This window comes from Strongylocentrotus purpuratus, unplaced genomic scaffold (assembly GCF_000002235.5).
Source record: "Strongylocentrotus purpuratus isolate Spur 01 unplaced genomic scaffold, Spur_5.0 spur5_scaffold_18, whole genome shotgun sequence".
Lineage (NCBI taxonomy): Eukaryota > Metazoa > Echinodermata > Echinoidea > Camarodonta > Strongylocentrotidae > Strongylocentrotus > Strongylocentrotus purpuratus.
In genome coordinates this window covers 17,113,351-17,362,264 of record NW_022145603.1, presented here as the reverse complement: position 1 = coordinate 17,362,264, position 248,914 = coordinate 17,113,351, and the positions used below count along the sequence as shown (strand labels likewise).

General features: G+C 37.9%; 5 protein-coding genes across 15 annotated transcripts; 2 read left to right on the top strand and 3 right to left on the bottom strand.

Annotated features, from left to right (window-relative positions):
• Window positions 1-1,888: 1,888 nt before the first annotated feature.
• LOC100893539 (meiosis 1 arrest protein) lies at window positions 1,889-14,630 on the bottom strand. Of its 3 annotated transcripts, none has more exons than XM_030989316.1 (12): window positions 14,106-14,630; window positions 13,209-13,366; window positions 12,051-12,209; window positions 11,419-11,532; window positions 10,726-10,834; window positions 9,387-9,476; window positions 7,822-7,907; window positions 6,939-7,070; window positions 6,407-6,520; window positions 5,888-6,217; window positions 4,595-4,726; window positions 1,889-2,851 (listed from the first exon to the last, which is right to left on the bottom strand). In XM_030989316.1, the coding sequence occupies exons 1-12, from the start codon at window positions 14,212-14,214 to the stop codon at window positions 2,702-2,704; spliced, it is 1,683 nt and encodes a 560-aa protein (XP_030845176.1). In that variant the 5' UTR covers window positions 14,215-14,630; the 3' UTR covers window positions 1,889-2,701. The 3 variants fall into 3 exon arrangements, with proteins under 3 accessions (XP_030845176.1, XP_030845178.1, XP_030845177.1); XM_030989318.1 differs by having other exon boundaries at window positions 5,990-6,217; XM_030989317.1 differs by having other exon boundaries at window positions 6,939-7,067.
• Window positions 14,631-32,249: 17,619 nt separating this feature from the next.
• Window positions 32,250-59,266, top strand: LOC583127 (nucleosome assembly protein 1-like 1). 4 transcript variants are annotated; one of them, XM_030989315.1, is made up of 14 exons: window positions 32,309-32,372; window positions 33,398-33,452; window positions 35,414-35,553; window positions 37,114-37,210; window positions 38,286-38,427; window positions 39,336-39,467; window positions 41,403-41,448; window positions 41,968-42,110; window positions 43,220-43,359; window positions 44,572-44,734; window positions 46,261-46,278; window positions 49,120-49,236; window positions 53,211-53,297; window positions 54,956-59,266. In XM_030989315.1, the coding sequence occupies exons 2-14, from the start codon at window positions 33,421-33,423 to the stop codon at window positions 54,989-54,991; spliced, it is 1,293 nt and encodes a 430-aa protein (XP_030845175.1). In that variant the 5' UTR covers window positions 32,309-32,372; window positions 33,398-33,420; the 3' UTR covers window positions 54,992-59,266. The 4 variants fall into 4 exon arrangements, with proteins under 4 accessions (XP_030845173.1, XP_030845172.1, XP_030845174.1 ...); XM_030989313.1 differs by lacking the exon at window positions 33,398-33,452 and having other exon boundaries at window positions 32,250-32,372; window positions 54,965-59,266; XM_030989312.1 differs by lacking the exon at window positions 33,398-33,452 and having other exon boundaries at window positions 32,250-32,372.
• A 4,172-nt stretch (window positions 59,267-63,438) lies between these two features.
• On the bottom strand, window positions 63,439-76,453 carry LOC589715 (FYVE, RhoGEF and PH domain-containing protein 4). Its single transcript, XM_011665482.2, has 12 exons — window positions 76,325-76,453; window positions 74,903-74,984; window positions 72,812-72,987; window positions 72,225-72,440; window positions 71,308-71,426; window positions 70,664-70,734; window positions 69,947-70,110; window positions 69,133-69,336; window positions 67,610-67,864; window positions 66,514-66,594; window positions 65,500-65,733; window positions 63,439-64,356 (listed from the first exon to the last, which is right to left on the bottom strand). The coding sequence occupies exons 1-12, from the start codon at window positions 76,433-76,435 to the stop codon at window positions 64,120-64,122; spliced, it is 1,950 nt and encodes a 649-aa protein (XP_011663784.2). The 5' UTR covers window positions 76,436-76,453; the 3' UTR covers window positions 63,439-64,119.
• A 6,803-nt stretch (window positions 76,454-83,256) lies between these two features.
• On the bottom strand, window positions 83,257-196,695 carry soxd1 (transcription factor SoxD1). Of its 5 annotated transcripts, none has more exons than XM_030988764.1 (12): window positions 196,205-196,695; window positions 179,328-179,514; window positions 155,940-156,004; window positions 136,014-136,091; window positions 109,433-110,176; window positions 107,919-108,428; window positions 106,531-106,687; window positions 95,162-95,221; window positions 94,147-94,325; window positions 92,934-93,009; window positions 91,888-92,052; window positions 83,257-90,647 (listed from the first exon to the last, which is right to left on the bottom strand). In XM_030988764.1, exons 5-12 carry the CDS (start codon window positions 110,108-110,110, stop codon window positions 90,262-90,264), a joined length of 2,211 nt encoding a protein of 736 aa, XP_030844624.1. In that variant the 5' UTR covers window positions 110,111-110,176; window positions 136,014-136,091; window positions 155,940-156,004; window positions 179,328-179,514; window positions 196,205-196,695; the 3' UTR covers window positions 83,257-90,261.
• Window positions 196,696-211,613: 14,918 nt separating this feature from the next.
• Window positions 211,614-248,439, top strand: LOC578305 (glycogen [starch] synthase, muscle). Of its 2 annotated transcripts, XM_030989309.1 has the most exons (14): window positions 211,614-211,859; window positions 216,756-216,937; window positions 218,047-218,238; window positions 219,228-219,419; window positions 219,956-220,100; window positions 235,801-235,918; window positions 236,940-237,060; window positions 238,240-238,406; window positions 239,729-239,921; window positions 240,642-240,768; window positions 241,694-241,851; window positions 242,930-243,031; window positions 244,114-244,197; window positions 244,874-248,439. In XM_030989309.1, the coding sequence occupies exons 1-14, from the start codon at window positions 211,694-211,696 to the stop codon at window positions 244,997-244,999; spliced, it is 2,073 nt and encodes a 690-aa protein (XP_030845169.1). In that variant the 5' UTR covers window positions 211,614-211,693; the 3' UTR covers window positions 245,000-248,439. The 2 variants fall into 2 exon arrangements, with proteins under 2 accessions (XP_030845169.1, XP_030845170.1); XM_030989310.1 differs by lacking the exons at window positions 211,614-211,859; window positions 216,756-216,937; window positions 218,047-218,238 and adding an exon at window positions 218,358-218,394.
• The last annotated feature ends 475 nt before the right edge of the window (window positions 248,440-248,914 follow it).

Below are 248,914 nucleotides of genomic sequence, written 5' to 3'. Positions count from 1 at the left end.
CGACCACCTGTATAGAAAGACCACATTATTTGTTTCCCTTGAAAATGGTTTCTCTTTGAAACCTGTACTAAAAGGAACCTGAACACAAAGACCACCTAGAAAGGTCACTTTATTGTCTCCCTTGAGCGGTCTTTATATACAGGTTTCCCTTAACAATCATCCACTATTACCATTGTATAACACACATGTACTCCCTGGTAGAGGAATCATGTACTGGGTTTGTTATGGTTGAGAGAAATGCATTGATGTTGTAGAATAAATTAACATTTAATTTTGTTATGAAAGGTTTGACATTAAATGAAGTTCAACAAAGTAATCAGGATCTTTCAATAGTTATTTGATGTCTATTGCATGGGTTTGGACTTTGAAGAACATTAATATATGCAGAAATATGGGAGTAACAGTTCAGTGAAAGATACGACCAATCAAACACAAATTTGCAACTCTGTGACATTTATCTTGTGAGCTCACCTTTCATTTGCCCTGTACTAAACAACTAGATGGAATTCGACTGCGCGCAGTCGAAAATGATGCCTCCGTCATAGAGCAATTTTACAAACCAAAACAGAAGAAATTTTTTGAATTCAAGTTCAATTGTAATCCATTGACAGGTTCTCAGAAAATCGTGATTACAAGCAATTTCTCATATACATATATGACCCTTTGATCTTTGACCTCATGACCCTAAAATCTACTCAGTTCATTGGCTCTGCAAGATGTCCTGAGTTAAATAGTAATCCATCTGTCAGTTCTAATGAGAATGCGTTCACAAGCTATTTTTGCATACATAATGAGCCCATGACCTTTGACCTTTGACCTTATGAACCAAGAATCTACTCAGTTCATTGGCTCTGCAAGTAACATACATGACCTAATTTTGGCAGGAATCCATCAATCGCTTCTTGAGATAACGCGGTCACGAGCTGTTTTTGCATACATAATGTGCGCTTTGGCCTTTGACCTTTGACCTCATGACCCCTAAATCTAATCAGTTCATCGGCTCTGCAAGTAACATACATGACCTAAGTTTGGCAGCAATCCATCAATCGATTCTTGAGATAACGCGATCACGAGCTGTTTTCGCATACATAATGAGCCCTGTGACCTTTGACCTTTAACCTCGTGACCCCAAAATCTAATCAGTTCATTGGCTTTGCAAGAGACATACATGACCAAAGTTTGGCAGGAATCCATCAATCAGTTCTTCAGATAACGCGATCACGAGCTGTTTTTGCATACCTAATGAGCCCTGTGACCTTTGACCTTTGACCTCGTGACCCCAAAATCTAATCAGTTCATCGGCTCTGCAAGATACATACATTACCAAAGTTTGGCAGGAATCCATCAATCGGTTCTTTAGATAACGCGATCACAAGAACGGGACGTACGTACAGACGTACGTACAGACGTACGGACGGACGGACGGACGGACGGACAACCCGAAAACATAATGCCTCCGGCTACTTCGTAACGGAGGCATAAAAATCAACAATTCATATTATCGCTTAAAGGTAATATAAAGTTTTGGTATTGGGACATGAATTCGGATCAAATGAACATATTGGAAGCATGTGCGATCCTACAATATTCAGCGATCGTTGACGCGGTTGTATAGCTCCCTCTCTTGATAATTAAAACCACAGAGACCATAATTGGTTTCAGGTCAGGATTCAGCACAGATCCACTTATTGCTGCTTATTTACAAGTCAAAATTAATTAAGGAGATGACTAGCTGGTTGGAACTGATCCATTCATCGCTGCTTATAAGTCAAAATCACAGTTATCAGTCTACATAGGAAGTCCACAGAACTTCTTTTGTAGAGGTTGGTTAAGGAGATGACTAGCTGGTTGGAACTGATCCATTCATCACTGCTTACAAGTCAAAATCACAGTTATCAGTCTCCATAGGAAGTCCACAGAACTTCTTTTGTAGAGGTTGGTTAAGGAGATGACTAGCGGGTTGGAACTGATCCATTCATCGCTGCTTACAAGTCAAAATCACAGTTATCCGTCACCATAGGGAGTCCACAGAACTTCTTTTGTAGAGGTTGGTTAAGGAGACGACTAGCTGATTGAAACTGATCCATTTATCGCTGCTTATTTACATGTCAAAATCACAGTTATCCGTCTCCATAGGAAGTCCACAGAACTTCTTTTGTAGAGGTTGGTTAAGGAGATGACTAGCGGGTTGGAACTGATCCATTCATCGCTGCTTACAAGTCAAAATCACAGTTATCCGTCACCATAGGGAGTCCACAGAACTTCTTTTGTAGAGGTTGGTTAAGGAGATGACTAGCTGGTTGGAACTGATGAGGACGGGTAGAGCCTCTTCTTTTTCTTCTTCTACCACTTTATCACTGCTTACAAGTCAAAATCACAGTTATCCGTCTCCATAGGAAGTCCACAGAACTTCTTTTGTAGGGGTTGATTAAGGAGATGACTAGCTGGTTGGAACTGATCCATTTATTGCTGCTTATTTACAAGTCAAAATCACAGTTATCAGTCTCCATAGGAAGTCCACAGAACTTCTTTTGTAGAGGTTGATTTAGGAGTTGACTAGCTGGTTGGAACTGATCCATTCATCACTGCTTACAAGTCAAAATCACAGTTATCCGTCTCCATAGGAAGTCCACAGAACTTCTTTTGAAGAGGTTGGTTAAGGAGATGACTAGCTGGTTGGAACTGATCCATTCATCACTGCTTACAAGTCAAAATCACAGTTATCCGTCTCCATAGGAAGTCCACAGAACTTCTTTTGAAGAGGTTGATTTAGGAGTTGACTAGCTGGTTGGAACTGATGAGGTCGGGTAGAGCCTCTTCTTCTTCCTCTACCTCTACCACCAAAGGCAGGCTGTCAACAAAGAAACAGGCAGGACGTGTTGTTAGCAACAACAACAACAAAATCTAATTTATACAGTAGGCTTGCGGTGCACCATGTGAGAGAGAGGGAGGATTGAGGAGTCCTGCAAAGGACTCTCGGTAATCTTCCGTGAGGGTGTGTAGTCCTGAAAAGGACTGTTGGGCTCCTGACAAAGGATAGTCAACCTGTTCGAAACGTCGAGCCATTCCCGCCACTCATCCTCTCCAAGCGCTATAGTTCTCCTTAGAACTATAAACTAAGAAAGATAACCAACAGTCTTTTGCAAGACTACCCCAACAGTCCTTTTCAGGACTACACACCCTCAAGAAAGATTACCGAGAGTCCTTTTCAGGACTCCTCAATCCTCCCTCTCTCTCACATGGTGCACCCGCAAGCCTACTGTATATCTACATCACCATGCAACCCGATACTTACAGGCAGCATCAAAATCTCATTTCCTGCTATGGAGAATGCTTGTTATACTAATGATAATAGTAACAATGGAGGCTTCTTATAAAGCGCACAGGTCCGTCACATTGTGATGCTCCTGGCGCTGCACCAATTATTACCCTGGCTTGAGCAAGGCGGCCATTATGGCGCCTGAGCATTTCAAGGAATTAATTCCTGCCAGGTACCCATTTACATCACCAGGGTCGAGTGTGGCAAATGTAGATCAATGTCTTGCCAAAGGACATTAGTGCCGCGGCAAGAATCAATCCCCGGACCGTATGATCAACAGTCCGGTTACGTATCCACTCGACCACGACACCTCTACATATATATACTAAAGTGAAGTAATACACAATAAGTACGTTATTACAACTACATTTATTGTACAATGGAAACTGGTTATAAAGAGCTCTGATATATTAAGCCACCCGGGGGGCGTTTCACAAAACTTGTCGTCAGTGACAAATGACAATTTGTGTTATAAGCTACTGAAATCCTTGCTTCTGATTGGTTATATCAGCAGATTTGTCACTGATTTTTGTTATTTGTCATTGAAAAAAGGCTTTGTGAAACGGGTCCCTGATATAACAAAGTAACCTCCATGGTCCCAATGTACTCATTAGGAATTTCGAATGAAGTGATAGAGTCTAGCTGGTTGGTCGCGTTGTAACTCATTTTGTAAAACGAAAACGGAAGATGATGCAACCTTTCATAGATTTGCCAAAGGGGTTTTTGCAAACTGCATATATTAAGTGTTGCTAGGTAGGTCAAGCCATAATGCTTGTCCTACCTGGCAACAACAAATGTATGCAGTTTGAGTTTATTGAAACAATAATTATTCTTATCAGGTGAATGAAATAATTTGTATTGAGGCACTTCACAAAGACATATGCATTAACTTTGGTTACATTACGAAAATGCCCTATTGGAAATTAATAATGCTATGGTCACATCACCCAAAAGTAGCCTGCTCGGCGGCCGAGCGGCGAGTTTTTAACCAATTCTGCCCGGCGGCTGCCCGGCCACCGAGCGGCGGCCGCCCAGGCACCGCTCGTTTTTAGGGCATCGCTCGGTCGCCGCTGAAGTTTTAGCGCGGAGTTAAAATTTGGGCGGCGCCTGCTCACTTTTCACTCGCCGCCCAAAATACGCTCGGTGCCTGGGCGGTCGCCGCCGGGGCACCAACTAATTGCTGGTCGATGCCTAAATTCCAGCAGCAACCGAGCAGGCTACTGATCGGTCGGTCGCTGCTCAGATTTGTGACCATAGCTTAAGCTAAGTTCTGACCTGTACTGGAACAGTGGCTTGTTGTTTGGTCTTCCTAGGCTGTCTAGTCGATGTCTTGTTCATTAATCCAACCAGACTTGAAGTGAGATTGCAATGGTTTATCAGTGGATTGTAAGCATCGAGAACTTCCAGCTGAAGAAACAAAGGAAATATTTGATATGTAAAACGGAATAGCTCATTACTTATGGATCAACACAAGTACAGAATAATTTTTAGTAAAAGATTTTTTTTAAATACCCAGATTAGCTAACATCAGCTACGCCCTTTGGCAAGGCATTAATCCACATTTGCCACTCTCTTTGACGGTGCAAATGGGGGCCTGCATGGCAATTGCTGGGTAATAATTATTGCAAGGCCCTTGGAAGAACAGCAGCAGCAGTGCTTGCCCCCGCACACTGTGTGCACAATCTCCACTTCCTGGGGAGCATTCCAGTCAGGCGTTACTTGACGCTCAAAAACTGTTTAACCCAACAATGATGGTCGCATCCTACCGGGTACCCACTTAACACCTGGGTGGAGAGTAGCAAGTGCAGGTTAATATCTTGCCAAAGGATATTAGTGCTGTGTCGGGATTCGAACACTCGACCTTCACATCTCCAGTCAAGCGCCTTAAACCACTCGTATTAGCAGCAGCAGTAGTAGTAATAGCAGTAGTAGTACTAGTAGTACTACTAGCAGTAGAAGTAGTATTAGTAGTAGCAGTATTAGCAGTACACAGTAGTAGTTGTGGTGCAGGTGGTGGTGGTGGTGAATAAGAAGTGTTGGCATTTAGAGACTATACTTACTTGGTTTAGATACTGTGCGACTAGTTGAGGACTATCTGAGATTGGTTTCTCTGCAGGTATTTGATAGTCCCCAGGTAGCATGAGTTAATATTGACTATACTTACTTGGTCTAGATATTGTGCGACTAGTTGAAGACTATCTGAGATTGGTTTCTCTGCAGGTATTTGATAATCCCCAGGTAGCATGAATTCATTGACTTTACCTACTTAGTCTAGATACAGTGTGACTAGTTGAAGACTATCTGAGATTGGTTTCTCTGCAGGTATTTGATAGTCCCAAGGTAGCATGAGTTCATTGACTATACTTACTTGGTCTAGATACTGTGCGACTAGTTGAAGACTTTCTGAGATTGGTTTCTCAGCAGGTATTTGATAGTCCCCAGGTAGCATTAATTCATTGACTATACTTACTTGGTCTAGATATCGTGCGACTAGTTACTATCTGAGATTGGTTTCTCAGCAGGTATTTGATAGTCCCCAGGTAGCATGAGTTCATTGACTATACTTACTTGGTCTAGATACTGTGCGAATAGTTGAAGACTATCTGAGATTGGTTTCTCAGCTGGTATTTGATAGTCCCCAGGTAGCATGAGTTCATTTACTATACTTACTTGGTCTAGATACTGTGCGACTAGTTGAAGACTATCTGAGATTGGTTTCTCAGCTGGTATTTGATAGTCCCCAGGTAGCATGAGTTCATTGACTGCTATTGGTTTGATGAGTAGAGACATTGACGGTGAGGGGAGGATGATGAAATGACCTCTTGGTTTAGGTACTGCAGAAGTGCTTGGATACACAGTCGACTCACTAGGCTCAAGTCTTGTGACAAGACACATCTCCTGTTAAAAACAAAATATTATTTATTCAACAATCTGACATCTAAATATACAAATTTTTTGACCAAAAAAAAAAACTGTTTAGGGGAAAATAAAATAAGGCAGAAAAGGGGAAAAAGAAAATTAAAGTGGAAATTTTATGCCAAAAGCGGAAAGGCTGGAAGGTCTGTTAACCTATGGTGTACTACATACCCTATGATGTAGATGATGACACAGAGCATGGAAATTTTGTTGATTAGAGTCTAGTTCTTCCCAGTCTAGCTTCCAGCATGCTGTAGGTCTCACAACCATAGGTTGTCCAAACATCTAGAAACAAAGCACAACATGCATGTAAATATGCAATTTACTCAATTTATTTATTCAATGATAAAAAATCACACAAGAAAGCACATCAATATTTACTCAATTGATACATATTGAATTTTAGTTACTGTATTTACTGTTTTTGCCGGCGATAAGGTCGCAGCGCCGCACCCCCAACTTTGACATTTCGTAAAGGAAAAAAACCAAACGGGCCAAACAAAATAGTCATAATTTTCTCGTAGAACATTATTTTTTCTACAAACTGATACCAAAATTCATCAATATTCTTATAAATTTACGGTAAACATATTCCTTTTATTTCATGTTCCAGTCCGGGTCCAGGTACCGGATGAAACAAAAAGGCAAATTTTTAGTCACGTTTCGGTCCAGACTTTTCTCTCTGATGTATATTATGACTCACCAGTGAATCACATATTCCTTGGAGTTTAACCATCTGCATGACCCTGAGTTTGATGACGGGAGTGGCCTGCTGCTGGCTTACTGCAGACTGATTGGATGAAGCTGGTTTGTTAGGTATACCACACGTCATCTGCTGTTTTAAAGAACAAACTTAATGGCCGAATTCACAAAGGAGGTTCGTTGACAAAACTAGGTTTATGTGCGTCATATGACGCGTTTCAACGCGTTTTTACAAACCTTGTAAATATAAACCTAGGTTTGTTGACAAACCTCCTTTGTGAATTCGGGCCTATGTCATTGCTAAAGCAACAAAGTAGATCATAGCACCTGATCAATCCCTACCCTCCCTGAAAGGAAATGCCTAGTCCCTCAGAGAGGACTTATAGCCATCGGTCCCCTGGTTGCTTAATTGCAAGCATATACACATGCTTTCTTTGATAGCAGTCAGATAAAACAAACAAACCAACTACCTTAATATACATTTATGTAATGCTAAATATATTTTGCGGATATAGTATCGAAAATAATATCGCTAGTGACATTCGTTTGTCTCGCAATGTGGTCAATAAGGAATCAAAAGATCATGACATTTCGTGTGCCGCTGCAACACTTCGTCAGGTGATAAAATATATTGTAAGCAAGTGTCTTTTATACTCTACGAGTGGACCAGCGGTCACATAATTTGATCGATAATTGAAACAATAACGAAGGCCTATTGCCGAAGCACACGGGTGCTCAACCAATCGGGCCGGGTGAGAACAATGGCATGCTCAACCAATCCACGGGCTGCTTTCTCGGTGAGGGCCATACTTGTTGACCATACATTGCAAGACAAACAAAATATGTCACTAGCGATATTATTTTCGATACATTCATGTACTTACAAACTGTGTATTGAATGGCAGCAATGATGGATCAATGAATCGCTCTTGTAAGTCACACTTGAGCACCAGCTTGTCTGAGGACATCACTACATATAGACAAGATCAATTACAGCAGGGATGGTAGCTTCAAAACAAAAATAATTTCTGCATTTTATAGGCTCTTTCCAATTCAAGCTGTGACAAGCACAATCTTCTCTTCTTTTTATGCATCCAACATCTACATCTAGTATTTTTCACAAAAATCTATGACATGTTACTCACTTTTGACATCTTTGCTGTTGATTTAAGGACTCTACTGGGGCCCGTTTCACAAAGCCTTTTTTTAATGACAAATGACAAAAATCAGTGACAATTAATCTGCTGATAGCCAATCAGAAGCAACAATTTTTAGTAGCTTATAACAAAAACTGTCATTTGTCACTGATGACAAGTTTTATGAAACGCCCCCTGGTTTTATATTATTGCGTTTTAACAAAATAGCTTGTATAAATCTACACAAAAAAAAGATTGGTGTATAATAAAAAATTAAAAAACAGTGGGTGAAATATTACAACTTTAATCCAAGTTCAGATAGTATACCGACAACAAATTACCTCAATCATGTTTGTTGAAAATAACATTACCAAAGTTTATATAAAAATACTTGCTCAAAGAAGGATAGATACCCATTTTTTTTCTTGAAGAATGTACCCTATATGATGTCAGCTACCAATCTTCAGAATTATTAAATTCCAAGATACTATAGCATTATTCCTTTTAAAAGAGATAGAGTGATTGGTGTATGCCTACGTTAGGAAAGATAAGATAAGAGAGAGAGAGTTATATTACTGATTACCTTCATTTGACAATGAGAGTTGTAGTTAGTTAGGCATATGCTCACTAGAGAAAAAGTTATCTCTGGGATAGTTGAGTTCTGTTTTCAGACCGCAAATCAGTGCCTCCGATGTGCATGGTTATTGCTCTTATTCTTATCTATGACATTTCTAGTGCCCTTTTAGAACCTAAAATTGCTATGAAGGTAATTTTAGATCCCAAAATATGTGAAATTTAGCCAATACGACCATACCAATTCAGCTCCACCTTCAAAAAAATATGGTGACCATTAAATAATTAATCAATTAAAAATAACAATACATGGGCCGGCTGGTTATGCTTAATATAACAAACACGAAAAAGCCAACGTCGGCATTGGTTGAAATACGACGTAAAAGACGCTATTTCATTTTTTCAACCGCCTTTTCAAATTATCTTATATTTGTGGTGGTACACAAGTATTAGAAATTGTTATATTTATGTATATTTCAGCCGTATCTGAACCAATTTTGATCAAACAAAGATGATTATGTCATTTAAATTTGTATGTTCTTTCAAATTTGACACTCAGTTTTTCATTATCTCACCAAAAAATTATTTTGTGTAGCGCCCTCTGCAACAGAACTCAACTATCCCTTTAACTGCGTATACATTTAAGAATGAATGATAGCTATTTAAGTATACCTATGCGAAAAATAGACCACGTTATTAAGACATATATCTTCATTTAAGAATGAAAGATTACAGCATACCTCCATTTGGAAATAAGAGATGCAGTTGTTCTCTGTCGGTGCCACAGTCATGAAACCACCCAGTGAAAAAGGACTGGAAACTCAGCTCCCCTGAGGAAACACAAAAACACCTCCAGAATGAGATAGGTATGCGCAGAGATGGATGAAGAATTGCATAGAAAATGTTTTTTTTTTTGTCCAAATTACCATCCACCATGGTAACCATGAGAAATAGACCTTGTTATGGTTACCATGGTATCAAACAATAATAAACATAGGGTCATCATTTGGTACCATGATTACCATGGTGGATGGTAATTTGGACAAAAAAAACATGGTTACCACTTTTTTGAAAGGGAGGCAACATAATGAGTGATAATCATGAAGCATGTCCATTGACATGTATATACAGAATTGTTTTTTAATGTAGTATTTTGAAATTATATGCAAGATACATACTTTTCTGCAAGCTAGGGCCTTGCAGCTATAGTCATTACCCCGGGGTGTTTCATAAAGCTGTTTGTAAAGTTACGCATGATTTTACGAACGACTTATACATGACAAGCCAAATGGGATGCTCAATATTCACTACATCCACTAAAGTTGAAATGTGCAGATGTAGATTAACATTCTTATTATAGCAAACATTTTTAATGCAAAGTATATTTTTTGCCATAATATAATTGAGGTTATTGGAAATATCAGAAAAAAATTTGGGCATCCTAACTGGCACTTCATATACAAGTCGTTTGTAAAGTCATGCGTAACTTTACGAACAGCGTTATGAAACACCCCCCTGATTCTATGGTAATCTCTGTGTGAAAAAAAACCTTATTTCTACTTTACAATTCAAACAAAAAACATTTGTTGGGAGACCCTAAACTGATTGCATTCTTAGATAATAAAACAATTCTTATCTCCATTTTGTAGGAGTTTTCCCCCCAGGGGGGTCACTCTCATACAAAAGTGCTACCCACCCGTGTCCATCAACCTATGAAATGGACCCTAATGGCGTACATGTATCGCACCTTTTCTGAAATGACCCTTTTTATAGAAAACGTTGAAACTTGTGAACCTGAAAACGTACCCTTTTTCTGGTTTTTGTGCGATCAGTGCTTTAAAAACACCCCTTTTATAGGAAAACGTCAACGACATCAGACCTGAAAAGGCGCCCTTTTTCGGCTTTTGTGCGATTAGTGCTTGAAAAACACCCCTCTTTGAGGAAAACGGCGACGTCGCCGTGTAGCTGAAAAGACACCCTTTCGACGCTTTTTCTGGACGCTGGTGCGTAGCCAGTCATATTGGGAGTGACCCCCCCCCCCCCCCCCCCCCCCGGGGTTTTCCCAAGGGTAGTACAGACCTGGTTCTATTGTAGTAACATCAAGTATACCAGTCAGGTTCTCCGATGATGATGTATTAGAGCTCACTGGACTGTCACAAACGCTTGCAAGACTCACTACAAGAATCTTCTACATAGTGAAAAAACAAATACAAATCGGTCAAGGGCAAAAAGAAACTACAGTCAAACCTGCTTTAGTGACCACCTGTCTTCAAAGGCCGCATTAGTTGTTTCCCTTGAAAATGGTTTCTCATTGAATCATGTACTAAATTTTAACAATATAATAATACTATAAGTTTGTTCAATGAGAACTAAAGTATTATTCGGCGTGTATCCTTCTTGGAGGCACATACTGTACATGTATATACTGTTATCTGTTATACTTCTTTCAGGGGTGAAAGTGAGCACTAAACAAAAACATTTTTATTTTTTTCTCCCTCAGCCCCTTTGAGTAAAAAAAAAAAAAAGAAGAGGATTCGGGAGGGAAAATGGTATCTAACAACATTTCCCCCCTTTTGAGTAAGAAAAATTAGAGAAATTAGGGAAATATAGGGAAGAATAATGAAAATAAGGGGAAAATCAGGAAAATAGGGATAAAATTGGGAAGAAAAATAAAGAAAAAAAATTGGGAAGAAAAAAATCGGGAAAAAAAAAAAAATTGGATAAAAATCATATATATATATATATATATATATATATTAGATGGATACACACCCTAATGCTTTCAAGGTCCATCTGGCTGAGCATCTGATCTAGTTGTCTCGAGACCATTCCTCCTTGCTTGCATGTTATAATGATCACCTCTAATTGGCAACTGAAACTTGTCGTCTGAAACAGGGAAAATTATATGGAGACAAGATGAAATTACTGTAACTATCTCTTTCCTCCATTTAATACAGTAAGTCTTTCTTTAGGTTGAATTGCCATTTCTGTGTTAAAGGCACACTGCCATACTTGTAGCTACTTGCTCCCTCTATATAGAAAACTTCCCCAATCTGTGCCTGTTGGTCCCCCATGATCCTCTTTTTCTTATGTTAAATGAGAGCTGAGTTAATGAGATAGCCACCTGTCACAGTGACCTCGATGGCTCTCTGTGTGGTCTAATCCCTTCTGGCCCAGTAGTGGTGACAGTCTTTAAAGAGTGTGTTAGGAGTTGATGCTCTTCTTGCTTCAAAATGTCATTACTTAAATGCCACATACCTGCCAACCCTTCACATTTAAAATTAGAAATACAGGCTATTTTGCTTCTTGTTTTAAACAGAATATTTCATAAATAGAGAGGGTTCAAACAATAGCTTCAAAACAGGATTCATTCCTCCAAAATAAGAATGTTAGAGAGAGTTTACCTGTCTGAGTGTTTGAGACTGTCGTTTGAATTGCAGGACTGCATCCTGTAATGCTTGTGGGAGATTGGTGTGTTGCGAGATGGCAAATGTTTTTAACTCATGAAGTGCATTCTGAAGTCTGGAGAAGTTTCCTCGAACATGCTGCAGTGGAAACAGATTCTGTTGAGAGATCAAGAAAGAGAGAGATAGATAGGGAGACTTAGTCCTTGGGGAGGACTTAAAGCCATTGGTCCCCTGGTTGCCTTCTTTAATACAAGCATACACATGCTTTCTTAGCAGTCAGGTAAAGCAAACTATTGACTGATTAATAAAAAATGCAAAATTTTGTTTTGTTAATACATGTACTTTTTAAAATTCAATTCAAAATGGTTTATTTCAAATAAAACTTTCATCACGGCATTAAGCCGAAATACAAAAGTTTACAAATTATGAACACATAATGTAATATATAACTTGGAAAAATAAATCAGAATAAATACAAGAAATATAGCTTATTGCAACATATGGAAACATAAATTAGAAAGAAATCTGAATTAAATCGCATAAAGTAACATAGTTCTACTGAAATCATGTGAAAGAAGAAGGACTGAAGTAAGCAATAAACGGTACACGGAGCAATATATGTGGTGGAAAATATCGAGAGTAAAAACCGAAAAGTGAGGAGTAACGTTTGCAAATACACTGTAACTTATTGAAATTACGAGTGGGAGAGATTTAGAGAGGAAGAGTAAAGGCTGAGGGGGGAAGGTTAAGGAAGAAGTAGTAGAAAGCGAAAATGGAAAAATTCATATAGAGTCTAGAAGTATACAGAAAAGAAGGGAAAAGAAGAAGACGATGATGAAGAAGAAGACGAAATGGAAGGAGAAAAAAAAAAGAAGAAAAAGAAGTAAAAGAAAGAGAAGATAAAGATAAAAGAGTAAAAGAACAAAATAAAGTGGAAATACAAAAAAAAATACAACCATGCCTAAAGTGGACAAGAGATGGGTGAAGAGTACATGTATAACTAGACAGAAATAACCGTCTGATAAAGATACGGGTCATTTCTGTAATAAAACTGACATTTGTTGACAGCGGTCAGAGGAGCCAGATGCAATCTCAGCGGAACAACCGTCGATATCAGAGACTGAAGCTTTCGGTCTAATGACATGAATAACCTACCTCTGAATGAACACCAAGTGCAAAAAGTCCAAAGAATGGGATCCTTGCTGGGCCAGTCATGTTACAGGCCACGGCTAGTGTATGTTCCAAGGCTTGATGTAGGTCATAGCACATCTCAGCAGAAAATGGTAGTGAGAAATCAACCAGCAGAATCCGCGCTGTTGATTAAAAGGAGAACACGTCTTACAAATTTACTTCACCCGAGGCATGTCCCGGATCACCTTGGAAGTTGGCTGTACGTGCCCCACTTCTCCGTTTCAATTCAAGAACTCTTTTAAATAATAGATAAGTGCAGTAATAAGTCCACATCTTAGTTAGATATGGGCATAGATTCTAGATCTAGATCTAGATCTACATAGTCTAGGTCTAGTAGACTACAGGCCTAGATTCTACATGTAGACTTAGTAAAGTTAGTTAGGTCTATAGACTAGCCTTAGTTAGACCGAATATTCCGTCTCTTTCGTTCGTTAAGCCTCTTATTTGGGTAGGGTCGGCTCTCTTGAGAGCGTTAAGCCTCTTAATTATTTGGGCAAGAGGCTACGGCCTACCCAAATTAGATCTAGATCTAGGTCTAGAGGCTTAACGAACGAAAGAGACAGAAAATTCGGTCTAGACTAGCGGTAGCCTAGATCTAGGCCTAGATTTCTAGAGCAAATAGAAACAAGAAATTGAACTTGAAATATAGACTTCAAGTCATAGAGCTTAGAAGATGTGAATTTTATAATGATTCTTTCCATTCATACAATCTTATATCATGCACCAACGGACATCCTGACATGACGGATGAAGGATCGACAAGAAGAGAAGAAGTGAAACTGAAAGCCCTAGATCTAGATAGATCTAGATCTAAGTTAGAGATCTATGATCTAGAAATATCTATGAAATTTAATTCCTGACCTGGTTGTCTAGAGAATGCAACTCTTGACATTTGACTTTGTTTCTCCATCATCAACACTGTACTGGCAGAGCTGAGCTGAGCTAATTTTCTAATGAAGCAGTGCAGCATGCAGGCCTCCCATATAACCTAGCCTTGCGAGTTCAGTTGTGTGACGTCGACGTTGAAGAGTTGACTAAAAATTTGCACTCGATATATCAACTCCCGCAAAGTCGGGGTGACTAGAGTAGCCTACTCGGCACAACTACCGGTACTCCGCAAACCACATGCAAACTTCCGATCGAGTCGAGAGGTTTCCAGAATTTTGAACTTGGTGCTCGTATGCGTACTCAACTCATTCCAAATCATTAAAATCGTCATGCAGTCGACTCGATCATGTGATGGTCGTACGCGTATAGAGCTCGTGACGAACTCTAATTCCAAATTTCCAATTCCTTACTCCCGAAGTATAGTAACTCGCAACTTTAGAGTCAACTCGAGAATTGTACGAGTTTTCAAGAGCGCTGATCGATCACCATTGGCGTCATTCGGCAGCGCAGCGCAGGCACGTACATGTAGCCACGCGGGGGGGGGGGGGGGGGGGGCACTCGATCGATTACATGTATGTGCCCCCCCCCCCCCCCCCAAAAAAAAAAAAACATCAAACTCTGGCTACGTGCCTGATCATGGGGGGGGGGTCGACCGTTGTCTCCAGGTTTCCTAAGCTCCGCCATTTTGTACGGATCCATTAGAAGCCAAAATAAGCCCCTAGGGTCTATACATAATTAATTATATTTTAACGGCTTTGGTCATCTCCCGAAAAATGAATAAGGATGTTGGACAAGAGCCTATTATAAACGAAATAGGTCTACAAGATTTCCAAAATGGGAGGGGGGGAGACATTATACAAATATTAACTGCTCATAGGTTGGTGGGAATTATCACGTCTAAGGTGGTGTTCATACCGGCCCTTTTATCACCCCCGAGTGCAGAGCAGTCCATATTAAATTTTGTGTTATACTCATCCTTTTCATTGATTCGTGATAGGTCTAGAAAATGAATAACAAGAGTCTATATTCTCCTCACAGTATTATATTTACAGCCCAGGTCTAAATTCCAGTCGATACCAGTTGAAACCAGTCAGGATCTACCGGTTTGAACTGGTCTCAACTGGTCTCAACTGGCCTACCAGTTGATACCAGTTGATACAATTTGGAAACTAGTAGAAATACCAATTTACATATGAGACCACACAGTTAAAATTTTAGTGAACATGTTGTTTAAAAGTTTAAACAACTTTGGATTAACGGGTGACCTGATCTAAGAGTTGTTTAAAATGTTAAGCAACTCGAGTTGTTTAAAGTTTAAACACTTAGTTGATCAACATTTTGAACAACTTGTTTAAAATCACAATTTAAACAACCGGTGTTGTTTAAAGACGGTTGTTTAAAACGGAGCTGTTGTTCAGTGGGGGTTGTTTACACCAACTGGGTTGTTGAAAGAAAGTTGTTTAAAACGGAGCTGTTGTTCAGTGGGGCTTGTTTACACCAACTGGGTTGTTTAAAGAAAGTTGTTTAAAAAGGAGCTGTTGTTCAGTGGGGGTTGTTTACACCAACTGGGTTGTTTAAAGAAAGTTGTTTAAAAAGGAGCTGTTGTTAAATAATAATAATACTATTGGATTCTTATATAGCGCACGTACCGACCTTGCAAGGTCCTCAAGGCGCTCCAACATTACCCGGCCATGCTAAGCTGCCAAAGGACATTAGTGCCGCAGCGGGACTCGAACCGTGGACCATGTGATCGACAGTCCGGCGACGTTTCCACTCATCCACGACACCTCTACAGCTTGTCGGCCATGATGTGAAACAAACGCGCACTTTACTGGCACGTGACACATGACGTCATATGTAAACAACACTGTCTAAAAGCTCTCGTGTAGTAAATATAGCAGTCATTAAATTTTAAACAGCGAATGTTTAACAAAATTACTTTCGTTTCGAGCAACATTGTTTACAATTTGTTCAACTGTTGTTTAAGATAGTGTACAACTTTAAGTGAACATCACTTTTTTAAACAGCGTTTTTACTGTGCAGTTGATATTATTTATTCAGTTTTATTTACCAGTTGATAACCAGTAGATGATTACCAGTTGATTTACCAGTTGAAAACCAATAGAATACCAGTTGATTTACCAGTTTAAAAACGATCGAGTTCAATGTATCTTATGCATATTCATAATTAATTTGCATGTTTTCACAGAAAATATAATTATCATGATCTGTCAAGCAAATGTGACAATGCACATTAACTTCGTGGTTTATATTTTCTTAGACAATCATTGACAAATATATTATATATGTCTGATCAGTGGCGTACGCAGGATTTTTTCAAGGGGGGGGGGGGTAAAATTTTGAAATCGGGCCGAAAATTTCGCAACGACTCAGCCAGCCGCTGAATAAGCGGGGGGGGGGGGGGTAAGAGGACTTTTTTTTTTTTTTATATAATTAAAAAAAACGAAAAAAGGGGGGGTTTTCCTAAAAAATACACACATTAAAATACCAAAGGGGGGTTCATCCCCCCCCCCCCTGCGTACGCGCCTGTGTCTGATCATGTTTTTCATCTAATTTAAGACGTAACATTCGACATATTGAATTATTGATATTACTAACCAGGAAACAAAGTGTAGGCCCTATAAATTTGTATATATACGCGAGCTATATTATGTATACTTTACATAATACACATCTGCAATCTCATTGTGATGGGGTAATTGCAAGAGTTTGTATATGGTCAAGTTGATAGCCAGATGCTAACAGGGGCGTCGCCAAAGGGGGGGTGTGGGGGTGCGACACCCCCCCCCCCTTTCCCCCCCCCCCCCCCCCACCTGTCAGGATATTGTCGGTAAAATTGCGCTGCCGTCGGGGAAAAAAGAGAAAAAGGGGAAGCCTTTTTCAGACAAGGATTAAGAGTCGAGCACGGTTCAACAAATCGTCTACTTTCTCTAATAATTTAAGGAAACGTCAAAACCTCCGCGCTTCGCGCGGAAGGGGGACAACTTAATTCAGATGAGAATTAAGAGTCGAAAACAGTACACGAAATAGGGCTTATTAAGAGTCTAAAACGGTACAAACGAATCGTCTTCTTTCTCTAATAATTTCATGAAACGTCAAAGCTTCCGCGCTTCGCGCGAGAGGGGGGAACTAAATTCAGATGAATAGTGAGTAATAAGAGTCTAAAACGGTACGACAAATCGTCTTCCTTTCACTATATTGTGATGAAACTCCCCCCCCCCCCCCCCCAAAAAAAAAGGGGGGAAGGGGAAAACTTCATTTTGACGAGTCGAGAACGGTACAACGAATCGTCTTCTTTCTCTAATATTTTAAGGAAACGTCAAAGCTTCCGCGCTAAAGGGGGAAACTGAATTCATAGTCGAAAAAGGTACAACGAATCGTCTTCTTTCTTTAATAATTTAATGAAACGTCATAACTTCCGCGGTTCGCGCGGGAGGGGGGGACTTCATTTAGACAAGGATTAACAGTCGAGAAAGGTATAATAAATCGTCTTCTTTTCCTAATAATTTAGAGGCCTATCACCCACACCCTCTAATGAGCGCTCTTTAAGTGATTCGCTTGCTCACTACCGCCCTCCCTAAAATAAGATCCTAGCTCCGCGCCTGCATTAAAATATATCAGCTATGATGCTGACCAGGGGCGTAAATCCCGGGGGATGGGGGATGCATCCCCCACTCGCTTGATAATGCATGAGAAATGAGTTATTTTTGTTATGTAGGTATAACTGTATAGCCTACACGTATACAGTATGTCACGATCATTAAGAGTAGTTGCGCGACGTGCGCGAACAAGCACTTCATAAACTTCAGAATAATTTTTCGTTATTTTGCAAGGTATTTACAGACGTACAGACGTAAAGTGCGCCAGCGCGCGGGCACTTAAAAAGTGCCAACGTTTCTGAATCCCCCTTTCGCCGGCTTTTCGCTGGCGTTTTCCTGCCTTGGAGACCTCCCCCCCCCCCCCCCCCCCCCCCCCCCCACCTCCAATTTCAGGTGAGCTCTAGTCGATCGAGGGGGACTGGGGGGCCAATGTTTTTACTTTTCAAAATGAAATAATCCTGAATGAGCTTTCAAAGCTAGTAGGAATTTGATCCCGGGATTTGATCAATTTTTCTATGATATTCAAGATATTTTATAACCCCCTTTTTTACATTTCTCAGGAGTCCAAAGAGAGAGAGAGAAAAGAAACCATCCCCTTTTTAAAGAAATCTCCGGGAGACAAGTCAAATACACCCCCTTTTTTTACAATTCTCGGGCCGGATTTTGTCGCGCGAAAAAGTACCCCTTTCCTGGAGATTTTAGGAACGCGCATGCGGTCCCTCCGACCCCGGAGTGTGGGGGGGGGGGGGTAGATAAAGACTGAAGTTCCAGACCCGGCGTGTTCAACACTTACAGTGGCCGTTTGTCTCTTCAGTTATTTCAAGGTAAGCCTGTACACATTCTTATTATTTTTATATTTGAGAAAGGATTTTGCTGAGGAAATTAAAGAATTCATTAGATTTAATTAATAAACACAGTACATGTATCATTATATGAATTCCAGAAACACTTTTTAAGAGGTGTGAAAACTGTGAACGCATCTGATTGAGAGTGATAAATAATACGGTAACTGTTGCATTGCCCAAGTCCTACTCGGTGGTTGTCATTTGTTCACACCTAAAACTTAAGGGACGAGGGGATGATATTTAAGGGCTGCAATGCATGTGATGTTTGTGTAGGTCTATGAATGAATTAATTTGTTGTTTATATTGAATGAATTGAATTGAATTCAGATAAATAGGGCTTAATAAGAGTCGAAAACGGTGCAACGAATCGTCTTCTTTCTATAATAATTAAATCAAACGTCTAAGCTTTTCGCGCTTCGCGCGGGAAGGGTAAACTGAATTCAGACGAGAATTCAGAGTCGAGAACAGTACACCCAATCGTCTGCTTTCTCTAATAATTTAAGGAAACGTCAAGGCTTCCGCGCTTCGCGCGAGAGGAGGAAACTAAATTCAGATAAATAGGGCTTATTAACAGTCGAAAACGGTGCAACGAATCGTCTCCTTTCTATAATAATTAAATCAAACGTCTAAGCTTTTCGCGCTTCGCGCGGGAGGGGAAACTGAATTCAGACGAGAATCAAGAGTCAAGAACAGTACACCCAATCGTCTGCTTTCTCTAATAATTTAAGGAAACGTCAAGGCTTCCGCGCTTCGCGCGAGAGGGGGAAACTGAATTCAGATAAATAGGGCTTTAATATTAAGAGTCGAAAACGGTACAACGAATCGTCTGCTTTCTCTAATAATTTAATGAAACGTCAAACTTCCGTGCTTTGCGCGGGAGGGGTAAACCGAATTCAGACAAAGATTAAGAGTCGAGCACAGTTTAACAAATCGTCTACTTTCTCTAATAATTAATGTCAAAGCTTCCGCGCATCGCGCGGGAGAGAGAGGGAGAAACTGAATTCATACAAGGATTAAGAGTCGAGCACGGTTCAACGAATTGTCTACTTTTTCTAATAATTTATTGAAACGCCAAAACTTCCGCGCGGGAGGGGGCGGGGAACTGAATTCAGACAAGGATTAACATTCGAGAACGGTACAGCAAATCGTCTTCTTTTTATAATAATTTAATGAAACGCCAAAGCTTTCGCGCTTCGCGCGGGAGGGGGGAAATTCATTCAGACAAGGGTTAACAGTCGAGAACGGTACAATAAATCGTCTTCTTTTCCTAATAATTTAAGCAAACGTCTAAGCTTCCGCGCTTCGCGTGGTAGGCCTATCACCCACACCCCCTAATGAGCGCGCTTCGCGCGCTCTTTGAGTGATTCGCCTGCACACTACCGCCCCTCCCTAAAATGAGATCCTAGCTCCGCGCCTGCATTAAAATATATAGCTATGTCATGATGCTGACTAAGTTGACGAAATAATTCGTATATTTATGTCGTCGAGGAAAATGACCATTTGCGCATACGCAAGTACTATAGATAGTCCGTAGGAAAAACAATTTAGCCTTCGGCCCCGGGTATATAGGGTTAAATTTGTAAATATTGGGACATTTGATTTTGTCGGTAATTGGGGGCTAGTTTTGTCGGTAATCGTTGGCCTCTACACCCCCCCCCCCCCACTAAAAAAAGGTCTAGCGACGCCCTGACCATTATACATCATTTTCTAAGTGATGGGACTCAAAATAAAGAGTTCGCATCTTCCTGACGAAATACTCAATCTTTATGTTACTACTTGAAAGTATGTCGTCTTATTTCGGAGTTCATTATAATAAAACACAGTATGCAGCTGTCAGTATTTCGAAATATGTCCAATTTTTTTACTTTTTGGTTGTCAAATTTGGCATGTGCGTGCATGTATGTATGCATGTATAAATTTATGTACATGTGTTTGGGTATGTGTTTGTATACTTATGTCGTGGAAGAAAATGACCATTTGCGCATATGCAAGTACTATGGAGAGTCCATACGAAAAACAATTTAGCCTTCGGCCCTGGGTTTATAGGGTTTAATTTGTAGATATTGGACATTTAATTTTGTCGGTAATTGGTCGCTAGTTTTGTCGGTTATCGTTGGCCTCTACACCCCCCCCCCCTGAAAAAGGTCTAGCGACGCCTAATAAAAATAATAATAATAATAGATCTAGATAATGGCATACATTCTCAGATTTTATTGAATATTAATTTGCGATGGTTTGTTTTGCGTGACTGCTAAATCATTATGTGTGCTACTATGCTAATCAGCTAGGGAACCTACGTCCTTAAATCATAATTGACAGTAATAAGGATTAATGCCTCACAAAAGGGCACCAATATAGCTGATCGACACGATTTTTATCCTGCGGCCTCACAGTAACGAGGCCATTGCTTAGCCCCTGAATCATGGCTGTACGCAGTGTTTGCTAGGGTACGCGGCCGCCCCCACAAATACCCCCAAAACGAAGACAATGCAATCAATTGTCAAAAATTCATTGCATTTCCCCCCGGCCCCCAACAGGAAAAATTCCTCTGTGTGACCATGCCTTGAACCATAATGCATGGCCCTACAGAGGAATTTGGTCCCCCCCCCCCCGTTGTCTACGCCCCTGGGTGGTGCTGATGCAGATTTTTCTTCTGCCCCCCCCCCCTTCCAAACTTTTTTGCTCGTTTTTTTTTTTCGCCTGATTATAGCCATAGCCCAGACGTAAAGTGCGCGAGCGCTTAAAAATTGCAATCACGTACAGTAGATGCCCGGCTCCCCTCCCCCCCACTCAGTTTTATTTAGGGTACGCGTATGCTCGTTCCCTCCCTTTGAAAGCACCCCCCTCCCTATCTCAGGACTGCCAACATTTCTGAATCCTTTCGCCGGCTTTTCGCTGGCTTTTCCTGCCTTGGAGACCACCCCAAAAAAAAATCCGGAACACTGCTAAATGTACCACCCCCCCCCCCCCCCCATTTTAGGTGAGCTCTAGTGAATGAGCTTTCAAAGCTAGCAGGAATTTCAGGAATTTGATCCCGGGATTTGATCAATTTTTCTATGATATTCAAGATATTTTATAACCCCCTTTTTACATTTCTCAGGAGTCCAAAGAGAGAGAGAAAAAAAAGAAATCTCCGGGTGAAAAGTCAAATACACCCCCTTTTTTTTGCAATTCTCTGGCCGGATTTTGTCGCGCGAAAAAGTACCCCTTTCCTGGAGATTTTAGGAACGCGCATGTGGTCCCTCCGACCCCGGAGTGTGTGTGTGTGTGGGGGGGGGGTGTAGATGAAGACTGAAGTTCCAGACCCTGTGTGTTCAAGAGCTTAATAAGGGCTTAATAAGAGTCGAAAACGGTGCAACGAATCGTCTTCTTTCTATAATAATTAAATCAAACGTCTAAGCTTTTCGCGCTTCGCGCGGGAGGGGGAAACTGAATTCAGACACGGATTAAGAATCGAGAACATTACACCCAATCGTCTGCTTTCTTTCTCTAATAATTTAAGGAAACGTCAAGGCTTCCGCGCTTCGCGCGAGAGGGGGAAACTGAATTAAGATAAATAGGGCTTATTAAGAGTCGAAAACTGTACAACGAATCGTCTGCTTTCTCTAATAATTTAATGAAACGTCAAAACTTCCGAGCTTTGCGCTGGAGGGGTAAACCGAATTCAGACAAAGATTAAGAGTCGAGCACGGTTTAACAAATAGTCTACTTTCTCTAATAATTTAATAAAATGTCAAAGCTTCCGCGCTTCGCGCGGAAGAGAGAGGGAGAAACTGAATTTATACAAGGATTAAGAGTCGGGCACGGTTCAACGAATTGTCTACTTTCTCTAATAATTTAATGAAACGCCAAAACTTCCGCGCGGGAGGGGGGTGGGGGGGACTGAATTCAGACAAGGATTAACAGTCGAGAACGGTACAGCAAATCGTCTTCTTTTTATAATAATTTAATGAAACGCCAAAGCTTTCGCGCTTCGCGCGGGAAGGGGGGAAAATTTATTCAGACAAGGGTTAACAGTCGAGAACGGTACAATAAATCGTCTTTTTTTCCTAATAACTTAAGGAAATGTCTAAGCTTCCGCGCTTCGCGCGTTAGGCCTATCACCCACACACCCTAATGAGCGCGCTTCGCGCGCTCTTTGAGTGATTCGCCTGCTCACTACCGCCCCTCCCTAAAATGAGATCCTAGCTCCGCGCCTGCACTAAAATATATAGCTATGATGCTGACTAAGTTGACGAAATAATTCCTATATTTTTGTCGTCGAGCAAAATGACCATTTGCGCATACGCAAGTACTATAGATAGTCCGTAGGAAAAACAATTTAGCCTTCGGCCCCGGGTATATAGGGTTAAATTTGTAAATATTGGGACATTTAATTTTGTCGGTAATTGGGGGCTAGTTTTGTCGGTAATCGTTGGCCTCTACACCCCCCCCCCCCCCCCACTAAAAAAAGGTCTAGCGACGCCCTGACCATTATACATCATTTTCTAAGTGATGGGACTCAAAATAAAGAGTTCGCATCTTCCTGACGAAATACTCAATCTTTATGTTACTACTTGAAAGTATGTCGTCTTATTTCGGAGTTCATTATAATAAAACACTACAGTTTGCAGCTGTCAGTATTTCGAAATGTGTCCAATTCTTTTACTTTATGGTTGTCAAATTTGGCATGTGCGTGCATGTATGTATGCATGTATAAATTTATGTACATGTGTTTGGGTATGTGTTTGTATACTTATGTCGTGGAAGAAAATGACCATTTGCGCATATGCAAGTACTATGGAGAGTCCATACGAAAAACAATTTAGCCTTCGGCCCCGGGTTTATAGGGTTTAATTTGTAGATATTGGACATTTAATTTTGTCGGTAATTGGTCGCTAGTTTTGTCGGTTATCGTTGGCCTCTACACCCCCCCCCCCTGAAAAAGGTCTAGCGACGCCCCTGTGTGCTAATAATGTTCATTGATTATCAGTTGATTGATTACTGAATAATCAACTGGTATTCAACTGGTTATCAACTGGTAAATCAACTGGTAATTCAACTGGTAAATCAACTGGAAAAATCAACTGGTCCCAGTTAGCGTTTCAATTTCCATATTAAAAACCTGTACGGTTTCAACTGAGTGGCAGATCCAGGGGGGCCCCCCGGGAAAAAAACGTGGAAAAAACGTTAATTTTACCTTTTTTGAAGATGGCCCCCCCCCCCCTTGCGCTCAAGGGGGGGTGCGATTTTTCACATTTTCGAGGGGGGAAAAATAGTGCTAAAGTGATCCTTTTTACATAGGAGAGGTACACCCTTTTACTTCAGCTAAAGTGCCCCTTTTTTATTTCTAATAGGTGCCCGTTCTACATTCCTACACTCTAAAAATAGAGTGCAAAATAAAAGTTGGGTAAAGTATTACCCAACCTTGTGCCAAACACCAAGTCCCTTCGAAATTTCAGTACACTTGCCATAGTGTCATATCAAAATTCGACTGTGCGCATTTCTCGGGTAAGAAAGTAACGATGCAGATTAATATTTGAACCACGCGTTGGGTAAACACAAGTTTTGACACCTAAACGTTGGTATTATGACACAACTGATGATAAAAACTGTGATTGAAGCGCTAGCGTGGTCGGTCGTTCCGAATCAGCTGCTCATCGAATTCATCGTGTTCAAGATCGACAGAGGATGGACGACTTTGTTCGAAATAGACTACGATCATGCACTTGTTCCCTTTTTACCCTCGTAAAGTGTAAAATTTTACTCAATATTGGGTATCTTTTTTTAGAGTGTATAAGTGCCTCTTACCACCCTTTACCCTTTACCTATGATAATAACCCCTATTCAAATCTGACAGGTGCCCATTTTATTTTAACAAGACAGTGCCCTTTTCGTTTGTAATAAGTGTCCCTTCCCCTTCTTTATAAGTGCCCCTTTTTATCTTTGATGAGTGCCACTTATCACCTCTGATAAGTGCCCCCTTTTATTTGTATACGTGCCCTCGGCTCCCCTTTCTTTCTAATAAGTTCACTTTTTCCTTCTGATAAACGATCCTTCTAAAACGTCTGATATATATATAGATGCCTCTATTAAAATCTCATAGGTGCCCCTCTTCCTTCGACAAAGGTCCATTTTCCTTTGTAATACGTGCCCCTTTCCATTCTCACATGTGCCCCTATACATCTCAGGTGAGTGCCCCTTTTCAGGTGCGCCATTTCACCTCTAATAATTTCCCCTCTTTAGTTTGACATGGGCTCTTTTTTCTTTTCTAATACTGTGTCCTTTTTCCTTTGGATGCGTGCCCCCGATTCCTTTAACCATGTGCTCCTAATTTAAAGCAACTAGTACCAAGTTTGTCTTTAATTTCACCCAAAGCTCTCTCACATTTCAAATTCAATTGAATTGAATTCAAATCTTTGTTCAACCTTTAGTCACCTAACCCCAAGTTAACTCTAGTTCTCTCTTTTTCAATATAAAGTTTTCTCTTTCTCCTCGAATTGCATGCGGATTGCAACTGGGCATAGCCCTGCCGGGGGTCCAGCGGTCGGAGCCACCGGGCGTACTTAACAATGTTGTTATTTTATCCTGCAAAATGGCCGTCAAAAGCGATAGAAAATTGTAATTTTCTCCTTGAAATTCACACATTCCCCAAGGCATTTCATTTTGTTCGAAATCATCTCTCTCGATCTCTCTCTCTCTCTCTCTTAAAGACAATTTCATAGAAATGTTTTTTCGCACTGTTCTGCTTTCGTCCAAAATCGTCGAGTCAAGCTGTATGAAAACAAAATAAAATCTGTATGGGTAAATTTAATTTCATGTTCTTCTTTTTTCTTTCTTTTTTCTCTCTCTCTCTCTCTCTCTCTCTCTCTCTCTCTCTCTATATATATATATATATCTTTCTTTCTCTCTCTCTCATTTTCCTCTTTCCCTCATTTTCCTCTCTCCCAATATCTTCATTTTCCCCCTCTCTTTCTTTTCTTCTTTTCTTCCGCATAGCTTGCGATGGGATGGGGTTTCAATCCCATCCATTACGTTGCCGACCTGTTACTCAGGGTAGCGATTTTTGTTTTCCCCTCTCTCCATTTCCTCTCTAACTTTCTCCTTGTTTACCCTATTTTCTTCTTCCAGGCCCCCTTTCTTTCACCCCCTTTTTTGTGTTAAGACCGACACAGGGGGGGGGGGGGTTGATCGATTCGCCTCACCCCCCCCCCTATCCGCCACTATAATATACACTCCAGGGAGGGGTATTTTTTTAAAACCCATTTTCATTTATACATTACTTTTTTACCCCCTTCGAACTGCTCAGTATGGAGTACTGGACTACGGAAGCCCATTAGTGCCACCATACGAAATAAAATTTGAGAGGAATTATCTGGCGGCCGCCAGTTAATTAAGTTGCGGCCGCCAGATATTTAGAGGTCTATAACAGCTGCATAATGGTAGGATACTGGAAGCACTGGCGTACTGATGGGGGGGGGGGGGATGGGGCACTTTTGCCCACAGTCAGAGGCGGCATTCTTGGTTGGGAGGGGGGACACTGTGCCCCCACTTTTTCAGGTTTCCCTAAAGTGCCCCCTTATCCTTTGTACATGTCCTTTTTCCCCGGCCCCCCACTCAATGTTAGTTAGGGTACGCATATGCTCGTTCCCTCTTTTTGAAAGCACCCCTATCTGAGGACTGCCAATATTTCTGTGGGCATTTCGCGGGCTTTTCCTGCCTTGGAGACTCCCCTAAATCAGGAAAAATTCTCAATGTACCCCCCTAAATTTGGAATAATTTCTCAGGAGTCCAAAGAGATGAGAGAAAAAAAGAAAAAACACCCCCTTTTTAAAGAAATCTCCGGGTAAAAAGTCAAATACACCCTTTTTTTTTACAATTCTCGGGCCGGACTTTGTCGCACGAAAAGTACCCCTTTACCGGACATATTTTTGGCAACACGCATGCGGTCATTCCGACCTCTGAGTGGGGGGGGGGGGGCGGGCCTGTTCCCTTCTGATAATTTTTAATGGTAGGAGTTTATATATTTTCATGGAAGGATACTGGAAGCACTGGCGTACTGATGGGGGGGGGGCAGTTGACCCGCGAAATGAAATTGAAATGTGGTTTATTTCTAGATTTTCTGGGTTAGTTTCGCACGTTTGCCCACAGTCAGAAGCGGCATTCTTGGTTGGGGGGGGGGACACTGTGCCTCCACTTTTTACATGTACATGTCCTTTTCCCTTCTGATAAGTGCCTACTTTTTTCTTTCTCCATGATGCACCTCTATAATTCAAGGCATCTGAGAGCCCTTATAATTATAGTGCTTGCTTGCGCGTTTATAGATGTTTTGATTATAATGTTACTCATAATTACATAAAAGAACTTTTCAGTCTTTCTTCATCATGTAATTTTTCAAATGGGACCTTATACTTTTTCCTCGCTTGCTCGAAAATCGATATTAATCAGTCCATCACACCAAATTGCGAAGTACGTTGATTAAGCAATATGTTGTTCCACGTAAAGAAATAAACAAATACTGATGTCATTCGTGGTAGTGTATTCACAATCTTGACGAAGGGGTGGGCCTATATACAAATATCTAAAAAAAAAAAAAAAAAATTTTATTGTTGTTGATGTGTCCCTTTGTAGGTGCCCCTTTTTTCAGAAATCCAGCAATTGTTGCGATCATAGGCGCCAGAAGTGGGGGCAGGGGACTCGCCCTCCTCCCAACGAAAAGGTGTGTGTGTGTGTGGGGGGGGGGGGGGTCAAAACGAATTTTCACTCCCCCCCCCCCCCCCGAAAAAAATCAGCAGTAAAGCAGTAAAATTGATTACTATTTAGTAACCAAAAAGAACATAAAAAATAATAAAACCTGAATTGAAACAAATTAAAATGATATTCCATTCAAAGAAAAGGAAAGTGAACTGGAATTAGAATTTCCCAAACATTCAACATGCCCCTATATTCATATTCATGCCCACAGAAATATTGGCAGTCCTCAGATAGGGGTGCTTTCAAAAAGAGGGAACGAGCATATGCGTACCCTAAATAACATTGAGTGGGGGGCCGGGGAAAAAGGACATGTACAAAGGATAAGGGGGCACTTTAGGGGAACCTGAAAAAGTGGGGGCACAGTGTCCCCCCTCCCAACCAAGAATGCCGCCTCTGACTGTGGGCAAAAGTGCCCCACCCCCCCCCCCCCCCATCAGTACGCCAGTGCTTCCAGTATCCTACCATTATGCAGCTGTTATAGACCTCTAAATATCTGGCGGCCGCCACTTAATTATCTGGCGGCCGCCAGATAATTCCTCTTAAATTTTATTTAGTATGGTGGCACTAATGGGCTTCCGTACTGGACAGATATGATAGTTTGATAATAAATGAGCCACTGATAGCTTCCCATTTAAATATGTGTGGTTGTTTATAGGACAGAAGATGTGCGATGTGAAACTGTTTGATAGAATTAAGGAAGCCAGAGGCGGCGGACCCGGGGGGGGGGGGCAGGGGGGAAGTGCCCCTTTAACTTTGTAAGAAGTGCCCCTTTTTACATAAAAAGTGCCCCTATTACTTTGATATGTGCCCCTGTTAATTTTTAAAAGTGCCCCCTCTCCTTTCCACCTCTGATATGTGCCCCTTTTATTTTGACACTTACCTCTTTTCCCAGACAAGTTCCCAGTTTCCTTTGCAATAAGTGTCTATTTTCCATTCTCATAAGTGCCCTTTTTAATCTCTGGTAAGTGCCTCTTTTCGTATACGAGAAGCGCCCCATTTCACTTTTGTTAAGCGCCTCCTTCACCTCTGATAATTGCCCTATTCAACTCTTAGAGGTGCCCCTTTAACTTTGACAATTGCCCCTTTTCCTTTGTAAGAAGTGCCCCTTTCCCTTTTAATAACTACCTCTTTTTAACTCGGATAAGCGCACCTTATATTTTCACATGTGCCCCCTTTCCTTTCTAATAAGTGCCCCTTTTCCTTATGATAAGTGCCCCATTTAACAAAGAGCCCTTCGCCTTTTCATAAATGCCCCTTTTCACCTATGAAAATAGTCCTTTTTCATTTTCCTACTAGTGCTCCTTTTCATGTCTGGTTAATGACCCTATTCTGATGACCCTCTGATAATTGCCCTATTCAAATCTGAGAGGTGCCCCTTTTACTTTGACAATTGCCCCTTTTCCTTTGTAAGAAGTGCCCCTTTCCCTTTTAATAACTATCTCTTTTTAACTCGGATAAGCGCACCTTATATTTTCACATGTGCCCCCTTTCCTTTCTAATAAGTGCCCCTTTTCCTTATGATAAGTGCCCCATTTAACAAAGAGCCCTTCGCCTTTTCATAAATGCCCCTTTTCACCTATGAAAATAGTCCTTTTTCATTCTCCTACTAGTGCTCCTTTTCATGTCTGGTAAATGACCCTATTCAATTCTGAGAGACAATCGTTTTATTTTGACAAGTGCCTCCTTTTCCTACTGATAAGTGCTCTTTTCATTTCTAATAACACCCCCTTTTATTTTGACACGTGCCCCTTTTCCTTCATAATAAATGCTCTTTTTCCTTCATAATTTCCGCTTTTCATAAGAGCCCCTTTCACCTCCAATAAATGCCCCTATCAAAATCTGATCGGTGCTCCTTTTCTTTCAACAAAAGCACATTTCCCTTTATTATTAGTGCCCCTTTTTCATTCTCATAAGTGCCTCTTTCATATAATGTGTTTGCCCCTTTTCAGGTGCGATAAGTGCCCCTTTTCACCTCTGATAATTAACCTTTTTTTAAATGATACGTGCCCCTTTTCCTTTCTTATGAGGAACCTATCCCTTTTTCATAAATGCCCCTATCAAAATCTGATGGTTGCCTCTTTTCCGTCGACAAATGCCCAATTTCCATTCTCATAAGTGCCTTTTCATCCCTGGTGAGTGCCCCATTTTCACCTCTGATAATAACCCTGTGTACTTTGACACGTGCTCCTTTTATTTTCTTATAAGTGTCTTATCCCTTCGATAAGTGTCCCCCTTTCCTCTCATCATTAAACGTGCCCCTAATTTCAAGGGACTAAGAGCAATATCTCCCAAAGCTCGCTCGCTACGCTCGCTCACATTTATAGCTGTTATAATTATGTTACTTATCAAAGGTCTTTTCAGTTTGCTGTTATGGAAATGTGCCGTTTTTATAAATGAGGATTGTTCTTTTCCTCTTTATAAGATGTAGTTTTCGCACTCTGACCTCACAAATCTTATATTTTTCCTCGCTCACAAATGATTTTTTCGACCATCACACCCAACTGCAAGGTATGGTGCTTTAAAAAGAAATATTTTATATAATTATACGATGTATAAAGAGAAACAAATATTGAAATCATCCCTGATAATGTAATCAATTTTTAGGGGTATATACCAATGTCTCAAAAATTGTTTATTTTCGCTTTGAGATTTCCCTTTGTAGGTGCCCTTTTTTCCCAGAAATTGCCCTTTTTTTGGTCCCCCCCCCCCCCTACTATTTGGAAGTCGCTCCGCCACCTCTGAAGGGAGCTCATGGAGAGATTGGTCTGGAAGAAACTGTGGTAGAAGTGGAAATAAGTTAAGAGAAGTGGATTGAGAGTCAGGGGCGAATCCAGGGGAAGCGTGGGTGGCGCACGCCCCCCCCCCTCCACCACCCTTTTCCTTCCGAATAAATAGCAGGAAAAAAGCTAAGAAATATTCACGTAAATATTCAGTTTACGCATTCAGAAATGCCTCAGAATGTACCATTTATAATTATAGAGCATCTTGAAGCCGGAAAAGTTTTGGAGTGCTCCACGATCGCACTGAATCTCACGCCCCGCCCGCCCCTGCCCGTCCCCTCCCCCCTTTTCTTGGATCCGCTCCTGAGATTGATAAATCGTGTGTTAATTAAGGAAAGGTGATGAGCAAGCGAAAAGAGCATGGGGTCTGGCCCTGGGAGTGGATGGCATATAGGAAGACCGAATATTTCATGAAAAGATGACGGTATAAAGAGAGAAGCGCACGCAGTATTAACGTTGGTCTAAATGAAAAAGATGCTCGAGACAAGAAGAAGAAGGCAGTAATTTCTATAAATAAAATGCTGAATTTAATAAACCATGGTGATGATAAAATTGGTGCCAGAAATAAAGACATATAATATATAACAACGTACGTATTAAACATAAGTTTCTTACAAATCAAAAATCACTAATTTCTAATTCATTACGTACTGGATACAGCCAATATAATATGGCAGAGCGATAAGCTAATGTATACATTATGATTATAGTTAACTTAAAACCTCAGCTTACTTGAGTTATATACGACTTCGATGTAATCGATCGAGGCCAAAGGGATCTAAAAAAGTAACATTTTCGAATTTGAATTCTCTATAGGTCTAAGTTTAGTACTCCTTTTTTAGTAATATTTCACCGAGTTCATTTCCTTGGTGTAAGAAAAGTATTTTTAATGCATCTAAAAAATAGGAACGGCGAAATGGGACGGGGGAGAAGTGACGTAATAAGCATTTTTTTGTTGGGGGGGGGGGGGTGCAGACCCCCACTCTTACATGGTACACGCAGGTCCCACGGTACGTTTTCCAAAGTGGGGGGGGGGGGGGGCTAAAGTATTTTCGATCAGGCTGAGCAAATCGAGCGAAGCAAGTGAGCGTAAATTGGTGTTGGGTCTGAGGGTAAAGTGGTGGAGCCCCCGGAAGCTCAGGGGTTTTAAGCATTTAATAACGGTCAGATGGCATCCAGGGGGCAGAGCCCCCGGAAGCTCGGGGAAAAACCATGCCATTTCAGTAACATTTGTAAGTCACTGGCATCGAATTAGAAATAAACCACGTTTGAATTGTATTAGGGGGCAACTGCCCCAAGCCCCCCCCCCCCCCCCGTCATTACGCCAGTGCGAGGGAGCTTAGTGAACGAGAGGAGTGAAGGTGACGGAAGTGACTACCCCCTCACAGGTTTTTGAAGTTTTGTGTATTAAGAAATTACATTCCATAGCAAAACAATAGTATAAAAACAAACAATATACCTTTTTCAAACTTCACTTTTCTATATATTAACTTTTACACTTTGAACAATATTACGCAAGGGAACGTAGCATTTTGTGTCCAAACGCCGCACTCGATCTTTGGCCCTCCAGAGCCTTAAAGTTTGTTGCAGTCTTCAGTCAGTATTTGCTATACACTTTTGTTGTTGCACTCTTTCAAATTTTCAGGGGGGGGGGGGCGGGGGAATGAAAAATGGAGGGGGGACGTATCCCCCAGTCACGGATATTTAGTTGCGGCTCAGCCAGCGCCGGTGAATAAGAGGTGGGGGGGGGGGAGCCTATTTTTCATAAAATATTTTGCGGCGACTCAGCCAGCCGGTGAATAAGATGGGGGGGGGGTAGGGTGTTAAGAGCACAATTTGTTTGCTAGCTACTCGTGAGAAAACTATGTTTTACCAGGAAGGGGGTTAGCTAGGCCCGTCGCCCTCGATCTCCCCCCCCCCCCCCCCCCGGGATTGCCGCCCCTGTTTCTAATGGTTATTTTGATCTATCGACTATAATAGATGGGACTTCATCGTATGTTACTGTTGTAGGACTAGTATATCTTTTCGAGACAATTTTGTACTAGGCCAAGTAATTTTATCGCCAATTTTATAGACAGCTCCATGCATGCCATATGCCCTCACATGTTTTTGGCACAGCACCCGCGCCAAAATATGCCAACAAAAGCCACGTGTTCCCATTGGATGTTGGATTAACCTGACGTCATATTCCGGCCAATCAATTTTCATGTTTGATACCCGCCATCTTGGAGTACCGAAAGACAATATTGGCATTTTTCTCAGGTAAGTCGTTCATGTTTGTCTCGAAATTACAGTTTTTCATTGTTAGCAAGTGATGGACTGAGTGTGGTATGTAGAGGTTGCTTACATGTTATGCATCCGTATCTTCCATATGTCGATATGAGGTATAATTTTGAAATATACAGCATTTTCCACAGCTGTCAAATTCATTCATTCATTCGCACTGGCGCGCGCTTTGGGAGACGCATGGCTTGCACATGCATTGCACAATCTTTCAGTGCAGCCTGTGCAGTGCTCATTCGTCGCAATCTCGTCCGTGAGCTACAATGTAGAATACATGTATGAATCATTATCTTTGTGTATCATGATCATGACTTTTTTCGACCTGTATGAAGACATCTTACTGTAGATGAGAGTAACAGCCTAGTCTAATTAGACCTCTGATTCGACTGCTTGAGTTGATGTGGAATAGTATTAATATTATGTTCAGAACTTGGCATTAGTTCAGAAGTCTATCCAAAATTTGGCGCTTGTTTAGAAGACAGAAGCCTCTCCAAAATTTGACCCGTAACTCCGAAGTGGAAATAGATAGGTCTAGAGAATCTATACCCCACTAAAACATACCCAAAATGAAGTAAATATTCATCAAATGTCCAAATAAAGATCATGAGGTAAAAGTTGTTATGTTTATTAGATTACCTGTTTCATGTCAATTTTCTTGTTATTTTTGGAGTATTTTTCGGAAAAACATTACACTTTTTCACAAGTTTCACAGCAAACTGCTACACAATACAAGTGCATACCGATGGTGGGTTGTAGGCGGGCGTGTGCCTGTGTGAAGTCATCTACCGTAATGTCATGATACACACAAATCTGAAATAGGGTCTCTTTTTTTTCTTCTTTCAAGCAAGAGTTAGGTTCTAATTATTAAACCCATTGAATCATGCTTTGCTTAAACTGTGAAGCTTTGATTGACTTTTTGTTCTAGTTGAATTTGAAGTTAACATTGAAATAAGAGGTACAATTAAACTTGCACATTGTTGGTTTATATTTGCCATGTAATTCAGGTCACCTTGAGAGAGAGAGAGATATGGACATGGACAATCCAAGTGAAAATATATCGTAAGATTACAAATAAATAAAAGTTTGGTTGTTCTGTTTGTTTCCTCACCTGCTGTTGAATCATATCCATTAATAATTTGAGTTTTATTTGATTACTAACCATAAAAAGGTTTCAAAGTTCAAACATGTGGCAAGGAGTAGGAGATAGAAAGCATGTTTTGGCTTTTGAATATTGGAAAGGAATCAAACAATTGTGTTTTTTTATTCATTGTCAATAAATTTCGGAGAGGAATTTGTCCTCTACTTTCACTTTATTTCGGAGAGGAATTTGTCCTCTACTTTCACTTTATCTCCCTTTCTTATGAAGTTTGAGTGCTGTTTTAAACCATTGTTGTATTGCTCAGGAGTTCAAATTTAAAGTTTTTAGTGTCTTTGTGCATTTTCTGCTGTTTAAATTTCCAAGCTTTCAGGGTTTGTGTTAAAACTTAAAGGACCATGTTGGTGTCTAGACCTGCTCACAGTGGTCCACAAAATAAAATTCTAAAATAAATTGCAGCATGGAACAAGTCTAGATGCACATTTGCATCAAGGGTACAGCTCTGTGGGGGGGGGGGGGTGTTTCACAAAGATCATTAGTCAAACTTAACTCTAAGTTGGACTTTAAAAATATGGAGAGCCATTTGTACTTTGTAACCTAAAAATAAATTATATTCAAAAGCAAAAATTTAAGTATTTTAGACTTTTCATAAATTCCACATCAAGAACATAAAATATCCTTGATAATAGAAAATCTGAATGATTTGAATCAACATTTTATGCCTTATAAAATAAGTGTGACATTTTGTTTTCAAAGATGCTAAAGGCTTTCCATAATTGTTAAGTCCAACTTAGAGATAAGTTCAACTTAGGATCTTTGTGGAACACCCCTGCGCTTCTAAGGTGCAATCAGAGCCTGATTCTTAGAAGGATTTTTAAACAAAGTGTAAAACTAATGATTTGGGTTGAGAATGATAATGATATTTGCTTCTATTTTAGAACTTGCTGCTGTTAAATTTGACCCTTTCACAGATTTTCAAACCCGTTGTTTCAACATTCATACATGCCACTGATACATGTTAAAACCCTTCTAAGCACTGTGCCTGCTGTTGGCTTCATTAGCTGTTCTAATATTCAGGATTAATACAGCTTGTAGTTTGGCATCCATTAAAATGATAGTTGAGTTCTTGTTTTATAATAATAATAATAAAAGTGTTAACTTAAAGACGCTCATGGTGCTAGCTCAGCAACAGTTAAGACCGCAAATGCCTTCAAAAGTGCATGGTTATTGCTCTTATTCTTATTGGCGACATTTCTAGTTCTCTATTAGGACCTTATATTGCTATGAAGGTAATTTTGCAAATTATCCAGCTAATTTATGTCTCCATCAGCCCGCAGTTGCAATTAGCAGGATATTTGGTGGAGATAATCATCCCAAGATATCTTGGGCTAGTTTGCAAAATTATTCCTCTATTTGTCCCGTACGTCTTCACCAGCCGGAAGACTCGCACTATGCGCAAACGCTGGGCAAAATATCTTAAGGTCAAGTCTCCAGCTGAGAAAGACGCGATAAGTAACTTTGGGCTTATTTCCCAAATCAGAAATAGCGGGCTATTTGGCAATCTCGAGCTGATGAGGACATACCTAGTGACACCTGACCATTAGGCAAAAAAAAAAAAAAAACATGTTTAGTGTCCTGCCTTTTTTCAAAAATAGGAAGGAGGAGGCCCTTTTTTCTTCTTTTCTTTCTACAAAATGGCCTGACAGTCAGCCCATTTTTCAAGATGGTAGCCGTAATTATTGTCATTTTTTTTTAAAATCAGAAATAGATCCAATTTAGCAGTGTTTTTCTTCTTTTTTTTCTTTAAAAAAAAATCCAAAAAAAATTTCAACAAAAAAAGGGAAGCGGGCAGGGACGCTATACATGTATATATTTTTTAATTGCCTAACTACATGTAACTGTGTTGTATGTTTGTATTATGTAGAGATCAGGCAGCAGCTGGAGACACAGTCTTAGACATGGATCCAGGACCACAAGGAGACGGCCAAGACCTGGAAGGGTTAGAGGTCATTGATACATCCACCGCTCAGAAGATCAACTCACCTGATGCTATAGCGCTGTCAGGTAAATCAATCTCTGATATATGTACCCCGGCCCCTCCACTTTGGGGTCGGAGGGACCGCATGCATGTTCCCAAAATGTCCGGTAAAGGGGTACTTTTCACACACCAAAGTCCGGCTCGTAGTACAAACAAACCTGGCAGGTATTGACTTTAAACACCGGACTTAGGGGGTGTTTTCAAAAGGAGGGAACATGCATAAGCGTACCCTAAATAACACTGAGTGGGGGGCCGGGATATGTACATGTACATGTCTTTTAAAGCCCCACTGCACTACTTATACCGTAATTAACGGTATATAAACCGCACCTTTTTGCCGCCGAAAAAAATTCAAAGTCGGGGGTGCAGTTTATACACTGTACACCAAAAAAAAAAAAAAATTAAGTTTCGATTTTTGCCCCTCCACCTGGCGCTATGCCTGGCAATGTCTCCCAGCTCAGTAATCGGTGTGTTGACTCACCACTCGGAAACTAGAAAAACACTCAAATTTGTCTGTCAAATTTGTCTGTAATCTCAATATGTAGTCTATAATAATAATTCCTCCAATTTTTCTTCTATTACATGGTGTACCACAAGGTTCTATCCTAGGTCCTCTACTGTTTTTTAATTTAATTAATGATCTTACACATTCAGCTGCACCTCGTAGTTAAATGAAAGGCCTTCCCGCGTGGGTTTTTTAACACGGACCAGGCTTGCTGGAAGTTGCTGCCGACAGAGTCGGCAAAAAAAGTCGACCAAAAAAACAAAAACAAAAAAAAAAAATTTTTTTTTTTTTTTTTTTTTTTTTTAAGGGCGAAAAAGAGGCGTGCGGTTAATACACGAGGGCGGTTTATACAACGTTAATTACGGTAGCTACTTGTGCCCTCTATACAGCAAACAATGCCTAATCAGTGACCATTGGTCCCCCATGGTCATCGGTTGACCGGCAAAACGTCGCGTAGCGCTACCAGAGCTGCCAACTAGTACGGATTTCCCGTAATTGGTACGGAAATTAACGACCATTACGGAATGTTGTTTAAAATTACGGATTTAAAAAAAAAAAAAAAAAAAAAAGATTTTTTTTTTTTTTTTTTTTTTTTTTTTTTTTTTTTTTATATTTTTTTTTTTCCCCCCATTTTTCCTGGAAGACTGTGTTGTGATGATATGAAACTCATTATTTAACAACTTTGTGTGAGTAAAATCACCAAAAATGTCAGATAATCATGTGTCTGTGCAATGTTGGCGTGCCGTTTTTATTAGAGTCATAGCGCCGCATAGGAAATTACTGATTTATACCCAAAATTACTGATTTTGAGCCTTGTGATTACTGATTTTCGGTTCTGGAGGTTGGCAGCTCTGCGCTACACTACCTTTTGCCTGGATGTTAGATTGCGCATTCCGGCTTTTTTTGTTTCCAGCAAAACGTAGTGTAGCAAAAGAAAGCCGTCTGCCATCTGGTTGCTGACTTACAAGCATTTATGCTTTCTTAGCAGTCAGGTAAAATAACCACCAATAATCAACATGTAGTTTGATAGCTTGGGTAAACTCATATCAGTTGATTGACATGTTTGTTTCTATGCCAACAGAGTTGAAATCACAGGTGATGCAGAATCCTAAAGCTTTAGCTGCTCTTCAAGGTCACCTTGACAGTTTAGTGGGTCAGAGGAGTGGATACATTGAAAGGTAAGTAAGCCCCTCCCCCCCTCCCCCTCCCCCTCCCTACCCCAATCCTTCCTCCCACCCTCCCCCATGCAGATGTAGCAGACTGCAGAGATGTCAACCAGTACGATAAAATCTTCTTTTTTCTTTTTTCTTTTTTTAATCCATAAAAACTGCTGAATCGCATAGAAACATGAACAAGTAAACCCTGCAACCCCAACAAAAACTTTACTTTACATATTTCTCATTGAATTTTAATGAAAGAGCTAACTTTTTACTTGACCGTACCTACCAGTAAAAAAAATTCTGAAATTTTACTGGCCCTGGGCCGACAGTGTCAAGGCCAGTGGTAGTGTCAAGTTTTTGTGAAAATCTTCTTTTTTTAATTCTTTTTTTTTTAGAATTCTCAGTCTGTTTTTTTGTGTCAAGAGGTTGGCATCTCTGAGACTGCCCCCAATGTTTTGTACCTTGGCTCAATAGACTGATTGCTTTTGCCTGGTTTCTTGGAGCATTGGTACTACATCCTAGCTAGCGGCAGCCATCCAAATCAGATCAGACAGTTGCTGTCCCTCAACTAACGCAATAATATTTGAGTTACTCTTTAGCATACTTGATGGCCCCCCCGTAAGGGCATCTGACAATGAAGGCGCATTTTCGTGTCCATCAGTGAAAAAATACACGGGGGCTCGGGCAAATTAGCCTCCGAAATGCCCAAAAGAGCCCCCGAAAATCAGAAAAGAGCCTCTGTAAATTTGCATAGAGTTCAATGCAAAACAAATTTTAGAGTGTTAATTTCATGCAGGCAAGCTTGAAAAGTAGCCTCCGAAAAATAAATATTAATTTTTTCCCTGGTGTCCATCTCACCGAATCAATGTAAAGCTAAACAACTTTGGGGATTAAAATATTTCTTACTTAGTTTAGATCATATCTCCAAGCTATAGTACCTCTCTTCACCAAATATCAGGACATTTTCTCTGTAGTTTGTATGATATATAGATAGCAGGGGTGAGTACAGTCTTGACTTGACTACTGTACTTTTCATATCGTTGTCGTATTCACATTCTCTCTCTCTCTCTCTCTGTCCCTCATTATATTCCAGCCTTCCCAAAGTAGTCAAAAGGAGGATAAAAGCCCTGAAGAATTACCAGGTCAAACACACGCAGCTCGAGGCTAAATTCTATGAAGAGGTGCATTCTCTTGAGTGTAAATACGCCAAGCTTTACGACGGTCTATATGACAAGGTAAGAACCTATCTTAGAACCAGGGGTGTTTCACAGAGATCCTAAGTCGAACTTATCCCTAAGTTGGACTTAACAATTATGGAAAGCAGTTAGCATCATTGAAAATATTTTGTAAAAAATATATTTAAAGGCATAACATGTTGATTCAAATCATCCATATTTTCTATTATCAAGGAGATTTCATGTTCTTGATGTGGAATTTATGAAAAGTCTAAAAATACTTGAAATTTTGCTTTTTAATATATTTGATTTTAAGGCTACAAATGACTCTCCATAATATTTAAGTCCAACTTAGAGTTAAGTTCAACTTAGGATCTTTGTGAAACACCCCCCAGGGATTGTAAGCTGAGAATGATTTAATCTCTGATGCTAGTAAAGTGATGGTTAGTTTAGATATATCATGTTGTAGTGGATCACATGGTTTGACGTAGGGCTGCGACAGGTAGTCAAATACTCGAGTACTCGCACTGTTGACAACTACTCGAGTACGATTTATCGTACTCGAATATTCGGCCGCAAACAAAAACAAAAAAATTCTCGGTCACCTGGCACTGTCAAGGCCGACGCTTAACCGTGCCAGGGAGAGCGCCCGGCCGCTGGCATGGTACCGTTGGTAAAAATGTTTCCCAGCTCAATCACTGTCAAACTCTCCACTCAGAAACTAGAACTAAATGTCTGGATTTCTGTTTGAACTCGGAGGAAAATGGATTATTCTGTCACCCCTGACCAGCAGATTGTATCCTCCTCTCTCTCTCTCTCTCTCTCTCTCTCTCCACTTTCCTAAAGCTGTTTGCATGTATTATGAAATTTCTATGTATTATCTTATTGTTATACTCATTGTATGTTTTCCGATTGGTCAAATAAATAATAATAATAATGAATTTTTGTCTTTAACCTCATTTTGACAGAGACGAGAAGTCGTGAATGGAGTGGTCGAGCCTACCGATTCTGACTGTGAATGGGAAAGCAGTGATGATGAGGAGGAGGAGGAAGAAGACGAGGATATGGAAGAAGGGAAGAAAGAGGTTAATGCATTAGCGGTAAGCCCAGTTTTCTGGCGAGCCGTGTTTTATGAGCTTTCCGTATCTTATTCCTAAATTATAACTTACAGAGATGCCAACCAGTATGATTTAATCATATTTAGTACGATAACAAGAGTGGAATACGATAATACGATATCACCTCTTAAAATACGATATTTCAACAACAATTTTTTTTTTAATTTTTTTTTTTTATACCAATAAAAACCAGGGAATCGCATAGAAACAAGTAAATTCCCGCAACCCCAACAAAAACTTTGCTTTACAATTTTCTTTTAAAATTTTAATGAAAGAGCAAACATTTTACTTGACCGTACGTACCACTATCACATTTTTCTGAAATTTTACTGGCCAGGGGCCAGCTGGCCATTGGTAGTGTCGAGTTTTCGTGAAAATCTGATTTTTTTTTTTTTTTTTTTTTAAAGGATACTCAGTCTGTTTTTTTTGTGTCAAGAGGTTGGCATCTCTGAATTTAGTATTTTGTCTCGTCTGCATAGGGGAGCAAGATGTAGGCATCGCCATTTCCAGAGTAGTTGTCATTGGCAACAGTCATGCTTTACTAGCAATAACTTTCCATAGCTTTGAGGTAGGAACGTGAAATTTATACCACAGGTACATCTTTTGAAGGTACATGTCAAGTTCGAAAATGGGTCTATTGTGACAAAGGTCGATGAACTTTCCATAAAAAGCACTGTATTGCGTAATGACTTTCTATAATGCTAAATATATTACTCATTGCGGATATAGTATCGAAAATAATATCGCTAGTGACATTTGTTTGTCTCGCAATGTATGGTCAACAAGGGATCTGAAAGGTCACGACGTTTCGTGTGCCGCTGCTACACTTCGTCAGGTGATAAAATATATTTTAAGCAAGACTTTCTATAGCTTTGATAATGAGGTTAAAGGTGAAAGGCCATCTTCTGTATGTCTGTATGTGTAAGATGATCCTCTCAGACCTGCCAATCAGTACAATTTAATCGTATTTTGTAGAAGTAAATACGACTACGATTTTCCTCAATGAAAAATGATTTCCCCCCCCCCCCCCCAAAAAAAAAAAAAAAAATGTGTGTGTGTGTGCCATTTTCAATGACAAAATGCCCATTCTGTCCTCTATAGTACCCTACAAGCATCTCACATGGGCAATTTGGGGATGTTCATTGGTTCATCAAACACACCAGTCATGACGAGATCATGCATATTCAACCAATGATCCATACAAAAATTTCTTCCTGTATGTAGGAACTGTAAGAGGCATTGATCCGCGTAACAGTCCGTGTTTATTTTTAAGAATACAACTTTTGGGATTAAAGAATACAGTTTTTGAACTCCAGAGGTTGGCAGGTCTGCCAGTCATGACAAAATCATGCATATTCAACCAATGATCCATACACAAATTTCTTCCTGTATGTAGGAACTGTAAGAGGCATTGATCCATTTAAAAAAAAAAAAAATTTAATACAACTTTTGTCAGTAAAGTACAACTTTTGGGACTAAGGAATACAGTTTTTGAACTCCAGAGGTCGGCAGGTCCGTCCACTACAGTATAAGGGAGTTTACAGATAGCACATGGTACAAATGACCCCAAATATCCACAGATCTCTTACACATGGAGAGATCCCACTTTGTTCATTTTGAAATAATCACTCCTACAGCGATTGAGGTGCTATATAAATAGCCTTTGTTTCCCCTTTTCAAAGAATACTTCCACCTGTGTATCATGGAGTGCATTGAATGTGCATGAATGAATAATGTTACATAACTTTCATGAGCACGTATCCAGTATTTCATCTCCGTGTATTTCAAAATTTATTCTGCAATGACCTTTATCTGCTCATGCTCACCCTGCAACCATGAACTGGCTTATTGCTGGTGATGTCATTGTTATTGCCAATCGTAAATTTAGATTTGATTTTGATTCTGTTTTGCTAACAGGGAGAACTGAAAGGAAAGGCCAAAGTCACAGACGGAGAAGAAGAAGGTAAATTCTGCCTTTAAAAGTGATTTATTTTTCTTGAAACTTTCATGTGCACAAAATTTGAGGCAGCAGAATGTCTTTAATTTGTGAGTTTTCTGTTTTTATTGCAGTTTTATTTTGTCACACACAGCTACAAGTCTTCTTCTTTATTTTTCGTTTCGTTTTTTTTTTTTTTAATTATGAATAGTATTTGTCATCTGAATATGCTAGCAGAAAAGAGGCCTTATCCATTTACCCCCCAAAGTTGAAATAGTTCCAATTGCCTATACTGGAAGAAAATGTTGTTATTTCTGGCATGAATGTGATTTTTGTTTGTCAGAGAATCTAGGAAGTGACATAAAAGTTTGAATCTGATTATAAAATGTTAAGTTTCTCTTTATAAGCTTATAAGCTGATTAAAAATATATAAGTGTTTCGAAAAGCTACAATCTGATTATGAAATGTCAATTTCGTGTTAGAAGCCTTGAAGGTGATTTAAAAATGCTACAACATTCTAATAATAAAATGTTTGATTTGTTTTAGAATCACCGCCGGGCATTCCTGGTTTCTGGATGACAATCTTCAAGAATGTTGATATTCTTGGCGAGATGGTTCAAGATCACGATGAACCAATCCTTAGTCACTTAAATGATATCAGAGTCAAATTCCATGAAGGACCACAAATGGTAGGTCTAGTGTCGAATAATAATAATAATAATGATAGTATTCCGCTTTTATAGCGCTTAATGCAAACGTCTCTAAGCGCTTAACAGATATACTATTACCCCGGTCATTGGATTCAATACTTGTCCGCACACACTCTGTGCACATGTTCCACCCCCTGGGGAGCATTCCAGCCAGTCGCCATTTTACAAGTGCCACCTGCTAATCCAACCACATTAACTTTCGCATCTTACCGGGTACCCATTTAACACCTGGGTGGAGAGTGGCAAATGTAGATCAATGTCTTGCCATAGGACATTAGAGCCGCGGCGGGACTTGAACCGCGGACCTTGTAATCCACAGTCCGGTAACATATCCACTCGACCTCAACACCTCTACAGTAAAGTCCGGCTCACAGGGAGCATTTTTTCACTACATTGTGACGTGAAGAACGTTCTTTTATTCAATAGAATTCATGTAGCAAGCAGAGTATTATTGGTAATTAATTTTTATGCCTCTGCTACAAAATAGCCGGAGGTATTTATGTTTTCTGGTTGTCTGTATGTACGTCCCGTTCTCATGATCGCGTTATCTCAAGAACCGATTGATGGATTACCGCCAAACTTGGGTCATATATGTATCTTGCAGAGCCAATGAAGGAATTAGACTTCGGGGTCATGAGGTCAAAGGTCACAGAGCTCATTTATGCAAAAATAAGTACTCTTTTAAAAAATTGACCCTTATTAAGTTGGGTGACTCTTCCTGCATCTTTTTATACCTGTTTAGTAAGGTATCTTTTCGCAGTTGAAGGCTCAGTGGTCAAATTAAGCCCACCACACACTATATGATCCGATTTTGGAAGAATTTGCTGTAGCATCTGATACAAACATTCAAACATGTAAAATCTTAATGACCGAGGATCTGAATAGTTTATATGATTATATAATAGCCTAATGATCAACAAAATCTAAATTTCAAGGGATTTCGTGCTTCCTTGGAAGAGGAAAAGATGTAGTAATAGAAGAGGTGTGATAAAACCAAACTTGACTCTAATCTTTGTCTTATATACTAATCTCTCTCTCTCTCTCCTCCTCTCTCTCCCCCTCCCTTTCTCTCCTCTGTGTATTTACAGGGCTTTACGTTAGAATTCTTTTTTACTGCCAATGATTATTTCACAAACACCGTCCTAAACAAGAGTTATCAGATGAAAGCAGAACCCGATGAAAGTGATCCATTCAGCTTTGAAGGACCAGAAATCATCGGATCGCAAGGGTAAGGACAGGCCAAATTCAGATAACAATGTTAAAGATAAAGTTGAGTTCTGGTCATGCGATTGCATTTTAAAAGAAACGTGGAATCGATCAGAAAGTTGATCATCTAGCATATAAGTATTGGTGTGTACTGCAAGGTTCTGGAGTCATCAAAATGATTAGAAATTTGGCCCAGTCTTGGAGAAGTAACGAGCACTGTACACTTAAAGATGTATATGGGACTACACAAACATGTGTTATATAAATCAGGCCTTAATTTTTAAGCTGTTGTCATATTTAGAATATGAATGCATTTAAAGAGCCATGCTTTTCAGGGAACATTTCTTTTCTGATGGTCTCCCACACTTGCATAATAACAATGAGAACGCTCACAAATTATTTTTCACCTCTCTGAACTCAATCGATACGAAACGCTTTTCAAGGGAAATGAAAAAATGTCCTTTCGGACTAGTGGTCTTTCTGTACAAGAGGCTGCTAATACAGTCAAACCTGCTTTAGCGACCACCCAAGGGAAACACAAAAAGTGGCCTTTGTAGACAGGTTCCTTTAGTACATGATTAAATGAGAAACCATTTTCAAGGGAAACAACAAATGTGGCCCTTGTAGACAGGTGGTCTTTGTAGACACTCAAACCTGCTTTAGCGACCACCCAAGGAAAACACAAAAGTGGCCATTGTAGACGGGTTCCTTTAGTACATGATTAAATGAGAAACCATTTTCAAGGGAAACAACAAATGTGGCCCTTGTAGACACTCAAACCTGCTTTAGCGACCACCCAAGGAAAACGCAAAAGTGGCCATTGTAGACGGGTTCCTTTAGTACATGATTAAATGAGAAACCATTTTCAGGGGAAACAACAAATGTGGCCCTTGTAGACAGATGGTCTTTGTAGACACTCGAACCTGCTTTAGCGACCACCCAAGGAAAACACAAGTGGCCTTTGTAGACAGGTTCCTTTAGTACATGATTAAATGAGAAACCATTTTCAAGGGAAACAATAAATGTGGCCCTTGTAGACAGGTGGTCTTTGTAGACACTCAAACCTGCTTTAGCGACCACCCAAGGAAAACACAAAAGTGGCCTTTGTAGACAGGTTCCTTTAGTACATGATTAAATGAGAAACCTTTTTCAAGGGAAACAATAAATGTGGCCTTTGTAGACAGGTGGTCACTAAAGCAGGTTTGACTGTACATCTTTTGATTTGATTTTTCAGATGCGAGATTGACTGGAAGAAGAACAAGAATGTAACGGTGAAAGTAATCAAGAAGAAACAGAAGCACAAGGGCAGGGGTACGACACGTCTGGTCACCAAGACAGTCCAGACGGATTCCTTCTTCAACTTCTTCAACCCACCAAAAGCGCCCGAAGAGGAAGTGGTAAGTCAGCAGCCAGAATTGTTACTTGCAGTGCCATTGATAAGGAGAGTTTGGCCAAACCGGTTCGAGTTGGAAACAATATGGCAACTCAATATGAACATGATGGACAAAGAAAAAGGACAAAATATACAGTTCCTCATTCTTCCCTCAACAATTGCTGTGGTAGACAAAGGAACATCCCTTTACTGCTATTATGTAAAAATGTGTAGAACAGGTGAATATGCATGTGACACCTGTTCTACACATTTTTACATAATAGCAGTAAAGGAATGTTCCTTTGTCTACCACAGCAATTGTTGAGGGTAGAATGAGGAACTGTATATTTTGACCTCTTTCTTTGTCCGTCATGTTCATAGTGACTGCTTTGTTGGGCAAGCACAAAACAAAAGAATAAACGCCATGTTGTGACCCAGTGAAACCAGGTTGGCCAAACTCTGTGTATAGATGGCTCTGGTTACTTGTAGCATTTTCGTCTTCACCGCCATAGAGAATTAAAGATAAAGTTGAGTTCTGGTCAAGCGATTGTATTGTGAAAGACACAGTGTGGAATCAATCAGAGAAGGTTGATCATCTAGCATATAAGTATTGGTGTCTACTGCAAGGTTCTGGAATCATCAAAATGATAATAAATTTGGCCCAGTCTTGGTAAAGTTACAAGCACTGTACACAGAAAGACGTATATGGGACTACACGAACATGTGGCACACAAATCCGTCCTGATTTTGATGATGTTGCGTGCCATATTTTGAATATGAAGGCATTTGAAGAGCCATGCTTTTCGGGGAACATTTTATATCTGATGTTCTTCCACACTTGCATAATACAATGATAACGCTCACAAATATTTTCTTCCTCTTCCCAGAACTCAACCTTCTCTTTAAATCTGGATTTATTCCTTAGTGATAGCACAAAAAATCATGCTACTTTTTGTATTTACAGCAGCTACAGTGCATCACATCTGCTAAATGCATTCATTTACTCTGTTGCGCACATGATATGCCTAGTAGTCCTATGCTGTTTGAAATTTTTTCGTGCCACCTAGTCGTAAAACATAGAGTGAACCCATGAAGAGATATCTCAGCTCAGTTGCGAGTAGCAGTGAAAAAATATATGGGGGCTCAGGGCAAAATAGCCCCCGAAAATCAAATTTTAAATTTTAAATTTGCATTGAGTTCAATGCAAAACAAATGTTAGAATGTTATTTTCATGCAGGCAAGCTTGAAAAGTAGGTTTTACAATTATGCCCTTTCTGCATTTTTAGGGGGAGTGAGGAAGTGGCTAAATGTTTGTAAATAAAAACAATTCATGCTAATACATACTTTCACATGACATGACATAGTCGTAATTCCTGCAAAGTTTTACAGAATTTGATGTTGGCTGCAAAAGGGACATAGTATCTTTAGTTTAAATAACAATGCATCATCATTTAGTGATGACATTGAGGTCTAGAGATCCATTTGTATCAGTGTTTAATTATCAAATCAATACCAATATTTATAACTAGAAATATTGTTTCTTTCGTACAGGATGGAGAAATTGAAGAGGTAATAGTCCATATAAAACTGCTACAACAATTTTTTTTATGTTTTCCCTCATTATTTTTCTTAATTTTGTTCTCATTTAAATAACCAAACGACAATGTATTATGTTGGGGTTATTGTTTCTTTGACATGACACACGTTATTATAAATTCCCAGAAACCTTACCAAAAATAATGTTGTACCAGAGTTCTAACTTTATTTTAGGGGATTGTTAATATTGTAAAGGCATTGAGAAACACTTTTGGCCCGAATTCACAAAGGAGGTTTAGATTCAACCCATGGTTTAAACCTTCATTTACATAACCCATGGTTTAAAATAGGCTTGACAGAAGTCAGAGGTCCACTATTAGACGCGCGCAAGGCAAGGTACGCTTATTTTGCGCAAATTTTTAAACCATGGGTTATGTAAATGAGGGTTTAAAGGGAAAGTCCACCCCCAAAATAAGTTTGTTTCGATAGAGGCGGAATAATAAGAAAATCAGGTGAGTGAAAGTTTGAGCAAATTCTGAATGAAAATAAGAAAGTTATGAATTATTGAAGTTGTGATCAATCAAATACAAATTGGCAACTCTGTGACTTATTATACAAGCTCTCCTTCAATTGCTTTGTGCATAATATTCCATAAAATCATGTTTTCTTCGTTATTGATGACGGAATATATATTTTTTCCTTGCAGGGGGAGTATAGAAACATATTTGCAATTATTATATTTAGGGTGCATGTATGGTTGAAATTTTTCTTGAGGGAAAATGAAAATTTTAGATTTTTTTAGTACTGAGCAAATGGAAGTTTAGCTCGCATGATACGTCATAGAGTTGCCAATTTGTGTTTGATTGATCACGACTTAAAAAATCCTAACTTCCTTATTTTTAATCGGAATTTGCTCAAACTTTCACTGACTTGTTTCTCTCATTTTTCTACTCCTATTAAAACTAACTTAATTTCAGGGTGGACTTCCCCTTTAAACCGTGGGTTAAATCTAAACCTCCTTTGAGAATTCAAGCCATTGGTGCTGTATGGCATGATTTTTTTTTCTTTCTTTTTATTGAAGGGCTATCCAACCTTTGTAATTAGTTGATTTGTATGAAAGCAGAAAAATGAGACAAACAGAATATCAAAAGTTTGAAATAAATCGGACCAATGATAAGAAAGTTATGGATGTTTGAAATAAGAGATCAGTAAATCTATGTGAATTTCAAATTGGCAATTCCTGTAGTCAAGGATAACTCTCCTGTTGTGTACAAAAACATCATTAATTTGTGTTTTTCTCCTTTGGGACTCTACTCAAAATGTATTATGGATACCATATTAGTGTTATAGAACTCTAAAAAATAAACGATTCTCCAGATTCATGTACATTTTTAAGAAAAAAGAAAGATATTTTAGTTATTTTGTGTGTTGGAACAAATTGGAAAGTCGTCCACAACTACATCACAGAGACATCACTGATTCAGCCAATTTTAAAAATCCCCTACATGCCTTAAATTTCAATAAATTAGGGCTAGGCCACTTTTCTGTAGGGCACATTCCTATATTACAGCACAAATAGGAAGAATTGGAAAGGGCACAAAAAATCTCCAAGGCCAATGAGAGGGGCATTGAGGCCAATCAAAAGGGCATTGAGGCCAATCAAAAGGGCATCCACGGCCATGGCCTTGGTGGCCTTGGATTAATTTAAGCCCTGACCGTACACGCAGTGATTACAACCTTTTGTCCGATATCATTCAAACTTTTATCAGTCTACTTCTCCCAATTTTTCTGCTTTCTTGTAGAGTAGGTTGCTTTCAAGGTTGGATTTCCCTTCATGTGGGGGGGGGGGGGGGGGGGGGGGGTGGGGGGGTAATGGTTCATCGTACTCATTGGATAGTTAACCCTCAGACCTTCTACATGTTAACACTACTAAAACACTTCATTGTGCGCCTGCAAGCCTACTGTATATCTACATCGCCATACAAGCCGATACTTACAAGCAGCATCTAATACTACTATTGTTTTGAAAATAATATCGCTAGTGACATTCGTTTCTCTTGCTAGAGCTTATGTGCTTAGGAATATTGAAGATAATTAATATATGATACATTTTATGATAATGTTATTTTGTTGTTTTTTTAAAGATAAAAACTGTTTTTCTCACAACTTTTGACCATTATTAAAGGTACTATGTCCCATTTGCAGGCCAAAAAAAATGAAAAGGTTAAATTCCAATGGCATTATACTACTTTAGAACTTCCCTAAAAAAAGGGCGGTTTGAAATGTCTTCAAGTGGGAAAATAACGACTATTAGTTGTTGAATTGACTTAAGAGCTATAGAGCCAGTAAGTAATAGTCTGATTTTCGGACCATTGTACCAAAAGGTTGTACGAACGTTCTATGCTGCGCAAAGATTCAATCAATTTAATTTTGGTCATCACAAGAAGTGGGTTATTGATGTAGACAAATGCTTATGTCCCCTTTACAGCTCGTTTTACCAAAGAAGAAAAAAGCCAGTCAGTCACTCAATAGAGTCTGACAGTGAAGTCTAGCAAGTAAACAGGTTTCCTTGCATAATTGAATATTAGGACACTGCTAACGTTTAAATTTCACAGATAGGACAAACATGACATATTCATAATTCCTGCAAAGTTCTACAGAATTTGATGTTGGCTGCAAAAGGGACATAGCATCTTTAAGGCTTGTTATTTGTACGATAATCTTAACCCGTTCTCTGTGTTAAGCCTTTGGGTATAATTTCCATCAGAAGTTTGGGGATTACACTTATTACAGTTAATTAGTAAACAATTTTCAATTTTTCTAATACTTCTTTTCTTTTTTCTTCACTTCTTTTTTTCTTCTTTTTTTTGATAGGATGAGGAGACTGAAGCATTACTAAGTGCAGATTTTGAGATTGGTCACCTGATCAGAGAGCGGATTATCCCTCGAGCAGTCCTGTACTTCACAGGAGAGGCCATCGAAGATGATGAGGTAAACACCCCTATTTATTAATATGGAAGAGTCCAGGTTGGATTGTGTGCGTAGAAGCAATGGGTTGTTCCATTCAAATATGGGGTTATAGTACGCTCGAGTCATTAACTTGGTTTTCTTTCAACCACGGCCCGAGACCATTGAAGATGATGAGGTAAACACCCCTATTTATCAATATGGAAGTGTCCAGGTTGGATTGTGTGTGTAGAAACAATTGGTAGTTCCATTCAAAAATGGGGTTATAGTACGCCCAGTCATCAAGGTTTTCTTTTAACCACAGCCCGAGGCCATTGAAGATGAGGTAAACACCCCTATTTATCAATATGGAACAGTCCAGGTTGGATTGTGTGCGTAGAAGCAATGGGTTGTTCCATTCAAAAATGGGGTTATACATGTAGTACGCCTGAGTCATCAAGGTTTTCTTTTAACCACAGCCCGATGACTTAAAACCAGTCACATGCATATTCACCTGTTCTACACATTTTTACATAGTAGCAGTGAAGGGATGTTCCTTTGTCTACCACAGCAATTGTTGAGGGTAGAATGGGGAACTGTATATTTTGTCCTCTTTCTTTGTCTGTCATGTCCATAGTGTATGCTTAGCTTCTTACCCGTTTGACCGTCATCATCTCTCACTCGTGTTAAATCTGTACTGTGCAATGCCAAGCTTTTCTTGTCTCTTCTTTTTTAATTTAACTTTTATACTCAATTATCGGGTCGAGTACTACCCCTTTGGCAGATGTGTAGCAATTTCTGCTTTGATAAGGAGCTGTAATAATCATTTAAGAGTTTATGCACTCATAAGTTAAAAGTTTATATTTTATGTTGAAGGTAAAAGCTTATGTCTTTTTTTCAAAGTTTGATATTACTAACGTTGATAATGAACTCCTAATGGAGACTTTTAAAATGCACATTATTTGCTTCGTTCAAATAAAATTGTGTCTGCACAAGATGTATTGTGGCTTAATGTGAATTCTGCTAAGGATGTACCGCTTACAATTCCTACCCCCCCCCCCCCCTCTCGAAAAATAAAAAATGAATATTAATAACAATAATAAATTAATGGATTTTAATGAAAATGAATAAATAAGTAAATAAATCAATAATAAAAGAAAATAATGATGATGAAATAGGATTGTTTCTGTGCTATGGTAGTCCTTTCGACTCATCGTGTATGCTTCATTGTGTGAGACTAAAGCTTTATAATGTCTGGAAAATGCCAGAAAACAGCAGTCCTGGTACAATGTTAGATGCCAGGAGATGAAGAAGAAGAAGAAAAAAATCGCAATTCTAAGTCATTGGGGGGACTGTCTTGCCTTATTCAACAACTGTGTGTTGACAGCTCCACATGAATTAGTAATTTCTTAGTACTTTCACTTCCATGCTTTAGTTTGTAGTGGTATTAGAGTTGAATCCCTCAGCTTTCTAACTATACTAAACTTCTAATCCTTGCTACAGTTCATCAATAAGACTGCTACATGTAAGGTATGTCACTTAGCCAAACCAACAAAGCCCATGTGCCCTAGTTCAGACCTGCCAACCAGTACGATTAGTCGTATTCGTACAATTTTTAGAAGCAAATACGACAGTACGATTTTCTATTTTTTTTAAAAAATGATTTTTTTTTTTTTTTTTTTAAAGATTTTTTAAATATTTCTGTTGTGTGTTAGCCATTTTCAGTGGCAAAATGCTCATTCTGTTCTGTAAAGTATCCTACTATCATCTCACATCGCCAATTTGGGGATGTTCATTGGTTCATCGAACCCAACAGTCGTGACAAAATCATGCATATTCAACAAATTATCCATAAAAAAAAATTGTTCCTGTATGTAGGAAATGTAAGACACATTGATCCCCGTAACAGTCCATGTTTATTTTTAAGAATACAACTTTTGTCAGTAAAACACAACTTTGGGGATTAAAGAATACAGTTTTTGAACTCCAGAGGTTGGCAGGTCTGCTAGCTGTATGTCATGCTGTATTTGTCCATCATGCTGTATTTGTCCATCCGTTGTATGTCGTCTATTGACAGGTTTAGATAGAGACAGTGGCGTAGCGCAGGGGTGTGCCCCCTCCTCCAGTCACATGATAACGAGAAAAGAAAAGAGAGAGGGGGTAACGAATGAGAAAAAAGGATGATTGGACCAATTCATAATGCCTTGACCAAGTAGGACCAGTGCAACCATCATAGAATCAGTACCGTCGTAATGCCTTGACCAATGCTACGCCACTAAGTCATAGCTGCTAACTATTCCTATTTTGGAGGAATGTCGAAGCTTCTGTTAAAATTACACATAATGACTAAATTTTGCATTGAAATGTTGGCCGGTATGCTAAGTAGAGATAGTTAGATCTGTGTAGATATATGTATTATTGATATTAAAGGTAAAGACCAGTTATGGTCATGCGATTGCATTGTGAAAGAAACGTTGTGGAATCGATCAGAAAAGGTTGATCATCTAGCATCTAGCATCTGCAAGGTTCTGGAATCATCAAAATGATAAGAAATTTGGCCCATTCTTCGTAAAGTTACAAGCACTATACACAGAAAGATGTATATGGAACTACCCTATATCTCTCACAGACCATGAGAGAAACACATTTACCAAATATATGAATTAGTAGGCGGTTTCCCGGCAATTTTTTTTATCATCATGTATTAGTCAAAACATATTCTTTCACATGATTGGTAATGAAAGCTTCCATTTCATTTTTTGAAATTGGGGCGTTTCCAATACTGGTCTTTACCTTTAAGAATGGTCCCATCTCTCACCATAGCATGCTACCCAATTTGTGTGTACATAGCATGCATCCTTAATATATAGAAGTCAGTTGAAAAATTTAGTGAGCCAAAAATCTGTTTTCTCTATAATTCAGCCTTTTCTTCTTTTTTTCATGTTTTTTCCGAAGAGATAAAATGGTTTCATATCTGTTAGCCTCTAAGATGAATTTGAATGTTTATTCTTCCCTTGCCTTCAGCACTATCTGCTATTCATTCTAACACTTGATGGTTGTTTGGATTCCCACAGAAGGAAAGGAAGAAAACAAAACAACTTAAGTCAGCCTTTCATCAATGCTACTTAAAACCAAACCAAGAGGATTGTGTATGATCCTTCATAATCTCTCCACAGAGAGCAAAATAAATATATTTATACTGATATTCACTTTCAGGTTATTTAAAAAGTGTATTGACCTGTATATCTCAGTCACAGGCCCAAACCGGCCGCTACCTGGATAATTGTGGTATTGTAATATTATTGTTTGTTCGATCAGGTGTTGGTCTCGTTGGTGAGACAGGTCAAATAATATACCCCTGCTCTTAATCTCAACTTTTTAGTACATTTCGATAGCCTGGGGCTGTACAAACAAATTTGCATTTTATTAACCATTGTATTCAATATTGTTTTGTTCACATCTACATTTTTTATTCTCTCTCTCTCTCTTTTCTTCTATTTTTTTCAAATTTTCTTCTGCAATCTGTCACTCTTTCTCTCTCTTGTCTCTCTATCTCTTTCTCTTTTTGCCCGTCTCTCTTGTCTGTTTCTCTATCTCTCTATCTCTCTATCTCTATCTCTATATCTCTCCCCCCCCCCTCTCTCTCTATCTCTCTCTCCCTCTCTCTTTGCCCCTCTCTCTCTTGTCTGTTTCTCTATCTCTCTATCTCTCTCTCTATCTCTATATCTCTCCCCCCCCCCTCTCTCTATCTCTCTCTCCCTCTCTCTCTCTCTCTCTCTCCCCCCTCTCTATCTCTCTATCTCTCTATCTCTATCTCTATCTCTCTCTCTCTATCTCTATCTCTCTCTCTCTATCTCTATCTCTCTCTCTCTCTCTATCTCCCTCTCTCCCCCTCTCTCTCTCCCCCCCCCCCCACCCCCTCTCTATCTCTCTCCCCCTCTCTCTCCCTCCCCCTCTCTCTCCCTCCCCCTCTCTCTCCCTCCCCCTCTCTCTCTCTATCTCCCCCTCTCTGTATCTAGTATGAAGAGGAAGCTGAGGAGGATGACCAGGAAGGAGAGGAAGGTGATGAGGAAGATGATAACGATCCAGACTTTGAACCTGGAAAGGTGTGTACAAAACATTCCCTTCCAACATTCTATCATTTTATTACTAGTTCAAAGGTTATCCACTCTCGTATGTCATTTGACTTCTACACATTTTTTTTTAAAACATTTTAAAAATCGCCTTTTAGAAGAAGACATTTTAAAATTTACCTTTAAAAAAAAAATGTTTTAGAATCGCCTTGTTTTTTTTGTTTACGTTTTAAAATCACCTTTTTTTTTGGTGAACGTTTTAAAATCGCCCTTTTTTTTTTTCAACGTTTTAAAATTGCCTTTTTTTGTGTGTGCAAAGGAGATGATTCAGGGCTGGTTGCTTAAAGCGGGCAGGGCACTCCGTGGCAAATTTAACCATGTATGTGTTCAACGTATATCCAATCAACAACTTTGAATCATTGCAATTACCAGACATTCCCCTTCAAAAAAAATCTGTTATTGTTTGTTTATTTTGTTTTGGGGTCTTGTATTTTATTTTTATCCATAGAAGCCTTTTCAACTACTAACATCCCGCTCTACATGGTTACTTGTATTACTTTAATATGTCAATGAAAATATGTGTGCATGTTTCATTAAATGTTTGCATGATTTTTTTCCCCATCCTTGCAACTCCCGTGTTCCTATTTGTTCACTTTTTATATCCATTCCTTATCTTTTCTTCCCTCTGTTGTCAAACATTTTTGCTATCCATCTATTCACATTAATTCTCTCCCTTTCGTTTCATTTGTCTTTCTTTCTCCCACCTTCTATTATCCCTGACCATCACACCTTTCCTTCATTGCTGTTGTCTGTCTTTTCATCTTCCTTCTGTCTCTCATCTTCACAACACCTTTCCTTCCTTGCTGTTGTCTGTCTTTCCCTCCCCTCTTCTTCTTTTTCATTTATTCATTTTCATCTTAATTCTTTCTCTCATCTTCACTTCTTCTTTCCCTTCCCTGCTCTTCTTCTTTTTCACTTATTCATTTTCATCTTCCTTCTGTCTCTCATCTTCACGTTTCCTTCCTTGCTGTTGTCTGTCTTTCCCTTCCCTGTTCTTCTTTTACATTTATTCATTTTCATCTTCCTTCTGTCTCTCATCTTTACTTCTTCTTTCCCTCCCCCACTCTTCTTCTTTTTCATTTATTCATTTTCATCTTCCTTCTGTCTCTCATCTTCACATTTCCTTCCGTCTCTCATCTTCACGTTTCCTTCCGTCTCTCATCTTCACGTTTCCTTCCTTGCTGTTGTCTGTCTTTCCCTCCCCTGTTCTTCTTTTTCATTTATTCATTTTCATCTTCCTTCTGTCTCTCATCTTTACTTCTTCTTTCCCTCCCTTGCTCTTCTTCTTTTTCATTTATTCATTTTCATCTTCCTTCTGTCTCTCATCTTTACTTCTTCTTTCCCTCCCTTGCTCTTCTTCTTTTTCATTTATTCATTTTCATTGTCCTTCTGTCTCTCATCTTTACTACACCTTTCCTTCCTTGCTGTTGTTTGTCTTTCCCTTCCCTGCTCTTCTTCTTTTTCATTTCTTCATTTTCATCTTCCTTCTGTCTCTCATTTTCACTTCACCTTTCCTTCCTTGCTGTTGTCTGTCTTTCCCTTCCCTGCTATTGTCTGTCTTTCCCTTCCCTACTCTTCTTCTTCTTCATGTATTCATTTTCATCTTCCTTCTGTCTCTCATCTTCACTTAGGATGGTCAGAAGCCACCTGAATGTAACCAGCAGTAGAATGGCGCCCTCTCTCGTACCTCGTCTTACCCATCATGCCTTGGGAGCATACATGAGGCGTCGGAATGAAGCGCAATGTCACCTTACCATGTGGGACTCGTTGTATTGGAGCAAAGCGAGTCCAGGGGGCCGTTTCACAAAACTTATCATCAGTGACAAATGACATTTTTTTGTAATAAGCTACTGAAATCCTTGATTCTGATTGGTTATCAGCAGATTTGTCACTGATTTTTGTCATTTATTATTGAAAAAAAGACTTTGTGAAATGGGTCCCAGTTTGATTGATCGAGACTGAAAAGGAACACTGGGAATCTACCGCTGGCTACGCATTTCGGACAACCTTTTCTTCTTCTTCTTTTGTTGTAACTCATCTATCAACTGTTAAAACATATTTAAAAGCTGACATTTAATGTTGCAATTATTTCTCTGAAAGTTGGACCTACAGACTTTGTCCTAACCGATTTACCCCCGCCATTAACTTAGACTATGGCAGGAATATCACACTTTGGTGCTTCACCATTGCGGAATGTAAAATTTGAAATAAGGATACAAATTGCAAGTTTAAAAAGCTGTAAGTTTATATTGCAATTATTTCTATGAAAGTTTGACCTACAGACTGTCACCAAACTGATGTCCACCCACCATTAACTTAGACTATGGAAGGAATATCACACTTTGGTGCTTCACCAATGCAGCATGTAAAATTTGAAATAAGGATACAAAATGCAAGTTTAAAAAGCTGTAAGTTTACATTGCAATTATTTCTCTGAAAGTTGGACCTACAGACTTTCACTAGACCGATGTGCACCCGCCATTAACTTAAGACTATGGCAGGAATATCACACATTGGTGTTTCACCATTTCCCTTAGATTATTGTCAAATTTGAAAGAAGATAAAGGACGGAACAGTTTTTATCATATTTTCCACCTTTTTACAGCTTTTGACGTGATCTAATACAAAGAGGCAACGTTTGGTAACTAAAAGGCAAATCTTTTTAGTTCATGTAATGGTTTGAGAAGAATATGCCGTTTAATGTTGGACATTTGTAATAAGCGCTATATAAAATTATTATTATTTTCTTATTAGCTTCTAGTCAATCATGGAGTGATAGTGTACTATCGTCATGGTTACTGGATGATAAATCTGTTATTCCGTCAAATTGCAAGTGCTTCTTATGAGAAGTGGTACCATTGCTTTTGTCCCGAAGCAAAAGCACTTTTTCTTTCTCCATTTTGCAAGCAGCTGCGTATTATTTCCAAAAATATATCATTCATACAAAGGGAGACCAATTATTGAAAAGTCTTTATTTCTAACTGCACCTGTTCATCAATGTGAAAAAAAGATGAAGGCCCAATTCACAAAGGAGGTTTGTCGACAAACCTAGGTTTGTTTTGATGCGTTTTTACAAACCATAAAACAAGTCAAAACACGTCATGACGTACATAGCCTAGGTTCGTCGACAAACCTCCTTTGTGAATTTGGGCTGATATGTCTGAAATCCAAAAGTACTTTCGAATAATCATCTTTTTTGTACGTGTAGTGCTGTACATTATTTTCTGGTTGTAAATTAGGTTCTGTTTTTGTAATACGAGGTTCCATTTTATGACTTGGTGCATTAAAATTCTGCAGGATGCAAGGAGAAGTTCGGAAACAATTAGTAGCAACCCTACATTCTCTTCATGATGTAAACCGTTTTAATGTCTTTTCAACCAAATTTTTGTGGAATTTGTTGAAATATTTCTTCAGATTGCTGCTGTTATATTCTAGTTGTTTTGTGTATTCATGGGACATTGTTGATCGGAAATTATGTGTGTTTCACAGAGAATATTAAATTCAGGCACGTTTCTTGAGATGTTGGAACACAGGTAATAGCCGAGTTATTAACTCTTTCAACGAAGGGATACCTAGAGTAAAAATAGAATTGATGGTTACCCCGCTAGTAGTAATGAACGTTTCGAAGCTGAACCGATACTTTGGTTGAATGGAGGCACTTGCAAATGTTTATTTAAAGCCCGTCTGCAATAGTTTTGCCAGGGGGGATTAGACCTTCCTGCAAGGTCTGCTATTGAGAGAACCACAGTAATTTCAGCCTCTACTCTTGTTTAGGTTTATTATTAAATGATAGGTTATCATACATGAATGTCTGCCATGATCTTATGTCTAAAGCCTCTGTCACAAATGCCATTACGAACGCCGTACGAACGATTTTCAGACAATGGAAATTCGTGAAGACAATCGAAAAACTGTGATTCGTACGAAGTTATCGTTCATACAAACCTTCATGACCGTAGCATTAGTTGTGGATCATCCACATTTAAACCTGATGTTTAGATTTTGTTACATGTGTGTGGGCTCTTGTGTGTGTTTGGGTTCGGAGCTAATGAGTTAAAACAGGCTCATGTGACATACACGCACTTATACTTTCTGTAATAGGTTCTTTTGTAAGTCTTTCCTAGGTGATAATCAGTTAAAGGTTGGCAGAGTCTTCTTATCGCGTTCTGAACATTTTATTTTAGGGACAAATACATAGCAACAACTAATGTAGGTATGCAATTTGCATCCCGCTATTGAAAAATCATTTATTTGTAACTGGAGAATGAAATAATTTGTTATTAGGGACAAATACATAACAACATCTAATGTTCGCTATGCAATTTGCATTCTGACTATTGAAAATCATTTATTTGTAACTGTTGAATGAAATAATTTGTAATGCGGCACTTAACAAAGACTTCTGCTTTACATTTGATTACATTATGGAAATGGCCTATTGTCATAAATTCATAACCGATCTAAGCTTTTGGCACAATATTGGTTAGTGGCTATGCATAGGTGATGCTTACATTGAAAAATTTAGAGGGGGAAAATGAAAAGCTGCAATTGAAAAGTTATTATGACAAATGCAATCATTTACTATTAACAAAAAGATGAAATAATTTTCAAAATACGGAAGAATTTTGTCATGTGTACCTTGGGACAGAACATTTCTTTGAAATGGTGATCAGATAACTTTGAGAATACTAAACATGTTTATCACTCTTCATCATTATTAATATCAGGTTTAATTTGTGATAAAATGCTTGTTTTCACCCCTAAAGAGCATTGTCTTTGGGGCACATGCAAACCTTCCCTTATCTAAATGTTGAGGCTGGCCAGAATTCGATTCTGTTCCCAAATTTGGCTGTACCAAACATTGTACATGTAGAGTGGACATTTCAGCAATCACACTTATTTTCAGGGATGCCAGTGCCAGTTTTAAAGTACAAGTCCACTCCAAAAATAACTTACTTTCAATAGAAGCAGAAAAATCAGACAAACCAATCAAAACAAGTTTGAGCAAAATCGGATAACTAATAAGAAAGTTATGCATTTTTGAAAAAGTTTGTAAAACTATAGAACAATGGAAACCACTACACAAACTGCCAATTTGGTTATTAGTTTGTGAGTGCACTTGGCCTTTAAATGCTCACTTGCTCAGTGACAAAGACAAGTATCACTTCCTATTGTAAATAAATTATAACATTCATCCGGCATTTTCAAAGCTTTTTTGTATCCTAAAATGATCCGAGATATTATCTTCCACCCCATGTTTTTGCAAGGATATTTTTTCTTGTGTAGTACGAGTACAAATTGAACTTTGACCTTTTTATTACCAGAGACAGGTCATAGGTCATAGCTTGCTTGTAATAAAAAGAGGTCCATAGCTAAGGTTATAGGGTAGAAGAGTGAATTGTTTGAATGGTACTATGGAACAAGTTTGTGACGTTACAAGAATTGTTTTTCTACTGTAAATTTCTGACTAAATATATTCTAAAAGAAATGGTGACTCTATTGCCGTACAAATGCTTTGCATGAAGGAAAAAAACAACAAAAATATGAATGTTTTCATTATGAATGTGGATGGTATTTTGTGTAAATTGTTTGTGAATATTCTTATTGTAAAGCTGAGTTTGAAACTTGGAGAAAAAAAATTAAAAATTGCTCATAATCGTAATTGTTTTCAGAAATGTTCACCTCTTTCACAGAGAAAGGTGTATTTATACTTGAGATGGTATCAATTGCTTCACTGTCACAGTACATAATTAGTATGTTGTAGAAATACAGTTGAATTACACTTTTTCACAGGATGATTTTGCTGTAGGATTAACCTGAGGTGACTTTATAAGAAGTATTTGATATTTCCAATGGTCTATGTCTGACCGTGGCATATTTCACACACATGGAAAAACAGAGAAAAAAAATATTAAAAACTATGTTACAAGCTGTTACTGTAAGTCTGTTGTACTTGTAGTATTTTGTTTGCATTACTAGTCCTACACTGCATATAGTCCAATTACCAAAGGGACACTGGCTTTGGGGGGGGGGGGGGGTGTCATTAGAAATCTTTTTAAATTGAAAACATTTATAGATGCCCCCCCCCCCCTTTATATTATTTGCAATAATTTTTTAACGCAAAAGAATCTTGGGCTTAAATTTTATGTCGGCCCAAAAATCACCCATTTTCGTGATTTGAGTACAAAACATGAAAATGCAAATTTTCGCAGAGATCATGGGGGGGGGGGGGGGGCCTTAGAAGCCAAAATATGTATATGGGACTACACAAACATTGTTACATGCCATATTTAGAATATTAAGGCATTTGAAAAGCCATGCTGTTCTGGATCATTTTTTTATCTGATTTTCTTCCACACTTGCATAATAACAATAACGCTCACAAATTATTTTTCACCTCTTCCCAGTACTCGACCTTCTCTTTAAAATACTGTAACTTAAGTTGTAACCGTCGTAGCGCACACGTTATAGAACACAATAAACCTATTGTATATTTATAACCAGCATTTATTGCACAGAGAGAGAGAGACAGAGTTAATATGTACAGCATAACGTCGGCCCAAGCCACTGGTCTAATTTAAATCCACAATGAGCCAGTAAGGAGATAACATCCGTGCAGGGGGGTGTTTCATAAAGCTGTCCGTAAAGTTATGCAAGACTTTATGAACGACTTGTATATGAAGTGCCAGATAGGATGCCCAAGTTTTTTCTGATATTTTCAATAACCTCAATTAATCTACATCTGCACAACTCTAGTTGATGTATTTTATAATGATTGAGCATCCCCTTTGGCTTTTCATATACAAGTCGTTCATAAAGTCATGCGTAACTTTACCAACAGCTTTATGAATCACCCCCCACGGCACATATTGGTCGTTTGTACAAATTGTAATAATTGAGACGCACAGGTGGTATTCTTCTTAAGAGGGTTAACAAAGGTATTCATGAAGCACCATTCACTATGAATATGACGGACAAAGAAAGCGGACAAAATATACAGTTCATCAGGTAGACAAAGGAACATCCCTTCACTGCTATTATGTAAAAATGTGTAGAACAGGTGTCACATGCATATTCACCTGTTCTACACATTTTTACATAATAGCAGTGAAGGGATGTTCCTTTGTCTACCTGAGGAACTGTATATTTTGTCCGCTTTCTTTGTCCGTCATGTTCATAGTGATTATCTTTTTGGTAGTGATTACATGTACAAAATGCACAAAGTGGAACTTCTCCATGTCGAAAAGATATCTGCTATTTGTACCATGTGATATCTCCAAACTGGTCTCCATTACATCAATTTACCCTTAAAATTTTCTCCGAGTAATATGTGGTATTCCCCCAAAATAGCACCAAAAAATTATATTTCATCTTAAACTAAGTCAACACTACATTCCCTTTAATAGCAATACAAATCATTATGGTATATCAATACATCAACATGTGGGTCCATTTTAACCCTATTTAGCCCGGGCTATTTTGAAACTGCATAGCCCGGGGGGGGCTTCTCAGGCCCCCCCCTATGATCTCGGCCGTGAAACGCCCGATCGCCGCGAAAATTTGCATACATGTCAAGTGAAGTGTATAGAATACTATGGTAATTTCAATTTTTTTGAAAAATTCACTCATTTGCATATTTATGGTAATTTATGCAAATAAGGTCATTAAATTCACATTTTTGCCCATAAATCAGACATTATTCATATTTAAGCATTCTTTCTCACTACATATATTTGTTAGACCATTTGGAATAATAATACAGCACAAAAATTTGAAAAACCAGGGTTATTCCTTATGTTATCTATTGTTTTGATAATTTCTTATGTATTTCTTTGTTTTTTTAACTTATGTATTTTATTGTTTTTGTTGTTTTATTTCATTTCCAACTATAATTCAACTATTTTGACCCCAAAATAAACACCTAAAATCTAAACAAGACCAAATAACCAATGTTTTACCTCTTTATTTGAAAAATGGGATTTCCATATGTTTTGTACACAAATCACAAAAATGAGCGATTTTCGGGCTGACATGCGAAGACAAAAGGACACGTGACTTTGTAATGGTAGGTCCGATTTTCGAAAAATTTCTTTCAAAAGTTGCGCAAGACTCGAAAGAAAAAAGTCACAAAATTTCAGTGCAAGATTTTCTTGCGTTAAAAAATTATCGCGAAAAATGTCGAGGGGGGGGCTTCTCAAGCCCCCCCCGGGCTAAATAGGGTTAAGTGGCTACCATTACTGAAAAACTGCTTAAAATAGAATAAAACTATCGAGGGCTCTTCTCGGTCAAAGTAGACTGGGTTATATCCTACATCAACCCAAATAAGATGTGACCTTTTATAAGCTAGTTCAGTAATGTTCCTGGGGAGTGTTTCACAAAGACTAAGATTGACTTTAAGTTGGACTTAACTATGGCAGGCTGTTCATACCACTGTTTGCTCTCACCATTTACTGGCATTGGTCTCTCGAGGGACGTATAAATCATGATCACAAATCTACAGAACTTATATATTTTTATAGTTCATTGTTGAAGGAAAAAATAATATCTAAAGATCATAATTGAGAGACCAATACTGAGAGCAACCAGTGGCGTGAATGGCCTGCCATAGTTAAGTCCAACTTAAAGTCGATCTTAGTCTTTGTGAAACACTCCCCTTATCTAAGTACAATGGCTCTTTTGTTCATTCATAAAGTGTAGATGTAATTTATTTTCTGTCTATAAAATGCTAATTTATTTCCCTCCTGCTCTATCTAGTCAGGAATCACATTGTAATTAAGTACAAACTAGTAACATCATATTATTCAAACACTTGGTACATTCTTCCAGTCTAATATAAAACCACTTTTATCCAGTATACTGTTTGAACAAACCTTACATCCATATACACATATCATTTACAGCATCAGGAATTCTCTCAATATATGAACTTCAAATTAATGCTGCGTACAAAATGGAAGACACTCAAAAAACAATATATACATATAAATTTTTACCACAGAGACGATTGTGACAAAACAAATGAAAAGCATGGTTGATGCATGTAACATACCTGCCAACTTTCTACCATTTTTTAAAAGGGAATTTCTGAAACAAAAGTAGGAATAAATGTACAATGTATATTACATACATCTGTAGATGTTTTCAGAAAATAAGAGGAATATGGGGTTTATACAACTAGTTTGAAGGCATTGAAAGTGGTTATAACTTTATAATCTACCAGTTTGTTCCTAGTTTATCACTTTGTATCAAATGGGTTTAAGTTAAAACATTTTGACTAAATGTTGTCATGATTAGTAATTTCTAAAAATAAAAGTATATTCATAAATATTTTGATGTAATACCCCCCTCATGTTGATAAGTATATGTTTATATATATATCTTGGTATATTTTGGAGTGTACCGGTATCATATGTAGCGGGTCATAATATGAATAATACATTATACAGACATCACAGTGACAAACAAAGACAATTTTTGAACAAAATGTACACTGAAAGACAGAAACACTATGAAAGAATTGATGGATATGATTAGATAGCTGAAGCAGGGACAGGACACCAACATATGCCAACAAGAGATCTGGACCTTGGCTGATATGATCAGGGGGTTTTTTCACAAAGATTGTAAGTCAAACTTAACTCTAAGTTGGACTTAAATATTATGGAGAGCCATTTGTAGTCTCATAATGAAATATGTTCAGAAGCAAAAATTCAAGTATTCTAGACTTTTCATAAATTCCACATCAAGAACATGAAATCTCCCATGATAATAGAAAAAATGAATGATTTGAATCAACATTTTATGCCTTTTAAAATAACTTTTACTAAATATTTTCAAGGATGCTAACGGCTTTCCATAATTGTTAAGTCTAATTTAGAGATAAGTTCAACTTAGAATCTTTGTGAAACACCCCCCTGGACCTTGGCTGATACGTTTTACGTCATAAGCAGTTCGGAAAGAGGTCACAAACAATTAGATTTTAATTATTTATTGCTTTACCTGGCTATTTATGAAGGCAAAAATAGAACTGAATCAATACTGAGATTCGAACCCACAACTCCAACGCTGTATTACGCTGTCCTTACCGATTGAGCTAACGATGGGTTGATGAAAGGTGGGTTTGCATGATTATTATAACCCTATCACTAACCCTAACGGTTACCATGCACGTATGCACAGGTTTAGCTATTTAACACCTGGGTGGAGAGTAGCAAGTGCAGGTAAATATCTTGCCAAATTATATCATTTGTTAGCTTGTGTAAAGTTTTAAAATGTATGGATTATTGTTGGGCTATTATAAGCTGATATATGTGTTTTATACCTCTAAAATTGTTTTTATTATTAATTAGAGCCAGACACTAACAGGTACATAAATATTGCTCTAGGTCCCTCTTGCATAAGTAAAAAGTTGCCATTAAACACACCTTAGAAAAATAAATGCAAGCCCTACATACGTGATCATGATTGGCTGGAAATCAAGTTGCGTTTCATCTGTTTAAAGGGATTGGGTATCTTTGTCTCAGATTCTTAACAAAATCCTGGATTTAGCTCTTGCTGCAATCATAATTATAAACCTTTAACCCCATGACTTTTACTGATTATCAAGATATTTATGATTGGAATAACAAATTTTGCAAACCGTTTACCAAACAGTTTTCATAACACTACAGTCTATTGGGAAAAATCATTTCGAAGCGCAATTTTTTTCAGGGCTTAAATATTACACCATATCACAGACACTGATAACACGTAGGCCCGTGCATCTCAGATTGCTACCTAGCCTAGCCTAGCCTCCTCAAAGGATAATGCATTGACTGTCTCCATTCTGTGCTGTGGTGAGGGGAGGCATCTCCTGAAGAACCTGCTCCCCCCTACGGTAGCTAGTGGTACGTTCCCTGCTAGGGGTCATAGGGTAGATCTCGGTATGGGTCCCTTCGTCCTCTGCCATGGCCGTCTGGTAGAGCGTGTTATCATGATCATCCGTCGTCGTACCGTGATCCACGGCATCTTCATAAACTGTCATCTCGGGATCCTACATGAATGTCGATAAAAACAATATGATATTGAGTATTACTTTACCTGACTGCTAAGAAAGCAGGTACATTTGTATGCTTGTAAGTGAGCAATTACAATAAAGTCATTTCTATAGCGCTCTTACAAACTAACTGTTGTTTCACAGTGCTTTACATAAAAGTTATCAAAGAATAGTTGATCATGGTCAAAGAGGAGAGTTTTGAGACAGTTTCGGAAGACATTCAGCGAACCAGCAACCAGGGGACCGAGAGCTATGAGTCCTCTCCGAGGGACTTGGTATTGAGGATTAATGCCTTACCAAAAGGCACTCAAGCATCGACCTCCCGGTCACGAGACCACTGTCATACCACTGAGGGATCATGCCCTTTTCTTTGAAGATAGCATCATTGTTATTTTGTTATGGGTTTTTAAATAAAATGACTAACATAAGAACTGAAGTTATTGTCTACTTGTGAATCAGTCTGAATCAAAATCAAATTCCTACTATTACATTATAGAAAATGTCACAAGTCTCCACAATTCTTAACTGGTTTTAAGTTTTCAGGCTTAAAGAAAGGCTAACAAATCTTCTCTTTTTTGTTAACTTGCAGTTTATCCTCCCCCCCCCCCCCCCCCCCCCTCTCTCTCTCTATTCTCAATCTCTCTCATCTCAGCCCCCTCTCCCCAACTCTCTCTCTCTCTTTCTCTCTTTCTCTCTCTTCTCTCTCTACCATTTTTCCATATCTATCTCCGTCTTCATCTTTTTCTCTCTATCTCCCCCCCCCCTTAAAATCTTCTCTTTTTTGTTAACTTGCAGTTTACCCCTCCACCCCCCCCTTCTCTCTATTCTCAATCTCTCTCATCTCAGCCCCATCTCCCCAACTCTCTCTCTCTTCTTTCTCTACCATCTTTCTATTATTAACTGGTTTGCAATTTTTTTGTTTGTTAAAATCGTATTTTGTAATTTTCTATATTTATTTATATTTTGATGTGTTGATAAAATGTATTGTTTGAGTCATGAAGGGCCTCAACGAAAAGCAGTTTTTATTTTCTGATTGGGCTACCCTTCTTTTTAAAGATCTGCAATAAATAAATAAATTAATAAAAATATCTATCTCTGTCTCCATCTCTTTCTCTCGACCTTTTCCCCCTTTAAACTCACTTCTCTCTTCTTCTTCTTCTTGAGTGGGAGTGGTCCACGATCTTGTAGTCTCCTCACTTTCTTCTTGGAGAGTTGAGGAGGGAGTGACCTGGGTCGTTTGGCCTGGGTGCGACTACGCCTCGGTGATGATGCTACAGGTTGTTGTGTCATGTGATGTCCCAGAGGGTATCGTCTAGCGGCACTTCTCGTAGTCATCGGTGGGGATGATGCTGATCTTGTCGTCATGCTGTCAGCCTGGAAAGGTCACAGAGGCAGCAAGAGCTTTGAAATATTATCAGACTGGTTGCTATTCACATTAAAGCTACAAGCTACGAAAGCCTAATAACTTTAGTCCATGGTTTAATCCACCGGCTAATTATGGGATGCCAAGTGTCCATATGAATATATTTTTTTATAATTTGAAATGTCCCTAAATTACCATGATAACGTGATTATATCATAGTTATATTGTTGTTTATCAATTACGTTATTACATTTTATTTTAATTTAGTGAGAGATTAAATTATTCAAAAACATATTTATATAAACACTTGGCATCCCATACTTAGTCAGTGGATTAAACCATGGACTAAAATTAGTCCGCTTTCGAGAATACCACCTTAAGTGCTTTACACATATATTCACTAGAACACAACACAACACCTCTACAAATATTGTACAGATAGTGATTATGGTATGGAAAGCACTTGAACTTACTTCTCTAGTTATATCTATGTTAAAGAGTAGTATTACTCATTTACCATAGGCACTATTGAAATTCTGTAATTTATCTAAAATCCACATGACCTTTTCCTTACTTAAAGGGAACCAAAACCTTCATACTAAGTTACTTTTATTGTAAAGTTTAAGATATCTGAATAAAATCAGTGAAAATTTAGTGAAAAAGGTTATTGAAAATATCAGAAAAAACTTTGGACATTACGAACAGCTTTATGAAACACCCCCAGGGCTTATATTGGGTTAAAGCCATGAAGGTCATTGATATTGATCTGATTTCAATGGTTTATTTCATACCTTTTTGTCGCTCATTTTCAAGATGTCTTTCCTCATGGGATAAAGAAGATCCCTCTTTGGCATAGGAGAAGGAGATGCCCCCTATTAAAACAACAACAAACAAACAAATCATAGTCATTCGGAACAATTACCATGGGAATATCTCTCTCTCTCCCTCTCTCTATGTGCCATATCCTGAGACGTTGGCGACCATGGAGTGCCACAACTCTCTATCCCATATTCTATGAAGTAATTCATTCTCCCCGAGATCAATTCCACATTCAGAAATCCCACTCCTTAAGCTACTCATCCACAGAACCCTCCTCCTACCCCTCCTCCCCTCGATTCTTCCAGTTAGTGCAAGATTTTCCAAACCATTCTTCCGTATAACATGGCCCAAGAAGCTCAGCTGTCGACCTCTTATATTATTCAAAAGCTTCCGTCTTGTTCCTGCCATGGCAAAGATCTCATTATTAGAAACTCTTTCTGTCCATGAAATTCTTAGCATCCTTATCAGGAACCAAACTTCACAACTTTCCAGTTGCTTTCTTAGGTCTGATGTCAGGGTCCAAGCTTCACATCCATACATTAGAAATGGAAATATACTCCATTAAAAAAAAATAATTACAATCATTGGAGTTCAAAACTGAGCTCTTCAAATGACTTGCACAGACATTGCACAATAGTCAAAAGTCACTATCTTAGCACCATTTACTCTCATCTGAACAATGCTACCAAGTCCCTTTAAAAAAGCTTTGTATTTTATAAAATTAATTAATTGAATTGAATAGAACAAATATCAAGGTTAATAGCACTATGAACATGACGGACAAAGAAAGATGACAAAATATACAGTTCCTAATTCTACCCTCAACAATTGCTGTGGTAGACAAAGGAACATCCCTTCCCTGCTGTAAAAATGTGTAGAACAGGTGTCACATGCATATTCACCTGTTCTACACATTTTTACATAATAACAGTGAAGGGATGTTCCTTTGTCTACCACAGCAATTGTTGAGGGTAGAATGAGGAACTGTATATTTTGTCATCTTTCTTTGTCCGTCATGTTTATATTGCAGTATGTATTAATTTTTTTTTTTGGTATACTATTTCTAACCTGAGAAACTAACTGGCTGCTGGTGAGTTGCGGTTTCCTGCACATACTGCGGATTCTCATGCTTGCTCTGAACGGCGTTCGTCCCGCATCGCGTGTGAAAGCCTCTTCTTTGCGTCTCTCCATGACGGACGGTGTACGGAGTGAAGCGCGATTTCTCCTCAGCGTTTGGATAGTTCCCTGAAGCTTGTCGATCCATGACAGTGCTTCGTTGTTGTCGGTGGAATATAACAGGAGATGATCCGCATTGTATGACAGCTACAAACAAGAATGATATACCGTGTGAGTCAAAAAAAAGTTTACACCTAGAAAATTGCTAATTATTTTAACAATCATCTATAAACAGTAAATTATTATACATCTTATGAAAGAGTGTTTCATCCCAAATCATTTGGCATCATTTTTGTGTGGTATGTGTTCATGCTCGGATGAACAGGAGGCATTGTTTGTGAGAGTGCAAAATAAGTTCTACAAAACAACCTTTTCATAGATTTTGATTGATTGAAGAAAGAAACTAGATGGAACTTCGACTGCGCGCAGTCGAAAATGATGCCTCCGTCATAGAGCAATTTTACAAACCAAAACAGAAGAAATTTTTCAAATTCAAGTTCAATTGTAATCCATTAACAGGTTTTCAGAATATTGTGATTACAAGCTATTTTTGCATACATAATGAGCCCATGACCTTTGACCTTATGAACCAAGAATCTACTCAGTTCATTGGCTCTGCAAGAAACATACATGACCTAAGTTGGCAGGAATCCATCAATCGGTTCTTGAGATAACGCGATCACGAGCTGTTTTTGCATACATAATGTGCCCTGTGATCTTTGAACTTTGACCTTGTGACCCCTACATCTAATCAGTTCATCGGCTCTGCAAGTAACATACATGACCTAAGTTTGGCAGCAATCCATCAATCGGTTCTTCAGATAACGCGATCACAAGCTCGTTTTGCATACATAATGAGCCCTGTGGCCTTTGACCTTTGACCTCGTGACCTCAAAATCTAATCAGTTTTTTGGCTTTGCAAGTAACATACATGACCTAAGTTTGGCAGCAATCCATCAATCGGTTCTTCAGATAATGCGATCACGAGCTCGTTTTGCATACATAATGAGCCCTGTGACCTTTGACCTTTGACCTCGTGACCCCAAAATCTAATCAGTTCATCGGCTCTACAAGATACATACATGACCAAAGTTTGGCAGGAATCCATCAACCAGTTCTTCAGATAACGCGATCACGAGCTCGTTTTGCATACATAATGAGCCCTGTGACCTTTGACCTTTGACCTCGTAACCCCAAAATCTAATCAGTTCATCGGCTCTACAAGAAACATACATGACCAAAGTTTGGCAGGAATCCATCAACCAGTTCTTCAGATAACGCGATCACGAGAACGGGACGTACGTACGTACAGACGTACGTACGTACGTACGTACGGACGTACGGACGGACGGACAACCCGAAAACATAATGCCTCCGGCTACTTCGTAACGGAGGCATAAAAAGCAATTCCTTACCTTGAACAGCGCCCCCGCTCCATCAATCTTCTGTTCCCCGAGCACGAGATCTACCTTACAATCTTCAAGCTGAATTACAGACGAACATGTGTAAGGTTTGGTCAGTAGGGGGCGTTCTAGGCTCATGTTATGCTTGGCATAGATCAAGATGTCTGAGAAGAGGAAGAACATGCGCTCGTGGGACCCGGAGCCATTTTTAGTGACCTGTATACAGAAAATAAAGAAAGAATAGAATAGAATACAGATGAACATGTGTAAGGTTTGGCCAGTAGGGGGCGCTCTAGGCTCATGTTATGCTTGGCATAGATCAAGATGTCTGAGAAAAGGAAGAACATGCGCTCGTGGGACCCGGAGCCATTTTTAGTGACCTGTATACAGAAAATATAGAAAAAATGGAATACAAAAGGCTCAAAAGAACTTTGGATTATCTTACATATAAATGTCTGGAAGATATATTCCCTGCAGCATATGCACAAGAAAGCCAAGTTATGTACCAAATTGAATGCAAAATCTATTCTGCATGTAAATATCGGCTTGCATGGTGATGTAGATATACAGGAGGCTTGCGGGTGCACCATGTGAGAGAGAGCGAGGATTGAGGAGTCCTGAAAAGGACTCTCGGTAATCTTGGTAATTATGTAAAAATGTGTAGAACAGGTGTCACATGCATGTGACACCTGTTCTACACATTTTTACATAATAGCAGTGAAGGGATGTTCCTTTGTCTACCACAGCAATTGTTGAGGGTAGAATGAGGAACTGTATATTTTGTCCTCTTTCTTTGTCCGTCATGTTCATAGTGACTCATACTCACCTTCATGAGTGGGCCCTCTTTGATGAACTTGCGACCAGGGACGATGAGTTTAGGAGCCCTGCCACCCAGAGAATTCTGGATATCAAACATCTTCTGAAAGTTCTCATGTTCTCTGATGTACTCATTGATACCATGCGTTACTTCGGAGATGTTTTGAAGGGCGTCTGAAATGTTCAAAACAGCATTTATTATATAGCTACCGCATATCAAGATTCTAGGCATCTGATTGGTCAAAACTGCAGGCATGAAATTAGCTACTGATTTTTGGCCTTATAGTATACAAATAGACCAAGCTGTGAGAAAGAATAGTGGAAATTATTTATCTGAGGAGGGACTGGCAAAGTACTATTTTTTCTGTGGGGCGAAGCACCGAGGAGAAAATATTAACTATTGCAGTCCCTCCGAAAATATATAATTTCCACTATTCTTACGAACTAAATGCTTGGTATATTTGTTTTATATCACTTTGTTATGATCCGAACGTTTGACTTAATGATTGGCTGGCATATGGTTTTTAACTTTATTCTTATGTCACCCACATTTGGCCGGGTATTGGAGAAGTTTACAATTAGTTTGAATTTGTCAATTTAACCTGCGCACAATTATATTATCACGCATATATATCGGCGATATATGTTAGACTGTTCCAAAGGTCCCTTGTGTGGGTAATTCTTACTAATGCCCTCACTGCTGAGTATTATTTGTACGCTACTATACCTTTGATTTTGGAATAGTCCTCGTGGCTAGACGGTGTGTGGTCTAAGAGTTGCTTGAGTAAGAGTTTGTATCTGAAGGAAACAAAGATAGTCAAACTTGACACTGGAACAACAATTTCTATTGGAACAACCAGACCATATGATCACATGAAGTCTTTCGTCTACGGCTGATTGTCAACGAAACTGAGTTAAGTCTTTTCTTAATTCCGCCTGTTGCTACGATAGGCAGCCAGTGAAAAGGAATTTGTTTAATAAAATTATGAAAATGCAAGCACTACTTTACACAAACAGAACTTTGTCATTCCTAGCTCAATTTTCCTGATTGAGGTGTCATATGAAAGGGCAGAAACTCAACTTTCTAGAAATGTCATTTTCTCTTTGAAATTCAGATACCGTCCGCCGAATGACTGGTTGGTTTCCTCTCTTTAAATTGATTTTAATCACTCATGCGTGAAATATGCATCATATGAGTTGCATCAAAGGAAAGAGAAGGATCTAAGCTTTCCAAATATGTGTCATTTATCAATTATAAATGTGACTAAGTTATGATAAAACATTGATAATTCTCGGTTTCGTTTTTTCTGGGGCACACTGTATATCTGTTTTACTGATGCATGTAATTATTACAAATTCTGTTTGTCTTACCTTGGAACTCTCTGAATAGGAGTTATGAGTAGTGCATGCAATGTAAGACTACGGCACTGTTCTTTCTTCTCCGTCTCTCTCAAGAACCTAACAAACTTAGCTGTCTTGTTTCCCCATTCCTGTGTGCAAGTACACAAAGAAAGAGTAAAATATAATTAGCCAACTTGCCCCTTTATTTTAGGCTATGGAAAATGAGATTGGAATGGAAAAAATATTAGGGCTGCGACAAATAGTCAAATGCTTGAGTACCCGCACGGTTTACAACTACTTGAGTACGATTTCTCATGCTCGAATATTCGGCAGCAAAAAAAATTTAAAAATTAAAAAATCCCAGGCCGACGCTTACCCGTGCCAGGGAGAGCGGCGGCCGCTGGCATGGTACCGTCTGTAAAAATTGTTTCCCAACTCGAGCACTGTCAAACTCACCACTCAGAAACTGGAACCAAATGTCCAGATATCTGTTTGGACTCGGAGGAAAATGGATTATTCTGCCATCTTTGGTTTTTAAAACAGCATTGTTTACTGTTATTATTATTATTAAATCAACGCCTTCAACCGCAACTCGAAGTAAAATTGCATGCGTTTTCGGCGATGGACTTGGGATACTGCTCCAGTGGTATGGTGGTGGCAAAAAAAATTAAAAATTTAAAAATTTAAAAAAAATTTAAAAAATTAAAAAAAATAAAAAAAATAAAAAAAATAATAAAAAAACATGACGTCCGAATAATCAAGTATTCCCTTGTAAGCCTGGGAGTGTACCCGGGTACCTCATTACACTGTTGTGCACAGCCTTAACATGTATCAGGGCAAATGAAATGAGGTTGTCAGCAAGCGCTTTGATAATAATTTGTAACATGGCACTTTAAGACTTGTGCATCAAATTTGATTACATTATGAAAATGGCCTATTATGCATACCTGTAGAAGATCGACAGCCTTCTCAAAGTTATTAGCATAGGTACAGTAGAGCTTGATGTAAGGAGCTAGCTGTAGGAATGCTTCACCGATACTCATCTCTTCCATGTGAGCTAAGAGCTCTTTGTTGATTGCTTGGATAGCAGTGATGTCTCCAAACATGATACGAATATCATTCTCAGGCACGATACCCAGCTGTCTCAATGGTTTTATGAAATGCTGCAGATAGAAAAAAGATAGAAAACATTACACAGAAATGAATTCAATGGATTGTGTATTGTATCATTTGATTTGATTGGCTTTGATTTATTTATTTCTGATTGATTTTCTTTTTCTTTTGCATTTTTACAAATATATAACAAACAAAACATTGCAAATAAAGTAACTAATCAAAAACATCAAACAGGAGGGTTGACAAAGTCGGATATAACTTAAGTTCCAGTCTAAGTTGGGTTTAACTCTCCATTTCTGTTTCTGAAAGTCCAGTTAAGTTAAACCAGAATTTAAGTCCAGTCAGCGTAGCCTGCGGCCAGTCGTTTTAGCCACAAAACCATGTCTCAATATATTTGGGGTTCTCCAAGATTACTTACAGTGATGATAATATCCAACTGTTCCAAGTACCGTCGTTCTGATGCAAAGATCTCTGTCAGGATCTTCTCTCGCTTACGCTCCATTTTAGCACCGCTTGTAAACTTCTCCTGAAAGAATTTCTCCAAGTCTTGTTTGATGGCCTCTTTGCTCTCACGCCAGCTCATTGATTTCCGAACTGTTCAAAATAAACAGACAAATTCAATTCAATTCAATTTATTTTATTTTCACATTCGAATAAGAACAACCACAAATGACAATACCATAATATATTAAAAGAGAAAATAATAAGTATAAAATACAACAAATTCAAATGAGGTTGGATTTGCAAAGGCTACAGGCTTATCAATGGCAATCCCCGTTACAAAATATGATATTTGTATACACTGTATATACATGTGCAACAAAGAAGGACAAAACTGCATCAAAAATATGATTTAAGGGGCACAAGAACTATAGTTATCATATATATGGGATTATCAGAAATGCTCAGCAGCTTTAAAGGCATCGTTTAACAATGTTAAATCTGAGATACACGGCCCTACGTGTTATCACTTATCAGCATCTGTGGTATGGTGTAATATTGAAGCCCTACAAAAATTGTGCTTCAAAATGATCAAGAAGTGCCTCAAAAAAGTAAAAATCTTTGCATGACCGGATTTACCATACCCGGTACTCGTTTTCCCCCACAGATTGTAGTGTTAAGAAAACTGTTTGGCAAAAGGTTTTCAAAATTTGTAATTCCAATCATAAATATCTTGAAAATCAGATAGGCGATCGGCTTGTAAAAGTCATGGGGTGCCTGACTGACCTCAAGGTTTATAATTATCATTGCAACATGAGCTAAATCCAGAATTTTGTTTCAGAATCTGAGACAAAGTTACCCAATCCCTTTCAGTAACTTGTTGAAACATGTCACATTCTATTTTCCTGTTAGGGTAAGACTAGATCCTAGAATTTGTGGAGTCAACTTTGAATTTACTGATTTCACTGAAAGCAGAAAATTGAAAGAGACAGATCAGGGGGGCGTTTCACAAAACTTGTCATCAGTGACAAATGACAGTTTTTGTACTTAAAAGCTAGTGAAATCCTTGCTCCTGATTGGTTATTAGCAAATTTGTCACTGATTTTTGTAATTTGTCATTGAAAATAGGCTTTGTGAAACGGGCCCCAGTACATGTCACTTTCAGAAGAATCCTTTGAATAAGAAAGTTGTTGATATCACTACACAAAGAGGCCTCTAAGATTTTCCTTTGCAAGCTAAATTGTCTATTTATTTTTTTACTTAATGATCAACCAATTTCCAATTTCGCCTAATAATCTCTGCATTAAATAATACTATAGGAATTTTGGTAACATTTTCTCAGAGGTTCCCTACATGTATATCCTACTCTTATATCATAAGTAAAAGTTTTGATATTTTTTGCAAATATTCGTTCAAAACAAATGAGATCAGAGGTGCTTGCAAAGGAAATCAAAAGTTTGCACACTTTCAGCCAGGATATACTGTCATAACTTACAATTTGTTTCACAAAATTTTGCGCAAATATTTATTAACCCTTTTCTGATTGTCAAGGTTTTCTGATTATCACAGGTAGTCACCTGAGGAAGAGACTTAAAAGACAAGTCAAAATTTCATAACTTCTTATTAGTTATCCGATTTTGCTCAATATTTTGTTGATTGGTTCGTCAGATTTTTCTGCCTCTATTGAAAGTAAGTTATTTTTGGAGTGGACTTGCACTTTAATGGCTCGTATCTGGGAGATTCAAGGGATTAATCCTCATTTCCAAATCCCTCGGAGAGGACTTCAAGCCGTCGGTCCCCTGGTTGCTTACTTACAAGCATACACATTCTTTCTTAGCAGTCAGGTAAAACAAACAAACAAATTTGAGACTTTGAGTTTAATATTGACGATCCTGGGGCCCGTTTCACAAAGCCTTTTTTCAATGACAAATAACAATAATCAGTGACAAATCTGTTAATAACCAATCAGAAGCAAGGATTCAGTAGCTTATAACAAAAACTGTTATTTGTCACTGATGACAAGTTTTGTGAAACGCCCCCCCCCCCCCTGATGATTTGATGAGCTTACCTTTCTTCCTCCTGCAGCTGGCTCCTATACTATCCTTCTTCCTCTTCTCTCCTGATGTGGACATTAGTAGGTCGAGCTTTATCTGAAAAGGTCAAAAGAATTATTGAAAAAAGGAAAGAAGGCTAGTGAGAAATATCTGAGTAAATTTAATATACCCGCTTCAACCAGACGTTGTTGTGTCTGGTCTGGACAGGTTGTGTTCCCGGACAATTATTTAAATCAGAACTGATTTAATTATTTACTAGACTATTATGAAGGAAAAACTGTGCACGAGCTAAGAGTTCGTAATGAAGTAGCTCGTGCAGTTTTTCCTTCATAATCATTTTGCCTTCGGCGTTGGACTAAAAGGGATGAGATTTAGATGACGTCATGCGCAGCGAGAGTTTAAAATACGGCTGCAAGATTTTCAACATGGATGTCGATTTTGACCCATAATTTCCTAAAAAGGGCCCATTAAACGGATTACTTCAGTCAAGTTGGTAAGTGGCACCGAAGTAGTTAAGCCTAGGCTAGACCTAGACTATACCTAATTTTCGAAATAAGATGCACCGGATATGTGCATCCTGTGAAATATGGAATTTGGCCGGTAGTTTTGCCATGTTTGGTGTGAAGAAACGTTACACAGAACATGAACACTAAAGCGTATGGGCCTGTTCTGTCTCTAAATCTAAAGAGAGGAGCTGACCCTACCCAAATCAGAGGCTAACGAACGAAACAGACAGAAAAATTTGGTCTAATGCGCACCACGCCCGCATGCAAACTTCCTCTTAATACGAGCAGTCCAAGACACAAACAGCCTGCACATGCGTACTTTCTCTTCGCCATGTTGAATCAACGATACATCATGAACATGGAAGAATCGTCGGGGTAGGACGAAGAATCACCCCCTTTTACGCATTCAAAGACTTCTTCAAATTATAATTTCAAGTGGCCGGCCCGGCCAGCCAGAGGCCCAGAGGCCAGGCCAGAGGAGTCAAGCAACCTAGTAACTCCGGGAAGCTCCAACACCGGCGCCGCAGGCCTGCGGCGCCGGTGTTGGAGCTTCCCGGAGTTAGCAACCTAGTAGATCTAGATCTAACTTAGTCAAAATTTTGATTACTCCCTTTGCATATTTTGAGATAATGTCGCCCAACCCGCTGTTTGAATGTTTTCCTATGCACCCGCCGAAGCTTCCTGGATTGTTACCGTCAACTGAGCTGTGCACTGTGGGAAGTGCGGCGCAGCGCGGCTGCCAGCAACAGCGGGAGGGAGGTCCGCACGCCCCGAGCTCGGGCGACAGGACCTTCCTCTGAACACGTTGTATGGCATACAAATGGCGCGCAATGCAGCACATGATTGTCGTTTTCACACTTCAAAATCTGTATATTTCCACATCAATTCACCAGCAAAACATCCTAAAATAAATTTCGAAGAAGTACATACCACTTGGCACCAATGATGAAAGTCAATATTACGGTTAGAAAGCTGAATTTCGCCGCTACAAAATTTGATGAAATGATGTTTTGAACTGCAGCGGGCTGTACAGATTTGCATATGGTAAACTTTCGAAAAGACCGCAGGCCGTGATTGGTCAATGAATAGCATTTACGGTAGCGGTGAACTAATAAAATACTTTCAATAAAGTTGTAAAATAAAATATGATTTTTGATTGATTGATTGATTGATTTTTATTCGACAAGCTTCCAACATACAACAATATAAAATAATAACAGATCAAAAATAAGTCAGCTTGAACAGGATAACCCACGAAAGCTCGAGAGCTTATTTCCAGTGGGGTCCCTTACAGACATGTATAAAATTAATAAGTTAAGATAGTAATATTTACAGACAGATAAGAAAATTAAAAGAACTACTTATTAAAGATAATAATAATAATAACAACATTAAACTGATGATAGAAATGATATTTAGTACAAGAAGAAAAAGAAGAAGGAGAAGAAGAAAAAGAGGAGAAGGAAGAAGAGGAAAATAATGATGAATTTGTAGAATTTCTATAACGTACGAAAACATAAGTATATATACAACATGAAAAAGTATGAACCGACAGAAGAATAAAAATTTCAATCATATAACATGTCATTCACTTCTCTTGTCTGACTGTCAAGTATTAGGTATTCCTTTAATTTCCTCTTAAAATGATCATAGTTTCCTATTTCTTTTACACCATTGGGAAGGGAATTCCAATGTTTTATGGCATTGTAATAAAACGAATTTCCAATACTACCTACTCTTTCTGGTAAGTTAAAGTTGAATCGTCTATTTCTTGTATTATAATCATGTACGTCAGTAACAAGATCGAAGTTGGATCGAATATAATGATTCGACCTAGTATGATATATTTTATGCACATGATGCAATACGAGTTGTTTTGATCTTTGGTCGACTTCAAGAAAACCAGCTTTAGAAAGTTCGCTGTAGCCAACATGAGTTCTTGGACCAGAACAGTTGATAAATCTCACCATTTTGTTCTGTATAATCTTCAACTTCTTTTGATCTGACTTGTTTATGTTACTATACCATGCAGGGTTAGCATAGTCAAATAAACATTGAATAAGAGCAAAACAGAGTGTACGTCTTGCTTTTAAATCCATACAACTTTGATATCTGTACAAAAATTTCAGACGAGAATTTGCTTTTTTTACAACTGATTCTACTAAAGATGAAAATGAAATTGCGCTAGCCAACTCAATGCCTAAATACTTCACAGACTCTTTTCTCTTGATTGCTTGATTATTGTGTGTCACTTTGAATTCAAATGACTTTTTAGAACTACTTTTAGAACAAAATAAAATGCTTTCTGTTTTTCCCAAGTGTAGAGAAAGCTTATTATCAGTCATCCAATCGACACACGTAGACAGCTGTTCACTGAGCTTTTCCTCAATATATTTAGGATCAGGATTTGAATAGAGTAGTACGCTGTCATCTGCGTACAATAATAGTTTGAAGTCTTTTATACAAATACACATATCATTTATATAACTTGAAAATAGAATTGGGCCTAAAATGCTTCCCTGAGGAACACCGCAAGTTATAGGCATTAGTTTGGAACGAATATCATGAATGGCCACTACTTGGTGCCGATTAGATAAGTAGGATCTAAACCAATCTAAACTTGCCTTATCAAAACCCATTAGTTGTAACTTCTTCAATAAGACGCAATGATTAACTGTATCAAAAGCTTTTTGCAGATCAAGGAGCACCATACCAACAAAGCGCCCTTGGGAAGTTTCTCTCCTCAAATAATCAGTCAAATGAATTAGACATGTTTCAGTCGAATAATCATGTCGAAAACCAGATTGAAATTCATAAATTATATCATTTTCTTTGAAGTATCTTTCAATTTGAACACAGACCGATTTTTCTAGAATCTTTGATGCTACGCTTAAAACACTAATAGGTCTATAGTTGCTAACATCAGTTTTATCTTTCTTTTTATAAAGTGGAGTCACTTTTGCTATTTTCATATCCTCTGGAAAAGTACTCGTCAAGATAGATAGATTCATTAAGTAACTTAGAGGCTTAAATAAAACCTTCGCACCATCTTTTAGAAATTTAGCTGGAATCAAGTCTAACCCAGTACTTTTTGATACATTCAACTTACGTAACTCTTTGAAAACAAATTGTTCACTGATTGGTAATAACTCGAAGCTGTTTTCACGTACACCTTTTCTTTCGTAAAAGTCACGAATACAATCATTGTCTGCGCTGAAAAAGTCTTTGGAAGGGGGGAGTTTGTCTACTAATTTGGCAGCCACATTTGTGAAGTGAGAATTGAATTCATCAGCGATGGCCATCTTATCATGACATAATTCCCCATCAATTTTAATGACAGATTCTTGTTCTTTTCGCTTCTTATTTTTCAATCCTAAGCTTTTTAGATTCTGCCAAAGTTTTTTCGAATCTTGTTTATTTTCTTCGATCTTGTTTTGTAAGTAAACGAGTTTAGCCTTTTTCACCTCTCTTTGGACCATATTTCTTAATACTCTGTATCTTTTATAGAGCTTCTCATCTTTTGCTCTTTTCCTCCATTTTTTGTATACTATATTTCTCTCTTGAATTAGGGAAAGAATATCTTTAGTCACCCAAGTTTCTGATCTTTGTTTTATTCTTATCCGTTTCAGTGGCGCTATCATATTCAAATTTGAGATAAAAACATGTTGAAATATTGACCATGCCTCATTTACATCTGTACAGTCAGTTATTCGTGACCAATCAACAACAGATAGTTGAAGATTGAAAGACTCTTCTGTATATTTTTTCATGGATCTGATATCATTAGTCCTGTGATGACCTATAGCCAGTCTAACATTTTTCCGTGTACAGAAAGTAAAATAATGGTCGCTAATACCTAGATCAATGACACCACTTTGACTTATTTTATTTTCTTTGGTACAACCAACATGATCCAATAGAGAAGAACATGTAGGTGTAACGCGTGTTGCCTCTTTAATGAGTTGACTAAACCCATGAAGACTCAACAAGTCAATATATTTTTTAGCCAGTGGCGATTTGCGAAGAAGACAAATATTCATGTCTCCTAAAAGAATTATTTCGTCATCCTTCTTTAATGTATCAAGAATATTGGACAATTTCTCGATAAACAAATTGTTTTTCGGAGGTCGATACAGAACGCCAACAACAATTGGTTTTGATCTTGGTATAAGCAAATTTATCCACAGAGATTCCGTATCTCTAGTACTTATAGCATCCATAATATTAAATGCAATATCATTTCTGATATAGAAACATACACCACCTCCAGAGCCAGAGGATCGATCATGGCGTATGATTTTATATCCGTCTATTTCAATTTCTTCATCATTTATGGAATTGTTTAACCATGTTTCAGTGAAAGCAATAATAGACAGCCTTTTTCTTTTAAAAAGAATTCTAAGTTCCGATATCTTGTTTAGAATAGACCTCACATTAAGGTGCAAAAAATGAAGACCTTTAATTTTGAACTTTTCTTCAAATTCTTGATAAAGAGAAGTGTTTTCATCTCTGAGGTTTGGCTGAATTATTCTTGCTATCGCTTGCTTTTCAGGTGTAACGCGCGTTACCTTAAAATAGTTTTCTTTTAGTCTATCCTCGTTTTGGCTTTCTTTCTCTAAACAATCGTCAGTAAATATTGAGTCACAAAAAGATGGCAGACAACATGTTAAACAATTCCACTTCTCATCAGGGCATTCATATTAATATAACCTGCGGTACTCTGAAAAACTGATAGCTTGACAATTAGTGTGAAACCATTTTTTACAATAAGAACACAGAAGGCCGTGTTGATTACATTTGACTGGCTTATCACAGTTCCCACAAGGGAACTTATATTTTCGACCGTCAACTATAATTTTCGGATCATCACTAGATTTTGTCAAACTTTCATTTAATTCAATACCCTTCTTACAAATTGAAGATAATTCGCCCAGTCTTTCATGTCCACCTTGGATGGTCTGAAGGCTGGTTTCAGTCGTGACCTCTGTTTGACTGCACTGAAATCCAAAGATTTCCCAGAAACAGCTTCGGCGTAGGACTTTACGGGGCTGCTTTTTCCCTCATCAGAATGAAGACTCTGGTTTTCTCGGTAGATGGCTTGATGCCGCCTTGCTCCAGGTTCACTGCCTGTAACTTGATCGGACGACCGTTGAGTCCAGCCATGGCCTCGTGTTGTCGGTTGGTCAGCACTGTTGATGAGGTGTTTCAGGTTGCCTGCCAAGATTCGTTGACCGGCTCTGTTGAGGTGAACGCCATCACGCCCGAGATGCTGCTCGCTGATATCATTGTTGATGATGAGGCCCCATCTGTTCTCGCTGGCTGCCAACTCCATCAGATAGTTGATCTCATCAACCCGCTTCTTGTCCGCTTCACTCTCCCATCTACGATGGATGATCGTAGAGACTGAGACGTTAAACCCCTCGGCAGCAACAGACTTGCCGAGGTCTGTGATTTGGTGGCAAACTTCACCAGCACCCTCAGAGATGTTGTTGGTGCCAGCGTGGATGATCAGTTCTCCCCCTGGCTTGAGAAACTCGCAAGGTGAAGAGGTGAAGATGTCTCTCACTTTTGCACCGGGAAAAGAGACGCACTTCACGTTCTTGCTGCGGGAGAGATGTCTTCCGTCAATGTGTTTAATCATGGAATCACCGACCACAATTACATCTCGTTTGTTGCGGATCACACTATGTCGGTGGCGGTATCCCTCTATCTGCTCATGGTATGGTGGTGAAGTAGAAGTAGTACTAGTAGGTGTTGACAAAGATCGGCCTGAGCTGTCATCAGTTGCGTCGCTGTCAACAGTTGCGTCGCTGTCATCAGTTGCGTCATCAGAGAGAACTTCAGGATGGGTGATGTTGGTTTTGGAGAACAACTTCAGGTGCTTGGCCTTGTATTCATGAAGTTGATCTTTCATTGGCATTGATACACTCTTGGCACTGTTGTCTGATTTCGTGTTCTCGGATAATATTTGAAACCGGTTATGCGTAGCAATTGTCGGGAAATATTTGGTGGTAGGCCTAGATACTTGTTGTTGTGCCCTCAGATTCCCTTGCTCCTTCTCCTTCTTCTTCTCTGTCTCCTTCTCCTTCTCCCTCTCCTTCTCCTTCTCCCTTGCACTACATCCTGACTTATGGATGACATCCTGACTACATCCTGACTTACATCCTGACTTTTGTTTTAATTGTTGCCCCCTTTTCATTATAATCTTCTAATCTTCTGCTTTATTCTGATAAATTTCTTAATTATTCACCCTCATAATAGTTTTCCAACCTTTTCACATAATTCATCAATGTGTATATTCCATTTTAATTCACAGTCAATAAAAATACCTATATCTATATTTATATTTGTCAACTTGAACAATATCATTATCATTAATTTTTAAGTTCAACCTACTGTGTCTGTTCAACATATATTTAGTGCCTATCAGCATACTAACAGTCTTAGTAGAATTTATTTTTAACTTATTACAATTCATCCAAGAATATAACTTATGCAATTCAATATTCAAAACAATTTCAATATTACAAGGGTCTTTATCTGAATAATATAAGTGTGAACCGAATATTTTTCAAAACAAGAGGGTATATATCATTAATAAACATAAGAAATAGTATGGGGCCAAGAATAGATCCCTGAGGTACCCCGTGTGTAAGAGGTAGTTCTGACGACCAGAAAAATCAGAACTGGTTTTATTATTTACTATACAAATCTATGTATCTACCTATTAGTTGCTAGTTTATCCAAACTACACCCCCATCTCTTGTCCACTTTAGGCATGGTTGTATATTTTCACTTTGTTTTGTTCTTTTACTCTTTTAACTTTACCTTCCCTTTCTTTTTCTTCATTGTCTTCTTCTTTTCCCTTCTCTTTCTTATCCTCCTATATGCATTTTTTCCGTCTTCACTTTCTACAGATTTTTACCACACCTTCCCTCACTCGGCCTTTACTCTTCCTCTTTAAATCTCTCCCATTCTTAATTTCAATAATTTACCTTGTATTTGCAAACTTTTCTCCTCACTGTTCAGGTCTACTCTCAATATTTTCCACCACATACACTTGCTCCTTTTATTGCTCACTTCAGTCCTTTTTCTTTCACATGATTTCAGTAGAACTATTATAGTTCTTTATGATAATTCTGATTTCTTTCTAATGTTTGTTTCCATATGTTGCAATAAGAGATATTTCTCGTATTTAGACCGATTTATTTTTCAGATTCAATATAATGTTATATTTACATTATGTGTTATTAATTTTGTTTGTAAACTTTTGTAATTCAGCTAAACCGCGCTGCGATGAAAGTTTTATTTGAAATAAACCGTTTTGAATGAATGAATGAACAGGTCAATTAGTAAATAGTCAATCTTCCCCACTATTATCTATCCAACCTTTCTTGATGCTCATACATTTACTCTGGCGACAATTCTTTGAGGCTTTATTTCGTTTATACGCATACGGTTCACATTTCTGTATCTTACAATACCAGGGGTGATAGTGAGCACTAAAAAAAAGGGGGGGGGGGGGTTCCGCAACCACGCCCCCCTTGAGTAAAAAAAGAAAAAAGAAGAGGATTCGGAGAGGAAAAATGGCATCTAACAACATTCCCCCCTTTTGAGTAAGAAAATTTTGGGAAAATAGGGAATAAAAAAAATGGGGGAAAAAAAAATAAAAATCAGGAAACTGATTTAAATCAGGTTTTTATCAGGCCTGCAATACAGAGCTTAGTAAGCACCTGCAAGCCCTTCTCTTAGCATAAGCAATAGAGCTGGCTCCTGGGTTGAAGTTAGGAATTTGGTTATTCAGTAATCACTGAAACAGGAAACGATTATCACCTAAAACAAAAAGCAGGTCCACACACAACTTTTCATACTCTGTCACTTTTATTCATTTTTTTTTAATGTCATTTTCTTTTCATATTTTGTCCTCCCATGATGAAGAGAAGAATACAGATGAGCCTATGGCAGCACAAATACAATCATTCTACAGTTAACAGATACATCAGATCATCTTTCTTTTTAGGGAGAGCAAATAAACAGAAAAACTATATTCACAAATAATGCCATTAAACTGACTTAATATGAGTAAAACAAAATATAAGGTTGAGTAAGCTGACAATATAAATATTACATAACGGCTTGCTTGGATCGAGAGGGCATAATGCGGTCCAATAATGTAAAAATAATCATGCCCAGAATCAGAGAATTTGGTAAATAGGTTTCTGAGAGAGAATGATTATTGTTTGCTTGTCCAACATAGCAACATAGGTCATTATATAAACCTGATAGAAACCTATTTGGCCAAACTCACTGGCTCCGAGTCTGATCATCGATTACGCCCTCTGTCGTTAAGGTTTTATACTTCAGTCTTCTTCCAGGCATTGAATGGTATATTCATTGCTGTAAAAGTAAAACTGAAGTGAGTCAATTTCTCTTTCTTGTAGACTCAATTTAATTTATAGGAGAAATTAGCGCTCAGTTTATAGCAACCTCCAGAAACATTTCTGTGATGTTATTCTTTACCATTCAATGACTGGAAAAAGACTAACTTTGGCAATACAACAAAATAATCCTAGTTAAGTAAAACAAGCAGTATAGCACCCCATACAGTATTACACATCAATATGACATGACCCTCTTTGCTTCATATTTGAGCCTTACAAATTTTCAAATGGAAAAATTATTTTAAAAATCTCACTCATCTTTTGGTGTAGGTTAATAAGCACCAGTTTCCTATTACGGTATCCTATAAATTCAAAGAAAAAATACAAAAATGAAACAAATGAAACTTCTCTTTAGAAAATGGAATTCAATGTTCAATTGTGTTATCAAAATACTGTAGTTTCATGTGATACAAATTGTACAAACAAAAATTAATGTGTGTAGTTATTGAATTATTAAACAAAATTATTAATGCATCATATTACAATATGCTCATATTTTGAAGCAAAACTGAGAGTTAATGTCCATGCACCATGGTAATCATTAATTAAGTACATGTTATTTTATAGGTGGGACTAATTTAAAGCGCTTGATAAATTATTCATGATTAATGAATAAAACAATAACATTTTCATGATCAATGCATTTATAAATGTGTTGGTCATTGGAAAATTGATGCTGGCATACATGAGGGCCGTCTAAAAAAAAAACACATTTGAGCGCATTCTGTTGAGCCCTCTTATTTTGTGAGCAGCAGGTCAGAAGGGTTAACGCACTTTGGCTAAAGATGATAAACTGAGGAGCATTCCAAGCAAACAGCGCCCTCGCCTGCCCAACAAACCCACAATGTAACATATTTTTAACCCGTATGATTCACAAAACACCTCTTAAGAAAAAAATGAAATAGAAATATTTACAGAAGGATAAAATGAAGAGATAATGGCACACTTGGAGTTCCAAAACAAACATATTTGAATAATCATTTGATACATAGATACATATTTGACTAAAATGATACACTAATTCAATTCATCTTACAAATACTACATATTTTGGTGGGGGAAATTGTTGTTGTCTTAGCGAACAAAATGTTTTTACAAAATTTATTCATAAAAAACATTGTTTAAACAAATTAATTCAAGAAGGACCAGTACACATTAGATCTTTATTTAGATACAGAGCAGAGAGAGAGAGAGAGAGAGAAGGGTAAGATTTAAAAAAAACTAAGAGTATAAAGGAAGAAAAATAGAAAAGGAAAGATGAAGACAAATTTCAAGAAAGAGATAATAAAATGTAGACAGACAGATAGAAACAAGATATCTAAAGATTTTTTTTTTAAACAATGTAAATGGGGAGATATTTAGTTATTGAGAGCATTATAAAGCAAATCATCGTTTCCTTTTGTAAAGATGATGTTTTTAAACAATTAAATTTTGTTTTAATATGTCCAAATTCATTAATATTAAAACATACTAACAAATAAATAAACTGTACACAACATAATCTTATTCAGATTAAAACCAAATTAATGTAACAGCTAAACACATGAAATTATAGAAATGCATTATCATAATTATAAAACTGTTTTATTCACAATACAATTATTTGTTAAAAAATAAACACATAAGTTGTGCATAATGTATAGAGATTACACTATGTACATAATACAGCACATACTCCTTTGATAAGATGGTAGAATACAACACAATAAACCTATTCAAAATGACATCAAATTATTAACAAAATTGTTTAAAAGACAGAACAAATGATTGTGTTATTCAATCCAGCCACTTCAGCTGCTTTGAGACTTGAAAGAATTAGATTTATTATGAAGATACTCATCATATAAATCAGTCGGGAGATATTTACTAAAAACGCAGTATATTTTGCCAATTTCAGTTCTGATTGGATCAGCACAGTCAAATACTCTATATGAGCACCAAAGCAAAGCTTTTTTGTACAGCGTTATAGGGCAACAAAAAAAAAACCCTTGATAAAGTATTTCATTTCTTTTTGAGGGAAACGTGGGTCAAAATGAAATAATATATGTCCATATAACGAGGTATTTTTGAGCAAAACAAACTGGTTTGTGAGGTAGCAATTAAGTCTATTGGAGTAATACACTCTGTGAAATTCTTCTACAACTTTCTTTTATATCATTCATTAAAGCCCCTTTACAAATTGAACAAAATATTCCACTAATCAACTGCTTTGGTCAATCTTTACATTAGGAAGAACACAGAAGTCATGAATATTCATTTCAGGCCTACAAGAGATGTTTTGATTGGTGCAGGGCTACCAGGGATATGCTAATACTAAAACACAAAACATGGTACATAATCAATTCATCCAAACTTTATCTATAATAAAGCAACTTTTAAAATATTTCAAAGGGTAAATAAAATAAATCTCTTCTGTAGTTTGGCACAAGTTACAAAAGTTAAAGGAAATATCATGAGACATTTTTACTTCCACGGTCTTTCAATTTTGACAGGATATTACAAGACTTGGCGGCCATGTAAGTTTATCAAGCCAGAAAAAAAATTCTGAAATGAATAAACACAGAGTAACAAAAAAAATTGTCTTATTTATCACTGTGTATTCAGTTCAGTCTATACCATACCTCTTTATTTTCATAACAGGACAAATGTTAGTGAGTTGTTATAACCCCCAAATGGTTTGCTTCTCCGTCAATATATATGAAAAGATATTGTTGAAGTTGAAGTAGTCTATTTCGGGCCAGAAGAGGGTTAACTTCAAGTTCACACCGTACTGGTCCCAAACATACAATCATATATATTCTCTCTATCTTTCTGGATTGTTTATAAATCTTCAAACTGAAACCAGACGAGAAGCTGTCCTTCTAAATACAAGCCTTTGATTCGTAAACACAGATCTGAGGTAGAAGCAACATAGTCATAAAATCTAAATAATCTATTTTGGCTATCTGATAAGTAAATCTATTTCTCTCTCTCTCTCTCTTAGACACGATCTGCAATGAATGACACAGGAACACAAAACGTTCTCCTTTCCTCTGATATGCATGACTAAGTCTAGATGAACAACTGATTCTACACTCGTTCACAAACATTGACTGTTTTACTACAAACTACTACGATCAGCTCTAAACCAGACCAGAGCAGCTATCACAGACAGAGTTGCATCCATCACGGTCGCCTCGCTTACCCACAATTCATTCGGAGAACGGCAAACAAGACTACCATTAGAGTGATATTAATTTACCCATGATGCAATTCTGTCCGTAAATTTACAAGAACAGATGTCAAGTAAGTATCTAACTTTAGCAGTCCTATTAAAACTCATCCCCCTTCACATCCCCTGTATGTAACAAACTTTCATGGACCTTATGGATATTTATATATCATTTTCTTAGAATTCAAAGCAAATTGAACTCTCTTTGAAAAATAAAGCCATTGCTTATCTTCCCTCATAATGAAGCATTACTTTGAAGCTATCATAGCTTATCAAAATGAAATATGGAAACAAATCTGCGTACATTCCTGCCCCTATTTTAAACCACGGTCCCATACATTGACTTTCAAAGCTTGTTTGCTTTCCTTATCGCATCATTACTGGAAGACCTAAAATAGTGATTATTTTCCTATTCTCTAAGATGAATTAAGCAAAATGTTTCCAGATTTAAAATGAGAATATCTACAATGGATTTATCAAAATGTCATACCGGCTATAGGAAACAAAATCAGACAAACATATTGAAAAGGATTGCCCATTATCAATATGATACAAGGACAAGCGACGCCTTCTGTTCAAGTTATTAAAAAAACCTTCTCAATTGAAAGAAGCTCTGGTATTATTCTGCGGGGAAACAATCAACAATGTTGGTTTACTTTAGAGGCTCATTTTCGAGCTCATTTTTCGAATCTTAAGATCTCGACCAGTGTGAAGTACATGTCTGTTTGTTATGTACAGTACAGGGTTGGAAGGGGTTGCTATTACGACGACCTGACGACCTACATTTCCATGACGACACGGGCAAGACAGAATAAGATATTTCTACGCCACGAAATCCATAGAATATGTTAGGGGTAGGACGATTCAACACACATACATTCTACAATGCTGAGTTCGATTACAATACATTCACTACCACAGACTAAGTTTATTTGCATTATGTCATCTGTCAGTATATTACATACACATAAGTTATTCGATGCAAGATTATTATTTTGACAATACAGTTTTTCCACAGATTTCAAGAGACAATAGCACATTGTTTAACACCTTACGGATATCGACACATTCACACATGAGATGTTATATTGCCAAACTGAGGGGGAGTAAACAAAATTGTTTCAAGTGCTTAATTTACTCTCTAAAAAAGTCTTTTTGCACTTTTCAAAAGGAAGAGGAAATTTACATAAAAACATCTTTGGGAAAAAAACTTTGTATACAAATGATTAGAAAAAGTAAGGGCTATATCAACCGATAGTTTTCAAAGAAAATATTATGGCGATGGCATTTAGGGGGCACAAAAAAATGCAAATTTGGCAATGAAAATGAAAAAAAATGGGTCAACAGAACTGAATACCATCACGGGTGAATACATATAAAATACTGCAAGCGAGAGCAGGCAAGATTAGGAGAGGACAAATAAAAACAACACCAAAATGAAGCTATGGGACTATGTTACAGAGCCGCATAAAAATACAGATATGTAACAGTACAGCAGAAGAAATAACAGGGTTTGCGTTCTAATGCTAAAGCAGGGCAATTTTGTGTGTAAATATAAATTATATGAAATACCAAGTATAACCTAAACAGTGTACTATAAAAAATGGTAAATACTATATTTACAGAGTCACAAACTTATACTAAAGAATCAAGGTGAACGATAGAGCATAAAAAGTTCAATTTTCTCAACATGGAAACTATAATGTTTGAGAGCAAAGCGTCACCCAACTATTAAGAGCTACACAAAGGGTAAAAAAGATTGTGGTTTCCAGTACACAAAAAGCATGGTCATAGGCATCATGCATAATTCATGAAAACTAATGCATAATTCATGATTTCTAATACACCGGCCATCCATGATTCGTCACATTCTAGCTCATACATATTCATCAATACTAAGACAATTGTCACAGTGTCCACCCATGATAGATATATTTATATATATATATATGCTTCTAATATCATGATGCTTGCTTATAATTTGTGTTTAGTCCACATTCTCTGTCTACCACTAGCATGATCACGAATATGCATTTCTACTATCCAGTCATTAGACATCTAAATCTAATGACCACGTCCAATCACACGATATAATATGCGTACACCATGCAAAAGTCACAAAACATCACACTGTTAAAACCACATGAAGCAATTAGTATGAGGTATGGTACAAAAAACTCTCATTATTAATTAGACTTCCTTCGTTATCCTCATTATCTTAATCTTACATCTAATCAGTTTAGTTTCGTTGATTCAGTTGCAAACGTAACTCTTGCACGGCTTACCTTTTTTTGTCAAAGTTGCTCCACATTTTTGTCTTTTTTTTTTTCTCGATTGTATTTTATCATTTTTGTACAAACACAACCCAAAGAAAAATTTGAGCATTCACAACTACATTTATATACAATAATACAAACATACATACATTTATAAGGAAGTCCTGTTCCAGTATCATAAGAGAACTATTGCGTAGTTCAAGTCAATTATAAGAAAGAAAAATAACAATTTTGAAAACGTTCTACAGATGAGTAATAATATTACTGCAAATGACCAGTCAGCAAACAAAAGTTTAATGATTTGAAATGTATCTATCCGACAGATCACAGTATTCTGCAATCTTAAGGGTAGCACTGGTTTCAAAATACTTTCCTTATATTTGACATGCACCGGCTAGATAACAATTCAGATAAATATCTCAAAAAAATAGCTGCATGAAATAAATACTTCTTCTTCTATCTCTCATAAATAGTCTATGTTTGAACGCATTCTATGCGTTCCGGTCAGGCGTTGTTTGACAATGCTTGTAAGGTGGGTATGGTAATTCAAAACGTAATATAATGCAACGATAGACTGCAAGCTGCTGAACACTCCCAACCTTTCTCACATAATACCCATATACCACAATCCAACAATTCTATACAAGTATACACGTCATTACATAAATGTCATTACATATTCCATTTATAACATCCACAAGGGTGACCGACACAACCCATCCAGGTTCAATTAGCAGCACATTTTCCTTTCCGATCTAAAATACACCTGAAATGTTAGACAGTATGCATATATTCATGGAAAATTCGCAGCGAGCGTTGCAGTCTATCGTCACGAAAAGTCAGCATTTGATAAAGCTTAACGCAAGTATTAAGAAATCATACATTTTACAACAAAACCGTTTTGATGTACAGAAATAAGACGCGAGGGCGCTATCACTCTCATGCGATTCCATTTTCCGATTCGTATGACGCGCTATCGACCATGGTAGGCAGGGTAGGAGGTCTGATACCAGCTAGAGTGTACCCACCCGACGAGTCTAACAATGGAAACGTAGGCGTGTTGAGTGTCGTTGCCATAGAGGGTGCTCTTATCATATGCTCACCGTCGCGTGTGTAATATACATGTCTAACTTCTTGACGCTTGGCTCGCATGAGAGCCTTGTACTCGCCGATCTTAAGCTTCTTGCCGTCGATGATGCACGTTCGCTTAGGGCGCGGCTTGTACTTGTAGTCCGGATACTTCTCGAGATGAGCTTTGCTAAGTCGGGCTTGTTCCTCGTAGTAGGGTTGCTTCTCAGCATTGGACATAGTCTTCCATTTGGAACCTACAAAGAAATATTGAATGTTTAGGAGTGAGATAGTAAAAACTAATTCATGAAGTATTAAAGGAATTGCTTAACAATGTTAAATCTGAGACGCATAGCCCTACGTGATATGGTGTAATATTGAAGCCCTAAAAAAAACTTGCGCTTCAAAATGATCAAGAAATGCCTCAAAAAAGTAAAAATCTTTGAGTGACCGGTTTTACCATACTCGTTTTCCCCAATAGGCTGTAGTGTTATGAAAACCGTTGGCAAACGGTTTTCAAAATTTGTAATTCCAATCATAAATATCTTGATAATCAGACAGGCGATCGGCTTGTAAAAGTCATGGGGTTCCTGACTGACCTAAAGGTTTATAATTATCATTGCAGCATGAGCTAAATCAAGGATTTTGTTTCAGAATCTGAGACAAAGTTATCGGATACCTTTAAACCGATGCAGATATGCTATTCAAAAAGGTGATAGCCCAGTTGAAAGGAAATGGTTACACATGTTGATACTACGCGAAAAAGATGTATCCAGATATATATGTCCATAATTATTACTAACTCAAGTTAAAAAGGGAATTTTATGTGAAAGTTTTCAGAATTCAACGTCCTTGCTAACGATGCAAAGGATAACTTGTGCATTACAACAATTACTTGGCACAAGATCTAATATTTAATGATAATCACCGCATAAGTGGCTCATAATAACACTGAATGTTCAGGGATGAATGGAGTTAAATGAGACAAAACATGCAATTTCCTTTGATTTTGGCACTTCACATAAGTGTCTCACCATGAAAATCCCTGTCTTTTACGAAAGGCTGAAGTCGCATAAGATTCTAGTTTTAATAATAATAATAATAATAATAGGCATTTCTATATCACTGTCTATCTAGATAATTCTATTCCGAGGCGCATTTATTATTACCCGGCTTTAGCCTAGCTGCCGTTTATACAGCGCTCCAGCATTTCAAGGAATTAAAGGCCCACTGTACTACTTGTAGCTACTTGCTCCCTCTATATAGAAAACAATGCCTAATCGGTGCCTGTTGCTCTCCCATGATCCTCTTTTTCTTATGCTAATTGAGAGCTGAGTTAATGAGATAGCCACCTGTCAGTGACCTTGATGCGTGGTCTAATCCCCCTGTCTAAACTAGTACTGACGGCCTTTAATTCCTGCCAGGTACCAATCTGCATCACCTGGGTTGAGTGTGGCAAATGTAGATCAATGTATGAAACAAAGTGTTAGTATTTACCCAGTATCTTGCTGATGTTGGAGTTATGCATATCAGGATGTCTGGCTAAGATCTTTCTCCTCTCCTCCTTCGCCCAAACCATGAATGCATTCATAGGCCGCTTGATGTGAGGCTTGCTGGCTTCGGCCTTACGAGAATCACGATACATACGAGCTATTGTACCCGCTGTAGACAGACAGAAACACAGACAGACAGACAGAGATTTAGTATCATGATCAAAATACATTCATAAATCTCTTACTGATTTTGTCATGTAATAATAATAATCTTTTAAAGTCCACTCCAAATTTTATTAAGTTAAACCGAAAATGTAAATTCTTTTTGCCCATTTGATCATGAACCCGGCAGCCACTGAGCAGCGCCAGATCGACGTTGCTCTATCCCTTATTGTTGAAGGCCAAACAGGGTAGCAGCAACTCTTGTCTTTTAACGTACATGAACAATCAAGACTTTATTTAGCACATTTTTGATACTCTTGGTATAACATTAAAAAACAAGTACAGTTAACAACTAAATTATTCATATCCCTTGTTATTCGTTTTCATGTTTTTCGTAAGACCAGAATGAAAGGTGGATTGTTTGAATAAGGGCCTTTGTTGAATACTTTTAGATGTAAGCCGTAATTTGTCATATTCTCAAGTATTTTCACACACTTTAAAGGGATAGTTGAGTTCAGTTTTCAGACCGCAATTGCCTTCAAAGTGCATGGTTATTGCTCTTATTCTATCTATGACATTTCTAGTGCCCTTTGAGGTCCTAAAATTGCTATGAAGGTATGGAATATTTGTGGTGGTACACAAATATTAGAAATCATTATACTTATGGATATTTCAGCTTTCTATGAACCAATTTTGATCAAACAGATGATTTTGTCATTTGAATTATATGTTCTTTCAAATTTGTCACTCAGTTTTTCATTATCTCACACAAAAATTATTTTGTGTAGCGCCCTGTGCAACAAAACTCGACTATCCCTTTAAAAGATTACAAAACTTGTTAAGTGTATGAATGATGATGATGATGATGATGATGATGACAGTACTTACCATGATCAACCTGGATATCTATCTTGGGTCTTTCATCTTCTTCAGTCAGATCAATCACAATTCCTTTCCTGCTTAGCTGTTCACAAAAGACAAAACATAACTCCTTATCGATACCAAGTACAGGCAATTTTACACCATTCTAATTACCGGTAATATAAATCATTCTCAAGTGTTACAGTGTTAAAGGTATTACAAAGTATTGGTATGGGGTCATGAATTTGGTTCAAATTAATATATTGGAAGCACATGCGTTCCTACAATATTCATTGATCGTTGAAATCGAGTCTAAAGTTATGAAATTATAAATAATAAACTCTCCATGATGTATAGCTCTCTCTCAAGGTCAAAATATCACTTTAGCTATGAAACAATGTTTCTTGACTAAAATCGCCCGATAAGCTATTCTCGTTTGGAAATTATATATCACAACGACATATTCTGAGCTTTTTATGCTCGCAGCTACTATTGTACGGCCGTAGGCACTATTTGAAATTTATCAAAATTTACCGGGAGCACCGGTAAATTTGTATATTCAATGTTTTGGGGGTTAATTTTTGTAGTGCTTATAATACATCCACAGGGGCATCCAAATATATTAAAATTGTAAAGAATCAGTATCCACCCAATTTTCACAATTTCCCAAAACTTTGTATTACCTTTAGGGGTAGAAGTCAAAGGGGTTGAAATAAATTTCCTTACTACGCCTGCGATGGCATCTTCCCTACAATTGTCAATTGCACTGCTTTTACTGTTATAAATGACATGTCAGTACCGGTAGTCGATGAGAGATCAGAAATCATATTTACATCCATCTTTCTTAACTTACTGAATTCATACCGCTTCCATTTCATTCCTTGAATATAGTGATTCAAAACTTTTATAAGATCACATATTTCCTTAATATTTTGATATTTTAATTTACCAGTTCTAGGAGAATTTCGAATTCTGTTTTTTCGGTTTATTGTCTTTTTCTTTCTTATGTCTGTTAGATGTCCTTTTCTCTAAGCGCCATGAGCACCGCAAGGTGGACCTGTGCGCTATACAAGTAGCCACTATTATTATTATTATTATTATTATTATTATTATTATTATAGTAATAATGCCTCACAGTATGCTTGACCTGCTAAGTTCATAATTTTCAAATTCTACGTAATAAATTGTAAATAACTCTCTCCTTCATGTTTAAACACCTCAGCGATTACAACTAGCTTACCATATCTTCATCGTCACTGCCACTTATATTTCCCATTGTGATGTCACTAGCAGAGAAGGATCTGATTGGTAGTTGGTTGGTGAGCGTATCAAGTGCTATCTGTTCCTTGTCTGATGGTGATCTATCTCCGTAGTGAGCATCTGCATTGACACGTTGTAGAGCATCGGCCAGAGAACCAGCTGCACAGGGTGAAGTAGGAGAGAAAGACAGATGAAGACAGTAAGGAGAGAGGCAAGATAGTGAGGAGAGAGGCAAGATAATAAGGAGAAAGGCAAGATAGTAAGGAGAGGGGCAAGATAATAAGGAGAGAGGCAAGATAGTAAGGAGATAGGCAAGATAATGGAAGAACAGAAGTATCAATTAAGATACAAGAGAATAAGAGATAGAGGATAAGAGAGATAAAATAAAAAGGAAATTGAACTAACAAATTAGAGATCAGAATCTAATGTAAAACCCCTCATATACATCTATGAGATAGATTCACAAATGTTCTGTACAGAGCAAAAAAGGTGTTCACGCTGTGATAAAGTATACATGTAAACACACCTGTCTGGCTCAAACAGATGAAGTGAACCATGTCCAACATAGCAACAGGATGACAAGAGCAGGGTCAGCTAACTTGGGCATGCTGCAGGCTTTTAGGGAACCAGCAATGGCACAGATATTCATTTCTAACAATATTTTAGTTCAAACCAAAATACTTGATTAAGAACTGTTCAAACACTGTATGAGATCATAACAGAGTCGTAAGCATAAGAAATGCAAATAATAGCAATGCATGAATTTTAAAGTTTAAAATTTGACAGCAGCTATATTTCGATAACACATTTCAAGGAAATCAAGATTCTACTTGAACTCAAGAAAATAACTGGTACAAGGGGAAGGAAATGATGGATTCCAAAATGCAAAATGAATTGGATGCAGGTATTGGGGAGGTTTTTTTTTAAATTTCTTTTCTTTTAATGCAGAGCTCTAGACATGCCAATTGCCCTTTGACCTTTGACCCCTTGCTCACCAAATTGCAGCATGCCCAATGACTCCTCTGCACGTCTTAGGCTCAGTAAAGGAAGATGAACTGTGTTAGAGGATTAACAGTAATGTACAATACGGATTATTTATCAAACATGTGGTACACATCTATATGCCGAGTTAAAGGTAAAGACCAGTTTTGGAGAAAAAAAACCCTCTCAAAAAAATGAAATGGAAGCTGTTATTACCAATCATTGTGAAAGAATATGTTTTGACTAATATGTGATCATACAAATTTTGCAGAGAAACCGCCTACTAATTGATATATTTGGTAAATTATTATATCTATTTGGACCTGATCGATATAACGCACGTGTCGTGCACGTGTGCGTAGTCCCATATACGTCTTTCTGTGTACAGTGCTTGTAACTTTACCAAGACTGGGCCAAATTTCTTAGATGATCAACCTTTTCTGATCGATTCCACAACGTTTCTTTCACAATTCAATCGCATGACCATAACTGGTCTTTATCTTTAATTCCAAGAACGTTTGAGGGAGGGGGAAACTGCGCCGAAACTTGAAGCAATTTTATAGGACGGGCTTCTTCACTCTTGGTGTAAACACACATTGACTAACTGTGCTCTTCTGTCAGCAGTGCAGAGATTGATAATACAATAATTCATGACCAACACTATATCTGTCTTACATTCTATTTTTCAAGCAACCTTTGTCTTTTCACAACCTTGCAGTAACATTAATTCTACAACATGTTTTTCTGTAGCTAAATATAGTTTTTGTTTTCTTTACAATATCAAGGGAAATGGGAAATAACTGCTGCATATTCATGAGCTAAAAAAGCAAATTCAACATTTCAATCATTCTTTCTTCCTTTACATTAGAGTCTATCAAATCATTTTAAGTATTTACCCTCTTCTTCTAATCATTACAAGAATGTTTATTCAAGAGCTTGTGAAGCTCATGCATATTCATGAACACACATTGTGCAAGGTTAGGTCAGTACTACGACTTGCTGAGATGGTAAAACTCATGCATATAAACTCATGCATATTCATGAGCACACTTTGTGCAAGGTTAAGTCAGTACCACTCGCTGAGCTTGTAAAGCTCATGCATATTCATGAGCACACTAGCGCAAGGGTTAAATCAGTACCACTCACTGAGCTTGTAAAGCTCATGCATATTCATGAGCACACTAGCCGAGGGTTAAATCAGTACCACTCACTGAGCTTGTAAAGCTCATGCATATTCATGAGCACACTTTGCGCAAGGTTAAGTCAGTACTAGTCGTTGACAATCCAGGATATCCTGGCATTCATGCGGTCAATTAGGAACTTGACAGCTGGCCTAACGAGGGAGCTCTATCTCTACGTCGCAGGTACCAGGAGGGCCTTATCTTTCGCATTCCCCTACTTCCGAGAGAGTGCGTGTTAAAGACCTCCCATATTTTTCTTTCCCCCGTCGTCATATTGTCAATGTCCCCAGCCCCTCACTCTCTCTCTCTCTCCCTCTACTTCTCTCTCGCGCACCCAATCCATGATAAATCCCTCTTTCTCTCTCAACCTACATGTCATTACTTACTTCATCAAGAATAAAACAACAACAGGTCCAGGACAGATTAACAATATTAATCAATCATGGAATGTTTGTGAGGTATGAGAACCCCTGGATTAGGTCTCTTAATCTCCCTTGTACGTTACCACAAGGCATGCCCCGGGAGGCACACTCAGTCAGAGAGAGAGAAAGAGAGAGAGATGGAAGAGATTAAGCCTGACTTTAGGGGAGTCATCTGCCCCCCTTTCTATCTACAACAAACTTTTCTTTGCCTGCTTTATCTGAGATCAAGACTTGATCCACTTTGAAGTGCTGACTTTGGCTTGAGTTAAAGTTGAGAAGACGGCAAACTTCACTTGGGTTAAAGGTCTTTCAAAGGCCAAATTCATTTCAGTTCAATTTATAAATTAGTAATAAATAAAAAATAGACTGAAACTTTCCTACCATTCAAATGAAATGAACAAGTATGTTAAACTTGATTTCTCCTGATGTATGTTCCTTGAGAAGGTGACACATAAAAGCTTACATCTAAAAGTATTCACCAAAGGCCTTTATTCAACCAATCCACCTTTAATTCTTGAGTTTCAAAAAACACAAAAAACATCAAATTTACAAGGGGTGTGAATAACTCAGTTCTAATCTTTTTGTTGTTGATGGTGTTTTAGTCATATCAAAGGTATCATAAAATTTGGCCATTGATTCGATAACGGTAATTGCATTCATCATAGAATCATACTATATTTCATTTTTACACTCAACCACCTATACCGGTAAGCATAATTGTGTCCTGACCAACACATAAAACATTCTTAATCATTAACGTATGACAAAAGAAATTGAGTACATTTCTGTCTGTACTTTTTTTTTTTCATCTCATAAATTCCAATGATAGATGTAATTCTCATCCAGTGAAAAAAATACACGGGGGCTTGCCGGCTTGGGGCAAATTAGCCCCCGAATTGCCCCAAAGAGCCCCCAAAAGTCATAAAAGAGCCCCCAAATTTGCATAAAGTTCAATACAAAACAAATTAAAGAGTGTTATTTTCATGCAAGCAAGCTTGAAAAGTAGCCCCCAACAATTTTTAAATATTTTTTTTCCCTGTAAAATCACATCTTTAGCAAAGATCATCACCTTTTAGTCCACTATATTTTCTTGTTGCCCTTAGAAGTGTGAAGCTGAGGATTAGACTTGAGAGCTGAGAAAACCTGAACGACTTGCTGGAGCAGGATGCGAGAACTTAGGTGCAATTACCACCAGCTTTAATGGAGAGCTTCGGCCATACCAAACCACAGTATTTTTAGAACTTTCCCAAATCGAGGGCAAGATTGCTTAATATCATTTCTTTCATATCTCATCCTCAGAGATTTTTTACTCCAACTCCAAAGTAAAGAGGGAGGGAGAGAGAGAGGGGGGCAGAGAGAGAGAGAGAAAAAAAGTTTTCATGACTTTGTATTTCTTCCTTGTCTGTATAATTTATCAAAAATTACTCTTAAGGAATGTAACTTTTGTTGGCGCCACACCTAGATTCTAGAACCCATACCTCCTCCAAAAAAAAAAAATCATAACTTTCTAAAAGATTGAATTTCTTTGGAAGAAATGATGATATTACTTGATGCAAAGTTTACTTAATTACACTTATGTACCACAAGCTAAAGTGAGCTTACTTCTTGTGTGCCATAAATCTAAATGAAGTGACTTTCTGTTGCTTACTTCAAGTTCTCTTATCAATCCATGCCATAGGATTCTCTAATAAGACTAATGTCACTATAAATATATAATCAAATCTCAATAAGTCTAACCATTTAAACAGTTTCAATATTGAGGAGTAATCCTACTTTTAAAAAAAATGGTGGAGACAAATTTCAATGATACGGATCAGCCATGAACTTTTCATATTCAAATGCTATCATTTTATTAGCCTGATGCCAGAGACTGATAAAATTTACTCTTAAACAAATTTCATTTTCTCGCATCTATTTGTGTCTATGCCACAGTGTTGTTTAATAGAATAATATGAATGACCTTGAACTTTTGAATATGATGAGGTGTAATGAGCAGTGACATTCCATCTGTTTTAATGAAAGAGAGTCAAACAGAGGAATAGGGAAGCCATCAATTTAATAATGTTTATTAGCGAGCCAATTCATCTAACTGACGGCTACTGATAAGAGAACAGGAGAGAGAGAGAGAGAGAGAGAGAGAGAGAGAGAGAGAGAGAGAGTATGACAGAGAAAGAGAGAGAGTGAAAAAGAGAGGAGGAAAGTGGGAAAGAGAGGGGGTAGAGAGAGAGAGAAAGTGAGAAAGAGAGAAAATACACAGTGAGAGTAAGAGACTGAGGGAGAGGAGAGATAGAGAGAGAGAGAGAGAGAGAGAGAGAGAGAGAGAGTGAAAAGGGAGAGGGAGTGAAAAAGGGAGAGACAGTGAAAAAGGAGAGATAGAGAGATAGAGAGGGAGAGAAGAAAGAAAGAAGAAATAGAGATTATGCAGTCTGTATCAATGAAGAGATGGAGAAGGAGACCTAAAGACAGACAGGCATCAAATGATGAGAATAGGTAGAACAAACAAGCAAATGCATGGAAACAGAGGAATATCAAATAGAAAGAGAGAGAGGGGAGGGGAGAGGCAGAGGAAAAGAGTAATGGGGGGGGGGAGTATAAAAGCTTGGAAGAGAAAGAGTTGACATAGTATCATCATTATGAGATATGATAATGAGTTGAACGCAAAATATATACAAAAAGGATGAAAGTGATAATCCAGAAAGAAAGAAGATGAATGAAACTGAATGAAAATCGAAGGAATGTATGAAGAGAGAAAACTTGAAATGAGATGGAATTGATAATTTTTGAAAAGTACAGATAAACATTAAGACATTTTACAACTCTGCCTATCTATAATATGCCTATAGCTGTCTCTCTACATCCCCCCCCCCCATCACTCTCTCCCCCAAAACACAGAAGTCGATGTCAAAACTTTTGAATACTCCTACAGAACCTTTCTTATCCCTTAACCTACAAGTACCTCCCTCCTATTATGACCCCCATTATCTAAACCTACAGGTGGAAGTGATTGGTTTATAGTTGCACTCGTTTGAACTCGACTACATCCTCCTCTTCTGACATTTAGGACCGGTTGGTCGGTCGGTTGGTCGGTCGGTCGGGTGGCTCGCTGTGGTTCAGACAAGCCATCAACGGATACCAGTCAACTAGAACTCCGAACAAAAACACAATCCTCCTCCTTCTCCTTTTCCTTCCCCCTTCATCTTCTCCTTCTCCTTCTCCTTCCTCCTTCTCCTTCTTCTCCTTCTTCTCCTTCCACCTTCTTCTTCTCCTTCACCTTCTCCTTCCTCCTTCACCTTCTCCTTCCTCCTTCACCTTCTCTTCCTCCTTCTCCTTCTCCTCCTTCTCCTTCACCTTTTCCTTCCTACTTCTCCTTCCTCCTTCCTCCTTCACCTTCTCCTTCTTCTCCTTCTTCTCCTCCTCCTTCTTCTTCTCCTTATATTCCATGCAAGCTATTTTATATATTTAGCTTATTCAACAACAAAACCTAGAGATTTGGAATTGATCATAGCTTGTGAGAGGTGACAACGTAGCTGTCATCTTTTTGAGATGGGGAAAGAGAGAGAGAGAGGGAGGGAGGGAGAGAGAGAGAGAGAGAGAGAGAGAGAGAGGGGAGAGAGATAGAGAGGGGGGGTAGAAACTCCTCAACAAAGGAAGAGACTAGGAATATATTCAGGTAGCTCATCTTACTTTGTTTTGATCATATATAAACCACTGTCTGGACCACAGTATCCACAAGACAATGGCTCATAATAATCATTACAACCTACAGATACAGAGAGACAAAGGATTCTAGACAGGGAGATGGGTGGAGAAAATTGATGGAAAACAGACAAGGAGACGGATAGGAATGATAGATAGATAGACAGATAGACAGACATACATACAGAAAGACAGATAGAGAGATAGAGACAGACATATAGATAGACAGATAGACATAAATAAAGATAGAGAGATAGAGACAGACATATAGATAGACAGATATACAGACAGGCAGATAGATTGATAGATAGATAGGTAGAAAGACAGATGTATAGATAGATAAATAGAAAGACAGATAGATAAATAGAGACAGACATATAGATAGACAGATAGACAGACAGACAGATAGAAAGATAGATTGATAGATAGAAAGATAGATTGATAGATAGATAGAGAGATAGACAGGCATACATAAAGAAAGACAGATAGAGAGATAGAGGCAGACATATAGATAGACAGACAGACAGATAGAAAGATAGAATGATATATAGATAGGTAGAAAGACAGATGTATAGATAGATAGAAAGACAGAGAGATAAATAGGTAGGTACGTAGGTAGGTAGATTTTGAAGCAAACAGAAAGATGTGTTATACAAAAGTGATAACACAGAAAGCACTGAGACAATAAACCATACAAAATAATGTATAGAATACCTAAAAGAGGAAAATCTAAACAAAAAACAAAAAATAGAAAGAAGAGGGAACCAAATCAAAAGGAGAATAAAGAATAGTAAGGTGTAGACCTAAAGCAGCCTTTAATATCCGTCAAGGCTTGCCCACTGTGTTAAACTCACACTGACAAACAAGAGGAAATGAAAGCATTCCTTCAACATGCCTAGATAACGAACAAGGGAAGAGCACCATCAGTAGCCGCGAGCAGAAGCTACTGGCTCCTCTCCCCGACACCTTTGGGGTGGCTACTCGTCAGGTGAGGCCTTGAGCTGACAGAGACTAGCAGGACTCAAACGCACCAAGCTAGCTAGTAGGGGCAGATTAGGTAAGAGCAGAAGAATTCACGCATGCCTCGCTCGCTGGCTGGCTGACTGATCGGGGATGAACAAGAAAGAAGATCAACTAGATCACTCGGAGGAAATTGAGCAGGAACTCGTTGCGGTGCTATCACAGAACGCCAGGGATTCGTGGGAAGGCGGTGGTACGGGGGTTGAGATTTCACGAGCTGGGCTGACTGGCGCCATCGCTCTGCGCCCCATATTTCTGCGGGTGGTTGTATTCTCCTAATCTAAAATAGAATTTCCTAGATCCTGTGTCTGTCTCTCTCTCTCTCTCTATCTATCTCTCTTTCCCTTTCCCCCACTCTTGTGCACTCTAACTGTTTCTCTTTTTCCATATCTGTGTGTGTGTCTCTCCCTCTCTCTGTCTCTGTCTCTCTCTCTGTCTCTCTCTCTCTATCTCTCTCTTTCTCTCTCTCTCTCTATCTCTCTAGCATTATCTACTCCAAGCACACCACACCAAGCCTGTTCTCCTACTATTCAATCGAATCAGCATCTGATGTGATATACAAAGACTACCATTGACGGGCATGATCAAGCATTATTTGATCAAACTCATTATGACTTGATTATTACATTTCCCTTCTTCATACTATCAAACAAAATCAGCAACGTGGTGGCGTTACGTGGAATAACCTCTAATTTTATCAAGAATACTTTAATGGATTTACTACACGTTATCTACCTTGTTATTCAGAGTTTTTTATTCTCTCAGCGAATGCAAGTTTTGATTTAAACAGTCATTTAGATATTTCTTTCAAAATAAGTAGTTTACTCTCAAAGGAATTTCATCTTTTTTTTGCGAGGGTGATGGGGCAGGGGTCGTAAAATATAGGTCATGAATTTCAACTCTCATTCTAATTCTAAATTCTTATCTCTTCTTTCACAACAGAAAGTGATGATTTGTGAAGTGAGTTCAATCATATCAACTTCTAATTTTTGTTTAATAGCAAGAGAGATTCTTCTCCCCCCCCCCCATTTCCTACTTGCCCCTTCTCCAATATACCCCCTCCCCCCCCCCCCCCCCCCATGCTAACTTTGCTTTCAAACTATTACTCTCAGAGAGACATAAGGCATTGTGTTATGATTGCAATACAGGATGATCCTTTCCTAATCCACAAGAAAGACATCGTCAAACCAAGGTATTAAACATGAACCACAATGACAATGCTTGACTACCCGATGTCTCTTAAGCGCCTGCACAATGACAAAAATACTTCCTGATTAGTTGCTACCGATTCTATTTTTCACAATATATCCCAAAAGTCTTAATTAGACAAAGGAATATTTTTGAAGAGAGAAAACAAGATTGTAACTACTTTACTAGGATCGATGTTCGCTTATCTCAATTTTATTTTTATTTTCTTAGTAAAAATTCTTCTAAATTTAGCTACGTTATGTCGTTGATATCATAAGCAGAGATAAAAGCATTGAGAGCTCATTTTATCATGTTCTATGATAAATTTCTTCAGAATAGTCTGGGTCGTATTTTGATGACATTTACCAGGGAAATTTCAAGCTCAAAGGCAATGGTGAATTTCTTCTTAAAAATCATTAGAAATGATTCGTTGTGATAAGGAAGAAGGAGGAGGCTGAAAATGTGAGTGAGAAAAAAACACATACAGCTGATGTATGTATTCTGTCATCACCAGCTGAAAATAAGATCCTAAAACACTGAACCTGCCTCTAAAGCATATCCCTTCAATCTGATGAACTACATACCTTAATAACTTTATTCTGGAAAGACAGACTAGAGATAAGCACGCTTGCATGTGACTAGAATTACACAAAGGCAAAGAAGGAAAGACAAACTGTTTAATACGACGGAGGAAGTTCAATTATTATTTCTCTGAAGCAATCTTACCTCAAAGGTCGTCTAGACTAGCCTAGATGCCCCCTCCCCGGCCCCTCCCCCCTATTATCACAAATTCTCAGCATTCCATGATTATTGCGTAAAGTAGCAGCAATCCGCCCACCCTGTTAAGACGGGGGAACTAAGGAAGGCTGAGAGAGAGAATAATGTTTCAAAAGGGTTAAGCTCTTTGATACTATCAATCCACAACATAAACCATCATCTGTTTCCTCTGCCTAACCCCCCTCCTACTGTAAGCTACGTTAAAGCTAGGTTTAGTCTTCCACTAGAAGACACTCTTGTGTCTCTCGCTTCCTATATTTCTTTCTATATTCCCTCCCCCCCCCCCCCCTGTGTGTGTGTGTGTGTGTGTGTGTGTGTCTCTCTCTCTCTCTCTCTCTCTCTCTCTTTCTCTCTTCTCTCCTCTCATTCCCTCTATCTCTTTCCCTTCCCCTCTATCTCTCTTCCTCTCTTTCTGTCTGTCTCCCTGCATGTGCCTCGTTCTCTATCTCTATCTAAGTATCTATCTTTCTGTCTGTCCGTTTGTGTATCTATCTATCTATCAATCTATCTCTATCTCTCACTCTTTCTTCCTCTCTCTCTCTCTCTCTCTCTCTCTCTCTCTCTCTCTCTCTCTCTCTCTATATATATATATATATATATATATGTTACATAGAGAAGAGTGCCACCAGTGATTCACTCATGTAATTCTCACACAATTATTACCCTTTGATTATTATTTGTTCTTCAATCACTGGCACTTTACATCTTACTTCATATTTTCATTTGATAGAAAACAAAGTTAACAAAAGTCTATTTGCCTTATCTTGCTTTGCTTCTCTTTACAAAACAGCAGATTTTTGCTGTTGCTTTTCTAATCATGCATCATTGCTTTAATGCATATTGTCTAGATGATAAGAAAATGAATTACAAAAAGGACAAGATATATGTCTGTTTGTTAGTCTCCTTCAATTCTTCTTCCTCTGTACTTCTGTCCTTCTTTTCTATATTTATCAATATCAGAACATGCAGACCACAAACAATTGTCTTTTGCCCATTTTTTTCATCAAATTTCTTGTTTACATCGTATAAAAAAAGAATTAATGACCACTCAACACGGAAAATATCAACAAAAGTTCCCAAACAAATATCTCTCTTCCCCCCTCTCTCCCTCTCTGATGTTAATCCGCATGTTAAAGACAACACCATTAAATAGTCATAATTCTATTTGCACTGACGATCCGTTTGGTGGGACGAGATAAGAGGGCGCTGAAATAATACAGACTAGTTCCCTCTCCCTGGGCAACAAGTGTTGATGGGTTCGCCCTCTCTACCCTGCCTAACTTTCCACTCCATTTTTCCCCCAAAAAAAATACTACGACCTGTGAAAAAGCAGGTCTGATGTAATTTCATTTATTACTGTATGACATAAAAATTGAAAGTCATATATTCCTCACAGAGTATCACATTTCAAATGCTTAGTGTCAGAGGGGATGACACGTATGGTTCGTGACTAAAGTGTTGAGAACAGTTTGCTCGCTTTCACTTCTCTCTACCGGTACGTCTTCGTTCATCAACATAACTGATAAGAAAAAATTGTTCGATGACATGACTAAAACAGAGTCTCTGGAAACGATCTGTGTAAGTATCTACTAACTTTACAGACAAATTATTTCTTTTGTTTTCACTTTCATTGTTAAGTTCTACCAAAAGACATATTTTTGAAATGTCCTTTATTGCACTTGCTAGTTTCTCTTTATGAAATCCTACAGGGGATATTAATGAAGTCATAAGGGATGAAATCTTATGTTATATTGCAAGGATTTATGTTATATGGCAAGGATGTGACTTTGTTTTGGAAAATAATATGTAATTTGATATTTAATCTATTCCAAAAGAAATACAAATAGACCAGAAAATAATAGTTGTAGGTAAGGATATTGGAAACAAGAAATATTCACTTCTGAATATTATTTTAAATTATGCGCAATATGCAATTTATAAATGTTACGTTAAGAAGATTGTTAATGGTTCTGTTTACTACCCACATACTCTGTTTTTGGAATTCAAGTCGTTGCTAAGATTATTTTTAAGATATGAATGTGTTAGCAAAGAAAATAATACTAAGCTGGAAGAATTGTTGAATGTACTATAATTTTTAGCCTATATTATGTTTCACTCAAGAGAAAAAGAATACAAAAATAAGGGATAAAATCTTAAACTTTTCACCTCCTGCATTCAGAGTGGCAATTATTTTTTGTTTAATTAATTGATTTCAAATCAACTGAAGATCACAATCTACCAGACTGGTGTGTGTGTGTGTGTGTCTCTCTCTCTCTCTCTCTATCTCTCTCTCTCTCTCTCTCTCTCTCCTGGGTGGAGAGAGGTTCATGAAGAAAGATCCCTTGGATCTGTGACATGACTGACCTGACAGTAAACCACAGCGATGTCAAACTCTCCGTCAAACTCTACAGACTACGCAGCAGCAAAGGGCATTGCCCCATTGACCTAGTCCATGTACACCCCCAAATAGCCCTCAATTGTTGCCAAATTGAAATAACCCTCCCCCCCCCCCCCCCTCCCCCATTCCAACATTTTTGTTGGTCGCTCTCGATCATGTAGATTTTGTTTTCAATCCCACTTTCATCTACACTTAAAAAACCACCAGGGGGGCATTTCACAAAACTTGTCATCAGTGACAAATGACAGTTTTTGTTTTGAGCTACTGAAATCCCTGCTTCTGATTGGTTATCTGCAGATTTGTCACTGATTTTTGTCATTTGTCATTGACAAATGGCTTTGTGAAACGGGTCCCAGTTCTCCTTCATCCCAAGCCATTATAATGAAGTGAAAGGCTAGTTTGAAAGCGGTTCTTATAATGAGGTGTTTTATACATGGGTGGATACGCCGCCGGACTGTTGATCACAAGGTCCGTGATTCGAGTCCCGCTGCGGCACTGAAGTCCTTTGGCAAGACATTGATCTACATTTGCCACTCTCCACCCAGTTGTTAAATGGGTACCTGTAGAAAGGAATTCCTTCTTAAAATGCTGTGAGCGTCGAAATTGGCAGCCTAGCATAGCCGGGTAAAGTTGGAGCGCCTTGAGGACCTTGCAAGGTCGATACGTGCGCTATATAAGAATCAAATATTATTATTACATACCTGAGGGTCTTGTCAGTTCTACGTGAGTATGAGAGGATGCATTGCTGACTATCTCTGCTTCGTGAGTAGCATACTTCTGGTAGCTGGCTTTCGGTGATAACGACTGACTTCGCTTCAGCGGTTCCGTTATCGTGACTGGGCGTGACCTCACGCAAACCTACAAATGATTTCCCAAATGCAAGGACGTTATTCATATGACCAGAATTCATCTTCTAATACCCTCAATATTTTATGCCATATCAAATACAAGAACAAAAGTCGCATGGAGTGGCCAAGTTCTTAAGCCTTGTTCGATTATGATGAGGCAAAACCGCTATTTTGTTTTTTCATGACGTAAAGTAATATGCTTTAGATTTCTGTATCTTATAACACAGATCCAAGTCAATACACGTAGGACCTTTGTTGCGGTTGTTTTCTGCGGTGGTTTCCTGTGTCTTACCTGAAGGAGCCTTAAACGTCAAGACTTTAAATATATGATAATTTCAAGTTCAGATCAATTACATATTGTCCCCGTCTTATAAACAGTTGCGATTAATTCAAATCAGTCAAAACTTGACAACATCACTCGCAATTCTTTACCAATGAGCTAGAAGTTTGTAAGTTTGGAATGTTGGACGTTTTCCAATCAATCCAGATATATCGCAATATTCTAAAGACAGGGCCTTGGTAATGTGAATAATCACAATTTTTCTGGATAAAGAGAAGATGGAAAGAATTTTCATTCAACCCTGACATTTGTCTGTTTCTCAATCAGTGCTCGTCAATAATGAAACAATATTATTTAAATTTAATTTAAGGGATATTTTATTTCATTTCAAACTACTATCGCATCCGAGGGTATGATCAGGGTCCTGTTTCACAAAACTTGATATCAATAACAAGTTACAAGCTACTGTTATAAGCTACTGAAATCAGGCATCTGATTGGCTGAGAGCAAACTTGATATCAATAACAAGTTACAAGCTACTGTTATAAGCTACTGAAATCAGGCATCTGATTGGCTGAGAGCAAACTTGATATCAATAACAAGTTACAAGCTACTGTTATAAGCTACTAAAATCATGGCATCTGATTGGCTGAGAGCAAACTTGATATCAATAACAAGTTACAAGCTACTGTTATAAGCTACTAAAATCATGGCATCTGATTGGCTGAGAGCAAACTTGATATCAATAACAAGTTACAAGCTACTGTTATAAGCTACTAAAATCATGGCATCTGATTGGCTGAGAGCAAACTTGATATCAATAACAAGTTACAAGCTACTGTTATAAGCTACTGAAATCATTGCATTTGATTGGCTGAGAGCACATTTGTCATACAAGTTTGGCATTTGTTATATTGATCACAAGTTTGATGAAACAGGGCCCTGGGCCTTAAAGACAAACCTGAGTTGGTGGTGGTGTAAGTGGTGAGCCAATGGGAGACCCATCAGACCTATAAGAATCCGATGATGATCCTTTCTGCGACAGATTAAGAGGTTGGTCTGGCGTCATCTCGTGGTAGGCCTGCATACCGGTAGGGCTCCCTCGTGGCATGGTCGGGAAGCCGGTCGGAGGGAAGGAAGCATGTGGTATCGTCAGGAGACCTTTAGGGCTACCTGTCATTGGTGAGACAGCAGGGATGTGCCCTGAGCCGACGGGTGACGTGGCAAGTTTAGCCTGGCCCAGAGGGGTAGTCGGTGAAGGGATCTGTTTGCCATTGGCTTGAGATGCAAGGCCCAACGCAGCGTTGTGACCGTTGGGGCTAGTGACAAGGATTGGGGCAGGTGGTCTGACGTAGTCTGTAGGGTAGACTGGGATGAGACGAACAAAGCCGCCACCAGCTGCAGCTGCTGCTGCTGCGGCTGACGAGGGGGAAGGGGAAGCAGGCTGCTGCTGCTGCTGCTGCTGTAAAGCCTGCAAGAGGAAAACAAATCTTGTTATATGCTCTTGGAAGGATCAAACAATCAAGGGAATGCAATTAAAATTTGATTGCAATTATGATTTGAATGCAATTATGATTTGATTGCAATGACGATTTGAATGCAATTACGATTTGATTGCAATTATGATTTGAATGCAATTATGATTTGATTGCAATTACGATTTGATTGCAATTATGATTTGATTGCAATTATCATTTGATTGCAATTATGATATGATTGCAATTATGATTTGATTGCAATTATGATTTGATTGCAATTATGATTTGATTGTAATTATGATATGATTGCAATTATGATTTGATTGCAATTATGATTTGATTGCAATTATGATTTGAATGCAATTATGATTTGATTGCAATTGTGATTTGATTGCAATTATGATTTAATTGCAATTACGATTTGATAGCAATTGTGATTTGATTGCAATTATGATTTGATTGCAAGGACAATACCATCTGTTGAGAGCCAGAATGACATTAACTCTGTCAAAGTATATAAGTAATGGCCTACTGTTTGAAGGCCTCCGTTGCTGGTCAAAGGCATCTGTGGACTACTTCTAGAAAACTCAAAGATGATGTCTTTAAAGAGTTCTCGATGGAAGCGTAGTTTAGATAAACTAGTAAATAATAGGTAGATACATTGATTTGTGGTAAATCCCTATAATTTGCTCAAGAATGTGGTTTGTATTAGCTCATATGGTATTATAGAGCTATCTCATGATGTTCAAGTATAAGGGAGCAATTTTTGAGACCCTTTGTAATTGCCAAGGAAATGGAACTATATATGTAATCCTTTTTAAATTGTATTGGATTGGAATGGGTATCTACTAAAAGTTAAAATGACAAATGAAAATCAGTAAAAGTCATTTGTTAATACAACCCAATTTTCATTCCATTGTATTACCCTATCATACTGGCTAATCATGATCAGAGGAGATGTTTAGAGCATGAATGGATGTTTCACCAGATTGCGTACCTGCATGAGAATGTTAATTTTGTGGTGTTGTTCCATGAGTTGCTGCTGTTGTCGTTGTAACATGTCTTGCTGCATACGCTGAAGTTCCATCTGTCGTTGTTGTCTCTGGACCTGACTGCGTTGAAGCGCCGCTGCCTCTGCTTGCTGTGCTAAGAGTTGTTCCCTTAAAGTTCCCAACTGGCCTACCAACTGCTCCAGCTTCTGGTCCTTGACTGCCAGAGTGTCTTCCAGGTCCTGTTCCCGACTTGTCCTCCCCACTTCCTCATCCTCAGCGTGGCCATTGTGCGTTGCTTCCTGCTGTAATCGCTCATTCAGGTCATCCCTCATTGCGTCTTCCCTGCTCTGCGTGTCATCACCACATGACCCTGACTTGCTCCCTGACCTCTGCGCGACCTCTTCCAGGGCGCTTTCCCGATGTAGAGCCGTCCGTCCTATCATGAGATGCTGCTTCAGCGTTATCATCTGCTCTGGTTTACGTTCAGCAAGGTCTAAGACACCGACCCTTGGTGACCTTTGGCTCCCCTCATCTTCTTTCTCCTCTCTCTGTCCATCTTCAACAATCTTTAACCTTTGACCTTCCTCGCAGTCCATAGCTTCCTCTGAAGGGTCACAGGGCTCCTTCTTGATGTGGACTGGACTTGCTGCTGTCACAACACTATCTCTCATCTCTGAACCCATCTTTCGTTCAATGTCCTTTTCACTTCGCAGTACTGGCCCTTATGTTTTATCAGTTATTCAGAACATCTGTCAAAGAAAGGAAGGGATAAGAAATGAATCAAACCTTTGAAATCAGAAACATTAGGCTAGTAATATCTGGAGAGGAGACAGAGCAGTTTAAGGGTCGATTTAAAAAAATATAGAGAAAAAAATGAAAAGAAACTTATATATATATATGAAACAATTCCAGAAAGAAACGTCATAGTAAGTGAATTATTTGTATCAAAATCAATTAACTTTGAACTAGTGCATTGACTTGTTTCTCAAACCTAGGACCTCCCTGTTATAAGACCACTGCTCTACCACTGAGCCATCACGCCTCCTTTATAAGAGCTAAAAAATAAGCAACTCATGACAATACGTGCAGCTCCCTCAATGCTATACTAGAGTCCATTCAACTCCTGTCATATCTGACCTGTAGTTGTACGAGAAAGAATGCTAATCCCTTCTGAGCTTTATCACGCACACAAAAGTAAGAACATTTGTCTGGCTTACAGCAAAGCCGAGGAACAACAATAAAACAACAAACCCCCGACAGATTGGAAAGAGCTTTAAAGAGTAAATTATTTCATCCACGTGGATATCCTATGTAACGATCGCCTCCAAGCCAGTTTGTATTGTGTTGTTTAGCTGTCTGCTTGCATTAACTGGGAAGACGGCCAAAAGTTTCGGGGGAATCCAACTCACCGGTAGTCTCAAACTTTTGTTGGATCATGGGAGGAAATCTCAACTAATTATCCTGGAAAATAATATGGGCATAGGCTCTGACAGAAAAATTGGAATGAATTTTGTGATATACTTTATGAGAACTTGTGTGTGTGTGTGAAGATTACCGGTAGCCATATATATCTATACAAATTTGGTTAATCACAAATGTAATTTAAGTCAAAGTTAATCAGAGTGCAAATGAAATTATAATCAAAGTGTATATTGAATTAAAAAGATAATCCAAATTAAGAAAAAAAAATATAACATTTTCTCACATATTTAATAGCCAATTTCTACGAACTTTGGCATTTTTATAAGGGCCTTACACAAGTTTGTTCTATCTAGAGAGTTTGTTTGAACCAATCTGTGGACATTTTGAACGTTTTTAGTCATTTAAGCTTCAAAATTCAGGATAAGGAAATGATTTTAGCATGATTTTTAGAAATTAAATATCAAAGAACAATGACACTTACAAACAAAGATTTGACAAGAAACAAATAAGTCTATTAGATCAGACATCTATGGTTAGGTGTGTCGGCATACTTCAAAAGAACAGCTCATTTAGAAAATATCTTATTTTCGTTTCATTTTTTAACCGATAAAGTTATCATACTCTTTGAAGGCTTCCATGGTGTTGATAAATTTATTATAAAAACTCATTTAATGTCAAAAGAATTGACAATGCATAAAATAAGAAGCAACCCAAACAGAATGAAAATTACTTTCTAAAGCACCAGCATATCTTCCAAGTGAAGTCAATATACTATTCGATCAAAAGCATTTAAACCCCTATTTTTCAACATATTAAAGGTACTATGTCCCATTTGCAGGCCCAAAAAATGAAAAGGTTAACTTCTAACAGCAATTGAAAGATGATACTAATTTAGAACTCCCCTTTAAAAAGCGGGGCTTGAAAATGTCTTTAAGTTGGAAATAACGAATATTAGTTGTCAAATCGACTTAGGAGCTATAGAGTCAATAAGTAATAGTCTTGATTTTCAGACCATTGTACCGCATAGTTGTACGTTTTAGGCTGCGCAAAGATTCAATCAGTTTAATTTTGGCCATTACAAGAAGTGAGTTATTGATGTAGACAAATGCTCATGTACCTTTTACAACTCTTTTCATGTATGTTATTACCAAAGAAGAAAAAAGGCCAGTCAGTCACGCAATAGTGTCTGACAGTGAAGTCTAGCAAGTAAACGGGTTTCCTTGCATAATTTGAATATTCAGACACTGCTAACGTTTAAATTTCACAGATAGGACATACATGACATATTCATAATTCCTGCAAAGTTCTACAGCATTTGAGGTTGGCTGCAAAAGGGACATAGTATCTTTAACATGACATGCTTTTTATCTGCATACAAGTGAGGTGTTGGAGAAACACAACACTTCTGTAAATATGTTTATAATGAAAGAATATTTCAATTATACATTATAGTAGATGTAACCCTCTTCATTATTGAAGTTATTTTTTTCCAATGTTATCTTTTTGTCTGAGAGATAATGTTCAATTAGGTAAAATCAGTATATATCCTAATTATTTCAACACCAAAAGTCACTTTTGGTATAACTGCATAATTCTTAAAACTTTGTGTAAGAAAAAAATCAAGACTTAATTATGATTCTTCTCATAAAGCAACATACATTTTCTGTTTTTCTTCTTTAAAGAAACTAGTTCACAATTTACATGCAAATAAAAGAGCTTAAACCTTTGCATGAATTCTTCAAGAGAAGCAGCAAGGACTTTCAGGCCAAATTGTATCTGTTATGCTTAGAATTGAATTTTTTTTTCCTTTTAAATGATATATTTGGTAAACAAAAAGGCAAAAATGGCCATAAATATTTTAAAAAATATCTTTATAATGGAGATTTTTTTCCCTATAGGATTCTTGTGTAACACACTGTCTGAAAATATCAAATTGGTTGGAAACATATACCGGTACTCTTCTTTTGTCCCTTTTAAATGATATATTTGGTAAACAAAAAGGCAAAAATGGTCATAAATATTAAAAAAATATCTTTATAATGGAGACTTTTTTCCCTATAGGATTCTTGTGTAACACACTGTCTGAAAATATCAAATTGGTTGGAAACATATACTGGCACATACTTTTCTCTGAACCAAATATTTTGTTTCAAAGTGTCATTATTTGTACTCATGACTCATGGTTGTACATGTATATGACATGTGTAGGGTGGGCACTGTCACAAAGTGAGCCTGGAATATTGAATTTCTGGATTCAAGTTTCCAGGAGAAAATTCTAATTGAGATATGACGTGATATACAACAATGATATTTTTGTTCTATGTTCTACTGCTGTGTATTGTCTAGAGAGCTTGTGAAACAATGCTTGGCCCTTCATTAAACAAATAATGGATTTGAATGGATCAGCGCAAGCCAGATTATTTGAAGAAAACAATGTGTACTGTCCTTCACTTATCTGTCATCACAAAACAATTCACAACAATTAATAAACTCTGTTCAAAACATAGTTCACATTAAACTCCTTTATACATGACTTTGAACAATTATTTATCTACATGAATTTTCATGTTTGTCATGAAAAATATGATATTCATTCCAAAGTAAAATAAATGAGAAAGATATAATTTGACTTTAAACAATTATTCATCTACATGATTTTTCATGTTTGTCATGAAAAATATGATATTCATTCCAAATTAGAATAAATGAGAAAGATAAAATTGCATGAAATAATAATATTGTAATATCTAAAAACGAAATACCCTTTGGTAACTGTTGATGACAAAATGCAAAGCTCAAATTGTGTATGAAGCACACACAAAAAATCACAAATGACTAACGAGAGTTAGGAAAGAACATCTGATAAATATCCCCACCTAATGAACCTAATGAAAAACGCTGTAATAGAGGATACAGTTGTTTTTCTATATTCACTAAGACGTTAGCAGATTTGTTTGTTGCAACAAGGAAAAATATTAAGATGATAATAATGCATGCTAAATTGCCAAAATCAAGCAAAGGGTATTCACCAATTTAGTTGGATATAATTTCATCTAATGGCCCATGGAGATAATTAATCACTTTCTAATATCACTACCCTAACAAAAGATTAAAACAAATATGGCTACAATTTTATACCTACACAACTGATGATGATGTACAGTATGTAGTATGTCAGTGAAAGTATGGCTAAAAACAGTCTTGAGAGTAAGATTTAGTCCGTGAAGTGAACTTTTAATAGCAGCAGATAAGGTGGACAGAGACACGTAGGCCTATATGTGAGGAGGTGAAGATATAAGTATCTTTTAGTATTCCCCAAGAAGAACAAGAATAGGCGATGTCCTTGTCGCTCAAATATTAAACACAAATCTGTAATCCATGATATAAAAGTAAGGTACCGTAGAAAGTATATTACCGGTAAACAAAAAACAGGTATCAAGAAGGCATCTTCATCAATAATATACTTCAGCTTTTACCTTTAAAAGAAATCACAAATACACTGAAATCACAAAATGGGGCATCTCCATGAGAGTATAAGATTGTCCAACCATCCAGTGCTTGTCAAATTAACAAATGCCACACGGCAAGTAAATAAAATCCAAATTCCAGTCAGCAGCGGCGTAGTGAGTCGTCGTCGCCACAAACCCCGGCGCTAAACAATGCAGTTACAGATCCAAGTTAGGATTTTGGAACAATGCATGGCACTCCGTCGCGGGCACTTAAGGAAAAGCGTGAGCGATCGTTCCAATGCGTTAACGTCGAGTCGGTGAGCACGTGAGAGAGAGCGAGAGAGAGGTACGAGTAGAATGATAGAGAGAGAGAGAGGATCTAATTAAGAGAGTGTGAGTTGGCTCCCTGCCACTAGCTAGGCCTATGTCGGATGAGAATGACAAGACCTGCGAGTATTTGTATTTAACGCTCCTTCCTTTACACTGACGGCTCGGCTTGAGCAACGTGCGGAGGGAGGAAGAGCCGGGTGAGGGGCGGATCAATCGCCCCTGCACCACTACGCACCTGTTCTACAGGGGGGTAAATGAGGTTTGGGGGCGGGGCTAATAGAACCATGGGGGTAGTAGGGGAGTGGGTGAAAGGGAGGAAGGGGAAGGGGGCATAGGGGGTCATCTCATTGAGATTCAAAGCAAGAATAGCTGGAAACTGACTAATTGTTTAATCTTTTGTTTTGATGGTCTTCTGCTCTTAGGAGAAAACAAAAGCATTCTCTTACGGTTTCGTGATCTCTAAAACTAGGACAAATGGAAATGGATAAAATTGTGATTTCCCCCACAATATTGAGCAGATCAATCACAGATATTTCTCAAGTCATAAAGAATGGACTGGGAAGACTACGGAGCATGGACGACTGAGCACCCTTACCAACATTGCACCAGGTTAGAAACACAAAAAGATCAAAACAAACATCAAAAAAGCGAAAAGCTACATGGAAATCTTGAAACTCAAAATGAGCTTTAAAAAAATGCAATAAATACACAAATCAGCACAGAGAAAATCACATTTTTTCTACAAATATCCCCAAAACGGCTCCTCTGAACAAATCAAGTAATACTGTAAATTGTCTTTGAGTATTAAAGAAGAACTTGTATTTTACTTTGAAAGTGATAAAAGGAAAGAGGGGTGGGTACTTTCCTGGTGCCATGCTGTATCTAGATAAGAAATATTCCTATCAAGGACTCTACAGGAAGATCTAAAGGTTGTCGTTTATTTTACTTGCAAGTCTCACGCTGCGATAGGTAAACTCACTAATTCTACATCCTTCTAAAGTTCTAAAATTAAAGAAGAAGACACACTAAATCCAAGAGCAGGAAAGCAAGAAAGGGATGTTGTGGTAACAAGATAAACACGGTAATGAATGAAATTAATTAAGTGATCTTCGAACGGCATCCTTTCGGTCCATCTCTTGGTGCGATCTTGAGAGCTCGTTTGATTGGCTAATTGAGCATCCCGGGTGTGAAGGGCACAATCAAAGGACTGCTATGATTGGTCGATCTCCAATCAAGCTTGACAGTTGTAGTAAGCTCTTAAAGATAAACTTGAGTTCTGGTAAAAAAAGAAAATGAATTCTCACAGAATCAAACAAAACTTACACTGAATGTTCAAGATTACAAATAAATGTCGTGGGCAAAACAATTTTTGAAAAAAATTTATACTGGCTGAGTGATGAGCATAGGAAGATAAGGAAATCAAGGTAAGCTAGCCCCGACACCATTTGTGTAGTCCCATGTACATCTTTCTGTGTACAGTGTTTGTTACTTTACCAAGACTGGGCCAAATATGTTTTGATTTTGATGACTCCAGAACTTTGCAGTGCACACCAATACTTACATGCTACATGATCAACTTTTTCTGATCCATTCCACACCTTTTTTTTCACGATTCAATCGCATTACCAGAACTCGCCTTTATCTTTTACTTTACAAATCTTGACTTTTTCTTTACATTTTTAATAAACAGCAAAGAAAATCCCTCCTCCTTCTTGTTGAATGAACCCTGATTTAGAAAAGTTCTAGAAATCAATATCTATGGTACCTTGGGCTGCAATCGATGAATATAAAAAAAGGAACTAAAACCAACAATTTTCTACCGATTGCCGATTTTTCCATTTAGAATAATTGGTAAAATCAAGTTTAAAACACTATTAACCACTCGCCTACTGGTACCGGGTGTTCCATGTATGAAGCCCATGGGGATCAGAGAATTCAGGAGTCAGCGGGTTAAACAGCTCTATTGTATATTAGCTTCTGTTTTCCCTGTCAAATCAGTCCTGTCAAATCTTCACTATAAAGTCCCAAGTTTGAGCTATTTCAAGTTCATTGTTTCACATTTCACAAAAAAGAACTCCACAAAATTGACAAAATTATAACATAATGTGAAATATACTAAAAGTGTCACATTATATAATCAATTCATTGAAAAGACGTCGAAATTAATTGTATTGAATAGAAGGTTATACAGGGTGAAATGTGAGGAACCTATTAAAAAGCTCAGCTTGTAGATTATAGGTTCCCATGAATAACACTAACATTTGATATTTACTAATAACACTGTGCATGAATTTTGCATTTATCATTTTTTATTAACAAGTATTGTCTATTTTCCCCTATTCTCTTTCCTCTCCTCTCCTCTGCTCAATAAATGACCTTTGACCTAAATCCCCTTCATACAGGATCAAGGCAACGAGCCAAGACACTCAGAATACATAGCATTGTTAAGGATTAATGGCAACTTTTCAACTCTTTCTGACCAAATTAAAGAAGACAATACCATGAGACCATTACATTGGTTCAACTATTCATCGCAGTACAAATGCACTGGAAAATCAAACTAGATGTGTGTGTATGTATTGTGTTACAAGTGACACCATTGTCCTTATCGGAACTGTCAAACATACAGTGTATTTAAAACAGACACTTACACTTACAGTCGTATGGTATCTTTGAAAATTTATAGTTAGCGTTTTTAATATAAAACAGTATGCAGAAATTTCTAATGAGCAATGATATCAAAGAAGCCCATATTAATGGGCTACATTGTGATTAATTATGATAATGAAACTTGATAAATAAAAGTTTTAAAATAAGAAACAAAATTATGATAATGATGATGATAATATTTTTGATAATACACATGCAAAATGAAAAAAGGCATATCTATCTTCATATAAACAGTTTACATATAGATTTTAATGTAGATTCTTTGAAAAGAAGTTGCACATAGAGAATATGAAAAAAGCAATACATGTCTTGCTTGATAACAATTGTCATAGGCAATATATTTTTTTTATAGGACAAGATTTTTTTTAAAATATATTGCCTATGACTATTGTTTTAAAGCAAGACATGTATTGCTTTGTTCATATTCTCTATGTGCAACTTCTTTTCAAAGAATCTACATTAAAGATAAACTTTAGTACTGGTAATGCGATTGCATTGTGAAAGAAAACGTGTGAAAGGATCAGAAACAGTTGATCATGTAGCATGTAAGTATTGGTGTGCACTGCAAGGTTCTGGAGTCATCAAAATCATAATAAATTTGACCGAGTCTTGGTAAAGTAACAAGCACTCACATAGAAAGCTATATATGGGACAACACACATGGTGTCGGGGCTAGTACTACCTTGATTTCCTTGTCTTTCTATGCTCATTACTCAGCCAGTATACATTTTCTTCCAAAATTGTTTGGCACAGGTCATTTATTTGTAATCTTGAACATTCAGTGTAAGTTTCGTTTGATTCTGTGAATTTTTTTTTTTTTTTTTTTTACCAGTACTGGAGTTTATCTTTAAAATCTATATGTAAACTGTTTATATTACAGACATCACCACAAGATATTGACCAGACATATTACATAACAATATTTTGTTCTAATCCTCATTCTTCCAATTCTCAAAACTATATTTCCTCAATGGACGTTACCTCACATGCTTTTAGATAATTAAGCATTTCATGAGCAATTAACGACCATTATGACAATGTTATGCAAACTGCTGACAAAGTAAATTAGCAAATCTAATTAGTGCTTCATTGTCTTTAACACTTTATAACAGGTGCATTGTGGCATTCCTACTCTTTGTGGTCTGACATAGATCAGTAAACACATCCTTTGTTTTAATTATTATTTGTCGTTTGTTTATTTACATCTGCTTTAAAGTGGTATTTGCATCATTTCAAATATTTGATGGTGCATTTTCCCCAAAAATAAAGTGCATATACCAGTAAGCTAATAATTGTAGTTCTAGAACGGTTGTAAGGTGATAAATTCTTGTTGAAAGTTCACTGACATTAGAAGTTTCCTGGTACTAAAAGTTGCTTCCTAATCATTAGATATGTTTTCCTTAAATTATAAAATAGTATTATCAAAGCACTTATATTTTGATAATTTACTATTTTTCATCTCATTTTCCTCTTGCTATTTCCTCAATAATGTCCAAACCCACATAACACTTATAAAGTTATTCCATCATTACAAATGTTTTCCTTACAATAAGTCTCAAAATATTTAAAAAATAGTAATAATAACAAATTTATATTGTTAATAGGTTAACAACCTGTGTCAGTGCAACCCACACCACCCCCTCTCTTTCTCTTTCACCCTCTCTCTCTCTCTCTCTCTCTCCCTTTCTCTTTCACCCTCTCTCTCTCTCTCTCTCTCTCTCTCTTTCTCTTTCTCTTTCACCCTCTCTCTCTCTCTCTCTCTCTCTTTCTCTTTCACCCTCTCTCTCTCTCTCTCTCTCTTTCTCTTTCACCCTCTCTCTCTCTCTCTCTCTCTTATTTACTTTTCTTCTCCTTTCCCTCTTCTTTATCTCCATACACATGTCCAAACCAACATAACCCTGATATATATTAACATATAGGCCTACAGAGTATATGAGAACACCCTAATAGATAGATAGATAAAAAAAATGCCCGCTCTTTGTAGTTGGCACACTTAGTGCACCTACAGGAAACAAAATGTAACGGTGACCATTTTTACCCATGCCTACACTGCTAATGTAATTGTCGCCCATTAGCGGAAAATTGAACGGCTACCGGTCTTTGCCACACATTGTTTGCACACAAATAGACCACTAGATTTCCCTCAAGGCTTTTTCTTTTAATTGTATGTATGCGTTAAAGTATATGATTTTGTATAAGATTTAATAAGGAATCACAAGACATTTTTTTAAAATATAATAATAATAATAATAGTTCACTTCTTGTATAGCGCATAATACATTATGAAATAACATCTCTACGCACTTCCAAAGAGCTTTGGACTTTATTACCCTAGATAAAATGCCTTGTTTAAGGACACAAGTGCTGTGCCAAGGCTTGGACCAAGAGCTTTCACATCTTGAGTCAAAATTTAAAACCACTGGACCATGACACCTTAACAATAAGGCGTGATGCACTTTGAAGAAACTTTGTATTTTATTGTTTGGTAAAGATTCATATTCTCTATTTTCTGTCTAATAATAACGATATAAAATGGATATTTTCAAAGCGCTCATGTCCCCAAGGTACTCCAAAATTACCCCGGCTCTAAGGCTACTGCTTTTGGTGATCATAAGAAGGAATTCTCTCCTACTAGTACACACATTGATTGCTGGTTGTTTACTTACAAGCAGACACATGCTTGCTTACAGGGGAAAAAATACTTAACAAATTTTGGGGGCTACTTTTAAGCTTGCTTGCATGAAAATAACACTCTTTGTTTTGCATTTAACTCTATGCAAATTTGTTGGGGCTCTTTTATGACTTTCGGGGGCTCTTTTGAGCATTTTGGGGGCTACTTCGCCCCGAGCCCCCGTGTATTTTATTCACTGCTTGCTTTATAGCATTCAAGTGAAACAAATCATCAAACAAAAAGAAACTAAACATTGAATACCTGGGTGGAGAGTGGCAAATGTAGATTAAGGTCTTGCCAAATAACGATTGTACCGAGCCAGGCTAAAACCCTCGACCTTCACATGTCTAGTTCAGTGTTTCAACTGCTTGACTTGGACACCTCTTACTAGGCGCGTCTTCATCATCTCGAGATTGCCAAATAGCACGCTATTTCTGATTCGGGAAATAATCCAGAAGTTCCAAATCGCGTCCTCATCAGCTCGAGATTCGACCTCGAAACTGGAAACTCGACCTTGAGAAATTAGCTCGAGATATTTTGCTCAGTGTTCGCGCATAGTGCGAGTCTTCGGTCTGGTGAAGACGCACCGGACAAATAGCTGGATATTTTGCCAAATAGTGGGATATTTTGCAAATTATCCCAAGATATCTTGGGATGACAATCCCAACCAAATATCCCACTAATTGCAACTTCTGTCTGATGAAGAAGCAAATTAGCTGGACATTTGCGATCGGGATAGTTCAAATAGCGGGATATTTGGCAATCTCGAGCTAGTGAAAACAGGCCTTTTGTGAGTAAGTACAAATGTAGAGAAGCAACTTGACCCCTGAATTGACCCCCAAGTGTGCTGTTATTGATAAAAGCAGCAGTCTATGTCTGGGGGCAAGACTAGAGGACTTAATTCATTATCCCACTATCTAGTAGCCCGGGTTGGTTCATTATCCCATTCCTCTTGTTTTAATTCCATCATTTCCACCCCCTCCTGACCCTATAAAAGGACCCCCTAGAATAGATACCGGTATACTTGACAGTAGCTACCCTCTGCTTGTCAAACAGGGCTCCAAAGAAGTTTACAGAAACAGAGAGCAAAGCGGGTCTACAACTTTGTTCAACAAGAGGAAAACTTGAACTTTGTGAAACCCAAGTTTGATCAAATGCCTACGCCTTGTGTTGGGTTTAAATTTTACTAGAATACCCAAGTAAAAACCACTGAATAAGAGAATGTTTGTTGTATCATTTATATGATTTAATGCCCTTCTCGCATTCCAAAGCCCCCATTAGCTCTCTGTTTAAAAAATGTATTTTTTGTTAATTTTTTTAATTTTTTAAAACAACATATAAGAATTTGATGACCTCGTTCATTTTATGTGTATGTACAATTATGCAATTAATAATACAAAGAATAAATCTTTCATATACATCAATTCTGCTCCAAAGCAGTAGAAAGTGAAAAGTTTTTGAAAAATCATTGCTGATAATAGTAATATGTGAGGCTTAGGCGGATATCTGAAATAGCATTGAATCCAATCACTGACACATCGGTGACAAACTGAAGAATGAAATCACCTTATCGTTCCCACCAAGAAAAGACTCCAAATTAGAGCATTTTCCAAAAATACGAGAGATTGGCCTTGCTCCACATCTGGGGTATAATTCTTTACCCCCACACACACAGAAAGGGAATTTCATCTTTTAGAAATGAGTCCCTAAATCTGTTGCTGGTGATGATGCTGATAATTAAATCAATTACGTTATCATCAACAACATCAAAACGACGGCGGGAGAATTCAAGAAGAGTTCAATCAAATCTGTCTCAAAGTGAAATGTGTTTGGATGCTCATCTTAGAATCTGCCCCAACCAGACCAACGAGGGGGTGCATCAAATACAAGTCATGTGAATGGCGCGGGGCGGAAGAGCTCCACGTGCCGCTGTTTGACAGCAATGTTGGTTAGTTGCTATAGAAACCATCGCAAATTCGCACATTTGAAAAATTATCGGATACATTTCTTAACTCCCTAATCAGCCAGATCAGCATTTTTATACCTCTCTTCTTTCTTTGAAAAGTTCAGGAGTCCTGCTGAGAAAAATTACTAGAGAGATAGCGAGAGATGATGGGGAAAGAGAAGTAAGAGAAAAGAGAGACAGAGAAAGAGAGACGGAGAGAAAGAGAGAGAGGGAGGGAGAAAATGAGAAAGATAGTGAGAGAGGAGATGGGAAAAGAGTAGGAGAAAAGTGAGAGAGGGAGAGAGAAGGATAGAGAGAGGAGGAGAGAGATAGTGTGTGAGGGGAAATAGGGAAAGCGTAAGAAAAAAAATGAGAGACAGAGAGAGAGAGAGGGAAAGAGAGAGAGAGAGAGAGAAAGAGAAAGGAGAGAGATAATGTTGTCCTTGGAAAACAGATCTAAAACCCTTCATCGTTCATGTGGTGTCTTCTCGTTCGTTTGGAAGGAAGCGATTCTGTCACAGCAGAGAGCGTGCTCATATATTCAACCAATTAGCACGTTGTGTGTCTCAGAACGATAAGCTCCGGCTCCATGTGTTAACTGAGCTCAAGAGTTGTCCCTATAAAGGGCAAGCCCACCCTGATATTAAGTTAGATCTAATAAAAGCAGAAAAATGAGCGGAAGAGGTCAGTGAAAGTTTGAACAAAATGCAATTAAAAACAGGAAAGTTATGAATTTTTAAAGTTGACACGAGTGGATCGCAAATTGGCAACACTGTGACGTATCTTGTGATGTTCTCTCCAATTTGCTCTGTACAGAAATTTCAAGTAAGCTTTCATTTTCTTAGTTATTGATGACAGTATAGATATGATTCATATAGGGGTTACATAGAAACATATTTGCAAAATTATATTTAGGGTGCATGTACGAATGAAAATTTTCTTCAGGGAAAAAAAGACATTTCTGAATTGTTTAGTACAGAGCAAATGGGAGGGAACCTCGCATGAATGTCACAGAGTTTTCAATTTGTGTTTGATTGATTGCAATTTAAAAAATTAATAACTTTCTTCGTTTTAATAGGATTTTGCTCAAACATTCACTCATTTTTCTGCTTCTATTGAAACCAACTTAATATCAGGGTGGAGTTCCCATTTAAGGGTCTTGTCTTTGGTTAAATTTGCTCAAACATTCAGCTTTCCAAAATCATGGTCAATCCAATGAGGATTATTTTCATAATTTTCGATTTTCATATCGCTCGACCCCTGACCCTCCCCCCCCCCCCCCTCTATCTCTCATTCTCTCCACTTCACCATTCCCCCTCCTTCTTCTTCCTCTCTATTCTTTATCCCTTTTTCTATTTTCCCCCTCTCTCCTTCTCTCTCTCTCTCTCACTCATTTTTCTCCCATCCCCCCTTTTATTCTCGCGATAAGCCCCACAGATATTCAATTTGTGTACAATACAGTGTTCAGGCTAGACCAAGACCCCGATTCTTCATTGAGTTTTCATTCGAAATGATGCTCAAACAGGCGTTTTCACTGATACAATGTTTTGTACGGTTATACATTTATTTATTAAACATTCAGACTAGAAAAAATGTTATAGCTACGTGTATATGAGACTCATAGAGCTACCGTAAATCTCCGTTAATAAGACGCACCTGTGTATAAGGCGCACCCCTATTTTGGCGGCCGAAAACCCACGCGAGGAAGGGACTTTCATTTAACATCGAGGTGCAGTTGAAGGCACCGATTTGTGCTTGTGAACTTGTCACAAATAATAGTAACAATGTCGTTTTTAGAAGAATGTGTAAGATCATTAACGTAAATTAAAAACAGTAGAGTACCTAGGATAGACCCTTGTGGTACACCGTGTGTAATAGAAGAAAAATTTGAGGAATTATTATTATAAACTACATATTGAGATCTATTAGAAAGATTACTTTCAAACCAAGATGACAGACAAATTTGAGTGTTATTCTAGTTTTCGAGTGGTGAGTCAACACACCGATTACTGAGCTGGGAGACATTGCCAGGCATAGCACCAGGTGGAGGAGCATAAATCGAAACTTATAAACGGAGATTGTGGTATACAATGAATGTTGATAGTCTGAATGCACGGCAAGTCTTTCTTGAGATGACTGTCTATTTTAAGATGTCAAACACAGGGATTCACAAGCTTAGCATAACTTTACAATCTAAATACTCTCCCAAGCCTCGCAAGGCCCACAAGATTACCTCAATTTCTGGTGCTTTTCGTGAATGGTGAAAACAGGGACCCTGGGAATATGAAACACAATCTCTCGGTGAGTAAGAAACCAGAAATGTGCCGATTTTTCCTCAAATCTGGAAATAAACCATCTCTGTAAGACCTAAGACACTCTGGGTAAGATAAGAGGCGAGTGTCAACAAGCGTCGTTGAAATTCTAGTACCAAGCATTTTGTGGCACCTGTTCTAGTGTAAGATCTAATTAATAGGGACATAATCTACACCCAGACACTATATCCTGTTCCACATTCATCAATCTATGTAGATTACCCAATGTCTTTATTATTTATTATCAAATAAAGGGATTATTCTAATGTGCTCATTTTTGGGGCAGCAAGAAATGGTGCATGCGCACAACTCACAAAAAACCAACAGAATTATCAAAACACCAGTGGTTTTTATTGGTTTTTCCAGTAGTGTTAATAGTCGTTTAAAAAACATTGGTTTTTCAAAATGGTTTTGGGGCTGTGTGAACATGACCTATAGCTAGATCCATCCCAAGTATTGTTATCAAATTTGTTTGGATAATAAATCAGCCACCTGCCATTTTATTGTCTCATTGTTTTCAGCCGACCATTTTTATGATTAGGAATTAAAACGTGCATGTAAAGATTTCATGACGATACTCTACTCTATAAGTAGAAATTCAAAGCGCCCAATATACCAGCTTTGGGTTATCAAATTGGCAACACTATATTTTTCTCTCAGAATCATAAAAAACAACATGATATGTCAAAAGTGAACCTGCATAAACAAATACCATCACAATTACATGTAGTACAGTACAACAATAGCCAGGTATTGGCGTATTGCCAAATTCGATACCATTCAACAGTATTCTACATCAAAAGAAAAAGAAACGTGCCGTCAAATTGTGACAACTATTCAAATATTTCTAAGAGTTCTGAAGAGGGAAATTGATTGGTTCACTACAGTATATCTTTAGGAAACAGTTTGTGAACTTAATTGAATTGAATTTGAATTGAATTTGAATTGAATTTGAATTGAATTTGAATTGAATTTGAATTTATTAACCACATAACACAATGTTACAAGCGTATTCAAGTGGGTTACAAATTAATATTTTGTATACATATCCATGTACATGAGTTATAAAGAAAAAAATATATCTATAGTTGAACCATATTTACAAATTAAATTAATCATATATCATGTCATATCAAACCTGTGAATTAGCTATAACTTAATAATACGTAGAGATTTGTGGCTGAAATTGAAATTCACAGAATAGTAATGTATAAGTGATTCAAATAAAGGATATTCTTAAACTTAAAAACTTAAAATGTTTTTAAAGGGAGAACCAAAAGTTAGCACGAGTGCTAGTCAAGATTGGTTCTCCAAGTTTCTAAAACTGTATGCAAAGCCATATTAATATTTATTTTGACTTAATATCATATTATTTGATCCTTATCATTCATCTCTGCTTAGAAGTTTAATTCTGAGATTTTGACGAAATAATGATCTTGTTTTTTCTTCTCTTATATTTATGGGCAAAATATTCCACAGCTTTGCTCCAATGAAAGAAATTGGAAAAAGTCCCATGTGTCATACTACATTTAGGTACTCATAGCATTAAATGTTCTCTCCCTCTTGTTCTATACATGTGATTCATTAAAACAAAGTAATCCATTAACGAATGTGGTAAATGTCCTTTCTACAGGTCACATAAAAATGTTGATACTGATTATGCACAGATTGTGCACATCTAATACCTGTAGACGTACGAACAGTGCCTTTGAACTTGTTCTAAATGGGGACAGTTTTATCACACACTTGGCCATTCAGAGATACTAGTTCAAACCATCATGAAAACAAGATGACATATACATGTACACATCGTTTTAGGACTGAGTAATACATGTATATAAAACAGAAAGGGTAAAATAGAGAAAGAACAGGAAAATGTTATCATGGAAAAACAGAACACCTAAATGTATCAAGTAAAATAATTGCACTTAAATACAAAAATGTAACTGATATCCTTTATTCAGGTATAAATACTTATCGATAACACTCTCTCTCTCATATATCTCTCATATATCTCTCTCTCTATCTCCATCTCTATCTCTTTCCATCTCTTCATCTCTCTCTCTCTCTCTTAATATATATATATATATATATATATATATCTCCCTCTCTCTCTCTATCTCCATCTCTATCTCTCTCTTTCCATCTCTTCATCTCTCTCTCTATTTCAATCTCTCCCTCTCTCTCTCTCTCTTAGTCTCTCTTCATCTCTCTCTACATCTCTCTCTCTCTAACTCTCTCTCTCTCTCTCCCCCCCCCCCCCCCATCATTCAATATTCTTACTTTGCTCATCTCACTGTTGGTAGTAAACTATGGCAGCAATGAGAGCTCAACACAGTAAGGTCCCATGATGGATATAATACATGCACACAGTGAGTTAGCCAGCCAGTAAGCAGACTTTTGTGAATGAATGAATGAACGAACGAATGAATCAGTGCGAGGGGGCCGGGGCAGCAACGAGGGCGATGCATGCATGCCTGCCCGCCTCAAGACTATCAATCAAGCTTGCAATATGAAAAATACTGAGGTTCTTACCGTGCTATAAGAGAATGGAGCTCCTGAATAAACAATCACAGAGAGATAGAGAGAGAGAGAGAGGGAGCGACGACGATGCTGAGGACTTGCTCCTGCCTAGCAGTAATTATGACGGGCTAATTTGTTAGGATAGTGTATATATACATGCTTATAATCCGCTTCTCCTCGCTCGCTACTCACTGGCAATGAATGGACCGGTATACATGCGTGTGAGGAGGTATGGGTGGGTGGGAGCTGGCGTTTGAAATGGTACGAAGGTGGAGGACAATTGGACGTGTGACAATGCCTGGATGGATGAGAATGTGTGTGTGTGCATATGGGCGTGTGTGAGAGTAGGGGGGGGGAGCTTGAGTGAGTACACATGGGCGTGCATGAAAAGCACAGGAGGAGGCGGGGGGGGGGGACTAGGAGATGTGTGCACGAATGAGCGTATGTAAGAGTAGAGAAGGGGGGTTGGGTGTGTGAAGGGGGGGGGGGGGGTTGAGGAATATTAAAGATGGGCTATTGTGAGTTGTATGGTGCTGGGGGGGGGGGTAGAGAGTAAGAAAATGAAGACTGGGATAGCGAGGGGAGATGGAGGAGTGGGTAAGAGGGCACCAAAGCTTATCACTCGCGAGGAGAAGATGGGTTGAGAATGAGTCAGATACCACATCAGAGATTGAAATACACCACCATCGATTGGAACGAGAGAGAGGGAGTGGGACGTGAGATAAAGAGAGAAACAGAATAAGGAGTGAGAAGGAGAAGAGAGATGGGGTGGTAAAGATGGGAAGAAAGAGACAGAGACAGAGAGAGAAGGAGAGAGATTGATAAACACCACCATAGATTGGAATGAGAGAGAATGAAGAGAGGAGAAGATAGGGAGTGGGACGGGAGATAAAGATAGAAGAGAGAAACAGTGTAAGGAGTGAGAAGAAGGGTGGTAAAGATGAGAAGGAGAAGGAGAGAAGGAGAGATATGAGAGAAGAGGTGAAAGAGAGAGAGAGAGAGAGAGAGGGAGAGAGAGAGAGGACAATTGAGATGAGGATATGGAGACAGGGGATAGATGTAGGAGATTAAATAGGAACAGGTAAAAAAAAGGAAAGTAGTAAGAGAAAGAGAGAATTACATCTCTATACACAAGCACGCTATTTATTGCTTAGTACAAAACAAAACACAGAATATAATCGAAAATTGTTAGAGTGAGATTGTGAGCGAAAGTATGATAAAAAGGAATGAGTCAGAGACAGAGACATTTACATAGATGGCCAATCCGGAAAAAATAACAGAGAGGGAGAGAGCGAGAGAGAGAGAGAGAGCGGAGGAGGAGAGTGTTGACAAAAGCGCAAATAATTCTTGCTTAAGCCTTCGTCAGTCAACCTACCGCGAAAACCCTCCTTCGATTTTATTCCTCCTCGTCCCGGGCAACTGATGAAGCACGCACGACAGCACACAGCCTAACGCTTGGCGAAAACAAGCGCCGAATTGTGACGCCAAGTCCATTGTGCCCGGGACAGTCGCACAATAGCCACCCAAACACGCATCTTAAGATAGGTAGTGTACGACACACACACACACACACACACACAATGCGATAATCATACCATCACACACTCACGCATACAAATTTTACGCACAAGAGGGCTTCGCCAGAGTGGGTGAGTCAGACGCATAAAAATGAATGGTTTAACAGCGTGATTACCGCACCGATCGTAATGACATTCCTCTATGTTAATTACTAGAATATTTTCTGCACTTGATATTGGCTTGAATTTAACCCAGGGACCGCTCATCCTACCCTCTTTATTGCTGCATATTTAAGTATCCCATTTCTAGAATGATATCTGACGAGCAATAAAAAAAGGCATTCGACTGAAGTAACAATGGTACTTGGAAGTGATGTATTTATATGCAATGTAATTGTAATGAAGCTTGGAGGGGGAGTTTCTTTTGATGTGTAGCTCTCTACAAATGCATATATCTATTAATTGCAAAGATTTTCCAATACACTCAGAGCAATGAAGAATATATTTGTTGAAATACTGCAAAAAGCATGTGAGATGCCTCGAAAAGGAAAAACCAAGCAGATGGGAAGACAATTACAAAGTGAATTATATGTTTATATCTCCCTTCATAATTCCAATCAATAATAAGAACCATAAGAAAAACATTTAAGATAAGTTACTAAGTATAAATTTAAGAATTTGTACATATTTAACCAAACAGCTAAACCACAGGGCTGATTAAGCCGAAGATAAAGCAAAATCAAACCAATTTTGGATTCATTTCAAAATATGCAATATTAAAAATGATACACAGAACCACGAAATATTCTTAAATGCAATGCATATTTTACTAGATGGAATATCTATGACTGATCATTTTGAGAAGGAAAATAACATAAATAAAATCACAAAATAAATGTAATAAAAGTAATCAAGGATATAATGGTAATTGTTCCAATTATTTTTATCCTGATATATATTTATTATCTCATATTGTTAATTCTTATTCTGTTCTTTACTCTTAATTTTCCAGGATGCAGACTGTGGGGGGTGACATGCTTGCGAGTAATAGCAATTTCAATTGCTTTTGTCACCCCTGACCAACAGATTGTATCCTTCCTTCTCTCTCTCTCTCTCTCTCTCTCTCTCTCTCTCTCCTCTCAACTTTCCTCAAGCTGTTTGCATGTATTATGAAATTTCTACGTATTATCTGATTGTTATACTCATTGTATGTTTTCCGATTGGTCAAATAAATAATAAATAAATAAATAAATAAATAAAAGCACTAGCTTGTCACTGCCATCAACTAAGTACTCATCGGGTCACTAACACTTCCTTTTATTAAAAGCACCAGAATACATCCAGAATTACAGCTTACAGTATTCAGTTCTAGAGAGAGAGAGAGATTAAAGAATTGTTAAGCAGAAGGCACAGGGTCTTCTAAGGGCACTCAAGCGAATCAGGATTTATTGGAAGAATAAAATTAATTGATTTTCTTCTCTCTATGAGCTCATTCAAGGATGGAAGATGCTTTGATTTTGTGAGGTTCGTTGGAAGGTCAAGCTCTCCGTCCCTCTCTCTCTCTCTCTCTCTCTCTCTTAATCTCTCTTCATATATATATATATATATATATATATATATATATATATCTAGATATATATATATCTATCTCTATGTCTCCCTTTCCATCTCTTCATCTCTCTCTATTTCTATCTCTCTCTCTCTCTCTCTCTCTCTCTCAACAACTCTCAATCTCTCTTTTAATCTCTCTCTCTGAATCTCTCTCCAACTCTCTCTCTCTTTCTCTCTCTTAATCTCTCTTAATCTCTCTTAATATCTCTCTCTCTCTCTCCCTCTCTCTCTCTCTCTCTCTCTCTCTCTCTCTCTCTCGCTCTCCATCTATCTCTATATCTCTCTCTTTTCATCTCTACATCTCTCTCTCTCTCTATTTCCATCTCTTCATCTCTCTCTACCTCTCTCTCTCTCCCTCCCTCTCAATGGACAAAATGATCAAGATGGTGTTAATACACTGCAAGAAAGTTGGTCATTTCTAACACTGTCTGCATGAGTATGCTCTGCTGTTCTTATTTTATGCTTTTATCAAAACCACCCTAACATTATGATATGCTACCCCTTTAATGACAATCTGAAATGTAATTACAGCAAGAATTTCATAATATTATGAAGTAAAATACAAAAATTAATAATATTATAATAATTGTTGAGAGTGATCATTTGAGTATTATAGTTGATTTGCCCCATAGTTTCTACCTGTAGCCGAACAAAACCACCTCCTTGCATCAGTAGTATGGCATCACAGGTTTCATTCAGTGAAAAAAATAAATGGGGGCTCGGGGTGAATTAGCCCCCGAAAGTCATAAAAGAGCCCCCAAAATTTGCCTAGAGTTCAATGCAAAACAAATTAAAGAGTGTTATTTTCATGCAAGCAAGCTTGAAAAGTAGCCCCCAAAATATTTAAAGTATTTTTTTCCCTGGTTTCATTTGGCCGAATAATCCAAAATATGGAACAAGTATTTGTTTTCTTTTTAATCAAATTCTTCTGGATATATTATACGTGCACAAAAAATGAAATTACTTTTGTACATGACACAGAAGTTAATGCATGGTCATGCATTAAGAGAGGAAGCAAGTTCCTTTGAATATAACATCTATGATTGACTGAACATCTGGGTTTGTGGTGGTATATTGTATGCAATAACTCTTCCTATATCAAGATATCCTTATTAATTGATGACCTGCCCGAAAGCTCCGGCTAATACTTCATCTGAATAGGCTTTTGTGCTTCACTCATCCCACGCTGTTTAGTAAACGCTAGATTCATGTCAGCAAAAATGGGAGATTAAACTGTATTCTCTGGTATTAAACGCATGTTTTTCATTACCTCGATCCTATTGAAGATGTTTGGCGGAGGCTAGTGAGGGTTGTAATGAATGATGGAATTAAATCATTTTTGAATGAATCTACAAGTCATGTACGAATGAAAGAAAAGCAGTATAATCTGCTTACAACCATTAGAGATGTACTTTATATTAGAGGCAGTTAGAATGGGAATTAGGTACTGGAATGGAGAAGAAAAGGATGACAAAAAGAGACACAAGGCGCGTCTTCATCATCTTGACATGGATGGTAAGACCCATACAGACATTTATAAGAGGGAGGATAGAATAGAATAAGATATCTTTTTAAATGATGATTGGAAAATGATGATGCTCTATAGAAATGACAGTTTGGAGGTCATGAAACACTGAAAGAGAGACGGAACCAAAAACAAGTAACAATCGAAAAGGAATCGATACAGATGAAGAAATTTTCAGATGATTCATAAGTAAAGTTAAATAGTGTTCAACATTCCTACGGAATCAATACTCTGAATGTTGAGCATGCTAGAGCTTACTGGTGTAAGACTATGAACAAGGCAGAGATGAGGAACGTATCTCGGTCATCCAAATTCCCCACCTCCTACATGTACCCAGCCTTCTTGCTTGTATATAACAAAACATGCCATAAAAAAAAGTTACGATTGACGCAGCAGAGTAGCCATTTTTCATGCAGACTTTTATAGAATAACACCAACAAAAGGTAGGCAGATGAGATAGAGAGGGGAGAAACGAAAGAGAGAAGCAGATATATTGGGAGAGACAGAGAGGGACAGAGAGGGAGAAAGAAAGAAAAGATGAATTGAAAGAGAGAAGCAGGTATGTTAGAAGGTACATATAGGGAGGAAGAAAGAGAAAGAGAGAGAGAGAGAGAGAGAGAGAGAGTGGGATAGAAAATGAGAGAGAAAAGGGATGAAAGAGAATAATAAAGATACCGTATATTGACAGAGGTTTGCTAACAGAGAAAGGACAAGGTTATGCATTAAGATCTAAGTTGTGAATAGAAAAGAAACTAGAGCGCAGGTTTTATAGCAGGATTTACAAGGGCATGTCCTCATGAAAGATACTTACAAAATTGTGAAAGATGCAAAATGACTATAAACATTGATGTAAATAGTTTCCAACATTAAAGGATTGGAAGGGAAAGAAGAAGTACTCATGAAATAGTCCTTAAAAAATTATGTTAACTCAAAAAATAACGTCCACACAAATTTTATCTCCTATAAACTATCTTCCTGGAGGAAAAAACCCATCTTATTGAAGATAACAAGGGTAGGCATGATCTCTTACACCACAATGAAGTCAAAACTAATCCTAATTCTATCTTTCATTGAAACCATCCTTGATCATACCTTGCACGCAAGTAAGAGGAAACACAAGCCAAGCAGAGAAAAAAATACTTTACAAATTTCGGCGGCTACTTTCAAGCTTGCTTGCATGAAAATAAGACTCTTTATTTTGTTTTGCATTGAACTCTATGCAATTTTGGGGGGGCTCTTTTATGACTTTCGGGGGCTCTTTTTTGCTTTTCCGTGTATTTTTTCCCTGAAGCAAAGATCCTCAGCACAGGTGGTGGTTTGGATGCCATTCTAAATAAATTATTCCTTCAATGTTTGCACAAACATTCAATTAATGCTCTAACCTTGTCTGAAGTACAAACAAAAAATTACATCACAATGCAAAAATAACAGAAATTCGTTACCTGATGAGATGTAATAAGATAAAGATAATATGTGAGATAGTCCTTGTATTTTAGTCAGACTCAGTTAGGAGAGGGGGAAATCCCATGCCTGAAATGATTTCATTAGTATAAAAGCAGAAAAATAAGACAAACAAAATGGCGACAGTTTGAAATAAATCGAACTAATAATAAGAAAGTTATGAATGTTTGAAATAAGAGTTCACTAAATCTATGCGAATTGCAATTTGATCACGAGTCTGCTTTCTTTTAGAGTAGTTTACTATTAAGGTTGGATTTCCGTTTAAACTCATTTTTACTCAAAGTAATATTTTCTATAGTCCTAAAGCCAGACTACTTTATTAGGAGAAGGGAAGCACGAGGCAACACAAGTCCAAGAACTTTGTTAAGAATCAAGTTAGGAGGAGAAACTCGGCAACAAAAAGTGCATCGTCTTAATGGCAGACAAAGACACAATCGTGCAATTGTGAGGGCTCGTGTAGACACTGTGACGCTGATTGTGGTCTCCAATAAAACAAAGGGGGAAAGGAGGCTAATTAAGAGAACGGGAGCGTAATGTCCGACATGAGAGGGGAGAAGGTTTCGTGAGAGATCTACCTTTATCAACTAGCTTCCCTTTCACATTCCACCAAGAACTTGCTTGGGGGCAAATTCACCATCCCTAGGGGTGCATCCAATGGGCCTATTAATACACACATGAAATAATTAACAGGAAAGTAGTCTCATCTGTACCCCCCCCCCCCCTTCTCCTGATTCAGTTTAGAAAAGGACATACCTAAGGGCATCTACTCTGTCAAACAATAGACACTAGTATCCTACCATTAGGCTATTCACTTATTCATTCAATATGGTTCCCTACAAAATACTTTTATTCAGCTGATGAAGTTTGAATTTAATTCACATACAGTTATCATTCATACTTCGGAGTATATATATTTCATAACATCTCAACATTAATATGATTGAGGAGAGGTAAGAATCTGATTTTTGTTTCTTCATCTTTTGAGAGCCAGAAGTATATGAATTAATTCCTTTCTGGCTCCAAACAGACAATTTGATAGTATAATGAAAAAAATACCGAATAACAAATCTTAAAGGTGTCCCCCCCCCCCCCCCTTCGAATCCTGGTTGAGTAAAAATATTTAGAAAATAATCTCATCAATATTATAATAGTTAATTTCGAAAAATCAGTCTTAGATTGCATTTTGTATTAATCAAATGAGTTCTGTAATAGTTCATGATGCAAATTGCTCTGTAATTTGTGGTTGGGAGAATATTACTAATTGATTTATGTGTTGACCGGTGTGTTGGCTCAGTCAGTAGAGCGTCGCCTCACAACTGGGAGGTCGTGGGTTCGAACCGCAGCCGCGTCATACCAAAAGACGTTAAAAGAAGGGAGTTGCTGCTACCTTGTTTGGCGTTCAACAATAAGGGATAGAGCAACGTCGATCTGGCGCTGCTCAGTGGCTGTCGGGCTCACGATCAATTGGGCAAAAAGAATTTTCATTTTCGGTTTAACTTAATAAAATTTGGAGAGGACTTTAAAATATTATTATTATTATTATCATATTATCGTGTGACACATCTATTTAATATTCAAGTTAAAGTGCTACATTTGTATACACCAATGAAGCATCAATGCTTAATTTTGATTAATATTCTTTCTTGTATCTTTAGGTGATTGCATGTTGCTAGAGATCAATGAACTTGTGCCGATGGTTAATAGTTCAAACAGTTTCTGGTAAATGATATATCTCTCAGCAGAACACATTGTTCCCTATACTCTCTTTGGGGGTTTTATTTTTGAAGAAAGGGAAAGACTTCCCTTAATACAAGTCTGCCTCATCTTTTATTGAGCCCTTTTCCTCCGTTTTACTTTCGAGAGAAATGACCTCCTTCCTCTCACCAAGAAAGACGAGAGGATATAAGGTGCCCAACGTGAGAGGATGCAGACTTTTTATAGCATTTTATCTTGTGCTCTTCTATTTCTTTCTTTTTCTCTCTCCCTCTTACTCTTCCCCTTTCTCTTTTGTTGTCTGTTTTTACCAATTGCTGGCTGTTTGGGGTCTCTCTGCTTTTATTAAGTCCATGTTCCTCTTTATTTCTCAACTCTCTATCTGTATCGTTGTCTACTTTCCTTTCTTTTTCTAATAATTGCAACATCTTACCCCATCCTTTGACCACACTCTTTCTATCTTTCTATCTATCTATCTATCTATCTATCTATCTATCTACCTATCTATCTATCTTTCTAGCTTTCTTTCTTTCTTTCTATCTATCTATCTATCTATCTCACTATTTCTTTAGCATCATTTTTTTCTTTCTGTTTCTCATTCCTACTCTCTCATTCTCTGGATTAAAAAAAAAGTTAAAACTTCACTGCATCTCTGCATTTTCATTTTCTAATATACTTCATAAATCTCTTCTCTGTTTATCAACAAGAAAAATACAAACAGAGAAGGAAAAAAAAGGTGAATATCATTTTTAACATACAATAAAGAAGTAGAAGATAAAAGGCTCTAAAAATAGCCATTTTAGAGATTTTCCCAACTGCCTGATCTTTCCAGCTGACATGGATGTTCCACATCAGTCTAGCCAAAAAGGAAAAATCTTTCTACACCTCACATCAATTCCAGGACAGAGAAGGGGGGAAAAAACATCCATTTTTGACAACCATTTTCGGTCTTGCAATATCCTCAACCTCCAGTGATATGCTACAATACAGACTGCTTACAAAAAAAATTTGGAGCTGAAGATAATCCAAAACTTCACTTTCCATTTTGTTTACTAACTTTGATATCACTATATATTTGTTTATGTCTATAGAGTACAAACACACTTATTATCAATAGCTTTAGTCTTGGTAAACCAGACTATGTTTCTCTTATATTGTAGGCACTATGCTTTAGTGTATTGAGTGGTGGTGGTTATTTTACCTGACTGCTAAAAAGCATAAATGCTTGTAATCAACCAGAGGACCGACAGCTTTAGGTCCTTCTCCGAGGGTTCTGGTAATGAGGATTAATGCCTTGCCAAAGGGCACTAGCGCATTGACTTGGTTTTGAACCCGGGTCACCGGGACCACTGTTCTACCGACTGAGCTATTTGTGTGCTCTTTTGTACTCCATTCTTTAAGAGCATTGCCATTATTCATTTATCTTTTTATACTTACAAGTTAACTCTGCATTTGTTGGGAATGGAGTAGATCAGACAAGCTACCAAGGCAGACATCTACGCGCAGAGAGTGATTCTGAAATGAAAAGAACAAGGAAAAGTTGTCAACACTAAATGTCACTGGAAAGGGGGGGGGGAGACAATTTTCAACAAACTGCAACTCTTTCAGGAACCTGTGGAGATAAATACATGTGTAACATTAAATATATTTAATCATAATACTCATAATAATAATACTCAGTTTTTATATAGCGCTTATTAGAATCACTAACACTTCCAAACTTGGAGATTATTACCCGGTTTTAGCTGTGCTGCCATTGCGGCACTCTAGCATTTCAAGGAATTAATTCCTGCCAGGTACCCATTTACATCACCTGGGTTGAGTGTGGCAAATGTAGATCAATGTCTTGCCAAAGGACATTAGCATCTGAATTTGGCTCAAACCATTAGGTAATTTATCCACTGTCTGCTAGAAGGCCATTACATCTTGAGTAAATATTCAACCTATTAATTATTAATCATTATTAATGATTATGATATTCATTCCTAGGGGAATTAGATGTCATATAAATGATGAATCATCACAGGAAAAGCATGTTTAAAATCAAAGTTGATATTGATAGTGTCTTTGGAATTTGATGGGTGCGAAAGTATTTCATTGAAGGGGTCTGTAGCCCCAAGACTATGTGGAGTGCTAGTGAAAGCTGTACTCCTATCTCTGCCCACATATTGTGAAACCTTCCAGCTAGGTGCAAGACGCAAAGGGGTCAGTAACCGGTCTCTTGATCTCAGGCATGTTTAGACTGCTACTTTGATGTACCTATTACAGTATAACAACCATGGCAAAATTGATCTTGAAGTGAGTAGTATGAACATATCAGTTGAGGTGGTGAGGACTTTTAATTCTGAGGTTATTTCACACTTGATGCCCATTTTTCACATTTTTCCAATGTACAACATCTTGCTACATTCATCTGACTTGGTGGAAAAACAGTATTAAACATCTAGGGGTGTTTCACAAAGATTAAGACCGACTGTAAGTTGGACTCAGCTATGGCAGGCCGTTTATGCCACTGGTTGCTCTCACCATCACATTTCTATGTATCACTATCATTACAATACATCCATCCCCTTTTTCAAGCCGACTCTAATCCTCCCCAACCCCCAACACCAACCCCTTCCCACCTCCACGCCACTTTTCAATCCCATCTGAACAACTATTACCCTCACCACCTCCAGCCCCCTCCCCAGCCCCACCTCCACCCCCTCCCCACCTCCACCCCACTCTTCAATCCCATCTGAACACATATTACCCTCACCACCTCTAGCCCCCTCCCCAGCCCCAACCCCAGTCCCACCTTCACCCCCTTCCCACCTCCACCCCACTTTTCAATCCCATCTGAACAACTATTACCCTCACCACCTCCAGCCCCCTCTCCATCCCCAGCCCCAACCCCTTCCCACATCCCACCCCACTCTTCAATCCCATCTGAACAACTATTACCCTCACCATCTCCAACCCCTTCCCCAGCCCCAACCCCTTCCTACCTCCACCCTACTTTTCAATCCCATCTGAACAACTATCACCCTCACCACCTCCAGCCCCCTCCCCAACCCCAACCCCTTCCCACCTACACCCCCTTCCCACCTCCACCCCACTTTTCAATCCCATCTGAACAACTATCACCCTCACCACCTCCAGCCCCCTCCCCAACCCCAACCCCAGTCCCACTAATGCAACCTCAAAGGCTCCTAACCGACCCTCATCAAGTGCAGCACTGCAAGCAGCAAAGGAAAGGAACACGGTCTAATTTAGTCTTTCCTCTGGTCTGTTTATCAAGAGAAATATGATGAGGAGACATAGCCTACAGTATACTTATGTAATGAAACCTTTGTATGTGTGGTGAGTGCAGGCTAAGGCAACCATGGCAAACCAATTATGAGAACCTGTCCAATGTATAGAGTTCAAGAACCTCGATACTCCCTCCCTCTGTCCTCCTTGACAAGTTATTGAACAAGTTGAACTACAAATCTATACATAGTTTGCCACATGTAGATATTTCACTATTATGATTAAAAATTATCCCCTTCAAATTAGGCCTGTCCTCACTATCTCGAGTTTGCCAAATATCCCGCTATTTGAACTATCCCGATCGCAAACTATCCAGCTAATTTGCGTCTTCATCAGCCCGAAGTTGCAATTAGCGGGATATTTGATCGGTATTGTCATCCCAAGATATCTTGGGATAGTTTGCAAAATATCCCACTATTTGGCAAAATATTCAGCTATTTGTCCGGTGCGTCCTCACCAGACCGAAGACTCGCACTGTGCGCGAACGCCAAGCAAAATTTCTTGAGCTTTTTTCTCAAGGTCGAGTTTCAAGTTTCGAGGTCGAATCTCTAGCTGATGAAGACGCGATTTGTAACTTCAGGATTATTTCCCAAATTTGGCAATCTCAAGATGATGAAAACGTGCCTAATGACTGCTCAAGAGGGTTGGATGGTTGGTTGGTTTGTTTGTTTCACCTGACTGCTAAAAAACCATGTGTATGCTTGTAAGAAAGCAACCAGGGAACCAACAGCTTTACAGCCTCTCTGAGGGACTTGGTAATGAGGATTAATACCTTATCAAAGGGCACTAGCGCATTGACTTAGTTTCGAACCCTGGACCTCCCGGATACGAGACCCCTGCTCTAGCACTGAGCCGTTGCGCTTCACTAGGTTGAGTCAAATATATATGCGTGTACGGAAATAAAAAGTAATGTGAATGTCCCGTTGGTTCTCGGAAGATAATTTGGTATTCCTCAGGGAATACCGGTAGATATTTTCACCATTGTGAAAAGTCTTGAAACCCCTTTCATAATCACTGTTTAAACGGGTTCAAGTCCAGGGTCCTGTTTCATAAAACTTGACATCAATAACAAGTTACAGTAACTGTTAGAAGCTACCTAAATTAGGGCATTTGATTGGCTGAGAGCGAATTTGTCATATAAGGTGAGCGTTTGTTATTGATAACAAGTTTTATAAAAACAGGTCCTTGTGTAGAGTAGGATATGATCTTATATGAACACACTTATGTCTCTAAGAAGACGATTTGACATTCATCTGGCTCCGGGAATAGTCTACAAGGACTCTGATCACCAAAGCTTTCAACAAATAATAATTTAGACTGTATGCAAGAAACAGGACTACATCAATTTCTGTATGCTTACCGGTATCTAAACTATCTTATAGGCAGGCACGTATCTCCATTGTGACAAGGGTGTTATCATGCATACAGGGTACCTACATGTATCACACATGAAATGGGTTCTGCTAAAACGTGGGTATAACTACATTTGAAAATAAAAGTATCCTTCTAGTTATTGCATAAGCAAAAGCAAAAACAAAGTTGCTGCAAGAAATATTGCCTCTTACAATGTACCTGCATTTCAAGAAAAGACAATTAAAAGTGACAAGGCAATTCTTTGAATGTCATATGGAATTGTCTAGCCTATTGACTGAACACATAATTGACATCAAATTTTGGGTAATATCTTGATACCAGAATAATTAGGTATGGGCATAGTGAAAGAAATTGTTTATTTTTAAGACAAATAATAACAAAAACACATGTTGTATGGAATATATTTAATGAAAAGGTCCAACAGATGTATGACATAGTACTATCGAAGAAGGAATATATTGGGAAGGGGTTGAGGATCCCATTATTCTCACGATTCTTATCTTTGATTTTCAGTATTTAGAAACAGAGGATATTTAGGTTCAGTAAGAACATACAACAAGTCTTTTGAGTTATAATACGTGTGTCGTGTGATCACATTCTGAAGGCCAATACCGGTACGCAATATAATCTCTCCAAGAATTGGCCAGTGCATCCATGTTGTTGTTATGACAGACAGAATCAAAAGACAAGTAAAGGACTCTTGCTTTGTGAAGTCTCTGAATGGACTTGCACACAATGCCGATCCTGCTCTGATTATGCAGACCTTTCTGGACAATACAAGACGGCACATTCACTATGCCAAGTTCAGCCAGAAGACAATGTCTGTTTGTGACCTTCTCACTTGACAACAATGCTCAAGACTCTGCTTTGGCTCGAACTGAAGCAAGGTCCTCATCAACCGCCCCCTGCCAAGTTATTACCGAGACGACCGAGTTTGGCAGAGGCGTTGACAATGCTGTCAAAATGATAATACCCCTTTGAAACAACCTGCGAAGTTCAGCGATTTATTAAGGACTTAATGGAATTAACGGCAGGCATGGAGAAAGGAGGTCGTGTTATGGCCAAACGGAAGAGTGTTGAGTCCTTATCGGTGTGTCGTCTGCAAAGAGGATATTACCCCCAGCAAAGTAGTAGCGCTGAATTATTGTACGAGCGCCGAACGGCCGGTAAGGGTTGTTTCCTTCCTAGTGATGATATGCCAATGTCACAATACTGTCTGGACCATACCTGACTGTCAAAGATATTCATTTAACCCATTCAACACCAATGTCACAATACAGTCTGGAATATACCTGACTGTCAAAGATATTAATTAAACACATTCAATACCAATGTCACAATACTGTCTGTCACCATACTGTCTGGACCATACCTGACTGTCAAAGATATTAATTTAACCCATTCGATACCAATGTCACTATACAGTCTGGACCATACCTGCCTGACTGTCAAAGATATTAATTTAACACATTCAATACCAATGTCACAATACAGTCTGGACCATACCTGACTGTCAAAGAGATTAATTTAACACATTCAATACCAATGTCACAATACAGTCTGGACCATACCTGACTGTCAAAGATATTAATTTAACACATTAAATACCAATGTCACTTTGCCAACGGGACCATACCCGACTGTCAGGTAATGCCTTGAAACAATATAATACCCATTTCAAACCCTGCCTGGACTATACCTGGCTCTCAAGGTAGTCCAATTTTACTTTGACCCTAGCGAAGCTACAGATTTTAGTGTGAACAGCATTCAAGAAATCCTTTCCTAGGGCAGTTGTTGGCGCTAGTTTAGAAGTCTATCCAAAATTTGAGATGTAACTCCTACTAAAACATACCCAAAATGAATTAAATATTCATCAAATGTCCAAATAAAGATCATGATTTAAAAGTTGTTATGTTTCTTATCTGTTTCGTGTCAATTTTCTTTCTTTTTTCGAGTATATTTGGAAAAAGGTTCATATTAGAATACACTTTTTCACAGGTTTCACTGCAAACTGCTGCACATTACAAATGCATACTGATGGTGGGTTGCAGGCGGGCGCACGCCTGGATTTAGCTCATGCTGGATTGATAATTATAAACCTTTAGGTCAGTCAGGAACACCATGACTTGTGCAAGCCAATCACCTGTCTGATTATGAAGATATTTATGATTGGAAATCGAAACCAAATTTTGTGTTTTCCTAGCAGTTTTCATAAAACTACAATCTATAGGGAAAAACGAGTATGGTAAAACCGGTCACTCAAAGATTTTTACTTTTTTGAGGCACTTTTTGATCACTTTGAAGCACAATTTGTTAGGGCTTCAATATTACACCATATAATAATAATAATATGCCTTGCATCTCAAATTTAACATTGTTAAACGATGCTTTTAATTCCTTTGTTAATCAGATAACTCTCTCTCTCTCTCTCCCTCTACCATCTTCGTCTTTTCAATTGCTTCAAAATTGCCCATTCTCCTTTTCAATGTGCATTAAAAGAGTTGTTTCCCTCCTACGTTAGGTTTTTAATAAACTCATTCTTCATCATGTGAATTGAAGGAAATGAGAGGAAAATTTCAATTAAAGCCAGCTCCTGATTTTTCTGTCTTTTCCTCTCTTGTAAACCTGAAGAATCGCTCCAAATCTGATAAACAGGCTCCAAGAACTCAAGAGATCACACAAATGTAATGAGATTAAATGCTTTGGAATCTTTAACAAACAACATAACCAGACGATTATTCAAAAGAAGAAAAAAAACATAGGATCAAGTCACAATCTTCTATTGCTGTAATTGAAGTAACCTTTTCGCAAATAAGAAATGTGTGCTTTTCATGTGTTTTGTGGGAGATTCTCTGTAATTGTTTCTGAATCTGCCAAGAGAAAATAATTGCTGATGTTTTGGCAACACCCCATAGACAGGTGAAGAGTTCTTAGAAGGAAAATCTAAAATAATGAAAGAACATTACAATTCTTAGCAATCTGTTTCCCGCCTTTCAAAGGTGCTTCTTTGAAATGTAAAAGTTTATTTTCTGAAAGACAAAAAAACAACAGGAGCTGTGCAGATGGCCTCATCTGTTGACCAGTTCAAGAAATTACTCAAGTCACATCGATTCTGCTAGTAATTACTTTATTACCAGACTACATATACTTTACTGATCTCTGAAAAGTGTCTAACTTTTGTTTTTAAGGAAAGAATAAAATCTTCATCTCTTGAAATGGTCTGCCTATCAAGGAAAATAAAGATATTTGGCATTGGCTATATGGCTGTCGATATCACTTTACATTCAGTATTTCAGATGATAGGAAGCAAATTTATCAGCAAAACTGATTGATAAAAATATACAAAATTAAAAGGAATGTACAGGCTTGCACAATACAATGCCAAGAAAGGGATAATGCTTATAAATGTAAAGAACATTTTGGGGGGATCAAAATGTCTTCTATTTCTTGATGCTAACACAGATTAATTATAATTACCTTAAAGTTTGTTACCATCATATTCCCTCAGACAATCCTATAAGACTACATTGACTTCTATCATGTATGATTTGTACTGTTTTGTTTTGTAAATTGAACAGTTTCAGCGTTTGAGTTTGAGTTTGAGTTTGAGTTTGAGTTTGAGTTTGAGTTTGAGTTTGAGTTTGAGTTTGAGTTTGAGTTTGAGTTTAAGTTTGAGTTTAATATCCAAAACAAAAAGTACATCAATATAACAATCAAATGTGAATGGTTAACATTGAAAGGATAAATGGGACCAGAAAATAGCATTTAATGCTAATCCTGTCTGGTACCACTAACACACAAAAGTATCAGAGCAATACATGAGAATGTAATGAAGCATGTAATGTAATGTAATGTAGCCTGTTCAGTGTTCAATCATTACTGATACATTTTTTTTTAAATGTTCTTCAAACAATATTTAGAATGCTTACATCATGTACATAGAGAAATCAATAACCAAATTTATCCAACAGGATTTCCAAAAGTTTAAACTCAATTAACTAAAAAAAAAACAGAACAAAGCCAAACACTACGCTCTGCTTTTGCAAAAACTTCCACAAAGTCTGATGAAATTTTCTGATAAGGATTTTGCAGTCCCCTGATAAATGTTGTCCTGCCTTCTATTTGTGGCATGCAGGCAACGGGACCATGCCCGGGGGAGGACACAATATTAATCATCACTGGCTTGTTTAACCCCTCCCAGTTTTTTCCTGTATTAACAAAGAAAACATGGACATGATCTGGATCATATAGTGCACCGACCTCTTCGCAATTAAACAAAAAATCTTTTGAAGCAAGATTTCTTTAGAATTTGAATAGATACTACAAGGATGTGGAAAATATGAATACCAGCATAAATAATTGCATGCATTGTAATCTCAATCTCAATTTTAGAACATTTCCTGGAAAGTAAGTTGTCAGGGAAATCACATCTTTCATTATCCTGAATTATATATTTCAACTGTGACATCACAACAATGTGGATAGTAAATATAAACTTGGTTTCCTTATGTGACTCCAAATCCATTTGTCATTTTCATCCTACCGGTATTTCATATTTTGCGTTTGAACACCTAGAATGAGAATACTCCATTATCAATTCAACACAAGCCCTATGCATTCAACGGCACTGAAAAGAAAAGGAAAGGGGGGCGAAAGACAGGTGAAACTAAAGACACTGTGTGAGATATAAAATAGAGAAATTCATGGAAAACGGAGAGAGAGAGTGAGACAGAGAGTGAGAGTGAGTGAGAGGGAGAGAGAGAAAGAGAGAGAGAGAGAGAGACAGACAGACAGACAGAAAGAGAGGGAGAGAGAAAAAGAAAGAGAGAGAGAGAGAGAAAGAAAGAGAGGGAGAGAGAGAAAGAGAGAGAGAAAGAGAGAGAGAGAAAAAGAGAGAGAGTGAGAGAGAGAGAGAGAAATAAAGAGAGAGTGAGAGAGAAAGAGAGAGAGAAAGAGAGAAAGAGAGAGAGAGAGAGAGAGAGAGTGGTAGATATTAGATCATATCCAAGCAAGACTTTCACGAAAGATCTGACCGCACATGGCGCCACAATTATTGCTACGCGCAATGAGCACAGTGCCCCATCACTAGAAATTGTCATTATTTGTAATAAAGAAAACCGATGAGGCATGGCCCGACAAAAGCCGAACAATGAAGGTGCATAGATGCATCCTGTTCAGTTTTCATGACATATTCTCCGCTCTTGATTACTTTTTCGCACTCTTTTCCTTTCACTTATAGCTCAGCCGCTTTACTGTCATGGCTATTTTTTAAAGACCGTATCGCAATTTCACCTGACGGGACATCATGTGTAACAATGGGAGGAATGGTGCACAATAGACCGTGAAGTATGCACCGGATTTTTCTCTGCAGTCCCACATGCTTAATGAGATGTGGGGTTTTCAGGTCAATGAAGCGTGAGGGCTGGATGCAGAGCTGTTTAATATGAGGTATAAAAGAGAAATATTCAAAGTCAAATGAATCAGGGCACACACAATATATGCTGAAATGAGAACAGCAAGCGTCATTAAGCTCGAGGAAGGATAACGTTTTAACTCTGCATGAATGAGCACTTTTTTCCATTATCTGCTAATTTTCCAGATATTGTATCTCTGCTAAAAATCTTACTTGCAAAAACTAAAACTGAATTAACAAATTAAATACCCTGAATGGTTGGTTTTGAATGCTATTTCCTCCACTCAACTTAATGGTTTAGTCACAGACATGACAGAGATTTGACATTTCTGATACTATATTGAGCTGAAGAGGGTATGAAAGATGAAGACTAGGCCGAGTCGACCATGAGACAACACGTACAATCACAATCATAATTGTTCAAATTCGCGCCCCAAATTGAAGCGTTGAGTTGGACGTCATCGGTGGGCGCGTGGGGACAGGGAGCGCGAGCGAAAAACGTCTATTTCTAGCAGTGTTGGGTATTATTAATGACTTCCTGATGGAGGATAGAGTCTTATCGCGATACCCTTCTCCTCCATACCCCCTTTATCTCTGAGCGCAGCAGTGCCCGCTCTAATTGGTCCCACTCATTCAATCTGATGTAAGCGCAGGCAAACAAAAGTGTGATTGAATTTGAAAGGTGGTGAAGGAATATGATTTCCGGGGAAACACAGGGAATGTCAATCGATTTCATGTAAAGGGGTGGGGTCTCTAAACTTTGTTTTTAATACAGCTCTATTCTCTCTGTCACATCCAAGAGTTCAGTCTGACATTTCTCTCAACAGTCATCAATCCACTACAGCTAATTTTAAAAGTGAAATATTTCTAATATTTTTGAATAAATCTAAAGTATTCCTCTTATATTTCCAACTACCCCTCATGTGAGTAAAGAAGAAGAAAGCTTTCATAAAGGGGTGTGGTTTCCAAACTTTATTTTTAATACAGCTCTAAAATTTCAAAAAGTTTCTAAAAGTTCAGTCTGAAATTTCTCTCAATGGTCATCAATCCACTACAGCTAATTTTATAAGTGAAATATTTCTAATATTTTTGAATAAATCTTAAATATTCCTCTTTTATTTCCAACTACCCCTCATGTGAGTAAAGAAGAAGAAAGCTTTCATAAAGGGGTGTGGTCTCCAAACTTTGTTTTTAATACAGCTCTAAAATTTCAAAAAGTTTCTAAAAGTTCAGTCTGAAATTTCTCTCAATGGTCATCAATCCACTACAGCTAATTTTATAAGTGAAATATTTCTAAATTTCTACATTTCTAATTCTAATACATGTATTTCTAAATGTATCTAAATACTCCTCTTACATTTCCAACTCACCTCGTGTGAGTACAGTAGAAGAGAGATCGAAGCTCACATTTCAGCAGTTGTTCCAGGAAAAATAGGCCTACAAGAACCTCTAGCATCTATCTTTAGAAAAATCATTTTCTTGAAGATTGAGAACCATCATCAAAGGAAAATTATAAGAGACAAATCAATGCACATTGCCTGAGATTTACCTATCCAAGCAACATTAAATACATTAAATAGTGAGGACTGACAAAAATTCTATAATAGCAAGAAGCAAATGATTGGAAGGATGTTTTTTAATCCTAAAATTATTATGATTTTTGTTATCAGGCTCACTTTTAGAACAGGAATGATAGATTTAGAAGAGTACATTGTAAGTAAAGGGAGAGAAAAAAAAGTATTGTCACTATCGTGATGAAATCATATTACTTCACAATTTATCAAAAACCTCAAATCATGCTAGCTTGAAAGAGTTTCTAATTTTGAGTCTTGCCATTCTTCTAATCGGTTCTGATGGACCTGTTGACCACCATGGGTTATTGTTTAAACAAAAACTCAAGAAAACCGGCCATAAAAATAATTTCTTAATTGATCACCTGACGTCAAAGGACTCCCATAAATTGGTGATAATCCCCATTTTCCTGAAAAATGTGGTATCTTTTGACATTTTTGGGTGCGAAACCACTGTCGTTTTGAAATTGTTTTACAACGGTGTGCAAGGCTGCGGTCTCATTCAAGGATTAATTCTGGTACTAATAATTATGTCAAGGAATACCACAGCAGTTATTTTGATAGCTATTTACTGACATGAAGGGAACGAGGAAGGGTACCGCAGCATAGTTGAACTGACAAGTCTGATTAGTAATTGAGATATCAAACGGATACCTAGGCTTGTAAGAGGCAGAGGAAAGGCTCTACAGGACCTCTGGGAATCCACTACATTTAGAGCAGGAAGGGGGAGGAAGAGAATGGGAGAAAGAGAGAAAGGGGCAGACAGACAGAGAGTCAGAGACAGAGATTAAGACAAAAGGACAAAACGGGAGGGGGGTGAGAAAAATTAGTTTTAAAAGACTAGGAATAAAATGGAACAATCAAAGATAAAGAAAAAGAGAGGATGAAATTTAATCACAACTCAGAGAACCTTTCAAGGTTCTTTCAAATATAACAGCTTTATTGTGTATGTACAAATATGTGTAAAACCAATAACTAGTATTCTAATGAAATTATATCCATCCAAGGTCCTACTGGTAAAAAGAAAGTACAAAATAACTAATATAAGTAGTCAACACAATTGAGAAGTAAGCAAAACAGTGAAAATGAAATGAAAATGAAATGAGAAAGATGGAACAAATCTATCATATATATATATATATATATAGATATATATATATATATGGTCGGTGAAGTGTATTTGGGGGCACAAACAATGAATAATAGAACCTTTCAGAATTGAGTTAAAATGTCCAACTCAACCTAAAATTACTGAAGAGACCTATCGAGTATGGAAGTGACACGCTAAGCTTTTACTCACATTTAAACACAGATTCTTCCTTTAACGTCTTTAAAGCTTGCCAGAGGTTGCCCAATATATCAACGAATCAATGATTTCACCTGCTTTACGGCCACTGAATCAACACAAACAGGTGGAAAAATACACTTGCCGTTCAGATCTGGTAGAGTACATGAACTTTCATAAAACTAACTCTCTAATGACGCTGAAGATTTTTTTCATTGGAATTACAAATCAGGAAGTGCACGGTATAATTCAACTCACTTTCAATTTCACAGCAAGAAAAGAATAACCCAAATATGGCTGGTTAAGTACATTGTTCCTGATGTGCGGAGGGAGGGCGGAGGGGGAAATGAGAACATGTTTTGTATTCATTTTATGTCATGCCCACATTTATGATTTCTGTTTGTCTTTGTTTATTCATTCACGAAGGTCCTAAGTGAGACAAGTCAAGTATGAGACACATCACGCCATTAAAATTACCATACCATAACATTTGTTGAAGTCAAGTATCTGTCTAGGTAATGATACCTATCATCATGAAAGAGATGCCCAGTATTTTCTTAATTTCAAGTGGAACATTTTTCATTTTCTCTTTTGCTTGTAAATGTATAACTGGTGAGTTCTTTCTTTCTTTCTCTCTCTCTCTCTCTCTCTCTCTCTCTCTCAATCAATCAATCAATCAATCAATCAATCAATCAATCAATCAATCAATCACTCTCTCTCTCTCTCTCTGTCTCTCTCCCTGTCTCTGTCTATCTCTCTATCTCTCTCTCTCTCATTCTCAATCACTCTCTCTCTCTCTTTCCATTTTTCTTGTAAACTGATTCATTTCTTCTTTTCTTCTGCACAATATACAATGTACGTCTATATATTCCTTGTTTCTCCTCTAAAGTGTGTATCTTTCATTTTCTCTATCTATCAGTATCTGTCTCAACAAATTGTTTTCTAGTTTTCCTCTCTCTACGTACCTTATACCCTTCTTGTCTTGTCATCATAATGTTCCATTTTAGTTTCAGTCAGTGCTGCTTATAAAATAGCCATACATATTCCAATCATGACATCATAGTAATTAACTGTAACAAGAGTTTTTGATGTAGGTTATATATGGCTTTGATGAAAAGTTGAGAAGGAAAGTAGTGTCTGGATATAAAGTATGAGTAACAGCCAGGTCAAGTGTGGACTTAATCAACAGTGCCTACATAAATATGACATCATCCGGTAATATCACTATCATTCAAACAGGAAGTTCGTTTTACATAAACATATTAATTATTTCATTCATCCATCTATGGGAGTGGGGGGGAAAGTACACAAACAAAACATTATCAAAATAGAACTTGACACATACGGTGTGGTTAGATTGAGAGCATGTACTTTTTTTCCATGATGTTTTGAAAAGGATGTTTTAAAAAGGATATAACCACAAATATGATTTTAAAATAGAGCTATTCATAATATTAATTTATAAAGTAATAATAATAATTCCACTTTTATAAAGCACTTAATACATCTATGATGTCTCTATAAAGGGCTTTACAGATATACTATTACCCTGGTCTTTGGATTCAGTGCTTGCCCGCACACACTGTGCACAATCTCCACTCCCTGGGGAGCATTCCAGTCAGGCGTTACTTGACGCTCAAAAACTGTTTGACCAACAATGACAGTCGCATCCTACCGGGTACCCATTTAACACCTGGGTGGAGAGTAGCAAGTGCAGGTAAATATCTTGCCAAAGGATATTAGTGCTGTGTCGGGATTCGAACCCTCAACCTTCGCATCTCCAGTCAAGTAGTGAGTTTGGAGGCAGTTGCAGATTGTATTGGGTTTGGTTTACTAAAAGCAAAACGATATTAAGTCATTCATAGAAAATGCACAAATGTATAAGAAAAAAGGAGGGAACAAAGCTTACAAATAGATGATACAACGTACACATGTTATTAACTCCAATATCAGGCCAAAATCTAAATACATACCAAGAAACAAATAATACTTGCTAAAATAATCAGAATGAATAAGTTTTAAAAAGGTTTGAAAAATACCACTTTGAAGGTAAAGGCGGTAAGGACAAAGTCGAACACAAAATATGAATATTTAATTTTCAAACTTTTGCTCATGAAACAAGACTTACTATCCTTTAAACACAGACTTACAATAGAAAAAGTATTGTTAAAGATAAAGACCAGTTGTGGTCATGCGATTGCATTGTGAAAGAAACGTTGTGGAATAGATCAGAAAAGGTTGATCATGTAGCATGTAAGTATTGGTGTGTACTGCAAGGTTCTGGAATCATCAAAATGATAAGAAATTTGGCCCAGTCTTGGTAAAGCTACAAGCACTGTACACAGAAAGATGTATATGGGACTACACAAATGGTGTTACTAACCTTGATTTCCTAATCTTTCTGTGCTCATTTCTCAGCCATTATACCTTTTCTACCAAAATTGTTTGGCAAATGACATTTATTTGTAATCTTGAACATTCAGTGTCAGTTTCGTTTGATTCTGTGAGAATTTATTTTCTTTTTTCACCAGAACTCAAGTTTATCTGTAAGCATTTACAAAGTGTGCGCTAGTTTGAAATATATCACATGTATATTTGGAGTCATAAGGCTGATATTGATACAATGTAATGTCCTTCTGTCTCCAAACACGTGATACAGAGTTCTGGCAAGACATTGATCTACATTTGCCACACTCAACCCAGGTGAGGTAAATGGGTACCTGGTAGGATTATTCTTCGAAATGCACTTTGCGCTGATAAGGCTGCTGGAGCTAAAGCTAGGGTAATAAAGTCTAAAGCTCTTTGGAAGCGCGTATTATGGGCTATACAAGAACTGTTAGAACTATTATTATTATCACATAAACTGGGATCAATGCACCCTTAATGAGTTACAGATGAATCTGGTTCGGGTGCCACGGGTTCATCGTAAAGTTCTTCTTTAGCAGTTTCACTAATGATTGCTAGGAAACATAGCTATTCCTCCGAGGGAAACCATGGGCTCACATACCGGTACTGCGGCCTATTACCTCAAACTGAAGCTTTCATTCTAATACACTGACACTCAGTATGACGTCAGAGAAGTACGGATTTGGGATCAAAACAAAAGTTATGTTAAAAAAGGAAATGCTAAAAGTATCCTTTATTATCACCCACCCACCTCAAAATAAAAACAATATGTTTCTCTTTTGAAACTTAAGTATGTAATCATGCGAGAGATCCTATAATAAGCATCTCTGTGCTCTGTTCACATTTTGACAGCAATTTTACTAATATAGCAATTTTACTAATATAGCATTTCAACTACAATATGTCAAAAACTAATTTAATGAATTAGTTAGTGAAATAACTAAAGTGTACTTGCCCTGTATGGGCAAATTTATCCTATGTAGCATTATTATCTACACATACACTACTTCATCTTGCAGAGAGTGTTATTATCTTTTAAAAGTTGAGTGCAGAAAATATTGTATTCCCGATCATATATAAGGAGATATTCAATACTTTTGTGGTATGTGTTTTATACATGAACCAACTACACAACAAAGATCCGCTTTAATAATAATAATAATAATGAACGTTATTTGTATAGCGCATATCACTCACACAAAGAAAGTCCCTATGCGCTTAGAAATGAAGGAAAACGGCGGAATAGAAATGAACATTTATGCCTGATACATGAAAATAATTAGTTACAAACAACAATAATGATACACAGTTCCTATATAGCTTACATGTAATATATTGTAAATTCAGGTAATACAAATTTAAACATGAAAAAACATGAAAATTAAATGAAAATTGAATTAAATATTAAATATGTACATGATACTATAACCAAAGAAGTCACTAAACAGCTGGAACATAATTAACAATTTACAAAAAGATGGGTCTTCAACAGAGTTTTAAATGATTCTGTTGTGCTTGCCTGTTTGACAGCATCAGGCATCAGGCTTTAATCCTGTCCTGTCTCTCCTGGGTAAGAGGTGGCAGTTATAAATAAAATGCCTTGCCTCTTGCAGAAAACAAAATGTACTGGTCCAGAAAAAATGCCACACAAAAGACAGCAACGCCTCACACCTTAACGTGGAACTTTATGCTTATTCTTTATGATAAGATATAAGTAACTAAAGTTTGAAAAACCTGTTCATCATACAATAAAGTGACATTAATAACCATTGATACGTTAGTACATTTTTACTTTTTTCACAAGAAATGAAAGAAAAATAATGAAGGCATGTAATCAATTTTATCTTTTTGTATGCAATTTGTGATTACAGTCAAACCGGTATATAATAGGGACTTTTAGATTCTGCACGACGAGAACGTGGACTGCCCTTTTAAGGCAATGTGACGTCACTACTAGTGCCTTAAAAGGACGTCACATTGCCTTAAATGGGCAGTCCATGTTCTCGTCGTGCAGAATCTAAAAGTTCCTAATACCTCTCAAGGAGGATGCAAAAAGTGGTCTACATACAGGTAGTGGCTTAAGCAGGGTTTACTGTATTTATTTATGAGGCAGTAGACCTTTCCATCGTAGTAATCTCGCATTCTTTCCATGTAATCACAAAGCTAACCTAATACAAAGTGTGAACAAGGCCGACACTATTACCCCCACTGAAACAAATGATGATGTCACTTCCAAAACGACGTTTCATTACATCATACTTATTTCCCATGTGGTTTGTCTAATCTCACAGCCAGAAGGGAACAAGCACCTTTCACAGGAAGGGAGGGATTTAAAAAAGAATGCAACTTTTTCTCTTTTCTTACTGGTATAGCAGGGTTGGGTGTTTAGATCGTCGCCTATTAAAACAGAAGCAGCGTCTTATGCTGCGTTCAGGCTACTACTATTCTTTATAGTTTCTAAAATAATTTTCTAGTCCAAGTGACATGTAATTAATCATCATATAGCAAAACACATGTCTGAGAATCATTTTGAAGAAAAAAACGTGATAAAGAATCGGCGTCCCCACTCTAGTCTGACAGTCCCATCATACAAAAGGGAGAAAAAAATTGCGGGAGCTATTTTTCAAGCTTGCCTGCATAAAAATAACACTCTAAAATTTGTTTTGCATTGAACTCTATATATGCAAATTTATGGGGGCTCTTTTCTGATATTCGGGGGCTCTTTTGGGCATTTCGGGGGCAATTTCGCCCTGAGCCCCCGTGTATTTTTTTTGTCTAACTGGGCAGGGCTTATAGTGAGTGCCCACTGATTATTGGCAAGATGTCCATTGACCACTTCAACATTTTGTTTCTTTATACAACGTTGTTTTCTCAGAGTTTGAACGCTCCTTTCGGTATACAATGATCATTTATTCAACAATTCTATATACAAGCTTCGTATAAATTTCCATTATAATAATGATAATAAAAACATTACTTATAAAGCGCTTACCACCAAAGTCTCTAAGTGTGAACAGACCATTTAGAAACTAACAGAGGAAGCAACGAATGGATTTGGGTGATAAATTGTTTAGCTCTCACATTCATCTAAAATGCAATGTCATATGTGATGATGTTTGAGGATTGCTTTACCCGACTGCTAAGAAAGCAAGTATATGCTTGTAGGTACATGTAAGTAACCAGGGGATCAATGGCTTTAAGTTCTCTCTGAGGGACTCGATAATGAGAATTAATGCCTTACAAAATGGCACAATCACATTGACTAGGTGTTGAACCTAGGACCTCCCGGTTAGAAGACCACTTCTCTACCACCGAGCCATCGGACTTCCTCTATGAAGAGATGGTGAAAGGTACAGCACCAATTTGATTCACTAGAAAGATATGAGTTGGTCAAATGGTCAAGCCACTGGTTTTCATAATACATTGAGAAGTTCCAGAAACACCTTGCAGCTATTTTTCCCAAAAAAAAATCTGCTCAGGGGCAACTTCGATACGCTATTGTATGTCCGGATAATGTCACGTTTGCACATTTCAATTCACACATTACAATACTATTGTAATTTCATCACCTATTGAATAGGTGATGAAATTACTGAAATTATCGTCTTCAGAAATTACCCTTTTAAAATATTTCACAATTAATTACTCGTTTTTTCAAATGACGATTTCTATCAAATGTACAATATTTTTAAAGAAAGTCTACTACATGTACTTCTCTCTAATTTGAAATTCACACAAGGAAGAATAAACACTGGTATGATGATGAGCTTAATGTAAAGATAATCAAATGTTAGCTTATGCCATATGTGGCATAAATATTTAGTACATGTACATGTTGGCATGTACAAAAATAAAAGTTCAAGTACAATTCTAGAATGGCTAGAGAGTGGATGATTAATAGTCTAACGATCAACGATTCTAACCTCCTTAGAATCCTGAAAGATTTGTCCTCCCCATGTGGAATATCACAGACATAAAAAATAAAAAATAATCATTTATATGCCTTGCCAAGCAGAGAAAAAAATACACAAGGGGCCCAGGGTGAAAGAGCCCCCGAAAGTCATAAAAGACCCCCAAAAAAAAAATTTGCATAGAGTTCAATGAAAAACAAAATAAAGAGTGTTATTTTCATGCAAGTAAGCTTGAAAAGTAGCCCCCAAAATTGTTGAAGTATATTTTACCCTGGCATAACCTTTCACTTAAGCTACCAAGATAAATATTACAATCATCCAACTTGCACATTACATTTGACAAAGAATAAAACCTTTTGACTTTGTGGATGTGATTTTGATTCAAAGTGAAAGCAAAACAATGGTGTATTAGAGGTGTGGTGAACATGATAAGGGAGAGCATTGTAGGAAAAGAGAGTCGTCATCCAACAGGAAGGGAGGCAAACTAAGAACAGAAGGTCTAGGGGTTGGAGTGAAAGTAGTCAAGCCACGCAAATCAAAACCCATCGGAACGCAGAGGTGCTGGCGTACTTTCGATACCATAACCAAGCCCAATGTTGCTTTTATCGCAAGATCTTCCTGGAGGAGTGAAAGAGGTTCATGTTGATTGGAATCACATCCTTTTCTAGTCTTTTTATAACAAGATTGAGGGCTGGTAGGGGTATGGTGTGCCAGAACATCCTCTGGCATCTGGAGCGGCAAGCCACAAGTGCATTCAATGTACGTATTAAGGTATATCTACATTTAATGTGTTATTATGATGATAATTGTTTACCCACTTAAGACCCGTTAGCATGATGCTGTTCCTGAGGGCCCTGCAGTTAATATTAGCCCAGCAATTAATTGCCAGGCACCCATTTACACCTGGGTGGAGAGTAGCAAAGGTGGATTAATGTCTTGGCAAAGGACATCAGCACTTGGCTGGGATTTGAACCCTCATCCTTTGGATTGAGAGTCAAGTAAATAGACCACTCTATCACAACATCTCCACAATAACTAAAGAAAACCACAAGCTCATCGAGGTGAAGTGGTTCAGTCACTTGACTCTCAATCAAAAGGTAGAGGGTTCAAATCTTTGTATGGGGCATGACCCCTAGACAAGATGTTTTGTTCAGTTGTCTCATTCCACCCTAGTGTTGAGTGGGTATCTGGCAGGATTTATTTCTTGAAATACGTTTAGCTCTTTGGTAACGCATAGGGACAATATATCATAATGTGATATATTGTCCCCATACAAGAACAGCAATGTCAGGTACAGCTCAATAGTTCTAACAAGGCATTCGGTGGTATTCTCATAAGTTAAGCCGGGACTAAGTCCAGACTAAACAAGAATTTTAGTTCACACTTCTATGGAATGCTAGGTGTCATCTTCCTCCTTCAATATTCATGACAAGATAATCTACCGAAGACTTTGTTGAAATTCAGTTCACACTCATATTATCTTTTTCTTCCCATTTCATTGCAATATTAATTTTTTGGACACTTTTCATTGCAGGATTAAAATAATCTGTACAGGGTAAATGGGTTGGCAACAGGCACTCCATAAAAGTGTGGACTAACTTAGGGCGCGTTCATGCTTGATTTTGAAGGCCAGAATCAGGCATCTGTTACGCGTTTAGTTTAAAACACGCTTGCGTTCATGCTCACTTTTGTAGAATCACCGAAAAACGGCGATCACGATCGCCGATCGTAAACTCACAAAAAGATGCGTTTACAATTTGTAAACGCGTTTAAATGGGGTCAACGCACTGACCTCTAGTGGGTCTACGTAGCATGCACACACAGGTTTGCGAATCCAGCTGAAGGCCACCCAAGGAGAATTGCCTGGAGAAGTGAGCATGAACAGTGCACCGTGGAACTGCGATTACGATGAGCGTTTACGATGAGCGTTACAAATCGCTCATTCTGCCTTCAAAATCAAGCATGAACGCGCCCTAAGTACGCGCTAACTTAGTATGCACTACCGGAATACCACCCACTGTGTCTTATAATAATTCAAATGAAAAAAACACAAATGCCTAGAACTGATAACTATGATAATATACTTTGTGAAATGATGCGTGGTATACATACCTGGATACTCGATGATGAGCCAGGTTAGCACATGAGTGTTACAGCCAGATTCTTTCTCTTCACACCTGCAACAAGAAAAAGACAGAAAATTTCTATTATACATGTACATCATGAGCTGCATTTACACTGGAAGCTAAAATCATAGATTTTCCTAAATCCTGGAGGGTGTTTCACAAAGATCCTAAGTTGAACTTATCTCTAAGTTAGACTTTAAAATTATGGATAGCCATTATCATCCTTGAAAACATTTTGTAAAAGTTATTTTAAAGGCGTAAAAGTTATTTTAAAGGCATAAAATGTTGAGTATTAAAAATCATTTATATTTTCTATTATCATAGGAAATTTCATGTTCTTGATCTAGAATTTATGAAAAGTTTCTTATGGGACACGGAGCAGAAAAATATAAGCTTCTCGAATATTTCTGGACATTGATCAAACATATTGTAATAAGTATACCTAAAAAAAACATCTGGGTCTTTTTTTTTCATTACAAAACTTCAGGAAGTTAAAAAATTGTAATGTATCTCCTGATTATTTCAAAGAAAACCATCCACTGGATTAAAAGCAGAAATTGACATTGAATTACAAATGTGCATACTTAAAACTTTCGTGCATTTGGCGCATTATACAAATTCGCAAAAGTTTAATCCTCTAAATTATGTATTACAACACTGAATTTTTGCACTTTATGAAACTTCCTTGTAGAAAATTAACTATCGTTAGGTCACAAATGTTTGAGAGTTTACATTAATCTGATTTTCAATGTCATTTCCTGTATGAAACTTCACTGAGTGACATTACTAGAAGTTACATGTACACTTTCAACAGTTAGATTGGTTAATGTTTGTAAGTGTGAACAAGTCACAAACGCTTCTAATTTTACAGTACATGTATCTACTTTTCAAATTCATTTCCTGCATGAAAACTTCACCATGTTAGATTTGTGAGTGTGAACAGTCCCTAGAAAGGAAGAATTTGCTGATGACATTGACCATCTGGGGTTGTTTATATCATCTGCCCTCTCCAGCACAAAATATCATACAATAACCCTCTCTGTCACTAGAATATTTATTTATCCCGTCATATTTCACACTGACAATAATACCCTCTGTCTTTTCAAGCTTGGAGTCTAATTGGAAGGCCCTGCCAATGCATCCCGACTATTCGCTCTATCATGCTCTAGATACATTCTTACCCTTAAAGCCCTTTTTTTTTGGTCTAAATCCAAAAATATTTAAATCATCAGCTGATCATCCTAAAAAAAAATACAAAAATATCAAGTTTCATATGGGCTGGTCACAGTAGATCTGCCCATAAAACGTAGAGCTCTAAATGATTTGCATATATGCTAATGAGCTCAAGTTTATGTATATAACTACTGTGTGTTCTCCTTTCCAATGCATTTTGTACATACACTGTATTATCTGTTGATTCTTAATTTATTCTACTGTGTGGCATACCCTCTTTCCAAATGCATTTTATCTACATTTGTCTCTTTCAACCCAGGTTTAATTTCATGGGGACATGTACACTGTGAGCTTGTAAAAAAACTGCAAAAGCTAAATCCATAATTTAAAAGGAAGATAGTTTCATGTTTCACTTTCGTATAATACACTCTATTAATTCTACAAAATGTAAATAGGCTTCGATATACAATAGATATGAAGATTTATTTTTTTTCTAGATTTTTGTGATATTTAGTTTCTGAATTTTTAATCAATTTTGCTTGTTTCCGACACGTATCCCTGTCATTTATAATAAATAGGCTGAAAATATTGTAGGCAATTATAGATGTCAGGAATATTTGTTTTCAAAGTTTTTGTGATATTCAGTAAATCGTGATGTCATCATGATTTACTGGGAAAAAAATACTGATTTAATTTTTTTTTTTTTTTTTTTTTTTGAAAAAAAAAGATGAAAAATCATATTTTAAGATTTAAAGATCGATATCACTCTTATTATCGTACTAAATACGATTTAATCGTACTGGTTGGTATCTCTGTGATGAGTGAGGAGTTGTTGGTCTGCTGAAAACGGCATCTGAAGACCAATGGTAATTAGCATGTATATGAGATTCTTAGTGTCCTTCAAGGAGTAGAATAATTGGAAGAACCTAGTCAAGCGTGACAATAGGTCATTATAGCTACAACAAGGTGTGAAATATCATCTCACCAGCATTTTAAAAAAGGGGAAATTACTCATTAAGATTTAAAATGAAAGACGCTGTGTGCTATGTGGTCAACTTTTCTTTTCACGCCAAGTCATAGATGGATAGGGCCATTCTTGATGCTGTCCAGGCTGTGAAAAATATAAATTAGTAATTAAGTCTTCTATTGTCTGAAGTGAAAACTCCAGACCTCATTCTACTGCCGATTCGAAAGCACAGTTTTTGTAACCTAATGTTAACTGTTGCGAGCCATAAGGGTGGTGACTATGTGTTAATATGCATTAACGCCATCCTGGCTCTCAACAAATGCTTTATACATGAAATTCAACATGTTTGATGAGGCTATTCTCTGTGTAATCTCTTGCGCTCTCGCTCTCTCTCTCTCTCTCTCTCTCTCTCTCGCTCTCTCTCTCTCTCATCCCCTCTCGCTCTCTCTCTCTCTCTTCTCTCTCATCTCTTATATCTTTCTCTCATCTCTTCTTGCTTTATTACTCTCTAATAATCCTGACTATCTCTCTCTCTCTCTCTCTCTTCATCGTTCATGATCTCTCTCTCTCACATATATGATATTTCCCAATTGCTACAAGAATGCCATAAAACCATTTCAATTACATGGCTAAATAAAACTAAAAGATATTTCAAACAAAATAATTGTAAGATTTCATATCATTTACTTCTAGAGCAGATCTGAGGATGTGGGTGTATGTGTGGTAGATCATTCTAATCCCAGTAGAGGTTTAAACAACGACCTACAATTCCACCATCTTCATTCTCCAAGCATAAAACAAAACACAACACAAGAAACTATGACTATGACCTACATTTGTTTTGTTTACTTTTCTTCTCTCTCTCTCTCTCTCTCTCTCTCTTTCTCTTTCTTTCTCTCTCTCTCTCTCTCTCTGAGTCAATCTCTCTGTTTCTCTACATAACTGATTAAAAACCCAAAAGTAAGAACATAAGCAACATTTCTGCTTCCTTGCTCTGGAACTAGCATTAAGAAGATGCTGATCATCAGACAAAGTGTTTATCTATGCTCTCTCCCTCCCTCCCTCCCTCCCTCCCTCCCTCCCTCCCTCCCTCCCTCCCTCCCTCTCCCTCTCCCTCTCCCTCTCCCTCTCCCTCTCTCTCTCCATCTCTCCATCTCTGCATCCCTGAATAGCATCTTTGTGATGCGAGCTTTGATGGTATGTTCAACAATAGACCCCATGTCATCATCATCATCCAGGTTCTCATCCTACTCACTTCAGCCATTACCTAAGCATGTTATTATCATCTCAACAGCTTTTCAGTGGACTATTGCAAAGCCCTCGGTAGAAGGTTCTTTCTCTTCTTCAAATTATCCTCTTCTTTTTTTTTCCATCTTATATATACTATGAGATGAACTCTTTAGCAGATGGAAACAAAACTCGTAATATAATAATAATAATAATAATAATAATAGTTCCATCAGGGTCTATCATTGGCTGTATTATTAAAGAAATATGCCTGATGATTATAATCTATCAACCAGTGAAAAAAATAAACGGGGGCTCAGGGCGAACCAGAAAGTTGTTGGCTGACATAATTTTACATTACAAACAATAAACTCCAGAAAAACCAGAAAATTGTTACTACAGAAGGCATCATCTCAGTCTTTTCTTCTCTTTGAGATACAAAACAGACACACATGCAAGTCCGTCGAACACAAACCTGCAGGGGAGGGTCTTACCTAGCGCTCAGAGAAGACCCATTGAAGACCACACACACAAAGGTGCTCTTGTTATGCTTTCTTGTATTATTTAATACACATCTCTTCTAACAATAAACTCTTTCCTCCTTGTCCTACTTCATTGCCATTTCTCTCTCAACAACTAGTCTTCAGAGACAGCCCATCATTCTTCTGCCATTCTCAATTCAACCTTATAAACATTTTGTTCTTCCAAGCTACACATCTCATAAGGCCATTAAAAAAAATACATGTTTAGCGATGAAAAACACAGCTAAAGTCATTTACCTCTGATTAAAAAAAAAAAAAAAATGCCGGCGGCCAACTTGAAAAATAGCCCGACCGTCAGGGAAAATGTACCGAGCGGCCATTTTGAAAGAAAAAAAAAGGGCCTCCTCCTTCCTATTTTTCAAAAAGGCCAAACGCTAAACATCTTTTTTGGCGGCCTTATGTTCTTCCCATGTTTTTCCAAGCTACTCATCTCATAAAAATAAGGCATTTTTCTCTTGACGAACAGTGTTTTGTTCAGTTCGATATCTAATTGCCATCAAAGATTTCCTCTACAATACTGTCTCCTAAAATTTAATAAAATAGTGCTATTAAAGAGACTTTGGTGGCTGGCGCTTCATAAGCACCCTTTTTGTGTTCTTATTATGCATAGATATATCTTTAGATTATAATAGATTAGATAATAAATGTATAATTATCAATCAGTACTTATCAATCCCAAATTGTTATTGTTCTAAGCTACTGAACTCATAATAATGAAACATTTTCATGCTTCTCACAGCTTCAAACCCAAAGAAATTTGTATGTGAGGTGAAGACCACTTCCATCATACTGTTAGTTTGAAAATGATGTCTGCCTTCTGTTTAAACACTACAGTATATCAATCTGTAGCTTCATTTGGATCATATTTTCACTATTTGAATTAATGACAAGACGGCTGTCCCATGAGTCTAGTGAGTATGACCCTATTTGACCTCTAGCATCCAATTTGTATGAGATGCTGAGAGCTGACATGAGACAAAAGCTAAACAATGGTCTGGATCATTCTAAACAACAGGACCTCTGTCTCACCCTAGTCTACTCACTAAACCTCTCGCATCATTCTAAAAACCCTGAAGTAATTTGTGTACAGTAGAAGGCCTACAATGTCCATGACTGGGCCTACATGTATGTGTATGCCCAAGAAGTTACTTCTTGGTATGCCTATGTCTTTGCCTATGTCTTTAGATGAAACCAGTTACATGTAGCAAACCATTCCGTTTCTAAGCAACCTCAATTTATTCCTCTAAAAAATTGATATGATTTGATTTGATTTGATCATACATGCCACCCTTTTACAGCAAAAATAAGGAATCTCTCAAAGCAAAATGGAATTCAGTCTATTTTGTATCAATTTCACACAGAATATTTCAGAAAAAGAGAGGAATCTAGCGCTCAAAACAATAGCTCGAAGACCAAATAATAGAAATCATGCCTCCAAAATAGGAATGTTTGGCAGCTATACGTACATGTATGTTTGATTAATCAAAGATATAAGTATATTTAGGCAAAATAACAAAAGTGAAGTGATTCTCGTCTCGCCCGTCTCCTTTTTGGCCGCCACCTCCTTCTTATATTTTGTTTGTTCGATCGATCTAATGTTTGATCCCATGTTTGACCTTATGTATGTATGTTTGATCTCACTCTTATTTTTTATTATTATTAGCATGATTTATTGAATAAAGAACAGATGTATAAGTTGTCTGTTTATTATAAGTTTGGTAAATCATTTTTTAGTCAAGACTATGGTGCGCTTAGAGACACCCATATTAAGCGCCTAATAAATATTGTGCATTATTATTATTATTATTTTAACTACTTATTATTCAGAAGAAAAAAAGCCTGGGATAAACATTTTGTTTACCGGTAAGTAGCTTCTAAGGTGATACTAATCATTTGTTTTGCTATACATTGCATCAGTATACGCACATAGCACAATTTCTGTGAATAAATAGGCTTGGCCAGTTATAAGTAGACGGCAGCCATCTTGTTAAAAAATTGCACAAAAAAGCAAAATAGTAAATAGTAATGCCCTGCCTTTTCAAAAAGTCCAGTCGAGAAACACATTATTTTTGTTATTTGGCCTTAGGTACATTAGGGAATGTAGAAGAAATGAAAAAATTAGATAAGCCTCGACCTTGACAGGATAACCAATGAAGTAATATAATTCAAATAATTCAGGTAATTACATGGATATGGCTATACATGGACTCAGCTTGTACTGTTAAAATATTACTCTGTGACAGCCCCCAATTTAGTCTTTCACCAATGATACTACATGTATAACATGAACTTAAATTTTTTTTAAAGCAAAGGGCTAATTCTGAGTGGCTTGATGATGTCTAAATGGAGAGAAATTGATTCACTTTTCTTCCACAGACAGGACTTCTACAACAAAGCCCCCAATTTAGACTTTCAGTTTCAACAATGATACTACATGTATAACATGAACTTAAAATTTTTAAACAGCAAAAGGCTAACTCTGAGTGGCTTGATGTCTAAATGGAGAGAAATTAATTTGCTAAAATATTCCTCTACGACAAAGCCCCAAATTTAGACTTTCAGTTTCACCGATGATACTACATGTATAACATGAACTTCAAATTTAAAAAAAGCAAAGTGCTAATTCTGAGTGGCTTGATGTCTAAATGGAGAGAAATTAATTCACTTTTCTTTCAGACAGGAAGCCCCAGTCTGCTCTCATCCTACCCAAGGTTAACAGATTTCTTCTAAATCCTGAGAAAAGGAGAAAACTATTTTGTGGAGGATTGGAACATTAGGCGTGGTCCATCTAAAGACTGATTACTCAATTGTCCAGAGTGGATCCTGTCAAAGTCTTCGTCAAATCCATCCAAGTTAATTCATGTGAGAACAATCTCACTATAGTACCATGAATCATGAACTACTAATTCTTTCAGTAATCGAGGGGAAATTCACTGGAATGCTTGATCTCGTTCAGAAACCATATGAAATATGTGTTGTTTGACTAGCTGATCCGGCTGTAAGCTAAGCGAGAGATTCACAACCCTGCTATCGTACGTGAACACTTGTCATAAGACTTGACTTTCTTCACACTCACTCCCCTCTCACTTCAAATGTTGACTGATTCCAACCAAGACTGACCAATCAGTGGGCTTACTGAGGGTCGATCCATTAATCCGGAGGGGTGTTAAAAGATTCTGCTTGCTTTACACATTAATCATACCATTCAAAAGCAGAGAAAAAAAGAAATACAATATTGAGTTGGAGGCATATGACTGAATCATTAAGCTTTCATTTTGATCCCTCCATACATAGGTCAAAAAATGCTCAAATCAACAGAAAAATACCGCTTAATAAATGAAAATTGGCACACGCATTGAACAAACTATATATAAATGATTGAGAGTGAAATCAGTGAATCAATTATTCAACATTTGTAACCAAAAAATGACTCAACAATAAACAGAGAACTACATGTAGTTAAGTAAATTGAATTTATCAGAAACTGCTTTTTAATTCCAATATTTCTCGCAAATTAGATGCTGAAATTCTATAAGGAATTAACCTACATGTACATATACTGGTAAGGGATAAGGATAAACAATGCCATGCCTCTCACAAAACAAATAACCAGAATAATGAAACAATAGACATATTGTTAATGGAACCACTCCCATATAAGTTTCATGAAAGCCTATCCAATCCAATCAAATTATGAAATAAAAATTTGCCTCCATAATTCGCCCATATTGATACAAGAATCATAATATGTTTAGAGCCAGCATGGCATTAAGTCTATACTGTATGCTAAAGTACATGTATCTGAATTAAAGGGGTCGTTTAACAATGTTAAATCTGAGATACATGGCCCTTCATGTTATCAGTTTCTGTGATATGGTGTAATATGGAAGCCCTAAAAAAATTGTGCTTCAAAATGATCAAGAAGTGCCTCAAAAAAGTAAAAAATCTTTGAGTGAATGGTTTTAGCATACTCGTTTTTCCCAATAGACTGTAGTGTTATGAAACAGTTTGGCAAACAGTTTTCAAAATTTGTAATTCCAATCATAAATATCTTGATAATCAGACAGGTGATCGGCTTGTTAAAGTCATGGGGTTCCTGACTGACCTAAAGGTTTATAATTATCATTGCATCATGAGCTAAATCCAGAATTTTGTTTCAGAATCTGAGACAAAGATACCGGATCCCTTTAAGGCCTTCCTGGCTCCATACAGACACATTAATGAATGCACACCTCTTTATGAAAAAGAACTATCGGACCATTTTCAACTGATTTTTCATTTGGAAACACTATCCTTCTCGCTAATCACTAGCTATAGTGTTTCAGGTAACTATCAAAATCTGTTACATGTTGATTTTGTGCAATGCAGTAATTGGCAAGTGAAAAATAACACCAAAATAGCAGTTGGAAATCAATATACCTGTCTAAATGAAAAACAAAGAAAAATACATAATATCATACTAGCCTACATAAGTGATAATGATTATTGGAATAGTTTCACATTCAATAATGATTGTATCCTATTTACCTAACAAGAGATGATGATATTGAAGAGATCTGGGGAAAGTTTCACAAAGCCTTTTTTCAATGACAAATGACAAATATCAGTGACAAGTCTGCTGATAACCAATCAGAAGCAAGGATTTCAGTAGCTTATAACAAAAACTATCATTTGTCACTGATGACAAGCTTTGTGAAACGGGCCCCTGATGTTTGCCAAAAGACAACAGTGATTAGATTCTTTATATCCATGGCATGAATGCCTGTTCTCTAATATAAACTTTTAATCATGGAAACAGATGAAAATGGAAACCACTACGATTATTTTGTCCGGTCCAAAACATTCCAAGCCTACAGTGTAACTGACTTTAATAATACAAGTGATTTTTTTTATTAAAAAAAAAATACATTACCGGTACTATGAAAAATTTATAGACGAACAAGTGTTGACAATAGCCGGTGTCACACAAAGACCAAAATCCGGATTTTAGTTATCTTCTTAATTGCTGCCTGTCATCAATTATCCCATTAAAAATCCTCTAACGAAATAAGAAAATTCTCCCTTGAAAGGATTTTTCAGGGGATTTTTTAAGGGATTTTTCTGTGTGACACTGCCTATTATGTATTTTTAATGTTATTGAATATTGTCAATTTATCATTAGGTATGTCGTCATCAGCTCGAGATTGCCAAATAGCCCACTATTTCTGATTTGGGAAATGAGCCTGAAGTTACAAATCGCGTCTTCATCAGCTTGAGATGTTTTGCTCAGCGTTAGCGCATAGTGTGAGTCTTTGGGCTGGTGAAGACCCACCGGACAAATAGTAAGATATTTTGAAAACTAGCCCAAGACTATTAAAGACTATATTACAGTTTACATATTGAAAACAAGAAATGTAATATACATATTAATTCACTCATCAGGCGGTGTTACACAGAGGCCAAAAATCCAGATTTTAGTTATCCTCTTAATTGCTGCCTGTCATCAATTATCCCATTAAAAATCCTCTAACGAAGCGAAAAAATTCTCCATTGAAATGATTTTTCAAGGGATTTTTTGAGGGATTTTTTGAGGGATTTTTCTGTGTGACACCGCCTATCCATTCTTTCAGGAAGCATTAATGTATATGAACACTCTAACAAGATTCAGGCTGGCCATTCAGTGTCACGCAAAATGAAATTTCATTATTCGCTATGGTATAATAGCTGCCTATGAATATGATAATGCATGATATAAACCGCAGATTACAGGACATAAAAGAGGAAGTCCACTCTGATGTAAGTTGCTTTTAATAGAAGCAGAAGAAAATGAGAGGGACAAGTCGATGCAAGTTTTAACAAAATCTGATTCAAAATACAAACTTATGAATTTTGTAGTCGCAATTAATCAAGCACAAATGGGCAACTTTGTGACAAATCTTGAAAGGTCCCTCCAATTTGCTCTCTACTTAAAATAAAATCAGAAATCTCAATTTTGCCTAGAGAAATTTTAAATCAATATACATCCTAAATTTAATCATTGCAAATATGTTTTTATACAATCCCTATGAGAAACAAAATCTATTCCGTCATTAATAACTAAGAAAATTAAAGTTTAGAAATAGTCTGTACAGTGCATGTGGTATAGGACCTCAACAGATACATGTGTTTGTATGTCATATCTTTCTGTTTTTTAATCTGATATTGCTCCAAATCTCACTGATTTGTTTCTCTCCTTTGTTCTGCTTGTATTAATACTGGCGAACTATCGAGGCGGACTTCCCTGTTAACACAAGTTTTCAGAAATTGATACAAAATACTTTCTTTTTAATAATTGAATGAAAGAAAATGCATTATAAAACCTGCTCTAAAAGTTAAAAAATAATCTGGACATGAAATCTGAAACCAGTACAGAAAGTTAAAAAATATATACCAGCAAGGTAGTTATTAGCAAATAAAGTTTCATAGCAAAGAGGCAATATTGCTAAGAAATTGATGGTAATAATAATGTAAAGAAAAGAGCTGAAAAGAGAAAGTTTACAAAGGACTTGTCTCGCAATATATTTCTTCATGCATCTTAATATTTCATGGATCATTATGACATGTAGTAAGAATGCTTTTCCATCCATTGCTGAGAAACTAGGGCATAAAATGAGAGATGATGAAGAGAGAGAGAGAGCTTCTTCAAAAGGTTGGAAGCAGAGAAAACAGCGGACATACATAGAGATCGTAAACTAGGTTACCTTTATTCATTTCCCCCATATACTTTTTCTATGGCAATTATTTATGTTGTTTGGCGTATAGCTAAAGCAGCAGGTGGAAATACAGAGATTCGTCATGACAATATAGAGCGAGATGGAGAGGCTGAATGGGAGAGAGAGAGATGATGAGAGTATTGCCCATTGTTCCGTGATGAGGATGAGAGAGGAGAGAAGATGGGTCATTTCAGAAAAGAGGCGAGCGGATCGAGAAAAGAAGAATAAGCAAGATTGTTTGCCGCGGAGCGAGGATGCTTTACAATTGACTGGACCCCATCTCTTCCTGTTTATCTAAGACTGGATGAGAGAGCAGGAGAGGGAGTAGGAGAGGGAGATGCGGGAGAGATGCAGGAGAGAGACGGGAGAGAGAGATGCGCGGGAGACTGGACGATAGGTTGGAAGCAGTGACAAGCCAAGCGTCTAATTCACGGATTCTTTCTCGCAGAGAAACAAAAAGAGTGTAATTTGTGCTAAGGCGCTTTGCGGTGCGCATTATGACGTGAAATGTCATTGCCGCACCAGACGAGGGCGGTTTCCTTTTTGAGGCTTGGCTCGCGGAATAATCGATGGGTTTATTCGATGCTCATCTTTTTCCTCCTTCCTTTCACTTGAATAGGAAGGCAAATGTAGAATCAAATGTGAGCATTTTCACGCTTTGCACATTAGATGATAAGATAACACCTTTAAGCCAAAACCTTCTTCACCTTCAACTCTTTGAGTTCTGAAGGTTCAAATAAAATAATGATCATTTCCACCATACTACAAGGTCTAGTACATGGGTAAACAGTATTCAAGGCTTCAGTGACAATCGCTTGCATTTGCAAGGCCGATTGACAAATCTTTAGAAAGTGAAAACAATTTCAACTCTCAACTGTAGAAACATACAGATGTCTTTCTCAGTGAAGATGCCCCTTTCATGTATCATCGATCCAACGCCCAAGTATTTCAATGTTCGTTAGCAAAATATCTTACAAACATGAACGCCAGATTGTGAAACGAGCAATGGTTTTTCTTTCAAAAACATTTTTGTGTTACTCCTTGGAAAGTAAATGTTAATAAAGTTGACAGCCAAAATGGTGTTTAACTTTTATTATTATTATTATTTATATCAAGTATTTAGCGTCACCTGCGAGGGAAAAGTGAACTGAATCACTGTAACTCCTCGGTTTTCTCCTCCCTTTATAAGTGATTAGGGGAGTGCAGGTGGACCACTACACCAGGGTTTCTCCCTACACTTAAAACGAATAGAGCAGTGGATTCTTAACCTGCAAAGGTGGGGACTCTCCTCTACACGGGGTCTCTATTTAACATCCTATCCAAGGGACAGGATGTAACATAGCCTGCATCTATGAAGCATGAGAGGGGCACATTAACACACAATGCAGGCGTCAGTCATCTGCCTGGGTAGGATTTGAACCCACAATCTTTGGTTCGACAGACAGACGCTTTACCAACTGAGCAAACTCTCCTCTTCTTTTTCTTCTCCTTCTTCTTCTTCTTCTTCTTCTTCTTCTTCTTCTTCTTCTTCTTTCTCCTCCTCCTCCTCTTTCTCCTCTTTCTATTTCATCTTCATCATCATCATCATCATCATCATCATCATCATCATCATATCTGTTTGCTCTTTGCTACTATGCATAACTCTGTCTTGGATTTGTCTTCTGTTTATCTACACAATCACCAACAATTTGATACCATCATCTCTTCCTCATGTCTTCAGCATCTCCATCACATTCTACAGATTGCATCCCCCTGACATGCAGTATGTCTTCATCTTCCCCTCCATCTTCCTGCAGCTGATGTTGAATCGGAGCTACAATCATGATTGGTAAATTGCTTAATGGCCTTCACTTTCATGGGCTGACAATGGGGCATTCAAGCTATCATACAATACACTCATTCATCTCACCCCGCCCGACGTCGGCCAAAGAAACTGTGTTGGACTTAGAAGAGCTTTCTCTCGCTACCATGGCGATCACTTCACCACCAGTGAAAAAAGACGAACCCTGTGTTCACACAATCCAAATGCATTGTATAGCTGTACCATTAGTAATTACCGTTTCCCTCGTCTGAATAACAATCTTGTATAGAAATAGAGCATCATATAGTGAAATGCATGTTTGGGCATTGTTTCAAATAAAAACTCAATAAAGAATCTTAGTCCTGTCAGAGTCTAAATGAAATACATTGGGTATCATACACAAATTATATACCTCGGCAGCGGGCTTATAGTGAGCTGATGATTGACTAGCTTTCATGTCAACTGTCTTCTTTAAAACTACTTATTCTATACAATGTTCTGTATCTAGGCTGTGTACACTCCTGTCATTCAACAACGATTCTTCATACGTTTCTCGATACAAGTTTTCTGTTGTCTAAACAGGCTTAAAAGAGAAGGAAATTGAGGAAAAACAGAAAGCATCAAACAAACTGATGGACAAACAATTCATTCTGACACGTTTTTGAGAAAAAATTTGAGAACAAAAAAAGTAATGGTATTGCTTGGTAATGGTAGAATTAAGAAATGGTAGGATACTATCCAGGCTGATTTGTTTATTCATTCAACTGAATTGGTTTAGCCAAGTCTAGAGCCTACATCTAAAGACTATTTACTGCTCAAACAAACTGACCGACAAACAAAATTCATTCCGACATGTTTTTAAGACAAAATTTGAGGAAAAAAAGTAATGGTATTACTGGGTAATGGTAGAATTAAGAAATGGTAGAATACTATCCAGGCTGATTTGTGTTTCGTTCAACTCAAAAGAAATTGGTTTGACCAAGTCTAGAGTCTACATCTAAAGACTATTGACTGCTTCTAGAGTCTACATCTAAAGACTATTGACTGCTTCTTATGCTCTATTTGATGGAGGCAATGAGAATGGTAGTCTCCATACTCTACCCTCATTCAGAATGAGTTTCATTGTGAGGAGCATTCTACGATATCTGCATTGAAGCTGGTCTTTTGAGAGATGAAAAGCTATGCCATATATGGAGCTAGTGTTTGGCTACAATAGGGTACTGTCGTCATGTAAAGCCTCCTGGGAGAAGGCTCCCTCACCTAGCATCTATCTGCCGCTGTCGCCTCAAGATCGATTCTATAATGCACAGGATTTCACAAAAGCCTGGAAGAAAGTTTAGAATTTACCCTAGCAAGGATGACACATGGAGAATAAATGAAGAGAAGGGAATTTAAACTATTTTAAAGCTTGAAGTTTTCATCTCTGATTCTCCGCCATATCCAGGATACCATATTTGTTAATATACAGTTTTTGGGAAGAACAAAAAAGGGTTTATCTATTAATGAAAGCAGGAAGGATAAATGTCATGCTTTGTAATAGGATCTGATAATCTTCTGATTTTCGTCAAATTGTATGGTTTTTTTTCTCGTCAAGTTCTATTTCATACTTTTCTGATCCCCCATATCCTTGATTTCTCATCTGGCATATCTTCATCTTTACTCTCTGCTTCTCTTCTCTTCTTTCCTCTAAAATGCTTTTCACATACACTGCTCTTTTTTATGTTCATTTATATTTAACCCCCCCCCCCCCCCTCTTTCTCTCTCTCTCTCTCTCTCTCTCCCTCTCCCTCTCTCTCTCTTCATTTTTTTAATGAAATGCTAAAAGCTGATTATCACAAGAAATCATTACCACTTTGCAATTTTCATTTTTTTTTCTGTTATCATTTCTACTATATCTATCATTATCTCTACACCACTTTCAATCTCTAACTCTATGTGTGGGTACTCAATTATAGTATGTTTAATGCTTTTCTCGTTTGTATGTCAAAAATTTCTTTGATAACACCCTCCCCTCCCCGAATAATATATCAGATTCTATATCATAATCACCACTCTTTTTCTATTCCCCTCTCTTTCTCTTTCTCTTTCTCTGCACCTCCAAGGCTCAACCCACCTCTACCTACATTGTATCTCTTTCTCCCCCTCTCCCCACCTTTCCTTTTCTCTCTTTCTCTCTCTCTCACTCTCTCTCTCTCACACACACACACACTCTCTCTCTCTCTCTCTCTCCCCCCTCTCCCCACCTTTCTTTTTCTCTCTTTCTCTCTCTCTCACTCTCTCTCTCTCCCCACCTTTCTTTTTTTCTCTCTCTCTCTCTCTCACTCTCTCTCTCTCACACACACACACACTCTCTCTCTCTCTCTCTCTCTCTCTCTCTCTCTCCCTCTCCCCACCTTTCCTTTTATTTTTCTCTTTCTCTCTCTCTCTCTATTATTCTCATGGACTACTTTGGTTGTCATAGAAGAAGACGAGTCAAAAGAAAGGCCAAAAATGAACAAATCAAAGGCTCTCCCCACCTCTACCAACAGTATCTTTCTCTCCCCCTCTCCCCCACCTTTCTCTTTCTCTCTCTTTCTCTTTCTCTCTCTTTCTCTTTCTCTCACTCTCTCCCCACCTTTCTTTTCTCTCTCTCTCTCTCTCCCTCTCTCTACCTTTCTTTTTTTTTCTCTTTCTCTTTCTCTCTCCCTCTCTCTCTCTCTCTCTCTCTATTATTCTGACGCACTACTTTGGTCATCATAGAAAAAGAAGAGAGTCGACAGAGAGAAAGGCCAAAAATGAATAAATCAAAGCGTGTAGGTATAGAGAGGTCTGTTTGGTGGGCGTCGTGAATAGAGGGAGCTGAATGGGGAGCGGAAGACCGGGCACCCTGGCTGGCAGTGGCTGGCTGGCTTGCATGAGGAGCGAGATTAGAGCGGGTCAGAGAATAATAGGGGCAGATGGTTCCTAGCTGCAGCACCGAGAGGGGTATTGTTTGCACAACAAAAGCCCCAGATCCGGAGGAAACAAAAGCGATCTGGGCACTGCGTGAGGGACAGGAAGAGAGAATGATGGAGAAGGCAACAACCAACTCACTTTGCACAGATTTTTTTCTCTCTCCATTTCCTTTGATTTCTTTTTCTTTTTCTGTCTTCTTTTGTGCGACGACACAATGCGATCTGGCTGTATTATCCTACTGGGTATTGGGTGTAATGACGTTTGAAAGCTGGAGATGGAAAGAGGAAAATGGAGTGGTGAAGATAGAAAACAACAATCAAGAACAGGCCATGTACGTACATGTATAGCTAGCTGGCTATGGCAATGAACAGGCATTGGTGGTCATTGTATTGGAAGGTTAGGTAACGATATAACTGTAGTTGAGATGAGATAATCAACCTCGCATATTTAAGATGACATAAAGAGAGATAATACTTACCCGTCCTGTTTTGACATTGATTGGATGGAATTAGCATGCTTTATTATTGATCTACATGTACATGTAACAGGGTTTGCTTTTCAAAGGACAATTAAAAAGAGTTTCCAGCCGCTTTAAAAGATGTGTTCCATGACTGGAGCAAATTGTTATTATCCTCGTCCTTGGCACTTTCCAATACCAATGTTTTGAACAGCGTTGTGCTTCATGCAATCAGAACAGAAAAGCATTAATGATAAAGTTGAGTGCTGGTCATGCGATTGCATCGTGAGAGAAACGTTGTGGAATTGATCAGAAAGGTTGATCATCTAGCATATTAAAGTATTAGTGTGTACTGCAATCAGTTTTTCATTATCTCACAAAAAAATTATTTTGTGTAATGCCCTCTGCAACAAAACTCAACTATCCCTTTAAACCTCAGATTAGTCTAATTTGATCTATTGTGCATTTAGTCTAATAACCAGATAGTCAAATTCCCAGTTTGTCTAATACCCATTTCATCTACTATCCATGAGGTGAAATAATCATTTCATGGTTAATATTATTTATGATTAAATGAATATTATGTTGGGTCGGGGCAATCAACTGGCATTGCCCCCCTCCATAACTCGGAATTATATTAATATAATAAGAAAATCAAGACGATTTGGTTACCTTTTGATCCGAATTCTTCGTCTATTTTACTCAATTCGAGCAACATCTTGAAATTAGCATATCAATCATCATCTCATTTGCATATTCGTAACAATTAGTAGCCAAAATGGGGCACTGGGCAAACTGGGAATTGGCTTGATTGGTAATTAGACTCAATGGGCAATAAAACAAATGAGTTATAATAAACCAAACAGGTAGTATACTTATTGGAGATTAGACCAAATGAATATTAGCCTAAATGGTCATGAGACCAAATGATAAGTAGACAAAATGATTATTAGACCAAGTGGATAGTAGATAGGCTCGGGGTAGACCATATGGGAATAGACTAATTGGGTAGTATACAAACTTGTTGTACTGGTAGACCAAACTGCAATAAACCTATATAACTGACTGTTGGTGTCTCATGTCAAGTGTACACCCTTGGTCTAAAGAGTTTGACATCACAATCACTAGGACTTCATCAGACAATGGTTTCATTGTTTGAGTCCAATTCACTCTGCCCATACTGAGAGGCCTGGGGAAACGCTGCCTTCCAACTTCTCTCTCCAATTATGACATTTCTAAGAAATAATAGCTCCTTTAAAGGTAAAGACCAGTTTTGGAAATGCCCTCTCTCAAAAAATGAAATGGAAGCTCTCATTACCAATCATGTGAAAGAATATGTTTTGACTAATACGTAATGATACAAATTTTGCTGAGAAACATTATTATATCTATTTGGACCTGATAGATATCGCGCACATGTCGCGTAGTCCCATATTACAACAGTGATTGTAACTTTACCAAGACTGGACCAAATTTCTTATCATTTTGATGATTCCAGAACCTTGCAGTACACGCCAATACTTATATGCTAGATGATCAACCTTTTCTGATCGATTCCACAACGTTTCTTTCACAATGCAATTGCATGACCAGAACTGATCTTTATCTTTAACACTTACAGCTACAGGCACCCTGGGCCACTCGGATGCCCTAAATTAAATACTAGACACCCCCCCCCCCCCCCCCGCCCCCCAACCCCAAATTGCATAATGTTCACATGAAACCCATGTATACAGACTCTCAAAATGTTGCAGTGTGAAATCTGTAGATCCCTGCCAATTAATATTTAATTTCAAAACATGCTCATGGTTGTTTTTCTATACAAATTTGAAGATACAATAATACATGATTAAACCCATACACTGTTTATGGCATGATGGCCTCATGATAGCCATGTCCCATTATCATAAATGGCCCTCCAATGCATATGGATTTGACTACTACATGGCAGATCTACATGTTCATGTATGTACTTGAGGTTGTATGTAAACAAAATAGAAAAGGGACCAATTTTATATGTCTAGTCCATAGAATATCATTTCATTCAGAACCTTCCTCCCCCCCCCCCCTCCCCCCATCATGACCTCATGGCTACCCCCTGTCGACTATAGTAGCAGGTGCTTAGCCCTACTTTATGCACCTTCATACCACGCAGTCTAAGAAAATGAGGTACACTTCAAATAAATGGTGTCTCGTTCACAACATGGACCATGCTCGGTCATGATTTGTCCTGCTTCTTCCTTCTTATCTGTTTTACTTCTCCTTGTTCGTTTCATCGTTGTTTGTTGTTTCATAATATTGTCTTGTGTTTTCATCTTCGTAGGCAAATTCTGAAATAATTATATTTTTTTTCTGGGGGATCCACAAACTACAAGCACTGCTTTTTAGTGGATCCCCCATTTCCTCAAAAATTAAGAATTTCTTGTAATAATTTTATTATGTGCAAAGTGTATTTGTAATATCTTTGTTTACCTTTCTGTTGGAAATGAAATAAATATGAATATGAATATGAATCATGATACAGCCGTAGTAGGTCCATGGTCAAACGCTTGTAACTCAAATCGGAGCACGAGTGAGCATGGCGTTTCATTTGTATTAGGCATAATTTGTATGGTTGCAAAACAAAACAAAACAAGAGCGACATGAGAGAGAGAGAGCACCATATTGGCAGCCATGCTAAAGCCGGGTAATAATTGCGGAGCGCCAGGAGTGTCAAGTTCGAGAGACATTCCAAGAACCCGCTATCATCATAACAACATGATTGTTTAGGCCTACTTCTCACATTCCAAAAAGAACATGGGTCAACTTTGATGCATCTTTACCAAATAAACAGTGAAAAAAATACACGAGGGCTCGGGGCAAATAAGCCCTCAAAATGCCTAAAAGAGCCCCCCCCCTCCCCCCGAAAGTCATTAAAGAGCCCCCAAAATTTCCATAGAGTTCAATGCAAAACAAATTAAAAAAGTGTTATTTACATGCAAGCAAGCTTGAAAAGTAGCCCCAATTTTTTAAAAGTAGTTCTTTACCTGCAAATAAAGTGCCATAAACTATTTCATAGGTAGAATTCATGAAGCACAAATCAAGTATTGCTATGTCAGGCAAGCTTATTCAATGCTTCCATGTCAACTACAGCAACCATAGTGGATGAGGTCAAGCAATAATTTAGGCCTACAAAATTATTTCTAGCAAGCAAGATCACCTCAATTTTGCAGTTACTTTAAAGCCCATCCGTATTAGTTCATAGGAGGGATTAGACCACCCTACAAGGTCACTAGACAGGTGGTTATCTCATCAACTCAGCTCTCAATTAACAAGAAATAGAGGATCATGGGGGACCAACAGGCACCGATTGGGGAAGTTTTCTATATAGAGGGAGCAAGTAGCTACAAGTAGGACAGTGGGGCTTTAAACAAATGTATCTGCTTGCTCATACCTTATGTATTGCCCCCCCCCCCCCAAAAAAAAAGAAAGAAAGAAGGAAAGGTCTTGTTCATAGAGGACACTTTCTTCTCGGACAATTTCAAAGAAGATGCACAAACAATACCTAGAGATATTTCTTGGCAAAGCAGAGACTCCGCAAGAACCACACACAACATGTATCTAGAAAGGAAAACAAAATACGACAAAATATTATCTTTGTTTTGTTTTCAGTGGGATATGGTGCTCCAGATGAAGTCATCAATTTTACTTGCCGAATAAAGAGGTTATCAATTTTGATAGTATGCTTGCATAAAATTCCAATTTTAGAATTGAGGGTACTACTATCTGACAAGGCTGGGCCCTGTATCATAAAACTTGTTATCACTAACAATTTACAATAACTGTAATATAAGCTACTAAAATCGTGGCAATGGATTGGCTAAGGGCAAATTTGGCATAGCTATTTAGCATTTGTTATTGATAACCAGTTTTATGAAACAAGGACAAGGTCGTCATAACTGGAAAATGAATTTAAGACTGTATGTTTTTGTCCAAAAATTAACATTTACTCTGTGAAGAAAAAAAATTTGTACTCATCAATGTCTTGTCGAGTGTACCATTGCCAAAACAAAACTTTCTCGTCTCTTCTACGATAAGGATATGAACAGTTTGGGTAAAGGTCAAAGAGGTAGAAAAATAAAAGATTTCCAGAATTTTCTGTTTATGTTGGTACCCCCACAAGGCAGTTTATCTAATCAGGGGGTGTTTCACAAAGATCCCAAGTCGAACTTATCTCTAAGTTGGACTTAAAATATGGAAAGCCATTAGCTTCCTTGAAAATATTTTGTAAAAGTTATTTTAAAAGGCATAAAATGTTAATTCAAATCATTCATATTTTCTATTATCATGGGAGATTTCATGTTCTTGAAGTGGAATTTATGAAAAGTCTAAAATACTTAAATTTTTGCTTTTGAATATATTTCATTATTATTTCATTATAAGGCTACAAATGGTTCTCCATAATATTTAAGTCCAACTTAAGTTAAGTTCGACTTAGAATCTTTGTGAAACACCCCCCAGGTCTCAACTTGGATTTACTCTAAATAGCTGCTTTTACACTGCAACCAAAAATCATAGATTTTTCTTACATTCCGGTGTTTCGTGGGTAGCAAACAGAACAAACAATTGAAATCCAACGCTCAAACTCTGGAGGGTGGTTTTTCGTAAATGCTTGCCAAAATTTCTCTGATTTTTGCCACGTTAGTGCCCGCTCTTGAAACGTCAGTATCATTCTGTTTTTTGCTCATGTGACCCCCCTGTCTGTACAAATTGGCAAATTTTTATTTAAATTTTGTAATTCTCTTTCATATTGGTTTGTTTTCAAACTACTAATGAGTGGAAACTAAGAATAATTGTTGCTAATTTAAGGAGGGAAAACTGATTATTAAAAAAAAAAGGAAACTCATAAGAGCTATAGGTTTTATAATAACAATGACAACTGTCTGGTTCGTACACCCCTACTGCTATCAAACGATGATTCTTTAAAGGCCTACTGCACTACTTGTAGCTACTTGCGCCCTCTATATAACAAACAATGCCTAATCGGTGACCATTGGTCCCCCATGATCCTCTTTTTCTTATGTTAACTGAGAGCTGAGTTGATGAGATAACCACCTGTCCAGTGACCTTGCAGGGCGGTCTAATCCCTCCTGTAAACTACGGCAGATAGGCTTTAAACCTTTCTTTATACAAAGTTTTGTACAAATTCCCTCTTGTCTGGACATTTTAGACAAGTTTAAGTCAGTGGAGAGATCTGAAATATCAATGTAAAATCTTACAACATGTAGACACCCCAGACTGGATTCCATTATGACTACTGTATTATCTGATGCTGTTTTGTACATTTAGAAGCAAACTTGCAGAATATGGAATAAAGAGACCCACCCCTTGCATTTCTTTTCTCTTTCAACCAGTTTGTTTGGTTTTTTTCTTCAATGGAAGTAGCTTTTGTGAAACTACACAATGTAGGTCTACCCAGTCCAACTGACAATAGAGCCCTATTGTAAAGCTTTGATTGCGATGATGGCCCCACGTACCCCCCCCCCCCTTATTTGCAGCGTTCTTTCCCTCTCCTCATCCTCCTCTTCCTGCTCCTCCTTCTTTTCCTCCTCCTCCTCTTTCTTCTCACTCTTCTTTTCCTCCTTCTTTCCCCTCTCTCTCATATTTTGTTATCTTTGAGTTCATTTCCATGTTCTGAAAAATCCAATACTAACTCAGGTTCTGTTTTTCTCACTCTTTCTCTCACCACTAAATCTGTTTTCTAATATATTGTATTCAATTCTATAATAAAGAACCCCCCCCCCCCCCCCCTCACTCTCTTTCTCTTGTCCAATTCATTTTATTTCTTTTCATCAGAGTTTCATTCTCGACTAAAAAATCACCCACTCCATCCTTGGATGTTGTACAACAGTGTATATTTGTATGTGCAGGGTAGCAGTAAATAGCGTACAAAAGACTAAAAAGAGAGACACAGAATAGGCTTTCAATCTGGGCAATATTCTTTGCAAAAGCCACCATTCCTTCTCCTTCCCTCGAACAATTGGCCATTGTACTGCCAGAGACTAGTGAGAAAAAGACAGAAAAGCCCCCATACATACATATAGTCTAGGCCAGCGATGCTTTTCAATTCCATTCACGTTGGACTATTTACTGAATATTTCCTCATGACAAAGATGGAACCCCCTTTCGTTTTTGGTTTCTATTCTTTTCTTTGCCTCATGTTTGTAGCAAGGTCAAAAATAGTGAACGGAAGAAGAAAAAAAAGAGAAAAATTCTCTGCTTGGCAGAAACCCCTCAAACAGAACGCCTTCATCATAGAAATCTATAGAGTTCTGAACTACAGTGTAGCTATATTCTCACTGCCATTCTCACAAGCCCAGATTTGAACGACGTCCACATACATTGTACTTGTACATGTGTGTAAATATGCAGAAAATTTCAAAAAGGAAAAGAGATGTTTTTAAATCTCCTGACTTTAATGACTACAACTACAACAACAACAAATATCACAGATTTTTTTTGTTTGTATACATTTTATATGAAGTGAAGCCCAAAGTGACACAACAAAGCTTGTATCAAACTTCTCGAAAATGAATGTTTTCCCATAAACCTTAGGCAAAACAATTTAACATTACCGTAAATTTATTTCTGGTATTAGTACTGGTTTTATTAATATAGTCAATGTCCCATTTAGACCTTATCTATCACATACAGTCGCATATGAATACATAAAAACATTCACAGTACATTTGTTGTTAGCACCGTGACAATAATGAAATGTAATGATGAAAAGATTTTGTTCAAACATTCACTGACCTGTTCTCCCATTTTCCTGCTTCTATTAAAACCAACTTAATATCAGGGGGGACTTCCCCTTTAAGGGAAACATTCCGATAATTACATATAATCTCATTCAAGGTAAAGACCAGTTATGGTCATGCGATTGCATTGTGAAAGAAACGTTGTGGAATCGATCAGAAAAGGTTGATCATCTAGCATCTAGCATCTGCAAGGTTCTGGAATCATCAAAATGATAAGAAATTTGGCCCATTCTTCGTAAAGTTACAAGCACTATACACAGAAAGATGTATATGGGACTACCCTATATCTCTCACAGACCATGAGAGAAACAAATTTACCAAATATATATGGTTTCCCAGCAAATTTTTTATCATCATGTGTTATTCAAAACATATTCTTTCACATGATTGGTAATGAGAGCTTCCATTTCATTTTTTGAAATTGGGGCGTTTCCAATACTGGTCTTTACCTTTAATCAAATGCAATTTTTAAAACTTTTTAGTCTGTAGATGATTGACTTGAAGGTCAATTCATATACATGTGTACAGAGACTACACTGTACTTCAGGAAATAACAAGACATTAAATCAATTCCTCACAAATGAGTAAAACTGGTCAAAACTGCAATCTGCAACGGTAATACAAATGGAAGATGTTAAAGTAATTATTACAGAGCTATTTTCAAGGCTTAACCGAGAAACGAACAAAAATCATACGCCATCAGCCACACAGAAGAAGTTAAATGGTTTGACTCTCAACTTACCATAGGCCAGCACTGGATAATATGGACCTCATCCAAACAGCTTCATCAAGAGATTTGAACCTCAAGTGTCCTCATCAATCAACCCCCCGTACCACAGGACCTCTCACCGGGATGTTCCTTCAGCGTGCCCTCGGCTCTCGATCCTCAGCAGTGATTCCAGCGATGATGATGATAATGATGACAGAGTCTGTTGTGAGGGAAAAGACATCAACATCAGTCTAAAAAAGCAATTGTTTGTCTTTTGATCAAACAAGCAATTTGCAGTTGAGATCCCCAGGCCTAGCTGCGAGATGCCTTGGACTTGGAGAATGAATATTCAATGGTTTCTCTCAAGAGATGTTTCTGATACTCACACCAGGAAACCAACCCTTGCAACAATCTCCACATTTATCTACTAATCAAATCTAGATAGGAATGGCCAAATGTCATTGAGCTAACAACGAAACCCTTTATTCTTCACATATATAATACCACACCTCTTACAACTGGGATATGTGCAGCTTGTTGGCTATCCGCTGTGTACAGTCAAGCAGCGCATAATGAGCATGAAAAGTTTGAATGAACTTATGAATATTCAAGAGCTGAGTCCACACCCACTCCAGTGATTGACCAATGAGAGAGGCTCATTCGATGTACTGGCTTTGCATCCTGTGATTATGTGTAGAGTGTGTGTGTTCTCATCTGTTGTGAATAAGGTTATGCGCTATTTCACACACTGCATTGACTAACTGGGGGTGTTTCACAAAGATCCTAAGTTGAACTTATCTCTATTAGCTGGACTTAACAACTATGGAAAGCCATTAGCATCTATGAAAATATTTTGTATAAGTTATTTTAAAAGGCATAAAATGTTGATTCAAATCATTCATATTATCTATTATCATGGGAGATTTCATGTTCTTGATGTGGAATTTATGAAAAGTCTAAATTACTTGAATTTTTTCTTTTAAATATATTTGATTTTAAGGCTACAAATGGCTCTCCATCATTTTAAAGTCCAACTTAGAGTTAAGTTCAACTTAGGATCTTTGTGAAACACCCCCCAGGTATACAAACTGGTATACAGAGCTTATAGTGAACACAAATTGAAACCAAGTTCACACCCTACCTACTGTCACTCAATCATCTGTTTGTTATGAATATTCTTTTTCATTGCAACTTTGCAAGCAGCCACACCTCTTTAATAAATATGTACAAAATACTGTACAAATACAGATTAAGCTTTCATAACATAACATGACAAAAAATAAGATTACTATATATGTTTAATAATTGATATTAGAAATTACAATTTTTAAAAAAAATCTTTTTGTAAATCTGGTATGCAAATACTGAAGAGCTAAAGATTTTACAAACAAATCTCTCCAATGCATTAGCTGTTTACTGAGTGGTAGTCAGCTCCTACATGTACCGTACATATAACTTTATTTTTATTTCAATTTTGTTATTCATTTATATATTTTTTCTTTCTTTTGTTATTGAATGTTGTTCAGACTGAAATCCATAGAAACATTAATGTACATGTGTGTGTTTGTTCTAAATGACCAAAGAATAAGAAAACAGAAAAATAGGTGAGATGAGAAGGGTAAGAGAAAGATTATGTGAGAGGGGAAGTGAGAGAAGGGGAGAAAGGAAGAGAGAGACAGAGAGGGGGAAGAGAGACAGAGACAGAGAGAGGGAGAGAAAGAGAGACAGAGAGAGGGGGCAAAAGAAAGAGACAGGGAGGGGAGAAAGAGTGAGAGACAGACAGGGTGAAAGATAGATAGACAGAGAGAGAGTGAGAGACAGAGAGAGGGGGAAAGAGAGAGATGGAGAAAGAGAGAGGCAGAGAGAGGAGAGAGAGACAGAGACAGAGACAGAGAGAGAGGAGAGAAAGTGAGAGACATACAGTGTACTGTAGAGAGGGAATGAGAGAGAGAGAGGGGAGAAAGAGAGAGGCAGAGAGGGGGAGAGAAAGAGGCAGAGAGGGGGAGAGAAAGAGGCAGAGAGGGGGAGAGAAAGAGACAGAGAGAGGAGAGAAAGTGAGAGACATAGAGGATGAGAGAGAGGGGAAGAAAGAGAGAGGCAGAGAGAGGGGGGCAGAGAGTTTATCCCTCTTCCGATTACTAGAATCACGCCCAGTATCAAGCCAGGGTTAAAAGATTGAGCCTTAATCAATACAGACATTGCAGCCAATGCAAACTTTGCATTAATTGTCTGCAATATGGTGCAAGTTTCTCTGAGAAGATAACAGAGCCACTCAATACATCTCCATGACAACGCAATCAACAAACCTGTTTACCGATTAGTTTACATTAATAACACTGACAGTCACTCTCCTTATCTTGGACCATACAAGGGAAGTGGAAAATCAGAGAGACACACACAGACCCAGAAAGGGTCATGGTAAAGAGTAGAATGAAAGAGGCAAGAAACAAAAAAGAGTGTTTTTTAAATAAAAAATAGAAAAATCATATTTGTATGACCGACAACCACAGTAATGGGAAAAAATTGGATTTAAAACAACGGAAGAAACCAAGTATTAAAAAATACTCTACAAATTTCGGGGGCTACTTTTCAAGCTTGCTTGCATGAAAATAACACTCTTTATTTTGTTTTGCATTGAACTGTATGCAATTTTGGGGGGCTCTTTTATGACTTTTGGGGGCTCTTTTGGGCATATCGAGGGCTACTTTGCCCGAGCCCCCATGTATTTTTTTCACTGCAGTTCACAGTACATTCAACTTCAAGGGATCAATTATGCAAAGTTTTTCACCTGGGTTGAGACAGACAAATGTCAATAAAATGCCATGTCCTGAAAAGCATTTGCCAGGACAGGGAGTCGCTCAAAAGAAAAGAATCATACATGTATTTCCACACATTTTTACAATAATCATTTCAATGAAAGTAAGCATCAGTTATGGATAATTCAACAAGGAAGAATTCTTGTGCAATGCAATAATCTCAAAGGTTTTATGCAACTACAAAAACTTTTGAGAAAAAATAAGAGTTTATAGAAAACATCTCGTTCTATTACAAAAGCAAAAGTTTTAAGACAAGTTTACAAACGATAATTTTACATAAAAATCAGTGATATGATTTAATAACCACATCAATATGCTCAGTCAATAAGCTCATTCTGTGTGAAGTCTAGACGCCAAGGATGGGACTTAAAAATTGCGAACTTCTTTCATTTTTTTCAAAAACAACAAGTAAGTGAAGGGTTTTAAAGGTAATCATAGAAAATCTAAAATTGCAACAAACATTTTAGGGCAGTCTGTAAAAAAAGAGTGATGCTCTGTGTCCAGTCCTCGGCAAAATGACATTGGAGGAAAAAATAGTAAATGTGCTTGGACAGAAGACTAGAAGAGGAAGAGAAGGAGTGACAGGCGTAGCCTCCAAGTCGCGCCAAAGAAAGCGCCCCCCCCCCCCTCCGATAATGCCTGCACGGTGTAAGGGGGAGACACATGAAGGCGGTACAATCTTGTCTGATATTGCAGTGTCTAATTTAAAGAGGAAGTATTCAAACAAGGCACGCTGCGGCAGATAATAGGTGGACAAGCTCGAACAGGAAATTGTCTCATTTGGGAAGATTGGATTTGACAGTGAAAGCCAATTCTACTGTCAGCTTCCTTTTGTCTTTTCTATCATCACTTCTCTCTGTCTCTCTCTCCCCTCCCTCTCTCTCCCGCACTTCTCTCATTTTCTCCTCTTCTCCTCCCTCTCCCATCGAATCAAGAATAATACACAGAAGTGGTGCATGATTTAACACTGAATAGAGCTAAGATCAATTTTTAAAAAAGGGGAAAAAATGTGCTTGAGAATCTGACTTTTTAAAAACTCTTTTTACACAGATCTCTTGTGAGTAAACATGACCCCAAAATTTGTTACTCTCCTCTTTCCTTTTCTTTCTATCAAAGCCTTTTTTTTCTCTGATCTACTGCTTACCTTTCCTCTCAGAAATACTGACAAATTACTGACTTCAGAACAATCATCTCATAAATTGTACATATGTATATTCCATATTTTGTGTTATGTTCACGCATGTTTAATTTGTTCTCCTTTCTTTCTTTTTTTTTTTTTTTTTTTTTCTTTCTTTCTTCTGGATCTCTAGGAAGAACGGAGCCACTAAATTAATGGCTCTGAATAGAGCGATCTATCCCTATAATTTTAAGTACTTATCATAAATTTTGTTTTTACGTGAAAAAAACAAAAACCCAAACCAAACCATTTCCTTTACAATGTAAGTCAAGTAGAATACCCTAAGACTATCCAATATAAGGGTCTAACCTCGTCAACCTGACAAAAATCACTTTAGTCATTTTCTAAAGAATTGATAAGAATGATCTAGGATCCATCATTAATAATTATGACAAAACCTACATCACGCCCAAACTCACCAGGGCAGTAGTCACGTTTTTCAGCAAGGATTTTTTTTTTTGGGGGGGGGGGGAAATGGATGTCACAATCAACAGTCGTTCCTTTTTTAGTTGAAACTTGAAAAAAACGTGGAAAAGAAGAAGCCAAAAGAATTTTGACAGCCAGGAAGCTTCGGGATGTGTGATATGGGCTGAGAGCAGCCCTAATCACATTATTACTGACAGCCTAGCCTGGAATCAAAAGATAAAACCTTCTCCGTCTCAAACAAGTGCAGGGAGAGGGCACTCTTTTATTAACCGTCATATTCTTTTCATTTCCAAGTTGAACTTGAGATTACGTCTCCTGATTATCCAATGAATGAAGTATCTCCTTTATGCATACCAGATACGATTAGGCTAAACTTGTCAAACATGTGACTCGTTTCGGCCCACAAACACGGTGCGGTTTGAGTTACTTTTGTGCAAATCATTACTTGTATGGAAAGTATATTGAATGTTTCCTATGTGTCTACTCGTGGAAAACAAACAGGGTTGATATATTCGTCAGCTGGGAATAGGACAAGTTGCAATCATTACAATTCATACCCGCCCCCCCCCCCCTCTCCAAAAAAGGGGGATTGTACTATCTCGTTAATTTTTATCGAAGCTATTTAACATTTTCAATGAATTGTAAACAAATGAATCATCAATTAATTTTGCTGAGATACAAATGAAAGGAAAATCCCTTAAAGTTTTAAGATAAAATTTACAAATGTTTGATGAGGAGGATTGATAATTCATCTGTAAAAAGAGTGGATATAGGAATTGTCGCGTTTTTATTGGGGTACTGGAATATATTTTTTTCATTTAGTATCACAATAACAATAATGTCAGAGGAATTCCCTGTTTCTCTAACCCAGTTTTTGTTGTTGTTGTTGTTTAAAATTGGCACCTGGACAAAGTGATGTACTATGTGCCAGTTGCTGGAAGGAGTCAGGAGCTACAATTGGTTGTTGTAGTCTGGTCAAGGGTGTTAGCAACGGACTAACGGATTGATAATTAAATATAGTTTCAAATCCTCTAGATAAAAGTGACACTGGTAAATTATAAAATCTTGCTTTATTTTTATAGAAATCTAGGGATTTATAGAATGAAGAATTTACATAAATTAGCATGATTATTATATGTTCATATACACTGCATACCTACAGTGTGTAGGTATACAGGTATATGATTTATTTCAAACAATGCGTTATGGTAGGGGACCAGGAACCGTTTCACAAAGCCTTTTTTCAATGACAAATGACAAAAATCATTGACAAATCTGCTGATGGCCAATCCAAAGCAAGGATTTAAGTAGCTTATAACAAAGACTGTCATTTGTCACTGATGACAAGTTTTGTGAAATGGGCCCCAGGGGTTATTTATTAAAAATTATACCCCTTACTTCGAAGTAACTGACATGTTGGCTATTAAAGTTAGACGTATCTTTAAACATATGATATTGTTCTACCTGTTATACCTTCATCTTCATTGTACGTACCCTCTTAATACCTTTTAAAACTTGTATGAGGTATTAATACTGGGTTATGCCTGTTACTCCAACACTATTTATTTTCTTCAATTTAGTTGTGTTTTTCTCATGCCCCTTGCCCGGGGAAAAAAATACACATGTACAAGGGTGTTCAGAGCTAATTAGCTCCCGAAATGCCCAAAAGAGCCTCCGAAATTTGCATAGAGTTCAATGAAAAACAAATTAAAGAGTGTTATTTTCATGCAAGCAAGCTTGAACAGTAGCCCCCAATTTTTTTTAAATATTTTCCCCCTGCCCTTTCCTCCTTGCCCTTCCTCTACCCTTTCCTCTTCTTACCCCCCCCCCCCCCCTCCCCAACATACTTCCCCCCTCCCCTCCATTTCCCCTCCCCCCCCCCTCTCCCACACCCCCTTCCTCTCCCTCTCATTTGTTCCTCTTGAACAGCTTCCTGAGATTCCTTCAATTTCTTGTTTTCATATAATAGCTTTCCTTGCTTGCCGCCCACCCCATCCTCCAACTCTATTTCTCTTCCTTGTTTTCATATAATAATGTAAAGATTATCACAACCATTTTGTAAATACTTGTACATTTTGAGCCAGGTGGGCGTTGACTCCTAGTACACTTTAAAGGTAAAGACCAGTTTTGGAAATGCCCCCCTCTCGAAAATGAAACTTATTACTAATCATGTGAAAGAATATGTTTTGACTAATACGTGATCATACAAATTTTGCAGAGAAACTGCCTACTAATTGATATATTTGGTAAATTATTATATCTATTTGGACCTGATAGATATAACTATATGGGTAGTCCCATATACATCTTTCTGTGTACAGTGCTTGTAATTTTATCAAGACTGGGCCAAATTTCTTATCATTTTGATGGTTCCAGAACCTTGCAGTACACACCAATACGTTTATGCTACATGTACATGTAGATGATCAACCTATTCTGATCGACTCCACACCGTTTCTTTCACAATGCAATCGCATGACCAGAACTCAACTTTATCTTTAAGACTAATTTGACATGGAAGCTGCACTTATTATAGGGCAATCGTCAAGAAGAAAAGCCTGGTATGAGATTTAACTGTCTTGTTTCCTCCGTCTCTCAAGAGATTCATTAAATATCACTCAGAATTACCCCTTCTCAGGTATCCCTAGACCCGTTCCACTTCATTACCCCCCTCACTGACATCACCAAGCCCTTTGGCTATGGCTAGTCCCTCCCTCATACACTCTGGTCAACGACCTTCAAGTCAAAGGTCACATAATGTAACCTACATTAGGCCCATTTAAACACCCAAAACAATCACTCACATCACTCAATATAAAACTTTGTTCGTTTTTAAATATGTACATGTACACACATCTCTTTGAACAACATCGATTTTGGAAACATTTTTCCCAAAAAAAATGATAAGATAATTACACTATTTTGAAGGGTGTCTTTAATGTTCCCTCTTCACAAAAGAGAATACCTTCTTTGAAGTTGTAATAAACCTACTGTAACCACATTGTCAATCTGTGTCAAATAAGCTCATGTTGATTGTGACATTTTTCAAAAGAAATATGAAATGCAATGTTCCGTCATTAATGGACGGATTAATGTTCCTTAATCCCCTTTCAGGGAAATGCGAAGAAGAGGATTAAGATTAATAGGGGATCTTCTTCACCCCTAGTTTGTTAATCCAGTCTGTCCATACCCCCATGCCTCTCTAAACTCACTTCAAAGACCGGCTTTCCCTGGGATTTGGACATCCTTCATCAATGCATTACCTCCTGTAGATAGAGTCCTCCTGTCAATGTGTTCAATATCCAACTGACAAATATAGAGAATTGCCATTCTCAAAGAAAGTTTAACTTTTGCAATCATTTTGTTGCTAAGTTATAATGATGGTGGCTCAATGGTTAGAGCGCCCGCCTCATGAACGGGAGGCCGTGGGTTTCGAACCCCGGCCGAGTCATATCAAAGACTTATAACAATGGGACCTTCTGCCTTATAGCTAGGCGCTCAGCATATGAGATTGGAGAAGGGTAGTACATGTAGTAATATATTATGTTATGCAGGGCTTGCTGGAAGAGCAGTTTCATAACTGAAGTGGCTACCCTGGGTAAATAAAACTTTATTATAATTATTATAATTATTATTATTATTATTATATTATTATGACAAGTACTGGTCGAATAGTTAAATTGTGAGAGAAATTGTTTATGACTATTTGTGAATACTTGATCATGTGGTTAGGTAAAAAAATATGAATTACAACATTTTGGAATCATCAACGTTATGACAAATTTGACAAATCAATGACTAAAATTATAAACAATAAAAACCCCCGGACAAAGATAATGGTTACATGTTGGTATTAATTAGGTAACATATTGAGCCATCATTCAGTCTTACATGTACAGTACGTGTATGTTGTTAAAGCTGTACTGGTACTGGTAGTCATATTATGTAACATATGAAAGCACTTTCCATCTCTATCATAAAACATTACAAGATTTTCTTCAATTTGGGAATACCGGTAACAAGAAAGAGAGCATTCACAAATCATTAAGTTATTTAGTACTTTCACTGAAACTTACCCTCTCTAATCAATGAATGGGGAATCTATATTGTAATTAGAGGTCTTGAACAATGCCATTATGATAAGTAAAAAACAGATTTACAATATCTCATTTACTGTCATTTACTAAATCCCTCTTTAATCACTCTATCATCTACAAAATTGTTTGTTTTTTCAGATTCTTTTTCTGGTTTTAAAATGTAATAAAAACCAACATACAGTATCATTGTTTTCAGTTACCGGTAGGCAATATTATAGAAGTACATCAAAGAGAAATTAGATGCAAGTGCTTTTCACATTAATTTTGATTATTCCTTACTAACTATACACTAATTTATTTTACTTAATGTAATAAAAACCAACATACAGTGTATCATTGTTTTCAATTAGGCAACATTATAGTAATGCATCAAAGAGAAATTAGATGCAAGTGCTTTTCACATTAATTTTAATTATTTATTATTAACTCATTTATTTTACTTAATTTGATCAAGATACAGGAATGTCCATGAAACAATGAAATTGTAGATACTGCAGCAGTCTTTTATTACTTCATAACATACAAAATATGCAGTGGGACTGTGGGAAGGATAAAAATAACAAAATCTTTGCCTACAGCCTGCCTGATTATTTTGTTCAACAAAAAAATAATAAATAACTAGACATGTAATACTTGTTTGGAACAAGCATAGGTGGGCTGTTCCAACTAAAATATGAGACAAAATAGAGCAAAGTAAACGAGATACTGCTAAAACAAACAATGTCATGTAGATTCATAATGTGAACGAAATTCAACTTCCATAGGCATAACACGCAAATTATGAAATTTCTGACATTATGGCCTTTAATCAAAATTTTAGCTACGACGACGTCATCAACATGAAAAATTGTGTTGACTGAGTTTGTATGGAGTTGTCTTAGCTACAACATATCGAAATTTGGAAGAAAATTGATCAATATTTACAGAGATACAATCACTTTTCCATAAATATGCTATGTCATAATATGCAAATTCGTATTTTGAGTGATAAAGAAAGAAAAAACATTCTTGCTGATTGAGTACCGGGTATACACCCTGATTGAAAGTACATTACCTGGAAACAATCGTAGTAACCAGATAGTCTCATATTCTTTTCATAGACTATGCCAAAAAGGGAGGTATTAATAGCTTAGCGGATTAGTTAATCCAAGATTAAGATCAGTACTAACCATTTTGTCCTGAGGTAGTTCATGTGATTAACAATTCATTTCTTTCTTAAACAAATGTCAAATTTCAGAATAGTTTATACCACCCATATTCATTATCACAACCTTTTACAATGATGTGTAAACTGAAACCCCCTGTGCCCATATATGAGTCATTCACTGAACTTTAGTGTCTTTGCTATTAAATGAATACATGGTAGTCCCACTGCTATAAAATTATGTTGCAGATACAGTCTGCAGATACAAAGCTCATAATTTGAATCCTTAAAGAGAAGGTTGAGTTCTGGGAAGAGGTGAAAAATATTTTTTGAGCATTTTCATTGTTACTATGCAAGTGTGGAAGAAAATCAGAGAAAAATATTCCCTGGAAAGCATGGCCCTTTAAACGCCTTCATATTCTAAATATGACATGTAATAGCTTAAAAATGAGAACTAGTTTTTTTTAAATACTCTCACTCGGACACAATAATCATAATTACCACTTATTCATAGCTTCCAACCTTGTGCGACCCAAAAAAGGAACCATGATGGAAGAAAAAAAGGAATTCATTAAAATGAAACTTACAACCACGCGCAACACACTTCCAATGCAGAAATGTCCATTCCTCATGCTGTTTTTTTCCATACAAGCAGGTATTTTTTTTTTTAATTGGTATTATCAGCATTTCATTCTTTTTGAAAATATTTTTCTCTTCAAGTGTGTTTTCAAGTATGTTTTAAACTTAGTTTTCTCTTGAAGTGTGATCAAATCGACATTTTAGGGCAGTTGTTTGACATGCGGTATGTTTTTTTTTTTTAAATTAAAAATAAAAAAAATTCCAGTCAACTTAAATTTGGCAAATTCATTGATGGGTTATTCATATGCAGTGGGAACCTGAAGCTTCGAAGCATTTTAAAATGCATTAAAAATGTGTTAATCCTCTCTGCAAAGCACTAGGTGAAAAGCCTTTAATAACTTTATTGCTTCATAGTTATTGAAGATACTTGTATCAGTGATATTGGTAATACAAGAAATGGGATTATCTATTACTGTATCAGGGATTTACAAACCTCTACTCTAGTGGATAGGCATGTTCTGTTTATATTTTGATTTTTGCAGAAATGTTTTTTAGTTGGAAACCAGAGTAGTATTAAAACCTTGATTTTATGAGGATTAACAACGGTCGCAGAATTTTAATGCTGGTACAAAACAGAAAACACGGTAGGCTTTGGGCTCAAGTTACTGTGGAATCAACAAAAAATGTGAAAAGTAACGAGGGTTGTGGGATACATGCAGGCATTCATCTCAAACATGGATTGGACTTGGAGGAAATATTGCGATTCAGGAAGGCATAAAATGTCCTGTAAACATGATCCCTCTATTCTGAGAACATCTTGCAATGTAACTAAAAATCCATATTACTCTGTGTACTGCCTTGCGCTTTTCCATGTTAATAACATATACATTAATGCAATTTCCGAAGAGAGAAAAGGGTAAAAATATTACAATTTCGTTATTTTGTTTTTTGTAACTCAAGAATGAAAAAGGGGTTGAATTAGGGCCTTTCTTCAATACTTTTAGATGTAAGTTTCAATAAGTATGTCATGTTCACAAGAAACATAAATCGGGACAAATGATTTCACACGTACTTCAACAATTACAAAACTTGGTATTAAAGGGTAGGAATAATATAGTTGTTAACAACTGTATTCACTTTCTGGCTTGTCTTATACAAGTAGACATGCGTTCAGGAAATGTAAATTCTTGTGTAGAGAGAGAACAATGGATTAGTTGACATCACTCGATGGTAAACAAAGACAATGGCTATTCCAGCCTACTATCATCAAAATCATACATCACAGCTAGTCTCAGAAGCAGAACTTATTTACATATTGAAAAACTCTGTGAGTACACTACAAGATCCATAAATCAAGGATGCGGCCGTCATTGTTGGTCAAATAGTTTTTGAGCGTCAAGTAAGACGAGGCTGGAATGCTCCCCAGGGAGTGGAGATTGTGCACACAGTGTGTGCGGGCAAGCACTGAATCCAATGACCGGGGTAACAGTATATTTGTCAAGCGCTTAGAGACATTTGTATTAAGCCCTATATAAAAATTAAATATTATTATTATTATTATTACATGTACACAGAAGCAGGAAGCCATTTAGCTCCAGCAAGTCTAAAAAAGCTCGGGTAAAAAAAAAAAAATGAAAAAAAAAATTAACCCGATAGTCATAAGCCTATTAATAGGCCATTTTCGTAATGTAACCAAATTTAATGCATAAGCCTTTGTAAAGTGCCTCAATACAAATTATTTCATTCACCTGATAAGAATAATGGTATTTCAATAGACAAAATCCGAACTTCATACATTAATTGTTGCCAGGTAGGACAAACAATATGGCTTGACCTACCTAGCAACACTTAATATGTGCAGTTTGTATTCTGACTATTGAAATATTGTCATTCTTATCAGGTGAAATAAATAATCTGTATTGAGGCACTTCACAAAGACTTATGCATTATATTTGGTTACATTACGAAAATGGCCTATTGAATATTGTGCCAACCTTCATAAGGGCCCCCATTCACTAGCACAAGTTGCTTCTGAGAGATCCTAGCCTATTATTTATCCTGTATTTATGATTTGTAATTAATAATAAACATTGAATTGAAAAAGAATGACCTTAAATTCGACACCCATTTGACCTTGAGTTCTGCTGGGGTTAGAGGACTGTAAATGAAGACTGGTGTGTCTTGGTTTAAGGTCAGCTAGTAAGGTCATCTCTTTTCACCTCTAGAAGGGAGACAATGGGACGCTATAGTCTAGATAAAATACTGCTTGTCTTACCATGCGCTAGCCACTAGGCTAGGCTAGACAAATCTGGAGGTTTTCACCAGAAAGAGAGGCATTCTTCTCCCATGTATCACAAGGATACATGCAAGTTCATGTACAGGTATGACATATACCAATGAGCTGTACTGTATATGTTGTAGACAATGTGCAATTCTGATGTACACACAGATATCAGAGGTAATGTGGTGCTGTGGTTTAGCTGATCAAACACCAGTGACCTGTTTCACAAAGCCTTTTTTCAATAACAACTGACAAAAATCAGTGACAAATCTGCTGATAACCAATCAGAAGCAAGGATATCAGTAGCTTATAACAAAAACTGTCATTTGTCACTGATGACAAGTTTTGTGAAACATCCCCCAGGTCGTAAACCTCCTAATACAGGGGCTTCTGCAAGTACAACATTAATGTCCCTGGCAAAACATTGCATTGACATTTACCACTCTCCACCCAGGTGAAGTAAATGCATGAGCATCTCATCATCCAAGCTATACCAAACTACATGAACACCTGTTCATGTTTACCAACTCAACAAAAATCAATATTTTTATTCCTAAAATCTCACTAACTAGAAAGAACAAGGCCAAAATAGTCATTTTTGACTGAATTGCCTTAAAGCCAATCCCAAAACAACAAAAAACAAATTGCATTGGACTGACTAGTGATAATATCTCTCTCTCTCTCTCTCTCATCCACACACACACACACACACACCCACATCCCTCTCTCTCTCTCTCTCTCTCTCTCTCTTCCTCTCTCTCTCTAATATAAACCGCATATTACACGTACACGTACAGAACTCGTATGTAATGATACAAGTAGGATGGAAGCAAGACTAACATGATGCCTATAAACTTATCCAGTCATCTATGAGCTGACCAAACAATAGGAATTTATTTAGGATTGTCTAAAACAATACTACTAGTCTGTCGTTTCCAACCCTATGGCAACAAAAGTGATTGTTTAAGGTTCACATGAAATCTATGACTATGGGCCTAGATTGCTTTAAATTGTATTCCAAGTGAAATATTATTTATTTAGTAGTACCCTTTACCCTGGCCAAGTAATGCAGCCTAGTTAAACTTACAGAGATGCCTAGGCTTAGTAGGCTACCTGAAACATAATTAGAGTCTATAGTATTAACATTTCACTTTGGATATTAGGGTCTGGTTTAAGTAGACTAAGATTCCTACCTGACAACAGATACGAGTTTGAACTTTTTTGTTTTGGTATTTGGGTCTGGTTATAATTAGACTATGATGTTAATACAGTATGTAACAATAGAAAGACACTAGGTTTGAACATTTGCTTTTTGGTATTTTGGTCTGGTTAGTCAGACTAGGATGACTACCTGAAACAATAGAGAGACTATCCAGGGGTATAGCAGGGCATGGTGTAAGGATAGAACAATAGATTGCTGATCATCATAACGGGAAGTAATTAAGAGTTACCAAGGTTCCAGTTAGATTCGATACAGTACAGGCGAATATGTAGTACTGTGAATAAAAGCCATGGAATGCACAACCATGCTAACACATCATACACAATATTAGATTTCCATCATATAGTCAAACCTGTCTTAGTGGTCAACTCTCTATACAGACTCCCTGTCAAATATCAATAGAGGTCACTAATGCTGCATTCCAGGGCTACAGTGTATATTAAAGCCCAAGTCCACTCCAAAAATAACTTACTTTCAATAGAAGCAGAAAAATCAGACTAACCAATCATAAAAAGTTTGAGCAAAATCAGATAACTAATAAGAAAGTTATGAATTTTTAATGACATGAAAAACTTGAAAATCACTAGACAAATTGGCAACTCACTCATGAGTCTGTGACGTAATGTCCTCACTATCCACTAATTATTTTCTTGATAATATAAATTTCCTATTTTCCCCCTAAGAATCTTATTTCTTCACACCAGCATCCAAGTTAGATTGATAGTAATATGTGTTTGTGTGGATGCACTAATATAGAGTAATTTTTTCCAGTTAAATAATGAAAAATGTGAATTTTGATAAACTATTTATATAAAAATCAATAATTATGAATACACAATATTCAGGAAATAGTATAAATTCTTAAAAGTTCATAAAAGATTTGAGAAATGTTATGCACGCAATATGATACAAATCATATAACCTGGGCAAAGGCATGAGGAAATCAAGTTTAGGGGAATAAAAAGGGAAATTCATGGGATTAAACTACATATAAAACAATTGATAAATAGTGAGGACATGACGTCACAAACTGATGACCATCTTGGCAATTTGTGTTGTGATTCTCATTGTTCCATAGTTTTAAATACTTTTTCAAAAAAAATTCTTTTTCCCCCACTTGATTGTGAGCCCGGCAGCCACTGAGCAGCGCCAGATCGACCTTGCTCTATCCCTTATTGTTGAACGCCAAACAAGGTAGCAGCAACTCCCGTCTTTTAACGTCTTTTGGTATGACGCGGCCGGGGTTCGAACCCACGACCTCCCGGTTGTGAGGCGGAGGCTCTACTGACTGAGCCAACACATGGGTCTTTGGTGCTGTAAATGACTTTAAGTGAGTTTTTCTCACAGTGACATTAAAGTTATTTTATTGACTGTACAATACACGTATCACATAATCACAATTCAAATGTGCACAATAATCAATTTTTAGAGTAAAAAGAAAGGGGAAAAAAGACTGAACAGGTACTTGTACAGAAACAAATGTATTGATAAATTAAAGGGAAACAATACAAGTCGTGACCAGCACAAATAAGCTTAAAATTGTAGTAGAAATATATGAAAACATTGTATATACCTAGAGTAGTGTGCATGTATGTTGCCTTGAGTATGACCTTGCAAGTACATACAAGTGTCTCAGTAGGCCTGTCTTCATCATCTCGAGATTGCCAAATAGCCCGCTATTTCTGATTTGGGAAATAATTCTGAAGTTACAAATCGCGTCTTCATCAGCTCGAGATTCGACCTCGGAACTTGAAACTCGACCTTGAGAAATTAGCTCGAGATATTTTGCTCAGCATCAGCGCATATTGCAAGTCTTCGGTCTGGTGAAAACGCACCAGACAAATAGTGGGATATTTTGCAAACTATCCCAAGATGGGATGACAATCCCGACCAAACATCCCGCTAATTGCTACTTTGTTCTGATGAAGACGCAAATTAACTGGATAGTTTGCGATCGGGATGGTTCAAATAGCTGGATATTTGGCAATCTCGAGATAGTAAAGAGAGGCCTAGTCAGGTAGTATGGTCTGATCTAGTGGTTTGCACTAGACTGAGTAAGTGTGAACTGTGAAGGTTGTTGGTTCAAGTCTCGCCATGGTTCTCATAATAGGCGCGATAGCTCAGTTGGTAGAGCAGTGGTCTCGTAATTCGGCGACCCGGGTTCAAAAGCAAGTCGATGCGCTAGTGCCCTTTGGTAAGGCATTAATCCTCATTACCAGGTCTCTCGGAGACCTAAAGCTGTCGGTCCTCTGGTTGCTTACTAACAAGCATTTAAATGCTTTCTTAGCAGTCAGGTAAAATAACCACCACTACACACAATTTAACAAGACATCAATCTACAGTATATTTGCCACTCTGGACCAAGGTTTGTACCTTGTCTCTACGGTTTCAGGATTATAAACAATTAATCAAAAATTAGTCATACGGTAAGCAAGAAATGTATTATTACATGGATTATGAAAATAAACATACATACATATACATGTACACGTACAACGATGTACGTCATTACTACATTGTATGTACAACTTTGGTTATAAAGGAAAACATGAAATAATTAATGGAGGAACATGGGATTAAATGAATTGAAATGGCATTAATTCAGCATTCTTTCAGAATATTGGGTAAAGGTAAAGTTAAAGTATTGACTATTGATGTTAGATTACTTTATTTTTTTTTATTTCATCATACATGCAACCCCATGCCAGATGGTAATCCCCATCGAGCAATAATTCATCTAGTCTACAAAATTAATTTCCAAAGTAGAATCTAGAAAGACAAGAAACCAATTATTAACAAGAACAGTGTGAGTGTGAATGAAAATCTCTTGTGTTTTGCCAAATTTCTAGCTGATCACACAAAATGAATATGGGAGTGACGCTGACGCATCCATGGCAAACAATGGCCTTTATTAAGCCAACATATGCACATACCCTCGAAGCGCCGCTCACTGGCTAAAGCAGCCGAACGGTGCCCGGTAGCATTCGCACACCACTTCGTCAGCCCCGCTAAATATGGATATAAACATAACACATGCCACTTCAATACACAGGCACTCAGCTCAGCAGCTAGCTCGAGAGAGGACGGCCGATCGTAACAACTACCACACATTTCCCCGTGTGTATCGGCTTACCGTATATGCTCAAATCAGACCCAATTTTTACTCACCAAATCGAATATTTAGTCCTGATTTCAGTCTTTCTCCTTCTGGAAGCTCTCCCGAGGCTTTACTTTCTGGAAACAGACTGTCCATGTATCCCTTAGCCTCCGGGAATATCAACTATAGGTCAGACAAAAGCGGGTAACAATGGCCAAACAATGGGCTTTGTTCGTACCGCCTAGGACACACACATACAAGTACACACACACACAATCGCAAACTCAATGCACCATTCACAAAATGCATCAATGCGATCGCTGTGAATGAATAAGCAGCTGATGGTTATCCCTCTTCAAACCCCACGATTCTGGAAGAAAAATGGATGATGGAAGACAATGAATAGATGCTGTCAAATCCTAATAAAACCTCTCCTCTCCTCTTCCCCTTTCTCCATCCAAACGTCTTCTTGTCTAAGATTGTGCCCGCTTTGGCCGGTTATCCTTGCTACAACAATGTGATGTTGTGTTTCACTCAACTCCGGCCATCTTGAAATTCCTCTAATGTCAAATTTGGAGTTGAGATGATTAGCATAAAATGCTCAGCTATTCTTTTCCGATAGCGGCCTTGCCCATTCACAAAGCAGTGCTTGGAATTGGGTGCATTATATTTTGGGTCCGGGAAACAGACATGGGTGTGTTTTTAGATTTTTGTCCTTCCGTCTTGGCTTTCGATCTCCGGCTTTTCCTTGTCGAATGGATGGGGATCGCCGTGTGTCTGGTTGCTAAACAAAAATAAAGCCGTCACCTTTGTCTTTGGATTTCACGAAAAGTATAATATTGTCTAAGAAGTCTAGATTAATGAAATTGGGCATGTATACTTCCTCATATTGCTGTCCGGATACACAACATCTCGGTATATACCGGACTTCTAAAGAACCTGTGTTTTTTTTTAATTTAAACTATATAGCTATAATTATAGGCTATACATTTACGACTTCATTTTTTAGGTTTTCTTTTTCATACAAGGTCACTATCCTTGTTACAATATTATGTGATTATTTTGATTGCAGGATTTTTTATCAATACATAAGTTCCTTTTTTTTCGTTAACGATTTTCTTTTCTTTGTGTATATAGCCTATTACTTATTCTTTGTTTCCCCTTTTCCTTGCAAAAATGGAAAGGGGGAAATGTTCTTCACTTTGTTTTAAATGCTTCAGTAATCTGATCCTGACGTCTTTACCTCTTTTAATCTTCAAATTTTGATGAAAATTGTTCGTTACTGGTGTTATTTTCTCTCAATATAAATCACAAACACTCGGTCAATAAATTAATTCTAACTTTATTTACATTGACATTTTTCATATGAATTCCCGTATCAATGTATTCAGCCAAAGACTCTCATACTGTATTTAATCTAAATCAGATAAAATTCTGTTCAATCTATCGCTTTATTCCGTATACAATCACTACTATTCTGTATGGTGTGGGGTTTTTTTTCGATCTGAAAATCCCATTTCAGTTTTTATGACTGCGAATCTGCGCCGAAGAGACCATCTCAATTCATTTCAATTCAAAGACCGAAACAAAATGCAACTGATGTCGGCATTAAATCATTAGACAATGAGATTCTTAATTGTATATAAAATGAAAGTCGGGTTGGATTGCGCGGCATAAAATCCTACATCACATCTTGCAATAATTGAGGAAAGTTACACAAGTCGGGAAAATCTTTTATTAGCATTTCGACCCACCCATTCAGTTTCTAATCCTGATTCGATTAACCAAGAAGATTCTAGAATCTCCTTGAAGTAACAAGACAAAACGTAACGACTTTATTCATTCATGAGACACGGTCGTTTGGCGGCGTGAATTAGCCACTAACCCCCTCCCCCCCCCCCCCTCCCCCCAGTACAACAATAATAAGTGTTTATGCTCTGTATTCTTTTCTCAAGTCAATGTAAATATTTGTCTTAATCATATGTGGAATATGAATGAATAAATAACTTAATAGAAGACTGTCGATCGCAAGGACCGCGGTTCGAGTCCCGCCGCGGCACTAATGTCCTTTGGCAAGACTGATCTACATTTGCCACACTCAACCCAGGTGATGTAAATGGGTACCTGGCAGGAATTCCTTGAAATGCTGGAGCGCTGTATAAACGGCAGCTAGGCTAAAGCCGGGTAATAATAAATGTGCCTCGGAATAGAATTATCTAGATAGATGGTGCTATAGAAATGCCTATTATTATTATTATTATTATTATTATTAAGAGTAAACATAATCATTTTATTAATCGTACTTAGTGGCTGTGGGCAAACACTTGCGGAGAGAGGCGTGATGGCGTTTGTCCAGACGTGGGAATCGTATCACCACCTTTCCCCTTTATTCTATCTCTATCTCTCCACCTCCCCCTCCCCGATCCCTCGACCTGCAAAATGATGGGGGGGGGGAGGGGGCAGGGGCAATGTCTGCATCGCAAGCCTCCGTCTATATCACTGTGTACCCGGTATTCTTTGCTTCCGTAATCTGATATGTTTTCATACTATCTCCTTGTCGCAAAATCTTACATGATATTAAAGGTAATACAAAGTTTTGGTATGGGGTCATGAATTTGGTTCAAATGAACATATTGGACGCATATGCGGGCACACAATATTCAGTGATCGTTGTCGCGGATGAAATCGAGTCTAAAGTTATGAAATTATAAATAATAAACTCTGTATGTTGTATAGCTCCATCTTAAGGCCAAGATATAAATTAAGCTATAAAACAAATGTTTCTTGAGTAAAATCTACCGATTAGTTGTTCCCGTTCGGAAATTATATGTCACAACTACATATTCTGAGATTTTCATGGTCGCAGCTACCATGGTACGGCCGTAGGCGCTATTTGAAATTTATCAAATTTTACCGGGAGCACCGGTAAATTTTTATTTCGGGTACGCGTATGCTCGTTCCCTCTTTTTGAAAGCACCCCCTGTCTGAGGACTGCCAACATTTCCGAACCCCCTTTCGCGGGCTTTTCCTGCCTTGGAGACCCCTCTAAATTCGGAAAAATGCTCAATGTACCCCCCTAAATTCGGAATAATTTCTCAGGAGTCCAAAGAGATGAGAGAAAAAAAGAAAAAACACCCCCTTTTTAAAGAAATCTCCGGGTGAAAAGTCAAATACACCCCTTTTTTTTACAATTCTCGGGCCGGACTTTGTCGCACGAAAAGTACCCCTTTACCGGACATTTTGGTAACACGCATGCGGTCATTTTGACCACGGAGTGGGGGGGGGGGGGGGGGCGGGAACAGCGCACACTCTCATTGGCAATACTTTGGCAATACTTAGGTTATAACATTATCCGACTATCCTGATCTAGTGGGGGAGAACTAAATTAATGTACGTTCTGAAATGCCTGTACTATTAAATGTTTAATGCATTAAAAAGCCAAGGGAGTTGTTATGTTGTAAATGAGTAGATAGTGGTTACGTAATAACCCCCCCCCCCCACCCCCTTCCATACACACGCACAAGTTCCCCGGCCCGCTTTATCCTGGTCTGGAATTCAATATTAAAGCGATGGTTTCTGTTTTATTATTGAACACAAAAATAGATACTGAGAAAAACTTAATCTTTACAAGCAAGTTGGATATAAAATTAATGTATAACATTTATTTATTTAGTAAATGTTGTGACACGTCTCATGTCGCGTCGATCATGATGTGGGATTGGTCCAGAGACCCAACGCTGACTGCCCCCCTCCCCCCTCCCCCCCCCCCTCCAAATCTACTTCATGTAATTATTATCACTGTTTGTGTTGTTTCCGTGATTTTCAAATGACAAGAACAATGCGAACATGCAATTGGAACATAGCCAAAATCAATAGCCATTCACAGGAAAAATAATACACGGTCGTACTATTGCCACGCAGCAGCGATGAGGGGGTGGAGCAGGGAGTGAATGGAGGTGGGGGGGGGGGGGGCCTCGACATTATCTATCTCCAATTCACCAAACTATCTCTCTCTCTCTCTCTCTCTCTCTCTCTCTCGCACGCTCTCTCTGTCTCTCTCTCTGTCTCTCTCTCTCACACACACACACACACACACATACACACACACGAACATACATACTCTCTCTCTCTCCCTCTCACCCCCCCCCCCCCCATTCACGATCTCCGCCTCTCCCTCTCCCCCTTCCTCCCTCTCTCCCTTCCTCCCTCTCTCCTTCTCTTTCTCTCTCTCTCTCTCTCTGTCTCGCTCCCTCTGTCTCTCCCCCCATCCCGTCCATCTCTTCCTCTCTCTCTCCCATAATAATATTGTGATCAATATTACCCATGTTGGAAAGGAATTTGTTTCACACCTGTTCAAATAAGCTAATATTATACAGACGCCTCTGTTTTTCCGAATCATAATGCTAATAATATTAAACTACACCTGTAATATCAGTCGGACACTCAAACCAACGTCCTTTATGTTTGAAGGTGTTAAATTACATACAGAAAACTGGAGAAAAGATATGTATATTATGTCGCTTAAGCAAGATTTAAAAAAATGATGACAATATGCACCATCCTCACCCCTTTGTATGGATGTAAATTAAGGTAACAACAATGGTATGTTTGTATACTTCAACGCGCAAATACTTCCTTTGACTTATAAAAATAGAATTTAGAAAATATACTACTATCTGATGATTTCCTTTTCTTGATGACAACATCGTTGTTTTGATATTATTTTTTTTTAAACCAATAATATACCTCAAAAATCTTAACACCCCCTCGTACTGCCAAGATATTTGTTAAAATCTGAAACACAAAATTACGTGGGTGCCGATGACGACACATTACACAATTGCATTGAGGATAATGTTTAACAGATACTAGTTAAAATATACACTCAGTCAGAAAAAAAAGGTGTACACTATTTTACAGTTAGGATTTTCAAACCACTATTTAATATAAACATATTTTTCATAATTATATACCAAATTAAACATATAGATTAATCCGAAAATTATGCAAAATGAAGAGAAAAAAAATACCATTCATGCATGATTGAGCATAGCTGCATAGCCATTTAACACTACATGAGTCACTGAAAGAAAATTTCAAAAATGGGGCATCTGGCCATTCAAATATGCTGATTAGCATTGGAGGTGGTATATAGCTGATCAACGATCTTGTGTGGAAAGGAGAGCTATATTGACTTATAGCTTGTAAAGAAAAAATGCATTCCAGAGACTACAGTTGACATCCAGAGCTCAATCCTTCTCATTGTTTCTCTTTATTCTTTTTTTCATTGTTGAACCAGGGAATGTTTTACAGATGCACATGTTCATTAGCATTTGGATGGCTACTTGCTTTATTTTGCCATTTGCTTAAACCAGTGGCGGATCGAGCTGGCGGCAAGAGGGGGGATGGGGGCCAAATCCGTGGGAACATATTTGTTGCGACTCAGCCAGCCGGTGAATAAGCGGGGGGGGGGGGGGGGTAAGAGCACAATTTTTTGTTTGTGGGGGGGGGGCCTAATTCGTGAGATTTTTTTTTTTTTTTACCAGGGGGGCCATGAAGCGTAGAAGTTCAAAACATGATCTTAATTGATGTTGGTAGAATATTAATTTTCCTTGATTTGACATGTATTTTTATTATAATTCATTGCCCGTTTATATGAAAATTGGGAACAAAAAAGAGTGTCAACTTTCTCTCTTTTTTTTGTCTATTTGTTATTGCTGAGTGTATCACGAAGCAAATTCTCAAGTGAGTGTAGAGAAATATGAGTTATGTATTTTTGTTATTATTTCATTTTTTATAGAATTAATATTATTATTATTATTATTGTTTTTATTATCATCATCATTATCAAATTTAATTGTTGGGATATGGATGACTGTCCTGATCTAATATCAATGAATTATAGTAATGTATATATCATGTAACAAACGTATTATGTAACTGAGGGAACCTTAATTACAAGCGTAATGCTTCCAAGGTTTTCCCCTCATTACTGCAGATTATTGTTAGCATCATTTGTATTTAATGACTTGCCATTAAATCGTTTTTTTTTTTTACTGTTGTATCTATCGAATATTAGGGACTTTTAGAATCGCACCAAGACAATAGGTCTATGCTACGATCGACGTCCTTTTAATGCACTGCCTTGAATGGACGTCACACGTATCAGTCCACGCAAATCTAAAAGTCCCTATTATGTACATGTTTTGTTACCTTGTATATGCCTTACTTTGTAAATTTGTTTCATATGCAGTTAATGTGGAAATAAAACCTAAATTAAAAAAATGAAAAAATATTAATAAACTAGTTCCATCATCAATCCCCCTTATCTTCCCAGTAGACGCAGTGTGTATGGTGGTGGTGTGTTTCCCCTTGCCTGTCCGCGTAGTTGGCCACCATTTCTTCATCTGTAGAATGAGAAGCACCTGACCACGATGAAGGTGCTTTATTGTTATCAATATGTCTATTATCTTTCTTCTTTCGATCCAGACAAAGAACATTTGTGTTCTCATCTCCCATAAAATTATGTCCCGCCCACGGCATTCATATAATCTAATTTCTTGGCGATACCGAAAGCGGATTTCAAAACCATGATCTCAACTGTTTACCTCACTGTCTGGTCTCTCCATAATGCTCACAGCAATTAAAGGGAAGTGTTAGATATCTACAAATGTGGTGACATCCAAGACTATTAAATAATTTAAATAATGATAACTGAATAATCACGTTCAACTAATCAATCAACCAAGTTATCGCTGAGTCATCTCACCAATCAACTTCATTCGACCGATCAGTTTATACCAAACTCAGTCAACCAAACAATCATTTAGCTACCACCCTCAGTAAACCAGTTAAGTATTCAACCAATCAGTTATAACTCGCTCAGTCAACAAAGAAATCAATTAGTAACTCATTTTGTAGGAACTGACTAAACGATAATAACAATGATAATATCAATAATGATAATAGTAACAATATTGGGTCTTATTCACCCAAGTTTGGTTGAGTTACTATAACTCCACCAAACATTAAATAAATAAATAGATAAATTAGTCAATAAATCAATAAATTGTTAAACCGATCGCTATAAATCAATTCGAAAGGCGTCTTGGTCTATGTAATGGAAGCGTCACCGGACTGTGTCCGAACCAGGCGCGTATACGCAGGGGGGGGGGGGGGGAGTTAACCCCCCTTCAATTTTGTTATGTGTATGTTTTGGAGACCCCCCCCCCCCCCATTTTTTTTTAATAATAAAAAAAATGTGGTAATGGGTGACCCCAAAAAGCCGCCCCTACCCCCCCCCCCCCCTCCCAGGAGAGGGCATAGGCTCCCCAACCAAGCTTTCAAAAGTGCCAGTGTTTGTGATTTATTTACCTCATATCTGTGCAGTGGTGTGGTTTTACATTTTTTATATTGTATAAGATATTGTATGTGACATTTTCACATCGCAATAACCCGATTATTTTACATCAATTGATTTAAGTAATGATTAAAAACAGCAAACAAAAACTCAGATATCATGTTCGTAACAATGTTTAGCAGCAAACGCATACAGGGACGGACTTCATTCCATTTAAATAAAATAAAAATTTCAAAATACTCCGTAAAATGCAGAAAATTATAAATAATTTGAAGTTATATATTTTACTTGTATGACTTATAACTTATTCAGTATAACGTTCGTTAATTGTCAATTTTACATTTTATTTGGGAGTACAGGATAAGATAGCACATGCATTGCCTCAAACAAAATAGCCCATTCAACATTACTAACTCAATCACGCATGCGCATTCCTGTACACCTGCCGTCAAAAATTCATCGCCCAATCAGATCACGTTACCAGTCCTCGATGAGGGCGCTATGTCAAACATTTCGGGAAGCTTACCGCGTACATCTGACTCAGTTGGCAAAACCACGAAGCTACTACAATGCCTGAAATATTTACTGTTGCCCATAATTATTTGTCTTCGCGGTCGATGCGGTAATATCATCTGGAAGAACTATTAGATTTTCCAAAAAGAAATGGTTGGACTTTGGCTCACATCCCAACAAGAACACACTTAAAGTCTTCACAAAAGTCTATCTTAGGTAATATTTTGATATTCCGAATGACACATTTCGCAAAGCGGAACAGCACAATCTTACAATAAGTAGATTTAAAATTTCAATTTTAAATCTGCATTTTAAAGGTACAAAGAAAATACGTTACATTTCATACGCTAGCTAAGGCAAGTAAGTTTGATTTCACTCGACACTCTCAACAGGAAATAAAATATAGCGTTATTTTCCATTCCCTTTTACTTCCTTCCTACGTTAGAATTATATTTACTCAGTATCAAATGAACTTCAGAGTTTCTTTCGTTTTCACAATGCTATCTAAGCACGTACTAATTAGAACGCTTGACTGTCTACTTTTGTTATCAAATTACACCCACTCGTAGGTTATCAGCCACGCCCACTCTTGTTTATCAACCACGCCTACTCATATCCACCTGCTGTTTGTGAGGTTTGCCTGACGTCACAATAGACAATTAGAACGATTTTTCCATTGAAGAGATATGAAATTAATTTGGTCGCACGCAGAAGCGTAAATTATTATCAGCATACAAGTCATAATTCAATAAGTGTTCCAAACGCAAATACTCATACAGACACTTGCATGAAAACATTAATAACATGTTTCACAAAAGACATTCACTTAACATGATAAAGATTTTTTTTTTTTAACTCAACGTATTTTATTGTATGCCTTCAAAAAATAGACTCCCTTGATTATGTGCCTGTTAATTTGTTTCTGATTATAAAAATAAAATATACAAAAATAAAAGAGTTTGGTCGCTCATTTAGGTTCCTTTCCTGAGACCGCCATCACGTTCAAGCTCTAGCTGGCGATTTTCTGCATTTTTCAATTTTAAAATTAATTTTTTCAACCATGTTTTTTGAAAGGTATAACTTATTATTGAATTGATTTATATTATGGTCATGATTATATATATATATATATATATATATATATATATATATATATATATATGTGTGTATTTTAACTTTTGTCAATAATATATATATAGAATAACAATAATCTTTTAAAGTCCACTCCAAATTTGATTAAGTTAAACCGAAAATGGAAATTCTTTTTGCCCAATTGATCGTGATCCCGGCAGCCACTGAGCAGCGCCAGATCGACGTTGCTCTTTCCCTTATTGTTGAACGCCAAACAATGTAGCGGCAACTCCCGTTTTTAAGTATGAGGCGGCTGGGGTTCGAACCCACGACCTCCCCGGTTGTGAGGCGGACGCTCTGCTGACTGAGCCAGGGAAAAAAAATAACATTTATTTTTGGGGGGCTACTTTTCAAGCTTGCCTGCATGAAAACAGGGGCTCTTTTCTGATTTCGGAGGCTCTTTTAGGCATTTCGGGGGCTAATTCGCCCCGAGCCCCCGCGTATTTTTTTCACTGGACTGAGCCAACACACCGGCACCAAGTTTGTATATTACTTTTTATTGTGTTGACAAGTGTAGAAATAATATAAAATTAACCAACAAGATCATCCCTTTATTTTTGGCCAACGTTAGGGAGAATAAAGAGGCCGTCACACTCATGACTTAACCGTTTGCAAGTCTTATTTCAATTGCCTAACATGTAAGACTGGACAGTTTGGATTACCTATAGCCTATACAGTGTGAGTAAAAAAAAAAGTTTACACCTAGAAAATTACATCTATAAACAGTAAATTATTATATATCTTATGAAAGAGTGTTTTATCTCAAATCATTTGGTACCATTTTTGTGTGGTATGTGGGTATTAATTCGGTCTTTGTAGATCCAAATAACATTCCTAATAAAATTAATCATGCCACACATATCAAATATCGAATATCAAATATCGACGAACATTTGTGGGCGAGGGTGTGGGTGTGTGTGATTCAGGGGCGGACCACCCCCCCCCCCCCGATCCGCCACTGGTGTGATTATGCCCATTGCAAAAAGCATATGCAATGCATTTCATTTGATACATTCAATTCATTCTCTCACTCTGCTAATCCCAACATAATACATACAGTATAGGCATCACTTTGGCGCAAGTCGATTTTTGCACTCTCGCAAACAATGCCTCCTGTTCATCCAAGCGTGAACACATACCACACAAAAATGATACCAAATAATGATTAGGGATAAAACACTCTTTTATAAGATGTATAATAATTTACTGTTCATAGATGATTTTAAAGTAATTGGCAATCTTCTAGGTAAACTTTTTTTTTACTCACACTCTATGTAGTTCTGACTGACCCCATGCAGTGCTAACATTTATGTCTTATTACTCAGCTTGTGTGCGAATTGCTATTATTATTTAATAGTAGTAGTAGTAGTATAGTAGTAGAAGTAGTAGTAATTGTAGGAATAGTAGTAGTGGTATATTTGTAGGAATAGTAGTAGTAGAAGTAGTAGTAGTAGTAGTAGTAGTATTAGTAGTAGTAGTAGTAGTAGTAGTAGTAGTAGTAGTAGTAGTAGTAGTAGTAGTAGTAGTAGAAGTAGAAGCTAGTAGAAGAAGTAGTAGTTAAGATTCAGATTTAGATTCAGATTAATTCTATTGGTCCATTTGGAAATTCAGTTGTGGGCATTACACAAAGCACATGAACAATATACAATAGAAAATAATATATTATATAAAATAATAGATAATACACAGTAGCAAAGTTACAATGACGACGATATATGGAAACACGGATATAAATCGTTTGTACATAGTGGAATAATATAAGAAAATAAATGGAGTAGTAGTATTAGTAGTAGTAGAAGTAGTAGTAGTAGTAGTAGTAGTAGTAATAGTAGTAGTTAAATCGTATTATATTGGTAGTAGCTGTAGTAGTAATAGTAATAGTAGTTGAAGTAGTAGTAGTAGTAGACAGTATAGGCCAATAATAGAAGCATATATATTTTTAGAATGTGACAAATACAAGTTATGTCGCTTTGGTCAGTCAGGATTTGTTGGGGTGAAATTATTATAAGAAAAGTGTTTTGAGAGTGATGTTTGAGATAGTATCTAAAAGTGTTCAACAGCAACGGACGAATTCGAATGACTACAATTTTAAAGGAAATAGATCTATTTCACATAATACAAACTTTTAAGTACTTTAATCCCCACTGCACTATACTTATAGCTACTTGCGCCCTCTATATATCAAACAATGCCCCATCGGTGCCTGTTGGTCCCCCATGATCCCCTTTTTCTTATGTTAATTGAGAGCTGATTTGATGAGATAAGCACCTGTCAGTGACCTTGCAGGTAGGTCTAATCCCACTGGCCAAACTAGTACAGACGGGCTTTAAATGTCATTTTGTTTTTCCGTCTTTCCTTTTCCATGTTTGAACGGGAAGTGCTTCTCTTATGTGTATGAAAACCTTCAGGAAAAAAATATACTTCAATCTAATATTAATAAACGAAGTAGACGTTTCTACGGAGGCGAGAACTGCGATCTGATTATAATCATAATAAACTTTGTACTTTTCTTTCTTGAGAGGGACTTTGATTTCGGCTTAAAAAGTACTTCAACCCACACCGCCACCCACTTTGGGAAATTTCTAATTTTAGAGAACGTCACCTAGTTGAGCAAATTCATACTTTTAATCTAGACTCCGATCAACACACCGATATAGACCCTGTCAAACCGTCTCCTCAAAAATTTAAAAAAAAATGTTATAAAGGAGAAAGGGTTTGGGGTTGCGTACACCGGGGTGGATACAAGGCTCCATTTTTTGACCCCCACCCCTCTCCCGATCGATCGATCTTTCTCCTTTTATACATTCTAAAAGGCCAGATTTAAACTTCAACATTAACTAATATATACTAGACCCATATTCATACCACTAGCATGCAACATACACTAACAACACGTTTTCAACCATAAAAAACAGTGATTATCATCAAACAAAGGAGAATAAATGAAGTATGTATGGCTAGCAGAGCTATATAGAAAGCATGACTTGTCCGACTTGCAGTGAGGTGGTCCATTCTTATCATTTTAATATATTACTTTTGTTTTTATGACACCATTTCATTTTCATTGCAAGAAGATCACGAAGATGTACAAGTTTTCTCGTTTATTACCTCGCTCGCAGAAACTGAAAAGTTAATCCTCCCCCCCCCCCTTCAACACCATCTCCAGCGAGTGTGTTTTGAGGGAAGGAGGGAGGGGGGAGAGAGAGAGAGAGAGAGAGAGAGAGAGAAAGAGAAAGAGAGAATAGCCAAAGGATGATAAAGAGAAACTTATGATGATGTGAAGGAGGAGAGCGGTGGAACAACTACAGAAGCTGTCCAGAATATAGGGTTAGGTTTAGGGTCACGATAAGCACCATAATGAGTGGCATGATTCTGGGAGCTGGGGATGATGGGGTGTTTAAACGCCGCCCCCCCCCCCCCAAAGATGGTGCCCGGAATGGTGCAAAACGTGTTGCAGGACCTGCTGGGTGCTGCCATCATATCTTTTAGTTTAAAAGGCGGTACAACATAACTTGTGACGACCTTTCTTTCATTGTTTTATTGACGAGAATTTTGGATAGGAAAAAATAAACTAAAAATGAAATGACTTTCTTGATTCTTTGCTTGTCAATGAGTTGAATTTTTAATTAAAAAGGCATCCCTCAGCGGCACCCCCATGAAAATTCTCCTTCTATGTTTTGTTTTGTGGCGGGGAGGGGGGGGGGGAGCTAGGTTTGGAATGGAATACAAAGTGCAAGAGTTAGGGGCACATTCACTGTGGTAACATTACAGACTTGGATAAAAGTAGAACGCTTACGTCCAGGTGTAAAATAGGCGGTTTAAGTCTCGATAGGGACGGAAGTTCCTGGTCTCGCCGACTTCTCCAAGAACACTTTGTTTATGATAAAGCTGGTTGTATCATTCATCGAGTTCCTTAGCGAAGGACCTTGAAGGAGAGAGACCGGGAAGGACAAGGGATGAAAGGTGGTCGGAAACTAAGATGAGACGCTTCAGCGTTATGTGAAGATAGAAAGAGAGGAAGTTAGCTAACACTAGCCACATTGATCGCCTTATCTCCCCCGCCCAGCTCCCCGGCCCATATACACCTCACCCGACCTACCTCGGCTAAACTTACACAGGCTCTCCACTCTATAGCTAGGAGGCAAAATGGGTCAATTCATCGGTCATTTAACATGCCAAAAACCTCGATGGATGGATGAATTAATTTTTTAGTTTTTAGTATTATTTTTGTTTTGTAAGTGGGGAGGGGCTGGTCGCTATGGCAAGAGCAGTTACAAAACTAGCACTATTTCCCCCGATGTTCCAGAAAAAAAGAAAGAAAAAAAAAAGAGAGAAGGGAGATCCAGGTGTCAAGATCGAGGTAAGCTTACACAGTGAGGGAGGGGTAGAGAGACTGGGGGAGAGCTAGAGAGGGAGAGAGAGAGAGAGAGGAAGGGAGATAGAGAGAAAGAAAGAGACAGACAGACAGAAGGATAAAGAGAAAGAGAGACTGAGAGAGAGAGAGAGAGAGAGAGAGAGAGAGAGAGAGAGAGAGAGGGGGGGGGGGGAGAAAGAGAGAGAAGGAGGGAGAGAGGTTCAAGTTAAAATAGCTCATATATATTCCAAATCTGAGAGGGTTAAGAATTTCCGATATCTTGTTCTATTTTCATCGTACATTGCTCAAGTTTGATAATAATGATAACAATAATTATCATTATGTCTTGTTTACCCATGGTAGCCTCGTTAGTCATTCAGTTCTCTATTAGGGCCCTGTAACACTAACATTATTGTTATTTTCTTCTCATAATTTTCTGAGCCTGTATTGCTTGATGATAATCTTATTTATATTCTGGAAGGGGGCATCGTGGAATCGCAAAAAAATTTGTGCACCCGTAAAATATTTACCACCGCTGTTTTCCCTCAATATATACTAAACCCGGGCTAAACAATAATTTTTTGTGTAGATAATAATAATAATAATAATAAAGAGACGATTTTTGCGAGTTTCATGATAATTCCATTATCCAACTGTTAATGATTTAAGTACACAACTTTAAAGAGAAGGGCTTCCGAAAAAGTGTGTATATTAAAGAGCTGGATGAGATTGGCGAGTGAAACTTGCAATAATTCTCCTCTTTATTTAATACATCTTTCAACACGGGGATTTTATTGTCGAAAGCATGTCTTGTTTTTACCGCTAGATGGCGACAATAAAAAATGGGTTAAGAATATGCAGAGTCAACATTGACCTACTTTACGACACGCAGACTTTTGTGCAAACGTAGTCATTTGTCCAATTTGTCCCCGCATTTGTCCCGGAGGGTGTTTCACAAAATCCTTTTTTCAATGACAAATTACAAAAATCAGTGACAAATCTGTTGAAAACCAATCAGAAGCAAGGATTTCAGTAGCTTATATCAAAAACTGTCATTTGTCACTGATGACAAGTTTCAACGCCCCCGGTGTTTGTCCTGGTTAAGGCTAGAGGTGGCCCCATGCATGTTCTTTTTAAAGTGATTAAAAGTCTCTACAAATCTCTGACAAGCCCAGAAATACAATTTCTAACGATCTTCCGAAGTTTACTGTACATAATTTCTCAAAAACAGAAAACAAACAAAACATATACATTTCAAGTATCATTATTTGTCTTTTGTGAGGGGCCGGGGGGGGGGGGGGTAATCTAAAGGGGCGTTACATAGTCTTACTGAGCTGTCCAGGTTTCTGAAAAAAAGATACTCAGCTTTAAAAAAAATTAAAAAAAAGTCTCTATCTCTGCATGCATGGGTCTGGTGGACGGCCGGGTGAGCAATTAATGTCCGAAATAGTTAACTGTTCAACTTTCAAACACAGGATTAATTATCACCAAAACACATGAACTTATATGGTAATTATATATATATATATATATATATAAATGTCCATATCTTTCTTTTCCGCTTTTCCTTGTTTATAGGCCTACATATATGTTAACCATTGTTTGTATTAAATGTTAATTAATAAATAAATGTTTGAGGAACCTTACTTTTACTTTAGCTTTCCCCATAGGTCTCCTCTCCTCTTTCGTAATTTCAATAATGCAGGGATATGTGAGTTTAATGTCCACTGTTTGGTATTTAGTCATCCAATTGTTGAAAGAAAGATAAAATAAACAAACTATAGTCTAGATGTGAAAAGAAAAATGAGACAATCGAAGGCTAGAAAGCTAGAAGGCACGTGGCTAGGGGCTAGGGTATGTCACGTCCCTCATGCATGGCCTCAGTTCAGGGTTGAAAAATGAACTTATCAACTTCTGATGGACTCCTTTGAACTTTAAACCTCTTATGTAAACATAAAAAGATTCATGTCGAAGTCCGATCTATTGAAAGGGAGTATAGTATTATTAGTAAGGCATGTTATGTTCTCGTAAGTGAGAATTCTCTTGAAACAAAAAATAAACAGCGGTATTTATCTTTCTGCTATCAAATTTCATCAGGTCGTTCATAAAATTATGCAAAAGACTACAGTACCGATCACACGCGATCGTACGATTTTCCACGACGTTGATATTCCAAGGGACGTGATAAACGATAGAGCAAGTATGGCGACTTCACGAATGAGTCGGAGGGGGAGCTCCAAAATGCTCCGGACGTTGGGAGGAGTCGACGTCGACGAGATGCACTTCCTCGGTGATATGGATCGAGGAGCCTCAGCTAAAGAAGAAAACCGTTTCGTCTTCGAGGTTGCATGGGAGGTGGCTAATAAAGGTAGCAAACTGTAGTTAAGTCCCACGTGCTCATATTCATGTAATCAAACAGGGTTGAATGGTCACTCGGCTCAAATTCAATGCGAAGCTCAAACTCACTCATATTCATAATAGACTTCTAATGTTATCAAGACAGTGATAAAACTGTGGCGGTGATTGTGATTTAGAACTACCATTACTTTTTAAAGGAATCATAGTAGTAAACAAATATCAAAATTGTGCTTTTATTTTTTAAAGGACAAAGTCAAAGTAGGGAGGCCAATGCCCAAATCTAACTTTTTAATTACTAATTTGTTTATACTAAAACTAAGATTAAAAGAAAGCATTTACTTTCACTAAGAAAATCCACCCATCTGCCGACTCCATAGGTTCCATCAAATAGGAGATATCCAGCTGGTTTGTAGCCATTTCCTTCTACGCCTTTCCGTACGTAAGAGCCTTGAAACAATTATATTTCATGTCGCAAAGTTACGTTCATAATTAGACAGGCCCGAGGGACAAAGTTCATGATGAAGTTTAAAACTTCGCGCGAAAGTGCAATCACTCAACAGCGGCTAGCCTTGAATCGGTCGCACACGTACACACCTTCTTCTTCTTAGTTGATCCCTCCACCGACACAGGCAAGCCCCGATGCAGGCTGAAGTCCAGCCATCAATGTGCGAACGATTACATCTTCTACTACTACGAGCCGAAGACGATGGTTCAAAAAAGGAAAGAAATATATATAATTCATTGATATTTACCTTAGATGTGTATTCCAATAATTTGATTTCCTCATGAGTATTCCTTATTATCAACGATCGAGAAGTTACGAGGTCCAATTAAAATCCATCTTGCAGCGAACACAATCATAGCGCACATCCATGCATGCAACGTACGTGTACTAATATTTCTCTCACTCTCTCTCTCTCTCTCTCTCCCTTTCGCTATACGTAACATACACACTCACTAACCATGTATCATATACAACACACACCTTCAAATCATGGCTTTCATTTCAATTCTCAATTGGAGTATAGACTGCTCACGTAGACTTTTTTTTTTACTGAAATATCTTTTTTAACACTTCTCATACATTACTGCACGACACTCGTATCTAGTGCTGTGAGAATAAGGTACTAGGGTCTATAAATAAGACTACGCTTTGGGCACGCTCTGACCGGAGCTCAGATTATGTCGCAATACCCTTTATTTTTGGCGCGAACAATGACGTCACTGTTCACTGTTTTCCTTCTCATTTTGAGATGGATGTAGCTATAGGGCTCAAACCAACGCAAGATTGACAGAAACATCGTACTCTATCTACTTTCGAATGTTCAGTTTGTAAAAATCTGTATTTAAAAAGATATAATCTTTTTCTTTATATTTTCTAGTTGTTAGAAGTGGCAATTGTGAACATCTGAAATGTTGATCTCTATCAAAAGTTCTTTACTCAAAACGGATCCCATATTTTTAGGGTCTACCTTCTGCCAATGAGAAGGTTTTTAGTGAGCAAACCTCTACGCCCTCTAGGATTTTCTTAGTCGGTGGTGCGAGTGCGTCAAGGTCGTCTGCAACCACAATTATTGGATTAAAAAACGTCAAAATCTGCAAGATTGTCAACAAATGGTGAAAGACTGTTACAGATCCGTGATTATAGGTATGTTGTGAAATGTATAATTGTATTTTCTTTTCATATTTTCTTCAATTTTTATTTTTACATCATTTTTTTCCCTTTGCTAATTTTTTGAAGTGGGCGACGAGCGCACAAATCGTAGGTGTAGAAGCCTTACGCCCGGGCATTGGCCTCCCTAGTCAAAGGTGATACTGATAGACTAGATCTAGTCTAGAGTAGTGGCTCCGGTCTGCGGCCGATCGGCGGGAACTGCCGATTCTATTTTTATTGGAATACTCACAGAATACTTCAATACCCTCAATAAAGAGTCCATATACTTACTTATTAAATGGAAGTCACAAATAACCTAACTGACCGACAGCGTGGTCAGCATTGACCACGTTTCGAAATGCTTTGAGTTCCCCGGTTTGCGGGCACGCATTACCGGTTTGCGGCACGCGTACGTCACAAAGCTTTATGCGCTACGTCACGATGAAAGCATGTACCAAATTACTACGGGTAACCCAAATTCTCATGTTTATCTGTTGCTACGGTAAATTTGTCAAGTTTTAAACAATTTCACCTTTTCCTCGAATGGATCATCCCATCCGGGGGCAAGTACTACTAGAAATTATCGGGTCATAGCGGGTACACACATCAGCACACATACCATCATACACGATCCCGCATGTTATGTGTGTATTAACACCCCCCGCCGCAAACCAGAAAAAACACGTAATTACGTGCCGGTTTGCGGCCACCCCATGCAACTGGCCATGCGGTGGCACAATCAAAATATCTGCGATAGGAGACAGACCACAGCCATCATACTTCCACAAAAACATCAAATTTCACCTCCAATCGGACAAATATCGGACAAATAGAGCTACAATATTGATCTAGTCATGCCTCGATCTCTTAACTTAAAAGTTAGCACCTGCTGGAATTTTCATCGGCGACTGGTGCCGTAGATTTCCGACATCGCTGACGGATACTCCGTACCGACAGGAGCACCTGCTACGGACGTTTTCGGCAAAGCAGAAGTTACCGTGGAATCCACGGTAGGTTTCAATGATTATTATCGAGTCATATTCATTTTATTTTTAAAACAAATACCCCTGGCCGCAAACCGGGCGATGCCGCAAACCGGAGACTCTACTCTAGACACCTAACTTTTGTTAGGCCTATTTGTAAATCCCAATTTCTGCAATCCTGGCCTTGCAAACTTGTATTTCAATTTGGCAGTTATCTTGACTCCTGCCCATTGCATCTTTTTCTTGTGTTGAGTTCCTCTAATCACTTGTGCACAACAGTTTAAAAAACAGCTGGACAGAAGGAATGAATGTAAGAATAAGATTAAGATTAGGCACATTCATGGGGCACTAGAGGGCGCTTCGCGAGCGTACGAAAATCTGAATGGCCTTGCTGCGGTGGGTCGGCAATAATCAGCCCAAAACTTGGATATGGGAGGGTGGAAGGATATCTTTTTTATAATGTTATCCGGTCTTACCCCTAACCATCCTAGACTCTATGTTTAATCTATGTAGAAATAACATGCGAGTACGATAAGAGAAACATCGGGCCCATTACTGATGCAACTTTTTAAATATTAGCCTAGAAATGACCACCAAACGGAAAAAAATGACATTTTTTTCCGACAAATCTTCATAAAATCTGAGTTATAAACAACTCACAACTAGGCTCGGTAATGCAAATACGATTTTCTGAAAATTCAGGTGTGATTTTTTAAGTTTCTTTCAAGTATATTTCTGCGCATCGCAGCGCAAAATTTTCTTTACTGCTTCAAAATCACCCTTGAAAATTTTTTTTGCAACGAATTTGATACGGGGTCCGCGAGTGTTCCCCGTTCCTTGCGTGTTGAAAGTTTGGTAATACAAAGTTTGCATTGACTCGCGCACGAAAAAATGGCTCGAAAACAAATGTCAAAACGAGAAATAAACAAGCTTTTGTATAGTTATAAGAGATCTACCGAGGTTTCTTTGTCGATATAATTTATTATATAGTCTCAATTAGAATTCAGAATTATCTCACTGAAACCGACGATGTTCTCGATCGTAGTTATTTTCACTTTGCCAGCAGACGTTCTAGCGTGGTTTTGGCAAAAAGCTAGCCCGCCACCTTCCCACCTCGAACCTTTCGAGTTCCCCTAAAATTGTGCGCTGCGGAGCTCCGAGGGTGCATTGGTATCGCTGGCAAACTCTCGGGCGGCTAGCTCCCCACGACGGACCATTCGCGGTATGGCGAGAGTGTGTGTGTGAGATACGATTTTGGATTCGAGAACGCACGTACCACAACCGTGCGCGTCATTTTCAGCTGTCGAATGTCTACGACCAATTTTACATGTACTATTTTTAGTACAGATACTTGGTCAGTTTTCTTCTTATATCTTTGGTTTTACAACATTTAAAAATATAATTTCTTCAAATTTGCTCCTGACTCGGTTCAGACTAATTGTCTGATGTGTTTTCAAGTCAATTTCTTGAATATATTTTTTTGCATGAATTTGCCTATTAAGATGTTCTAAAACTTCTATTCTAGATCTAGATCTAGAAGAACCTAGACTCTATTTATTGTTATGCTTTTAAATATGTTAGGATGATATTTTTAATATCCCCTTTTGTCCGATTTTGTGTCTGCTTTGAAAAAAAAAAGGGTAGGTGTTGTACTTAGTCAAGGTCATAAATAATTATGATTTCATTTTTGTGCCACACACAGACTCATCACAGACAGAGCGTCCTTTGGTGAAATTACCAGGGTCTACATTACTGCCCATGCTACACTTTTTTGTTATGACAATGGCATGATGATGAGATGAATTCTGTTATTAATATATTTCGATGTGCTTTATATGGAAAAATAAAATTCAAAATATATAAAAAAAGACCAAGATGGATATATTTTTTACATTTCAGTGCTGTAAATGCCTTTTAAAGTGTGATAGGTCTATAAATAGCTTCCCTTTTTTGTCATGCATTTTATTATTATTATCACTTGTTGGCCTTGATTTCATGAAATGGTAATACATGTGAAGAATTTACATCAATAATTAAATGATTAGCATGTTTACAACCTGCATTGCCCATATCTCTCTCTGTTGTTGTCCCTCCGCTTTTCGGAGATCAGCGAGTTCATCGCATTCGAAGTAGTTAGGCTGCTGTAAATATGTTATAAAATCCTTAGTTGGAGGGTATGGAGTGCAGGGGATGGGCATGAACATATCACTCACTGATGTACATGTAAGTTCAGTTCCTAACTTTGAGTAACTTGTTTCTATTTTACAAGTTGGAGGGATCTACACAGTGATTCGATCCAAGGCTCCTTACACAGTAGATGAGCTAGGAGACCAATACATCCTGTTAGGACCATACAATGAGAGCACAGTACGCACTGAGGTAGAGATCATGGAACCTGAAAACCCTCGCATCAAAGCAGTCTTGGACAAAATGAAAGAACAAAATGTCAAGGTACTGTATGCATTAGGCTTGCTGGTGCGCCATGTGAGAGAGAGAGAGAGAGGGAGGATTGAGGAGTCCTGAAAAGGACTCTTGGTAATCTTTCTTGAGGGTGTGTAGTCCTGAAAAGGACTGTTGGTGTAGTCTTGAAAAAGACTGTTGGTTATCTTTCTTAGCTTGTAGTTCTAAGGAGAACTATAGCGCTTGGAGAGGATGGGTGGCGGTAGTGGCTCGACGTTTCGAACAGGTTGACTATCCGTCATCAGGAGGTACTGTTTGTCTGAAAAATAAAAAGAACAGAGGGGCCTGAGTTCAACCATCATAAACCATTTTCCATGAGAGCCCAAAAGTGTTACAAAAGTTAAGGCAGATAAAGATGTATTTATTTATATTTTAAGTGAATATAAAATTGTGTTTGGAAATTATAAATTAGTATACAAGTAATCTGTTCTGTTTTTGCTCGTATTTTGATTTGAAAATCCCGGGATGATGATCATGTGCTCTCATGGTTGAAAAGAAGCACTATGATAGAAAACTTTTCTCATGAAATGATTTGTGGAATATATGCTTGTAAACTTCTCTAATGGTTGTAGAAGAAATCATAGATTTTCAGAAACTAGTATGTTCTATTACAATTAAAGTCCAAGTCCACTCCAAAAATAACTTACCATACTTTCAATAGAAGCAGAAAAATCAGACAAACCAATCAAAAACAGTTTGAGCAAAATCGGATTACTAATAAGAAAATCATGAATTATTGAAAAAGTATGTAAAACTATGGTACAATGAAAATCACTACACAAATTACCAAATTGGTTATTAGTTTGTGACATCATGTTCTTTGCTTTATATATAGTTTAGTCCCATTAATTTCCCTTTTTATCCCCCAAACTTGATTTCCCCATGCCTTTGGCCAGGTTATATGATAACCAACACAAAAAAAAACCCGTGCTTTTATGGAAAAAACAGCATGAGGAATGAACATTTCTGCATTGGAAGTGTGTCGCGCATTGGTGTAAGTTTCGTTTTAATTAATTCCTTTTTTTGGCCATCATGGTTCCTTTTTTGATCGCACAAGGTTGGCAGCTCTGCTAAAGTTCAAAATTTCAATTTTTTTTTAGGCTGTGTTTGGCCGATGGCTGATTGACGGCTCACCCAACGTAGTCCTCTTTGACATTGGAACTGCGGCTAAATTCCTAGAGACCTGGAAGAATGAGCTGTTTGATCTGTCACACATTGGAGTACCTTGGCATGACAAGGAAGGCAATGATGCCATCATCTTTGGCAACATGTGCACCTGGTTTCTGGCTGATGTAAGTATCATGGGTCAAGGGTCATAGAGTTGAAGGGTCATAGAGTTGAAAGGTCATAGAGTTTCCTCTAAGGTATTGTATGTATTGTAGTAGTTTGGGGTAAAGGTTATCAGTGCCATCATCTTTGGCAACATGTGCACCTGGTTTCTGGCTGATGTAAGTATCATGGGTCAAGGGTCATAGAGTTGAAAGGTCATAGAGTTTCCACTAAGGTTATCCTATCAGAGACACATTATCCTTCAGTGTTTATTTCTACAAACTACTGTCTGAATGCCCCTAAGAATCACTATCAGTTATCATGTAGCCATGGTTCGTTATTAATGTTAGGCATGATAAAGCCTATCTTTTGAAGGCAATGGGTCAAAGTTCATTGAGTTGAAAGGTCATTCATGGTTGCTGTGGTATCTTAATATATAGGGTATTGATGTGATCATCTTCTGCAAAAAGCGTGTTGTGTCTTTCTGGATGTAGATAGTACAGAACATGTTTTTTCAAAACAAAGACAAAGGTCATTGTTGCTTTAATATTATGAGAACTGAATTACAACTCTTAGCATGCAGTGATATACTGTATACAGTTTGATGGAGTCGAATGTGTAGGCTTTTCAGACTACATGTAGGTTTAAGAATAATATATAATTTGTCTTGATACTTAAGAGTGAAACACATAAGAGTAGTAAAATTTCTCCAGGTACAGTCAAACCTGCTTTAGTGACCACCTGTCTACAAAGGCCACATTTTTGTTTCCCTTGAAAATGGTTTCTCATTGAAACATGTACTAAAGGAACCTGTCTACAAAGACCACTTTGTGTGTTTCCCTTGAGCGGTCGCTATGGACAGGTTTGACTGTACACAGCTACTAATTGGAGGATTTGTTGAATAACTGTAAAAACAAACAACTTTCTCACCATAAGCAATTAACAATGAAGCCACAAATAGAAATATGCTACTGATTGTAATGATTGCATGTATTTGTTTGTCATGCCATAGTACCGTGCTCAGTTTGAGGAGTGGGAGCGCCCTCTGTTGATAGCGCAGTTTCATGAATGGATGTCAGGGGTCGGTCTATTGCTGTGTCGTCTCAAGAATATCGACATCTCAACCATCTTTACCACCCATGCCACATTGCTTGGACGTTACCTCTGTGCTGGCAATGTAGACTTCTACAACAACCTGGACAAGGTATTAAAATAAAGACCAGATATGGTCATGCGATTGCATTGTGAAAGATACGTTGTGGAATCGATCAGTAAAGGTTGATCATCTAGCATATAAGTATCGGTGTGTACTGCAAGGTTCTGGAATCATCAAAATGATAAGAAATTTGGCCCAGTCTTGGTAAAGTTACAAGCACTGTACACAGAAAGATGCATATGGCACTACGCGACACGTGCGTTATATCTATCAGGTCAAAATAGATATAATATTTTACCAGATATATCAATTAGTAGGCGTTTCTCAGCAAAATTTGTATCATTACGAATTAGTCAAAACATATTCTTTCACATAATTGGTAATAAAAGCTTCCATTTCATTTTTTGAGAGGGGGGCGTTTCCAAAACTGGTCTGTACCTTTAAGATAATGAAAGTATCGCAATCTGTATTTGTATAATATCTGTATCTGTATAATATTTTTGTCAATTTTCAACCTTCTTTATCTCAATGCTTATCTCTGAAATCTCTCCCTTTGCATTCACACCTCAATTGTTCTTCTTCAGTTCAACCTTGATAAAGAAGCTGGTGATCGAGGTATCTATCATCGTTACTGTATGGAGAGAGCTGCCGCTCAGACAGCTCATGTCTTCACTACAGTATCGAAGATTACAGCTGATGAATCGGAACACCTTCTCAAACGTAGACCAGGTGAGAATGTGAGGTTGATGATGAAGATGATGATGATGGTGGTGATGATGGTGATGATGATGGTGATGATGATGGTGATGATGATGATGGTGATGATGATGATGATGAGGTTGATGATGGTGGTGATGATGATGATGGTGGTGGTGATGATGGTGGAGATGATGATGATGATGACGGTGATGATGATGGTGGTGGTGATGATGATGGTGGTGATGATAATGATGAGGGTGATGATGATGGTGGTGGTGATGGTGATGACGGTGATGATGATGGTGGTGGTGATGATGATGATGATGATGAGGTTGATAATGGTGATGATGGTGATGATGGTGGTGGTGATGATGATGGTGGTGATGATAATGATGAGGGTGATGATGATGGTGGTGGTGATGGTGATGACGGTGATGATGATGGTGGTGGTGGTGATGATGATGACAGTGATGATAATGATGATGACGGTGATGATGGTGGTGATGATGATGGTGGTGGTGATGATGATGATGGTGGTGGTGGTGATGATGATGACAGTGATGATGGTGGTGGTGATGATGAGGTTGGTGATGGTGACAAGGGTGATGATGATGACAGTGATGATCATGAGGGTGATGATTGTGAATTTGTGATAGGGGTGACAATTATTGTTCAAACAGTTTCACTGTTACTGCGGTATTTGCAATACTGTATTGATGAAATTGAAAGTGATGATGATGGTAGTGGAGATGATGATGACAATGATGATGTTAGAGGTGGTTCTAAATAAGGCTGCGACGGGTAGTCGAATGCTCGAATACCCGCACGGTTGACAACTACTCGGGTACGATTTCTCGTACCCGAGTATTCGGCCACAAAACAAAAAAACGTCCAGGCCGACACTTACTCGTGCCAGGGATAGCGGCGGCCGCTGGCATGGTACTGTCGGTAAAAATGTTTCCCAAATCAAGCACTGTCAAACTCACTACTCAGAAACTGGGACCAAATGTCCAGATTTCTGTTTGGACTCGGAGGACAATGGATTATTCTGCCGTTGGTTTTTAAAACAGCATTGTTTACTGTTATTATTATTATTAAATCGGCGCCTTCAACTGCAACTCGAAGTAAAATTGCATGGGTTTTTGGCTGGGATACTGCACTAGTGGTATGGTGGTGGCAAAAAATTAAACAAAATCAAAAAATCAAAAAATCAAAAAATTTAAAAAAATTTAAAAAAAACATGGCGTTCGAATATTCGAGTATTCGCTTGTAAGCCTGGGAGTGTACTCGGGTACCTCATTACACTGTTGTGCACAGCCTTAGTTCTAAAAACGATAGTGATGATGATTGTGCTGAGGCTGATTATTATTGTATGGAACGGTTTTGAAACTGAAAGTGTTACTGCTGTATCCGAAGTGAAATATGTATGCATAAGTTGTTTAATGCAGTAGTCAGAGCTGCCAACCATTCTGTTTGTACCGGAATTACTTCGTTGTTTCTTCATAGAATACTTTTTTATGCCTCCGTTACGAAGTAGCCGGAGGCATTATGTTTTCGGGTTGTCCGTCCGTCCGTCCGTCCGTACGTCCGTACGTCCGAGTTTGCGATGGTATGCTTGTGTGTTTAGTTTTACGTATGAGATATCCTTGTGTGTCACTTTACACTTGTGTGTCTAGCCACACAAGAAAACTATAATATTCAGTGTCTAAGATGTCTGACATGTCATTTCTAATCAACTAAGATTTAATCACACAAGAAAAGTTTCTCCCAAAAAAAAACCCAAAATAAATGTCCAAATTTTAGAGAGGGGTTGTGTCCAAGTAGCCAAATGGAATAGTGCCATCTACAGTTGACATCCAGGTAGCTAGGTACTATGCTCATCTGCAGTACTTGTGTGTGTGTGTGTGTGTGTGACTTGTTAGTGTGTAGTATTTGTAAGCAAAGTAGTAGGCAGTGTAAGGCTCTGTGTGTGTGTGTGTCATGGGTGGATGGTTTTGTGTGTGCAGTGTATATAATACATGTAATGTTTTTTGATGCCACACAAGCCTTAATTTTCTTGAATTGGACAGGGGTAGACAATAATGTCGTTCTGCCACACTAGCCTTAATTTTCACGACTTGGACAGAGGTATATAATACATGTAATGTCTTTCTGCCACACAAGCCCTAATTTTCTTGACTTGGACGGGGGAAGATAATAATGTCTTTCTGACACACAAGCCTTAATTTTCTTGACTTGGACTGGGGTAGATAATAATGTCTTTCTGCCACACAAGCCTCTATTTTCTTGACTTGGACAGGGGTAGACAATAATGTCTTTCTGCCACACAAGCCTTAATTTTCATGACTTGGACTGGGGTAGATAATAATGTGTTTCAGCCACACAAGCCCTAATTTTCTTGACTTGGACAGGGGTAGACAATAATGTGTTTCTGCCACACAAGCCTTAATTTTCTTGACTTGGACAGGGGTAGAAAATAATGTCGTTCTGCCACACAAGCCTTAATTTTCATGACTTGGACAGAGGTATTTAATACATGTAATGTCTTTCTGCCACACATGCCCTAATTTTCTTGACTTGGACAGGGAAAGATAATAATGTCTTTCTGACACACAAGCCTTAATTTTCTTGACTTGGACAGGAGTAGATAATAATGTCTTTCTGCCACACAAGCCTTAATTTTCATGACTTGGACAGAGGTATATAATACATGTAATGTCTTTCTGCCACACAAGCCTTAATTTTCATGACTTGGACAGAGGTATATAATACATGTAATGTCTTTCTGCCACACATGCCCTAATTTTCTTGACTTGGACAGGGGAAGATAATAATGTCTTTCTGACACACAAGCCTTAATTTTCTTGACTTGGACTGGGGTAGATAATGATGTCTTTCTGCCACACAAGCCTCTATTTTCTTGACTTGGACAGGGGTAGACAATAATGTCTTTCTGCGACACAAGCCTTAATTTTCATGACTTGGACTGGGGAAGATAATAATGTGTTTCAGCCACACAAGCCCTAATTTTCTTGACTTGGACAGGGGTAGACAATAATGTGTTTCTGCCACACAAGCCCTAATTTTCTTGACTTGGACAGGGGTAGACAATAATGTCGTTCTGCCACACAAGCCTTAATTTTCATGACTTGGACAGAGGTATATAATACATGTAATGTCTTTCTGCCACACATACCCTAATTTTCTTGACTTGGACAGGGAAAGATAATAATGTCTTTCTGACACACAAGCCTTAATTTTCTTGACTTGGACTGGAGTAGATAATAATGTCTTTCTGCCACACAAGCCTTAATTTTCATGACTTGGACAGAGGTATATAATACATGTTATGTCTTTCTGCCACACAAGCCCTAATTTTCATGACTTGGACAGAGGTATATAATACATGTAATGTCTTTCTGCCACACAAGCCCATTATTTTCTTGACTTGGACTGGGGTAGATAATAATGCCTTTCTGCCACACAAGCCCTAATTTTCTTGACTTGGACAGTGGTACAGGTATATAATACATGTAATGTTTTTATGCCACACAAGCCTTAATTTTCTTGACTTGGACTGGGGTAGACAATAATGTTTTTCTGCCACACAAGCCTTAATTTTCTTGACTTGGACTGGGGTAGATGACAATATCTTTCTGACACACAAGCCTTAATTTTCATGACTTGGACAGAGGTATATAATACATGTAATGTTTTTTTTATGCAACACAAGCCCTAATTTTCTGGACTTGGACAGGGGTAGACAATAATGTCTTTCTGCCACACAAGCCTTAATTTTCTTGACTTGGACAGGGGTAGATAATAACGTCTTTCTGTCACACAAGCCTTAATTTTCTTGACTTGGACTGGGGTAGATGACAATATCTTTCTAGCAACACAAGCCTTAATTTTCTTGACTTGGACTGGGGTAGACAATAATGTCTTTCTGCCACACAAGCCCTAATTTTCTTGACTTGGACAGGGGTAGATAATAATGTCTTTCTGTCACACAAGCCTTAATTTTCTTGACTTGGACAGGGGTAGACAATAATGTCTTTCTGCCACACAAGCCCTAATTTTCTTGACTTGGACAGGGGTAGACAATAATGTCTTTCTGCCACACAAGCCCTATAATTTTGTTGACTTGGACAGGGGAAGATAATAATGTCTTTCTGACACACAAGCCTTAATTTTCTTGACTTGGACTGGAGTAGATAATACATGTAATGTCTTTCTGCCACACAAGCCCATTATTTTCTTGACCTGGACTGGGGTAGATAATAATGCCTTTCTGCCACACAAGCCCTAATTTTCTTGACTTGGACAGTGGTACAGGTATATAATATCTTTCTGCCACACAAGCCCTAATTTTCTTGACTTGGACAGAGGTATGTAATGTTTTTTTATGCCACACAAGCCTTAATTTTTATCACTTGGACAGAGGTATATAATACATGTAATGTCTTTCTGCCACACAAGCCCATTATTTTCTTGACTTGGACTGGGGTAGATAATAATGCCTTTCTGCCACACAAGCCCTAATTTTCTTGACTTGGACAGTGGTACAGGTATATAATACATGTAATGTTTTTATGCCACACAAGCCTTAATTTTCATGACTTGGACAGGGGTAGACAATAATGTTTTTCTGCCACACAAGCCTTAATTTTCTTGACTTGGACTGGGGTAGATGACAATATCTTTCTAGCAACACAAGCCTTAATTTTCTTGACTTGGACTGGGGTAGACAATAATGTCTTTCTGCCACACAAGCCCTAATATTCTTGACTTGGACAGTGGTACAGGTATATAATACATGTAATGTTTTTATGCCACACAAGCCTTAATTTTCTAGACTTGGACAGGGGTAGATAATAATGTCTTTCTGCCACACAAGCCTTAATTTTCATGACTTGGACAGGGGTAGATAATAATGTCTTTCTGCCACACAAGCCTTAATTTTCATGACTTGGACTGGGGTAGATGACAATATCTTTCTGACACACAAGCCTTAATTTTCATGACTTGGACAGAGGTATATAATACATGTAATGTCTTTCTGCCACACAAGCCTTAATTTTCATGACTTGGACAGGGGTAGATAATAATGTCTTTCTGCCACACAAGCCTTAATTTTCATGACTTGGACTGGGGTAGATGACAATATCTTTCTGACACACAAGCTGAAGCCTTAATTTTCATGACTTGGACAGAGGTATACATGTATAATACATGTAATGTTTTTTTTATGCCACACAAGCCCTAATTTTCTTGACTTGGACAGGGGTAGACAATAATGTCTTTCTGACACACAAGCCTTAATTTTCATGACTTGGACAGAGGTATATAATACATGTAATGTTTTTTTTTTATGCCACACAAGCCCTAATTTTCTTGACTTGGACAGGGGTAGACAATAATGTCTTTCTGACACACAAGCCTTAATTTTCATGACTTGGACAGAGGTATATAATACATGTAATGTTTTTTTTATGCCACACAAGCCCTAATTTTCTGGACTTGGACAGGGGTAGATAATGTCTTTCTGTCACACAAGCCTTAATTTTCTTGACTTGGACTGGGATAGATGACAATATCTTTCTAGCAACACAAGCCTTAATTTTCTTGACTTGGACTGGGGTAGACAATAATGTCTTTCTGCCACACAAGCCCTAATATTCTTGACTTGGACAGTGGTACAGGTATATAATACATGTAATGTTTTTATGCCACACAAGCCTTAATTTTCTAGACTTGGACAGGGGTAGATAATAATGTCTTTCTGCCACACAAGCCTTAATTTTCATGACTTGGACAGGGGTAGATAATAATGTCTTTCTGCCACACAAGCCTTAATTTTCATGACTTGGACTGGGGTAGATGACAATATCTTTCTGCCACACAAGCCTTAATTTTCATGACTTGGACAGGGGTAGATAATAATGTCTTTCTGCCACACAAGCCTTAATTTTCATGACTTGGACTGGGGTAGATGACAATATCTTTCTGACACACAAGCCTTAATTTTCATGACTTGGACAGAGGTATATAATACATGTAATGTCTTTCTGCCACACATGCCCTAATTTTCTTGACGTGGACAGGGAAAGATAATAATGTCTTTCTGACACACAAGCCTTAATTTTCTTGACTTGGACTGGAGTAGAAAATAATGTCTTTCTGCCACACAAGCCTTAATTTTCATGACTTGGACTGGGGTAGATAATAATGCCTTTCTGCCACACAAGCCTTAATTTTCTTGACTTGGACAGTGGTACAGGTATATAATACATGTAATGTTTTTATGCCACACAAGCCTTAATTTTCTTGACTTGGACTGGGGTAGACAATAATGTTTTTCTGCCACACAAGCCTTAATTTTCTTGACTTGGACTGGGGTAGATGACAATATCTTTCTGACACACAAGCCTTAATTTTCATGACTTGGACAGAGGTATATAATACATGTAATGTTTTGTTTATGCCACACAAGCCCTAATTTTCTTGACTTGGACAGGGGTAGATAATAATGCCTTTCTGCCACACAAGCCTTAATTTTCTTGACTTGGACAGGGGTAGATAATAATGTCTTTCTGTCACACAAGCCCTAATTTTCTTGACTTGGACAGGGGTAGATAATAATGCCTTTCTGCCACACAAGCCTTAATTTTCTTGACTTGGACAGGGGTAGATAATAATGTCTTTCTGTCACACAAGCCCTAATTTTCTTGACTTGGACAGGGGTAGACAATAATGTCTTTCTAGCAACACAAGCCTTAATTTTCTTGACTTGGACAGGGGAAGATAATAATGTCTTTCTGCCACACAAGCCCTAATTTTGATGACTTGGACTGGGGTAGATGGCAATATCTTTCTGCCACACAAGCCCTAATTTTCTTGACTTGGACAGAGGTATATAATACATGTAATGTTTTTTTAATGCCACACAAGCCTTCATTTTCTTGACTTGGACTGGGGTAGACAATAATGTTTTTCTGCCACACAAGCCTTAATTTTCTTGACTTGGACTGGGGTAGATGACAAAATCTTTCTGATGCACAAGCCTTAATTTTCATGACTTGGACAGAGGTATATAATACATGTAATGTTTTTTTTTATGCCACACAAGCCCTAATTTTCTGGACTTGGACAGGGGTAGACAATAATGTCTTTCTGCCACACAAGCCTTAATTTTCTTGACTTGGACAGGGGTAGATAATAATGTCTTACTGTCACACAAGCCTTAATTTTCTTGACTTGGACTGATGTAGATGACAAAATCTTTCTGACACATAAGCCTTAATTTTCATGACTTGGACAGAGGTATATAATACATGTAATGTTTTTTTTATGCCACACAAGCCCTAATTTTCTGGACTTGGACTGGGGTAGATGACAATATCTTTCTAGCAACACAAGCCTTAATTTTCATGACTTGGGGCGCGTTCATGCTTGATTTTGAAGGTAGAATGAGCGATCTGTAATGCTCATCGTAAACGCTCATCGTGATCGCAGTTCCACGATGTACTGTTCATGCTTACTTCTCTGGCTCATCCAGGCAATTCTCTTTGTGTGGCCTTAATTGGTCTTCCAGCTGGATTCGCAAACCTTCACTGTGCATGCTACGTAGACCCACTAGAGGTCAGCGCGTTGACCCCATTTAAACGCGTTTACAAATTGTAAACGCATCTTTTTGTGAGTTTACGATCGGCGATCGTGATCGCCGTTTTTCGGTGATTCTACAAAAGTAAGCTAAGACGCAACCGTGTTTTAAACTAAACGCGTAACAGATGCCTGATTCTGGCCGTCACATTCAAGCATGAACGCGCCCTTGGACTGGGGTAGATGACAATATCTTTCTGACACACAAGCCTTAATTTTCATGACTTGGACAGAGGTATATAATACATGTAATGTTTTTTTTATGCCACACAAGCCCTAATTTTCGTGACTTGGACAGGGGTAGACAATAATGTGTTTCTGCCACACAAGCCTTAATTTTCTTGACTTGGACAGGGGTAGACAATAATGTCGTTCTGCCACACAAGCCTTAATTTTCATGACTTGGACAGAGGTATATAATACATGTAATGTCTTTCTGCCACACATGCCCTAATTTTCTTGACTTGGACAGGGAAAGATAATAATGTCTTTCTGACACACAAGCCTTAATTTTCTTGACTTGGACTTGAGTAGATAATAATGTCTTTCTGCCACACAAGCCTTAATTTTCATGACTTGGACAGAGGTATATAATACATGTAATGTCTTTCTGCCACACAAGCCCATTATTATTTTGACTTGGACTGGGGTAGATAATAATGCCTTTCTGCCACACAAGCCCTAATTTTCTTGACTTGGACAGTGGTACAGGTATATAATACATGTAAAGTTTTTATGCCACACAAGCCTTAATTTTCATGACTTGGACAGGGGTAGACAATGTTTTTCTGCCACACAAGCCTTAATTTTCTTGACTTGGACTGGGGTAGACAATAATGTCTTTCTGACACACAAGCCTTAATTTTCATGACTTGGACAGAGGTATATAATACATGTAATGTTTTTTTTATGCCACACAAGCCCTAATTTTCTGGACTTGGACAGGGGTAGATAATGTCTTTCTGTCACACAAGCCTTAATTTTCTTGACTTGGACTGGGATAGATGACAATATCTTTCTAGCAACACAAGCCTTAATTTTCTTGACTTGGACTGGGGTAGACAATAATGTCTTTCTGCCACACAAGCCCTAATATTCTTGACTTGGACAGTGGTACAGGTATATAATACATGTAATGTTTTTATGCCACACAAGCCTTAATTTTCTAGACTTGGACAGGGGTAGATAATAATGTCTTTCTGCCACACAAGCCTTAATTTTCATGACTTGGACAGGGGTAGATAATAATGTCTTTCTGCCACACAAGCCTTAATTTTCATGACTTGGACTGGGGTAGATGACAATATCTTTCTGCCACACAAGCCTTAATTTTCATGACTTGGACAGGGGTAGATAATAATGTCTTTCTGCCACACAAGCCTTAATTTTCATGACTTGGACTGGGGTAGATGACAATATCTTTCTGACACACAAGCCTTAATTTTCATGACTTGGACAGAGGTATATAATACATGTAATGTCTTTCTGCCACACATGCCCTAATTTTCTTGACGTGGACAGGGAAAGATAATAATGTCTTTCTGACACACAAGCCTTAATTTTCTTGACTTGGACTGGAGTAGAAAATAATGTCTTTCTGCCACACAAGCCTTAATTTTCATGACTTGGACTGGGGTAGATAATAATGCCTTTCTGCCACACAAGCCTTAATTTTCTTGACTTGGACAGTGGTACAGGTATATAATACATGTAATGTTTTTATGCCACACAAGCCTTAATTTTCTTGACTTGGACTGGGGTAGACAATAATGTTTTTCTGCCACACAAGCCTTAATTTTCTTGACTTGGACTGGGGTAGATGACAATATCTTTCTGACACACAAGCCTTAATTTTCATGACTTGGACAGAGGTATATAATACATGTAATGTTTTGTTTATGCCACACAAGCCCTAATTTTCTTGACTTGGACAGGGGTAGATAATAATGCCTTTCTGCCACACAAGCCTTAATTTTCTTGACTTGGACAGGGGTAGATAATAATGTCTTTCTGTCACACAAGCCCTAATTTTCTTGACTTGGACAGGGGTAGATAATAATGCCTTTCTGCCACACAAGCCTTAATTTTCTTGACTTGGACAGGGGTAGATAATAATGTCTTTCTGTCACACAAGCCCTAATTTTCTTGACTTGGACAGGGGTAGACAATAATGTCTTTCTAGCAACACAAGCCTTAATTTTCTTGACTTGGACAGGGGAAGATAATAATGTCTTTCTGCCACACAAGCCCTAATTTTGATGACTTGGACTGGGGTAGATGGCAATATCTTTCTGCCACACAAGCCCTAATTTTCTTGACTTGGACAGAGGTATATAATACATGTAATGTTTTTTTAATGCCACACAAGCCTTCATTTTCTTGACTTGGACTGGGGTAGACAATAATGTTTTTCTGCCACACAAGCCTTAATTTTCTTGACTTGGACTGGGGTAGATGACAAAATCTTTCTGATGCACAAGCCTTAATTTTCATGACTTGGACAGAGGTATATAATACATGTAATGTTTTTTTTTATGCCACACAAGCCCTAATTTTCTGGACTTGGACAGGGGTAGACAATAATGTCTTTCTGCCACACAAGCCTTAATTTTCTTGACTTGGACAGGGGTAGATAATAATGTCTTACTGTCACACAAGCCTTAATTTTCTTGACTTGGACTGATGTAGATGACAAAATCTTTCTGACACATAAGCCTTAATTTTCATGACTTGGACAGAGGTATATAATACATGTAATGTTTTTTTTATGCCACACAAGCCCTAATTTTCTGGACTTGGACTGGGGTAGATGACAATATCTTTCTAGCAACACAAGCCTTAATTTTCATGACTTGGGGCGCGTTCATGCTTGATTTTGAAGGTAGAATGAGCGATCTGTAATGCTCATCGTAAACGCTCATCGTGATCGCAGTTCCACGATGTACTGTTCATGCTTACTTCTCTGGCTCATCCAGGCAATTCTCTTTGTGTGGCCTTAATTGGTCTTCCAGCTGGATTCGCAAACCTTCACTGTGCATGCTACGTAGACCCACTAGAGGTCAGCGCGTTGACCCCATTTAAACGCGTTTACAAATTGTAAACGCATCTTTTTGTGAGTTTACGATCGGCGATCGTGATCGCCGTTTTTCGGTGATTCTACAAAAGTAAGCTAAGACGCAACCGTGTTTTAAACTAAACGCGTAACAGATGCCTGATTCTGGCCGTCACATTCAAGCATGAACGCGCCCTTGGACTGGGGTAGATGACAATATCTTTCTGACACACAAGCCTTAATTTTCATGACTTGGACAGAGGTATATAATACATGTAATGTTTTTTTTATGCCACACAAGCCCTAATTTTCGTGACTTGGACAGGGGTAGACAATAATGTGTTTCTGCCACACAAGCCTTAATTTTCTTGACTTGGACAGGGGTAGACAATAATGTCGTTCTGCCACACAAGCCTTAATTTTCATGACTTGGACAGAGGTATATAATACATGTAATGTCTTTCTGCCACACATGCCCTAATTTTCTTGACTTGGACAGGGAAAGATAATAATGTCTTTCTGACACACAAGCCTTAATTTTCTTGACTTGGACTTGAGTAGATAATAATGTCTTTCTGCCACACAAGCCTTAATTTTCATGACTTGGACAGAGGTATATAATACATGTAATGTCTTTCTGCCACACAAGCCCATTATTATTTTGACTTGGACTGGGGTAGATAATAATGCCTTTCTGCCACACAAGCCCTAATTTTCTTGACTTGGACAGTGGTACAGGTATATAATACATGTAAAGTTTTTATGCCACACAAGCCTTAATTTTCATGACTTGGACAGGGGTAGACAATGTTTTTCTGCCACACAAGCCTTAATTTTCTTGACTTGGACTGGGGTAGATGACAAAATCTTTCTGACACACAAGCCTTAATTTTCATGACTTGGACAGAGGTATATAATACATGTAATGTTTTGTTTATGCCACACAAGCCCTAATTTTCTGGACTTGGACAGGGGTAGATAATAATGTCTTTCTGTCACACAAGCCTTAATTTTCTTGACTTGGACTGGGGTAGATGACAATATCTTTCTAGCAACACAAGCCTTAATTTTCTTGACTTGGACTGGGGTAGACAATAATGTCTTTCTGCCACACAAGCCCTAATTTTCTTGACTTGGACAGTGGTACAGGTATATAATACATGTAATGTTTTTATGCCACACAAGCCTTAATTTTCTTGACTTGGACAGGGGTAGATAATACTGTCTTTCTGCCACACAAGCCTTAATTTTCATGATTTGGACAGGGGTAGATAATAATGTCTTTCTGCCACACAAGCCTTAATTTTCATGACTTGGACAGGGGTAGACAATAATATCTTTCTGCCACACAAGCCCTAATTTTGTTGACTTGGACAGGGGAAGATAATAATGTCTTTCTGCCACACAAGCCCTAATTTTGTTGACTTGGACTGGGGTAGATGACAATATCTTTCTGCCACCAAGCCCTAATTTTCTTGACTTGGACAGAGGTATATAATACATGTAATGTTTTTCTGCCACACAAGCCTTAATTTTCATGACTTGGACAGGGGTAGATAATAATGTGTTTCTGCCACACAAGCCTTAATTTTCATGACTTTGACAGGGGTAGACAATAATGTCTTTCTGCCACACAAGCCCTAATTTTGTTGACTTGGACAGGGGAAGATAATAATGTCTTTCTGCCACACAAGCCTTAATTTTCTTGACTTGGACAGGGGAAGATAATAATGTCTTTCTGACACACAAGCCTTAATTTTCTTGACTTGGACTGGAGTAGATAATACATGTAATGTCTTTCTGCCACACAAGCCCATTATTTTCTTGACTTGGACTGGGGTAGATAATAATGCCTTTCTGCCACACAAGCCCTAATTTTCTTGACTTGGACAGTGGTACAGGTATATAATACATGTAATGTTTTTATGCCAAACAAGCCTTCATTTTCTTGACTTGGACTGGGGTAGACAATAATGTTTTTCTGCCACACAAGCCTTAATTTTCTTGACTTGGACTGGGGTAGATGACAAAATCTTTCTGACACACAAGCCTTAATTTTCATGACTTGGACAGAGGTATATAATACATGTAATGTTTTTTTTATGCCACACAAGCCCTAATTTCCTGGACTTGGACAGGGGTAGACAATAATGTCTTTCTGCCACACAAGCCTTAATTTTCTTGACTTGGACAGGGGTAGATAATAATGTCTTTCTGTCACACAAGCCTTAATTTTCTTGACTTAGACTGGGGTAGATGACAATATCTTTCTAGCAACACAAGCCTTAATTTTCTTGACTTGGACTGGGGTAGACAATAATGTCTTTCTGCCACACAAGCCCTAATTTTCTTGACTTGGACAGTGGTACAGGTATATAATATCTTTCTGCCACACAAGCCCTAATTTTCTTGACTTGGACAGAGGTATATAATACATGTAATGTCTTTCTGACACACAAGCCTTAATTTTCTTGACTTGGACCTGAGTAGATAATAATGTCTTTCTGCCACACAAGCCTTAATTTTCATGACTTGGACAGAGGTGTATAATACATGTTATGTCTTTCTGCCACACAAGCCCATTATTTTCTTGACTTGGACAGTGGTACAGGTATATAATACATGTAATGTTTTTATGCCACACAAGCCTTAATTTTCTTGACTTGGACAGGGGTAGACAATAATGTTTTTCTGCCACACAAGCCTTAATTTTCTTGACTTGGACTGGGGTAGATGACAAAATCTTTCTGACACACAAGCCTTAATTTTCATGACTTGGACAGAGGTATATAATACATGTAATGTTTTGTTTATGCCACACAAGCCCTAATTTTCTGGACTTGGACAGGGGTAGATAATAATGTCTTTCTGTCACACAAGCCTTAATTTTCTTGACTTGGACTGGGGTAGATGACAATATCTTTCTAGCAACACAAGCCTTAATTTTCTTGACTTGGACTGGGGTAGACAATAATGTCTTTCTGCCACACAAGCCCTAATTTTCTTGACTTGGACAGTGGTACAGGTATATAATACATGTAATGTTTTTATGCCACACAAGCCTTAATTTTCATGACTTGGACAGGGGTAGATAATAATGTCTTTCTGCCACACAAGCCTTAATTTTCATGACTTGGACAGGGGTAGACAATAATGTCTTTCTGCCACACAAGCCTCAATTTTCACGACTTAGGCGGATAAATAATGTGTTTTTGCGGTACACAAGCCTTAATTTTCCTGACTTGGATAGAGGTAGACAATAATGTCTTTTGGGCATGCAAGCCTTAATTTTAATTTTAGAAACCAATCTCAACACATATTGTATTAAAAAACACACAAGATGCATTTTCATTTAGTTTTAGACAAACACACAAGAAGTTGGGAATTAAGACACACAAGTAGTCTTTAGAAGGAAAAATTGAAAAGACACACAAGATACCCCTTTTTCTAGACACACAAGACAAAAATCTCACAAGCATACTGTCGTGAGTAGTACCGTACGTCCGTCCGTCCGTCCGTACGTCCCGTTCTCGTGATCGCGTTATCTGAAGAACCGATTGATGGATTCCTGCCAAACTTTGGTCATGTATGTTACTTGCAGAGCCGATGAACTGATTAGATTTTGGGGTCACGAGGTCAAAGGTCAAAGGTCACAGGGCTCATTATGTATGCAAAAACAGCTCGTGATCGCGTTATCTGAAGAACCGATTGATGGATTCCTGCCAAACTTTGGTCTTGTATGTATCTTGCAGAGCCGATGAACTGATTAGATTTTGGGGTCACAAGGTCAAAGGTCACAGGTCACAGGGCTCATTAGGTATGCAAAAAGAGCTCGTGATCGCATTATCTCAAGAACCGATCGATGGATTCCTGCCAAACTTTGGTCATGTATGTATCTTGCAGAGCCGATGAACTGAATAGATTTTGGGGTCACGAGGTCAAAGGTCACAGGGCTCATTATGTATGCAAAAATAGCTTGTGATCGCATTCTCATTAGAACAGATTGATGGATTCCTGCCAAATTTCGATCATGTATGTATCTTGCAGAGCCAATGAACTGAGTAGATTCATGGGTCATGAGGTCAAAGGTCATGGGCTCATTATGTATCCAAAAATAACTTGTGAACGCATTCTCATTAGAACTGACAGATGGATTACTATTTAACTCAGGACATCTTGCAGAGCCAATGAACTGAGTAGATTTTAGGGTCATCAGGTCAAAGATCAAAGGGTCATATATGTATATGAGAAATTGCTTGTAATCACGATATTCTGAGAACCTCTTAATGGATTACAATTGAACTTGAATTTGAAAAATTTCTTCTGTTTTGGTTTGTAAAATTGCTCTATGACGGAGGCATCATTTTCGACTGCGCGCAGTCGAAGTTCCATCTAGTTTTTTAAATGTTGATTTGATCACAAATTCAATAGAAGACACACTTGAAGAGAAAAATATTCTCAAAAAGAATGAAATGCTGATAATAACAAATTAACCAAAAAATACCTGCTTGTATGGAAAAGACAGCATGAGGAATGGACATTTCTGCATTGGAAGTGTGTTGCGCTTGGTTGTAAGTTTCGTTTTAATGAATTCCTTTTTTGTTGCCATCATGGTTCCTTCTTTTGGCCGCACAAGGTTGGCAGCTCTGAGTAATCTGTATCGTGTTATTCTACATGAATGAATGAGATCACATTGATTTTTCCTCCCAGTGTGACTCAGGCCCACAGTTTATTTACTTTGGAGTCTTGAGAGATTTTTAAAAATAAATGAATATATCTCCCTACTCCTACCACCCCCTGCAAGATTAATGTTAAGACTAAGTTTACAGCTGCTACCTTGTTTGGCGTTCAACAATAAGGGATAGAGCAATGTCGATCTGGCGCTGCTCAGTGGCTGCCGAGGTTACGATCAATTGGGCAAAAAGAATTTTCATTTTCGGTTTAACTTAATAAAATTTGGAGTGGATTTTAACAGATTATTATTAAGTTTTATTGCTGTTATGAATTCTTTTTCAGATGTGATCCTTCCGAATGGGTTGAATGTGATCAAGTTCCAGGCTATCCATGAGTTTCAGAATCTTCATGCCAAGGCCAAGAACAAGATCAGTGATTTTGTCAGGGGTCATTTTCATGGGTGAGTTCATATGGCTTCTTGTTTTAAAATGTATTTTTAAAGAAATATGTGATATATGTGTATAGTTTCCTTGTAGAATCCACATGTTTGTCAAAATGGGACAAGGGTTTTTCGAGAAAAATGCCCCAAAATGACCCCTAATAATGGGTATGGGTTTCGAGGCCCGAGTGGCACACCCCGTCCAAACCAAATCTGAGTATCCCCCCGGGCATTAAGGCTAACTGGTTCTTTAAGGCTTACTTGGCCCCTCTTATAGGAGACACATTGTCCTACAGTGTATATTTCTACAAACTACAGTCTGCATGCCCCTAAGCATCACTATCAGTCACAACACTAAATCATCACCGAGTGTGATTATATACAAATTTACTTTAAATTCTGTTTCAAAACACATTCAAGAGATATTACATTGACTTTGCCTTTGAATGTTTTTAAATAAATATGGAGATGCAATGAATCAATATCTTCATCAACATCATTTTCGTTCATGACCATCATCATTATCACCACCATTGTAATCATAATTGTTATCATCATATCATTACCATCATCATCAACATCATCATCATAACCATCATCATTATCCTCATTTCATAATCATCATCATCATCATCATCATCACCATCATCACCATTATCATCACCATTATCATCACCATCATCATCATCATCATCACCATCACTATCATCATCATCATGATCATCACCATCATAACCATCATGACCATTATCATCACCATTATCATCACCATCATCATCACCATCACCATCATCATCACCATCATCATCATCATCATCACCATCATCACCATTATCATCACCATTATCATCACCATCATCATCACCATCATCATCATCACCATCATCATCACCACCATCATCATCACCATCACCATCATCACCATCATCATCATCATCATCATCACCATCATCACCATCATCACCATCCTCACTGTCATCCGGATCCACTCAACAAAATAAAACGCAATGTGTAAAGAAGTTTTGTTTTCTTTTGCTTGCAGGCATTATGACTTTGATTTGGACAAGACGTTATATTTCTTCATAGCCGGACGTTATGAATACAGCAACAAAGGAGCTGATATTTTCCTTGAGTCTCTTGCTAGACTAAATCACTACCTCAAGGTAATTAAACCCAAATCAAAATGACGAACCGCCTCTTCAACCACATCTAAAAATTTGCAAAAGGTTTCACCAACCTTTAAAGCCCCACTGTCCTACTTGTAGCTACTTGCTCCCTCTACATGTATATAGAAAACTTCCCAATTGGTGCCTGTTGGTCCCCCAAGATCCTCCTTTTCTTATGTTAGTTGAGAGCTGAGTTAATGAGATAGCCACCTGTCAGTGACCTCGCTGTGTGGTCTAATCCCTTCTGGCCCAGTAGTATTGACGGTCTTTACAGGCATCGTTTAACAATGTTTAATCTGAAATGCACGGCCCTACATGTTAACAGTGTCTGTAATATGGTGTAATTTTGAAGCCTTAACAAATCATGCTTCAAAATGATCAAGCTGTGCCTCAAAAAGTAAAAACCTTTGAGTGACCTGCTTTACCATACTCGTTTTTCCCAATAGACTGTAGTGTTATGAAAACCGATAGGAAAAACACAAAATTTGGTTTCGATTTCCAATCATAAATATCTTGAAAATAAGGTTTATAATTATCATTGCAGCATGAGCTAAATTCAGGATTTTGTTTCAGAATCTGAGACAAAGTTACCGGATCCCTTTAAAAATTGGGTCCCGCTGCGGCACCAATGTCCTCTGGCAAAACATTAATCTACATCTGCCACTCTCCAGCCAGGTGATGTGAATGGGTATCTGGTAGGAAGAAGTTCCTTTAATGCCAGAGCACCTCATCAATGTAGTTCGGCTTATGCGGGGAGAATAATAGTACAGCGCTTAGAAACATTAGTATTATTGCTGCTTGTAAGTATTGGCTTGCATGGTGATGTAGATATACAGGAGGCTTGCGGGTGCACCATGTGAGAGAGAGGGAGGATTGAGGAGTCCTGAAAAAGGACTCTCAGTAATCTTTCTTGAGGGTGTGTAGTCCTTTCTTAGCTTATAGTTCTAAGGAAAACTATAGCGCTTGGAGAGGATGGGTGGCGGGAGTCTTTTTCAAGACTACACCAACAGTCCTTTTCAGGACTACACACCCTCAAGAAAGATTACCGAGAGTCTTTTTTTCAGGACTCCTCGATCCCCTCTCTCTCACATGGTGCAGCCGCAAGCCTACTGTATATTAGTATTATTGTTGTTGTTGTTCTAATAAAAACTGAATGTGATATCTTGTGATTTGCAGGCTTCAAAGAGTGACAAGACAGTAGTTGCTTTCCTCATCATGCCGGCGAAGACTAACAACTTCAACGTGGAGTCCCTCCGAGGGCAGGCTATATGTAAACAACTCAAAGAGACGGCAGCTGAGCTACAGACCAAGATGGGACAGAGACTCTTTGAAACAGCTCTGAGGTGAGTCTTTGAGTTGGGTTGAGACCCTTAGATATAAGGAGATATAATCAGAGCTACTAGACCAAGATGGGACAGAGACTCTTTGAAACAGCTCTGAGGTGAGTCTTTGAGTTGGGTGGAGACCGCGGCCCCCCCCCCCCCTCACTCTGGAAACAAAAGGACCTCATTCATGTTCCCAAAATGTCCCATAAAGGGGTACTTTTCACGCAACAAAGTCCCGCTTGTCACACACATAAATTGGGCCTGTATTGACTTTACACACCTGACTTTGGGGGGTGTATTCAAAGGGAGGGAACATGCATATGCGTACCCTAAATAACACTGAGTGGGGGGGGGGGGGGGGGGGGTTGGGGTTTGAGACCTCTTAGGGTTATTTTAGGAAATCTAAACAGAACTAGGTTAGTGACTCTTCAAAATAATGAGTCGTGCTATTCATCTGTGCTATGCTGATAAATTGAATAGTGTCAGAACGATTTAAAAATTACGTTCAAGATCGCACTCATTTCTTCTTCTGTATGTTGGGTACAATAAGGGAGTTTACAGATACAATCTGCGCATGGGCAGATAAAGGTCATTTGTACCAAAAAGGTGAAACCCACCAGAGATGAATACTGGATATGCGCTCATGAAAGTTATGTATCATTATTCATGTATGCACCAACGAAACATTCTAAGATACGCAGGTGGAAGTATTCTTTTCAAGAGGGCAAACAAAATGTATTCATGAAGCACATCTAGGACTTTGGCAGTTATTATTCTAAGATGCTCAAAGTGGAACTTCTCCATGTGTAAAAGATCTGGATATTTGGGGTCATTTGTACCATGTGCTATCTGTAAACTCCCTTATTCATGCCCCACTTCTCTTTCACTTGCTCCTTTTGTATTTGCCTTTCTATCTCTGTCTCATTTTCTTCTATCACAATATCCTATGTTATCTTTTGCCCTCATTCCTGTCCATTCTTCTCATCCATTATTATCTTTCTTCTCTCGTCATATACTGTTACCGTTCCTCATTACGAAAAGCTCTCATTAAAACTATACCCCACCACTATAACACAGGAACCAATGTAAATCAGGTGGGGTATCACGACCCCACTTTCGTTTCTCTCGTAAAAACTTTGACAGAGCCACTATACCCCATCACTATATCACAGGCACCAATGTAAATCAGGTGGGGTATCACGACCCCACTTTCATTTCTCTCGTTAAAACTTTGACAGAGCCTTGCAGCTCCGCATGAGAGATTGCAGCTGTACACTTCATCATCTTACGTAATACTGTAAACAAAATCTTACTGGGGCTTCTGTTTTGTCCATTCCTAGAGGTGAGATCATCAAGCCGGAAGACCTCTTACTCTCTGAAGATCTCGTAAAGCTGAAGCGTTGTATCTACGCCAGCCAACGTCCTCACCTACCACCTATCTGTACACACAATGTGATCGATGATCATCAGGACCCTGTGCTATGTAATCTTCGTCGTCTCAAGATGTTTAACGACCGTAGCGATCGTGTCAAGGTACAGTTCTTTCTTTGATCCGATGTATGCTCTGCAACAAGTGTTCCAGGATTTTCTTCTTCAAAGATTTAGGGTGAAGGCTTGTTCAGACATGACACTGAAAAAACGCTGCATTTTTGTGTGCTTTTGTTAAGTGCAATGTGCTTTATATTTCTGTATCTTATGAGACAGAGCTAAATGATAAGATCATCTTTGTTTGATCAAAATCGGTTCAGAGACGGCTGAAATATCCATAAATATAACGATTTATAATACTTGTGTACCACTACATTAGATAATTTGAAAAGGCTGTTGAAAACACGAAAAAGCGCCAAGTACGTCGTATTTCAGCCAATGTCGATGTTGGTTTTTTTTGTTGGCATTTTCGTGTTGGTTATATTACGCACAACCAGCCGGCCCATGTTTTGTTATTTTTAATTGAATAATTAATTAACGGTCATCATATTTTTTGAAAGTGGAGCTGAATTGGTATGATCATATTGGTTAAATTTCACACATTTTGGGGTCTAAAATTACCTTCGAATGGCACTAGCAATGTCATAGATAAGAATAAGAGCAATAACCATGCACTTTGAAGGCATTTGCAGTCTGAAAACAGAACTAAACTATCCCTTTAAGTCTGATCTTGAGGCAAAATATATGTTACACCTGTTTTGTTCATATTTTTGTATATTGATCATATTTTTTGCGAGTAATTAATGTCCTTTCATCTCTGTACAGGTAATCTTTCACCCTGAGTTTCTCTCGTCTACCAATCCTCTGTTTGCCTGTGATTATGAAGAGTTTGTTCGTGGATGCCATCTCGGTGTCTTCCCTTCGTACTATGAGCCTTGGGGCTATACACCAGGTAACTCTCTAGTTCTCTGCCTTAGGTGGGGAGGGGGGAGGAAGGAGGTGGGAGGAGGAAGGAGGGAGGAGGAAGGAGGGAGGAGGGAGGAGGAGGAGGAGGGAGGAAGAGGGAGGAAGAGGGAGAAGGGGGAGGAGGAGGAGGAGGAGGAGGAGGAGGAAGAAGAAGAAGAAGGAGAAAGGAGGAGAGGAGGAGGAGGAAAGAGGAAGGAGGAGAGGGAGGGGGAGGAGGGAGGAGGTGTCTTCCCTTCGTACTATGAGCCGTGGGGCTATACACCAGGTAACTCTCTTGTTTTCTGCCTTAAAAGGAGGAGGGGGTAGGAGGAGGAAGAGAGGGAGGAAAGAGGAGGGGGAGGGAGGAGGAGGAGGGGAGGAAGGAGGGGGGAGGGAGAAGGGAGGAGGAGGAGGAGGGAGAGGAGGGAGGAGGAGGGGGAGGAACAGAAGGAGGGAGGAACAGGAGGAGGGAGGAACAGAAGGAGGGAGGTACAAGAAGAGGGAGGAGGAACAGGAGGAGGGAGGACTCATCCACCAGAGCCCTGTTATACAAAACTTGTTATCAATAGCAAGTTTTAAAATCCGTTATAAGCTACTGAAATCATTGCAGTTCATTGGCAGAGAGCAAAATTGTTATGAAATGTTACATTTGTTATTAATAACAAGTTTTATGAAATGGGGCCCAGACCTCACCGTCCCTCATTTTGTAAAAACTGTCATGAAGAAGTAGCATTATTCCACCCAAGCATACAGTTGGGTATAAACTAGTGCTGTAGTCGAACCTTTAACCGTCCGGTATCAGACCGCCCATGGCACTATCCTTTTTCAATTGGACGGTATTGTTTTCCCGCGGTTAAACGGAATTGGAGATATCCGTGATGTTACAGTATAAACAGTATAACATTTTATGAAATCTCTGCTTTGATTCACAGCTGAGTGCACTGTAATGGGTATACCTAGCGTCTCAACGAACCTGTCTGGGTTTGGTTTGTTCATGGGTGAACACGTAGCTGATCCTACCTCCTATGGCATCTACATTGTAGATAGACGCTTTAAGAGCAGTGAAGAATCCATTCAGCAGCTCGCTGGGGTAAGCTCAACCAATCTTACAGTCCACCAATCGCCTGGATAAATACTCTCTTTACATACAGCTAGAATGTATGAAATAAACCTTAAAAATGTACCTGAGCTCTGTTGCATAAACTTACCATTGATGGTAACTTTGCCATCAATATTAACTACCATGGCAACATCACTAGGTGCACAGACTTTCATATTACTATATCATTTAATTTCTTCATACTCCATTACTGTTAAAGTAGACCAGTTTTGGAAACGCCCCCCTCTCAAAAATGAAATGGAAGCTCTTATTACCAATCATGTGAAAGAATATGTTTTGACTAATACGTGATCATACAAATTTTGCCAAGAAACCGCCTACTAATTTATATATTTGGTAAATAATTATATCTATTTGGACCTGATAGATATAATGCATGTGTCACATAGTCCCATATCCATCTTTCTGTGTACAGTGCTTGTAACTTTACCAAGACTGGGCCAAATTTCTTATCATTTTGATGATCCTAGAACCTTGCAGTACACACCAATACCTATATGCTAGATGATCAACCTTTTCTGATCGATTCCACGATGTTTCTTTCACAATGCAATCGCATGACCATAACTGGTCTTTATCTTTAATACTAATCAATATAAAGGGATATTACTGGCATCCATAGAGGTGTCGTGGACGAGTGGATATGTCAACGGACTGTGGATCACAAGGTCCGCGGTTCAAGTCCCACCGAGGCACTAATGTCCTTTGCCAAGACATTGATCTACATTTGCCACTCTCCACCCAGGTGTTGAATATGTACCCGGTAGGATGCGAAAGCTAATGTGCTTAGATTAGCAAGTGTGCGCTTGTAAAAATGACGCCTGGCTGGAATGCTCCCCAGGGAGTGGAGAATGTGCATGCATTGTGTGCGGGTAAGCCTGAATCCGATGACCGGGGTAATAATATATATATCTGTAAGGCGCTTTGAGAGGGCCTTCGGTCTTGAAAAGCGCTATATAAGAACTAGCTATTATTATTATTATAATCCATAGCCAAGTGAAAAGACATGAGCAGAGTAGAAGTAATGACATTTCTGTTTGTTTTACAGTACATGTTTGACTTCACGAGGCTGAATCGTAGACAGCGCATCCTGCAACGAAACCGAACAGAGAGACTGAGCGAGCTCTTGGACTGGAAGAATTTGGGAGTGGTAAGCTTACATGATATGAACAGGGCCCCGTTTCACAAAGATTTTCATCAGTGACAAATGACAGTTTTTGTTATAAGCTACTGAAATCCTTGCTTCTGATTGGTTATCAGCAGATTTGTCACTGACTTTTGTCATTTTTCATTGAAAAGTGGCTTTATGAAACGGGTCACAGAACATAAGGGATAAACAGCGTACAGTATTTTATCATAGTCAAAGGTTTTTCAGTCATATTGAGGATATTATTTTCTCTTATAACCCCCTCCCCTCCCCCCAAATGAGCCTTTCAGTTTTATTACCGATATTACTATTATCCGCTTTTTACATTGAAACATCATTTACAGTAAATAACTTTGTATATATACTGCACCCTCCAAATTTTGGCCCACCGTGGACAAAAAGTACCTCAATGTTTCTGTATGCACCCCAAGTTCAAATAGCGGGATATTTGGCAATCTCGAGCTAGTGAAGACAGGCCTCATAAGAGCCCACTTCTATGCATCATCAACGACTTCTATTAAAAATAGAATTTAACAGGAGACTTTACCCATGTTTACAAAAAGAAGGTGGACAATTACGTCTTCCAAAATTAAGAACGACACACAGTCAATTTTCATTGCCTTTTGTGGGCAGTAAATTTTGGAATAGATTACCTGTTGATGTCAGATTGACAAGGTCTAGAAATATTTTTCGGAATTATGCTACAAGTCATTTGTTTAACAAGTCATGAATAAAATATCAAGTTAAATAATCTCATATGTACACAATTCATATTTTACATTATTAGTTTGTATTCTAAGACATTGTTGAGTACCGATTCTTGTTTTTTTAAAGTGTCGATTGTAATAGTAAATTCATTATTTTTTGTTTTGTTACGTTTTCTAAACTGATTTGTACCAAAATACTTTGTTTAGCTGTTTAAGGGGTTAGGCTCGACTAGCACATGTGCTATTATCTGGCCCCTTTTACCAACCAATAGTTTCTCTTCCTGTATATGTAAATTATTGTATGAAATATATTGTTGTTGGTAAATAAATCAGATCAAATTCAAATTCAAATCTTGACGCTTATTTTTCCCTTCACAGTACTACCGTAAGGCTCGTTATGTAGCACTCAACAAGACTCACCCAGAACTGTTTCAAGGAGACGAGAATGGCGAGGAAAGAACCGTAAGTTGTCCTCAAATTATCGTTTACACATTTCCTTGGTTGATTGGTTTGACCTAACTGCTAAGAAAGTACGAGTGCGCTTTTAAGTAAGCAACCAGGGGATCTACGGTAGTGTAGCACTATGCGACGTTTTGCCGGGCTAGTGTAGCGTGGGCGATGGTAAAAAGAGAGGGGAACAAAAAAACGCTTTTGAAGTTTTTACACCTACTTCAAGTGCTAAGAACGGCAACGTTTCTATGTTCAATGTAGCCAAAACCATTCGTAGAGAAAGATATTTACCTGATTTATTATGTTCTCAAATTAATTTGCAAATATATCTTTCTTTTGCTACACTACGTTTAGCTGGAAACAAAGAAGCCCGAACGCGCAATTTTAACTTCCCAGCAAAAGGTAGTGAAGCACTACGCGACGTTGTGCCGGCCGGGCAACTGACGATATCAGTTTCATGTTTATTCATACATATCTGATTCATGTGTTTCATGTTTATTCATACATAATTCATACATATCTGTTACATGTTTATTCATACATATCTGATTCATGTTTATTCATACATATCTGATTCATGTGTTTCATGTTTATTCATTCATATCTGTTTCATGTGTATTCATACATATCTGATTCATGTGTTTCATGTTTATTCATACATATCTGATTCATGTTTATTCATCACCAGATGTTCCGTTACCCGAGAGCAGCATCAGCTCCTCCTTCACCTAACAGCTCCCGTGCGTCCACACCTATCCCCAGCAACGATGACGACGACGACGAGGACGACGATGAGGAAGATGAGGAGCACTAACTATCAGGAGGTTTACTTCAGAGAAACCTATACACATTCACTGATTGGACCAGGCAGCATCCCAAAGAAATGGTAAAAGGCTGGGGTAGGAACCAACATGAAATGCTATATATGGGACACACATTCACCAATTGGACCAGGCAGCATCCCAAAGAAAAAGTGAAAGGCTGGGGTAGGAACCAACATGAAATGCTATATATGGGACACACATTCACCGATTGGACCAGGCAGCATCCTGGCTAAAGGCTGGGGTAGGAACCAACATGAAATGCGTTATATGGGACACACATTCACCGATTGGACCAGATAGCATATCCCAAAGAAATGGTGAAAGGCTGGTGTAGGAACCAACACGAAATGCTATATATGGGACACACATTCACAGATTGGACCAGGCAGCATCCTGGCTAGAGGCTGGGGTAGGAACCAACATGAAATGCTATATATGGGACACACATTCACCGATTGGACCAGGCAGCATCCTGGCTAAAGGCTGGGGTAGGAACTAACATGAAATATTCTCTTGTCCAGTCTTCTGTTCGCGTACTGCCTTGAGACCAAAGTTGAATGGGCTTGGGCTTGGCCTCGGACCGAATCGTGTGTTAAAAGTCTATAGAAGTTTATAGTTCTCAGAGGCCTCAACACTTGGAACTGCCTGCCTTAACTACATCACTTAGTGATACAATCCAACCTGTCTAAGTGTCCACCTGGCTATAAAAGCCACCTCTTCATGTCACCAATATAAGTCTTCCTCCAGGGGGAAATATATGTTGTAGGATCTGTTTTGACAGAGGACCTGCATGGGTGGCATTTTACAGATGGGTTTGACTGTATGTGGGACTGATCAATCTTTTCTTAAAGATTGGGGTAAAAACCAACATGAAATGCTGTATGTTGGACTTATTAGCTTCAAATTAAACAATGTAGAATGTGTAGATCTCTGTGTATCGATCTTTGTTGGATTTTCTCCAAATTGAAATTATATCTTTATTACATCTCAGTGAAATTCTATGAATTGACTGTATGTAATAATGTAGATGTGACACACAATACCATCCCCACCTAACACTCAACTCTTATTGCATATTGAGTGGACTTTATTTCATGTGCACTGCCTATTTCTGCACTGAATGTGATACCTATGTAGTATGGCAGAAAGATAATGTAATAAAAATGCAGCTGCCATAGAGGGTTAAATACAATACAGACAGACACGGTCTCGTAGAATACTGCGATAACCATCAACAATTTGTGATGTTTTAGTGTTGCTTCACCTATGTATTTAAAAGTAGCTGCACACACATATATGAGAAATACCGGGACTTGTTTTGAACCTTCAAATCCATTATATCTGCAGTGCAAAAAGTCAATTTTAGCTGCATGTTAAATATTACCTTTTTAAATGAATGCTCAACTGCCACAATCTCAAATTTAAACAAAATAGTAAAGATTGCAGCAGATTGGGTATGGTCCCAGTCAAAACTAACTTTAAAGACAAACTTAAAAGTTTCTTTGCTTTTTGAGTACCGGTAAGGTTCTAGATTCAAGTATTACACTTTGCATCAATCAAGAATCGACTAATTCATTATGCAGATTGCAGATGGTACACTTATACCAGTAGTTACTCAAACATCGTCCTTTTATCTTATGTATTCAAGAATATACAGTACTTCTTGCCTTTAACTCTTACTCATTTTGGGGGTGTCAAAATTTATCTGAAATGTGCTGTGGTATTCAAGGAGAACAGTATAGGATGAAATCATCTGGATCTACCCTATGGGTAAAATGGACCAGTCTGTGCTGTGCATTCAGTGCTGTGTTAGTGGTAGGATAATTAAGATTCTTCCATTGTGATGAGGGTAGGTTTGTGGATGTCATGTAGAGGTAGACTCCACAGAGAATAAAATGTGGTGGTGGTTATTTTACCTGACTGCTAAGAAAGCATAAATTCTTGTAAGCAACCATGCAGATGGCCGACAGCGTTAGGTCCTCTCTGAGGGACCTGGTAATGAGGATTAATGCCTTACCAAAGGGCACGAGCGCATCGCCTTGGTTTCAAACCCGGGTCACCGGATTACGAGACCACTGCTCTACCAACTGAGCTATCGCGCCTCCTCAGTACAGTATTGCAGTAGTCGATTACTGTCGGTAGGCTCTAGATGTAGACAATCTTTGAGAATATTCTCTTGTGATACCGAAGGGCTACAAATACATTTCAGGCTACATGAAGTTAATTCCTACTTTCTCACCCCCACCTCCTTTCTATCAGCCGGCCTTGGTTTGTTCATTTCTCAGTTTTTCTTCCGTCCGTATGTTTGTCCCGCTTTCTCGTTGACGCGATATCTCAAGAACCACTAGAGAAATGATGTTACCTTCAATCGTAATGTTAGTATGTTTCCACTGTAGGAAAATAATCTGATTAGATTTTGCGGTCTGGATTAAAATGTTAAGTTTTTGTATGCTTGCTTGATGCCCCTTTTTGAATTTACCCAAAAAAATTGAAGGTCCAGCAATATACATCATGTTAGCATTCAGCCAATAGGATACACTCTATATAACAAATATGTGTATCAGTATAGAGCCTGAGCACTGTTAAAACGTAAGTTGCATTATATTGGAGCACTTCAGGTATGCGATCTGAAATGAATGGTGCACTAAATTGCTATTGATACTTACCTATGATAAATTTCTGTTTTTTTTCTTCTTTTTCTTAAGATACATGTATGTTTCAATAAGTCTAAATATTACTCTACTGGACATACATTGAGAATAATGGACCAGTCTTTGATATGAAATGTTATTACATATTTTTATGCATAGATTTAGAAATGTTTGATTTCACCATTTTAGTGTAAACAAGCATGTTTCATTTTATTGGGTTGGCTGCAGTTAATGGCTCAATGTGATGGAGAAAAAAAACTGCATGAATAAGAATTGCATGATGATGTACTATAATCTATGTGAAATGCTGCAAGAATTTGCAGGTTTATTTTTATGTACGCTCATGTAATGTATGTATGTTGAAAAGGTTGTTTCGCTACTATATATGAATAAATTTAATACCAAAGTACAGTAATTTTGACTCTTCCACTAAAAGTGGCACCTGATAAATGTTTTCAATTATCTGATCTTTCTGCCCATCCATAATTTGGGGTTATCTGTTTGAAGTTTTGAACTATGTAGCGGTAGTTGAGTGGTTAACAAATTTGACTGGAAATGCAAAGGTGATGAGTTTGAATTGGACATATGGCTCAAGTGTACCTTGGCAAGACAGTAGTTTTTATGTATATTTGCCACTCTCCACCCAGGTGTTGAATTGGTACCGGAATTCCTTTGATGCTGTGAGCACTGAAATTATTAGCCTGTGTTGAAGCTGAAGCTTCTCGCATCGTGGATGTTAGCGCTATTAAAATATCCATTATCATCATTATTATTACCAGGGATCTCTTGTTTGCTGTCATTTTTTAAGCTTCTTAAATCATATATATTTGAAAGAGCATAATGTTATTCATGTGAGCACAAATTATTTTACCCCTCAAAGTGGTCTATAGTGTATATGTTTAATTAAGGTACCTATATATGCCTGATCAACAGAATTTTTTTAAAGTGAATACTGATCACTTTTGTTAATTGATTACATGTATTAACAGAATACATGTCTTGCAATTTCTGAAATTTAACTTTAATTTTAACAGATTACATATCCATAAGCATTTGTTTAGAAACTAATTTTTATCGAACTTATACAACCATTTCAAAGCATGTAATATTAAATCTAGATGTCTTGCATCTATCAAATTATTGTTATTTTCATCAGCAGCAGCACTATAATAATAATTATTATCATCATTATTAATTATTATTAATTATTATCATTATTATGATTATGTGTTGAGATATAAATGAATGCTGTTG

Excerpts from the sequence above, each read along its gene's own strand:
- soxd1 (XM_030988764.1), bottom strand. The coding sequence starts at position 110,110 with ATGGGTTCAGAGATGAGAGATAGTGTTGTGACAGCAGCAAGTCCAGTC. Across the intron at positions 94,326-95,161 it reads ATTGGGCATGCTGCAATTTG|CTGGTTCTCTGGCCGATGCT; the intron begins GTGAGCAAGGGG and ends CACCCTGTGCAG. Across the intron at positions 92,053-92,933 it reads AGATATCCAGGTTGATCATG|CGGGTACAATAGCTCGTATG; the intron begins GTAAGTACTGTC and ends GTCTGTCTACAG.
- LOC100893539 (XM_030989316.1), bottom strand. The coding sequence starts at position 14,214 with ATGCTGCACTGCTTCATTAGAAAATTAGCTCAGCTCAGCTCTGCCAGT. Across the intron at positions 10,835-11,418 it reads TGGACCTTGAAAGCATTAGG|AAGATTCTTGTAGTGAGTCT; the intron begins GTGTGTATCCAT and ends TTCACTATGTAG. Across the intron at positions 2,852-4,594 it reads AAGCCACTGTTCCAGTACAG|CCTGCCTTTGGTGGTAGAGG; the intron begins GTCAGAACTTAG and ends CTTTGTTGACAG.
- LOC578305 (XM_030989309.1), top strand. The coding sequence starts at position 211,694 with ATGGCGACTTCACGAATGAGTCGGAGGGGGAGCTCCAAAATGCTCCGG. Across the intron at positions 219,420-219,955 it reads TCTACAACAACCTGGACAAG|TTCAACCTTGATAAAGAAGC; the intron begins GTATTAAAATAA and ends GTTCTTCTTCAG. Across the intron at positions 243,032-244,113 it reads ACTGGAAGAATTTGGGAGTG|TACTACCGTAAGGCTCGTTA; the intron begins GTAAGCTTACAT and ends TTCCCTTCACAG.
- LOC589715 (XM_011665482.2), bottom strand. The coding sequence starts at position 76,435 with ATGCAAATCTGTACAGCCCGCTGCAGTTCAAAACATCATTTCATCAAA. Across the intron at positions 70,735-71,307 it reads CCTATTCAGAGAGTTCCAAG|ATACAAACTCTTACTCAAGC; the intron begins GTAAGACAAACA and ends TGTTTCCTTCAG. Across the intron at positions 69,337-69,946 it reads AAGAGGGCCCACTCATGAAG|GTCACTAAAAATGGCTCCGG; the intron begins GTGAGTATGAGT and ends TTCTGTATACAG.
- LOC583127 (XM_030989312.1), top strand. The coding sequence starts at position 32,317 with ATGTTTGATACCCGCCATCTTGGAGTACCGAAAGACAATATTGGCATT. Across the intron at positions 32,373-35,413 it reads AATATTGGCATTTTTCTCAG|AGATCAGGCAGCAGCTGGAG; the intron begins GTAAGTCGTTCA and ends TGTATTATGTAG. Across the intron at positions 35,554-37,113 it reads TGATGCTATAGCGCTGTCAG|AGTTGAAATCACAGGTGATG; the intron begins GTAAATCAATCT and ends CTATGCCAACAG.